This window comes from Pseudophryne corroboree, chromosome 5 (genome assembly GCF_028390025.1).
Source record: "Pseudophryne corroboree isolate aPseCor3 chromosome 5, aPseCor3.hap2, whole genome shotgun sequence".
NCBI classification, from domain to species: Eukaryota; Metazoa; Chordata; class Amphibia; order Anura; family Myobatrachidae; genus Pseudophryne; species Pseudophryne corroboree.
The window spans coordinates 784000058-784288415 of NC_086448.1; the positions used below are offsets into that span (position 1 = coordinate 784000058).

General features: G+C 46.8%; 1 protein-coding gene across 4 annotated transcripts; it reads left to right on the forward strand.

Moving 5' to 3' along the window:
• Positions 1 to 121940: 121940 nt before the first annotated feature.
• On the forward strand, positions 121941 to 237317 carry C5H7orf78 (chromosome 5 C7orf78 homolog). 4 transcript variants are annotated; one of them, XM_063924381.1, is made up of 7 exons: positions 121941 to 122024; positions 197396 to 197897; positions 218292 to 218754; positions 222696 to 222780; positions 227578 to 227720; positions 236443 to 236520; positions 237162 to 237317. In XM_063924381.1, the coding sequence occupies exons 2-6, from the start codon at positions 197881 to 197883 to the stop codon at positions 236518 to 236520; spliced, it is 786 nt and encodes a 261-aa protein (XP_063780451.1). In that variant the 5' UTR covers positions 121941 to 122024; positions 197396 to 197880; the 3' UTR covers positions 237162 to 237317. The 4 variants fall into 4 exon arrangements, with proteins under 4 accessions (XP_063780451.1, XP_063780453.1, XP_063780452.1 ...); XM_063924383.1 differs by having other exon boundaries at positions 121945 to 122020; XM_063924382.1 differs by having other exon boundaries at positions 121981 to 122057.
• The last annotated feature ends 51041 nt before the right edge of the window (positions 237318 to 288358 follow it).

Sequence of the window (288358 nt, forward strand, 5' to 3'; positions counted from 1 at the left end):
GGGGGCCCCGGGACGACTGCCCCTGTCGCCCCGGCTATAATGTCCAAAGCCGTCTTCTTAGGTTTGTAGCGAACAGACTGACTTTTCTCACTGCATATATGATATTGGGGCGAGTTCCAGCACTTGCATACATCAGATGTCCGATAGCATTCTGATAAAGGACAATTTTCATATCTTCTGCCTCTTTCTCATCTTTGGGTGACATACTCAGCATTGTACTTTTGTCAAATGGAGTGGTTATAGGTTTGGCATTCCAAATTCCATACTTTCCAAATATATTTTTAATATATGTCTGCTGGTATGATATCCTTATCTAGGTTTTGCTTGATCCACAAATAATGTGCTGGCCCTAGGTCTGTAATTTTATACTTCGGACCAAGTAGCTCCTTTACTTTTCTGATGTCTTCTTTCTGACCTGCCAATATTAGTAGGTCCTTAACATATGCAACAACAATGAAGAGTTCCTTGTGTATGTACAAGTGTATAGTTGAGATGATGGTCTGTTTTGAATGTTTGAAATCTATTTCTTGTAGTACAGCATCTTATTAATATACCAACATTGGCCCTCATTCCGAGTTGTTCGCTCGCTAGCTGCCTTTAGCAGCTTTGCACACGCTAAGCCGCCACCTACTGGGAGTGAATCTTAGCTTAGCAGAATTGCGAACAAAAGATTCGCAAAATTGCGAATAGAAATTTCTTAGCTGTTTCTGAGTAGCTCGACACTTACTCTGCCACTGCGATCAGTTCAGTCAGTTTCGTTCCTGGTTTGACGTCACAAACACACCCAGCGTTCGCCCAGACACTCCCCCGTTTCTCCAGCCACTCCTGCGTTTTTCCCAGAAACGGCAGCGTTTTTCCGCACACACCCATAAAACGGCCAGTTTCCGCCCAGAAACACCCACTTCCTGTCAATCACACTCCGATAACCAGAATGAAAAAAAATCCTCGTAATGCCGTGAGTAAAATACCTAACTGTTGAGTAAAATAACTAAGCGCATGCGCTCTGCGAACATTGCACATGCGCAGTAAGCGACTAATCGCAATATAGAGAAAATCGGCAACGAGCGAACAACTCGGAATGAGGGCCATTGACCACTGCTTCAGGTTATCTAGTGCCTTTCTTAGAAAACAAACTTTATCTTGAACATCTTCTTACTATAGCGTTCTGGTGGTTCCATTTAAATTTTCTCCATTCAGGAATGCTGAATAAAAATCCTGCTGGTACAGTATCACATCATGCAATGCTGATATAGCCGTGACCAGTTGTAAGGTGCTGTATTTTGCCACCTGAGAATAGGTCCCACCAGTGTTGGACTGGGGCATAACGGGCCTACAGAAGGGGGAATGCAGTGGTAGGGGTCCATATTCAAGGGAGTGGCTAGGCTCCAGTGGGGGTGTGGCCAGCAACCACTGAGGTTTGGCTAACCATTAGAAAGTTGATGCTCTGGACCCCTTTATAAATATGTATACACTATATAGTAAACACAGCTAGTGCATGCATGAAAATGTACCACATTAATAACAGCAATACACTGTAGAAAATACACTATAGTCCTGTTCAGCATAATGTAACATATGTATAATATATACAGTAATTCAAGTGAACTAGGAAAAAGTCTGGAACCTTATCCCTAGAGGAGAAGGTGGACCCACAGACCGTGGGGCCCACCGGGGGTTTCCCCTGTTCTCCTGTATGCCAGTCTGATGTTTGGGTGTAACCTTTTGCAATGATTTAGGCCTTGCACCGGACAGTGCTTCCATCCACTTTAATTTTCCTGCAGAACACCATTTTACTTTTAACTGTCTGCGATTACATGGTCTCTGAACTATAGTCCACGTATTGTTTTCATCAATTGATTTCATTTGTTTATCGCTAACTTCCATTCAGACCAGTCGGCACTTGACTGTGCTCAGGGTCGGACTGGCCCACAGGGGTACAGGGGAAACCACCGGTGGGCCCCACTGCCTGGGGGCCCTCCTTCTCCTCTAGTGATCAGGTTCCAGACTGTGTTCTTGAATTATACATTATACATATGTTACCTTATACTGCACAGAACTATGACGTATTGTCTACAGTGCATTGCCAATATTTATCTGGTACATTATCATGCACGCACTAGCAGTATTTATATATTTGTCAAGGGGCCCAGCCCATGCACTCACTAATGGTTAGGCAAACCAATGTAGCGGCTGGCCACACCCCCTCTGGAGACTACACCCCTAAACATGGGCCCCTACCACTGCATTCCCCGGTGGGCCCTTCATCCCCCAGTCCGACACTGACTGTGCTTCTTGAATATCTAGAGGCTCACGAAATACAATGTTTGCAAATTGCTCATCGTAGCTCTTAGGTGGTTTGCCAATATTTGAGCTTACAAAAGATTCTGAGAAGACCTTTTCTGTGGCTGAACTTCCATACTGATAGTCTCTGACTCAGTTTTATCCTCAGCTGCTGGTATGTCCAGTGACACATACTTGTTCTACACATCAACTTCCAGCTTTTATACAACTTACACAGTCTCTCATGTGCCTATATAACTCCATGTGCCTATATAATTCCGCAGTATCAACAACAGCACACACATAGTTTCCACCATAAACATGGTATCATAGCCATATTTCCGGTGACTTCTCTATGGTGCATACTCAAATCTATAGGAAATTGTCTACCATGCTGGGAACTCAGAGGGCATTGGGTGGGATGGACCAGTTGGGGCCAGAGGAAGATAGAGGTGACCCAGAATATTTACTAGTATATAATAATGTAGTATTAATAATTTTCCAATTGAACTCAAAGAGTTTATAATGGGCATGTGAGAGTACAATAGAAATATGCAGTAGAAATGTAACATTCGTGTATTCATGCAGAATACAATACAAGGGCTCTTTAACGAGCAGCATTCATCCTGAAGGACATCATACATTGCACCCTACATTTGCTAATGAGCGCATTGCACGCTATGCACAAATGCACACTTTAAGTTGTGTCAGTATATCTGATGTAAGCTACCCATAAACATGGTGCATATGCTGTAAAAGTAGAGCAGGAAACATCTTTTTGAATACCATGCATAGATGTATTCTTTATTTTTGCACTTGGTGTAAACTGTTGAAAGTGGAGTGTGCTACTGCACAGACTCCATGTTGCTGCTCCTCCTATAGGGAAGCTTCATTCTCTGTACCAAGATGGCCACCGAAGCTCCTATTGAGCATGTGCAGAGCCATCTTGAGACTGTGTGAGAGTGCCATAGTGGGAGACAATAGTCTTCCACTTAGCTCCAGTGAGATCTGCGATTACATGCTATTGTAGATGCTGTTTCAGCATTTTGCACCGCTATCCGGTACCTACATACACTCACTGTCTGGCTTGCTCCATCTACCAGTGTGTATAACAGTGAGTACGGCTGTACCTGCTTTATCTTCAATAAAATCACTCCACTGGTTAAGTAACTGTTCTGTTTATAGTTGAAAGGCATCCGTTGGTGTGTACTGAAATTCTGCTATATCCTCAAGCCTGTACACACATTGCCAACATAAACCTACGACATATGCTGACAATGCTGAACCGTACGCATCCGCACAACTTGCGTGCAACTCAGCATCCAGCCCGTACTGACTAATATTACTGTGGAGATATTTTTAGCCATTTACTCAACTTTATTCATTCCAATTTTGTGCACTCTAAACAGTGTCATGAAATTCATTTCTCAAGAAAGAAAAAAAAGAGCTACTAAAAATGGATATTTGGGAGTTTATGAGAAAAAAGCATGAGGCATAAAAACTGTGATTTTCAAAACTGTTACAAAGTGTTATTCTACTCCAGAGGGTTAAACCACAAAAAATAATTTGTCTCCTAACAATCAGCATATAAGAGCCCTGGGGTAGATGACTGGATAGAGGCACCAATGTGTATAGGAGGGGACTTCCCTCACAGAGTCTTGCTGCCGGCTACAGTAGATTGCACAATGAATACAAACAGACAAATAGACATAATAAATTATATCCAGGGTTTCTATCATTTCACCCACATCATCTGAAATATACTCGGGCAACACAATTCTACCAGCTTTTCCCTCAGTTTCCAATTAAGGAAAACCATATAGGAACCATAAAAATAAATAAACAGTATCAACATTGCATGTAACAGTTTATTCACAACCATCGTTAACCGTATGAAGATCAGTACCCATAACAGTTTTCCTGTACTGACGGGAGAGATGTGTGCTGTGCGATCTTAACACAGGGGGTCATTCAGAGTTGATCGCTCGCTAGCTATTTTTTGCAGCGCTGCAGTCAGATAGTCACCGCCTATAGGGGAGTGTATTTTCGCTTTGCAAGTATGTGAACGCCTGTGCAGCCGAGCTCTGCAAAAACATTTTGTGCAGTTTCTGAGTCGGTCTGAACTTACTAAGCTGCTGCGATCTCTTCAGCCTGTCCAGTCCCGGAATTGACGTCAGTCACCCGCCCTGCAAACACTTGGACATGCCTGCGTTTTCCCAAACACTCCCAGAAAACGGTCAGTTGACACCCACAAACACCTTCTTCCTGTCAATCTCCTTGCGATCGGCTGTGCGAATGGATTCTTCATTAAATCCATCGCTCAGCAATGATCCGTTTTGTACCTGTACAACGAGCCTCCAGAAAATGGCGAACAGGTCGGAATGACCCCCACAGACCGCTCAGCACACATCTCTCCCCCACTCAGCCTCACTTCACACAGCGCTGAAGTGAGCGACCCGTTAGATAGAGCGTGTATGCAGGCTCAATCTAGCACCGGGGCATGGATTTTGGTTGATTTTAAGCAATTTAAAATCGACTGAAATTGATATCAATCGATGTTGGGTTTAAAAGGCTGAAACACACATATGATGATGATTTTTTGTTTTATATGAATTATTAAATATTAATTAATGTGTGTTTTGGACCGAGAAGTACAATATCGATTTTGATCGATTTTAAATCTATCAAAATCAACCTATAGTAAATTTCCCCCAGGTCTGAGAATTCTGAGATGCAGATTTCCTTTGTTCTATTCAGTCCTACTAGGTTATTTTTCACACATTAGTTGCTGGAGAACATTGGATCAAAGAGGGTAATTCAGAGTTGATTGCAGCAGCAAATTTGTTAGCAGTTGGCCAAAACAAATCATAGGCCTAATTCAGACCTGATTGCTCGCTAGCTATTTTTTGCAGCGTTGCGATCAGATAGTCGCCGCCTATAGGGGAGTGTATTTTTGCTTTGCAAGTATGCAGCCAAGCGGTACAAAAAAGTTTTGTGCACTTTCTGAGTTGCCCAGAACTTACTCAGCCGCTGCGACCACATCAGCCTGTCCAGGCCCGGAATTGACTTCAGACACCCACCCTGCAAAAGCTTGGTCTCGCCTGCGTTTTTCCAACCACTCCCAGAAAACGGTCAGTTGCCACCCACAAACGCCCTCTTCCTATCAATCTCCTTGCGATGGGCTGTGCGAATGGATTCTTAGTTAAATCCATCGCACAGCAACGATCCACTTCGTACCCGTACGACGCGTCTGCGCATTGCAGTGCATACGCATGTGCAGTTATGACCTGATCGCAGCGCAGCGAAAAAACCTAGTGTGCGATCAGGTCTGAATTAGCCCCTATGTGCACTGCAGGTGGGGCAGATATAACATGTGCAGAGAGAGTGGTTATTTTGTTTCTGTGCAGGGTTAATACTGGCTGCTTTATTTTTACACTGCAATTTAGATTTCAGTTTGAAAACACCCCACCCAAATCTAACTCTTTTATATCTGCCCCACCTGCAGTGCACATGGTTTTACCCAACTGCTAACAAATTTGCTGCTGCAATCAACTCTAAATTGGGCACAAAAAGAGAAGATTATATATTTTTTCTTTTCCTGTAGCACTGTTGCTCCATGGTTTATTGTGGAATTACAAGTCTCCTATTCTCTACACACTGGGACTTGTAGTTTCCCAGCTGCAGGGCAGCCAGAGGTCACCCATGTCTGCTGTATACACAACTGTTTGGGCAAAGAAACGTATTCCAGTGAGTTTGTAAATTGTAGGTTTCTGCTTTATCCTTATCAGATGTCTCTTGTTTCCCACTGACAGCTCCAGCACAGTATCAGTCTGCGGTAAACAACTGGGTGGTCCTATAGTCATTGTCATACAGCAGCCCTGAAGTGAGAGCCAGTCCCAGGGAACTACACAGTGGATAGAAGGACACAGTGGCGGAACTAGCGCGCAGCAGAGCAGTCTTAACAGCAGTGTAGGCCCCTGGGCACAGCAATGCACTGGGGCCCCTACCCACTCATCAGCGGTAGGGGTAGGAGGTGCTAGTTCCGCGTGGGGTAGGGGGGTTCGATCTTTCGCTCAGCATGTAGGACCTGGAGAAATAATTTCTGCTAAGTACTCCTTTACTGCACAAATGGGGCGGGAAGGAGAACACTAAACTGTTGAAGGGGACATTGTGATGAATGAAGGGGCCCTGGTACATGACTTCCAGGGTGGTAGGGGGTGTTTAATACACAGGGGAGGGGTGGATAGTGGAGTGGGCTTAATATTCATCATTTTCCGGGTGTCAGGGCAGCTTGCTTTACGGCAGATATCGCCAGTTCCTGGAAACAGATTTCTTAGCTTTAACAGGATAAAAAAACTAGAGAGTCCCACCTTTCAGGAGATACTGGGGACTTGGGGATCAGAGTTCAGTAGCCAGAGCCGTTTCTAGCCAATTTGGCTCCCAGTGCGAGATTTAAAAATGCGCCCCCCCCCCCCCCCCCGATTCACATAAAAAAAAAATGCGCCCCCCCATAGATATAAAGAGTAAAAGCATGTGCGCGCCGAAGGCGCGTGCGCTCCCGGCAAGGGGGCGTGGCCTTGTTAAAATGGGTGTGGTTTTGTTAAGATGGGCGTGGCCTCATCTGATCTCATCATCACGGCCACCACAGGATAAAAAAAAAAAAAGTCCTCATTTTACACATTACAGCAGGCACGCGACCCCATTTTACACAGCACGGCAGGCAAGTGTCCCCATTTTACACAGCACGGCAGGCAAGTGTCCCCATTTTACACAGCACGGTAGGCAAGTGTCCCCATTTTACACATTGCGGCAGGAAAGTGTCCCCATTTTACACATTGCGGCAGGCACGTGCCCCCATTTTACACATTGCGCCAGGTAAGTGTCCCCATTTTACACATTGCGGCAGGCACGTGCCTCCATTTTACGGGTGGTCTTCTGTTTGCCGGCGGTCAGGCTCCCGGCGCTCAGTATACCGGCGCCGGGAGCCCGACAGCCGGCATACCGACACTTATTTTCCCTCGTGGGGATCCACGACCCCCATAGAGGGAGAATAAAATAGTGTGGCGCGCGTAGCGCGCCACCGTGCCCGTAGCGTGGCGAGCGCAGCGAGCCCGCAAGGGGCTCATTTGCGCTCGCCAAGCTGTCGGTAAGCCGGCGGTCGGGCTCCCGGCGCCGGGATGCTGGTTGCCGGGAGCCCGACCGCCGGCCAGCCGTAGTGAACCCCCATTTTACACAGTACGGCAGGCAAGTGTCCCCATTTTACACATTGTGGCAGGTACGTGCCCCCATTTTACACAGTACGGCAGGCAAGAGTCCCCATTTTACACAGTACGCAGGCAGGTGTCCCCATTTTACACAGTACGCAGGCAGGTGTCCCCATTTTACACAGTACGCAGACAGGTGCCCCCATTTTACACATTGCGCCAGGTAAGTGTCCCCATTTTACACATTGCGGCAGGCACGTGCCTCCATTTTACACAGTACGGCAGGCACGTGCCTCCATTTTACACAGTACGGCAGGCAAGAGTCCCCATTTTACACAGTATGGCAGGCATGCGTCCCCATTTTACACAGTACGCAGGCAGGTGTCCCCATTTTACACAGTATGGCAGGCACGCGTCCCCATTTTACACAGTACGCAGGCAGGTGTCCCCATTTTACACAGTACGCAGACAGGTGTCCCCATTTTACACAGTACGCAGACAGGTGTCCCCATTTTACACAGTACGCAGACAGGTGTCCCCATTTTACACAGTACGCAGACAGGTGTCCCCATTTTACACAGTACGCAGGCAGGTGTCCCCATTTTACACAGTACGCAGGCAGGTGTCCCCATTTTACACAGTACGCAGGCAGGTGTCCCCATTTTACATAGTACGCAGGCAGGTGTCCCCATTTTACACAGTACGCAGGCAGGTGTCCCCATTTTACACAGTACGCAGGCAGGTGTCCCCATTTAACACATTATGGCAGGCAAGTGTCCCCTTTGTATACATGATGGCAGGAGGCAGAGGGAGGGAGAGAGAGAGAGGGAGAGGCTGACTTACAGTTGAAGCGGTTCTTCCCGCTCTTCGCCGCCTCTCCCTCCTCTTCGCGGCGCCGCCGGCTTGGCTCCCCCTCCTCCGTCCTCCCGAATACCCTGCTTGGGGGGCGTAGTTTCGTGGAATGACGCGATTGCGTCGTGACGTCACGACGCACCGCATCATTCCACGAAACTCCGCCCCCCGAGCTGGGTACTCGGGAGGACGGAGGAGGTGGGAATGGATTTTAAAGTGCTCAAGAAGTGCCGCGGCGGGCGCCCTGTGCGGTTGCACGGCTCGCCCGCCGCAAGAAAGGCACTGGCCAGAGCAATCCACCAACAAAAATATAAAACTGCATATTAGGTGTGTGGAGCTGGAGCAGGGAGCAGCTGCTTGAAGGCTGATATCTCTGGTTCTGGGCATAGTAGAGACAAGCTGCCAGTGTCCAGTGAAAGAGGAGAGTCCCAGCTTTTGGAGTATACTCAGAAAAACTCTAAGTCAGACAGAACCCGAGATATCTGGCTGGGAAGAACAATTAACAGGCTTGGATGGGGACCACTGCTTTGAAGTCGGATATCTCCGGATCCCCAGGGCCGATTTTCAAAAATCTGGTACCCCTGGAAAGAGCAGACCCTCAGCTATCAGCATAGGGCCCTTATACTACTGGGGCCCTTGGGCAACTGCCCATTGAGCCCATACGAAAAGTCGGCCCTGGCAAGCGGTGGGCCCAGGTGCGACAAAATGCTTTCCTCATTCCATCCAAGTCCACCCCCTCACCCCTGGAGAGGATCTGGTGAGGTGGACCTGCTCAGGGCCAGAGAAATGGATACCTAGCAACAGTGCCGTAACTAGACATTTTAACACTGTGTGCAAGAAATGGCATCGGAGCCCCACTCCTACATGCAAAACGGGCAGTGCGCGCCGCAGGCGCGTGCAAAAATACATAGGGGCGTGGCTTCGTGGGGAAGGGGTGTGGCCACAAAATAATACCAATTAATAAAACGGTGCACAGTAGTCTCCATTATTTAAATTACGCTGCACAGTAGCACCACTACACCAGGTAGAGACCCTTTTACACCTTACAGCAGACAGATTCCCCTTTTTACACATTACGGCAGACAGCGTCCCCTTTTTACACATTATGGCAGACAGCGTCCCCTTTTTACACATGAAGGCAGACAGCGCCCCCCTTTTTACACATAACGGCAGACAGCGTGCCCTTTTTACACATAACGGCAAACAGCGTGCCCTTTTTACACATTACAGCAGACAGCGTCCCCCTTTTTACACATAACGGCAGACAGCATGCCCTTTTTACACATAGCGGCAGACAGCGTGCACTTTTTACACATAATGGCTGACAGCATCCCCTTTTTACACATAACGGCAGACAGCGTGCCCTTGTTACACATAGCGGCAGACAGCGTGCACTTTTTACACATAACGGCAGACAGCGTCCCCTTTTTACACATAATGGCAGACAGCGTGCCCTTTTTACACATAACGGCAGACCGTCCCCTTTTTACACATAACGGCAGACAGCGTCCTCTTTTTACACATAACGGCAGACAGCGTCCCCTTTTTACACATAATGGCAGATAGCGTGCCCCTTTTACACATAACGGCAGACAGCGTCCCCTTTTTACACATAACAGCAGACAGCGTGCCCTTGTTACACATTACGGCAGACAGCGTGCCCTTTTTACACATTACGGCAGACAGCGTGCCCTTGTTACACATTACGGCAGACAGCGTCCCCTTTTTACACATTACAGCAGGCAGATCCCCCCTTTTTACACATTACGGCAGACAGTCCCCCTTTTTGCACATGAAGAAAGAAAGAAAGAATTATACTTACTCTCTCCGCTGGCTCAGGCTCCTCGGTGCAGCTTCTGGCAGAGATCACGATTCCCGGGCAGGAGAGAAGGAAGAGGAGGGAGGTGGAGGAGGGAGCCGCAGCAGCACTGTGTTATTGGTGGAGGCGCTGCTACTGCTGTCCCAGTCCTTCACCATAGGCTGTTCTCCGCCGCTGTGAATGCTGGGATGCTCTTCACAGCGTCGGAAGACAGCCTATGGTACAGCAGAGGGACAGCAGCAGCAGCGCCTCAACCAATAAAACAGCGCTGCTGCGGCTCCCTCCTCCACCTCTCTCCTCCTCCTTCCCCCCGTGTCCGCTGCGCTCCTCTCCGGGCGGCTGTGTGCTGCGGGCAGCGGTTGCCCGCAGCACACAGCGGCATGTAATGAGTCAGTTTGACTTATTACATGCTTTGGGCCCCTGGACAGTGGCGGGCCCCAGTGCAACGCACTGGTTGCACTGGCGGTAGTAAGGACAGTAACACATACAAAAACCTATGCAATAAATATATTAATTTGCAGATCTTTATTAAAATAGACTTTGGCTATAGCAAAGACTCTACAGTGTTAGTGGCTGTGTCAGTTGGACTTTCTGCTCTTTGAAAGCTCCTTTTAAACACCATGTATAGGACCTTTAACTCAGATCAATTCATTTACTAACATTGCTGTTAGAAGCAAAATGCTCTTAATGCACTAATACATAAAATAGCAGCCAATCAGACACTTACAGTTATTGCATAACCTGCATGTGAGAGTGCTCACTGCTTGAGCCGGAGGACGCAGGGCATGGGAGAGGAGAGGCCGATGGCAGTCTGTGACAGGAAAAAGTAATTCCTGTCAAAGCTGTCACTCCTGTGGGCGTATTTTCAATAAGGGGCCTGGAGCTGTAGCTCCATCCACCCCATTGTTAATCCAGTCCTGCCTGCAAACATTACATATATAACATACAGCGGGCGGAGCTTGGCCTGTCGTTCCAGCAAAGCACGGGTATTCTGCTAGTATATATATATACACAAACAAATATAAAACCACAGCACTTGCCACCCCAGAAGCAGGGTGCAATGTCTGCACTCACCAATCATAGGGTGGGGTGCATGTGGCCCTGGCCACCTACTTAAATATATACAAACAGAAAATTCAGCACTCACCATAGCAAGCTCACTTATCCTCACAACATCAATAAATAAATAAATGATGGGGGTTTAGTTAGTGAGGAAGATAGATGTATTTAGCTTAAGCAGTGTCATCCATTTTGTTAAGTAGCAGCCATGATGTAGTGAAGTAGAAGTATGCTTTGCTGAGTTAATCATAATAATGCTGACATTTCATAGTTCGCACATGGGCCCTCATTCCAAGTTGTTCGCTCGTTATTTTCCTTCGCATCGGTGCGATTTTCCGCTAACTGCGCATGCGCAATGTTCGCACTGCGGCTGCGTCAAGTAAATTTGCCAAGAAGTTTGGTATTTTACCCACGGCATTACGATAATGAACCGCAAATATAGTAAATGTCCAGAAACTACTAATAGACATAACTATACGCAGGAGCGATTAATCTTTACCTAACCAGCACCGGATTGTTTCTAATAAAATGTTCTTTAGTTAGGTACCAAACACAACTGCTCAAACCCTGTCTGACCCTTCGTATCATACAAAGAGGAATTCCTCTGTCCAGCGACCAGTTACACTAAACAGACTTACAGTTATTATTAAGGGGAACATTACCTATAAAACATGCTATTTGGTTTTACTATGTAACGATTGAGTCGCCAACTAGACGCACACAAACTCTACCGTAAATGCACATACCACACGCTCGAGCGCATGGCCGAGGAAGTGCCATCACGCAGCTGCGAGTATCCGCACGCACGGGAGAGAATGCGCACGTGCAGCGGGCAAGCGCATGGGGTGAATATATGGCAACGTGTAGCGTGATATTTTCGACTTTGACAGTCCACCCTTTGGCAGTCATCAATAACTGCCACTTCCTAAAACAGTTCAAAAAAGAAAAATATATGTCATCGTGTAAATACCATTTTATGATTGGGTAAAGGGAGGAGAGGAGAAGGTGGGAAAAGTATGACCTAGTGAAATAGTAGAAGCATGTGTGTATGAATCCATGTCTGAGGGGTCATGTATCATCATGCCGTACGTGTTTTAAATCAAGCTTCGAGGTATTGCGAAGTATACATTTGAATCCTTCTTATCCCGTATTAAGGGTCTGTGGATGGGCTGTCAAACTTTACCGAGCTCTTTTCGGCTTTTGGTTGCAACAAATGGGGTGCACATTTTAGTTGATGATACATGAATGGGGGGAACATGTGAATGCTGATATATATGTGTCTATATTCCCTATCGACTATGTGTGTCATTACCTGAAGGTTGTAGAGATGAAGATAAGAAACAATCGTTATAAATGCAGTCGTAAACTATGTGAGTTTAAATAAACAGTCGCAGATTGAGGTCTTGTCTGATGTCTTGTCTTGATGTACATGTTGTCTGATGTCTCTCGGTGCTTTTGCTATAAATAGCGAGCAAAAGTTGTTCCATTGTCCATAAAATTACAGTCTCTAAAGTATTGGGCTATCGTAAAAGTTAAAGTCACTAGGGATATTGGGGGTCTGTGGCATAGTCCATCAATGGTCTGTATAAAAGAGGTTGTCAAATTCTTCTTCCAAGCGGATGTCTTTGTACCTTGGAGGAAAACAAAGGAGAAACGGGTGAAAGAAACGGACCGTGGAATCACATTTTCATCACAACATTGGCCCTCATTCCGAGTTGGTCGCTAAGTTTTTCGTTCGCACCACATATTCGCAAAGTTGCGTTAGTGTAGTAAATTTGCGAACATCCGCCCCCAACGTATTTTTGCACATTCGTACGCAGTATTACACAAAGTGGGCGTACGCCAAATGACATCGCAGCAATGCGAAACCATCGCAGCATTGCGAAACTATCGCATTAACACATACTTCATCGTAAAATTACTAAGTTTTAGTATATTTACCCATCCATGTTAAAAGTGCACACTTTTGTGGACAAACGCACCACAATGCTTTTTTTCCCCCTATTCAGTGGAATTACACCTTTATGTTAAAAGTCCACAAGCCCTCCTCAATTACGAACCCAATTAGTGTAATTAATGTCAATGGTCCTGACCAATTAAGTCTCCAAGGAATACCAGAAGAACACTTTGTAGCTCTAATTGGCCAGAAACATAGGCCCTCATTCCGAGTTGTTCGCTCGCAAGGCAAATGTAGCAGAGTTACACACGCTAAGCCGCCGCCTACTGGGAGTGAATCTTAGCTTCTTAAAATTGCGACCGACATACGCGCAATATTGCGATTACAAACGAGTTCGCAGTTTCTGAGTAGCTTCAGACTTACTCTGCCTGTGCGATCAGTTCAGTGCTTTTCGTTCCTGGCTGACGTCATAAACACACCCAGCGTTCGCCCAGGCACTCCCACCGTTTCTCCGGCCACTCCTGCGTTTTTTCCGGAAACGGTAGCGTTTCCAGCCACACGCCCCTAAAACGCCGTGCATCCGCCCAGTAACACCCATTTCCTGTCAATCACAATGCGAACGTCGGAGCGATGAAAATGCCGTGAGTAAACTTACTTTCTTCATAGTAAAGTTACTTGGCGCAGTCGCAGTGCGAACATTGCGCATGCGCACTAAGAGAATTCTCACTGCGATGCGATGAAAAACTCCGAGCGAACAACTCGGAATGAGGGCCATTGTTGTTTAAATTTGTCAAATATAGATATTGTAATTTTTTATTGCTCTAATGCAAATGTTTGAAGTATTGTGTATATGTGTAGTGTGTGAATAAATGTCTTTTCATGTATTTAGAAACCATAACCTCCTAACGAGTTTTGTGTTTGTAGAATTTTGTGTTTTATCTTTTTTTTTTTAATCTTAAGTAAGATGTGTGAACTGTTTAAGGTCACCAATTTCTGCAAGGCAATGTGCTGTTCCTTTATAGCATAAATAAACACAACACCCACTTAACTTCAACAATTTTATTTTTTTATGTTTTTTTTAGTATTTTTTTTTTAAAGAACATTTCATCAAAATTTAAAAAATAAAATCACAGTATTTTTTCAATAGCCTCGATGTCTGCTATCACTTCCCTTAAATGGGCTTTCAGCCGCCCTAAAAGTTCTGGCAAAGTGCTTGGATCTCCAACTGCAGCATCTGAAAAGAAGAGTCAAAGAAAACATTAATAACTTACTCACATTACCTATTATACAAGCAGGGCACAAAGCACACTTTAATGCAGGCCTGTCCAAACTGATGCCCTCCAGCTGTTGTGAAACTACATAGACCAGCATGCCTTGACACAGTTTTGGGGACAGAGAATGCAAAACGGTGTCAGGGCATGCTGGAATGTGTAGTTTCTCAGCAGCTGTATGTCCGCAGTTTGGACAGGCCTGCTTTAATTCCTAAGTTACGTCATCATGGCTGTTTTAAAGATAAATCAGTAGCAGAACAACACACAAGCCTGCTCAGCAATGTTTTTTTGTTTATTACAAGAAAGTGGACCACACCATGGGGTACATTTATTACTACTGGAGTTCAATTTTAGATGGGACGTTGCCCATAGCAACCAATAAAATTAGACATATTATCTTGTAAAAGTGGACTTACAAATTACAACTATAATCTTATTGGTTGCTATGGGCAACGTCCCATGTTAAAGAGAACTCCACTCAGGTAGAAATGTTAGCATCAAAACTGAGCACATATAAACCATGTTGTCCTGGCAACCCTGTGGAACTAATGAGTGTCGACCTAGAGTGGACACACAAAACATTGCACACATAACACTACATATAATGACACTCTTTAAAAATTAAATGCAACATGTACACCATGAATAATTTTTTTTTTTTTCTTGGTAGCGTATTTCCAACAGTACAACAGGGCATGTTTTGAGATTGTAAGTCGAAGTAGGTAATCATTATTGTAAAAATGTAAAAACACTTACTTTCCTCCACAACATTGTCACTTAGCCCATCTGGGGCTTCTTCTGCCCATTCACTGGGTGGTGATGCCAGCTGGATGGGGGAAGGAGGCTGGATGGGGGAAGGAGGCTGGATGGGGGAAGGAGGCGGGATGGGGGAAGGAGGAGGGATTGGGGAAGTTTTTTCTGAGGGTGGGTCTGATTGTGAGGGCGAGGGGGGCGGAGAGAATGTTTGGCCAATCGAGGTTGAGGGGGGCTGAGAAGGGGATTTTGAAGAAGAAGGAGAAGGGGACTGGTAAGGAGGAGAAGGGGGCACAGAAGGAGAAGGAGAGGTGGGCTGAGAAGGGGAGTGGGAAGCTGAGGGGGAGTGGGAATCTGAGGGGGAGTGGGAAGCTGAGGGGGAGTGGGAAGCTGAGGGGGACTGGGAAGGGGAGGGGGACTGGGAAGGGGAGGAGGACTGAGAAGGGGAGGAGGACTGAGAAGGGGAGGGGGACTGAGAAGGGGAGGGGGGCTGAGAAGGGACATGATGTGGGCTCCCTGCATCACCTTGCCGTTGTGGTCGTCCTAGAATGAGATATGTTATTTATTTTCTGTTGCATGTTAAAAAATCAAAACACCATTTGGCAATTACACTGTGCTGTCCCGTGTAAAAGACACAGGGCTAATTTTTATAATGTTTATGTTGTCCATAGCAAACAATCTGATTCTACAGATGTAGCCACCTTTATCTTGAGTGGCCGCGGCGTTTGTCCCGTTCGACCATACGCAGCGTACTGTGGCGTAGCGAGGCGCGCCTAGCCACAGAGAGGCTATCTAATCGCACGGAGACAGACATTTGACGTTTGGCGTTACCTTTACGTGTAATACCTGCGATCAGCCACCAGATGTCGCTTTTTACAATCACCACTGCGCATGCGTGTGGTCTCCCGTAAAATACAATACTGACATACTGTACATAATAAGGACTACTTTACTAAGGCGTCTCATTACGCTGCATACAGTAAATACTGTACTCATTACGCTGCATTATTTAATACAGTACTGTATATACAGTACGACACCGACGCAAATACAGTAGTACAGCATACAGTATATGATCCATCTACAATACTTTATGAATACTGTATGTGAGCGTCCAAGTCCCGCAGACAAAACACAGTACTGTAAAACCAGTAGTGTACACTGTCGCAAATGGATGTGTGTTACAAGTTCACTATTGCCTCTCAAGATTAGGAATTTTCTACAGTATGTTATCGTCCTAATCCCGTAGCCATTACAGCATAATCAAAACCAACGGATTTATACATTTGTCTGCGGCGAAGTGGTGAAGTGTTTCGCTTCCTATACTCAGAGTCCAGGGTTCGATTCCTTAAGTACGAATGCATGTTACTGTAGTTTTTTTCAGACACTTTATTATTTTTTTTATTCACATACTGTAAACCAGGGCATACAGTAGCTGCATGAGCGGTTCTATGCGATCGAGTCCGGTGTACCATAATGTGCAGGTTCTATGCAGGTTAAGGTTCTATGCTCCGTACACAGTACACATACAATTCTGTAGCTGGGCAGACTGAATAGAAATGGCTACCACCTATGACTCCTTGCCCCACAGAGGCCCTAGGCTACGGAGCAAGTAATAGTCCAGATTGTACAAACTATGGGGCAATGCTGAAGGAGCGTCACAATCCCCTAGCTAAAATACACAGTATGCATATTATGGTACACCGGACTCGATGACATACTGTAGCACACTGGCAAAATGGCCGCCGCCCCTGAACCCTTGTGCAGGTTATGGGGCAATGCTGAAGGAGCGTCACAATCCCCTAGCCAAAATACACAGGGGAGGGATAAGCTACTGTAGGATTGCATACAGTATTACGGTACACCGGACTCAATCGCATAGCACACTGTCAAAACGACCACTACCCATGAACCCCCACCTCCTGAACCCCCACCTCGTGGCAGGCAGCAGTTGGGTATGGAATGAGAAATGGCATAAGCTGTGCAGGCTACGGGGCGATGCTGAAGGAGCGTCACAATCCCCTAGCCAAAATACACAGAGATACTGTAAGCGAGGTCTATGCACATTACAGTACTGTACGTTACACCGGGCTCGGTCGCATAGCAAACTGACAAAACACAAGTTTTACAGTACATACAGTAAAGCAGGCCAAAGCTGCAGGAGAGTTTCTACTGTAAAGGTTCTATGCACCGTACGGTAATGTACACATACCTGTACAATTCTATAGCAGGGCAGACTCAATTGAAATGGCTACCGCCTGTGACTCCTACAGTAGCTCCTAGGAGGCACTCAGCTATGGAGCAAATAACAGCACAGATTTTGCAGGCTACGGGGCAATGCTGAAGGAGCGTCACAATCCCCTAGCTACAATACACAGGGGTGATAGAGATAATCGAGTGGCTGGAGGGGGGTCCCCTTGATTTAAGGGGCCCCCACTCCTCCAGGGTACTCCGGCCAGGTGTGACTAGTGGGGTATTTAATTCCATGGCCGCAGGGACCGGTATAAAAGTCTCCCCCGGCTGTGCATTATCTGTCCAGCTAGTGGAGCCCAGTGCTGATTCAAAAAATATGGGGAACCCCTACGCTTTTTTTGTCCCCCTTATTTTTTGCACCAGGACCAGGCGCAGAGCCCGGTGCTGGTTCTAAAAAGATGGGGGATCCCGTGTCCATTTTTTCCGTATTCCTGCCGGAATTCGACTGCAATTGCATATACAGTACTGTACCCCTTAATGTCACTGCTTACAGTATACAGAGGACTGAGTTTGAGAACCTGTGGTCTAATGTAAATAAAGATGAATGTGGTGGGGTGTAATGTGAATAAGGGGCATTACTGTTAGGAGTAATGTGGTACTATGATATGATGTCATGAGAATAAGAGACACCACTGCATGATATAATGTGAATAAAGTTGCAGTACTGTGTTGTGTCATTTCATCTTCGGGTATTATTGTGTTACCATGCCCCTTCCCAGCAAGAACATACTGTACACTGTTTTGGGCTGGCACTAAATGTGCACATTGTTCTTATTTAGATTATAGGGGGTAGGAGCGCCAAAATGGGTGATGGTGCTGGGAAAGGGGTGCAGGGTTAGAGGCGGAACTACGTAGCATCTGTGCAAGAGGGCATCAGCCAAAATCTAGCCTAGGGCATCATGTTGGTCAGGTTTGGCTCTGATAATACTGTATACTGTACTCTTACTGTACTTTGCATTCAATACAGATACTGTTTGCACACAGGTTTTACATGAATCATTGGCAATGCTGCAGGAGTGTCTCATTAGGCAATCTAAAATATACCACGACTATGGGTGGGGATACAGTAGGGAAGTTCTGTCACCATAAGCTGTCTGCTGTGTATAGCATATTTCCATCTGAGATGCATTTGTGTGTTTGTAATAAGAAAAAAACATTTTACTGTACATTTAGTGGATACAGTATTTCTCCCCCATAATGACGTATCATACTGTACAGGTACCCTCATGTACTGTACCGTACCATACTGTAAAATTGAATATTTATTGGAAAAACATCAATATTAATGTAAAAATAAAGTATTACAACATCCGATTCCATGTACTGCACTGATCAAAATGTACAGTACTCTTATTCAGGACTTATAAAACTGAAAATAACTGTTCATACAGTACACATCAATAACATTACTACTGTATAATATTCTACATTAGTTTATGCAATAATCAGACAAAGGCAATTTTATCATTTTTTTTAATAATGCACCAATTTAAAATTTTAAACAGAAAATACAGAACTACATATTTGTGGCTTGACCATTTCTTTCAACTACAACAGGTAATACTTTATACAGGTGATTTATATAATTATTACAATGTTCAGGTGTGAGTACTTCTAGCCAAAATTTCTTTATCCCATCCACCAGTTGCTGTTTTGTTGTTGGCTTTGCAACACTCCTAACGTACCTCTTCAATTGAGCCCACACTAATTCGATTGGGTTCATGTCTGGTGATCTATATAAAAATAAAAAAAAAGCGTATAGAAAAAATTAATTACATTACAGTAAATAGAGAAAATTAAACATACAATATTGTACTGTTTATTAAACAAAAATTTTTTTTACAGTACTAGAGTGCTATCCAAAATTTTACTTGTACACTGTTGAAAGAATACTCACTCTGGTGGTGTGCGTTCCCAATTCATACCTTTCTCTTCCATAAATTTGGCTGAGGCGGAGTGTTTAGGATCATTGTCTTGGACTATCCTATGGTGAGTTGGGTAATATTTATTCACAAATGGCACCATACATTTCTCTACTATTGTTTCTTGGAAAAATTTCTTATCCATGATTCCTACAGAAATCAAAAAATGTTGTTCATTAATAAGCAACTCCTTTTATTGTGCAGTTACACGTACTCTACAGTACAACATGTATTTTTACAGAACACAGGCACAGAATAAAGTATAGTACTGTACCTTCGAAAAATAATAGGGGACCAGCTCCTAATCGTGATATGCCTCCCCATACATGGACTTTCAATGGATGCTTTGGGCGTGGTTTTAAAGAGATATGGTTACGTTTCCTGAATGACATTCTGGAGAACCGCTCAAGGGCAACAGACGATTCATCTGTGAAAATGACATCATCAAATGTTTCACCACTCTCAATCCATCGCCGTGCCTGTTCCACTCTCTTTTCTTTATTCACATCTCTTATCATTGGAGATATCCTGTGAAGAGCCAAAAATAATGAAATCAGATACAGTTATGAAATTACAGATTTACAGATTACTGTATATACAGTAGACTGTATGTGCAGTATACTGTATTATATACCTACTGTATACATTAAACTGTACATACAGTACATTAAGTTACATACAGAGTAATATATATATACATACTGTACATACACACAAACACACACACACAGTATACAGTATGTAATCATCACAATAAGCCGGCAATGCTTCATTGCTGTCTCTGAGTGCCTATACAGTAGGTATCTCTTTTGGGATAGAATATATACAGTATATACACACACACATACTGTATATAGTATAAAGTACACACTCTGTATAATGATTTATGGCATTATTATATCACGTATCAAGGGATTATTAACAGTGCATTTACTGTATGGTTTATACTGCTTTCAGTATTTTACCTTGTTGCGCCAAAGGTCCATCCCATTTTCCGTCGCATCCTTCTGATGCTGGTGGCCGATATGTCCAGGTCATACTTGGAATGGAGAATTAGTTTTATTTGCAGAGCAGTACGCTCATCATCCTCACGAGTTAGTTCCTCCACAATTTGTTGCACTCTCCTACAGTACAATACAGTATGAAAAATATGAATTCATGAACAGCACAATCACAGTTACAATTGATGAAGTTTTTATTTTATTTCAAAAAAATTGTTTATGGTATAAAGCAAGTCATTTAAACATTACAGTAGTGTACAGTACGTACCATGTGCATTTTGTAGGAAATACAAATCTGGGCGTTGTTCTCTCGAATGCATGATAGCGCACCGTTTCTAAAGTGACTATAATGCCACTTTCCTTGAGCCATGCATGGATCTCTTTGATGGTTTTATTTTCTTTTTTCATGTTGGCGATTATCTTGCTCATCGTTTTGTTGATAGTTACTGGCATGTTGTCCAACTATAATTCCTGTATGGAGAGAAAACATTTGTGAATACTGTAGTCTAAAATTTACACATCTGAAAATGCATAAGAGTTTTATGATAGAAGTTAATACTGTACAGTACATGTTTACTATCCAGTACCTGATGTTCAAATTTAAGTATTGTATACTGTACAGTACTGAAAATACAACTTCAGTGTTATGGACTGCAATTAGTTTCCTGTATGAAACAGATACAGTACAGTAAATAACCCTCCTTGGAAGTGCATGGGCCCTGTGAGACTTACAGTAGTGTACAGCATAAGGGTCGACTGACATGATGTACAAGCATTACATACAGTACATGTCAGTACTGTATGTAAATTCTTCAATTATTGCCTAACAACAATGCTGCTTACTGTATATTAAATACTGTAGGCCTAGAAATGTGCATCTCAATATAGTAGTTAAAAACACAGGGGCCTATGTGGATAAGCAAGTTCTATGCACACTAAAAATGGCCACCGACCGTGAACCCCCAGCACGTGGCAGCGCTCGGATATGTAGTGAGATACAGTATGGCATACATTTCACACTCCAGGGGGCAATGCTGAAGGAGCGTCACAATCCCCTAGCTCAATTACACTGGGATAAGCGAGGTCTACTGTATGCACATTACGGTATACCGAGCTGGATCGCTTAGCAACCTGACAACATGGCCGCCGACCGTGAACTCCCAGCACGTGGCAGCGCTCGGATATGTAGTGAGATACAGTATGGCATACATTTCACACTCCAGGGGGCAATGCTGAAGGAGCGTCACAATCCCCTAGCTCAATTACATTGGGATAAGCGCGGTCTATGCACATTACGGTATACCGAGCTGGATCGCTTAGCAACCTGACAACATGGCCGCCGACCGTGAACTCCCAGCACGTGGCAGCGCTCGGATATGTAGTGAGATACAGTATGGCATACATTTCACAGTTCAGGGGGCAATGCTGAAGGAGCGTCACAATCCCCTAGCTCAATTACCCTTCCCCCATGGGAGCCTGCACAGATCATGCAGTAGACAGGGAGGGAATGCAAATGCTGGTCATGTGCAATACACAAACGCCCACTGTAGTACTGTTTTGCTCACTTACAGTACTGTACTGTAGGTTGCATTTAGCGTAAAGAATCGCTCCTGCAGATGTACTTTGATTTACTGTACAGTATGTGAAACCTGTGTGCATCCTTCCATTGGATGTACTGTATTGGAGAGAAATTTTTTTTTTTTAAAGTGAATGTCACGGGTACACATTAAAAATAAGGTTGGCACTTCCTTCCCATTGGTGTTGGTTTACAGTATGCCGTAGTGTACTCGGACGCTCATGTAATTGCATTTCAAAGGCACAGTATTTTCCATCGTCTCCCCCCTACCCCCATCGCCCTTCCCCCCTGGGGGCCTGCACAGGGAGGAAATTCAGGTCCTGTGCAATACACAAACGCTGAAGATCTACAGTACTGTTTTGCTCAGTTGGTAGCGTCAGAATACACTCATTTCATTCCCGCTGTTTAGGTGCATTTAGCGTAAAGAATCGCTCCTGCAGATGTACTTTGATTTATGTGAAATCTGTGTGCATCCTTCCATTGACTGTCTTACAGTGTAAATAAAATAATACAGTGCATTATTACAGAAAAAAAAAAAAAAAAGAAAGAAAGAAAGCACATCAGGTCTCGAACCCTGGACCCCCAGCGAGGGAGGTGGGAGCCTTCACCCCTAGCCCACGACGCCTCATGAGAGATTTCCAATTTCATGTGTGAAAGTACTGCAAACAGCGGCCGGCCCCCGCCCCATTGCTGTTGGTTTATGCCTTAGAGGACTCGGACGCTCGCATTTGTAAAGCACGGTGTTTTCCTCCGCCTCCGGCTAGTCCTCCATTCCCATTATGCATTAGCGAACTCAGACGCTCATATATTTTAAAAGCACGGTGTTTATACATTGTACTGTACATTCTTCCTTTTACACAATTACTGTAGTTGCGTCTCCATACACATACAGTACTGTACAGTACTCCATACTTTTTCCACCGCCTCCCGTTACGCCTACAGTATTGCCAGAGCTGTAGATCAATCCGCCGCTATACTGTACGATCGAAAGTACTGGATTAGTGGAGCATTAGCGACACAGTGGTGGAGATGTGTAATGCATGATGAGTATCTAGATCGCCTCAACGCGCCTGCCTGTGATGAAACTCAGCTATCGCATTAGCGTGACTAAACGCCCGTCTCGGCGGAGAAACAGTCAAGATAAAGGTGGCTACATCTGTACATTACTTTTGTGTTGCTCATTACATAATCTATTCCATTGACTCATAATGATTGTTATAGGCAACATCATCATATCAATATTCAAGGCACCTTATTATATTGACACCACTGATCAAGTTATGTGGTACAGTTTCCAGCCTGTGTAGTAATTATGAACAGCATGCACTTGTTTTGACTAACTTTGCTACAGTCAGTACTGTTTGGCCTAACCACACACACTCTCATATTTTGTCAACTAGTTCAGTCAGTGTTGCAATTACAGAATACCACTCAGTGTAAATTTGCACAGTTTTGGATAATAATGTAATGTAACTTACTGCGTGCACGCAGTTGGCGGATTTGCTGGCGGATCTCCGCCAAAAGATCCGGAGTCCTCCTGCGCAGATCACTCCATCTGCGTTCCAGCTGTATGATGGTCCGCCTGCTGCGGACGCGAGTCCTGAGTAGGTGGCGGACCTCCGCGTAGGCCTCGCGCTTAACCCGATTGGGGATAAATCGCCCTACGCGGCCTACGCGGCGGTCCATCACCGCAACCAGGACGCGGAGCTCCCGCCTGGTGAAAGGTGCTGCACGCATCATGGCAATGGCGTTTTCCTTATTTGGGCATATATTTATAGTGTGTGTTAGCATGTGATTGGTCTAAAATCTATGTTGTCATTACAATAAACTTTATTGATGTTTGCAATGCTGTGAAGAGCAGAGTGATAATTTCGCACGAGCGGAAATACGCAGGCGCGGAAGATATTTAAAAAAAAAAAAACAACTAAAACACCCACACAAACACAGACACACACACACTTTTGATTACATTTTGATAAATATCTGTGTACTCACCACAGTTTTAGTGATAATTCAGCTGGACATTCACAAAGTGGTCAACATTCAATTTCATTTGTTGGAGTTATTTTACACAAAACAAGGATGTTATGAAAGTAAAAAAATGAGGACACTATTTAGCAACATCACATTATTAGATTTGAAAAAAAAATCATTGTAAGCTTAACCTGTTTTTTATAAACAAACATAATTAGAGATTCACACACACCCGAATAATTACACAATGACCTAACAATATCAAGCCAAAATTCAGCGTTACAAAATGAGCATAAGCATACTGTGTTTTGTATTAATTTTGAAAAGTAAAATTAAAAACACTATACCTGAAATATTCTGCAACAATGCTTGCCCTGACTTGGCTTCCCCTCCGTGTAACACTCCCCCCACCGAAGTGACGGACAACCCCTGGCTCCTCATCAGGCAATTCCTCTGTCTGAGGAAGCTCTACGCTACTCCTTACCGCGATGTTATGTAGTATAGCGCACAGGACCACTAGTTTACTTGCCATCTCCGGCGAATACATGATGTCGCCACCAGTGCGGTGGAGCACACGAAATCGGCCTTTAAGGACCCCAATTGTGCGCTCCACCAGCTGTCTAGTGGCAGTAAGCGCGGAGTTAAATGCCGTCTGTGGTCCTGGCCTGGGATTACGGTAAGGAGTCATGAGCCAGGGGGTGCAAGGATATCCACGGTCTCCTGTTTGATGAGAATTAAAAATTAGAAAGAGTATATTCTGAAAATTAGAAAAAAATAACATGAAATTATGTTGTCCAACTCACCCAATAACCACATGTCTGCTCGTTGACTTGATCTTAATCTGTGCCATATCCCTGATTGTCTAATGACATAAGCATCATGGGAGTTTCCGGGAAACTTGGCATTCAGGGAAAGGATCTGGAGGGATGGCCCACAAACAACCATTACATTCAGAGAATGAAACAGTTTCCTGTTTCTATAAATTTCTTCATTATGTCTTGGTGGCTGAATAGCTACATGTGTGCCATCCACAACCCCAATAACATGTGGGAAGCGACTACCACCTTCCTCAAATTGCCGCTTCACCACATCTAGGGCACCAACATCCAAAGGCATAGCAATAAATTGCTTAACCCGCTTTAGGAAAGCCTGGCAGACACGCCGCAGGACCTTACTGAACTGGCCCTGCGACATGCCAACCAGGTCTCCAACAACATGCTGAAAAGACCCTGTAGCCAAAAAATGTAACACAGCAAGGAATTGTGTCAATGGTGGTATTGCTGTAGGATACCGAATTGAAGACTCCAGATCACTCTCTATTATGGAGAGAGTGTCTAGGATTAGATGTGGTGGCAGCCTGTATCTACGCACAACAACATCATCTGGCATCCCAAAAAGTAGGACACGGGTTCGTAAAATTGGTGGCCTAGCACGCCTCCGTTGCTTTGGTTGATGAGGAGCCGGTTGTGGTTGTGGGGCTGGCGGTTGGGGTGGGAGTGCTGCCGTGGGTTGGGGTGTGAGGGCTTCTGCTGCCACAAACACTGACATCACACACTTTAAAAAAGATTAACAGATATGTTGAAGAAGACAAATGCAAACCCAAAAAACTAAATTACATTTTTTTTAAATTAAAACGGGGTGTCAACTTACTGCAGGAGCATAAGACATATTTTCTGGGTTCAATTCCGGAACAATTTGAAATTGATAAAAAAAAGGAAAAACACAAATTAAAAGTGTGAAACCTACATATTTTAAAATAATAAAATTAAAAATAAATAAATACAGACACATAATAAGAGCATCAAAGACATCACAAACACCTAAGTATAAATTTTGAAAAATAGGTTAGACATCTAAAAAACAAAACAAAACAAAACAAAGTTAGCCCTTTAGTAGCTAGTACAGGCAAGACCAGCACTACTTTGCAGAACAATCCTGGGAAAAATTAGATTATTTATTCTAAAGATGGCTGACAAACATAAGCAAAACACTTTGAACAAACACAAACAGGCACCAACACAGGCCAAGGGGACTTACCTGCTTCAAAGAAAAAAACTTGCAATTAGTGTTAGAGGTCACACTAATCTAATAAATCAAAAAGGGTTTAATTCACCCAAAATAAGACACCTACAAGAGACCAAAAGTGACAGTAAGAACAACATAGAGACCATTAACACAAACAGGCACCAACACAGGCCAAGGGGACTTACCTGCTTCAAAGAAAAAAACTTGCAATTAGTGTTAGAGGTTACACTAATCTAATAAATCAAAAAGGGTTTAATTCACCCAAAATAAGACACCTACAAGAGACCAAAAGTGACAGTAAGAACAACATAGAGACCATTAACACAAACAGGCACCAACACAGGCCAAGGGGACTTACCTGCTTCAAAGAAAAAAACTTGCAATTAGTGTTAGCGGTCACACTAATCTAATAAATCAAAAAGGGTTTAATTCACCCAAAATAAGACACCTACAAGAGACCCAAAATGACAGTAAGAACAACATTTTAACATTAGTCCACAAAACAGCAACACTGAAGCACAGGTTTAGTGTAAAAAATGTACAAGGAAAATATATATTAACAAACTTAAAAATTTAATAATCCAAAATGAAAAAAAAATTTAAAAAAGGAAAATTGAACAAGACGAATGCACGAATACTCACAAACGGACTTTCGCAAAAAGTATGCAATACTGTCTATATGCTAAACGCGAACAAACGGACAAATGTATGCTTGACAATTACTCACTCTGAAAAGTACAATGGCCCTCATTCCGAGTTGTTCGCTCGTTCTTTTTCATCGCATCGCAGTGAAAATCCGCTTAGTACGCATGCGCAAAGTTCGCACTGCGACTGCGCCAAGTAACTTTACTATGAAGAAAGTATTTTTACTCACGGCTTTTTCTTCGCTCCGGCGATCGTAATGTGATTGACAGGAAATGGGTGTTACTGGGCGGAAACACGGCGTTTCAGGGGCGTGTGGCTGAAAACGCTACCGTTTCCGGAAAAAACGCAGGAGTGGCCGGGGAAACGGTGGGAGTGCCTGGGCGAACGCTGGGTGTGTTTGTGACGTCAGCCAGGAACGACAAGCACTGAACTGATCGCACAGGCAGAGTAAGTCTGGAGCTACTCTGAAACTGCTAAGTAGTTAGTAATCGCAATATTGCGAATACATCGGTCGCAATTTTAAGAAGCTAAGATTCACTCCCAGTAGGCGGCGGCTTAGCGTGAGCAACTCTGCTAAATTCGCCTTGCGACCGACCAACTCGGAATGAGGGCCAATAGCACCTTCACGCACGGACCAAAAAACTCCAAACTGCAACCACTACAAACTCCAAACTACCAACACTCACAGCGTGCAAACTCGGCCCTTAAATAAGCAGTGCAATCATTAGCAAGATTACCATACTGTACACCTGTGTGAATGAACGCGCCGCACGTAGGTATAAATAGGCACACACCTGGGCGTACACACGTCATCTCCAACATGGCTTCTCGTGAGGAATTAGCAGCAGAGATGGACCGCATTGCACAGCAGCAGATGGCATTGGCGAAAAAACGCCTAGAGTGCCAGAAACGGATGTTGGAATACGCCTCTGCGGATTCTGAACAGGCAGGACCTAGTACTCTGCAAATGTCAGCTTCTGAGCCCCAACAATTGAGTGGGGATACCCTGCCACACACACATACTGGACAAACTGAGGAGGAATCAGCATTAGCCACACAAACACAACAGACAGAAGCTGCTAGTGAGGAGGAAGATGGTGAGGAGCAACAGGAAGAAACCTCACAGGCTACCTCCAGACGTAAGAAAAGACAGCCAGCATTCACTAAGAGGGAGTTGCGTGTCTTGGTCACGCAGGCCATGTCCAAAGTACATAGAGGCCCCAAAAACATGGGTGCTGCTACAAAAGATCGCATCTGGAGGGACATCACACATTCTGTGAATGAAGTTGGCTCTGTCGTCAGAACATCGCAGGAAGTTAGACGACGGTAAGTGCATATTGCCAGTCCTTTTTCTGTGCTAAGTTGACTTAAAAATGTAGTGACATGTGATGTTATGTATAGCAAACAGAAGCAGAACATGTGTCCTAGATATTTACATACACAAATAATAAGACTCTACTTTGCCCCTCTTTCACAATACATATGTAGGTGGGCCGACTTCAAATCCCGCCTGAAGGCAAAGAGGTCTGCGGAGTGGAATGCCTCAAGGGCTACAGGGGGAGGACCATCTGTCGCTGTGGAGTTTATAGACTTGGAGGAGATGGCGATGGCCTTTGTCAGTTATGAGGAGGGCCAAGGGGTGTCTAATATGGACACGGACCTGCCTGAGATCCTGACGGGACATGACTTGCCAGGAAAGTTTACACATGTATTTGTCTGCAATTTAAACTGTATTTCTAAAATAAAATCTAATTTTTTTTTGTACTCTTTTCCCACACATTCTTCTATTTGCTTGCCACAAAACACAGCACAGGGGGATGATCAGTTTGAGTCACAGGAGGGTTATGTGGCTGAGGCTGAGGTGGAGGGACCTAGTGGGTCTGCCAGTGTGGGGCCACAAATCCCACCTCTGCAGGTTCCTACTGGCCCCCCCACCCAACCCTCTGCTATCCCGGAGATCCTGCTTGAAATCGCTAGGTATGGTGAGAGCCTAAATGCGTTTCAAGACGGGATCCTCCGGGAGGTAAGCCAGATAGCTGTCCGGCTCACTGAGCACCGAACCAGTGTTGAGCAAGGTGTTGCTCAACTCTGCCAAGGTCTGGCAGAGATCAGGCAGGGCCAAGAACAACTTGCCTCCTCATTCCAAAGCCTTGCAAATAACATCTTGCAAGGGCTCCAGGCCATCGCTGTCTCCCTTGCCCACAGTGGCAGAGAGCCACCCACATCGGCTCCCTCCCCTGCCCCTGCCCAGGAAGAACAGCCCACTGGGCAGGCCCAACGAAGGTCGCTCCGCAGACCAAGCCAAGAAGAACAGCCTCAGGCGGGGAGAAAAAAAAGAAAGTGATGTCTCTCCAGATGGGCAGCACCCATGTTTTTCATGTTGCCTCTATGTTATTTTGGAGTTGGCTTGTGTGGCCAGAATGGATAACTCCCTCTTAGTGAAATGTATTATTTATGTTTGGAGGTATTGTAGCCTGTGAGTTTTTTGTTATAAACACCAGAGCCATCTTCCTCTTACTAGTGTGCTATGTATTGTTGTGTTTGTGTGGTGGATCCTAATTCTTTCTCAGTTGTGGCTAAATTTTTGTGTGGCAGGGTGTGTAATATGTATTATTTTTGTTTACAAATTATAATTTATTCAGAAGCTGAATTTTGCAGAGTACTACGTTCTGCTATATCATTTGTGTCAGTGCCATATGCTTGCTGCTTGGTCCATCTCTGCCTGTGAGACTCACGTGTAGCCATGTTGTTTTCATGTTGTGAAATCTTACTACAGTAATAAAAAAATTTAAAAAAAAAATTGTGCAATTTATTCAAGGTAATGCATTAGGCAAATCTAAGTTCCTGAAAAATTAGGTCAGCATATAGACACTTGTGGACCAATCTGCAATTTCTCCCAAAAAATTGCATCATCCAACAAATACAGGTATGCTTTGCACCACACTTTAATGTCCATATTAAGTAAACTGACACAACACTTTTTAGATTTTTCTATTGGTCAACAGGACATCATTTAAAACATTGTCAAATATTATAAACAAATATTAATGTTACATTTCTGACAAAATGAAAGTGTATGCTGCATTATGTGGGTGTCGGTTTCTTTAGCAAAAATGTTGCAGCTTTAAATTTAAATGTTTAATTATTTCACTTGTTTGTATTTGTTATTCTTACAAACATTAAAACAATTTATAAAAATGTTTACACACCAACTTTAACACAAACAACAACCTTATTTGGCAGTGTGTGTGATTTATATGTGAGTAGAATACACATGTAATGTTGGTTCAGACAATTGCTGTTTGCTAACTTTCATCTGCGCAGTAATTAGCAAGTAATTGGCCATCAGATGAATGTGCTCTCCAATTAACAGCTAATTACTGCATACACACTTGGTAACAGTACTTCGCAAATGTAGAGTAACTGCAGACCTACTCGGCTGCTGCGTGAAGGTTGCTACGGTTTCCTATGTTAGATTTAACAGCGACAAGGTATAATTGCGAAAAACACGCCCATTGCGAGTTGCATACTCCCACACTGTACGCCCACTTTCACGCCCATGTCGGAGCATTGCGTAGTCTCGCCTCCGCCACTCCTCGTTTTCGTTTGCCATTTACGTGTTGGTTTAAATGTGGCATTTTTGCACTAATGTCGTACGCATGTACTCGCGCATGCGTATTTACGCTTTTGCGCAAACACTTAGTTTTCGTACATTTGCGATGCGTTGAATCTCTGCGACCAACTCGGAATGAGGGCCATTGTCTCTATCGTTGGGTCATAAATCAAATTAGTTGTTGTTATTACAGTGTCTTCGCTCCTCAGTCTCATCACTCTAGTACTACCTTTACACTTCGTTAAAGCCCGAACGCATCTAAATATCAGTCCAACCAATATGACGACTCCCAGAATACACAAAAGAAATTTCCCTACATCCATAATAATACCTTGGGCCCATTCTCCTAAGCCCGAGAACCAATTTCGTGGGTTCAACCATGACACCCAACCGGTCAGCTCATTACCCACAGCGGCGAGAGTGAGATTATGTCTCCTTCGGAACTCCCACTTTAATTGTAAAATGTCATCCATCTTTTGATCTATGACCTCGGCCGGGTCCTCAGTGCTGTTTGTGATATACGTGCAGCATTTTATTCCATATTGAGTTGCTAGGGTAACACAATACTGTTAGGGTCTCCTGCCCTGTGCTGCCACGTCGTCATGGCAACCGGGAGACAAGTGCTAGCGGAGTAACCTGAGCGCAGCTGATACTCCGGTTCGGGTCTTTTGCTGTGCAGTGGTTACAGGCTCTGTGCACGGCAGGGGATCCGGTGCTGGTTTTTGTGCTCACAGTCTGTGAGGTCTGAGTGGGGCGTGGACAGCACCTGCTTTATAAGGCCTCTTCTCAGGTTAAGCAGATGCTGCTGAATCTTTGTTGGTTAGTCAGTTCCTGAAAGTTAGCCAGTACTGTGTAGCTTTGTATTTGTTGTTGCTTACTGCAAATAGGCCTGGGGATTTGGTACTACACTCTGCCAATCCAGACCTAGCAGTAAGACTGGAGTCAGTCGTTTAACCTGCTGGGGTTCTTTTGCTACTCTGTGAACTTAGCAGGTTTGCGGCTGTATTCTCAGACTGCCTGCCTAAATCCTGTCTCACTGTGCAAGGTGTTCAGGTATTCAGTTTAGTGGCAGTAAGCTGAACCAGTGCACTGCAAGTGAGGACTAGGATTGTGGAGACTCTCCTTGTGTCTATTATTCCATCTCTGACCAAGGAGTTTACTGCCACACCCGTTGGTAACCCTTTAGGGTTTTGCTGTTGCCCTTAGCAACAGCATTTCGGGTTCTCTACGTATTAAAACACAACATCTTGCTTTTTTCATCTGAGCATTCCTAATAGGGAGACACCCAGTTTCTTAGCCTCTGGGCTTCTCTGTTCACTTTGTGTTTATTTTGTTACCCTATCACCTTCTGTGTACGTAATGTCATATTCCCCAGTCTGTCTGTGAGTTCATTTGTTTTGCATCCCTATCCGTTCAGACACCAGTACATTCCTGCAGGCACTGGTGTGCATAACAGTTCAGACACCAGTACATTCCTGCAGGCACTGGTGTGCATAACATATTCAGCAGCCTAATACTCCTGTTGAAATTTTGTGGGAATATGGAGCATACCCCTCAAAATACGTTGCAACAGGTGGTCGATCAGGTGCAGGTCCTGACTCGACAATTTAATGATTTGTCCATTAAAATGCACACTTCCCAGGCCGCTGGCGGAACTCCCGCAGCAGCAGCACCTTCAGGGGTTAAGGAGCCGAAAGTAAATCTCCCGGATCGTTTTTCTGGAGATCGCTCGCAGTTCTTTTGTTTCAAGGAGAGCTGCAAGCTGTACTTCCGGCTTAGGCCTCAGTCTTCAGGGTCGGAGATTCAGCGGGTGGGCATAGTGATTTCCTTGCTACAAGGAGACCCACAGGTCTGGGCATATGGGTTGCAGCCTGACTGTCCGTCGCTTAAAAGTGTTGATGCTTTTTTTACGGCACTGGGCATGTTGTATGATGACCCTGACAAGACGGCCTCAGCCGAGGCTCAGATTTCGATCCTTAAGCAAGGGCGAAGGCCAGTTGAGGTTTACTGTACGGAGTTTCGGAGGTTGGCCCATGATACCCAGTGGAATGACCCAGCCCTGAGACACCAGTACCGAAGAGGTCTTTCTAACCAGATAAAAGACCAACTGGTACAATATCCCTTGCCTGATAGCTTGGATCAGCTCATGCAGTTATCCATCCGGGTGGATAGACGGCTGAGAGAGCGTAGGCTTGAAAGGGAGACCGAGGTTTCCTTCTTTCCCAAGGGAACCTCAGACTCTGAGGAATTTTCCGAGGAGCCTATGCAGATTGGGGCTACCCGCCTCTCCTCGCGTGAGAAGACGCGGAGGAGACAGCAGGGGTTGTGTTTGTACTGTGGGAATAAAGGTCATGTGGTAGTATCATGCCCAGAAAAGCCGGAAAACTTCAGGGCCTGAGGGTGATGGGAAATATCCTGTCAGGCCAGAAGTCAGAATTTCCCAAGAAGACTTTTATCATTCCGGTGACCTTGAAGATCCTCGGTCAAACTGTCAAGACTGAGGCCTTTGTGGACAGTGGGGCCGACGGGGTTTTTATGGACCGCCAATTCGCCCTGAAACACTCTGTTCCCTTAGTACCCTTGGCATCGGAAATTGAGATTTGTGGGTTAAACGGGGAACCATTATCCCAAGGTAAAATTACCTCTTGCACTAGCCAGCTTTCTTTGTTTATTGGAGCCACACACTCTGAAAAATTGTCCTTTTATGTGACTGTCTGTACTTTTGCCCCATTGGTGTTGGGGTTACCCTGGTTAAGGGCCCACAATCCTCAATTTGACTGGGTCTCTGGGGAGATTCTTAGTTGGGGTACTGATTGTTTCAGGAGTTGCTTGAGCCTTCCAGTCAGGCTCTCGCAGCTAAGTTTGCCAGGATTGCCAGGGTGTTATGCAGATTTTGCGGACGTGTTCTCCAAAAAAGTTGCGGAGGTAATACCTCCCCATCGCCCCTATGACTGTACCATTGATTTGTTGCCAAATGCTAAGCTTCCCAAGAGCAGGTTATACTCCCTGTCACGTCCTGAGACTCAGGCTATGGCAGAGTACATTCAGGAGAACTTGGCTAAGGGATTTATCAGACCTTCACAGTCTCCAGTTGGGTCGGGGTTCTTCTTCGTGGGTAAAAAGGACAGTTCGTTGCGACCCTGCATCGACTTCAGGGAATTGAACCGTATCACGATTAAAAACTCATACCCACTGCCTCTCATTTCGGTCTTGTTTGACCAGCTTCGTACTGCCACCATTTTTTCTAAGATTGACCTACGCGGGGCGTACAATCTAATCCGAATAAGAGAGGGGGATGAATGGAAGACTGCCTTTAATACCCACTCAGGGCATTATGAATATTTGGTGATGCCTTTTGGGCTCTGTAATGCCCCGGCAGTATTCCAGGATTTCATGAACGATGTACTCAGGGAATATTTGGATAGATTCTTAGTTGTATACTTAGATGACATCCTAATCTTCTCCCAATCCCTGGAGGAACATCGGAAGCATGTACGCTTAGTCCTCCAGAAACTCAGAGACCACCGGCTTGGGGCGAAGCTGGAGAAGTGCGAATTTGAAGTTCAGCAAATCGCATTTCTAGGATATATTATCTCCCCAGAAGGTTTCCAAATGGAGGGTTCCAAGGTACAGGCAGTCCTGGATTGGGTGCAGCCCACTAGTTTGAAGGCGCTTCAGCGTTTCCTGGGCTTTGCAAATTTTTATAAACGATTTATCGCTGGATTTTCGTCTATAGTGGCGCCCTTGGTGGCACTCACTAAGAAAGGGGCGGATGTTGCTCACTGGTCTTGTGAGGCTAAAGCGGCTTTTGCCCGTCTCAAAAGGGCATTTGTCTCAGCCAAGGTGCTGCGACACCCAGATCCAGAGCGTCCTTTTGTGGTGGAGGTGGATGCCTCTGAGATGGGTATTGGGGCAGTGCTCTCTCAGATGTGCTTACTTTTCCCGTAAATTTTCGCCTGCCGAGATGAATTATGACGTGGGTAACCGGGAATTGTTGGCTATTAAATAAATTAAATAATTAAATAATTAAATAAAATTATTATTATTATTATTATTATTATTATTAAGGATGCACTCGAGGAGTGGAGACACTGGCTTGAGGGGGCTAAGTTTGTGGTCTCAATTCTCACCGACCATAAGAATCTGGCATATTTAGAGTCAGCGAAGCGTCTCAATGCCAGGCAGGCACGATGGGCTTTGTTTTTTGCTCGCTTTAATTTTTTGATAACATATCGCCCTGGGTCAAAAAACATCAAGGCTGATGCGCTCTCGCGGAGTTTTGCTCCAATCCAGGAGACCACCGAGGAGCCGTTGCCCATTGTGTCCCCATCATGTATTAAAGTGGGCATTACCCAGGACCTCTTGTGATTAGTCCTTAGAGCACAGGAGCAGGCTCCTCCAGACCTTCCGGTAGGTCTTTTGTTTGTGCCTCCTAGGTTAAGACAGCGAGTGTTCCTGGAATTCCATGCCAAGAAGTCGGCAGGTCACCCGGGTATTGCCAGAACTCGGGAGTTGCTATCTAGGGCGGTCTGGTGGCCCTCGGTGGCTAAGGATGTGGATCAGTGGGTTCGGGCATGTGACATCTGTGTCCGAAATAAGACTCCTAGAGGGGTTCCTGTTGGCCCATTACATCCACTCTCTATCCCATCTAAGCCATGGACCCACATTTCAATGGATTTTGTGGTGGACTTGTCCAAATCCTCGGGGATGACAGCCATCTGGGTTGTCGTTGACAGGTTTTCGAAGATGGCGCACTTCGTTCCACTGGTTGGGCTGCCATCGGCTAGACGCCTGTCTGAATTATTTATGCTGCATGTTGTGCGTCTCCATGGGTTGCCACTTGATGTGGTCTCTGACCGCGGATCCCAGTTTGTGGCCAAATTCTGGAGGGCATTTTGTTCCGATCTCCAGATTTCTGTCAGCTTGTCGTCAGGCTACCATCCGCAGTCTAATGGGCAGACTGAAAGGGTGAACCAGTCCTTGGAGCAGTTCCTCAGGTGTTATGTCTCCAAGTGTCAGACTGACTGGGTTGCTCATCTGTCCATGGCGGAGTTTGCCTATAACAACGCGGCTCACTCTGCTACAGGGATCTCTCCCTTCCTTTGTGTGTATGGGCATCATCCTAAGGCCAATTCTTTTGACCCCCTGGACTCCACGCCTGGTGGTTCCTCTGTGGTTTCTGTCCTTAGAGGTATTTGGAGGAAAGTGAAGAAAGCCCTTGTGTCTGTGTCATTAGTGACCAAAAGGGTTTTTGATAAGTGGAAAAGACCCTGCAGCTTCAAATTAGGAGACTTCGTCTGGTTGTCTACCAAGATTTTGAAGTTGAGACAGCCATCTCATAAGTTAGGCCCCCGGTTCATCGGCCCTTATAAGATCACCAGGGTAATCAATCCGGTGGCATTTCAGTTAGACCTGCCCCGTTCTTTGGGTATCAATAAAACATTTCATTGTTCCCTTTTAAAACGGGCGATTAGTAATCCTTCTTCCAGTGGAAGACCTTCTCCTCTTCTGATACGTGGCCAGAAGGAGTTTGTTGTTGAAAGGATTCTTGACTCCAAGATGGTTCGGGGTCGGCTGTCATTTTTGGTGCACTGGAAGGGGTATGGCCCGGAGGAGCGGTCGTGGGTGCGCAGTTGTGATCTTCATGCCTCCAGACTGATACGCTCTTTCTTCTCGCAGTTCCCCCGATAAACCCGGTGGTAGGGGTTCTTTGACCCCTCGTCAGAGGGGGGGTACTGTTAGGGTCTCCTGCCCTGTGCTGCCACGTCGTCATGGCAACCGGGAGACAAGTGCTAGCGGAGTAACCTGAGCGCAGCTGATACTCCGGTTCGGGTCTTTTGCTGTGCAGTGGTTACAGGCTCTGTGCACGGCAGGGGATCCGGTGCTGGTTTTTGTGCTCACAGTCTGTGAGGTCTGAGTGGGGCGTGGACAGCACCTGCTTTATAAGGCCTCTTCTCAGGTTAAGCAGATGCTGCTGAATCTTTGTTGGTTAGTCAGTTCCTGAAAGTTAGCCAGTACTGTGTAGCTTTGTATTTGTTGTTGCTTACTGCAAATAGGCCTGGGGATTTGGTACTACACTCTGCCAATCCAGACCTAGCAGTAAGACTGGAGTCAGTCGTTTAACCTGCTGGGGTTCTTTTGCTACTCTGTGAACTTAGCAGGTTTGCGGCTGTATTCTCAGACTGCCTGCCTAAATCCTGTCTCACTGTGCAAGGTGTTCAGGTATTCAGTTTAGTGGCAGTAAGCTGAACCAGTGCACTGCAAGTGAGGACTAGGATTGTGGAGACTCTCCTTGTGTCTATTATTCCATCTCTGAGCTTACTGCCACACCCGTTGGTAACCCTTTAGGGTTTTGCTGTTGCCCTTAGCAACAGCATTTCGGGTTCTCTACGTATTAAAACACAACATCTTGCTTTTTTCATCTGAGCATTCCTAATAATAGGGAGACACCCAGTTTCTTAGCCTCTGGGCTTCTCTGTTCACTTTGTGTTTATTTTGTTACCCTATCACCTTCTGTGTACGTAATGTCATATTCCCCAGTCTGTCTGTGAGTTCATTTGTTTTGCATCCCTATCCGTTCAGACACCAGTACATTCCTGCAGTCACTGGTGTGCATAACAGTTCAGACACCAGTACATTCCTGCAGGCACTGGTGTGCATAACAGTTCAGACACCAGTACATTCCTGCAGGCACTGGTGTGCATAACAAATACCCGCCTGTCACTGCTGTGAGGTAATTGAGAATCATCCTATGCTGAACCAGTTCTGTTTTGTAGGCTTGTAACTCTTTCCCAGTGTACCTGAATGTGTCGTCATACATTTCGGTGATATTGTCTAACAAGTTCGCTAGCGCAGATATATATTTATAATTTATCACTCCTCTGGCGGGACGAGTGATATCTAACGCGAGTAGGAATTGAATCCCAGTAGATTCATGGATCAGATCAGAGGCCGAGTGCTCTGTCCTCTCTATCAGGTGCCGTTTAACGATGTGCTCGTAATGAGTGTGAGTATAAGGAGCTTGGGCACCGCGGTGAATGTCTTTCATTTTGTTATGGGATACAGTCATTACTTCAGGCAGTACTTTTCCAATGTAACACAATCCCTCTGAGTTTGGGGCAAGCCACTTATACGCCTTTCTCCCGCATATGAAATATGCATCATCGGGGAGAACATATGGGACGGAGTATGACATTACCATGTTACAAATTTTCCATGTGAAATCTCCTAACCCTAACTCTCCCATCTGTCTAGTACACGTATCAGGTTGTACGATATGTGCACAGTATCCTGGTGATACTTCTCCAACTCGCATGGTCCTACTTTCTAGAGTATACCTATACCGGAAATATTTTCCACTGTTGGCGATCTGGCGTATAAGTTCTGTGTCTATGGGCATTCTGTCGGCTCTGTATGAAAAGGTCATGGTTTGATTACTCCATGACACTTCCCAATTTCCCGGCTTTCGGGGATTGGAAATGTTAAAGCACACTAAAGACCTATCCACATGATATTGGTGGAGCTTCAAACTAGGAGGACTAGAGATATTAAACCTCTTGTCCACCGGCCTTCCACCACTTAGCTCAAGTACCTCTCCTATAGTTAAAGGGAATGGTACTAGCCCTGATTTGCTATGACCTTGAGGTACTTGAGAGCATACCCAACAGTCTGTCTGATTTAACACTTTACCCACTAAGGAGTGATAGTCACTCAATGGATGCTGGTCCATGTGGACATTAAAACTGGGCTGACATTTCTTGATGCACCCATCCTCAACTATATTGTCACAATGCCTACAGATGCAGTTCTCTTCAGCTAACAATCCTTCACAATTCCTTCTATTGTCAATGCTACCAGATCGTTTTCTGATACTCGCCTTTACTCGGTGATTATGTCGCTCTTGGAAATTTACGCCTCCATCCTGGTCATCAGAACCCATTCCCGATCCTTTCTCGACCTCCATGGTACTCTCACCGAAACAGACTGCTCTTGTCAACATCATGGTCAACAGAAAAATCCAGATCACAGTCTCTTGGGGCAAGTCCATCTTATAGGAGGAAAAGGAGAAAAATAAGAAGGGGGAAGGAGAATAGGAGGGAGATGGGAACTGGAGAAAATAACAAAAATGGAAAAAGAAATCTGGCTCGACAAACGCCTCCGGTCTTATTATTCTCAGCGCTCAGGTGTCGTCTCAATCCTCCCTGAACAGACACTATAGTGATACAACCTCTACCGTCTGTTCTTTATCACGGGACCTCTCTGGGTCAGCAACCTTTTTACAATGAGACGAATGGACCCAAGTCTCTCTCTCGGCAACCTTCAATGCTGTTGTGCTGGTCAATAAGACTTGGTATGGTCCTTCCCATCTGTCAATAAGGCAACCTGAGCGTAGAAAATTCCGTATCATTACATAATCCCCATGTTCAATGTCATGACAATTACTGTCTGGCAAATCAGGAATCACCAACTTTAGATTATCATTTTGATTCCTCAATTGCTTACTCATCTTAACCAAGTACTTTACAGTTACTTCACTGTTACATTTCAAATCATCCTGGGGGTTAATCATAACATGGGGTTGTCGACCAAACAAGATTTTAAAAGGAGACAGATTAAGAGGGGACCTGGGAGTGGTTCTGATGCTGTATAATACGATTGGCAAAGCTTCAGGCCATAACAGTCCTGTTTCAGTCATTACCTTGCTCAATTTATTTTTAATAGTGCTGTTTACTCTTTCCACCTTCGCACTTGCCTGGGGGCGGTACGGAGTGTGCAGCTTACTATTAATTCCCATCAACTTACACATTGTTTGAAAGACTTCACCTGTAAAATGGGTACCCCTATCACTTTCAATGATTCTAGGAATACCATACCTACACACAAATTCCTGCACAATTTTCTTTGCAGTAAATACAGCGGTATTTGTGGCCGCGGGAAATGCTTCAACCCAATTTGAGAACACGTCAATACAAACCAATACATACTTTAAATTTCTACAAGGTGGCAATTGTATGAAATCAATTTGTATTACCTGAAAAGGACCATCTGTAGGAGGGATGTGGGATGGCTCTGTTGGTATTGCCTTTCCGATATTCTTCCTCAAGCAGGTGAGACATGTCATTGCTCTTTTACCCGCATGAGAAGAAAATCCTGGGGCGCACCAATAAGCTCTTACCAACTTACACATTCCTTCTTTACCTAGATGAGTCAGCCCATGTGCCGCTTCCGCTAGACTTGGAAGGTATGCTCTGGGTGCCACTAGCTTACCCTGTCCATCAGTCCAGAGTCCTGAGGACTCCTGGCCATATCCTTTTGACCTCCAAACTGCCTTTTCTTGTGGTGAACACAAATTTTGCATTTCATATAATTTCTGTGTATTTACAGTATCAAATACCATCAGTCGTGTACTATCTGTTTGTATGGGGTTACCGGCTGCTGATTTAGCAGCTTCGTCTGCTCGGCTGTTACCAAGTGATACCGGGTCTTGGCTATATGTGTGAGCTTTACACTTGATAACAGCCACTCTGTCGGGTTCCTGTATCGCTGTTAGAAGTCTTTTGATGTGGGCTGCATGAGCTACTGGTGTGCCGGCTGCCGTCATGAAATTTCTGAGGCGCCATAGGGCCCCGAAATCATGGACTACTCCGAAGGCGTACCTAGAATCTGTGTAGATATTGGCTGACTTGCCTTTAGCCAATTCGCATGCTCTGGTTAGGGCAACCAGTTCAGCAACTTGTGCTGAGTGTGGTGGGCCTAGGGGTTCCGCTTCTATGGTACCTTGGTCATCTACGACTGCGTATCCAGTACACAAGTCTCCCGAGTCCGTCTGTCTGTGACAACTACAGTCAGTGTAGAAAGTAAAATCTACATCTTTCAGTGGGTTGTCACTGATTTCAGGCCTTGCCGTGAAATTTTGGGCCAAATATTCCATACAATCATGTGTGTCGCTGTCCTTACTAAATCCTCCTTCACCATCACTCTCATCCTCCACCCTTTGTGCCTGTCCAGGCACACCTGGGAGATATGTTGCAGGATTTAATGCGCTGCATCTCCTTATGGTGATGTTTACGGGGGCCATCAATGCCAACTCCCATCTTGTAAACCGCGCTGATGAGACGTGTCTGGTTTGGGCAGAATTCAGTAAAGCTGACACTGCATGTGGTGTATGAATTGTTAGGTTGTGTCCTAGCACAACATCTTCGCTTTTACTTACTAGCAATGCTATTGCTGCAACGCTTCGCAAGCATGTGGGGAGGGATCGCGCTACCGTGTCTAGCTGAGCGCTATAGTAGGCTATCGGCCTGCTGGCATCACCATGCTTCTGGGTTAAGACACCTGCTGCGCACCCAGCACTCTCTGTTCCGTACAGTTCAAAGGGTTTTCCATAATCTGGCATACCTAATGCTGGTGCCTGTGTTAGGCACTGTTTAAGTCTTTCAAATGCCATCTCAGACTCGTCTGTGTGCGAAATCCGATCAGGTTTGCTTGATGAGACCATCTCCTGTAAAGGTAGGGCTAGTATGGAAAAACCTGGGATCCAGTTACGGCAATACCCACACATTCCTAAGAACGTTCTAATCTGTTGCTGGGTTTGGGGCAGGGTCATGTCACGAATTGCTTGAATTCTATCAGCGGTAAGGTGTCTCAGTCCTTGTGTTAGGCAGTGTCCCAAATACTTCACCCTGGTCTGGCATAATTGTAACTTATCTTTAGAAACCTTGTGTCCTGTGTCTGAAAGATGAAACAGGAGTTGTTTCGTATCTCTCAGGGACGCTTCTAGTGAATCAGAACACAGCAGTAAATCATCCACGTACTGTATTAATACTGATCCACTCTCAGGTTGGAAAGACTGTAAACAATCATGCAAGGCCTGAGAGAAAATACTTGGGCTGTCAATGAAACCTTGTGGTAAGCGAGTCCAGGTGTACTGAACTCCTCTGTATGTAAATGCGAATAAGTATTGACTGTCAGGGTGCAGAGGTACCGAGAAGAAAGCGGAGCAGAGGTCAATCACAGTGAAAAATTTGGCAGTGGGAGGGATTTGCATAAGGATGACAGCAGGATTTGGCACTACGGGGAATTGACTCTCAACTATTTTGTTGATCCCTCTTAGATCCTGCACTAATCTGTAACCCCTCCCCCCACTCTTTTTAACAGGGAAGATGGGACTATTGGCAGTGCTGGACGTTCTTACCAGAATACCCTGTTGTAGCAAACGCTCTATTACAGGGTAAACTCCTAACTCCACCTCTGGCTTCAGATGGTATTGTGGGATTTTTGGAGCTATCCTACCATCTTTTACTTGTACAACTACTGGGGCTACGTTTGCCATTAATCCAGTGTCTTGTCCATCCTTGGTCCAAAGTGACTCCGATATCTGGGAAATCATTTCCTCTACCTTGGACGGACACCTATTTACAACAACAGTGTGGGACATTAATCTTGTTGGGGAGTCTAGCATATCCTGCACTTCCTGAGCGTGGTTTTCGGGTATGTCCAAGAACACACCATCAGGAGTACAATATATGACACATCCCATTTTGCACAGTAAATCTCTCCCTAGGAGATTAGTCGGAGCCGATGCAGCCAGCAGAAAAGAATGCTTGGTATGCAAAGGCCCTATCGTAATCTCTGCAGGTTTGCTTAAAGGGTAGTGCTGTACTACTCCTGTTACTCCCATGGCTGGAATTGTTTTACCAGTGGTTCTCATGCCCACGGTCGAATTTATCACTGACTTGGCCGCCCCCGTATCTACAAGGAAAATTAGAGATTTACCAGCTACATCAATTGTGACCTCGGGTTCACTTCCAAGGCTCGCAATTAATTTCACTGGCTGCAGATTACAGGTGTGGCCCCACCCCTATTGTATGTGGTGACCTCCTTGTATTGCGCTGGCAGCTATTACCTGTCAAGGGGGTAAATGGGAACTATCAGAGACTTGCCAGTCTCTTTTTGGGGGATACCTTTTTGTTTCCCCTGCGTGTTGTTCATAACTCCGTCTCTGCGGTCCTTGATCCCAATTTCGTGTGTCATGTCGTTGTCTAGGGGGTTGATATGATTTTTGTGCATTTTTCAATCTACAGTCTCGTGCAAAATGTCCCTCTTTATGACAGTAATAACAAGTTACCACATTTGACTTACCCACAGGGGTCGGAGATTTATACTGAGGTGGCCTTGTGGTCAGGGCCTGTATACTTACGGCCATTAACTTATCACTCTGTGACTCCCTGTGTCTGGTGATGTTCCTATCATGATCAATAGCGGCCTCTCTCAAAGTAGCCACCGACAGACCTCGCCAACATGGTTGGGTGGTCTGTACCCTCGTCCTCAATACTTCCTTTAAACCATCCATTAACACAGATACTGCTACTTCTCTATGATTCACATTTGTCTTAATGTCTTCTATTCCTGTATACTTAGCCATTTCCTGTAGTGCCCGATGAAAATAATCAGCAGCTGTTTCTCCCTCTTTTTGTTGGATGGAGAAAATTTAGTTCCATTTGGCAACAGCTGGGAAATACTCTTTTAACTGTAAATTTATTCTCTTTACATTATCTTGGTTGTACACATCCGTAAGGGGTACCTCTTCATCTAATTTACAGTCAGCTATAAATCTCGCTGAGTCGACATAGGAGGGTAAACATGCCCTCAGCAATATCTGCCAGTCTTTGTTATTGGGCTCCACAGTATTTCCTAGCTCTCTAATGTACTTCTGGCTTGCAACTAGATATTTCCTAGGATCAGGGAATCCAGACACCATTGATCTTAATTCCGTTCGGGAAAAGGGGCAGTGCATGGCGATGTGTCTGACAGGAGTGACTCCTGAAGTGTCAGTTTTCCCATTTGGTACTGCAATTACTCTAACGGGATTAAGTTCAATAACATCATTCTGAGTAGATTCTACAACATGTGGTGCAATGGTTTCAGCATATTGTACAGTGCCGTACTTACCAGTTGATACGACCTCACCTGTCCCTCCACTAGGGGCCTTTGATACTGCTCTTACTGGTTGGGACGTGCCCACTGTTGTTTCTGCTATGGTGGCTGCTAGAGAGAGTGCCGATATTGTTGTGGGCTCATCCTCTTGGTCACAATCCTGGGGAAAGTTTAAAACAGGGTACAGCTTGCACGGGTTAGTATTAGCATCAACAATCTTAGTTACATTATTCTTAACATTTATACAGTTACTAAGTGCATGTTTATCATACACCAGTGTGCCATTCTCTGTAACCACTTTCTCTCCTGTTATGTATGGTGGTGGGGGAGCGGTGGCTATCAGTTTTCTGACAGGGTTAGATCCAGCCGCTTGAGCCAATCCTCTTTGTATTTCACCTTCCTGTTGCCATAACTGTAAATAATCATAATGTTTGATCCGTCTCTTTGCAGATTTAATGAGACATATCCTTCTCCTTAGATTTTGTAACACCTCGGGACTAAAACTGCCTACCCGTGGGAACTTTTCCCCGTCATGCACAGTCATTCTTTCCCATTCATCGCACAAAACCTCTGTGTGTGAACCGTATTTCTCACACATGATATACCTTGCCGACCCGATTGGTCGGTTTACTGAATCAACTTGGACCAGGGTTGATCGCCCCCTACCTGAACAACTGGCCCCCATCTTTGCAGGTGTTGCTTTTGCTACCTCTGACCTTCAAATCAGCGTCTTCAGAGAACCCTTACAAAAACCAAGATGTCAGGGGTAGACTGACGGTGAAAGTTTACCGAGTACCTCCACTCACTTCTCGCCCACGTTGGCCAGTACTGCAATCACTGACTCAGAGCTGCTGTACCCAACCTAGGGCCCCTATAAACCTTTACTTACTGGAACATGTGGGTGTGATCCGAAGAGCACTTAACCCTTTCCAGTAACTATTGGTTGTTAGAGAATTCCCGAGTGACCAGCGAACCTCCCTTAAAATAAAAAAAAATTACACAAATCACGTTAGAATGTACAAATAGCGTTTATGACCCCTTTAGCGTACGCAAATGGTACTGGGTCAAGTTACTAACTAATGCACACAATTACATGCGGTACAATCGTTCTGCACATAAGCAACTAATCTTATGTGCGGAGCGACCAGTGGAATCGAAAATTGTGGCTGCGAATTCCTTCAGCTGGAGCTTAATGGCCTATATGGGTTCCGCACCAACCCTTCCTGGTGTTGTGCTTCTTGACTCTTATATAGCGGACTTCCTAGTCTGCTGTACCTGGACCTCCTGGTCCGTGACCTCCTGGTCTGTACTACAGTAGACCTCTTGGTCTGCTATACTCTAATGCTCTTCTTTTAATATTTTTAACAAGGGATGCCTCCCAAGCCACCGTGCTGTCACTTACACGTATGTACCTCACGAGAACTCGATGATTTCCTGTGGTTCCACCCAAAATTAGAAACTTATATATATGTATACACACACTTTCACCTCATATACTCTTTACTTTCGTTTCTGCGCAGAAATCCCTTTCATTCAGTATCGCAGGCTAATCCCGAGGAGTTGCAACTAGAGAAGGATCTATTAGCTTAAAATTTAGGACACTGAGATTTGACTTGCGCTATTATCGCGTTGCCTCCTTATCGCCTAACTAAAACAATACTATCGTGTGATTTGTATCACGTGGGCGTACCCAGACGCTCCGTTGCGTAATATACGCTTCGTGCGTCGGCCCTTGCGTCGCGTACGCTAGTCCCACCCTTTGTTAGAGACACGTGTACGCAAGCCAGGTATATCCACAGAAATACAACTAACACGTTTATATCAAAGTAAATGATCTTTAACTGTAATCATTTACTGAACACCACACAGAACTTCCTTGTATCGACAATAGAGTCTTAAAGAAATGATGATGAGTCATTCATTAGGTCTATTGTTGCCGACTGCCGGTTGTGTGTATTCAGTAGGGCTAATTTGTTTTGAACAGTGACAACAGCAAAGATACTGACCGGACACACAACAGTGAAGCAATTCAGGACCACTTTATGTGGTATTCTTTATGTCAGATATGGTTTAAGACGCTTGGGTATTTGTTGCAAGGATTTTAAACCAACTACCAATATGCTTCAGCGCTTCAACTCAGGAATGTATAACATGGAAGCTTCTATAGACGATGGAGACAGCTCAGATGAATTTGCTTATATCCATTTTACATAAAACCTTTGTAATTCAGTGTGCTATGCACTTTACCTCACAGTATGCCATCTGCAATGCACTTTACTTCACACAGTGTGCCATGCTCTTTACCTCACACAGTGGGGGTCATTCCGAGTTGTTCGCTCGCTAGCAGATTTTAGCAGCATTGCACACGCTAGGCCGCCGACCTCTGGGAGTGTATCTTCGCTTAGCAGAATTGTGAATGAAAGATTAGCAGAATTGCGAATAAATAATTCTTAGCAGTTTCTGAGTAGCTCGAGACTTACTCCTACACTGCGATCAGCTCAGCCCGTTTCGTTCCTGGTTTGAAGTCACAAACACGCCCTGCGTTCGGCCAGCCACTCCCCCGTTTCTCCAGACACTCCTGCGTTTTATCCTGGCACGCCTGCGTTTTTCCGCACACTCCCAGAAAACTGTAAATTTCCGCCCAGAAACACCCACTTCCTGTCAATCACACTCCGATCACTTTAACGATGAAAATTCTTCGTTCAGACGTGAGTAAATCTACTAAGTTTTGTGCTAAATTACTTTGCGCATGCGCACTGCGTACCATGCGCATGCGCATATTTGCCTTAATCGCTCCGTTGCGAAAATCGGCAACGAGCGAACAACTCGGAATGACCCCCAGTGTGCTATCTGCAATGCAGTATACTTCACACCGTGTGCCATGCACTTTACCTCACATAGTATGCCATCTGCAATGTACTTTACTTCACAGTGTGCCATGCACTTTAGCTCAGTGTGCCATCTGCAATGCACTTTACCTCTCAGTAATTCCTTTGTTATTTATTGAATTGAGTTACTATTTAATATTTATATATGCATTTATTATTTTAAATTGTCTTAATAATCTTTTGTTTTTGTTACCTTGATTTGGCCTCTTTATTTATTTAATAGAAGTACAAAGTTGGATGTTGTAAGATTATTTGTTTTATCTTTCCATCGAATAAATATTTCACAGTGAATACAAATGACCACAGATACAGTATATACAGTTGGCAATTTTCACTTGAGATTTTTCTTTAGCGGAAACATGAAAGTATAGTATCTTAAATTCACAACTCTAACTATAATATTTATAAAAATTCCAGTATTCTTTAAAAGCCAGTTTTGTGCTGATAAATATCATTGTAAAGACCTTAAAGGCAGATTATATAAATAATTATATGTATTTTAATAAGACAAACAATAATGTTTGTTTTTATATTAAAAAACAAACAAACTTGAGTTGGGCTTTTTTTGGGGCTTTTTAGGATTGGTTTGGGCTTGTTTTGGGCTTATTTTTCAGTCATCGGTTGCTTGTTTTTCATTTCAGAGTTGGCAACACTGCGCCTGTCATACAGTACAGGAGCACACAGCCAATCAGGAGGGTGCCACAATGTGGCGCTCCCTGATTGGCTGATGGAACCCTCTTAGAATTAAGTCAGAGGGGGTTTCTGGCATTCGGGGAAAGGGGTCCCATGTGAAAACATGGGGCCCCTTTCAGTGCGAGGTCGGGTGTCCGTTTTTTTATTTTGACAAGTACCTGGATTACAAATGGATTACAAGAAGAAGAGCCTTCTACACTGGATTTTGTGAGTATAATTTTTTCCACAGGTACACCATGGATTCTACATGGAGAAGAGGACCGACCCTCGTGTGAACATAAGGTAAGTATGTGTATATGGAGGTGTGTATGTATGCATTAAAGTTATACTTTCAAGGTGTGTGTCTTATGTTTTTATTGGGGTATTTTTTTAGTAGTAGTACTACAGGTACCAGCGGGCCCGGTTTTCCTCCGCATGCTGGTACTTGTGGTTCTCCAAGTACCAGCTTGCGGGGGAGGCTTGCTGGGACTTGTAGTACTGCTACTAAAAACAATATTCATTTTTTTACACAACGGCTATCAGCCTTTCATCCGCAGCCCTTGGATGGGGGGGGGGGGGCAGCCTCGGGCTTCACCCCTGGTCCTTGGGTGGCTGGAGGGGGGGACCCCTTGATTGAAGGGGTCCCCACTCCTCCAGGGTACCCTGGCCAGGGGTGACTAGTTGGTTATGTAATGCCAGGGCCACCGGGAGCTATATAAAAGTGTCCCCCGGCTGTGGCATTATGTATCTGGCTAGTGGAGCCCGGTGCTGGTTTCAGAAATACGGGGGACCCCTACGCTTTTTGTCCCCCGTATTTTTGGAACCAGGACCAGGCGCAGAACCCGGTGCTGGTTGTTTAAATATGGGGGAACCTCTATCATTTTTCCCCCCATATTTTTGCAACCAGGATCGGCTCAAAGAGCCCGAGGCTGGTTTGGCTTAGGAGGGGGGACCCCACACATTTTTTTGTAAAGAAAATAACACTTTCCCATCCCCTTCCCACTGATAAACATGCACGGATCTCATGGATCCGTGCATGCCTATCCAAACACGGGATAAAAAAGCAGGTATGTTTTTTTTAGCACTTTTTCACGAATTGTATTTCAGCACGGCAGTGTTTGGCTATTGTCGGCAGTGTTTGTGATTTGTACTTTTTAGTAAATTACCGATTTCTACCAAATTGCAGGCGTATTTGACTGATGGTGTATTGATTCGTGATTTTTTCCTAGGACTTCCAAAATATTACGAATGCCCTCATCACTGCCGAGATTTTTGCTTAGTAAATTACCGAAATGACACTTTGAAGAAAAAACGGCATCTCGGTCAAAATCAGGACCTTAGTAAATATACCCCAATGTCGTTAAGTGCACATCTCAGCATACTGAAATTAGCGGGTGTAGTATGGCTTACCGACGCCGGGATCCCGGCAGCATACCGACGCCGGGATCCTGGCGGGGAGAGGCAAGTGCAGCAAGCCCCTTGCGGGCTCGCTGCGTTCGCCACGCTGCGGGCTCGGTGGCGACCTACGGTCGCCACGGGTTCTATTCCCACTCTATGGGTGTCGTGGACACCCACGAGTGGAAATAGTCCCTGTTGGTCGGCATGCCGACCATCGGGATAGTGGGTGTCGGGAAGCTGCAGGAGGTCATGTGACCGTCGGTCTCCCGACCGTCGGTCACATGAATACCACCCAAATTAGCCTTCCTAAAGTTAAATGTTTTGGTGGAACCCCTGTAGCTATGTTTCCTGAAACTGATGTCGAATGTGATCATATAGTGATCACTGTTACCCAAAGTCTCCCCAACTTTAGTGTTTGATATAATGTCCACATTATTAATAATTACTAGATCCAGAGTAGTTTTACCCCTAGTTGGGTCCTCGACTAATTGAGACAAGTAGTGATCCTTTAACATATTTAAGAACCTGTTGTCCCTCACTTTAACATATGAATCGTTACTCCAGTTTATATACGGATAATTAAAATCCCCAATCACAAGGTTGTCCCCCAATCCCGCAGCCGTTTCGATTTGCTGCAAGAATTGTTCTTCCTCATGTATGCTAATATCTGGCTGTTTGTAGCATGTGCCTATGACTAGTTTTTTTGCATCAATACCCCCACTTGAGATTTCAACCCATAGTGACTCCACATTATCGCCAGTCTCCTCATAAAAAACCTCCTTTAAGTATGGTTTAAGTGATGGTTTAACATAAAGACATACACCTCCTCCTCTTTTGCTTGCTCTGTCCCTCCTGAAAAGAGATTACCCCTCCAAGTTTGCAACCCAGTCGTGAGAGTTGTCCCTCCATGTTTCCGTAATACCTATAATGTCATACTTAGCCTTTGATGCTAACAATTCCAATTCCCCCATTTTACCTGCTAGACTTCTTGCGTTTGCAAGCATACATTTTAGTGTAGCGGTTCCTTTATTCATTTGTTTTTTTAAAGATATCCTATCATGGTTTACTAGAGCCTCCCTAGAGTTACTGATACAGACTGTCCTTCTTGCTCCCTCTCCAACCCCACCATACTTAGTATTGTCCACCTTACTCTTCTCTTTGATCAACCAATGTTTCCGTCTAAATTCACCGCCCTGACATAAGTATTGTCCCTTATATTCCATACATCGTTTTCTATATGCTGTAATGATGACACATTATAGCTATAAGTTAATGCTTTGGCTATACCTTTCTGAATACCCTTATTAGAACCCATGTAAATACCCTTACCGGCTGCACTTTCCCTCCCCCCTTGGTCTGTTTTTACCCAGTTTTGTTCTATTACTATTGTTCTAATTGTAAAGCTCAACGGAATATGCTGCGCAATATAAGAAACGGTTAATAAATAATAAATATATATATATATATATATATGAATAAAGAAAATGGAGAGGGCAATCATGAGTGTATTAATAGAAACACTGTATTGAAAATATAGGCTCACGTACATAGAAGTTTAAAAACACGTGTTGTGTGGTCACTTAGCCGGTAAGCCGCTTTGCAGCAAATGCTTCAAATCACCCGGCTCTCCTCCTCGCCAGCTTTGGATCCAGTGGATAACATCACAACGTCCACGTTGCCAGGGCATGGCTATACATATACAGTATATAATCTAATTTAATTTCCTCCTACTAAGGGAACTAAAATAGAACAGTAATTAGGGTTAGTATGCATTGAGTTACTGCTTTGCAATGATTACATATATTGGACTTTACAGATGATTACAGGATTATCCAAAATGGGATTCCTACAAATTTTAAGATACTTACGTCTGACACACACCTGCCAATGCAGCTGTTTGATGTGTGCAACAGCCAACAAGAAATATGTCCAGTATGGCCAAACCTGTAGGAACACTTCAAGTGTTATTCAGGCCCATTAAATGTAAGAAGATAAAAGTATGCACAAGCCAATAGCAGCCATATGCATTTAACAACTCTGGGAACAATGGTGAAGTACATGCATTTAATAAACTGCAGAGAATCATATGGTTCTGCAAACAGTTTGACTACTAGTGTATCTATATGGTTGTAGCTATATGGTGTAGCTATTCTCCAATCAAACTGCACATGAGAATGAATTTACTGTCATTGTCGTAACTCAGTCATCGACTACAGTGTACGTAAATTCTGTTGCATATAAAATTACTCAAATGCTATTGAAGAGGAATTTTGCACTTCAGAAAAATGGTCTTTAACTCCACAAAACTCTTAGTGAAATTTCACATCTTTACTCATCTCTAGATTTCATTACAGACTATAACCCAAAGTGTTCAGTTTTACCAAATAAAATCTTGATCAGATTTAAGCAACAATATCTAAACATTTGGTCAACATATGAACAATGAACCCAGGAATATATGTGTTGTTTCACCTGAAGACTAGAACCCTTGTAATCTAGTAATATGGCTTGATTGAGTTTGTAATGTTATGTTTAATTACCAAATCTATAATTTGTTAATAAAGCATTTTAACAACTGGATAGATAGATAGATAGATAGATAGATAGATAGATAGATAGATAGATAGATAGATAGATAGATAGATAGATAGATAGATAGATAGTGTTTCAAAATGACCCAGTCGGGGCAAGTGGATGTGAAAGAATTATCCACAACAAAATAACCTAGTCTGTCTCAAAATTACTAAAATCCCCTACCCCTAAAATATACTGTATACTACTACTACTACTACTACTACTACTACTACTACTACTACTACTAAGATTTAGTTCAAGAGCTGATACTCTTTAGATAGTTCCCGACTGATCCCAAAATAAAATCACAAACTAATTTAATCAGAGGTACAAATACTTTCTACATAAATCTAGCATCACAAAAGTCAAGGCTATCTGGCACATGAGTTCTTTAAGGAAACAAAGACAGAACATTACACAATGATGTAATATGAAAAACATCACAATGCTCTGGACTAAAATAAATTGACATACAGAAATATAAAACAAATTCTATAAAATAAAACAAAACTACAGAAATTATAGTAGCACACTTAGGGGAAAATGTGTTAAACTTTCTAAGGAGTGATGAAGTGGACAAGTGGAGAAGATGGTCATGGCAACCAACCAGCTTCTGGCTAGCATTTATTAAATACATTATATAAAATCATAGGATACTGTATACAGGGCCGGATCTTGCCCTTGTGGCGCCCCGGGCAAAAATGGGGGCGTGGCTTCGTATGGGGGCGTGGTCTGTAGCGCACCTGAAAAAATAAAAAATAAAAATAAAAGTATACTTACAGTCCCCGCTCCTGATCTCCTCCGTCGGCTCCGCTCTTCTCCTGGACTCGGCTGGTTGGTGTCTCTGCCACTGTGCTGTGCGGTGCGCGATGACGTCGTCGCGCACCGCACAGCAAAGGACCTCTCCATGAAGGGAAGCTAGACGCTTCGTCTAGTTTCCCTTCAAGGAGAGGACCTTTGCTGTGCGGTGCGCGATGACGTCATCGTGCACCGCTCAGCACAGTCCTCTCCATGAAGGGAAGCTAGACGCTTAGCGTCTGGTTCCCTTCAAAGCGGGGGACCAGCGGCGGGCACAGCGGGGGGCACTGCAGAGGGCACAGTGGCGGATCTTGCCACGGTGCGGCGCCCTCCGGAAGGCGGCGCCCCGGGCAAAAGTACTGCTTGCCCGTGGCAAGAACCGCCACTGACTGTATATCTTCCCCTTAATTACTCTTTTATGAGATCTTCCATATGGATAAGGCTAGAAGGCATTGAACAAATGATAACCGAGCCCTTAATACTGTCCGTATCTAAAATCACTTCATTACTTTCAAACGTTCTTTCTTGCCAAATCCCCCCTCATCTGTGACATCACAGCAACCAGTTTGTTAATATGTTACGTTCACTTCATTATCCTTTTGTCCAATTACACATCATCAAATATATTATCATTCTCCTCTGTAACATAGTATATGGCATATTCACTCCTAAACATTTGGAGCATTACTACATAATGGGGGTCATTCCGAGTTGTTCGCTCGTTATTGTTTTTTCGCAACGGAGCGATTAGTCGCTAATGCGCATGCGCAATGTCCGCAGTGCGACTGCGCCAAGTAAATTTGCTATGCAGTTAGGAATTTTACTCACGGCTTTACGAGGTTTTTTCTACGTTCTGGTGATCGTAATGTGATTGACAGGAAGTGGGTGTTTCTGGGCGGAAACTGGCCGTTTTATGGGTGTGTGCGAAAAAACGCTACCGTTTCTGGGAAAAACGCGGGAGTGGCTGGAGAAACGGGGGAGTGTCTGGGCGAACGCTGGGTGTGTTTGTGACGTCAAACCAGGAACGACAAGCACTGAACTGATCGCAGTGGCAGAGTAAGTGTCGAGCTACTCAGAAACTGCACAGAGAAGTCTTTTCGCAATATTGCGAATCTTTCGTTCGCAATTTTGATAAGCTAAGATTCACTCCCAGTAGGCGGCGGCTTAGCGTGTGCAAAGCTGCTAAAAGCAGCTTGCGAGCGAACAACTCGGAATGAGGGCCAATATTGCTTTCTTGTGGTGACACACCAACCCCATAATATCATTTTGGGCCAGTACATATCACAGACACAAACCATGAGGTCAACTCTAGTGGCCACAAATGTATACAGAGCTCCTCTCAAACATGGATTATGGAAGGTGCTGCTTTCACCCATAATATTTCCAATAAGGAATATAGACTGAACTTGGAGCATGGTCCCTTTGAGACAAAGGAATTTCAGCCGAATATTAGGTCAAAGAAATATTAAGGATTTTAGACTGAAATAAGGGAAATGGAGGGAAGGTGCACTCACTATGGGTGGGATATTTCCACATTTTGGGGACTGTCTCACCCGTGGGCTGCAGTGTCTGTATGAGTGCTGGGCATGCCTTCAGAGTGCTAAAAACAGCTGTAATTAGGCCACGCCCCTTCCCCACAAGGCAATGCCCCTTGTTTGAGTTCCTCTTTTAAATGGGATCCGGTCTCTAGGTCGACAGTAACTAGGTTGACCACTATTGGTCAACAGTAACTAGGCTGACAGGGTCTCTAGGTCGACATCAGGTCAAAAGGTCGACATGAGTCTTTCACAATTTTTTTTATTTTTGTAACCTTTTTTCATACTTAACGATCCACGCGGACTACGATTGGGAATAGTAACCTGTGCCGAGCGCAGCGGTAGCAGAGCGAGGCTCCGTGCTCGAAGCATGGCGAGTGAAGCAAGCCATGCGAGGGGACGCGGTGCACTAATTGGGGTTCCCGGTCACTGTATGGAGAAAACGACACAAAATACCCATAAAAAAACTCATGTCGACCTTTTGACTTGTCGACCTACACCATGTTGACCTAGAGACCCTGTCAACCTAGTTACTGTCGACCAATAGTGGCCGACCTAGTTATTGTCGACTTTGCATACCACACCCCTTTTAAATCCTGTATGTTGAGAGGTATTCAATAAAATAATCATTTTATGTTCATTAATAAAACTGAAAAAAATATTACTTTTAGTCAGGGGCATTTTAAGAGAGGAGGGGCTCGCGTGCAGCCTCTGTTGTGGGCCCATCCTCTCTGGCAGCAATGTGCAGGTCTCCAGGAACATGTCTTTTTCCCGGGGGCATCTCCAGTGTGCATGCACTAATCACTCGGAAATGGCAGCAGCGGACATTTTCCAAGTGATTTGTGTCCGCAGTGCAGGGCCGCCGCCGTGGGACTCCGGAGGGGTAAGTATAACATATGGGTGCAGGGGGTGCAGTGTGGGACCCAGGGGCCCATGTGCACCACACACACTGCACTCATTATAGAAACGCCTATGCTTTTAGTAATAATTGCATCATTTACAGTACAGTGTTAATGGTAGTATGCATGTAACATAACTACACGTAGACAATGAATGGCCTGTGCATGTAGTGGTGATGTCACATGCAAGTGACTGATGTTTTCAGTCTGTGTATGCGTCCAAACCACCCTGCACACACGTCCTGATCAGTTGTGACTCCAGAGGTGAGGCTGCAGCACAATAGAGGAGCCACACCAACTGTCAGTGTGTCCTGTCCTGTGATGTTTGGCAGCGTTTGGGGTGGCTGTTGGTATTTGAATTTTGGACTGCGCTGCAGCCCAACCTCTGGATCCACCACTCGTCCTGATGGTCACCACTCTGAAGTGCAAATAGCACACAGAGAAATAGACATTAAGTGGACCTCTAAACATGCTTACATACATTCTGGCTGCTCTCTGCGGGAGACAGCGGCCAGGTCGGCTCAGAGGGCGGGCAGGGGAGGCTGTGACGTAGATGAGGGGGTGGGCCGGAGGCGGGGCGGGGGTGGAGCAAGGGCGTGGTCACGATGATGCCTCCTTTAAGCTACGCCCCCACTCTGTAATGCCGCGATCACCGGCATTGCACTGCAGGGGGCGTGGCTATGATGACGCAATTCAGCAAGAATCGCGTCATCAACTGCCCGGACCGCCCACTTTACACACTAAGTGGGCGGACGGGCAGGGGGACCCCGCGAATCGGGAGACTTGCCTGCTCTTCCGGGGGGCCGGGAGGGTCACCCGATTTTCGGGAGCCTCCCAGCCATTCCGGGAGAGTAGGCAAGTATGCCTCTAAATCAAGTCTATTTATTCCCAATTGGAAACAGACCTGATTGCAGCAGCAAAATTGTTCTCTAATGGGCAAAACCATGTGCACTGCAAGGGGGGGGGGGGGTGCAGATATAACGTGCAGAGAGAGTTAGATTCGGGTGGGGTGTGATCAAACTGAAATCTAAATTGCAGTGTAAAAATAAAGCAGCCAGTATTTACCCTGCACAGAAACAATATAACCCACCCAAATCTAACTCTCTCTGCACATGTTACATCTGCCCCACCTGCAATGCACATGGTTTTGAGAACAATTTTGCTGCTGCGATCATGTCTGAATTAGGCCCCAAGTGAAACAATTATGCAAATTGTGATTCAGTAAGCCACCACCTCAAACAGGAAAAAAAAAATGCATATCATATCAAATAATTGTTTCTGGCTGTGAAAGGTATAATCATTCCATCAATGAAGTTAAAAATCATAAAAATATTATACATACAGTGTGACTTTTAATAAATCACACTGTATACATGTAAAGGTAGTGCAGTAGCAGGACAACACTGCACCCTGTTTCGGTCATGCACCCTGACCAAATTACATCATGATGTCATGCTGTGGGGGCGGGGCTTCCAATGTCAGGAAATACAGTACTGAGTGGAGCATCCTCAGTGCTGTACTTTGGACAGGACTGCTACAGTGATACTGGCTGCAGGGTGCCGTTGCAGGACCTTGCTATCCAGATACAGGAACTGTGGGGCTTTCGACATGGTCAGTGCTCAGTGAGCTGCTGGCATGCCCCCAGTCCTTCTGTCTCCGTGACGCTGTGTGAGCATGCGCACAGCGTCTATCCACCCTGCTCTGCAACGAACGCAGGAGCCTCCCAACTGTAACCCCCCCACCCCCACCGCGGGACACTGCTGCCTGCGGGTGGGAGAGTGGGACAGTCCCCCAAAAAAGTGACTGTCCTGCGTAAATCGGGACAGTTGGGAGGTATGTAGTTCAATATTACTGCAAACCAACTCCCAGAAGCTTCCATTATCCTTACCTACTATGTAAATACTATTATAATATTGGTAAAACAAAACATTTGCCTATTTACATAATAGTCAACTTTTTTATTTTTACCTTTATCAATCATATACTCAGGGCCGGCTCCAGGCCTACTAGTGCCCTGAGCAAGAAAATGTCAAAGTGCCTCCCACCCCTATCCCCCATGCGCGCGCACTCCTGGAGAAGTGGACGTGGCTTCGCAACTTCATATTATCACACTATAAATAAATATATTTTTACACCCCCTCCATGCACACAATTAGCTGCCTTATGCATAACAGCCACAGTAGTGTTCCTTACACATAATGTCTCCAGTATAGTGCCAGATACACATAATGACCCCAACAGGGCAGTGCCAGATAGACATGATATGCCCCCCAGCAGTGCCAGATAGACATGATATGCCCCCAGCAGTGCCAGCTACACATGATATGTCCCCCAGCAGTGCCAGATAGACATGATATGCCCCCAGCAGTGCCAACTACACATGATTTGCCCCCAGCAGTGCCGGATACACATGATATGCCCCACAGCAGTGCCAGATACACATGATATGCCCCCCAGCATTGCCACATACACATGATATGCCCCCAAGCAGTGTCAGATACACATGTCCCCACAGTGCCAGATACATATATGCCCCCAGTGCCAGATACATATATGCCCCCACAGTGCCAGATACATATAAGCCTCACAGTGCCAGATATATATATATATATATATATATATATGGCCCCACAGTAGCAGATACATATATGCCCCCAGTGCCAGATACATATATGCCTCCACAGTGCCACATACATATATGCCCCCAGTGCCAGATACATATATGCCCCTAGTGCTAGATACACATGTCTACACACAGTGCCAGATATGCCCCCAGTGCCAGATACACATGTCCCCAGAGTGCCAGATATGCCCCCAGTGCCAGATACACATGTCCCCAGAGTGCCAGATATGCCCCCAGTGCCAGATACGCCCCCAGTGCCAGATACACATGTCCTCAAAGTGCTAGATATGCCCCCAGTGCCAGATACATATATGCCCCCAGTGCCAGATACACATGTCCCCAGAGTGCCAGATATGTCCCCAGTGCCAGATACACATATCCCCAGAGTGCCAGATATGCCCCCAGTGCCAGATACACATGTCCCCAGAGTGCCAGATATGCCCCCAGTGCCAGATACACATGTCCCCAAAGTGCCAGATATGTCCCCAGTGCCAGATACACATGTCCCCAGAGTGCCAGATATGCCCCCAGTGCCAGATACACATGTCCCCACAGTGCCAGATATGCCCCCAGTGCCAGATACACATGTCCCCAGAGTGCCAGATATGCCCCCAGTGCCAGATACACATGTCCCCAGAGTGCCAGATATGTCCCCAGTGCCAGATACACATGTCCCCAGAGTGCCAGATATGCCCCCAGTGCCAGATACACGTTTCCAGAGTGCCAGATATGCCCCTACAGTGCCAGATACATATATGCCCCCAGTGCCAGATACACATGTCCCCAGAGTGCCAGATATGCCCCAGTGCCAGATACACATGTCCCCACAGTGCCAGATATGCTCCCAGTGCCAGGCACACATGTCCCCACAGTGCCAAATACATATATGCACCCACAGTGCCAGATACATATATGCCCCCACAGTGCCAGACACACATATGTGCACCCAGATATGCCCCCAGTGCCAGATACAGAAATGCCCCCAGTGCCAGATACACATGTCCCCCCAGTGCCAGATATGCCCCCAGTGCCAGATACACGTCCCCACAGTGCCAGATACATATATGCCCCCAGTGCCAGATACAGAAATGCCCCCAGTGCCAGATACACATGTCCCCACAGTGCCAGATATGCCCCCAGTGCCAGATACAGAAATGCCCCCAGTGCCAGATACACATGTCCCCCCAGTGCCAGATATGCCCCCAGTGCCAGATACACATGTCCCCACAGTGCCAGATATGCCCCCAGTGCCAGATACACATGTCCCCAGAGTGCCAGATATGCCCCCAGTGCCAGATACACATGTCCCCAGAGTGCCAGATATGCCCGCAGAGTGCCAGATACATATATGCCCCCAGTGCCAGATACACGTCCCCACAGTGCCAGATATGCCCCCAGTGCCAGATACACATGTCCCCAGAGTGCCAGATATGCCCGCAGAGTGCCAGATACATATATGCCCCCAGTGCCAGATACATATATGCCCCCAGTGCCAGATACATATATGCCCCCAGTGCCAGATACATATATGCCCCCAGTGCCAGATACATATATGCCCCCAGTGCCAGACACATTGCACATGTCCCCCCAGTGCCAGATACAAATGTTCCCACACAGTGCCAAATATGCACCCAGTGCCAGATACACATGACCCCACAGTGCCCCCCCCCCCCCCAAAGTGCTGCTCGCCGCACTGCTGTTGATTGTTCTCTTGAGGGCGGAGAGGAGAGCGCAGCCACTTCTGCCCCTCAGTCTCCGGCGACGGTGCCCCAATTAGGCGCCGTTTCCGCAAGCCAATCAAAGCTCGCAGTCCAGCAGCCAATCAGGAGCCTTAGCTGCGGGTCCGCGAGCATTGATTGGCTCACGGGCCAGCCACTTACATGGGCGCTTGTGGGAGGCAGGCCAGCGGGACGGACGCTGCTGCTGCTGCTGCAGTGCAGGAACCTGGCTCAAGAGCAGGATCCAATATGGCTGCGCGAGCTAGCTGCGCCCATTAAGTGTGGCGCCCTGTTCGGACGCTCTGTTGGAATGTGCCTGGAGCCAGCCATGCATATACTGTATTTATAATGTGCCAGCTGTTTTGTGGATTGCCCGCTATGTAATAGTCAAACCCAGAAATAAACTAAAATTACCCTCAACATTTTGTATTTAAATTCCAAATGTTTAAACATATCTATCTATCTATCATTCACTATATACAGTATATAATAACTATATATATATATATATATATATATACACACACACACAGTATAACTTAACACAAAACAGTGAGAAGTACAGTATGTTGCAAAAGTAAACATAAACAAAATGTAGCCAACGCCACTTCCATGATTATAGCAGAATGATAAACCGTAGAACAAGAATCACAGTGGATAAAATTAGGCTGACCATATTATTATTATTTAACCTGGGACACTCATGAATTACACAGGTTCTGTGGCTGCTTAAAACCAGGTGAAATGCAGGCTTGTAGTCAGCCAGCCACAGAACCTGTGTAATTCATGAGTTTCCCAGGTTAAAGGGATAATATGGTCAGCCTAATAGAATAGACCAGGGAGGTCGGTCTGAGTATTATATTATCACAAAAAGAACAAATACCCCTCTGTTGCAGAAAAAGAAAAGCAAAATAGAAAGTACTTGGATTGTGTTTCCCTGGGAGGAGCAGGAGAAGAAGCCACCCTGCTGGTGATCCAGATGAAGAGAGGTTACACTTGGGGATTATCCCTGCAGATGACTGATGTGAGGCCCAGGAAATAATTGCCCTGACCTGTCCAGATGAAAGCCCCCTAATGACACACTTCCTTCCTGCGCTTTCTTGTCTCTGTGACCAGATAACATCTGATAACATTGGAACTTCTGCTCAGGATGATTCAGGAGAATAGTCAGACAGCCACAATGTAACTCCAGTCCCTGCTAATTAGTAGTAAGTGTATTATAATAATGTGAAAGATAATTACTTTAACCCTTCAGAGCTCAAATAATTGAAGTCATCAAATATTGTGATTTTTTTTTGTATTTTCTAGTACAGTCAATTATATTTATCTGAAATAAATAAAAAAAACCATGATAAACTATTAATGTGTTTCCTTACTGTACAACAGGAGTGGGGAACCTCAGGCCCGAGGGCCGCATAAGGCCCGGAAAGCCACTTGATCCGGCCCGGACAGGCTCACCTAACCGAGGGAGATGCCGGGCGCCCGCTGAGATTTTGTTACCAGCAAGCGCCCGGCTCCTTCCCCTCAGCAGCAGCCAGAAGCAGGAGCGGACTCCTGAGCTCCGGCTTCCATCTCAGGCAGTGTACGTGTGCGACTGCAGCGCTATGGGAGATGTCATGACGTGTCTCTCCCATAGTTCCAAGGAGCGGGCGGCCAGACGGAGGGCAGCGGTCCGGAAGCAGGAGTAGGGCTGGTGAGTACTTTTTTTTCTTCTTTTAATGTGTGTGTAAGCGGCGCTACTAGGGGGCATATCTAATGGGGCATAAAAACTGACTGAGGGAATATCTAATGGGGCATAAAAACTGACTGAGGGAATATCTAATGGGGCATAAAAACTGACTGAGGGAATATCTAATGGGGCATAAAAACTGACTGAGGGAATATCTAATGGGACATAACAACTGACTGAGGGAATATCTAATGGGGCATAAAAACTGACTGAGGGAATATCTAATGGGACATAACAACTGACTGAGGGAATATCTAATGGGGCATAAAAACTGACTGAGGGAATATCTAATGGGGCATAACAACTGACTGAGGGAATATCTAATGGGGCATAAAAACTGACTGAGGGAATATCTAATGGGGCATAAAAACTGACTGAGGGAATATCTAATGGGGCATAAAAACTGACTGGGGGCATATCTAATAGGGCATAACAACTGACTGGGGGCATATCTACTGGGGCATAACCATTGACTGGGGGCATAACTACTGACTTGGGGCATAACTACTGGGGGCGGGCTAATTTTTAAATTGATCATTTTTGTATGGCCCCCGAAGGATTTTATAAATATTCAAATGGCCCTTGGTAGAAAAAAGGTTCCCCACCCCTGCTGTACAAGATGACTTCACATTGACCCAGGAATAATGAGTCCAATTAGGCTAATGGCAAATGGGCGCTTTGATAAATCTGCACATGGGCCCTCATTCCGAGTTGTTCGCTCGGAAAAAATCTTCGCATCGCAGCGATTTTCCGCTTAATGCGCATGCGCAATGTCCGCACTGCGACTGCGCCAAGTAAATTTGCTATGCACTTAGTAATTTTACTCACGGCTTTTTCATCGTTCTGGCGATCGTAATGTGATTGACAGGAAATGGGTGTTACTGGGCGGAAACAGGCCGTTTTATGGGCGTGTGGGAAAAAACGCTACCGTTTCCGGAAAAAACGCAGGAGTGGCCGGAGAAACGGGGGAGTGTCTGGGCGAACGCTGGGTGTGTTTGTGACGTCAAACCAGGAACGACAAGCACTGAACTGATCGCAGATGCCGAGTAAGTCTGAAGCTACTCAGAAACTGCTACGAGGTGTGTAATCGCAATATTGCGATTACTTCGGTCGCAATTTTAAGATGCTAAGATTCACTCCCAGTAGGCGGCGGCTTAGCGTGAGCAACTCTGCTAAAATCGCCTTGCGAGCGAACAACTCGGAATGAGGGCCATGGAACGAGCCATTCTCCACATAGCAAGCAGCATAATATGTTCTATGGGGGGTCATTCGGAGTTGTTCGCTCGTTGCCAATTTTCGCTATAGTGCGATTAGTCGCTTACTGCGCATGCGCAAAGGTTCGCAGAGCGCATGGGCTTAGTTATTTTACACAAAAGTTAGGTATTTTACTCACGGCATAACAAAGCTTTTTCATCGCTGTGCTGATCGTAGTGTGATTGACAGGAAGTGGGTGTTTCTGGGCGGAAACTGGCCGTTTTATGGGAGCGTGCGGAAAAACGCAGGCGTTCGAGTTGCAAAACACAGGAGTGGCTGGAGAAACGGGGGAGTGGCTGGGCGAACGCTGGGTGTGTTTGTGACGTCAAACCAGGAACGAAAAGGACTGAGCTGGTTGCAATGGCTGAGTAAGTCTGGAGCTACTCAGAAACTGCGGGTTAATCGTTACGAGAAAATTAGCGAAGCTTTCGTTAGCAATTCTGCTATGCTAAGATACACTCCCAGTAGGCGGCGGCTTAGCGTGTGCAATGCTGCTAAAAGCAGCTAGCGAGCGAACAACTCGGAATCACCCCCTATGAGTGTTATTGCAGGCAAGTATTGAGTTTGTAGGGTAACATTGCCTGAGCTACAAGTCACACCTGAGCCATTAACCTGAAATGGGCAATGCGAGCCGAATGTTCCTACCATGCAAGAGAAAATTCCTTGAAACGTTTCTTGTCACCATCAGAATTTGTTCTTCCCAACAATATTTGTTGGCTAATCACTTTCAGATTAGAGAGTATTCTATGGTTTTTGTTTTGGGAAATTACAAGAGCCTTGATAAGGGCTATGGTCACCCCCAATTCATGGACGTACAGATACTCTCCCTTTACACTCCCACCCGTCCTCTTCGCTCTGCTAATGCAGGCCGACTCTCCTGCCTACTGATTACTTCCTCCCACTCCTACCTCCAAGATTTTTCACGTGCTGCTCCATTTCTCTGGAATTCTTTACCTCTCCCCCTCAGACTCTCCACCTCTCTACAAAACTTCAAACGGCTCTCAAGACCCACTTCTTCCCCAAACCCAGCCAAATCTCATCCTAACCCTTTACGCTCTCTATGTACCCCCATCTGTGTCACCCATGTCTGTCTACCCCTCCCCTTTAGATTGTAAGCTCTCACGAGCAGGGCCCTCTTCCCTCATGTGCTTATCCTTTTTCTTACTTTAATAATCTTCAACTGCACCAAATCCAGCAGTCTTCTGCCACCTGATACTTATTCCAGTGTCATCTGCTGATGTAGCTATGTTTATTTACCCTGTACTTGTCCTATATTGTCGCCAACTGTAAAGGCCCATACACATTAGACGATGTCGCTCTGTGAGCGACATCGTCTAACGTTTCCCCCTCCCGGGCCGGCCGGTCGGCGGCCGCCTGTACGCACTGAGCGATATACCCCGCCAGCCCTGCATGAAGGTCGTGGACGACAGTCCACATCCTTCATGCATGCCCTACCGACAGCGACGATCGTTGCCGACCCGCGGGGCCGCGCATCGGTCGTCGCTGGCGGCATACACACTTAACGATAAAATGAGCGACGTCGCTCAAGGAGGGGGAAAATGAGCGACGTCGCTCATTATATCGTTAAGTGTGTATGGACCTATTGTTGCTGTTTTTGTTTTGTTGATTTGTTTATGTTCTCTGTAATTGGGCGCTGCGGAACCCTTTTGGCCCCATATAAATAATGAATAATAATAATAATAATACTGTAGGGCCTGATTCATAGATGGATGCGAATGCTGCCTGCAGCTGCGATCCTGTACGCAGCAGCTGTGCAAAACAATGCTAATGTCAAAGTTACATAGGACGCCCATTGGAGACATCTAATACCCGCTGTTTTGTATGAAGACGCAACCATCGGATGAACATTGGTCCATAATCGATCTTCTAAGTCATTGCAGCATGAATATAGGCACACACACACATCACACACAGAATATAGGCATGCCACATATCATTTTAATCAGCAGAAGCTGCTTGTGCCACTAGGCATACCAAATGCCCTAGACATTCGCCTAGTTTGCCTATGCCTAGGGCCGGCTCTGGATAAACCATCCTTGTGGAGATCATAACTCCAGGCTATCAGCTAAGATCCTGTAGGTCTCATCCGCATGGTCTAATGTTGGTGAAGACATCACCACAAGGGAACCATGAAACAAGAGTGGCAGGGATGGGACTTGATAGGAAACCAAGGTGGAAACCACTTCTCTCCGAGAAAGACCTTTGCTGCTATTTCAGGCGTGATAACAATATGTGAATAATACATAAGGTTGTTGAAGGAATGTTCTATGGACAGATGATACGAAAGTGGAACATAGGCATACATAAGAAGAAGCTGCTGGTCTCCTTTGGACAGTACACATATTTGCTTATCATTAAATGTGCCGACTTGCACCTCCTTATGATTAGAGAGGTTGCGTAGGGGAAGGAAGGGGCATACCATATACGTAATTGTGATCTGAGGCAGACACAAGGCATGGAGACCCATATAAGCCTATCAGTAGCCATATCGCTTAGGAGAAATACACGTTGATAATGGAGGAGGCCTCTAGCACAACCTACAGTATCTATCTCTGATTGGCTGATTGGGGATTCACCTCCTAAGCTGATACTGTTGGTGCTTTTTCATTGTTTGTGTGTATATTATATAAATGTGGCTGTATTTTGGTATGGATTTTTTGCATCTGCAATTCTAAAGGCCCGTACACACTGGTCGATGTATCGGCCATTCTCTTGAACGGCCGATACATCGCGGGACCGCCGGCCAGTGTGTACGGGCGATACGTCTGTGAACTCCGTCGTTCACAGACGTATCACGTCGGCCGTGCAGCACAGCCGACAGCCAATATATCTAACGATATATTGGCCCGTCGCTGTGTGTGTACGGGGCGGTCGTCCGACCGCCCGTACACATGCTGCGGCAGCCGGCGGTGATTGACAGGTGAACTGGGCGGGCGCGAGCGCCCGCCCAGTTCGTGACGTCAGTCCCCCGACGGATCGGGCTGTGTGTATGCACAGCACACTGCCCGATCCGTACATAGATATATCTGCAGATCAATTGATCTGCAGATATATCTAATAGTGTGTACCCACCTTAAGGGAAGATTGTGGGGCAGATGTACTAAGTCTTGGAGAGTGATAAAGTGGAGAGAGATAAACTACCAACCAATCAGCTCTTGTCGTTTTTCAAGCACCTCCTGTAACATGGCAGTTAGGAGCAGATGTGCTTGTACTTTATCTCTCTCCACATTATCTGCCCTTACTACACCTACCTCTATATCTGTCATGGTCACTGGCGGCTCCAGTGTTGGGCTGCCACTGGTTATGGTAGAGGGTTTTATAGTGAAATAAACCTAAATGCTTTTAGTAAATGCTTTTATCACTATCAAAAACAAATGTTAAATACTTTTCTGGTGCTTGTGCCTTGGATGGGTGTAAGTTTATCTTGATGGCTTAGATCATCTACGGGTAATCAGGAGTGTGGCCAATTGACATCACTGGAGCTTGTATCACTTAAATTTAATTTCCAGGAAATCAGATTTCTTTCCTAAGTGTAATGTCATATGTGATAAAACAATACCAGTTTGATGAAACATCATTTTCTAATGAGATATGAGCCATTTTTATATACGTTCGAAGTCATTTTATATAGTTCACACAGTACTGAAAAAAATACGGCCGGGAGGCTCCCGAAAATCAAGTGGTGCCAACCCCCCCAAAAGGCAGGCAAGGCTCCCGCATACCCGTACAGCCCCCCCACTCCTTCTTCTTGGCTGCCCACAATAGAGTACAAGTAGGCGGGCCGAGGGGACCTGATGATGCGATTCGTAGCATCATAGCCCGCCCCCCGCTACACAGTGTCTTTTTTCTCTGCACTTGAGAATGGGGGGCGAGGCTACGATGATGCGATCATGCAGCCACGCCCCTGGACAGCACACTTGCATGACAGCCATGCCCCCTATGCGCCGACCAGCCTGCCCCCTCCCAGAGGACGGGGAAACCAAGTTGGTAAGTATGGTGTAATGTAATGTGCACATGAGAATTATTCAGTAGCCCATCAGTGGCCATTGTAGGCTGCCTGTGACATAGAGGAGCGACAAACCGGGCATATTGTACAGTGTGGCTGCCCGATTTGCGGTGTCAGCGGTTGCTAGCGACGTCGCCAGGTTAGATTTGCTGCACATCAAACCTATCGATAATGCTGGCAACAACAGCATGTATAATGAAGGAAGGAGCGATATGTCACGCCAACCTTCATTACACCACTCAATGTGTAGCCAGGATCCAATACTTCGTCCCAGTGTGTACCCAGTTTAACGATATATTGACCAAGGGGGTAATTCTGAGTTGATCGCAGCAGGAACTTTGTTAGCAGTTGGGCAAAACCATCTGCACTGTAGGGGGGGCAGATATAACATGTGCAGAGAGAGTTAGATTTGGGTGTGGTGTGTTCAATCTGCAATCTAAATTGCAGTGTAAAAATAAAGCAGCCAGTATTTACCCTGCACAGAAACAAAATAACCCACCCAAATCTAACTCTGTCTGCATGTTATATCTGCCCCCCCTGCAGTGCACATGGTTTTGCCCAACTGCTAACAAAATTCCTGCTGCGATCATCTCAGAATTACCCCCCAAAAGTACGGTAATACATACGCTTCCCCATATGTATTATAGTGGGTTGCAGCAAGTGGACCCTCAGCACAGCAGTCCCAACAGAATTCTATGGAGCTGTGATATATGGACGGCCTTTGACCAAAGATGATTTGAAATCATCGATAGTCTATGACCACTGGTGAATACTTTTACCATCATTGAGGGAGAACCAGATGGTTTCCTGCCATTGATGGTACAGAGCTACCAAAAAAAAATTTCTCCAAGTGTCGGGCTTAACTCCACCCCCTGACACTGATGGCCATCCCTATGGCTACCAGATTAATTCATTAAAAGGTACTTAACTTGCGATTTAAAGAAATAATATAAAAGCTTCTATATTGAATTACTGCTTTAAACATGTTTTGCATAAATATTATTGCAAGACAAGACAAGCACTAAATCATTTACCATGATAATTTGACCAGTAGGGGGCAGGATTTATTTACAGTGCATATTATTACATCAAGCTGAATACCTGCATTGTGATAAATGTAAACATGCAACAAAATACCTGTTATAATTAAAAAAAGGGATGTGATTATTTTTTATTGTATGTTTAAAGAAATGCATAATAAAATAAACCCTCCAAACTAGCTTATTTAGAGAGTGTTATTCAGTTTTGCTAATAATAACATGAGATCTGTAGTCCCTTTGCTGCTCTGTATTCCCACAGACATTCTTGGTCATGGAAACAGCCCTATAAATTGGGAAAATTAGCGCAGAAATTAGTGGTAGTTTATGTAATATGTATGTACTTATAGATCTTTGAAATAAACACTTCAAATAAAACGCTTCACGGTTTTCTTCAAAGGTTTTACAGCATGTACTGGGCTGATTACCATTTGTTAGTCATATGCAAACATCTGCTTTTTAAATACAAAAAAGCAAGTTACACATTCCAAGACCAGCTGGAAGAGCACCCCTACTTTTATAGTACTCTAATAGCTGAGCGTTATAAGATTATCTGATAGTAAATCTGATCTTTGAGAGAACAATGTAATAGAATCACACTGAGAGAACACTATGACCCTTACGATTACGGCAAATCGTAGCTTGGTTCCAACATCAGCAGTTTAAGTTTTGGTTAATTAAAGGTGTAGAATCATGAAATGTGATTATTATAGATGGCATGCAAAAATATGTGCAAATAAACGACAACCAAAACCTATTAAGATAATGATTGTTGTATTTTTATTTCTTTTTGCAAGTTTCAGCTGTTGATTAAGCATTTCCTCTGTGTCCCATAGAGAGAGGCTCTATGTCAGGGTTAGACACTGTTGCGGTATTTCAGCTGCTGTAGAACTACACCTCCCAGCATGCACTTCCATAGTTTTGCTGTTAAGACGTGTTAAAACTGTGGCAGGGAATGCTGGGATGTGTGCAGCCAGTGGGGTGGCCCAGAGCTGTGATATTTTGTGGTAAACAATGCATCAATGATCATTATGGAGTTTTGTTATTATTCTAGTTGGTTTAGATGAAATCAAAGATTTTATTTCCCATCCAAAATGTTACACTTCTATAACCACATCCCTGAAGAAGTGTTATACGAAACGCGTTTGTTGTTTCCTTTTGGTATAGTTAGTATATGTTTTTTCTTCTTTATTATTTATTTATTAACAGCTTCTTATATAGCTTAGCAAATTCTCAATTTATGCCATCGATGTTAAGCACCGATGACACCACCAATGATTAATCATGCAAATGAGCAGACCTGCCATCAAGGGGGGATGGTGGGGACTCCAGTTCCGGGCCCAGACTGAGATGGGGCCCAGGTGGCTGCAGTCAGGATCGGGGGGCCATTCCAGCTGCTTGCCTACGCACCGGCAGGCAGCCTCGGGGGGACAGATCCGCAGTGGTATTCTTACTACAAAGCCAGCCGTGAGCCAATCAGAGCTCCCAGACCGGCAGCCAATCAGGAGCTGCCATTCGACAGCCAATGCAGTGTGCACCCATGTTTTCTCTGACGTCCTAGTGGATGCTGGGACTTCCGTAAGGACCATGGGGAACAGCGGCTCCGCAGGAGACTGGGCACAAAAAGTAAAAGCTTTAGACTAGCTGGTGTGCACTGGCTCCTCCCCCCATGACCCTCCTCCAAGCCTCAGTTAGATTTTTGTGCCCGAACGAGAAGGGTGCATGTTAGGTGGCTCTCCTGAGCTGCTTAGAAGTAAAAGTTTAAATAGGTTTTTTATTTTCAGTGAGTCCTGCTGGCAACAGGCTCACTGCATCGTGGGACTAAGGGGAGAAGAAGCGAACTCACCTGTGTGCAGAGTGGATTGGGCTTCTTGGCTACTGGACATTAGCTCCAGAGGGACGATCACAGGTTCAGCCTGGATGGGTCCCGGAGCCGCGCCGCCGGCCCCCTTACAGAGCCAGAAGAGCGAAGAGGTCCGGAGAAATCGGCGGCAGAAGACGTTCCTGTCTTCAGATAAGGTAGCGCACAGCACTGCAGCTGTGCGCCATTGCTCTCAGCACACTTCACACTCCGGTCACTGAGGGTGCAGGGCGCCGGGGGGGAGCGCCCTGAGACGCAATAAAACATGTTTAAACCTTATATGGCTAAAGAAATACATCACATATAGCTCCTGGGCTATATGGATGCATTTCACCCCTGCCAGTTTTCCTAAAAAAAGCGAGAGAAAAGGCCGCCGTGAAGGGGGCGGAGCCTATCTCCTCAGCACACAAGCGCCATTTTCCCTCACAGTTCCGCTGGAAGGAAGGCTCCCAGACTCTCCCCTGCAGTCCTGCTACAGAATCAGGGTAAAACAAGAGAGGGGGGGCACTATTGGCAGCTAATATAAAACAGCAGCTATAAAGGGAGTAACACTTACATAAGGTTATCCCTGTATATATATAGCGCTCTGGTGTGTGCTGGCAAACTCTCCCTCTGTCTCCCCAAAGGGCTCGTGGGGTCCTGTCCTCTTTCAGAGCATTCCCTGTGTGTGTGCTGGGTGTCGGTACGATTGTGTCGACATGTATGAGGAGGAAAATGATGTGGAAGCAGAGCAATTGCCTGTGTTAGTGATGTCACCCCCTAGGGAGTCGACACCTGACTGGATGGTCGTATTTAAAGAATTACGTGACAGTGTCAGCACTTTGCAAAAAACTGTTGACGACATGAGACTGCCGGCAAATCAATTAGTGCCTGTTCAGGCGTCTCAGACACCGTCGGGGGCGCTAAAACGCCCGTTACCTCAGATGGTTGACACAGACCCAGACACGGATACTGAATCCAGTGTCGACGGTGAGGAGACAAACGTAATGTCCAGTAGGGCCACACGTTACATGATCACGGCAATGAAGGAGGCATTGAATATTTCTGACACTACAAGTACCACAAAAAAGGGTATTATGTGGGGTGTGAAAAAACTACCAGTAGTTTTTCCTGAATCAGATGAATTAAATAAGATACGGCCGCCCTTAAGGAACCAGCTGATAGAAGGCTGGAAAATATCCTAAAAGGTATATACACACATACTGGTGTTATACTGCGACCAACAATCGCCTCAGCCTGGATGTGCAGTGCTGGAGTGGCTTGGTCGGATTCCCTGACTGAAAATATTGATACCCTGGATAGGGACAGTATATTATTAACTATAGAGCATTTAAAGGATGCATTACTATATATGCGAGATGCACAGAGGGATATTTGCACCCTGGCATCTAGAGTGAGTGCGATGTCCATTTCTGCCAGAAGAGCGTTATGGATGCGACAGTGGTCAGGTGATGCGGATTCCAAACGACATATGGAAGTATTGCCGTATAAAGGGGAGGAGTTATTTGGGGTCGGTCTATCGGACCTGGCGGCCACAGCAACGGCTGGAAAATCCACCTTTTTACCCCAGGTCACCTCTCAGCAGAAAAAGACACCGTCTTTTCAAACTCAGTCCTTTCGTTCCCATAAGGGCAAGCGGGCAAAAGGCCACTCATTTCTGCCCCGGGGCAGAGGAAGGGGAAAAAGACTGCACCAGGCAGCCTCCTCCCAGGAGCAGAAGCCCTCCCCCGCTTCTGCCAAGTCTTCAGCATGACGCTGGGGCCTTACAAGCGGACTCAGGCACGGTGGGGGGCCATCTCAAGAATTTCAGCGCGCAGTGGGCTCACTCGCAAGTGGACCCCTGGATCCTGCAGGTAGTATCACAGGGGTACAAATTGGAATTCGAGACGTCTCCCCCTCGCCGGTTCCTGAAGTCTGCTCTACCAACGTCTCCCTCCGACAGGGAGGCGGTAGTGGAAGCTATTCACAAGCTGTATTCCCAGCAGGTGATAATCAAGGTACCCCTCCTACAACAGGGAAGGGGGTATTATTCCACGCTGTTTGTGGTACCGAAGCCGGACGGCTCGGTGAGACCAATTTTAAATCTAAAATCCTTGAACACTTACATAAAAAGGTTCAAATTCAAGATGGAGTCACTCAGAGCAGTGATAGCGAACCTGGAAGAAGGGGACTATATGGTGTCTCTGGACCACGGGTCTTTACCAAGGTAATGGCCGAAATGATGATTCTTCTTCGAAGAAAAGGCGTCTTAATTATCCCTTACTTGGACGATCTCCTGATAAGGGCAAGGTCCAGGGAACAGTTAGAGGTCGGAGTAGCACTATCTCAGGTAGTGCTACGTCAGCACGGGTGGATCCTAAATATCCCAAAATCACAGCTGATTCCAACAACACGTCTACTGTTCCTGGGGATGATTCTGGACACAGTCCAGAAAAAGGTGTTTCTCCCGGAGGAGAAGGCCAGGGAGTTATCCGAGCTAGCCAGGAAACTCCTAAAACCAGGCCAAGTGTCAGTGCATCAATGCACGAGAGTCCTGGGAAAAATGGTGGCTTCTTACGAAGCGATTCCATTCGGAAGATTCCATGCAAGAACTTTTCAGTGGGATCTGCTGGACAAATGGTCCGGATCGCATCTTCAGATGCATCAGCGGATAACCCTATCTCCAAGGACAAGGGTGTCTCTCCTGTGGTGGTTACAGAGTGCTCATCTACTAGAGGGCCGCAGATTCGGCATTCAGGATTGGATGCTGGTGACCACCGATGCCAGCCTGAGAGGCTGGGGAGCAGTCACACAGGGAAGAAATTTCCAGGGCTTGTGGTCAAGCATGGAAACGTCTCTTCACATAAATATCCTGGAACTAAGGGCCATTTACAATGCCCTAAGTCAAGCAAGGCCTCTGCTTCAGGGTCAGTCGGTATTGATCCAATCGGACAACATCACGGCAGTCGCCCACGTCAACAGACAGGGCGGCACAAGAAGCAGGAGGGCAATGGCAGAAGCTGCAAGGATTCTTCGCTGGGCGGAAAATCATGTGGTGGCACTGTCAGCAGTGTTCATTCCGGGAGTGGACAACTGGGAAGCAGACTTCCTCAGCAGACACGACCTCCACCCGGGGGAGTGGGGACTTCACCCAGAAGTCTTTCAAGTGATTGTAAACCGTTGGGAAAAACCAAAGGTGGACATGATGGCGTCCCGTCTCAACAAAAAACTGGACAGATATTGCGCCAGGTCAAGGGACCCTCAGGCAATAGCGGTGGACGCTCTGGTAACACCGTGGGTGTACCAGTCGGTGTATGTGTTCCCTCCTCTGCCTCTCATTCCAAAGGTACTGAGAATCATAAGAAGGAGAGGAGTGAAGACTATACTCGTGGCTCCGGATTGGCCAAGAAGAACTTGGTACCCGGAACTGCAAGAGATGCTCACGGAGGACCCGTGGCCTCTACCTCTAAGAAAGGACCTGCTCCAGCAGGGACCTTGTCTATTCCAAGACTTACCGCGGCTGCGTTTGACGGCATGGCGGTTGAACGCCGGATCCTGATGGAAAAAGGCATTCCAGATGAAGTCATCCCTACCCTGATCAAAGCCAGGAAGGATGTAACTGCGAAACATTATCACCGCATTTGGCGAAAATATGTTTCCTGGTGTGAGGCTAAGAAGGACCCCACAGAGGAATTTCAACTGGGTCGTTTCCTGCATTTCCTGCAAGCAGGACTGTCTATGGGCCTAAAATTAGGATCCATTAAGGTTCAAATTTCGGCCCTGTCGATCTTCTTCCAGAAAGAACTGGCTTCATTGCCTGAAGTTCAGACGTTTGTCAAGGGGGTACTGCATATACAACCTCCTTTTGTGCCACCAGTGGCACCTTGGGATCTCAATGTAGTTTTAGGGTTCCTAAAATCACATTGGTTTGAACCACTCACCACTGTGGAATTAAAATATCTCACATGGAAGGTGGTCATGCTGTTAGCTCTGGCGTCAACCAGGCGTGTCTCAGAAATGGCGGCTTTGTCATATAAAAGCCCTTACCTAATTTTTCATTCAGACAGGGCAGAATTGAGCACTCGTCCTCAATTTCTCCCTAAGGTGGTTTCAGCGTTTCACATGAACCAACCTATTGTGGTGCCTGCGGCTACTAGGGACTTGGAGGACTCCAAGTTGTTGGACGTAGTCAGGGCCCTGAAAATATATGTTTCCAGGACGGCTGGAGTCAGAAAATCTGACTCGCTGTTTATCCTGTATGCACCCAACAAGCTGGGTGCTCCTGCTTCTAAGCAGACGATTGCTCGTTGGATTTGTAGTACAATTCAGCTTGCACATTCTGTGGCAGGACTGCCACAGCCAAAATCTGTTAAAGCCCATTCCACAAGAAAAGTGGGCTCATCTTGGGCGGCTGCCCGAGGGGTCTCGGCTTTACAACTTTGCCGAGCAGCTACTTGGTCAGGGGCAAACACGTTTGCAAAATTTTACAAATTCGATACCCTGGCTGAGGAGGACCTGGAGTTCTCTCATTCGGTGCAGCAGAGTCATCCGCACTCTCCCGCCCGTTTGGGAGCTTTGGTATAATCCCCATGGTCCTTACGGAAGTCCCAGCACCCACTAGGACGTCAGAGAAAATAAGAATTTACTTACCGATAATTCTATTTCTCATAGTCCGTAGTGGATGCTGGGCGCCCATCCCAAGTGCGGATTGTCTGCAATACTTGTATATAGTTATTGTTACAAAAAAATCGGGTTGTTTATTGTTGTGAGCCATCTTTTCAGAGGCTCCTACGTTTATCATACTGTTAACTGGGTTCAGATCACAGGTTGTACAGTGTGATTGGTGTGGCTGGTATGAGTCTTACCCGGGATTCAAAATCCTTCCTTATTATGTACGCTCGTCCGGGCACAGTATCCTAACTGAGGCTTGGAGGAGGGTCATGGGGGGAGGAGCCAGTGCACACCAGCTAGTCTAAAGCTTTTACTTTTTGTGCCCAGTCTCCTGCGGAGCCGCTGTTCCCCATGGTCCTTACGGAAGTCCCAGCATCCACTACGGACTATGAGAAATAGAATTATCGGTAAGTAAATTCTTATTTTTTTACTTACATTTCCAAAAATGGATGGTGGCCATCTTAGTTGTGGATTGAAGCTTCCCTAAAGGAGCCAAAATACACACCTCCGAACTATACTGATTTTGGGGTACAGTCCTGTTTTTTGGACACAGTGCCGCTATCCGACCCCCACCCGTCGCACACACACAGCATCTATTCCGTGGAGAAAGGGACCGGGGGAATGGGCAGCAGCTCCTGAGCTCTAGGTATGTCTCCACCATGACGAAAATGGGGGCGTGACTTGAGGGCATGGCATTCCCCGCAAGCCCACGTCACTTCCTGATAGACCACGCCATAGGCAAACTCGAGGGGGGGGGGTTCCGGCTGCCCAGAAACCCCCCTCCTCTTGACAAGTGGCAAATGATGACAACAATAGCAATGGTATATAATGCAATTACTAGAGCAGCCGCTACATCATGTAGTGTAAGGGACAGAGCGGAGCTCTGCACATGCCCAGTGGTAACAGCTTCTTCTACCAAGTTTGCTGTGTGTGTTGTTCTAAACTATCATTCAGTGCACTGGACCAGAGAGTAGCTACCAGTAAGAAACGACAGGAGTCTTACCATGAGGTGGGAGAATGTGTGCTTAGGAAGTGCAGTACTGGTTCTATGTTTGTGCATTTATTTATTATAGTATGTTTAACCTTTTCCTGCCCATTTATCTTATTTATATTATTGAAATATGTTTGATACCGCCTATACTATAAATCATCTATACTGTATTTCATGATCTGCAGAGTGGGATATTTGCAGATTGCATTTGGAAAACCCCCTGCGTTTGCCACTACACGATTTCGAGGGTCTGGTTCTGCGGCAGTCAAATGTTGGGAGGTATACAATATGGAGTCTGCACTGTAGCACAACATTGACAACTTCTCTACTGCATCTCTCTTGAAGATTTGATACTTCTCTCTTCTACTGTTTTAAGCTAATACAAGAATTATAGCAGCTTCCTTACTGTGGACAAGAGTTCAGAAGTCTGGCGCAACTACCGTGGGTGCAACTGGTGAAGCTGCTATGGGGTCCAATCCACCCAGTCATGTAAGAGACAGGCAAGTCTGACTGCGCAGCCCCTCCTTTCCCCAGCCGATCCTCCTCCTTCTACAGCCCCTCCTTTCCCCAGCCGATCCTCCTCCTTCTACCAAATTGGTTGTGCTCGATTGTGTACTCCTATCCTGGTTTCCAGAACAAAAAGGGGCATAGCATTACAGGATTAAATTGAATTTATACTGGTTTTCTCAATTGTTTGGAAATAATAGTTTACAATACATATTTATTTTAAAGTAAACTCATAAATAGAGAACCCTCACAGGAAAATGTCTAGAAGCTCGGTACTGACACAAAGATTAACGTCTTTTTACGTACTTAATTAGATGAAGCTGCGTCACAATGTTGTATGCCTATTTTTACTTCCCATTAAGACACCATCAAATGTGTGGAACAATTAGCTGCTTTGTAAGCAAATGTAATTTACTGAAATATGTTTGAAATAGTTGAGGAACTATTGAATACACACAAGTATTTCGTATACAATATCAAAGAAGTAAGATACCTTTAGAAGACACACAATCAAGTTTTTCCTGTTGTGAGTCTGGAGCATTTCCACAGTTAAACACTAATTTAATGAATTACAAAACAAATAACAGAATATTTCTGTTATGTCAACTGATTCATTCATTGCCTGGTTTTTCTTTTCTTTATTCTTTAATTCCCTTTAATTATGAGAAGTAATTATTTGTTCTAAAATGTGGAAGCTTGTCTCTTCTTGTAGAGGACATCAATTAAGTACAGTAATTAGGATTCCCAGGCAGAATGTAAAGCTTTCGAGATCTAGGGCCCATTTCTGTAAAGAAAACGTCTATACTTTGATGAAAAGCGCCTGGATTTCTGGCTGCATTTAAGGGTGAAACGCGTAGCAGTCCCATTTAATAAAAAACAGCGATTGCATGGTGTGTACTGTGCATATGTGTAAATCTTGTCATGTTTGTATCTACTGTAATTAGGGTCAAATGTATAATTAGGCACATATATCATATGCCTAAAGGTGCCAACACTTGTAGGGCACTGTAACAATAATTTCCACATCCATTTTATTATGAAGTTTTGCAATATCTGAGCTAGTTTTAACTTTCATTTGGTGCATCCCTAGGCTTTATGTTTGGGAGGTTTACCCAACACTTCATGGCTAAATAGGAATGAGGCACTTGTAGCAGGAACCACTCCTCTTTCTTCTTAATCACTGAGGTAACCATTTGGAACAGCATACGTGTAATAAATTAAGTAACAAAAGCCAGGGTCCACCTCAGGAAGAGCATACAAAGCAATTCTTCCTAACAGATTTTTTTGGTGTCAAATGGAGCAGGGGCCGGTGCATAGTGGGTCCCTCCTCCTCTGCACCATCTTCCCAGTGATATTCGAGAAAATGATACATGTGCACAAGAGAGCAAAGGCTTTTGAGTCTTTGCATTCACTGTACGGTGCCATATTCCCAAAGATGTCACTGGGAAAATGGTGTGGAGGAGAAGAGCCCCGCTTGCCAGCACAAGCTAAATATACTCGGGGGGCAGGATGTGTGATGCGGGCTCCTCCAGGATGCATGGGCTATGTGCACTGCACTACCTGCACCCACGCCTATGCCACGGGGCAATGTTTTTTGCACTCTTCAATTTCGTTCCCAGTCCAGTGTTCTGCCCTTTTCAGCAGGTACAGAAGTGACAATGTTTTTGAAGACTTAATCACCAGCATGATCCCAGACCAGCCCAACAGGAGCCATGTCCTCTAGTTAGTGCTGTCCTGAAGAATAAGCCCTAGTGGTTGGCCTAGTTTCCCCTGTTATATCAGATCCAGTTACGATGGTGGTGGAGCTTCAGCAGGTCATGTTTTAGATAAGGAATTTAGATTGAATTGGGTATCCACATAGTGGAGGAAGGCTGCCTAGTTTCTTCCAAGTCCTGAGGTTGCAGCAGGTAGTCTGCAGATGTCACGCTGCAGAGTTTGTAAATCAAGTTTCTTACCGATGTGGTGTCTATCCCGGCTGGCATCTGCACATCGCTCCCAGCTGACACTTGTGTCCACTCTTGCTGTCTCTGTGCAACGCTTTCATTGGTTTGCTGCTGAACTTGGATGTGGCTTTCCGCAGCACTCTTCTCTCTCAGCGCTCCCTCAGTATGCTGGTACTCTGGCTCCATGCAAGAGTTCCCTCCAAAACTGGAGCAGCCATGTTAGATTCCATCACATGATCATTTCCAGCCACTATGGGTGCCGCCCCTAGTTAGCTGACCACAGCATCCAATGAAGAAACACTGGTACCTATAAAGAAAGCTTCCTGGACACTTTCAAGCTGCCAGTACAACATTGCTTCTCCTGAAGTTACAGCTCTGTGCTGACCTTCCTTATACTCTGTGTCAGTACGGTTTCAGTCTGTCCAAATCCAGTTGCAGTCTGGTTACTATTAGTCTCTGTTCTACTACAGTTCTCCAGTTCCAGCCTGGTTCTACAGAGACTCAGCTCTATTATCACATATCTGGTTCCATTCTGGTTACTCACCAGGTTCCAATCCGGTCACCTATCCAATTCCACCCTGGTTAACTCTTCCGGTTACTCTTCCTGTTTCAGACCGGCCACCAATCCAGTTCTAGCTTGGCTCACATCCAGTTCCAGCCTGATTAGCTATCCAGTCTTCCCGGTCTCCAACACTACTTGGATGGTCAAGCCATATTCAATTTCAGTTTAATAAAGTTATCTACCTTCATTCTCTCTTCATGCCTTCGGGCCAGCCATTGCTAGAATACCCACTATACTCCTCAAGTCCACTAGCCAGCAGTTCCTACTGCCTCCACTAGCTACCTAGCTCCATCAAACCTCCCCGCTTCCTTCACGCTACATCAATACCAGCTCCTCCCTCAGTCGTGACAGTGGTGAACTGCTCTTGGAAGCCTTGCTGATCTTGAAGAAGAGCAAAAGGCATCGACTAGGCAATACCATTCAAATTAAAAATGTCTGTTCTAACTCTAAAGTAACCTACAGCATTTATGTATTTTCTGGATAAAATCGTTCCACAGCCTGTTCAGCACTTATGGCCCAAAATAGTTGACTGCTAGAGGAGGTAGCTTCCCTAAGCCATTAGTGGGTTGGATTAGTAACTCAAGGTGGAAGCATCCTCTTTGGGGGACATGTTGTGGAATGTAGTATTACCCAAAGCCCCTTTAGTAATAAATGTGTGGTGATCACCAAACAATGGGGTCAATCCATTTGCTTGTGAGGGATGCAATGTGCCATTGCCATGGAGTTTCAACACCAGCAATGGCACCCAATCTCGCACCTTCCGCGGGCTGGTCACACGCAGCCGCTCAGATAAAAAAAGGCCGCCTGATAGCGCAGCCTTAGTTACGATGCGTCTGCAATTAGATTGGCAGCCTCACACATGCTGGGCAGCCTTGCTCTGTGCGGCTCCCAGCATGTGCAGAGATGAGCGCAGATCTGGCTGCGTACTGTCGAAGTCCAAAATATTACATAGAGAGAACATACAGACTCTACACATATTGAGTCGCTATGATTGCAAATACGCGCAGCGAGCACAGCAATATATAGTAACATATGCATTTACACAGACATGCCACAAAGACAGATTCAACACATATTTCATACAGCACATAATTTGAACATATCAAGCGCCAGACATCATAAAGTTTCAAATTATATAATGGAGTAACGTCATGTATGTGTATCATTGGAACGAAGCAAGATGGACATGTCGTGTTTGGTATTAAAGCAACCAGATTAATGTGTATATCATTTTGATGCCTGTTATTAAGTTGTAGCACATTGCCATGAGTAGTTATGATTGAATGTAGAAATATAAAGCCACAATTCTGATAAGAACAAAAGGATTCCATTCAAAGCATGTGATGGACAGGAAACTCAGGCCAGCCCTTTTGATGTCTTCAAGGCTTGCATATGTACTGACCAATGACTCATCATGAATGAGAAAGTTCCCTCCCCTAGACCAAGTAACAAGAGATCTGTATACGCCCCCAAGAGATTCAGTGTATTGCTGAAGAGACACACAGAAGCATGCTTTTTCCCCTGGGTCCTGGACGAGATGGGTTTCTGCTGATACTCTGCTCCTTTGAGCATGGAGGGGGAGCGTAGTGAGCATTGAGGGAGATGGTAATTGTATCGCTGGCCTGTAACTGTATGGATTAACTGCTTACTGTGTAAACTGTAACCATGTAACTATATATATATATATATATATATATACTGTACATTGTGATATATTGTATACATATCCTTTTAATAACAAATATATACATCAATGAGCTTTGGAACTCAGATAATGTGTGGGTGTATTGTTTTCTCTTATGGGATGCAGTGATTTGCGATGTATAGCGCACATTCATAGCACATGGTAATAAGATGCGCAAGCGTCCACAGTATATATTAGAGCGGACATTTTAAATATTTGTTAGAAAGCAAATTGACTTTTACAGTACAGTATGCAGCCATCTGCGTTCATTGCTGAATAACCCCCTTAATGTGGTAGCTATTCTAGTATAACATTTTAGGCCTTGTTGTGCTGCTGTATTATCCCTGCACGTAGCAGAGAGATGGTAAAAGTCAGCACATAAAAATAACCATCACATATTTCAAGTGCAGATTTTATTATGAAACCTAAACGTACAATCCAGGTTTTTCCAGTCTTGGAAATGTTTATTAATGGCGAAACAAGAACCACAAAGTATTTAGGCCTATTTGAGGTGTTCACAATTTTCTTTTACACATTTGCTTTTAGTTCACCCTCTTGCAATTTTGAGAGAAAAAAACCTTAAATAGCTATTTGGGACAAGTGATATTTGACTTGTTTATATACCTTGTGTGGGTACTGCATACGAGAGATGTTGTTGTTGAAATGCGACTAGTGCAAACATAGAAAAATTGTCTCAGTTAAAGGGTGGGAAAACCCTCAGCATCTAAGGGGTTAATAACACGTAAAACACCATACTTAACAATACATATATATTGTACAGTTCTACTACACTTGACAACTGTCTAGATTCACCTGATGGCAGCACCGACCCTGACTGACAGGTATTGTTTTTTTGAACGACATACAGCATCAAAATATATTTTTTCAAAGTTAGTTCCAATATACAGCAGAATGGCCGGAGGCCCAGGGAAGGAGGGTGAGAGACAGAGCAATATTTCCAGTACTACAAAGCGTCCTGTGTTATTATGGACAGGCAGGAAATTGTGAGATCGTAATCTAACACTTAGAGATAAAATCACTTAGAACAGCCACTTATACAGGTGGCATCACATATGCCTGATACATATCCAGGAGCAAATTCCTTTATTCATGCTCATTTATCTATTGGTTACCCTTAAAGTGACTGTGCGCCTGTACCAGACAGGTAAGAAAGATCAGTCATCAGTAATCACAAAACAACAGTAACTGGATCCCAAAACACCATAAGACCGATTACTATTATTATAAATATTATTATTATTATTATTTTTATTATTCTTTTTAAGGCCACTGAAGACCAAACATCCGATCATCGGCCATCAATGACCGGCGATCAGTTGGCGGATCATGTTTTGTAGACCCTTCCAACTTTGTACTTGCCAAAGATCTAGAAGAGATCTGAGCTGGCCATACACTGAACAATAATGGCTCAGATCTGCCAATTAAATTACTGTTCTGAAATATTATCAGTGTATGGACATGTTTGATATTATTTCACAGCCTGATTGCAGTCTGGATCAATTGGTTTGGTTACAAAGCCTGTTTGATTCTCCCAACTGTTTACTCTATGCTGTGAAATGAAGATTGGCTACATACCTCTAGCAGTATATGGAGGTTCTCTGATTATTGTGCGGTCCTTGTCCATTCCGTCTGTGCATCATCTGTTCTGATCATGCAGTTTATGGCCAGCCTTAGATGCATTTGATTGATGGTCTATAGAACCTCTGTTCTTAGGTCTGCAGTGATAGACGGGGGTTGGATGTAGGCACCTACAGGGAGATTTAGGTTGGAGGGCTATCTTTTGCATGTTCTGTTCTGGTGACCCTTCCTGAGGGCAGGAATAGTACAAATATTTCTTCAGGGACTGCTGGTTCTCCATAATCACAGTCACTATTTACCAGCACCACGGTCTATTACAGCCTTCAAGTACCAGACGTTCTATTGCAGTTTCCTGGCAGCAAAGTATTGTAGTGAGGTGAGATACTGGATAAGTGGTATTGAGGCAGGGATGGTACAGTATGGGTGGAGGTCCATGATGCAGTTGTATGGAGAGACATTCATCTAGTAGTTGGAGAAGAAGAGTATGCAGGGCAATGACTGCATGAAGAAGACCTCAATCAATTGATCGCACTAGTGGAACTGCAGAGGATCTCTGTCACTGAGCATGACCACTGTGTAGCCCCAGGATTATCAAAAGTCACTATCAGTCAGAAGGAAAGCAGGCGGGACTCAGGAGCAGAGAGGGCCAGCCTATGTCTCAACAAGATGTCATGTGGGGAAAAAAATACATTTCGGTTTATCAGATTACTAAGACTCCAGACAGATGCCCTGATTTCTGGATGGGTGACAACTCTATACATCACTCATGTGTTCCATGTAGTGCTCCCAACACCCCAATTTCTAGCACATCCTACCTATAATAACTCAAATGGTCATTTATGGCTATGCTAGCAGCCAAGTATAAGTGCCCCATTAATCCATACAATCTAGTCCTCAATGAGAACTTACATAGCAATCTGTTGCCTATTAGAACATCATGTATGAGTTACACAACGTAACAATGCTTTTCCTGACAGTCCTCAATTATCAAAACCATGGGGTAGATTCAATTGCGAGCGAGGTTCTGAGGGATAATCTATAGCTGCGCAGGTGTTCGACTGTTACAGTATGGAAATCTCACTTGTTATTTGCTCTCATCTTTGGCTAAGACTTGCAGGATTTCCTGGGCTTGATGTCTTGGTGTCACGCCTAGCAAGGTTTGAGGATCCGGCAGCTGAGACTTGCCCAAGGAAGTAGTTGTCTGTGGATGAATAAGGCGAGGGTGTTGGATATAGTTCCTTCTCATGGGACAAGGGCAATGCAGAAGGCAGGTGGAGCTAAGAGTCAGTGAGCTGTAGTTCTTGAGAATGAGGCTGAGGTAGAGAACTGTGGTTTGTGAACGATGACTTAAAGACGTAGTTGTAGACAAAGAATTGTGGGTTGTGGCTTGAAAGACAAGGCTGTAGATAATGAACTGCAGAACTGTGAATGGTGGTTAAAGACGTGGCTGGAGACAAAGAACTGTGGATTGTGGATGGTGGTTAAAGACCTGGCTGGAGACAAAGAACTGTGGATAATGACTTGAAAGACGAGGCTGTGTATAATGAACTGCGGACTGTGGACTGTGGTTCAGAGACGTGGCTGGAGACAAAGATCTGTGGACTGTGGCACAAAAGATGAGACAGAAGGCCCGGGGCCGTCCGTGCCCAAAAGGTCTTACTGGATCGGGGTTTCCAGGGGCGCTTCCACAGGCAGCAGTAGGTTAGGGACGGCAGGGCTGCAGCAGCGACGGAGAACCAGCTGAGCAGGATTGGAGTAACCAGAATACGGCAAGAATCCTGGGAGCACAGGGCTAAAGCACCTACAACAGGGTTGTAACTTGAAGCACTGGCCTCCTTGTCATAAACCAGCCCCCTTTTATAAGGAGAACTCTCCCTGGATTGGCTGGAAGGGACAGGAAGCCAAAACTATGCCTCAAACTTTAGTTTCCAACATGGCGGCGCCCAGTAATGCAGACCTCCCTGTAAGACCACACAGTACATTGCCCCTGGTCTCCTAGCAACTGCCCTGGCAAGGAGAAACCTGCTGCAGCGGCGTCCCGCCGCCACGAGCGGACCGCCGCTTCCCACAGATCCGGCGCAGCAGCCCTCCGCCACCGCTGCCCACAAGCCACCTTCAAAGCCAGCCCCGCGGCCCCAGCGTACCGGTAAGACCCCGAACGCTGACAGTACCCCCCCTTTGTGGGTGAACTCCGGACACCTATATGGTTTAGCTGGAAACTTGGCATGAAATGTTCGAAGAAGTCTTGGAGCATGGACATCTTCTGCTCCTATCCAAGACCTCTCCTCAGGTACATATCCTTTCCAATCAACAAGGTATTGGAGGCGACCATATCTTCTGCGAGAGTCTTGGATCTTGCGAATCTCAAATTCATCTACTTGTGCTGATTGGATCTTGGGATGTTTAGGCAGAGCAGCCCTGAATCGGTTAAGTACCAGCGGTTTTAAAAGAGAAATATGAAATGCATTAGGGATTCTCAAATGCGGAGGCTACTTCACCTTGTAAACCACAGGATTCAATACTTTCTCAATTGGGTAGGGACCAATAAATCTGGGAGTAAACTTTTTAGTAGGTACCTTCAACCTTAGGTTACGTGTGGAAACCCAAACCCGATCACCCACCTTAAGGCTTGGTACAGCTTTTCGCTTCAGATCCACATAGGTCTTATACCTCTTAGATGTCTTAAGCAAGGCCTCGTTAACTTGTCTCCAGGTTTTGGAAAATTGTCTAAGCGCTGATTCTGCGGCAGGGACCTCGAGCGTAGGTAGAAGTTGGAAGTCTGGAACTTTCGGATGATAACCGTAATTTATGAAAAATGGAGAAGACTTTGTAGCAGAATGATAGAGATTGTTATGGGCAAATACTGCAAATGGAAGAAAGTCCAGCCAGTCATCCTGGGAGGAGGACATGAACAAACGCAGAAATGTCTCCAGGTCCTGGTTCACTCTCTCTGTTTGTCCATCTGTTTGGGGATGATATCCAGAGGAGAAATTCAAATTCACGCCGAGAGCAGAACATAGGTATCTCCAAAACTTGGCCACAAACTGAGGACCTCTATCAGATATGATCTCCTGCGGTAGACCATGGAGTCGGAATATCTCTGCTATGAACAATTTTGCTAACTGGGATGCTGATGGAAGACCAGCCAGGGGAACGAAGTGTGCCATTTTAGAGAACCGGTCAACAATGACCCACACGGTATTTTGTCCGCCGGACGCAGGTAAATCAGTAATAAAGTCCATAGAAATATGCGTCCATGGTCTTTGCGGCACAGGTAATGGATGGAGTAACCCGGCTGGAGGACCTTTGGGACTTTTATGTTGAGCACACTCGGACAAGCAGCAACGAATTCCTGAACGTCAGTCCTGGGATAAGGCCACCAGTAGGAGCGATGAATGAATTTGAACGTTTTATGACCACCCGCATGCCCCATGAAAGAGGAGAAGTGAGCCCATGTAAGAAGCTTCTTGCATAGATTTGGTGCAACGAATATTTTTCCAGGAGGAGGAAGTGGAGATGTATTAGTTGCTGGCAAAGAGGTGGACTCCAAGATAAATTGTTCTTTTGAACGATCAGAGGGTTCTTCAGAACTTAGGGAACGGGAAAATGCATCTAACTTTTTGTTGAAGGAACCTGGTCGATAACTAAGTTTAAAGTTAAAACGGGTAAAGAAGAGTGCCCATCTTGCTTGCCGTGGGTTCAGACACCGAGCTGACTGTAGATATAGGAGGTTCTTGTGATCCGTGGTTACCGAGATTGGATGCTGGGCTCCTTCCAACAAATACCTCCACTCCTCAAAGGCTAACTTAATTGCTTGTAATTCTTGTTCCCCAATAGCATAATTCTGTTTGGCGGGAGAAAATCTTCGTGAGAAAAACGCACAGGGATAGACCTTTTCGTCCTCGAAGAGCTGGGACAATACTGCTCCTACTCCTACAGTGGAGGCTTCAACCTCCACCAGGAACGGACGGCTAAGATTGGGTTGACGAAGGACAGGAGCGGCCACGAAGGCTTCCTTTAAGGACGAAAAGGCTTCCAAAGCCTCCGGAGACCACTTGGCAGGATCTGCTCCTTTCCTAGTTAATGCGGTAATGGGGGCTATGACAGAAGAATAATTCTGAATTAATCTTCGGTAGAAGTTAGCGAATCCCAGGAAACATTGAACCCCCTTAAGAGTAGCTGGAAGCGACCAATCATGGATCGCCTGGACTTTAGCGGGGTCCATCTGTAACTTCTGTCCCGAGAGGATGTAACCGAGGAATGGAATCGTAGGTACCTCGAAGGTGCATTTCTCTAATTTACAGAATAGTTGATTCCTCCGTAAATGAGTTAGAACCTCTTTGACTTGTTCTCGATGGGTCTTCAGATCCCTAGAAAAGATGAGGATGTCATCCAAATACACTACCAAGCTGTCATAGAGGAGGTCTCTGAAAATTTTGTTAATGAACTCTTGAAAGACAGCTGGAGTGTTGCACAGGCCGAAAGGCATTACCAGGTATTTGTAATGCCCGTCGCGGGTATTAAATGCCGTCTTCCATTCATCACCTGGGCGAATACGTATAAGGTTGTAGGCTCCCCGCAAGTCCAATTTGGAAAAAAACATTAGCTCCTTTAACACGGTCGAATAGTTCTGGAATTAGAGGCAACGGATATCTGTTCTTAATTGTTATGTCGTTGAGACCTCTATAGTCAATACAGGGCTGCAGACCCACATCCTTCTTTTTGACAAAGAAAAACCCCGCCCTGGCCGGAGAGGTGGAAGACCTGATGAACCCTTTATACAAATTCTCCCGGATATACTCCGACATGGCCTGTGTCTTAGGGAGTGAGAGAGGGTAGGTTCGACCTCGGGGAGGAGTCTTGCCTGGTACCAGATCAATGGGATAATCTCAAGTGCGGTGCGGAGGTAAGGTGTCTGCCCCATGCTTACTGAAAACATCTTGAAAGGCCTGGTATTCCACAGGAAGGCTGGAAGGGCTGGAAGAACAGAGGGGTCTTACTGAGGGCAAACAGTTCTGGAAGCAGTCTCATCCCCAAGAAAGAACATCCATGGTTTGCCAGTCTATGTGGGGATTGTGTTTTATTAATCATGGAAATCCTAGGATCAGTTCGTGAGAAGCTTTATGAGTTACAAGGAAAGGGATATTTTCCGAATGAAGAACTCCGACCTTCATTTTGAGAGGAACCGTACGAAAGGATAGGATTCCCTCAGGAATATGACTTCCATCCACCGCAGTAATTGAAATGGTACGATCCAAACGGACCGTTTTTATTCCAGATCGTTTAACCAGAGCTGATGTAATGAAGCTTTCGGCGGCTCCGGAGTCGAGTAGTGCAGGGATGAGAAGAGAGGAAGAAGGGAGCTCCAGGTGAGTTAACAAGACAGACTCTTTCTTGGCAAGTAACTCTGAGAATTCTCTTAGCTTGACCTCTCTGGCACAGGCTAGGAGCGGGTGTTTCCCGGACGTTGATTGCAGGATTTAACAAAATGATCAGATGCACCACAATACAGGCATAAGTTCCCTTGTCGCCGTCTCTGACGTTCTTCGTTGGAGAGATGGCAATGATTGATCTGCATGGGTTCTTCGGCAGTAGGTGATGATGGTCTTGGCGGGAGAACGACTTGAGGCTTAGGATGATCTGACCGCGATCTCTCCATACAGCGTTCTCTGTACCTCAGGTCTAACTTATTGCACAAAGAAATTAACTTATCCAATTTATCAGGTACGTCCTGAGTTGCGAGGTTATCTTTGATCTTTTCGGAGAGACCACTCCAGTTCAGCTCTGAGGAGAGTGTACGAAACTGGATTACGTACTGACTGACCGTATGTGTGCCCTGACGCAGGCGCAGGATCTCCAATGAAGCGGCAGAAGTCCTGCCCGGTTCGTCGAAGATTCTTCGAAAGGTGGCCACGAACTCTGAATAGTTAGACAGGATGGGATCCGTCTTCTCCCACAAAGGTGAGGCCCATTCCAACGCTTGCCCAGCAAGCAAAGAAATTATATAGGCTACCTTGGTTCGTGCTGATGAGAAGTTCGCCGACTGCAGTTCGAACTGGATTTCGCACTGGTTGAGAAACCCGCGGCAATGTTTTGGGTCCCCATCAAACTTACTGGGTGATGGCAAATGTAACCGTGGAAGTGGTACTGGTGCAGGAGGAAGCGGGACCGGGGGTGCTAATGTGGGGGCGGCTGTAGATACTTGCGTCATGGCAACACAGAGAGAATCAAGATGTTTGGACATATTTTGCATGATTTGCACAATTTGAGACTGTGTGGCCTACTGCTTACTCAAGCGAGACCAGTTATCAGCAGTTGAATCACCTCCTGAGTCCTGATCACCCGTCGAATCCATGGGGCCAGTGCTTACTGTCACGCCTAGCAAGGTTTGAGGATCCGGCAGCTGAGACTTGCCCAAGGAAGTAGTTGTCTGCGGATGAATAAGGCGAGGGGGTTGGATATAGTTCCTTCTCATGGGACAAGGGCAATACAGAAGGCAGGTGGAGCTAAGAGTCAGTGAGCTGTAGTTCTTGAGAATGAGGCTGAGGTAGAGAACTGTGGTTTGTGAACGATGACTTAAAGACGTAGTTGTAGACAAAGAACTGTGGGTTGTGGCTTGAAAAACAAGGCTGTAAATAATGAACTGCAACTGTGAATGGTGGTTAAAGACGTGGCTGGAGGCAAAGAACTGTGGATTGTGACTTGAAAGACGAAGCTGTAGATAATGAACTGCGGACTGTGGATGGTGGTTAAAGACGTGGCTGGAGACAAAGAACTGTGGATAATGACTTGAAAGACGAGGCTGTGGATAATGAACTGCGGACTGTAGACGGTGGTTCAGAGACGTGGCTGGAGACAAAGATCTGCGGACTGTGGCACGAAAGATGAGGCAGAAGGCCCGGGGCTGTCTGTGCCCAAAAGGTCTTACTGGATCGGGGTTTCCAGGGGTGCTTCCACAGGCAGCAGTAGGTTAGGGACGGCAGGGCTGCAGCAGCAACGGAGAACCGGCTAAGCAGGATTAGGAGTAACCAGAATACGGCAAGAATCCTGGGAGCACAGGGCTAAAGCACCTACAACAGGGTTGTAACTTGAAGCACTGGCCTCCCTGTCATAAACCAGCCCCCTTTTATAAGGAGAACTCTACATGGATTGGCTGGAAGGGACAGGAAGCCAAAACTATGCCTCAGACTTTGGTCTCCAACATGGCGGCGCACAGTAATGCAGACCTCCCTGTAAGACCACACAGTACATTGCCCCTGGTCTCCTAGCAACCGCCCTGGCAAGGAGAGACCCACTGCAGCGGCGTCCCGCCGCCATGAGCGGACCCACTCACCGCCGCTACCACTGCCCACGGACCCGGCGTGGCAGCCCTCCGTTCCCGCTGCCCACAAGCCGCCTGCAAAGCCAGCCCCGCGGCCCCAGCGTACCGGTGAGAACCCGGACGCTGACACTTGGGCCGCAATGCATTCTGAACCTCATAGCTAATGATACCAGTCCCTAAAATTCTAGTACCAATGTAGACACAACATATGTCTGCATATATAAATGATTCTAAAGTTCAAAATTTCCATACAATACAATTAGTACATACATCAAAGTCGACATTCAGAATATAGACACCAGAATGTCGACATGTCAAAAAAGCAACCGTGAACATGTCAACATGTTGACAGTACATGGCAGTGTTAGGGTTATATTTCAGGGTAGGGTTAACTGACAGATATATCTGCCGATCAATTGATCAGCAGATATATCTATGGACGGATTGGGCAGTGTACTGTGCATACACCCGCCCGCCCAGTTCAGCTGTCAATCACCGCCGGCTGCCGCAGCATGTGTATGGGCGGCCGGCTGGTCACCCATACACACACAACGATGCGCCAAAATATCGGTAGATATATTGGCCGTCGGCTGTGCTGCAGGGCCAACGCGATACGTTTGTGAACGACAGAGTTCACAGACATATCGGCCGTACACACTGGCCGACGGACCCGCGATATATCGGCCGTTCAATAGAACAGCCAACATATCGACCAGTGTGTACCCACCTTTAGGCTGCAGTTAGGGATAGGGTAGGGTTAGGGCTCAAACACGCTATGCTGACATGCTGACTGTCAGCATGCACAATGACAACATAATGGCAATGCATGTTGACAGTCTGAATGTTGACATTTCATACCACACCCCACACATATTTTTTGTAATCTTACACATCACAAATAAATAAAGGCCCCCATTTATCAAGCCTTGGAGAGAGATAAATAGCACGGTCAAAAAAGTACCGACCAATCAGCTCCTAACTTCTATGTTACAGGCTGTGTTTGAAAAATGACAGTTAGGAGCTGGTCGGTTAGTACTTTATCACCGTGCTATTTATCACTCTCCAAGGCATGGTAGATCTGGGTCAATATCTCCCCCCCCCCCCTCCCGTCAAAGGCAGGTTCTTTTCTACCATCCCCAATTTCTATGTAAGTGGGTGTTAGGAGCCGTCCCTGTGGCTCTCAGAACCGGTCGTTAGTAACGACACAGATGCCGCATCATGCCGGCCGCAGGGGATCCTGGTCCCGCTGGTTGCCGGGCAATGGCGATGTCAGGCCCGCACTGCATGATGGTCCCAGCTGTTAATAAGCAGCCGGGATGCTCTTGTATTACTAAACAGTGCGACCAAAGTGGTCCTGTAAAAAGGCAGGGGGGGCTTATCTTCCATTCCAGTTATAGCTTCTGTCTGTCAGAAGTCAGCTGACCTGCTGTTTGTGTCTGGTGGTTATCCTGCCAGTTCCGGCCAGCCTTCTGCCCTGTGTCTGGTTCATTCTTGTGCCCTTGTCTGGTCCCAGCCTTTGTTTGGTGCTGGGGTTTCTGTTGTCTTTTCTAAGGACCTGCTGGTTAGTTGGCCTGTCTCCTGATATTTCACTCAGCCCTGCTTTTGATTTAGTCAGCAATGCATCAAGTTTTTCCCTGCTTTCCACTTCAGCCCTGTCAGTGCTCGCCTTGTTCTACGTTGGTTCCTTGTACTTGTCCCAAGCCCACGACTACCTTGTGCAGGGGGGCCCACTAAGCACATACATGCATGTGAAGATGTATGTAACATATATGTGCTGGCACGTGTCCAGGATCAGCAGCGGCGCTGTATACCAAAGCCACCGTGTAGAACCCAGGACTAGACATTAGGCTTCCCTCTCCTAAGCCTGCCCCCAGACTCCTGTGGCACTAGCCAATGAGAGTCTGGTGGCTCTTGATATGTATGTTTATATGTCCTTAGTGGTCCCTCCCTGCATAAGGTAGTCGGCGCTACAGCCGCCACTGGCCGGATCCAAGTACCAAATGAACTTACTTTGCCCGGGAACGGTGGCTGTAAAAAGTGAAGGCCATTCTAGTCTGTGCAGGAGTAGCGTGGCGGCTAGGCGAGTGTAATAGTGGGAGAATTACACAGAGTACTGTAACGTTCTTCATTTTTTGAGGTCTAGTTGAAATGAAAGATAAAAGTTTTGCACTGAATAATATAAGTAACAAGAACTCCTGTCAATTAACTAGCCATGAAAAAATAATGCGTCCAGACAGGTTTCCAATTTATAACATCTTGATGGAATTATCTTAGTCCCAGCAATCCCATCAACAGCCCAACACCTCCATAAAGTCTATGTGCCGTCACCAAATCCCCCATTATTCTGGATGCTGACAGGTCTGTACTGGGGATAGGTTAAGTGTCTATTTAGTGCGGCTGAAGCGTCCCCCAGAGAGGAAATATCCTGATTGGAAACGTCTGCTTGATTTGAATGGTCTTAAGCCAGATCCCCGGAGAATTAAAGGTCAGTCTGACCCATGGAATGATTTTCTTCTGTACCAGAGAGCAAGTCTTCAAATCCAGATATCATGTAATCAGTACTGGGCGACTACACACAAAGGTTCATTTTAAATATTACTTCTTTATAACAACGTGTGACAGCACCAGCGGAAACTGGTGCAATAGTGAGGGTGGTGTTATAAAGAGGTTGATATATAAGGTACAAGTTCGTTGGTGGGGACACTGCGCATATGCAGATTGGGTCCTGCGTCCTCACACGCAGTGCCGTCTAATTCTCAGCCCAATTGACAGACTCAGGGCGTTTGGTGGCATGGCAGTGGTGGCAACCTGGTGCATTCCTCAAAATGCAGGCATGTTGCCCCTCGTTTTGTGGGAGTGCCGAGGTCAGTGTCCTCATCTGGTGAAGCAGATTTACTGTCCTCGGCGGCGGGTCAGAAACAGCCATCCTGAGTAACCTGAAGGTTACTCAGTAGACCGATGGTCACGCAGAGTGATCCGATGGTGCATCTTGAGACGCAGCAGCGGATCACGGCAGCAGACAGAAGGCATCTATTTACATCAGACGCCTCCTGGTACATTTGTATATTAGCTGTACGGTATTGCACAGCCGCTTCCCTGCTGATGTCCAATATTGTACAACTCTGAACCAGGCCCTTAACGAGTTGTTGCATCTTAATGCACTTTGCGCAGAGACTATGGGGATGAATCCGAGTTGCACACAAAGTGGCTGTATTACGCTCCTGCAGTATACATCACCATTACTACTGGCGGAATCAGTATGATATCCCGGTTCTCGAGATGCTGGTGGTCACATGACTGACTCTGGCATACCAACATTGAAGATCCTGACGTCGGAGGGGGTAAGAATTTTTACAAACACCCCCCCCCCCCCAGTGCTTAACCCTAATCCACCCTAGCCCCTATCCCTAACACACACCACCCGGCCCTAACCATAAAAGATTCCCTGTTACTTACCTTCAGGATGGCATCTGTCAGTCTTCCAGCGCCGGTCTCCCGGGTGATAACGGGATTCCTGCATCAGCCACATTACTGCCGGCTTCCCGACTGCCGGTACGCTAATCACATCCCATACTGGCACTTGCACGGGCACCATGCTGGTCCCTGAGGCCATGTGAGAATCATTTCCGATGGAGAGGTCTGAGGATCGGCGTTCCGGTGTGTATTTTTCCCACAATGACTCAGTATAGCGCAGAGTTTTCCATACACTTCCATGACACTCCCACATGTGTAATTTGGTTCCGTGTCATCGCTTTGTCACCGTCCAGATCCCTCCCTGAAACGTCCTATTTCACGGAAAGGCCGATACGCCCATTTTGCGACCAGCTCAAAATAGGACGGGCATATGCTTAAACGCAAAAAGCCGCTTAGGCACATGCGCAGTACGTGAAATCTTGCCATTTGCGTCCGTTGCCAGTGGCAAACGCAGGATTTGCATGGGGGGGTTTCCAGAACTGGGCGGAGCCAATCACGGGGGTGGGGACTGAGGTGACCCAGTATATGCTGGGTCCGTAAAACTAGTGTGTCTGTGTGTGTGTGTGTGTGTGTGTATATATATATATATATATCTACACACATATATATATATATATATACACATACACACACACACAAACATATATACATAGCATATTAAACATGCATACATATATATATATATATACACACACACACACACACACACACACACACACACACACGTACAGTACACATATATATACACGTGTGTGTGTGTTTATATGTATGTATGTATATACATGTGTATATTAGAGATGAGCGCCGGAAATTTTTCGGGTTTTGTGTTTTGGTTTTGGGTTCGGTTCCGCGGCCGTGTTTTGGGTTCGACCGCGTTTTGGCAAAACCTCACCGAATTTTTTTTGTCGGATTCGGGTGTGTTTTGGATTCGGGTGTTTTTTTCAAGAAACCCTAAAAAACAGCTTAAATCATAGAATTTGGGGGTCATTTTGATCCCAAAGTATTATTAACCTCAAAAACCATAATTTACACTCATTTTCAGTCTATTCTGAATACCTCACACCTCACAATATTATTTTTAGTCCTAAAATTTGCACCGAGGTCGCTGTGTGAGTAAGATAAGCGACCCTAGTGGCCGACACAAACACCGGGCCCATCTAGGAGTGGCGCTGCAGTGTCACGCAGGATGGCCCTTCCAAAAAACCCTCCCCAAACAGCACATGACGCAAAGAAAAAAAGAGGCGCAATGAGGTAGCTGACTGTGTGAGAAAGATAAGCGACCCTAGTGGCCGACACAAACACCGGGCCCATCTAGGAGTGGCACTGCAGTGTCACGCAGGATGGCCCTTCCAAAAAACCCTCCCCAAACAGCACATGACGCAAAGAAAAAAAGAGGCGCAATGAGGTAGCTGACTGTGTGAGTAAGATAAGCGACCCTAGTGGCCGACACAAACACCGGGCCCATCTAGGAGTGGCACTGCAGTGTCACGCAGGATGGCCCTTCCAAAAAACCCTCCCCAAACAGCACATGACGCAAAGAAAAAAAGAGGCGCAATGAGGTAGCTGACTGTGTGAGTAAGATAAGCGACCCTAGTGGCCGACACAAACACCGGGCCCATCTAGGAGTGGCACTGCAGTGTCACGCAGGATGGCCCTTCCAAAAAACCCTACCCAAAAAGCACATGACGCAAAGAAAAAAAGAGGCGCAATGAGGTAGCTGACTGTGTGAGTAAGATAAGCGACCCTAGTGGCCGACACAAACACCGGGCCCATCTAGGAGTGGCACTGCAGTGTCACGCAGGATGGCCCTTCCAAAAAACCCTCCCCAAACAGCACATGACGCAAAGAAAAAAAGAGGCGCAATGAGGTAGCTGACTGTGTGAGTAAGATAAGCGACCCTAGTGGCCGACACAAACACCGGGCCCATCTAGGAGTGGCACTGCAGTGTCACGCAGGATGGCCCTTCCAAAAAACCCTCCCCAAACAGCACATGACGCAAAGAAAAAAAGAGGCGCAATGAAGTAGCTGACTGTGTGAGTAAGATAAGCGACCCTAGTGGCCGACACAAACACCGGGCCCATCTAGGAGTGGCACTGCAGTGTCACGCAGGATGGCCCTTCCAAAAAACCCTCCCCAAACAGCACATGACGCAAAGAAAAATAAAAGAAAAAAGAGGTGCAAGATGGAATTGTCCTTGGGCCCTCCCACCCACCCTTATGTTGTATAAACAGGACATGCACACTTTAACCAACCCATCATTTCAGTGACAGGGTCTGCCACACGACTGTGACTGATATGACGGGTTGGTTTGGACCCCCCCCAAAAAAGAAGCAATTAATCTCTCCTTGCACAAACTGGCTCTACAGAGGCAAGATGTCCACCTCATCATCATCCTCCGATATATCACCGTGTACATCCCCCTCCTCACAGATTATCAATTCGTCCCCACTGGAATCCACCATCTCAGCTCCCTGTGTACTTTGTGGAGGCAATTGCTGCTGGTCAATGTCTCCGCGGAGGAATTGATTATAATTAATTTTAATGAACATCATCTTCTCCACATTTTCTGGATGTAACCTCGTACGCCGATTGCTGACAAGGTGAGCGGCGGCACTAAACACTCTTTCGGAGTACACACTTGTGGGAGGGCAACTTAGGTAGAATAAAGCCAGTTTGTGCAAGGGCCTCCAAATTGCCTCTTTTTCCTGCCAGTATAAGTACGGACTGTGTGACGTGCCTACTTGGATGCGGTCACTCATATAATCCTCCACCATTCTTTCAATGTTGAGAGAATCATATGCAGTGACAGTAGACGACATGTCCGTAATCGTTGTCAGGTCCTTCAGTCCGGACCAGATGTCAGCATCAGCAGTCGCTCCAGACTGCCCTGCATCACCGCCAGCGGGTGGGCTCGGAATTCTGAGCCTTTTCCTCGCACCCCCAGTTGCGGGAGAATGTGAAGGAGGAGATGTTGACAGGTCGCGTTCCGCTTGACTTGACAATTTTCTCACCAGCAGGTCTTTCAACCCCAGCAGACTTGTGTCTGCCGGAAAGAGAGATCCAAGGTAGGCTTTAAAGCTAGGATCGAGCACGGTGGCCAAAATGTAGTGCTCTGATTTCAACAGATTGACCACCCCGTGAATCCTTGTTAAGCGAATTAAGGGCTCCATCCACAAGTCCCACATGCCTAGCGGAATCGCTCTGTGTTAGCTCCTCCTTCAATGTCTCCAGCTTCTTCTGCAAAAGCCTGATGAGGGGAATGACCTGACTCAGGCTGGCAGTGTCTGAACTGACTTCACGTGTGGCAAGTTCAAAGGGCATCAGAACCTTGCACAACGTTGAAATCATTCTCCACTGCGCTTGAGACAGGTGCATTCCACCTCCTATATCGTGCTCAATTGTATAGGCTTGAATGGCCTTTTGCTGCTCCTCCAACCTCTGAAGCATATAGAGGGTTGAATTCCACCTCGTTACCACTTCTTGCTTCAGATGATGGCAGGGCAGGTTCAGTAGTTTTTGGTGGTGCTCCAGTCTTCTGTACGTGGTGCCTGTACGCCGAAAGTGTCCCGCAATTCTTCTGGCCACCGACAGCATCTCTTGCACGCCCCTGTCGTTTTTTTAAAAATTCTGCACCACCAAATTCAAGGTATGTGCAAAACATGGGACGTGCTGGAATTTGCCCATATTTAATGCACACACAATATTGCTGGCGTTGTCCGATGCCACAAATCCACAGGAGAGTCCAATTGGGGTAAGCCATTCCGCGATGATCTTCCTCAGTTGCCGTAAGAGGTTTTCAGCTGTGTGCGTATTCTGGAAAGCGGTGATACAAAGCGTAGCCTGCCTAGGAAAGAGTTGGCGTTTGCGAGATGCTGCTACTGGTGCCGCCGCTGCTGTTCTTGCGGCGGGAGTCCATACATCTACCCAGTGGGCTGTCACAGTCATATAGTCCTGACCCTGCCCTGCTCCACTTGTCCACATGTCCGTGGTTAAGTGGACATTGGGTACAACTGCATTTTTTAGGACACTGGTGAGTCTTTTTCTGACGTCCGTGTACATTCTCGGTATCGCCTGCCTAGAGAAGTGGAACCTAGATGGTATTTGGTAACGGGGGCACACTGCCTCAATAAATTGTCTAGTTCCCTGTGAACTAACGGCGGATACCGGACGCACGTCTAACACCAACATAGTTGTCAAGGCCTCAGTTATCCGCTTTGCAGCAGGATGACTGCTGTGATATTTCATCTTCCTCGCAAAGGACTGTTGAACAGTCAATTGCTTACTGGAAGTAGTACAAGTGGGCTTACGACTTCCCCTCTGGGATGACCATCGACTCCCAGCAGCAACAACAGCAGCGCCAGCAGCAGTAGGCGTTACACGCAAGGATGCATCGGAGGAATCCCAGGCAGGAGAGGACTCGTCAGAATTGCCAGTGACATGGCCTGCAGGACTATTGGCATTCCTGGGGAAGGAGGAAATTGACACTGAGGGAGTTGGTGGGGTGGTTTGCGTGAGCTTGGTTACAAGAGGAAGGGATTTACTGGTCAGTGGACTGCTTCCGCTGTCGCCCAAAGTTTTTGAACTTGTCACTGACTTATTATGAATGCGCTGCAGGTGACGTATAAGGGAGGATGTTCCGAGGTGGTTAACGTCCTTACCCCTACTTATTACAGCTTGACAAAGGCAACACACGGCTTGACACCTGTTGTCCGCATTTCTGTTGAAATACTTCCACACCGAAGAGCTGATTTTTTTGGTATTTTCACCAGGCATGTCAGTGGCCATATTCCTCCCACGGACAACAGGTGTCTCCCCGGGTGCCTGACTTAAACAAACCACCTCACCATCAGAATCCTCCTGGTCAATTTCCTCCCCAGCGCCAGCAACACCCATATCCTCCTCATCCTGGTGTACTTCAACACTGACATCTTCAATCTGACTATCAGGAACTGGACTGCGGGTGCTCCTTCCAGCACTTGCAGGGGGCGTGCAAATGGTGGAAGGCGCATGCTCTTCACGTCCAGTGTTGGGAAGGTCAGGCATCGCAACCGACACAATTGGACTCTCCTTGTGGATTTGGGATTTCGAAGAACGCACAGTTCTTTGCGGTGCTTTTGCCAGCTTGAGTCTTTTCAGTTTTCTAGCGAGAGGCTGAGTGCTTCCATCCTCATGTGAAGCTGAACCACTAGCCATGAACATAGGCCAGGGCCTCAGCCGTTCCTTGCCACTCCGTGTGGTAAATGGCATATTGGCAAGTTTACGCTTCTCCTCCGACAATTTTATTTTAGGTTTTGGAGTCCTTTTTTTACTGATATTTGGTGTTTTGGATTTGACATGCTCTGTACTATGACATTGGGCATCGGCCTTGGCAGACGACGTTGCTGGCATTTCATCGTCTCGGCCATGACTAGTGGCAGCAGCTTCAGCACGAGGTGGAAGTGGATCTTGATCTTTCCCTAATTTTGGAACCTCAACATTTTTGTTCTCCATATTTTAATAGGCACAACTAAAAGGCACCTCAGGTAAACAATGGAGATGGATGGATACTAGTATACAATTATGGATGGACTGCCGAGTGCCGACACAGAGGTAGCTACAGCCGTGGACTATTGTACTGTACTGTGTCTGCTGCTAATATAGACTGGATGATAATGAGATGTAGTATGTATGTATAAAGAAGAAAGAAAAAAAAACCACGGGTAGGTGGTATACAATTATGGATGGACTGCCGAGTGCCGACACAGAGGTAGCTACAGCCGTGGACTACCGTACTGTGTCTGCTGCTAATATAGACTGGTTGATAATGAGATGTAGTATGTATAAAGAAGAAAGAAAAAAAAAACCACGGGTAGGTGGTATACAATTATGGACGGACTGCCGAGTGCCGACACAGAGGTAGCTACAGCCGTGGACTACCGTACTGTACTGTGTCTGCTGCTAATATAGACTGGATGATAATGAGATGTAGTATGTATAAAGAAGAAAGAAAAAAAAAACCACGGGTAGGTGGTATACAATTATGGACGGACTGCCGAGTGCCGACACAGAGGTAGCTACAGCCGTGGACTATTGTACTGTACTGTGTCTGCTGCTAATATAGACTGGATGATAATGAGATGTAGTATGTATAAAGAAGAAAGAAAAAAAACCACGGGTAGGTGGTATACAATTATGGATGGACTGCCGAGTGCCGACACAGGTAGCTACAGCCGTGGACTACCGTACTGTACTGTGTCTGCTGCTAATATAGACTGGATGATAATGAGATGTAGTATGTATAAAGAAGAAAGAAAAAAAAAACCACGGGTAGGTGGTATACAATTATGGACGGACTGCCGAGTGCCGACACAGAGGTAGCTACAGCCGTGGACTACCGTACTGTACTGTGTCTGCTGCTAATATAGACTGGATGATAATGAGATGTAGTATGTATAAAGAAGAAAGAAAAAAAAACCACGGGTAGGTGGTATACAATTATGGATGGACTGCCGAGTGCCGACACAGAGGTAGCTACAGCCGTGGACTACCGTACTGTGTCTGCTGCTAATATAGACTGGTTGATAATGAGATGTAGTATGTATAAAGAAGAAAGAAAAAAAAAACCACGGGTAGGTGGTATACAATTATGGACGGACTGCCGAGTGCCGACACAGAGGTAGCTACAGCCGTGGACTACCGTACTGTACTGTGTCTGCTGCTAATATAGACTGGATGATAATGAGATGTAGTATGTATAAAGAAGAAAGAAAAAAAAAACCACGGGTAGGTGGTATACAATTATGGACGGACTGCCGAGTGCCGACACAGAGGTAGCTACAGCCGTGGACTACCGTACTGTGTCTGCTGCTAATATAGACTGGTTGATAATGAGATGATGTATGTATAAAGAAGAAAGAAAAAAAAAACCACGGGTAGGTGGTATACAATTATGGACGGACTGCCGAGTGCCGACACAGAGGTAGCTACAGCCGTGGACTACCGTACTGTACTGTGTCTGCTGCTAATATAGACTGGATGATAATGAGATGTAGTATGTATAAAGAAGAAAGAAAAAAAAAACCACGGGTAGGTGGTATACAATTATGGATGGACTGCCGAGTGCCGACACAGAGGTAGCTACAGCCGTGAACTACCGTACTGTGTCTGCTGCGACTGGATGATAAATAATGATATAAAAAATATATATATATCACTACTGCAGCCGGACAGGTATATATTATATAATGACGGACCTGCTGGACACTGTCTGTCAGCAGAATGAGTTTTTTATTTTATAGAATAAAAAAACACCACACAAGTCACACGACGTGTGTTTAACTTTTACAGGCAGACATTCACAATACAATATAGTATACTATATACTGGTGGTCAGGTCACTGGTCAGTCACACTGGCAGTGGCACTCCTGCAGAAAAAAAGTGTGCACTGTTTAATTTTTTAATATGTACTCCTGGCTCCTGCTATAACCTAACTGCTCCCCAGTCTCCCCCACAATTAAGCTGTGTGAGCACAGTCAGATATTATACATAGATGATGCAGCAGCACACTGGGCTGAGCACAGATATGGTATGTGACTGAGTCACTGTGTATCGTTTTTTCAGGCAGAGAACGGATTATATTAAATAATATAAAACTGCACTGGTGGTCACTGGTCAGTCACTAGTATAACTAACTAATACTATCAGCAAAATTCTGCACTCTCTGTCTGAGTACTCCTCCTAAGCTCCAGTAAATGAAGTGTCACTGTCTCACTCTCACTCTCCTATCTATTTCTTCTCTAAACGGAGAGGACGCCAGCCACGTCCTCTCACTATCAATCTCAATGCACGTGTAAAATGGCGGCGACGCGCGGCTCCTTATATAGAATCCGAGTCTCGCGATAGAATCCGAGCCTCGCGAGAATCCGACAGCGTCATGATGACGTTCGGGCGCGCTCGGGTTAACCGAGCAAGGCGGGAAGATCCGAGTCGCTCGGATCCGTGTAAAAAAAGCTGAAGTTCGGGCGGGTTCGGATTCCGAGGAACCGAACCCGCTCATCTCTAGTGTATATATGTATGCCCATGGATATATATGTACTATAATTAAAATAAAGTAAACTTTTATTGCACTTACAAGTGCCACCAGGAAGACAGCAGACTGCAGAGGACGCTAGACAGCCATTAATAATACTCATCATGCAGCTATAAAAAAAAAAAAAAATTTTTTTTTTTTAAGTGGAGGGGGGTTTCTGGGTGCTCGGAAACCCCCCCTGGGTGAGCCACTGGTTGCTGAAGAGAGATCTGTGCCATTCAGAATCAGCCATAATCTCTGACCAATTATACAGTATATATGTTTTAAAGTATTTTTCATTAGTAAAGGAAACTAGAAACAAATTACATTTCTGACGTGAAGAAAGCTGCTAAAATCATACTTGGCCCAATTACCATTATAATTAAAGAAGATTTTTGGGATTAGTGTGTTAAAATATTCTTCACTAACGCCAAAATCATCAAATGTTGTTTCCAATGTGAAACTTTTTTTTTTTAAATTGCTTTTTTTTAGTAACAACATGGCCAGAAATCCCGAAGGTAGGGGCAAATGCAGGGTTTGTAAGGGGTGGATCCATATATGTGCATTGTTTGGTACCCTTCCACAAAATCAAGAAGGACCCATGGAGGTCATTCCGAGTCGTTCGCTCAGAAAATTTCTTCGCATCGCAGCGTTTTTCCGCTTAGTGCGCATGCGCAATGTCCGCACTGCGACTGCGCCAAGTAAATTTGCTATGAAGTTTGGATTTTTACTCACCGCTTTTTCTTCGCTCAGGCGATCGTAGTGTGATTGACAGGAAATGGGTGTTACTGGGCGGAAACAGGCCGTTTTATGGGCGTGTGGGAAAAAACGCTACCGTTTCCGGAAAAAACGCGGGAGTGGCTGGAGAAACGGAGGAGTGTCTGGGCGAACGCTGGGTGTGTTTGTGACGTCAAACCAGGAACGATAAGCACTGAACTGATCGCAGATGCCGAGTAAGTCTGAAGCTACTCTGAAACTGCTACGAGGTGTGTAATCGCAATATTGCGAATCTTTCGTTCGCAATTTTAAGAAGCTAAGATTCACTCCCAGTAGGCGGCGGCTTAGCGTGTGCAATACTGCAAAAATCGCCTTGCGAGCGAACAACTCGGAATGAGGGCCCATATTTTTATCTGAAATAACTTGAATGTGACAAAAGGAAGTGGCATCCATCATTGATTATTCTATATTTAATAAAAATCAGACATCATTTTCATTTTTTATTCGTTAGAGCAGGGCCGAAACTAGGATTTTTGGCACCCGGGGCAAGCAGTAATTTGGCACCCCCCATGCGCGCGCGCACACACGCACACACACACACACACATTTTGGAACCATGTAAAAAATCACAGTAATAAATAGTTGGCAAAGTGACAGCCAGCACTGCCAGGGTGCATTCAGCACACATTCCCTATGAAAATGGATAGGAACACAAGAAAACTAACAAGCACCTCAGAGTATTGTGGGGGGCTCTGACTGTCCAACTGCTGTAGGAATACAAAACCCAGTATGCCAGTCAAGACCTAGAACCAATTAAGGAGGAGTACCAACTTTCTTGGGAGAGGGGACACAATGTGTGTTATCCTGGTTGCAGAGAGGAGTCCCTAGGACTGGCTGGTGTTATAAACCTGATATAAGCCATACAATCACTGTATCACACACATGGGGGGGGGGGGGAATGACTCCAACTGGCCAACTGCTGCATGACTACAAAGCCCTGTATGCCAGTTGGGACCTTGGACCATACTTTGGGGGGCAGCAGCTGTTTTGGCGTATAGAGACCTCACCTCAGTGCCCAGATTAATTATCGGCTGCTGCTGCTTCCTCTCGCCCTGTCCTTTTCTGGTGGAGCGGCCATGCAGGAGGGGGGAGGCCCTGAGGAAAAGGGCCAGGGGCAGACATAGGAGTGTGTGAACAGCCACCCCGCCCCATTCATAAGTCTTCTATTTGCCTGGGGGGTTGGTTTCCCAGGAGTCCACATTGATGGTACTGGGGAGCGGGGACCTGCATCGAGGGTCTTGGGACCCGGCAGAAGGTAGCCTCTTAGGGCTGAGAGGAAGGAGAGGAGGCAAAGTACCTATCTCTGCACCCTCTCAGATTCTGCACCCGGGGCACATGCCCCCTTAGCCCCCTCCCTAGTTGCGGCCATGGTTAGAGCAGTGGTTCTCAAACTTGGTCCTCAGGACCCCACACGGTTCACGTTTTCCATGTCACCCAGCAGCTGCACTGTGTATCACCAACTGTCACATTTTAAAAATCTACAGGTGACCTGCAAAACATGAACCGTGTGGGGTCCTGAGGACCGAGTTTGAGAACCTGTGCGTTAAGAGTATTTAATAATAAGGGTGGTCTTCAGTATGCCGACTGACGGGATCCCGGCGCACAGTATACCGGCGCCGGGATTCCGACAGCCGGCATACCAACACTTATTCTCCCTCGTGGGGGTCCACAACCTCCCTGGAGGGAGAATAAAATAGTGTGGCGCGCGTAGCGCACCACCGTGCTTGTGGCGTGCGCAGTGAGCCCGCAAGGGGCTCATTTGCGCTCGCCACACTGTCGGTAAGCCGGCGGTCGGGCTCCCGGCGCCGGTATGCTGGTCGCCGGGAGTCCGACCGCCGGCATATCGTAGTGAACCCAATAATAAAACACATAAAGATGACATGGACATAAATGACGGGACCATTAACAATATTTTGTTCCATAACCTTTAGAGACAATACTGCAATAACGTGATTTCTGTGGCTCTCAAATCCTGCACGTGGCAACGGGTAGTTTGGCTCACTCTAATGCTGGCCATACACTTGTGCGATTGCATGCGATGCGATATCGGGCCCGATTTCCTTCGAAGCTCACATTGCGATAAATCGCATCGAAAGTGCTTTTTTTGTGCATTCGATGCGCATACAATCTTGCGATTTATCGCATGCCCCTTGCGACCAGAAATCGGGTGACCAGAAATGGGTGGAGGGGAGTGTCCAAGAAGTTAGCTAAATACCTCACAGATCGCACATCGCGGTGCGATAAACCGAATGTGGTAAAAACAGCATGCGATCGCTCGTGCGATCCGATAAATATTAAGTGCAACACAGATCTTGAGACGGCGTGCACGCGCATTGCGTCACATGATACATAAGATGTGCATACAATCCTGCTATTTATTGCACAGATGCGATCGAAATAGTAGGATTTTACCAGACATCTCACAAGTGTATGGGCACCATTACTTAGAAAACTGCTCGAGCTGCCTCATGTATGGTGGGTTCCTTCTCCAGACTGCATGTTTCAGCTCTTTGAGAAAAGCAGACTCAAAACATAACCAAGCTTCCTCCATGTGTCACAGTAGGTTTGCTGATATGACTTGCCAAAAAGCTCCAGTTTTGACTTATCTGTCTGGCTTTTTTAAGTGTTTTTTTGTGCAAGTAGTGTGCTCCTGGGTCTTCTTCCATGTAGCCACTGTCGCTCAAAAGGCGTCAGATGGAGCGTCCAGACTCTGACGTACCTTGACCTTGGACTTCAGCTTGTATGTCTTTGTATGTTTTCCTTGGCTTTTTTTCTATGATTCTCAATATCCATCCGTTTATTCTGAGGTTAATTTTTCTCTTGCGCCCGTGTCCAGGAAGGTGAGCTACAGTTCCATGGGCTTTCATTTTCTTAATTATATTGCAACTGTAGGCGCAGGGGGGGTAATTCAGATCTCATCACTGGGCTGCGTTTTTTGCTGCCCTGCGATCAGATAGTCGCCGCCTACATGGAGAGGGTGAATTCGCTGTGCAAGTGTGCGTTCGGATGTGTAGCAGAGCTGCACAAACTGATTTTGTGCAGTCTCTGCTCAGCCCAGGACTTACTCTGCCGCTGCGATTGCTTCTTGCTGATCGGGACCGGATTTGACAACAGAAACCCTCCCTTTAAACACTTGGACACGCCTCTGTTGGTCCGGACACTCCTTGAAAACGCTCAGTTGTCACCAGGGGCGGATCCAGAAGAAAATTAAAGGGGGGGCACCATGATAGGGGAACCGTAATAGTTATATTTATTTACATGCACCTAAGGCACGCTTGCTCCCAGATAAGGGGTATGGTATCACAGGGGGCGTGGTCTCAAAGAATACGCAATCAGGTAATGATTGGCTGTAGGAGCGCATCCTGGCTTATTGCCAATGTTTCACCCTGATGAAAAGGCTGATTGGGCCTTGAAATGTTGGTCACCTGAGCCTGGAAGGCACCCCAGCACAGTATAATTATTATAGTTTTTAGTTGGTGGTGGCAGGTACAGCATACCTTGTTTTGGGCACTGCACTGAGACTCAGACTGCAGGACATGAACTGCCCATCTCTGATTAGTAGAAGCAGCCAGCTTGATCTCCAACAAGTAGCATAAGACATCTGCAGGACAGCCCTGTCACAATCACATGGGCCGCCTTCTCAAAGCCGAGGCTGAGTTTGACTGCACCTAAAGGAAGTGGAGGAGGAAGCGCTGGGATACTGTGCGGTGCAGTGAGGGCTAATGAAGCCTTCTGCGCCGTCATAAGTAACAGTCTTACTCGATGCTGGCATTTGAACCCCGCGCCTGGGCTGGACTCTGGCTGGCTGGCAGTGGGGAAGGTAGGTTGCGGTGTGAGCAGGGGGAGTGTGGCCCGAGTGCCCCCCCCCCCCCTGGATCCGCCTATGGTTGTCACCCACAACGGCCTCTTCCTGTCAATGTCCCTGTGCGACTGGATCCTTCGCATCATCCCGTCGAAGGGCGCCGATACCCGTAGCAACGTCCCACCATGCCAGCGCAGTGCGGTTCAGACGCATGCGCAGTTCAGATCTTATCACATGCTGTGCGAAAGCGCACAGCAGCGATCAGGTCTGAATTACACCCTGGAACATGACGCTGCTTATAGATGGTCTTACAGCCTTTATTTTTAATTTTCTTGTCTATAACTTTCTTTCTGATCTCTTCAGACAACTTCTCCCTTGCACTCTCTGGCCCATGTTCAGTGTGATGCACATGATGATACCAAACAGCAGAGTGACTACTTTTCTCTGTTTAATTAGGCTGAATGACTGTTTAGCAGATTGAAGACATATGTGATGGTAGTTCAAGAAAGTGATTAGTTTTAAATATCACCATTATCCAATTATTTATGTGAGGTCATGGGTTTGATTCCCACCATGGCCCTGTGAGGAGTTTGTATATTCTCCCAGTGCTTGCATTGCTTTCCTCGGGGTACTCTGGTTTCTTCCAACAATCCAAAAATGTAGTGATAGGTTAATTGGCTCCTGACAGGCAGGAAGGCAGACTTGATGGCCAAGTGGTTCTTATCTGCCATCAAATTCTTTTCACAATTTCTTTGCTTTATTCTATTACATAGCAAAGGTATGCAGGTATACACATGAGACAATAGCTTTTAATTTCTTTACTATTCAGGAGGAACAAAACATTGTAGATTCCCTACTACTAGGAAAATGTTACTGACACTGTGTGATGCCCATAACAAAGGTACTGCTATAATGTGGGATTTCAGTAATCTGATAAAAAATTGAAATTACCTAAACGTATTTGAATAGCCATTTGGACCAATCTTTTACTCCTGGTTGGAATCTGGTATCTTTATTACACACCCCGCCTCAGACCATCCCACCAACAATTGTTTAATATATTCTGCATGTGTTACCTGACGTAAATTGGGGGTAATTCCAAGTTGATCGCAGCAGGATTTTTGATAGCAATTGGGCAAAACCATGTGCACTGCAGGGGAGGCAGATATAACATGTGCAGAGAGAGTTAGATTTGGGTGGGGTGTGTTCAATCTGCAATCTAATTTGCAGTGTAAAAATAAAGCAGCCAGTATTTATCCTGCACAGAAATAAAATAACCCACCCAAATCTAACTCTTTCTGCACATGTTATATCTGCCTCCCCTGCAGTGCACATGGTTTTGCCCAATTGCTATAAAAAAATCCTGCTGCGATCAACTTGGAATTACCCCCATTGTCCCCCGACTAAAGTTATTACGTTATCATTCTATATTTCTGCCCTTATGGGGAAACCCCAACTTCCACCCGCAACTCACGTCCCCCATATTTAGGGAATGGCATGCTTATGGTCTTTATTATATATTCCAATTTTTACAACCAGAATCCTTTACTCTTCTAACACGCTCCCTACTCCAGAAGAAATTCCCTGCCCTATCAATACCTCTGTTTCCTTTTCTACAGGCTTGTAGTTATGTGAACTCAATAATACCTAAATTGAAAGACAGAGGTATTTCCACTGACCTTGACAGTGCGTTCCGGTGTAATCTGGGATCTCCACTTACGACATCGCAAATTTATGACTGAGCCCGCCTAATAACTGAAACTTGATGAAGGGTCGACAGGCTTGTTGAAGTGGACACGGGATTTCCCTGATATTACCATGAAATCCCTGCTTTCAGCCTACCAGGTCTTGAATAAACAACTCGTTTCTACTTTCTATGTCATACGTAGAGATGAATAAAAAAATCTTACACAGTGCGTATTTCACTCCCAAACTTACATTTTTAATAGGAAAGGCTGATACATCTGCTTGTTTTTTTAAGTGTGGATCCCATGGTGCCGATATTAAGCATTGCCTTTGGTCCTGTCCCCTGGTCCAACCCTTATGGACTGCCCTTCAAGGGTACATCACTCACGACTTTCACCTGCCCTTCACTATCAGTGATGTATGGGCCTTCCGGGGTATAAACTCCGCTGAATCTAGAACTGGATTGTCCAGTGGTAACCTGAAATTGATAAATAAATTGTCCGCAACCGTGAAAAAGACAATATTATCCCAATGGATATCCCCTGATCCAGTATCTATAACTCTCCTGTACCCCAGAATGTTCTACCTCTTCACAGTTGATTGGTCTGACGTTTCCTTACAAAAGGAACGAAAGACGGCTGTTTTCTTTGACATATGGTTGCCTTAAATTAAAACATTACCCCCAGTGACCAAAACACTTCTACATCAGAGCTTCCAACTCACCACGTGGTATAATATGACGGTGCTGGATACTGGTCACCCATTCTGAGTTGAGGCTTGGATCTTCTATATTCCTCTTAAACGTTGTATTGGTTTTATGTACTGTGACATTCTCTCTTATATCATGTGACGCTGGGGGTAATTTCAAGTTGATAGCAGCAGGAATTTTTTTAGCAGTTGGGCAAAACCATGTGCACTGCAGGGGAGGCAGATATAACATGTGCAGAGAGAGTTAGATTTGGGTGTGGTGTGTTCAATCTGCAATCTAATTTGCAGTGTAAAAATAAAGCAGCCAGTATTTACCCTGCACAGAAATAAAATAACCCACCCAAATCTAACTCTTTCTGCACATGTTATATCTGCCTCCCCTGCAGTGCACATGGTTTTGCCCAACTGCTATAAAATTTCCTACTGCGATCAACTTGGAATTACCCCCATTGTGTGAACCCATTTCTGTTTACAATTTTTCTTGTCAATAAAATGTAAAAAAAAAATATAGAAATTGCTTTAACCGTGCTACAAAGTGACAAATAAGTGGCTCTGTTGCTGTTCCTTGTCCCCTTCCTCTGGCTATCAGTGTGCCTGGATTGCTGCAGCACCACCTGAAGCCCCAGACATGACACTGCAGCCTGTATGGCTGTACTTCCTGGTGCAGGTGGCCCAGCTTCCCGTCATTACATCATGATGCCATTCGGGGGGCGTGGCCAGCACAGGATGCAGTGCCACCGTATTACAGCACTTTTCCAATCCACATGTGTAACAAAGGACACTACCTTACTTGCAGAAAGCTATGTTGCAGATTGGGAGAACACTAAAACATAAACTATCCTGAGAAAAAAGTGCATTATGATATTGTGCTAGTATATTATCTAACATTCGTCAAACCCTACAAGGCCCAATCTGCAAACAGAAGAGCTGCTATGCCTACGAGTGAGAATCATTAGGGTTCCACATGTTACGCAACATATGAGTTATCCAATCTTTAATGTATATTACCAAATTGCTGCAATTTATCCATAATGGCAGACTTGAGACTCTTGCATCTGAAGAATAAGGGGCGGATGTCACACATATCTTCTGTAGCTGGTATCTTCAAGATATGGCTGAATCCTCTATTGTAGAGTAGGTGCATGTTGTAGAGTGCTGGTGTATAACAAAGAGAAACCGAATGATTGCTATAAGAAATTAGTTAGTTTAAACCTCTGGGATGGGGGCTGGCATGAAGGAACATCACATGACTTAGCCTGCCTATGGTGTGACAGGGACATTTTGTGTCGGGAAAGAACGGCAGCTCACCAGTCCGAGTGCAATAATTTATTTTTGGTGCGTGCCCTTCATTGACTGGTAGTTGGCTGTACCACCAATAACAGGGACAAGTGTCCTCTCCCAAATGGGTGTATAGTCAAGTTAGAAGGTGAGTGGATACCCTTGGTGGTGTTATCACTGAGTCGTGCACCTTGGGCGGTATCCACCTGCAATGCATGTTGTTGATTGTTATTGTGCATTGTGGCCGTGTTAGGTTCCTGGTGCTCAGAACAAGGGAGATGTTATGAAGCGAGTCCAGAGCACCAGGACGTAATGCTGGGAAAGGGGAATGGAAAGGGAATAGCCCCTGGCGCCCTATCTCCGTTGTCTCACCCGTGCTGTCAGTACACTCTTGCGAGACTATGGTTGCTTGAGCCCATGGCAGCCGCGTTTGAAGGGCGGATTACGTCTGCCCAACTTCGATGCCCCCTCAGGTCTTAATGAGAGACAAAGAGTGAACCGAGACAGGGTGATAACAAGGGGCCCTCTGACTAAACAACAAGGCCAGGGGCTACTAACAAACCTAAAACCAAAGTATGTGCGGCTTGCCGCCAAAGGAAAAGAACAACAAAGGAAATGCTGACCACACGCCGACACAATACTTTTGTGTACCGGCGGTGCCAGCATAAGCAGAACCCTCTGCAAAACACCAGTGACAGAAATAATAAGGGAATACAGCGGCCTAAGCCAACGGACGCGGCCGTGCCGCTACTCACGGAACCGGTACGAATACTGGCAAACGGACAGGAACTCCCAATGCTGCTGACACAGACTCTCAGAACTGGAGGACAGGCAGAATCCCAAACGACAGACCGGTGGACACCAAGAAGCCAGAAACTTGCACAGGCAAAGGTACTGGACCTCAGGACAGGAACGCCTCACGGCAGGACACGGGATCAGACATAGGAATCGACACAGGGACTGACACAGGAATCGACACAGGAAGCTCAGGAACTAGCAGGAACCAAGCTAAGAACTCAAGCAGACTGAAAACCCAGGAGTATCACCAGCATCTGTGAATTGCAAACAGCCAGCATATAACAGAGAGGCCTAATTAATAATCCCATGCAGCTGCCTTGTTGCATGATTCCAAACTGACCAGATGCAATTAGCAGCCAGGTGAGGCTGAACACAAGGGAACAAGCTGCAATTACACAGACTCACCAGCGGCAGCAGACAAGAGTATTCTAAAACAGAGCAACAGGAAAACCTGGCATGCAAGACAACTTTATAAACATAAAATAGGAATGAACCACTACCTGTGGTTCATAACAGTATCCCCTCCTTAAGGGTGAGCTCCGAGCACCCCATGACACCCACGGGGAACATAAACAGAAGTATAACATGAAATACAGAACAAAACTGCAAAACAGGAATGAGCCACAGCCGTGGCTCATAACATTACCCCCCCCTTGAGGAGGGGTCAAAAGATCCCAAAATTCAGACTATCCAGAACAAGGGATACAAAAAAAAACCTGACACACTGGTCTAACAGACAAGAAAACAAAAAACAAGTTGTAGCAACAACTTGTAACAGTGCCCTCCCCTTGATGGTGGCCACTGGACACAAGACAAGGAAAAAAAAAATTCTTTTTTTTTTTTTTATCAAGGCAAGAGTCAAAAGTTATTTCTTTTTCTTCTTCTTCTTTTTACAAAGCTCTTTAGGTCTGACCAAGGTAATTCCCCAAACATTGTCTGAACTGATGGTACCACCCAGCAAGGCTGCGTTCAAATCAGCGACAGGTCTCTTACCCTTGGGAGCTGAACTTTCTGGTAAAGTACTATTATTAGAAGAAGAAGAAGTCAAAAAAGCACATCCTGCAGTCAAAACATCGGGCTGGGACTCTTGTGCAGAGTTTACAGTATTTGGTGGACTCTCAGCAGACAAGACGGGTGACTTAGAGGAACCTGAACCAATTTCTTTGGAACCGTATCTTTTAACAATTGCATCACAGAATGCTAGGGGATCCTGAAGAATGGGATCTTCAGCTTTCATTAGGCTGGTTGCCCGCTCAGAAGGCTCTCCTCTAAAAGAATAAATCAGATAGAGCCCAAGGTTTTCTGAAGTGATGCCCAGAAATGGTCTAGACAACATAATAGTGTAATAGTGTTTGAAAAGCGCCAGAAATTGAGCGAAGTCCCCATCAAAGGTTATGGATGTTGAGATATCAGAGTCAGGATCTGTTTCCTTCTCATCTGACTGACTGGAGTGCTTTGCTAGGACCTGGTCACTATTGACCTTACTCGAGGCTGAGACTCTCTGAACCCCACCCGGGGCTGAGACTTTCTGAACCCCACCCGGGGCAGTGACTTTCTGAACCCCACCCGGGGCAGTGACTTTCTGAACCCCACCCGGGGCAGTGACTTTCTGAACCCCACCCGGGGCAGTGACTTTCTGAACCCCACCCGGGGCAGTGGCCTCCGGGGACCCCGCTGGGGCAGTGGCCTCCGGGGACCCCGCTGGGGCAGTGGCCTCCGGGGACCCCGCTGGGGCAGTGGCCTCCGAGAACCCCGCTGGGGCAGTGGCCTCCGAGAACCCCGCTGGGGCAGTGGCCTCCGAGAACCCCGCTGGGGCCAGCACCTCGGATTCTTTTACTGGGACCGGGCCGTTGGCCTCCCTGACTGGGATCGGGCCATCGGCCTCCCTCTCTGAGTCGATAATTATCGAAAGTTCTCCCGGGACTATGACTTCCGGGACTTTTGCTGAAGCAATAACGTTCAGATCCTCCACTAATGCTATGCTTCTTAAGTTCTTTCCTGGGGAAGCGACTTCTAGACCCTTCTTTGGGGCTGCGTCTCTCGAGACCCCACTTGGGGATATTACTTCAAAGATCCCTTCTGGGGTTTTGCTTCTCGAGTTCCCCTCAAGAACTATGGTTTTAGAGACCCTTTCTAGGGTTGCGCTTTTCAAGTCCCTACCTGGGGTAACAGCTTCTGAGACCCCTTCCGATATGGACACCTGAACTATAATATTTGATGTCCCTCTATAAGCTAGGGCATCGGGTACCGCTCCAGCACTCTGGGCATCGGGTACCGCTCCAGCACTCTGGGCATCGGGTACCGCTCCAGCACTCTGGGCATCGGGTACCGCTCCAGCACTCTGGGCATCGGGTACCGCTCCAGCACTCTGGGCATCGGGCATCACTCCAGGACCATGGGCTACGGGCACCACTCCAGGACCCTGGGCTACGGGCACCACTCCAGGACCCTGGGCTACGGGCACCACTCCAGGACCCTGGGCTACGGGCACCACTCCAGGACCCTGGGCTACGGGCACCACTCCAGGACCCTGGGCTACAGGCACCACTCCAGGACCCTGGGCATCGGGCACCACTCCAGGAACCTGGGCATTGGGCACCACTCCAGGAACCTGGGCATCGGGCACAACTCCAGGAACCTGGGCATCAGGCACCACTCCAGGAACCTGGGCATCAGGCACCACTCCAGGGACTTGCAACTCCGCTTCCACAGGAACCTCAAGAGAGGAGAGAAACATTCTCTTTTGATTCCTGAATCTATAATGGGGCTCCCTTGCCCAAGGACCCCAATTACAGGACAGAGAGCTTTTTTGTGTGGGTTGTGTGACAAGTACCTCTGCCACAGTAGAGACAGGAGTAGGTCTTGTATCATGACTCAACTTGGCCAGAGGGCAAGACTCGTCACCACACTTTGGCTTGCGCAACTCACAGGTCTGCAGATAATGGCCTAAACCCCCACAATATAGGCATAAGTTTAAGTTTCTGCGACGCAGACGCTCCTCTTCTGAGAGCCTGGGCCGCAGAAAACTTTTAAACCTTTTCTCTTCAATTAAACCAGAGGATTCTCTTGTCACCATACTGTGAGCAAGAGTCTCTTTAGAGATAGATGTACTCTCAACGACTTCTGGCAAAATGAGCAAGATTTTAGTCAGAAGGTTTTGCAGTTGCTTTAGGGATTGCTGCAAAACTTCTAGTCGCTCTGGTCTCAAAGCACTGAATACAGAGTTCAGGGCTGCGAGAGATGCCTGCAGGGCTTGCATAGTAGACATAGGAGGATTTAAAACTAGACAAGACAAGACAAGACAAGGCAAGGCAAGGCAAGGCAAGACTAAATTTTGCTAAACAAAACAAGACTTTTTTTTTTTAAACACCGGACTGGATTCTAAACACCGGACTGGATTCTAAACACCAGACTGGATTCTAAACACTGGACTGGATTCAAAACACTGAATTCTAGACTAGACACTGGACTGGGCCAAAAAAGAAAAAAAGTTTTATTTCTTTTTTGTGGTATGGCTGGTGATAATGTTAGGTTCCTGGTGCTCAGAACAAGGGAGATGTTATGAAGCGAGTCCAGAGCACCAGGACGTAATGCTGGGAAAGGGGAATGGAAAGGGAATAGCCCCTGGCGCCCTATCTCCGTTGTCTCACCCGTGCTGTCAGTACACTCTTGCGAGACTATGGTTGCTTGAGCCCATGGCAGCCGCGTTTGAAGGGCGGATTACGTCTGCCCAACTTCGATGCCCCCTCAGGTCTTAATGAGAGACAAAGAGTGAACCGAGACAGGGTGATAACAAGGGGCCCTCTGACTAAACAACAAGGCCAGGGGCTACTAACAAACCTAAAACCAAAGTATGTGCGGCTTGCCGCCAAAGGAGAAGAACAACAAAGGAAATGCTGACCACACGCCGACACAATACTTTTGTGTACCGGCGGTGCCAGCATAAGCAGAACCCTCTGCAAAACACCAGTGACAGAAATAATAAGGGAATACAGCGGCCTAAGCCAACGGACGCGGCCGTGCCGCTACTCACGGAACCGGTACGAATACTGGCAAACGGACAGGAACTCCCAATGCTGCTGACACAGACTCTCAGAGCTGTGCGCTCTACACACAGGAAGAGAGTTTTCTTCTATCGCGGCAACTTCCGCTTTTCAGTCGTCCGGCAACAGGTGAATCCCTTCCTCTATAAGAGGTGAATAAATCCACCAGCGGAACTCTGATCTGCTTACTTGACAACAAACTGGGAGGATAACAGTGTGGATGCCTGGTCGTATGTCCTTAACCCACAAAAGTGGTTATATGCCTATTTCTTTTCTCTGTTTGTAAGTTGTTTTTATTAAAATCACCTTTTATCCAAATTACTTTGCTGTACTTGCACCATGTCCATTTGTTTTTGGATTATTTGAAGGTGAATCCCTTCCTCTACAAGAGGTGAATAAATCCACCAGCGGATTGCTACGCATAGCGTATTTTGTGACCAATCAAGTGGAATATCATTATTGATGTAAGCTGACTCTGTGTGTGATCATTGATATCAGCGCTATTGTTATACCAAAGTGTATTGTATTTAGAACTGGAGGACAGGCAGAATCCCAAACGACAGACCGGTGGACACCAAGAAGCCAGAAACTTGCACAGGCAAAGGTACTGGACCTCAGGACAGGAACGCCTCACGGCAGGACACGGGATCAGACATAGGAATCGACACAGGGACTGACACAGGAATCGACACAGGAAGCTCAGGAACTAGCAGGAACCAAGCTAAGAACTCAAGCAGACTGAAAACCCAGGAGTATCACCAGCATCTGTGAATTGCAAACAGCCAGCATATAACAGAGAGGCCTAATTAATAATCCCATGCAGCTGCCTTGTTGCATGATTCCAAACTGACCAGATGCAATTAGCAGCCAGGTGAGGCTGAACACAAGGGAACAAGCTGCAATTACACAGACTCACCAGCGGCAGCAGACAAGAGTATTCTAAAACAGAGCAACAGGAAATCCTGGCATGCAAGACAACTTTATAAACATAAAATAGGAATGAACCACTACCTGTGGTTCATAACAGTATCCCCTCCTTAAGGGTGAGCTCCGAGCACCCCATGACACCCACGGGGAACATAAACAGAAGTATAACATGAAATACAAAACAAAACTGCAAAACAGGAATGAGCCACAGCCGTGGCTCATAACAGGCCGTCCTTTCTTTGCCACCATACTTTGTATTAAATATAAATTCAAATAAATAAGTAGCTAACATTTTTTTCTGCCAAATTTATCTCTGTGTGTCTTAATTTATTAGGTTTCTGTGATTATCAGTATTATTATTATTATTATTATTATTATTATATTTTTATTGGTTAGTGATTTCCATGTATCATAAAAACAGCTAAAATAACAGAATTTGGGGTTGTTTTTGTTCCTACAGTATTATTAACCTCAATAACATTAATTTCCACTTATTTCAAGTCTATTTTGAACACCTCACAGCTCACAATATTGTTTTTATTCAGTTTAGGCTAAAAGGTTGCACTGAGGTAGCTGGACGGAGCAGCAGCAGCAGCAGCAGCCCTTGCATTTATATGCTGGGAGGACAGGCACAGCACAAAATATTTTTTAAAAGAATGTATTTAAAAAAACAACACATTAGGCAAGGCTCAAGATTTCAGTTCACAAACAGATGATTAAGGCAAAGAAGAATAAAAAGACAATATTTTAGATGCTGTAATCACGATTTTAATTTATTTTGGATCAAATTCTTCTTTTCGTAAAAGATATATTTGATATGTAGAAGGTTCGTTGTACAAGGGTGGAGAAAAAAGATATTTAAGGCAAAGAATAATTTAAAAAAGACAATATTTTAGATGCTGTATTTTTTTAATTACGTTCTCTGTTCCTCAAAGATATATTTAATATGCCAAAGGTTCGCTATACAAGTGTGGAGAGTTTAGTTATATTAATTTAATTTAAATTTTGTTAATTTATAATAATAATTATTAATAATATTAATTTGAATGAATCACAATGTGGTGATAAGAAGAACTATGAAAATAGGACAATAAGTTATAACATAAGAATATGAGCTATGGACACAGCACTCTGAATGGATGGAGCAGACCTGGATGTATACTCGGAGGATACAGCATAACATATAAAAAGAAGATGAATGTGGCAGCTGCAGTCCCTGGATGTATACAGGGATGACACAGCACAAAAGATTAATTTAAATCAAAATATATACAGTATATATGATTTTTGATATCACACACTGCAGTTACAGTGTCGCACAAATTAGTAAAAAATATGTATTATTATTATTTTTTATATCACACACCAGCAATTATAGTGTATAATACTGCAGTTGACTTTACCGGCAGCATCACACAAATGAGTCAGAAATATGTAGAAGTATTTTTTATATCATACACTGGCAGTTACAGTGTCGCACAAATGAGTCAGACATATATATTATTACACACTGTGGTTTAGCTTCACCAACAGCATCGCTGTTACTGCGGTCTGACCGGCAGTGTCACAGTACTTATGAAAATAAAATAAAAATTGTATAGTACACCGGGGTACAGCACAAACAAAAAAAATATATATTTTTTTATTATAAGTTTAGGCTTTTTGTTTTTAGCTTTTATTATTTTAATTTTACACTGGGGCAAAGCCCCTGGATGGATGGACAGATCACCCCTTTCAGATACAGCAGGCAGAGAGAGCACCCCTTTTTCAGATACAGCAGACAGACAGATCACCCTTTCAGATACAGCAGGGAGAGCACCTCTTTTTCAGATACAGCAGATAGAGAGAGCATCCATTTTTCATATACAGCAGACAGAGAGAGCACCCCTTTCAGATACAGCAGACAGAGAGAGCACCCATTTTTACAGATACAGCAGACAGAGAGAGCACCCCTTCTTCAGATACAGCAGACAGAGAGAGAACACCCCCTATTCAGATACAGCAGACAGAGAGAGCACCCCTTCTTCAGATACAGCAGACAGAGAGAACACCCCCTTTTCAGATACAGCAGACACAGAGAGTACCCCTTTTTTTTTTTTTTGAAATTCTTTATTTTTGCGTGGTCAGGTACATAAAGAAGGCATTCTAGGAGTACAAGGGACATATGGCCATCATAGCCAGTGTCCAAAATAGACCACAGTTTTCCAGTGAGTAACAGGGTTAATTGGTATGGGAAAAACAATCAAGTTCAAACATGGGAATCGGGGGGGGGGGGGGGAGAAGAGAAACAGGGGGGGGGGGGGGAAATAACCACATTTGTAACCATACATAATATAAGTCTTGAGAACAGGACGGTCATAATAGGGGGGGGAGGAAACGGAGAAGAGACACGGACAGAGAGGGTAATAGGAGGAAGAGATAATTGAGAAAGATAGGAGATGAGATAAGGAGGAATGTCAAAGGGAGAAGTAAGTGGGTGCCCATGGGTCTACGGGAGGAGCTGGAGCAGGTGGAGGGAGCCGGCTAACCACGTTCAGCGGCGAGCCAGGGAGCCCAGACCTGCTCGAAGACGTGGCCCCGGTCGTGGAGGTAATAGGTTATCTTTTCCATTGAGGCGATGTGCCAGATTTTAGCTTTGAGGGATAGTAGGGAGGGTGGTAAGGGGTTCTTCCAGTTGAGGGCGATCAGTGATTTAGCTGCGGCTAGAATGTGTGAGGTCAGCTTTTGGGAGAATTTATTGAGGAGTGGGGGGGGATAACACAGTAAGGAGACCCAAGGGTCTTTCATTACAGGGGATTCTAGAAGTGAGTTGAGGAGGGAGTGGACCAGATCCTAGAAGTGGACGATAACCGGGCAGGTCCACCATATGTGGAGCATAGTACCTCTCTCCCCACAGTTCCTCCAGCAGGCTGGAGAGGAGGACGGGAAAAATTTGTTAAGACGGTCGGGGGTATAGTACCAGCGGTAATAAACTTTGTAGGCCGTTTCCTTAAAGGCGGTGGCAATAGAGCTTTTAGCAATCCCTAGTCTCATGTCCTCCCAATCCTGAGTTTCAGGTGGGGGCCCGAGGTCCCGTTCCCATGCAAGTTCATGGGGCCGGGATAGGGGCAGGGAAAAATCCAGTAGGAGAGAGTAAAGTTGGGAGATTGTGCCTTTGGAGGAGTGGGAGTTGACACATAGGGATTCAAAGGGAGTAAGGGCACGGAGTAAGGCGGTGGAAGGGAGGGAGGTTAAAAAGTGGCGTATTTGTAAGAATTGAAAGGGGTTGAGTGGCTGTGAGGGGGTTTTCTGCTGGAGGTCCGGGAGGGACAGCCATTGGCCTCGATCGGCAAAGTCGATTGGGAATTTAAGGCCCAGAGTTATCCACGTCCGGGATCTCGTAGCTGAGAGTCCGGAGGGAAACATGGGGTTCTGCCAGATGGGGGTTAAGGGTGAGGGTGTAGTAGTGAGACCCCACTTCAGAGAGAGGGTGTCCCAGGTTTTGAGGTTGAATTTGATGGTGGGAAGAAGTTTAGAGGTTGGGGGTCGAGAGGCAGAGGGGAGTCCCCATAGGGGGGTCAGATCTGGGATGCCAATGAAGGCTGCTTCGATGTCCAGCCAAGAAACCGATCCTGGAGGAGCGTAGGAAGTGACAATGTGGGATAAGTGGGAGGCGAGGTAGTATAATTTGACATCGGGAAGTCCTCTGCCTCCCATGGAGGTTGCTCTTTTCAGGGTGTTGGCAGCAATGCGGGGAGGTCTGTGGTTCCAAATAAAGCGCACAAGGGCTCGTTGGATATTGCGGAGGAAGGGGGCCGGGACCGCCACAGGGAGAGTCTGGAAAAGGTAGAGCCATTTGGGGATTATGGTCATTTTAACTGCTATGATCCTGCCCAGCCATGAGATGAAGAGACTGTTCCAAGAGGTCAGGTCGGCTAGTGTGTTGGTAAGAAGGGGTGGGAAGTTTTCCCGGAAGAGGGAGTCGTAACGCGGGGTTAGGTATATCCCTAGGTATTTTATCTTTGAGGGTTGCCATTTAAATTTAAAATTGGTGCGAAGGGACTCCGCCTGGTGTTGGGGGATATGTAGCATCATGGCCTCAGATTTGGAGTAGTTGATCTTGTAGCCTGAGATGAGGCTATAGGCTTGTAGAACCGAGAATAGGTTTGGGAGTGAAATAAGGGGCTGGGTCAGGGAGAGTAGGATGTCATCTGCGAAGAGGGAGATTTTGGGATCTGTGGGGCCTACCTTTATTCCGTGTATATCTGGATGTGTTCTAATTTGAGAGGCAAGGGGTTCTATAATAAGGGCAAATATTAGGGGGGAGAGGGGGCAGCCCTGACGTGTGCCATTGGAGATGCTAAGTGGGGCGGATGGGGTACCATTGATAAGGACGGTGGCCGAGGGGGTGGAGTATAATGCTAGGATGCTGGTGAGGAAGCCACCGGACAAGCCATAGGCCTCCAAGGTGGGTCTCAAGAAGTCCCAGGAGATCCGGTCAAATGCTTTTTCGGCATCTAAGGAAAGCATGATCGTGGGGCATCTCCTGGAATTAGAGATATGTATAAGGTCAATGGCACGTCTGGTGTTGTCTCTTGCCTGGCGGCCCGGGATAAAGCCTACTTGGTCGTAGTGAACAAGGGAAGGGAGGTATGGGTTAAGACGGTTGGCCAGGATCTTAGCGAAGATTTTCAGGTCTAGGTTCAGGAGGGATATGGGGCGATAGCTTGCGCAATTAAGGGGGTCCTTGCCTTCTTTGGGGATCACCACAATTCTAGCCTCTAGCATCTCAGGGGGAAAAGGGTCGCCTTGGACAATCCCGTTGAAGAGAGAGTGTAGGTGGGGGGAGAGAAGGGCAGAGAATTTCTTGTAGTAGAGAGCGGTGAACCCATCTGGGCCCGGAGATTTGCCGGTTTTTTGCATGAGTATAGTCTGGGTGATTTCTTCCACCGTAATCTCACCGTTGAGAAGGTCCAAGGCGTCCGGGGGTAGTCTGGGTAGTTTAGAAGCAGAGAGAAAGTGGGAGATAAGGTCGGATCGAGGTTGGGGGGAAGAGCCCGGTGGAGGGGGCGGAAGGTTGTATAGGTCGGTGTAGTAGGATTGGAAGGCAGCTCTAATGGCTGTGGGGTCCTGAATAAGTTGGTTGAGAGAGTTTCTGATAGTGACAATGTTGGTTTTGGCTCTTGTGGAGCGGAGACGAGCCGCCAGGATCCTGTCCGCCTTGTCACCCTTCTCATAAAAGGACTGGCGAAGCCACTTAAGGCGCTTGGCCACCCGTGTAGTAAGAAGAAGATCGAGTTCCGCTTTAATGGTGCGAAGTTCGGACAAGACCGCCTGGTCGGGAGACGCCTTGTGTTGGGTCTCAAGTGCATGGAGTTTAATGGAGAGCCTGTTGTATTGGGAAAGGGATTGCTTTTTAGCTTTTGAGGCTAGGCTGATGAGGTGTCCTCGAAGGACAGCCTTGTGCGCCAGCCAGAGGGTGGGTCTAGAAATATCGGGGGAGTCATTTAAGGTGAAATAATCAGAGATTTTGTCTTGGAGATGGGACTTTGTCTCAGGGTTGTGTAGGAGGGAATCGTTGAGGCGCCATGTCATAGGGCGAGGACGGGAAGCCAGACCTGCGAGGTCGCAGGAGATGGGGGCGTGGTCGGACCAGATCAGTGGGTGGATATGGGCATCGCGGAGGTTCAAAGCAAGATCATGACTGAGCAGGACCATATCAATGCGGGAGTAGGAGTTATGCGGGGCAGAGTAGAAGGTGTAGTCGCGGGCAGAGGGGTCTTTTATCCTCCAGGAGTCGTAGAGAAGTTGGGATCGCATGAGTCGGAGGAGGGATCTAGAGCGAAGGGAGTCTGACGGGGAAGGAGTAGGGGGAAAGGTAGAGCGGTCTAGCTGTGGATTGAGAGCGGAGTTGAAGTCACCTGCAAGTATAAGGTCGCCCTGTCGGACTCGAGTGAGGAGATTATCTATCCTTGTAAAAAACCGTTCCTGTCGCTGATTAGGGGCGTAAACGTTAACCAGGGTGCATATATTATTGTTGAGTTTACCCACTAGGACAAGGAATCGGCCGTCTTTGTCAGCATGAGAGTCTAGGAGTTCAAAAGACAGGTGGCGGGCAATTAAGATCGCTACTCCACGTTTTTTGGCTAGGTGATCGCAGGCATGAAAGGAAACGGGAAATGGTTTACATTGCAGGGTAGGGTGAGATTCGTGCACGAAGTGAGTTTCCTGTAGGAAAATCAAATCGCCTCTATGGTGTTTAAGGGAGGCAAATAGCTTGCCTCTCTTTTGAGGGCTGTTCAAGCCCTTCACATTATGGGAGAGTACCCGGAGACCCATGGGCAGGCAGCAGTGAGGTGGTCGGATTTGAAAGGGCGGGAGTGGTTGGGGGTGGAGAAGGGGGAGGGGGAGACAGATCGAAGATATATGAAATGAGAGAGAGTGTGGTCAGAGGAGGGGTGGTAGGGGAAGAGGACCGGAGGGGGTGGGGGGGTGGTTGGTCGTCTGGCGGAGGAGGCCAGGACCGGTAAAGCTGACAAGGGGAAGGAATACTAGGCGTTGGGGAAGCACCTAGGTCAGCGGTAGGGCCCGGGGCCCTGTGGGGGCGCGGCATGGGGCCCCGATCGCGGGTCACGAGCCGCTCGGGGAAAGACAGGAGGCAAGCCTCCCCTGGGGGTACCTGAGGGAGAGAGCTGGAGAGAAGACAGGAAGAGATGATAGCCGGAGCGCCCGCCCCAAGGGGCGGAGAATAGGAGGAGGGGGAGGAGGGGAAAGAGTGGGTCAAGTATCTGCATGGGAACATATCAAGAGAGTAACTTTTGAATATGTGGGCAGTTAGACATTTAAACTACCAAACGATGTAACATTTCAATAGAGGATAACAACAATATTATTGTGAAGCAACCGAGGGGTCAGGAGGTAAGGTCACTAAGAACCTAAGGTAATGTAGCACTTCAGGTGGGGGGGTACGACCAGAAGTGATCGTCCCAATTCAATGTAGGGTGCTGTAGCGTAGAGAGGTGAGAGTTCTCAGGGCACTGGAGGTGGGGCCTGGGAGGCCCCGGAGGACGGCACCGTGAACCACTCAGAACGAGGAGACCGAAGTGAATCTCGCTGTGTCCGTGGTGGGAGGCGTGGAGAGTGGACATCTTGGTCAGGAACGGGGATGCCCAGTTTGGAGAGGAGTGTTTGGGCCTCAGGTTGGTCTCTAGCTGTGAGGAGCTTCCCTTGGTGCCACACTAAGATCCGGAAAGGGAAACCCCAACGGTACTTCACGTTGTGACGGGAGAGCAGGGAAGTGATGGGTTTGAAGTCCCTGCGTTTAGCTAAGGTTAGCGGGGATAAATCCTGAAAAATCTGGAGTGGGGTGTTTTGGAAAGTCACAGATCCCAGCCGTCGGGCCTCCCTCATAACGGCCTCCTTTGCAGTGAAGTAGTGCATTCGGAGAATGACATCTCTGGGCTGAGAAGAGTCCTGGGAGCGCGGCCGCAAGGCCCGGTGGGCTCGGTCCAGGAGGAGATGTTCCTCGGGGGTGTCGGGCGATAGGTGTGCGAAAAGGCGTTTAAGGTAGAGTTCAAGATGAGATGCCTCGACCTCCTCAGGGATACCCCGAATCCTCATATTATTTCTCCTTGCTCTATTGTCTTGGTCCTCGTTCTCCTCCCGGAGGTGGGCAACATCCTGACGGAGTTGATGCAACTCGGTCTCTGCTGTTTGCTGGAACGTTACCACCTCTTCGACTCTTCTTTCGAGTTGGTCAGTTCTGGAGCCGATATCGGCTATATCGGATTTCAGGGAGTGTAGAGCTTGGACTGAGGACTTAATGTCCCGCATCTCCTTAAGGAGGGAGAGGAAGTCCTTACGGGTGAGGGGCGTGAGATCGTCATCTTCGGCCTCCGATTCGGAGGGGGCCTGAGAGGGGCCGAGATTGTCAGGCCTGTTCGTGGCTGGGGTGCCTTTTTTGGTCAGAAATGGTGTGAGGTCGGACCCCTGGGATTTTTTGTTACCCCTGGTCATCTTGGGGGCGTAGGGGGGTAGGTGGAAAGTAGGGTGAGGAATGGGGGTGGCGCTCCCGCTATGAGGCTCAGGGCCAGGGAAGGTGACTCGGGGGCCTTAAGGAGACATTACGGTGTGGTCATCAGCCGAGCCCGGCAGATGGAGTCCGCCCAGGGAGGACCACGAGAGCAGAGGGAGGGCACCCCGGCCCGGACTGGAGAGTGTGAGTCCGAAGTCGCAGGAGAGGGGATCCCGGAGACTATCTCCACCGCTCGGGGACCACAGGGACGCGTCCCGGGCACGGACCAGCCGGCGATCGGGGCAGCCCTGGGGCGGGGACCCGGCGGGGGAGAGGACCGCAGGGTGATGTGAAAGCGGCTCCCAGGTGGGTGCCAGTGGAGGCCTCGGTGGAGTTTAGGTGGATGGAGGCAGAAGGGACCACGGTCCCAGAGACTCACCAAGCGGCCGCCGCTGGAGCGGGTTGCAGAGAGCCGGAGGTTGAGGGTGGTCCAAGCCGGCACCTCCCAAGAGAGCGTATAGGGGCTTCGAGGTGGGTGGCAGGGGTGGAGGAGATCCCTTCAGTCTCAGGAGGGGCACAGAGCCAGTGATTGATTGAGGTCGCAGGAGAGGGGGGATGGAGCTGCGGGTCTGAGTGTTGGGTGCGGGGTATGATAATCGCCGCACGCAGCCGCTAGAGCTATTCCGTCGGCCTTTCTCTGGAGTAGGTGCTGGCTTCAGGAGATAGGAGAACAGGCAGGGTTATAGAGATATAAGTATAGTGGCTGAGTTGACTATACCAGTATTCGCCACAAGAGGGAGCCTTAGTTACAGCCAGCACCAGTCAGGGAGTTTGATGGGTGCTTTGCCAGTCCCAAGATGGCCGCCGCTTATCAGTGAGAGTTAGGTCCACCGGAGGACTCCCAGTCGTCGATCCCCGCCAGCGGGGGAAGAGATCTTGCTAGATCTTGCTTGCAGTGTTGTGTGAGACGGGGGAGGAAGGGCAGGCGCCTGGAGAGGTCGGGAATCGGCCAGGTAAAGTCTAGAGGCCGGGCGGCGCCAACCGCAAGATGGCCGCCGGCTGCCAGCCAGACACTTCTCGGCCCTTACCTCCCGCCGATCGTCCGGTCCCTGGTCTCCTGCGAGGATCAGCGCCCGGTGGGTGAGTCCCCCAGTGCCAGGGAGAGCCTTTCAGGTGGGTGGGAGAGTCTGCAGGGTCGCCGAACCGGGTCCCAGGAAACGCCGGCACAGCTCCAAAATCGAGGCCCCGGCTTCTGGGGTGGAGGTAGGCCGCAATCCGCAGGGGGCAACGCAGGGCCCCCCCGATTCCGCAGCTTCTTCCTCCAGGTGCTGGGTGTAGTGGTGGGGCTTAGGGGACTAGTCCCTTGTCGGTGGGCCTCCAAATCTGGTCAAAAAGTGGGTTTTGATACAGTGCCAGCCGGAGCTCAGCAGAGACCCGACCTTCCTCTATGCTAGCCAGGCCACGCCCCCCAGAGTACCCCTTTTTCAGATACAGCCGACAGAGAGAGAGCACCCCTTTTTCAGATACAGCAGAGAGAGCACCCCTTTTTCAGATACAGCAGGCAGGCATAGCACCCCTTTCAGATACAGCAGACAGAGCACCCGCCCCACGCCACTCCAGACAACACAGTACTGGAGACGGACACGTCTGTCCAGTACACTCTCCACAGGTGGAGTGAAGATGGCGCCGATGCACAAGACTTATACAGAATCCAAAACCCGCAAGAATCCGACAGCGGGAAGATGACGTTCGGCCTCTCTGTGGGATCCGAGTCAGGTGGGAAAACCCGAGCCGGACTCGGAACCCGGTTGGGATCGCAATGTTCGGGTGGGTTTGGTTCCTCAAGAACTGAACCTGCTCATCCCTAATATATGTATATATATATATATATATATATATATATATATATACACACTATATGGACAAAAGTATACGGACGCCTGACAAACTACACCAACAGGAACTGTAATGATATTGTATTCAAATACATATACATTAATATGGAGTCGGTCCCCCTTTTGCAGTTATAACAGCTTCCACTCTTCTTGCGAGGCTTTCCACAAGATTTTGGAGTATTTTTGTGGGAGTTTGGGCCCAGTCATTCTGTAGAGCATTTATGAGGTCAGGCACTGATGTTGGACGAGTAGGCCTGGCTCTCAATCTCTGTTCCAGTTCATCCAAAAGGTGCTAGATGGGGTTGAGGTCAGGGCTCTGTGCGGGACAGTCAAGTTCTATCACACCAAACTCATCAAACCATAGTCAGTGGCGTAACTGCCATAGGTGCAGGGGATGCGGCTGCTTTGGGGCACGGGATGCCTGCAGGGCCCGCCGCTCCCTGCACCCAGTCACGCTGTAGCTCAGTGTATCTATTTAAATATATCTATATATATATATATATATATAGATACATATCTATATATACAGTATAGGCAGCATTCCAAGGATGAAAAATGAGGTGTATAATAGTCATTTCAGGGGCAACAGCCTCTTCTTCAGGACACACAAGTGACCACCTCCACCTGCCCATCCATCTGGTATCTGGCACTCCACTTCCGGTTGCGGATGAGACTTCACACAGCCGCATCCAGAAGTGGAGTGCCACCTTCTTCCCACCGTTGCACTTTGTCCCCCCTGTCACCGGGCCTGGGCACTAATTAGGGCCATACCTGTCCTATTGTGGCCAGTACAGACATTTGCTTGCTACCTGGTTGCTGGACTCTTTCACAGGATCGGCACCCCTCCCCTTCCTGCTCCTCAGCTCCCACTTCCCATGCCCTCAGCGCTGCGGGTCCACTGATTCTGCATGTATCCCACCCCATAGTTTCTCATCCTCATATCTCTGCTACCTGTCCCCATTTTCCATATTCAGTTGACTCATTGCCTGGATCTCTAGACTGCTCTCACACTGCTGCATCAGGAACCATAGGTTAGATGGACACTGGTCTGTGGTTACTTACGGGAGGTTCCTTGATAGAGGTTTTCTAGTCATGAGTAAAAGAGCCAAGACATACTTTGCTTTAGTTACCTAGGTCCTGCTGCATCTACCTCTGGCCTGCATCTGCCCTCAGCTCCCATCGCAGTGGGTCCCTTAGAGATAAAGTGGAGAAGTTCCCCATAGCAACCAATCAGCTAATGTGATTGGCAAAGTGTGAGTGCGTGCTCAATGTGTGAGTTTTAAACTTGCCGCAGAGCTCCGTTTGGGTTTCTCATCCTCCAAATCTCTGGGTTTTGTATCTGGTGATTTGTAAACTAAAATTGCTAAATAATTTCTATGGTTGTGGCGACTTTTAAGTCATCACAAAGTTAAACTACATATATTATATTTGCACAATATTTCTCTATATTAGAACTAGAGATGAGCTGTTTAGTTTTCACAAAAACCAAACACACCCAAACAAACTTAGGGGTTCCGGGCAGATCTGAGTCCCGGCCCGGATCTGATAATAAGGCAAGACACAGAGATCCCAGCGTCGGATCTCCGTGTTTTGCTCCGGAAAGCACTCACTGCTGCTTAGTGGATCCAAACAGCGGTTGCTGCCATGGTAACAGGCCGTTGGTTGGCTGAGAATGGCTGTCTCTCAGTCAACCAGCGGCCTGTTATCATGGTAACAGGCTGCTAATTGGATCCAACACAGAACAAAGTGCTTTACTGGGGTCTCACTCTCTGTGTGTGGAAGAGGAAGCAGGAGGTGGGAGGAGAGACACCAGAGGGAGGAGGAGCTGGGGAAATACCGTCCTATCCTGAGATATATGGGGCACTGCTGGCTGGAGTAAAGTGTATAAGGGGCTCTGCTGTGCAATGTAATGTGAATAATGGACACTACTGTGCGGTGTAATGTGAATAACGGACACTACTGTGCGGTGTAATGTGAATAACGGACACTACTGTGCGGTGTAATGTGAATAACGGACACTACTGTGCGGTGTAATGTGAATAATGGACACTACTGTGCGGTGTAATGTGAATAATGGACACTACTGTGCGGTGTAATGTGAATAATGGACACTACTGTGCGGTGTAATGTGAATAATGGGCACTACTGTGCGGTGTAATGTGAATAACGGACACTACTGTAGATGTGCTACAGTATATTCTTTTAAACTGCTGTGTGTTTGTGCCGCTGCTCTGACGTTTTGTTTAGCCAGCTTGCCTTTGTCCAGTATTGGTGAAAACAATATTATGAGCTGTGAGTTGGTCTGAATTGACTGGAAATGAATGTTATTGAGTTTAAAATACTGTAGGAATAAAAAAGGCCCAAATTCTGTGATTTTAGTATTTTTTTTAACAATTTAAAAATAAATACAGAACCAAAACCACTGAGGCGATTTCGTAAAAAACAAAACCAAAATCCGACGACGAATGAGAACCAAAACCAGCAAAAATGGACCGGCGCACATCTCTAATTAGGGCACTAAACTGGGATATTGGGACTATGACCACAAACTGCTGTTTCATGCTGTAGTTTGTACTCCCTGCAGGGCTCATTTGTGGTGCGTGGATTGCACAGGAAAATGACTGTTATCCACTGTGATCATGAACATTTCCCAAACAGCTGCCGTTAATTCTTTGCATATCCTCCTTAAGGGACCATACACAGGGGTATAGAAACACAACTCCTGTTAGCAGCACAGGCAGAACCTTGTATATTGTCCTTTCATACTGTAAAATGGAGATCTCACTGCAGCATTGTGTACAGTGTGCTGAGCGCTCCAATACAATCTATTATTTTGTACAGAGGGTTAACATTAAAGCTGAGGCAAAACTATGCATATTCATGACATTGGGGCTAATGCAGACCTGATCGTAGCCGTGCAAAATTTTACGATCAGCCACCCTGACATACGGGGAGACGCCCAGCACAGGGCTAGTCTGCCCCGCACGTCTGACCCTCCCCCAGCCGCATAGGTACAAAAGCATCGCACGGCAGCAATGCTTTTGTACCTGAAGAGTAGCTTCCTACCAGCGCAGCTCCTGCACACTAGCAGGGAGCTACCTGTCGCTGTCCGGGTCGCAGCGTCTGCGTGTGATGTCACTCAGCCTCCGCGGCCCGCCCCCCGCACGGTCCAGGCACGCCTGTGTTGCCCCCAAAATGGCAGCCCAACACCGCCGGCCCACCCTCTCCCGCCCAGCAAACGCCTCTGCCTGTCAATCACTGTGCGAAAACGCATAGCAGCGATCAGGTCTGAATTAGCCCCATTAAGTGTACAGGCAGAGGCGGAGCCAGAAAAAAATGACAGGGGGAGCATAGTAATTGGGGAAGCGTGGTTGTAGGATGTGGGAGCGGGGATGTGGCCCCACACGTATGATGTGAATTTAAAGTGTCCACCTAAAGTTGATGTGCCAAATGTTACAGCAAGTGAATATCCCACGTATTTATGTATTTATATATTTATTATTTTGAGCAGCTCAGTGGTTGATTAGTAAGTAGAAGTGCTGGTATGTTCATTTGCAAAAGACAGCCGGGGGTCTCGGGCCGCCTGAGCCCCCATGTGCTTTATGGATTTTGACCACAGACATTTCTATCATGGGTGCAATATGTATGGTGCACTCACACATTGCACCCATGTTGTTTTATACTTACCTTTCCGGAGTCCAGCGACAAGCGCTGCAGCCGCAGAAAAAAACACTTCAAAAATATCTGCCACGCATGTGCAGTAGGAAATTTGTCTCTGGACCATGGCGGGCGCCATATTGCCGGAGACTTGCGCGTGTGCAGTAGACTCCGGCACAATGACAGAGCCAACGGTGCCGTGTAGAGGACGGGACCCACCCCTCCTCTCCTCTCCATTGGTGAGCAAGCTCTGTCCCTGTGATGCCACTCCACAGCATTATCAGGGTATTTTTCATAAAAAAATACCCTGATTTCCGGCTGCGCATGCGCCGCCGCCACCACCACCACTGCTACTGCAGCCTCTGGGTCGACCCCCCTCCCTGTCACGACCGCGGTCCTCCCCTTCCCTTCCCCCACCAGTGATCATAATCACCAACACCCGGGGATCGGTGATCAGAGATTCTGGACGGCTGCCGGTCATTGGGGCTCCCTGCTTGCTGTGATCTCTGGTGCTGTAAAGTGAGCTGCATTGGAGGTTGCAGAGGCAGTAGGGAGCCCCAATGACCCGCATCCCGCACCAGAGCCCTGGGTCACAGTGCACTTGTCTTACCAATGAAACACAGGCCCTAGAGGTGTCTGGGTACATTAGGGGTCATTCCGACCCATTCGCACGCAGCAGTTTGTCGCTGTTGTGCGAACTGGTCCAGAATGCACATGCGCGGCGGCCGCACTGCGCATGCCCGACGTTGCCCGGCGACAGGGGTCGCCAGGTTACGTCGCGTCCTACGAAGAAAGCGGTCGCAGAGCCGACCGCAAGAAGATTGACAGAAAGAAGGTGTACCTGGGCTGATCCGGACCGTTGGAGACCGTTTTCGGGGAGTGGAGAAGAAAACGCAGGCGTGTCCAGCAGAACGGAGGGCGGATGTCTGACGTCAAAGCCGGCCCCAGCATCGCTGAGATCGTCGCACAGGGTAAGTATGTCCAGGCCTAGTCTTCTTTTGCTTTACATTTTTTTAGCATAGCAGGGCTGCACAAGCGATCGCAGCCCTGCTAAGCTAAAATACATTCCCCCATAGGCGTGGGCTAGTTGATCGCAGCAGCAGCAAAAAGTTGCTGGCTGCGATCAACTCGAATGACCACCATTGCCACTTGCTCGATGTCTCCCTCCTTGTCTGCTAGGGCCTAGGATAGGGTATAGGAGCCAGAGGTGTAGAGTGATGGGCTGATGATACATCCCAGGAGGCAGACCAGTGCCAGATTAAGGTCCACATGGGCCTGGAACGGAAAATTATGAAGGGCCTATTGTGTGACCAGCATGGGAGCCAGGGGGCAGCTGGATGGAGCAAGGGGGAGCGCAGAAGGACTAAGCAAAGGAGGGGGGGCAGATGGATCAACGGAGGTTAGAACATCAGAGAGGTGGATGGGGCAGACCAGAGCGAAGGGTGGGATAAGGCCGAGTGGGGGGCGGTGGTGACTAGTATGAACTAGTATGTGTGTGTGTGTGTCTATATACAGTGTGTATATATATATATACACATATATATATATATATATATATATATATACTGTATATATATATATATATATATAAACAGTCAGCGCTATAAAAGTATATACAACGGAAATTAAAATCAAAGTCAATCAGTCCTGAATGAAAGTGCATAGGGAAATCCACATGGACAGCCAAGCTCCTTATCCAGACCCACACCAACTCCCATAATCTGAAATGAAAATGAAGGGCAAGGGCGCCTCCTAGTGCAATATTGTGCTGATGCCACCAATATATATTGATTAAGGTTTATAGGTGAAACCGTACCATATAAATAAAATACACTGCTCAAAAAAATAAAGGGAACACTAAAATAACACATCCTAGATCTGAATGAATGAAATATTCTTATTAAACACTTAGTTGAATGTGCTGACAACAAAATCACACAAAAATGATCAATGGAAATCAAATTTATTAACCCATGGAGGTCTGGATTTAGAGTCACACTAAATTTAAAGTGGAAAAACACACTACAGGCTGATCCAACTTTGATGTAATGTCCTTAAAACAAGTCAAAATGAGGCTCAGTAGTGTGTGTGTCCTCCACGTGCCTGTATGACCTCCTTACAACGCCTGGACATGCTCCTGATGAGGTGGCGGGTGGTCTCCTGAGGGATCTCCTCCCAGACCTGGACTAAAGCATCCGCCAACTCCTGGACAGTCCGTGGTGCAACGTGGCGTTGGTGGATGGAGCGAGACATGATGTCCCAGATGTGCTCAATTGGATTCAGGTCTGGGGAACAGGCGGGCCAGTTCATAGCATCAATGCCTTCGTATTGCAGGAACTGCTGACACACTCCAGCCACATGAGGTCTAGCATTGTCTTGCATTAGGAGGAACCCAGGGCCAACCGCACCAGGATATGGTCTCACAAGGGGTCTGAGGATCTCATCTCGGTACCTAATGGCAGTCAGGCTACCTCTGGCGAGCACATGGAGGGCTGTGCGGCCCCCCAAAGAAATGCCACCCCACACCATTACTGACCCACTGCCAAACCGGTCATGCTGGAGGATGTTGCAGGCAGCAGAACGTTTTCCTTGGCGTCTCCAGACTCTGTCACGTCTGTCACATGTGCTCAGTGAGAACCTGCTTTCATCTGTAAAAAGCACAGGGCGCCAGTGGCGAATTTGCCAATCTTGGTGATCTCTTGCAAATGCCAAACGTCCTGCACGGTGTTGGGCTGTAAGCACAACAACCACCTGTGGACGTCGGGCCCTCATACCACCCTCATGGAGTCTGTTTTTGATCGTTTGAGTAGACACATGCACATTGTGGCTTGCTGGAGGTCATTTTGCAGGGCTCTGGCAGTGCTCCTCCTGTTCCTCCTTGCACAAAGGCGGAGGTAGCGCTCCTCCTGCTGGGTTGTTGCCCTCCTACGGCCTCCTCCATGTCTCCTGATGTACTGGCCTGTCTCCTGTTAGTGCCTCCATGCTCTGGACACTACGCTGACAGACACAGCAAACCTTCTTGCCACAGCTCGCATTGATGTGCCATCCTGGATGAGCTGCACTACCTGAGCCACTTGTGTGGGTTGTAGGGAGGTCATACAGGCACGTGGAGGCCACACACACTACTGAGCCTCATTTTTACTTGTTTTAAGGACATTACATCAAAGTTGGATCAGCATGTAGTGTGTTTTTCCACTTTAATTTTGAGGGTGACTCCAAATCCAGACCTCCATGGGTTAATAAATTTGATTTCCATTGATCATTTTTGTGTGATTTTGTTGTCAGCATATTCAACTATGTAATGAACAAAGTATTTAATAAGAATATTTCATTCATTCAGATCTAGGATGTGTTATTTTAGTGTTCCCTTTATTTTTTTGAGCAGTGTAATTAGGCTTATCTCAAATCTTGTAATGGTCCACATGTAGTCACCAACAATAAAGCTTTTTTTTCTCAGATTTATTGGAACTCCAAAAAGCATAAAAGATAAAAACAAACGTAGGTTTCTTTTTAAAAAAAGAACAAAAGTTGGAACATAAATGCCAGTACATTTAAAAGATAGAAATGTTAGACAGTGAATCACTCTGTGGTCTGTCTCCGTTCCCAGCACTAGAGGAAGTTTCCCTGCTCTAGTGTTTTCCCTCCTAGTGTCAGCTCAGTGCAGGAGGAGGTGCTTAGTGCACAGTCTGAGAGAGTTCTTCCTGGAGAGACGACTGCACTGACGTGCAGCTTCTACTCTCCTGAGTGTGTGATCTTGTCTACCCCGCAGCCGCACCCTGTGTGTATACAGCCGCATCTTGTGTGTACTGAGACGCTGTGTTACCGCTGTACTGCTTCACATGTATACTGTGAGTCCCTGCTGCTGCAGAACATCTTCTATATACTACAAACTGTTATCTTTGTTATCTGAATAAACCAATCATCCTGGTTAAGTGCCGTTGTGTGGACTAACATCTCTATCCGACACCGCAACACTCTGCCAACAAGAAAAACAGCCTATCTAAAACAGGTTGATCAGCAAGTGTACCCTGGTGTCACCTCTAGTCGTCTTTTGATGCAGTAGTTTAATGGAGGTTCTCCTTTCCCCGATTGCCGGAGCATAAATAGCTAGCGGCATCCGAGCGAGGTACCAGCTCGACACCGCCTCCAGGTTCCACAGCCACTGCAGCCATGATTGTGACACACAGGTACACAGGTACTCTCCCGGGGGTGAGCGCTGTTGAGGCCTTGATACAGCCTGCTATAGGACCCTTAACAGCCTCGGGCACCAGTGAAGCAATTAACATAAAATAATTATAATTTCTTTAAAAAAAATGGCCAAAAATGGCAAGCGAGGGGGGAAGGGGAATATTTGCCTTGGTGATGAGAAAGCTATTTAACAGAACCCATTGTCAGGAGGACAGCAGCTGGAATAATCGTTTGTCCCAGTGAAGAGCATGAGAGGAAAATGGTAGTTATACTGTCACTGTACCTCCGGCTCTGATATTGCGGCCATAAAGCCATTCATGCATAATATCATTTTGGAATACAGGGGTGGAGAAGAACAACACGCCTGCCCGGGAGGGATCAGAAGACCCCTCTCCAGCGATGCTATCCCCATTAGGTCTCTAAGCTATTTAGAGTGTGATAAATTGGGCCCTGCCACAGACTTCTCTCAATGGAGCAGAGTATAGGCATCTTTTTAGTAGAGATGAGCGGGTTCTGATTTACTCTGTTCTTTACGCCAGATTTCTTTTTTTCTGGATTTTTTTTATTGGCTAACCAAAACACATGACGTCTGATAGCCAATAAGGAGATTCGGGTAAATCCAAGTAAAACCGATCCCGCTCATCTCTACTATTTAGCAGGCATTAGACCACAATTCCAGAGCGATAAGAGGATTTTGGTACTTTACCGATAAATCCATTTCTCTGAATCCACTCAGGCAGAGGCGTCACCGGGTGTGGTGACACCCGGTGCGCACCCCTGATCTCCTGCCGCGATCGCGGCAAAAAGGGGGGGTGGCCTTACAGTTAGGGGGCGTGGCTTCACGGGGATCCTGGAATTGTTACTCTAGGGGCGTGCCCAGCATCTCCGGAGATGCTGGGCTTCCCCTAGAGACGTTCTCAGTGCGCTGTCGGCTCCTCTGCTATGACAGGAGCCGGGTGCTGTAGCAGAATTTCACACTGCAGCACCTGGCTCCTGTCATTGCGGAGGAGCTGACATTTGGTGTCACTACCTCCAGGTGTCACACCCGGGTGCGGGCCACACACCCCGCACCCACCTTGTGACGCCACTGCACTCGGGGACACTGGAAATTAGACAGCTGGGGTGTGAAGAATGGAGACCGGAGGTAGCACAATGTATGCAAAAAAACAAAAGTGCACAGCTGGCTCCTCCCCCTTCACGCCCCCCATCCCTCCAGTTTGAAAAATTGATGGAGAGAAGAGGGAACATGAGAAAAAAAAAACAATCGGGAAGTAACCAACCATACCATAACGTTAAACATCAACCAAGCAACTAACAAACTGTTAACCAAACATTGTTGAGCCAATATAGTAAGAACACGCAGGCTGGCAGCACCGAGGCGGGCGTCCAGTTTCCCCGAGTGGATTCAGAGAAATGGATTTATCGATAAGTAACAAAATCCTCTTTTCTCTGTCATCCACTAGGGGACACTGGAAATTAGACAGCTGGAGACGTCCCAAATATACTCCCATGGGCGGGAGTGCTGTCCGAAGCCTGCAGAACCAAACGGCCAAAATTTGAATCTCTAGATCAAATTGTAGAAATGAGTGAATGTGTGTGCGGTGGACCACGTAGCTGCTCTACAAAGTTGGGCAGTCGAAGCTCCTCTGGAAGGCGCCCAAAAGACGCCTCTACCGACCTGGTTTATGAGTCCCCACCCTAAACGGGATCCTCTTACCACTGGAGACATACGCTTGTTTGATGCTGAGTCTCATCCATCTGGACAATGTTTGTTTTGTAGCTGGCCAACCCCTTTTGGGTCCATTATACAGCACAAACAAAACGTTTGAGCTTCTAAGGGACCTTGTAGTCTGTACGTAAACCCTTAATGCCCTGACTACATCCAGGGAATAGTCCACCTCTGGCAACTGAAAAGATGGGACCACAATCGACTGGTTTATGTGAAAACCCGAAACCACCTTAGGTAAAAACTCTGCCCTAGTACGGAGCTCCGCCCCTTCCTCGTGAAAAACGAGAAAAGGGCTCTTACAGGATACCCTCCTTGCCGATGCCAAAGCAAGAAGTAAGACCATCTTCCAGGACACATATTTAAGATCTGCCCATTCCAAAGGCTCGAAAAGGTCAGATCTCAAAAAGTCTAACACCAAGTTTAGGTCCCACAGAGCTGTAGGAGGACGAAAAGGTGGTTGTAGTCTCAACACCCCCTGTAAAAATGTCTTTACCTCCTGCAAGGACACCAAAAAGATTGAAAGGGCCGAGGCCTGCACTTTCAAGGACCCCAACCTCAATCCTCCTTCCAAACCAGTTTGTAGAAAACTCAACAATCTGGTAAGGCAGAATTCTCAGGGGTTCCAACCCTTAGGCTGGCACCATTCCATGAATTTCATTTCTTCCAGATTCTATAATAGTCTGCCGCAGTAACCGGCTTTCTTGCCGCTAACATGGTAGGAATAGCAGATCTCTGAATACCCTTTTCCTTTAGTATCCTGGTCTCAAGAACCACGCCGTCAAACGTAGGTGGTTCAGGTCTGGGTGTACAAATGGGCCCTGTGACAACAGATCCTCCCTCTGCGGCAGGCTCCAAGGTTCTTCCTCCAGGAGTCCCTTCAGATCTGAGTATCAACTTCTGCGAGGCGAGTCCGGCACTATCAGAATTACCCACACTCATTCCTGTTTCACCTTTTTTAACACTCTTGGTAATAAGGGAACCGGTGGGAATATATATACCAGTTCGTATGGACAATGAATTGCCAGCGCGTCCACTGCCTCTGCTGCTGAATCTCGCATCCTGGCCACATATCTCGGAAGTTGATGGTTGTTTCGAGAGGCCATTAGATCTACCTGTGGTAACCCCCACCGTCTTACCACTGCGACGAAGACTTCGGGGTGTAGACTCCACTCTCCTCGGTGCATGTCCTGACAGCTGAGGTAATCTGCCTCCCAATTTTCCTCTCCCGGAAAGAAGACCACTGACAGGATTATGTTGTGCTTTTCTGTCCAAGACTGAATCCTTGTAGCCTCCTTTAAGCCCATGCGGCTCTTTGTTCCACCCTGACGGTTTATATATGCCGTTGCTGTCACATTGTCCGATTGCACTTTCACATGCTGAGCTCATACTAGGCTCTCCGCTTGAAGAAGTGCATTGTAGATGACTCGTAGTTCCAGCACATTTATCGGTAAGCGGCTCTCGTACGGTGACCACCTCCCCTGAAATTGATGGTTGTCCAGTACTACACCCCAGCCTCTGAGACTTGCATCCGTTGTCAAAATGATCCAATCCCAGATTCCAAATTGTTTTCCCGCTGATAGGTTCTAGTGGACGGACCACCAAATCAACAAAGTCTTGGCCTGAGATGACAAGCAAATTTTCCGGTGATGAAACAGGTGCATGCCTGCCCCTTCTGCAATCAAATTTATCTGGAATGACATGGAGTGTAGTCTTCCGTATTGAATCGCTACAAAAGATGATATTTTCCCTAGCAGCCGTATACAAAGGTGTAGAGACACCGTCTTATTTCGTAAAACCTGGCGTACCACATTCCTGATGTCTTGAATCTTGTCTTCTGGATGGAATACTCTCAACCGTATCGTGTCCAGGATGAGACCGAAGAATTTAATTCTTTGGGTTGGTTGTAAGTTAGATTTTTTGAAGTTCACAATCCAACCGTGTTGAGTCAGAATTGGTAAGTGATCTGTGCATCCCGGATCAAGGATTCCAGTGACGGGCCTTGATAAGGAGGTCGTCCAAATAAGGTATTATCCTGACCCCTATCGACCTCAATTTCGCTACCATGACCATCATGATCTTTGTGAAGATCCTCGGAGCCGATGACAGGCCGAACGGTAGTGCTCTGAATTGGTAGTGGCTCTTTTCCACAGTAAACCTCAGGTATGCTGATGTGGTGCCCAAATTGGAACATGTAGGTACCATGAATTCATGTTGTTCCAATCCCGCAATGACCGACTGTATAGATTCCATCTTGAACCGGTAAACAGTCAGGAATTGATTTAACACCTTTAAATTTAGAATGGGTCTGACTGAGTCATCTGGTTTGGGTACCACAAAAAGATTTGAATAAAAACCTGTCCTTCTTTGTGGTTACCGGAACCGGTACAATTACCTCTGCTAGAAGTAATTTTTGGATTGCTGTTTCTAATGCCTTTGTCTTTTGAGGGCACTGAGGCAGACCCGTAGTAAAGAATTGACTGTGAGGCCAGACTACAAAATCTATTTTGTATCCCTGGGAGACTATGTTGTTGATCCAAACTTCTGGAGAGGTTTCAGCCCAGGCTTCCTGAAACCTTATCAACCGGGCGCCCACCTTGGGGGACCCAAGATGAGCTGGGAGACTGGCATGCCATGCTTCAAAACCTGTTTACGGGCTGTTGACTGAGAACAGCCTCTACCTCTATTTCCATGAGTTTGTCCTCCAAAACATCTACCTCTGGCACAAAAGGACTGTCCTAAAGGAAGTAAAAGCCGGACCAGAGTAACTCCTTCCTACAGCTGGCGTGGTTCTAGGGGGTGGTCTTCTGTATGCCGGAGGACGGGCTCCCGGCGCTCAGTATACCGGCGCCGGGAGCCCGACAGCCGGCATACCGACACTTATTTTCCCTCGTGGGGGTCCACGACCCCCATAGAGGGAGAATAAAATAAATTGGCGCGCGTAGCGCGCCACCGTGCCCGTAGCGTGGCGAGCGCAGCGAGCCCGCAAGGGGCTCATTTGCGCTCGCCACACTGTCAGTAAGCCGGCGGTCGGCCTCCCGGCGCCGGTATGCTGGTCGCCGGGAGCCCGACCGCCGGCCAGCCGTAGTGAACCCGGTTCTAGGATACGTAGTAGGCAGGAAAGTATATTTTCCAGCCGTGGCCTGTGAAATCCATTTGTCCAATTCTGGACCAAACAAGGTTTCCCCAACAAAAGGAATAGCTTCTAATGCCTTTTTTGAGTCCGAATCCACATACGAGTCTCTGAGCCACAGAATTCATCTGGCCAATACTGCAGAAGCTGAAATACGGGATGCTATCCTGCTAGCATCCTTTGCAGCTTGACAAAGATAAGTTGCCGACTCACGGATATGTTCTGCTAGATGAGATATCTCCTCCTGGTTATTGTCCTCCGTCACTGCTCGAACTATCTGACCAGCCCAAGCTACAATAGCTTTATTAATCCAGGCGCTTAGCATTGTAAGTCTGTGGGATGCACCTGCTGCCACGAAGATGGATTTAAGCACTGTATCCAACTTGCGGTCTGAAGCATCCTTTAGTGTAGTTACATTTGGTATTGGTAAGATTGTCTTTTTGACAATCTAGCTAAAGATGCATCCACAATAGGTGGGACCTCCCATTTAGTCATGACCCCTTTAGGCAAAGGATAATTTACCGTAAACTTCTTGGGCAATTGGAAGCGTCTATCTGGCTGTTTCCATGCTTCTCCCATCTGTTCCTGGAGTGTCTGAGGAATAGGGAATACCGCCATTTGCGGCTTTTGGGACTCAAACAGATCAAAAACTTCAAGTTCCTTAACCTTTTCTTCATTGAAGTTAAGGACCTGCTTTACTGCTTCAATAAGGGATTCCAAACCCTTAACCTCTGAATCCTCCTCCTGAGGAGTAATCTCAAATACATCCTCAGTCGACTCCCTGTCATCCTCATCTACCAAGAGACCCTCTTCCTCTTCTGACTGTTCGTGCAGAACAGGAAGGGGCCTCTTTACCGATTTGAGAACAGACTTTTCTACCTGTGCAGACGGTGTAAGTCTAATTAGGAATTCTTCCAAAGTCTTAGAAAACCCGCAGCCCATTCTAAATGTTGCTTGCGAGATTCCGCCATTTCCTTTGAAATATCTGCCAGGGCATTTTCCCATGTTCCGGATGGACTACTGCCCCCGGCCTGTGTGTCCATACCCACACACACGCACCACCCAGCAGTCCTGTCACCCTATTAGAACAGATGGAGAAAGACTGTAGGAATATGGGGAGCAATGAAAACAGAGGCGATTTACACAGCTGGTTATTACAGTAAAAAAAATGACAATAAATTGTACCAGCCAGAGGGTTACAAACACCACATCACCAACTGTTGTGACAGCTTGTCTCAGGTTTGATGAAATCTCCGATGCTCGCCCGCCTCAGGACCTGTCAGCAGCGTCCCTTAGGAGATAAATGTCCCAGGTTCTTTTTTTTTTTTTAGAATCAGTGAGCTCTACATAGCAGCTCTGAAACTAAGAGCCCGCGCTGCTTGTGACTCCACCCCCTCCCCTTGTAACACAGCCCGCTCTCACAGCCCACGCTAGCTAATCTATAATGGACGCCACTGACATTTTTCAGTCACCTTGCTGCCTGTACAACCCTTGCAGTGAGTGCGCTGCTCACTGTGGAGACCTGCTCCAGTTCCCACCATCTAAACGCCTTGTGAACACCGCTGAGCGTTCATTTGTGACTCACCCCCGTTACACTGCCCGCTCCAGGTCCACTTTCTGAAGGCTGGTGCCACTGAGCCCTCTGCCATGTCCAACCCCGACTTATCTGGAGGATACAGCCCGCACTTGCTGCACCGTCCTGCTTGCGCCTGCATGTTGTAAGATATGCTGTGCCCGGCGGGGTAATTATGCTTTACCTCACAGCGTGTCTCACTACCGTAGGGAAGGGGGGGCCTTTCACTACTCACTGTTCTGATGTTCTTCTTAGTGAGCAGCCGATCCCTTCCACTGGGATATGTGTCTCACTAGTACTCCAATTAGTACCTTAGTGTCACCTGCTCCCTCCTTTAGGGGTCTATTTATTAAAATTATTTTTACTAAAATAATGTGAAAAGGGTGTGAAAACACCCTTTTTCACATTATTTTAGTATCACCTGAATGTAATAAAGGGCATTTGGAGCAGTTTTCATGAAAAACTGTTCCAAACCCTTTCATTCACTTTTTTTTAGTAACCCACATCGCATTCCCCATAATGGGAGATGTGTTGTGGCCAAATTTACTAAAAAAAAATGTGAAAAATTACCGCAGTGTGCCCTGTGATAATCACAGGGCAGCACTGCGATAAGCACCCTTTTGTCCCTGGCAGAGAAAGCTGAGCGGGGACCCGGCAGAGTGATCAGCTATGCGTGTCCGGTGGAGACACAAGCTGATCACAGTGTAAAAATAAAAATAAAACAAAAACCCATACTCCCTGTGGCCGGAGAGCCCCAGCCACGAGGCAAATGGCCGCCCTGGCACTGAAGGGGTTAATCCCTAGTGCCCGGCGCCATTTGCCAAGACAAAGGGGCGCTTGGCGCCAAATTTGAAATGTATTGTGGGCGCTAGGCGCCGTGTTTTATTAATGTTTAAAATTGTATTTTAACCTGTGCCGTGGTCCCGGACCCCTCCGGAGACCACAGCAGGGAGGACAGCCCCCGGCGCGCTCAGCAGAGTGTGCACGCCGGGGGAGAGGAGGCAGCCGCTGACCGCCGGAGTCCGGGAGCTCCGCTCCCGGCAGCGGTCAGTGTAGCCCCGGGCGCACTGGAGTGTGCGCGCCGGGGAGAAGGGTGAGCGCTGCGGCTGGGAGCTCGGCTCCCGCTGCAGTGCTCTATGTGAGAGCCGCCGCTGGGGGCCGGGAGCTCTGCTCCCAGCGCCTCAGCACAGCACGGGTGGCCAGCCGCAGCAGCCGGGACGGACGTCCCGGGCTGCTAGACGGCGAGGGGGGTGCGCTGCAGCCCGGCTCCCCGCCGGACGCTGCAGTGAGGCCACAAGACAGGCGCCGCTCAGGGGGGACCGGGCTAGCCGGCTCCCTAGCGGCGTGGGCACATTAGGCGGCCAAGCAAGATGATGAGCGCTGGGGTCCGGGAGCTACGCTCCCGGCGCCCCAGCACCACAACAAAGCCAGAGTCACGGCGGCCGGGACAAGAGTCCCGGGCCGCCGGGCTTAGGTACAGGGGGGTGCGCCGCTGCGTGCGGCGAGGCCACCAAAGTAGTGCCACCCTGGGGGGACAGGGAGAGCCAGCTCCCTGGAACCCCAGAGGCAGGAAGGCAGGCTGAAGGATGGGGGAAGCCTGCCCCATGCCTCCAGCACTGAGAGGGAGAGCCCTAGCAGCCAGGCTGCAGGGCTAGGGAAGGCACTGCAGTGCCTGAATATGTAGAGTCTGTGCAGGGCACAGGCTCAGTGTATATTTAAAGAGAAATGTACAGTGTGATTTAAAAATGTAATGTATTTAAAGATAAAATGCACTTACTTGATTGTGTGTCCCAGGAGGGGGGAATCCATAGCTGTGCAGGCTGATGGATTCTCCCAGACCTTTTCCCTAAAAACGGAATGCTTTCCCATCCAGCCTCACAGTTCCAATGGGGACAGGGAGAAAGAGAAGCAGCTTAGCTATAGAACAAGCTGAGGGGTTTCTTGGAGCTCCATGGAGATCAGCCGTAGTGAACCAGAGACCTGGACCGGGGAGTCAGGCTGCCCAGCTCTGGAGCCCAAATCCAGGCTGCAGGCAGTGAGAGGGGTCCCGGGCAGGTTTCTGGAAGTCAGTTTAGGAGGGAAAACTTCCCCCCAGCCAGACTGAACGGCACCGTGGGAGTAGCCTGCTCTCCCAGATGGGAGAGACAAAGGAGACCGGCCACTCCCCACTGTCCATTGGGGACAATGTTAGGTGTGCATGAGTCCAGAGCATGCACAGCTCATGGGTAAACATTGATTGGTTGTACACCACAGGGCAGGCTTACCCCCTGTGGTAGAGGGTCTTGGAGAGGGATAAAAGGAGGGCAGTTGGCCCATAGGATTGTGTATTGTAACATCTTCTTCTGCTGAAAAGATCTTGATTGTATGCCGTTGCCCCTAGCAATAGGGAGGAGCCTTTTTAAAGGTTATTTGAGCAATAAACACCTTTGCCTCAAGAAGACTGCTTCATCTTGTGACCAACAGGGTTAGGCCAAACCTAGCCCCGTTCTCCGGCTGTCCAGGGAAGCACCTGACGTCTCCAAGCTCCGCCTTCCGCCAGCTACCGGTAGAGGCCTAGCAAGTGGCTAGTGGGGATTCGTCGACACCACACAGGTGTGGTAAAGCAGTGCGTCGGCACATACAGAGCAGAACCGTGGTTCCAAACGCCACGGCAGGTTAGGAGTTTGGTGGTGGCAGCGAGAACCCGCCCACAGCGCAGTGGGTGGAGTCAGTAACAGGCGGTTACTGACGGTAAGCGGGAATCCCCTATGTGGTCAGGCCTCGTGCGGCTTGACCTTCCATTCTGTGCGCAGTCAACGGGACGCGGAAGCTGCGAGTGCTTTTGTACGGTATCGTCCTGTCACAGAAATTGGTGGCATAGTGGTGGGATATTCCCAGGCGGCTTTTCATCACCCGATTGGAGAAGCCGAGTTACTCAGGAGAGGAGTAACTGCAGCGCAGGAGAACGCACAAGATGGCGGAATTCAGCGGAATGTCCAAGGAGGATCTGGAGATCGTATGCCAGGGGAAGGGTGTGGAAATCCCTTCCAACGCGTCCAGGAGCGTCATGCAGGCGGCGCTCAGGAGCTGGGAGGAGTCTCATCGGGCGGAGGTGGAAAGCACTGACGGCGTCAGCATCGCAGAGGACGGCCCAACAGTGGACCTTCGTAAGGAACCGGTGAGAACCACAAGCCCCGCCCTCTCTCACAGCAGCAATGTTTCCCAGCAATCCCTATCAGGGCCAGGATCCCAACGTCCCAGGGGGGGCGGCCCGGATACCCTAGCAGATCGGCTAGCGGAATTGGGGGAAAGGGCAACGGAGCAAGAGCGCTTGATCATCATCCAGATGTGGCGTGATGAGCGGGCACCACAGGCCGTGGTACCCCGGGAGCCGTTGTCAGCTGTTGTTCACAGATCAGGACGTATTCAGTTTGCCAAGTTTGCAGACAGTGATGGGGACATTGATGGACATTTGCAAGTTTTTGAAAGGACTTGTAAACTACACGATCTACCCAAGTCAGAGTGGGTGAGACACCTTGTGCCCACTTTGCATGGAGAGGCCTTGGAGGCCTATCGAGGAGTGGCGACGGAGGACTGTGGGAACTACGACGAAGTCACGAAGGCCCTCCTCCAGCGATTCTTCATCACTCCAGAGTCTTACAGGAAGAAGTTCAGAGACTTGCCCAAGAATCCTAGCAGCACCCATGAGCAGTTCGCCACCCAGCTGCGGCAGTACGTGGTGAAGTGGGTGAAGGATTCGGAAGCCACTACATGGGACGCACTGATCGACCTGATCTGCAGGGAGCAGTTCTACCGCCGGTGCGCCCAAGAAGTGAAGGAGTGGGTGCTAGATAGGGAGCCACCCAGCTTAAAGATGGCTGCCCAATTAGCAGACAAGTATGTGGCAATTCGGCCACGGGGGCAGAAGCGCCCCGCCAGCAGCCAGCTCCAACAGACTGTACCACCAAGGGGACCACCCTCTTCAGCTCATCAACCCCAAAGACAAGCATCTTCCAACCCGGGTGCTCTTGGCCAGCAACCGCACCGCAGCGTCCCTGCAACTGATCAGAGATCATCGGTGCCACGACTGGAGAAGAAGTGCTACGGCTGTGGGAAAATCGGACATCTGAGGATGAACTGTCCTGCATCCCAAGCACCCCAGACTCGTGCCCCAAATCCGAGTGCTGGAGCCCGGCTTGCTTGTTTGACGAGAGGAGATGAGATTACAGAGACTGTTCCCCCTCCAGTCAGTCCGATGGAGTGTGGCGAGAGACAGGTGCACTCTGCGGAGAGAGTCACCTGCATGGCCAAACAGCCCCTACACAACATGTGGAGGCACCTGCAGCCAGTCCACGTGGGACCCCTGCAGGGAGAAGGCCTAAGAGACTCTGGGGCCTCAATCACTGTGGTGAGCCCCCACCTTATAGATCCTGCTGCAGTATTGCAGGGTCGCACTGCCACGATCACCCTGGCAGAAGGAACAGAAAAAGCGGTCCCCATGGCAAGAGTCTACCTGGACTGGGGAGCTGGACCAGAGTTGCGAGAAGTTGCCGTCATGGATGGTCTCCCAACTGATGTGGTCCTGGGAAATGATCTGGGTGGTGGGATCGTCACTACGTTTGTTGGCGCCATTCCCCGGAGTCAAGTTCCAAAACCACCATTGACATCAGCTACTCCAGCACCGCCCAGCCCAGAGGAAAAGACTACAGCTGCTAGACAACTGCCAGCACAGCCAACCACAGCATCAACCAGCCCAGAGGAAAAGATTACAGCGGCTAGATCAGTACATCGACCCCGCATGCCTTTTGCCTCTGGTATGCCTACGTCCCCTAGCAACGCAGAGGATGTCGGTTCCAGCTCGTGTGATCCTGTGGGGGTGCCCAATGATGCTCCTGACCCAAGTGGTTTGCCAACTCCGGCGGTGAGTATGAGAAACCACACTGACTTTTCCATGACTGACCCCTACCAGACTGACCCTAGTAGTCCCCACCTAGATCCCCCTGTAGAGTGTCCCAATTTAGGAGAGATTGAGGGCCACAGGCAGGAGTTTAGGGAGGCTCAACTCTCTGACCCATCCCCGAAAGGCATGAGGCGCCACTCTGGCAGCGGCCTTGACAGGGTTGGGGCAGGAAGTTTGGCCGGGCGGGAAGGGTTAAGGTACAGGGTAGACAGGAAAGTGGGATGGGATAGACCAGATAGGGAATGTGTCCAACTGGTCCCCTCAGGGAAAGTTCCTGCGCAACCGGTGTCGGTTGCCAGTGAAACCCCTTTGGACAGTAACCCGGAGACAGACCGTACCCTGAAGTGCCTGACACAGAGCTTACCCTGGTCTGGAATGTCGGATGACGCCCAGACCAACTGTAAGGCTGGTGCCATGCGTTGGCAGCCGGGGCACTCCAGCGGTTGTGTTGTCTCTGGGCCTCTGCCCATAGGAGAACCCTTGCAGCAAGTTGCTGTGGACATAGCAGGTCCCCTGCCTGTGCGCAGTAGATCGGGGAAGACACGCAGCCTCCCTGTAGTGGATGCCACACAGGATCCAGAGGCTGGTGGTCTGGCCGCCATCCCTGTGGCACAGGTAGCGGACGAGGAGGAAGGAATAGGCCTAGGTGACAGGGTAGGTTTCCCGAGTCATAGGTCGACGGAGGAGGATTGGAGGGCAGGTCTGACGGTGGGGGCAGACAGTTGCCAGATAGGTATGACGGAGGTGCAGTGCCTGGGGCACCATGTGGGAGGAGACAGGGGTAGGCCCAACCCAGAGGGGGTGGAGGCAACCAGAGGCTGTCCCCGACCCACATCACCCAGACCGGTACTGACCTTAGAACCTGTAAGGCCCTACGGACATGTTGTCATTGACTTTAGTCCTGTAGTGAACCCCTTGACAGAGATGGCTAGGAAGGGCATTCCCAAGTCAGTGGACTTTGCACCCGCTTGCGAGTTGGCATTCCAGTCATTGAAAGAGGCTCGGGTACCCGCTCCAGTGCTGATGGCGCACATTCTTGACCAGGACTGTGTGTTACGAACTATTGCGCCACTGCACGGACTGGGAGCAGTACCGAGCCAGAGAGAGCCATATGGGCAGGAGCACCCTGTGGCCTGTTTGAGCGGAAAACTGCTATGGTGGGAGGTGAGGTATGCCACAGTTGGGACACCGTGGGTGGCACTTGTTTGTAACCGGCCCCCCACCGTGGTGACTTACCACCTACCTGTTAGGTGGCTGCAACCTACCTTGGGGGAATTGGACAGACTTTTGTGGTGGAGCCTTGAACTTGGACTTCAGGTGGACTATTTGAACATTGTGCACCCACGAAGAGAGGCCCATTGCACTATGGATGAACTGTCTAGGCCAGAGCCTACACCCCCCAGGTAGCGTCCCCTTCACCCCAACAGACTGCGGGACCAGGACCCAAATCGTTGGGACATGGGTCCCTGGTTGACCCGCTTGAATGGGGGGGGAGGAGTGTGGCCGGAGAGCCCCAGCCACGAGGCAAATGGCCGCCCTGGCACTGAAGGGGTTAATCCCTAGTGCCCGGCGCCATTTGCCAAGACAAAGGGGCGCTTGGCGCCAAATTTGAAATGTATTGTGGGCGCTAGGCGCCGTGTTTTATTAATGTTTAAAATTGTATTTTAACCTGTGCCGTGGTCCCGGACCCCTCCGGAGACCACAGCAGGGAGGACAGCCCCCGGCGCGCTCAGCAGAGTGTGCACGCCGGGGGAGAGGAGGCAGCCGCTGACCGCCGGAGTCCGGGAGCTCCGCTCCCGGCAGCGGTCAGTGTAGCCCCGGGCGCACTGGAGTGTGCGCGCCGGGGAGAAGGGTGAGCGCTGCGGCTGGGAGCTCGGCTCCCGCTGCAGTGCTCTATGTGAGAGCCGCCGCTGGGGGCCGGGAGCTCTGCTCCCAGCGCCTCAGCACAGCACGGGTGGCCAGCCGCAGCAGCCGGGACGGACGTCCCGGGCTGCTAGACGGCGAGGGGGTGCGCTGCAGCCCGGCTCCCCGCCGGACGCTGCAGTGAGGCCACAAGACAGGCGCCGCTCAGGGGGGACCGGGCTAGCCGGCTCCCTAGCGGCGTGGGCACATTAGGCGGCCAAGCAAGATGATGAGCGCTGGGGTCCGGGAGCTACGCTCCCGGCGCCCCAGCACCACAACAAAGCCAGAGTCACGGCGGCCGGGACAAGAGTCCCGGGCCGCCGGGCTTAGGTACAGGGGGGTGCGCCGCTGCGTGCGGCGAGGCCACCAAAGTAGTGCCACCCTGGGGGGACAGGGAGAGCCAGCTCCCTGGAACCCCAGAGGCAGGAAGGCAGGCTGAAGGATGGGGGAAGCCAGCCCCATGCCTCCAGCACTGAGAGGGAGAGCCCTAGCAGCCAGGCTGCAGGGCTAGGGAAGGCACTGCAGTGCCTGAATATGTAGAGTCTGTGCAGGGCACAGGCTCAGTGTATATTTAAAGAGAAATGTACAGTGTGATTTAAAAATGTAATGTATTTAAAGATAAAATGCACTTACTTGATTGTGTGTCCCAGGAGGGGGGAATCCATAGCTGTGCAGGCTGATGGATTCTCCCAGACCTTTTCCCTAAAAACGGAATGCTTTCCCATCCAGCCTCACAGTTCCAATGGGGACAGGGAGAAAGAGAAGCAGCTTAGCTATAGAACAAGCTGAGGGGTTTCTTGGAGCTCCATGGAGATCAGCCGTAGTGAACCAGAGACCTGGACCGGGGAGTCAGGCTGCCCAGCTCTGGAGCCCAAATCCAGGCTGCAGGCAGTGAGAGGGGTCCCGGGCAGGTTTCTGGAAGTCAGTTTAGGAGGGAAAACTTCCCCCCAGCCAGACTGAACGGCACCGTGGGAGTAGCCTGCTCTCCCAGATGGGAGAGACAAAGGAGACCGGCCACTCCCCACTGTCCATTGGGGACAATGTTAGGTGTGCATGAGTCCAGAGCATGCACAGCTCATGGGTAAACATTGATTGGTTGTACACCACAGGGCGGGCTTACCCCCTGTGGTAGAGGGTCTTGGAGAGGGATAAAAGGAGGGCAGTTGGCCCATAGGATTGTGTATTGTAACATCTTCTTCTGCTGAAAAGATCTTGATTGTATGCCGTTGCCCCTAGCAATAGGGAGGAGCCTTTTTAAAGGTTATTTGAGCAATAAACACCTTTGCCTCAAAAAGACTGCTTCATCTTGTGACCAACAGGGTTAGGCCAAACCTAGCCCCGTTCTCCGGCTGTCCAGGGAAGCACCTGACGTCTCCAAGCTCCGCCTTCCGCCAGCTACCGGTAGAGGCCTAGCAAGTGGCTAGTGGGGATTCGTCGACACCACACAGGTGTGGTAAAGCAGTGCGTCGGCACATACAGAGCAGAACCGTGGTTCCAAACGCCACGGCAGGTTAGGAGTTTGGTGGTGGCAGCGAGAACCCGCCCACAGCGCAGTGGGTGGAGTCAGTAACAGGCGGTTACTGACGGTAAGCGGGAATCCCCTATGTGGTCAGGCCTCGTGCGGCTTGACCTTCCATTCTGTGCGCAGTCAACGGGACGCGGAAGCTGCGAGTGCTTTCGTACGGTATCGTCCTGTCACACTCCCCTGTCCAGGGAGCCGGTGTCCGCTGCTCCGGTGAGCGCTGCTGGGCGCCGGGTCCCCCATGTGCTGCAAAGTGACCCCGGTGCAGTAAAGTGACGCTGCAAAGCAGCAGTGCACTTTACAGCACCAGGGGTCACCGCAGCGCACAGGATCCGGCGCCGGGCAGCCCAGCAGGAACAGCGCGGACCGGCTCCCTGGACAGGTGAGTATATTGATCTTCTTGGGGGGGTCCACGGCGAGTGGAAGTAGTCGCAATGGGGGAGTCGACCAGGAGGCGGCAGTAGCGGCGATGTCGGCAGGGGGCGGCGCATGCGCAGCAGGTCATTGTGGTATTTTTTCAAAAAAATACCCCGATGATGCTGCGGAGTTTCATCGCAGGGACAGAGCTTGACCACAAGCTCTGTCCCTGCACGCGATAATTGATACATCCCTGTGATCTAGTCCATTATCGCAGTGCGAGTTGGGGCAATTTTATCATCTGTCATCCACATCCTGGATGCGGATGGTGATAAATAGGCCCCTTAGTGAGGTGGTATTGGGCCACTGCAAGCCGATATAAAAAAAATATCTTTATGGAGCCAGCACTCTCTGTTGTGCTTCTACCTCCGCAGCACAATTTTCAAACTGGAGGGACGGGGGTCGTGAAAGGGGAGGGGCCAGCTGTGCACTTTTGTTTTTTTGCATACATTGTGATACCTCCGGTCTCCATTCTTCACACCCCAGCTGTCTAATTTCTAGTGTCCCCTAGTGGATGACAGAGAAACACTGTTATCAGCGTTCTGTGTGCAGCTCTTCATGAAGTGCTGATATTTTCTAACCAATACAAGTGTGCGCACTGCTTTTCCCTTGGTCCACTTCCTACCAGTCCCACCAATCAGTCGCCTTCATATACGGAGTACTTGGGTTCCACTGTCTCTGCTGGGGATGTAGCTAAGCTAATTTCCCAGTGCTATGACGTGCTCTGTTTGCCATTTGTCCTGATAAATCTCCCCACACAGTCTGTTGCCCCATTTCATGGAGATGACATTGGTAAATGTGCATTTATTTTATAGTGAAGGAGAATTATTTAAAAAATATTTTAAAATTAAAGGATCTATTGGTTGCTTAATAGTGAACTCCAGACATGCGTGGGGTCCCCCCTCCTAAGCATAACCAGCCTCGGGCTCTTTGAGCCGGTCCTGGTTGTAAAAATACGGGGGGGGAAATGACAGGGGATCCCCCGTATTTTTAGAACAGTGCCCGGAAGAGCTGACAGTACAAGGAAAGGATTTTGGGAATCCAGGGTAAGACTCATACCAGCCACACCAATCACACCGTATAACTTGTGATGACTTTACCCAGTTAACAGTATGAACAACAACAGAGCATCAGATCAACCCTGATGCAACTATACATAACCCTTAATTAAGCAATAACTATATACAAGCATTGCAGAAGAAGTCCGCACTTGGGACGGGCGCCCAGCATCCACTACGGACTACGAGAAATAGATTAACCGGTAAGTAAAATCTTATTTTCTCTAACGCCCTAGTGGATGCTGGGGACTCCGTAAGGACCATGGGGATTATACCAAAGCTCCCAAACGGGCGGGAGAGTGCGGATGACTCTGTAGCACCGAATGAGCAAACACAAGGTCCTCCTCAGCCAGGGTATCAAACTTGTAGAACTTTGCAAAGGTGTTTGAACCTGACCAAGTAGCCGCTCGGCAAAGCTGTAATGCCGAGACCCCTCGGGTAGCCGGCCAAGAAGAGCCCACCTTCCTAGTGGAATGGGCCTTAACTGATTTAGGCAGCGGCAATCCAGCCGCAGAATGAGCCTGCTGAATCGTGTTACAGATCCAGCGAGCAATAGTCTGCTTTAAAGCAGGCGCCCCAAGCTTGTTGGAAGCATACAGGATAAACAAAGATTCTGTTTTCCTGACCCTAGCCGTTCTGGCTACATAAACCTTCAAAGCCCTGACCACATCCAGTAACTCGGAATCCTCCAAGTCATTAGTAGCCACCGGCACCACAATAGGTTGGTTTATATGAATGGATGAAACCACTTTTGGCAGAAATTGTGGGCGGGTCCGCAATTCTGCTCTATCCGCATGGAAAACCAGATAAGGACTTTGATGTGACAAAGCCGCCAATTCTGACACACGCCTAGCCGAAGCCAAGGCTAGTAGCATGACCACCTTCCAGGTGAGATATTTCAATTCCACCGTCTTGAGTGGTTCAAACCAGTGTGATTTCAGGAAACTCAACACCACGTTAAGATCCCAAGGTGCCACTGGAGGCACAAAAGGGGGCTAAATATGCAGCACTCCCTTTACAAACGTCTGAACTTCAGGCAGAGAAGCCAGTTCTTTTTGAAAGAAAATGGATAGGGCCGAAATCTGGACCTTAATGGAACCCAATTTTAGGCCCAAAGTCACTCCCGTTGTAGGAAGTGAAGGAAACGGCCCAGCTGGAATTCCTCCGTAGGGGCATTCCTGGCCTCACACCAGGCAACATATTTTCGCCATATACGGTGATAATGTTGAGCCGTCACGTCCTTCCTAGCCTTTATCAGCGTAGGAATGACCTCATCCGGAATGCCTTTTTCTGCTAGGATCCGGCGTTCAACCGCCATGCCATCAAACGCAGCCGCGGTAAGTCTTGGAACAGACAGGGCCCCTGTTGCAACAAGTCCTGTCTTAGAGGCAGAGGCCACGGGTCCTCTGTGAGCATTTCTTGCAGATCTGGATACCAAGTCCTTCTTGGCGAATCCGGAACAATGAGTATTGTTCTCACTCCTCTTTTTCTTATGATTCTCAGCACCTTGGGTATGAGAGGAAGAGGAGGAAATACATAGACCGACTGGAACACCCACGGCGTCACCACTGCGTCCACAGCTATCGCCTGAGGGTCTCTTGACCTGGCGCAATACTTCTGTAGCTTTTTGTTGAGGCGGGACGCCATCATGTCCACCTGTGGCAGCTCCCACCGACTTGCAACCTGCGCGAAGACTTCTTGATGAAGTCCCCATTCTCCCGGGTGGAGGTCGTGCCTGCTGAGGAAGTCTGGTTCCCTGTTGTCCACTCCCGGAATGAGCACTGCTGACAGTGCGCTTACGTGAATCTCCGGCCAGCGAAGAATTCTGGTGGCTTCTACCATCGCCACCCTGCTCCTTGTGCCGCCTTGGCAGTTTACATGAGCCACTGCGGTGATGTTGTCTGACTGAATCAGAACCGGGTGGTCGCGTAGTAGGGACTCCGCTTGGCGTAGGGCGTTGTATATGGCCCTTAGTTCCAGGATGTTGATGTGGAGGCAAGTCTCCTGACTTGACCACAGACCTTGGAAATTTCTTCCCTGTGTGACTGCCCCCCACCCTCGGAGGCTTGCATCCGTGGTCACCAGGACCCAGTCCTGAATGCCGAATCTGCGGCCCTCGAGGAGGTGAGCACTCTGCAGCCACCACAGGAGAGACACCCTGGCCCTGGGGGATAGGGTGATTAACCGATGCATCTGAAGATGTGATCTGGACCATTTGTCCAGTAGATCCCATTGAAAGGTCCTCGCATGGAACCTGCCAAAGGGAATGGCCTCGTACGATGCCACCATCTTTCCCAGGACTCGCGTGCAGTGATGCACCGACACTTGTTTTGGTTTCAATAGGTTTCTGACCAGTGTCATGAGCTCTTGAGCCTTCTCCATCGGGAGATAAACTCTCTTCTGGTCTGTGTCCAGAATCATGCCCAGGAAGGGCAGACGAGTCTTAGGAATCAACTGCGACTTTGGAATATTTAGAATCCAGCCGTGTTGTCGTAACACTTCCAGAGAGCGTGCTACGCTGATCAGCAACTGCTCTCTGGACCTCGCCTTCATGAGGAGATCGTCCAAGTATGGGATAATTGTGACCCCTTGCTTCCGCAGGAGTACCATCATTTCTGCCATTACCTTGGTAAATATTCTCGGTGCCGTGGAGAGACCAAACGGCAACGTCTGAAATTGGTAATGACAATCCTGTACCACAAATCTGAGGTACGCCTGATGAGGTGGATAAATGGGGACATGAAGGTATGCATCCTTTATGTCCAGAGACACCATAAAATCCCCCCCTTCCAGGCTTGCGATGACCGCTCTGAGCGATTCCATCCTGAACTTGAACCTTTTCAGGTATATGTTCAGGGATTTTAAATTCAATATGGGTCTGACCGAACCGTCCGGTTTCGGTACCACAAACATGGTCGAATAATAACCCTTTCCTTGTTGAAGGAAGGGAACCTTGACCACCACCTGTTGAAGATACAATTTGTGAATTGCAGCTAACACTATTTCCCTCTCTAAGGGGGAAGCTGGCAGGGCCGATTTGAGGTATCGGTGAGGGGGCATCTCTTCGAATTCCAGCTTGTATCCCTGAGACACAATATCTATTGCCCAGGGATCCACCTGGGAGTGAACCCACTTGTGGCTGAAATTCCGGAGACGCGCCCCCACCGGGCCTGGCTCCGCCTGTGGAGCCCCAGCGTCATGCGGTGGATTTAGTGGAAGCCGGGGAGGACTTCTGTTCCTGGGAACTAGCTGTGTTGTGCAGCTTCCTTCCTCTGCCCCTGCCTCTGGCAAGAAAGGACGCACCTCGGACTTTCTTGCCTTTTTGTGATCGAAAGGACTGCATTTGGTAATACGGTGCTTTCTTAGGCTGTGAGGAAACATATGGCAAAAAATTTGACTTTCCAGCCGTAGCTGTGGAGACCAGGTCCGAGAGACCCTCCCCAAACAATTCCTCACCCTTGTAAGGTAAAACCTCCATGTGCCTTTTTGAGTCGGCATCACCTGTCCATTGCCGAGTCCACAGGACCCTTCTGGCAGAAATCGACATTGCATTTATTCTAGAGCCCAGTAGGCTAATGTCTCTTTGAGCATCTCTCATATATAGGACAGCATCTTTTATATGGCCCAGGGTCATTAATATAGTATCCTTGTCTAATGTATCAAGTTCCTCAGATAAGGTATCCGTCCATGCTGCTACAGCACTAAACACCCATGCCGACGCAATTGCCGGCCTTAGTAAGGTACCTGAATGTGTATAAATGGACTTCAGGCCAGGGTACCCTCCTGCTTCCTATCCGCAGCATCTTTTAGGGTGGCCGTATCCTGTGACGGCAGGGCTACCCTCTTGGATAAGCGTGTTAAAGCTTTGTCCACCCTAGGGGAGGATTCCCAGCGTAATTTGTCCATTGGCGGGAAGGGATACGCCATAAGCATCCGTTTGGAAATCTGCAGTTTTCTATCTGGAGATTCCCAAGCCTTTTCACATAACTCATTTAGCTCGTGTGAAGGGGGGAAGGTCACCACCTGCCTTTTTTCCCCATACAAATGAACCCTCTTGTCAGGGACTGGGGTTTCCTCTGTGATGTGCAACACATCCTTAATTGCTATAATCATATAACGGATGGATTTAGCCAATTTAGGCTGTAACTTTGCATCATCGTAATCGACACTGGAGTCAGAATCCATGTCGGTATCTGTGTCAACAATTTGGGATAGTGGGCGCTTCTGAGACCCTGACGGCCTCTGCGACATAGGATCAGGCACGGGCTGAGACCCTGACTGTCCTAAGGTTTCAGCTTTATCCAAACTTTTATGCAAGGAATTAACATTATCATTTAAAACCTTCCACATATCCATCCAATCAGGTGTCGGCGCCGTCGGCGGAGACACCACATTCATTTGCTCCCGCTCTATTTCCACATAGCCTTCCTTGTCAAACATGTCGACACAAGCGTACCGACACACCACACACACAGGGAATGCTCTTTTTGAAGACAGTTCCCCCACAAGGCCCTTTGGAGAGACAGAGAGAGAGTATGCCAGCACACACCCCAGCGCTATATATCCCAGGAATCACACAGTAACTTAGTGTTAACCCAGTAGCTGCTGTATATTATGTTTTTGCGCCTAATTTATGTGCCCCCCCTCTCTTTTTACCCTCTTATACCGTGAATCTGCAGGGGAGAGCCTGGAGAGCTTCCTCTCAGCGGAGCTGTGGAGAAAAAATGGCGCTGGTGAGTGCTGAGGAAGAAGCCCCGCCCCCTCAGCGGCGGGCTTCTGTCCCGCGTTTATGTACAAAATTATGGCGGGGGCTCATACATATATACAGTGCCCAACTGTATATATGTCCAACTTTTGCCAAGAGGTCCTAATTGCTGCCCAGGGCGCCCCCCCCTGCGCCCTGCACCCTACAGTGACCGGAGTATGTGGGTGTAGTGTGGGAGCAATGGCGCACAGCTGCAGTGCTGTGCGCTACCTCAGTGAAGACTGGAGTCTTCTGCCGCCGATTTCGAAGTCTTCTTGCTTCTTTCACCTGGCTTCTGTCTTCCGGCTCTGCGAGGGGGATGGCGGCGCGGCTCCGGGATCGGACGACAAAGGGTGAGATCCTGTGTACGATCCCTCTGGAGCTAATGGGTCCAGTAGCCTAAGAAGCAGGACCTATATGCAGAGAGTAGGGCTGCTTCTCTCCCCTCAGTCCCACGATGCAGGGAGTCTGTTGCCAGCAGAGCTCCCTGAAAATAAAAAACCTAACAAAATACTTTCTTATAGCAAGCTCAGGAGAGCTCACTGAACAGCACCCAGCTCGTCCGGGCACAGATTCAAACTGAGGTCTGGAGGAGGGACATAGAGGGAGGAGCCAGAGCACACCAGAATCCAAATTCTTTCTTAAAGTGCCCATGTCTCCTGCGGAGCCCGTCTATTCCCCATGGTCCTTACGGAGTCCCCAGCATCCACTAGGACGTTAGAGAAATACGGGGGACCCCTACGCTTTTTGTCCCCCATATTTTTTGCACCAGGCCCAGGCGCAGAGCCCGGTGCTGGTTGTTAAAATACGGGGGATCCCCTGTAATTTTTTTCCCCGTATTTTGGCAACCAGGACCGGCTCAAAGAGCCCGAGGCTGGTTATGCTTAGGAGGGGGGACCCCACGCTAATTTTTTTCGGGTTTTTTAGCGTTTCTTTAACATTTTTTAAAATCGCATCAAAATCCGTCAATTCAGCCGTTTTTCGACAGCGGGACTGTTGAATCCGTTTTTTATTGAATATGTCGAATTCCGGCACCCACCTGCCGGAATTCGACGATCGAATTGTGTCGAATTTAAAAACGGGCGAAAAAGTGCCGCAATTCGCCCGGAATTGCATATACCCGTAAGGGTCTGACTCAGAGGTGGACACAAATGCAGTCTCTACTGTAATCCCATATGCAAAAACATGCTAACGCCGCAGCTGCTATCTTGTGCACATTGCGGTATCTCATATCTGTCGCTTATGTATAACAGACGCAACATCGGGAACATCAGTTACACATTGGTCTCAACATCGAACTTCTGCTACTGGAGGGTTGATATGTTACCTTGGTGGAGGGGGTTTAAATGGCAAATATGCTGTTGCGTTAATGAAATAAAAATAGACTTAAAAAAAAAAAAAACATGCTTCAGTACCATGGGTGCAAATACTTTTTCTTTTGCATGCAGGGTAAATAGTGGCTGTTTTTGCATGGAGCCTACAAATGCTGGGCAGCTTTATTTTTCAAGCCAATCTGATTGGTGTCTGAACACATCCCTCCCAAATCCAGATCTCTCTTGGCACATTTTAAATTCCCCTCACCTGCAGGGCATCATGGTTTTGCCCAGTGCAGTGGTGCAAACAAGCAGATGTCTTTGCGGTACTCTGGGCGGCGTGACCACTTGAAGCAGGGGTATGTCAGCATGACACGCCTGATACACCACCCATTTCTCATCACTCTGGGAGCATTCCTCTCCATTCCAGTCCATATACACCTTACCTATATGATGGTTTCTCTGCAGAGAATATCTTCACTCGGTATTCACTATTCGTGTAGGAGATCACCTGGTCCGGAAGACGATGTTTGTGCAGGAATATAACCAATGTCATCATAATACAACAGTGGTTCAACCAGACTTGTGCTCTCTGTGTCACCTCCTGCTCCCTGTATCCGTTCCAGCCTCCTAACCATTGTGTTTCCAGCCTCCTGTCTTTCCAGCCTCCTGTCATCTGTCTTTCCAGCCTCCTGTCCCGTTTCTCTCCAGCCTATTGCACAGTCACTCCAGTCTCCTGTCATCTGTCTTTCCAACCTCCTGTCTCCTGTTTCTCTCCAGCCTCTTGCACAGTCACTCCAGCCTCCTGTCTTTCCAGCCTCCTGTCCCATCACTCCAGCCTCTTGCACTGTCACTCCAGCCTCCATCTCAGTCTCCCCCTCTGTTTTTCTCAGCATCATTGCCCCCTGTCTCTCTCAGCCAGGCCCCACCATCCTCTGTATACCAAACCTGTCTTTTTCTCTCCAGTCTCCCCAATGCCAACCCCAGGGCCGTCTTAACAGCAGTGTAGGCCCCTGGGCACAGCAATGCACTGTGGCCCCTACCCATTCTCCAGCAGTAGGGGTGGGGGGTGCTATCAGCGGCATGTAGGACCTGAAACAGTAATTTCTGCTAATTACTCCTTTACTGCACAGACGGTGGGAGATACGGTGAGAGGGAGAACACTAAACTGCAGAAGGGGGCATTGCACTGAATGAAAGGGCCCCAGTACTTGACTTCCAGGGTGGTAAGGGGTGTTTTACGCAGGGGAGGGGTAGATAGTGGAGTGGGCTTAATATTCATAATTTTCTGGTGAGAGGGCAGCTTGCTTGATTGCAGATATCTCAAATTCCTAGAAATAGATTTCTTAGCTTTCAATGGCATATAAAAGTAGAGAGTCTCGCCTTTCAGGAAGTACTGAGGACTTGGGGATCAGAGATCAGGAGCCAGAGCAATCCACCAACGAAATTATAAAACTGTATACCAGGCATGTGGAGCTGGAGCAGGGACCAGCTGCTGGAAGGCTGATATCCCTGGTTCTGGGCATAGTAGAGACAAGCTGCCAGTGTCCAGTGAAATGGGAGAGTCCCAGCTGTTGGATTATACCCTCAGAACTACTCTAAGTCAGACAGAGCCCGAGATATCTGGGGGGGGAGAGCAATTAACAGGCCCGGATGGGGTCCACTGCTTTGAAGTTGGGTATCTCTGGTTCCCTAGGGCAGATTTTCAAAAATCTGGTACCCCTGGAAAGAGCAGACCCTCAGCTATCAGCATAGGGCCCTTATACTACTGGGGCCCTTGGGCAAGTGCCCATTGAGCCCATACGAAAAGACGGCCCTGGCCAACCCGTGTCTCCAGAGCCCAGCCACGCTCACACTTATCTCCTGCTGTATGATGCAGATGCTGCTTGCTGCTCCAACTCTGCGAGTGGCTCGGCTTCTCTGCAGTGTTCAGTGGCGTAACGACATGCCGCTGCGTCTGCACAAATAAACTTTATTGTGCGTCTAGTTGCACCTTGCCGTTTGTCTCGATTTCAAGTCAGACATGACAGCAGGACAGATTGGCTCCTGCCGGGAGTAAAGTGGTAGGGGTTACGATGTAACGGTTACTAATGTCTTAATAGTATGCTGTATCGCCCTGTACCACCATACTTGCCCCTCTGAACAAGGGGCAAAGTTATTTGCTCTTTTTTGCTTTGTTTTCAGCCCCACAGTGTCCGTGCTCTTTGGGATTGTCTAAATACTATTTCTCCTGTTTCCTCATTTACTGTTACCCAAAGAGTCCACCAACAACCTCTCAATGAGATAATTGCTTATCCAATCATGGTATATTCATATATCCTAATTCTATTTTAAATCATAGATTTATAGAGCCACCTCATCAGCTAGGTGGTTAGTCTTCTGCCCCTCCACCACCACCCCGTCATCTAGTATACCACTCAGCTGATACTGTATACAGTAATATATTAGTGAGAAAATAACCATTTGTACTGTACGTTGGGGTGATAGATCATTCCTGCACTGCCGATATAACAGCTTCTGTACAACATAAAAGCAAATACTGTATAATACATGCAGCGAGGTCAACGTGGGGTGGAGGGTAAATATACTGGGATGGTGGTCATTGGGATGCCAGTGTCAGTTTTCTAACCGCCGGCATCCCAAACGCCGGCATCTCGTATCACACCCATACAAAACAACAGCGCAGAGACATTATATTGCTTTTAGCGTCTTACGTCCATTCTGTATAGACTGTCTCTTTCATTCTCTCCTACACATAAACAGAGAATTACTGTAAGTGAAGTCGTCAGTCAGCCTTGAGCAATAACTAAAAGCCAGGACGAGTAAACTAAATATTTATTTGGAAATGAGAATGTTTTAAAGTACGATGCAAACAGATCTGTAAATACCCTTATATAGAGATTCCATGTGCTGCTATTAAACCTTATATACAGTAAATGTGAATGACTCAGTAATTTTATTGTGCTGTAGCTACAGAAAGAGATTTGATTGTTTATTGAACAATTGCTGTTCTCATCCTTTTATTGCTACAAAGAACCGTAAGAGACCCCCCCCCCCCATTGCTATGTTGTATATTTGAGCGTTTCCTAAATTAAGTCACCTTCTTTTTCCTTTGATCTTGAGTATAGAAAAGGTGGTATCATCCTAGCATTATTTGTTCTTTGCCAGTAATCTGTACACCTTTAAAGAACAATAAAATAAATCTTGAAGAAATTATTTTTTAATACTTAGAAGTATATTGAAAGCAGCATGGCGGTACAGTGGTCGGCCCTGCTACCACATATCAACTGGGTCATGGCCTAAATTACCACAACAGCCTTAAGCCTTATCCTCGAGGTGTTTGTATGTCCTCCCTGAGATTACATGGGTTTTCTTCAGGTGTTTCTTTCTAGGGAATATAGGGGGCAGAGATACTAAACCTTGGCTAGTGATAAAGTGGAGAGAGATAAAGTACCAACCAATCAGCTCCTAACTGTCATTTTTCAAAAACAGCCTGTAACATGGCAGCTAGGAGTTGGAGGCTGTTACTATGTGGTATATTTACTAAGCATTGGAGAAAGATAACGTGGAGAAAGATAAAGGGGTCTATGTAGTAAGCCTTGGAGAGAGATAAAGTTCCAGCCAATCAGCTCCTGTCATGTTATAGGCTGTGTTTGAAAAATGACAGGAGCTGGTTGAACAATAAAACAACAATAGACCAAAGAGCAGCTACAGTAGTTCAGGGCGGTTGTCAGCCTCCAATAAATGCAAGGGAAGCCAAAATAAAATTATAAACAGCGGTAAAAGAAATCAATATGTAACCTTATACTACTGACCCAATAAAATATAAAATTATATGAAAAAAATGTAACAATTTAATATCTGCAAAATAATTGCATAGGTTCAGTGATAAAAGTCAATAAAAAATGCAAATGTTCATGGAATGAGTGGGACACCTCATGGATAAGGACCTTGCGAGAGTCAATGTTTATGGTAATCCACAAGATCATTTGTGATAAAAGTCTCAGAAATAATACCCAGCAATGATATATGACATTACCAGCCTGGAAGAGTGCGCCGGGTGTCCGTCTTTAAGCAAATAAGCCTTTGCAGCAATAATGTGGTGGACGGTGAGGTTTGCTGAAGCTGGAACTGTTCAAAGTGCTGGTCTGGATAAAAGCAGTAGCGGATCTTGCCACGGGCAAGCAGGACTTTTGCCCGGGGCGCCGCCTTCCGGAGGGCGCCGCACCATGGCAAGTCCCGCTGCTGCTGTGCCCCCCGCTGCCCGGTCTGTCCCGGCTGCCCCCCGCTGTGAAGGGAACTAGACGCGTAGCGTCTAGTTTCCCTTCGTGGAGAGGACCTTTGCTGTGCGGTGCGCGATGACGTCATCGCGCACCGCACATCATTTCAGCGGCGCTCATACTGTACAGGGGGCGTAACTGACCACGCCCCCTGTATGAAGCCACGCCCCCATTGCCTGCCCGGGGCGCTGCAAGCGCTCGAGCTGGCCCTGGATAAAAGATGCAAAAAGGGTCCAAATAGTAACCAGAGGGTCCAATAGGGTACTGGTTTGATGCATTTCGATGTGGAGGGTGCCCATTACTTCCTATGAACATTTGCATTTTTATTTTATTTTATCTACTTTTAATACTGATGCTATGCTATTATTTTTTGCAGCTATTAAATTGTTACATTTTTCTACCAAGCCAAATCTAGAAATTTCTATGTAATAACATATTCTGATTGCATTTGTTTCATATAATTTTATATTTTAGTGGGTCAATATTATCACGTTACATATTGATATAGTTGGTCGGGACTTTACCTCTCTCCACTTTATCACTCTCCAAGGCTTAGTACATCTTCCCCATAGAATGTAAAGGGGGGTACTGACGGCTGAGATGTGTGCTGAGCGATCTTAACACGGACCGCTCAGCACACATCTCTCACCCCGCTCAGCACAGCGAGGGAGGGGCGACAACGGGGGGGCGCTCACTTCACACAGCGGTGAAGTGAGCGACCCGCTAGATTGAGCCTGCATGCATACTCAATCTAGCACCAGCGATAGCGATGCGCAGGGCCGTGCTTCGCTATCTCTGGGAGGGATCCGGTCTGAAGATCGACAGTGTCTAGCTCGACAATGTTTAGGTCGACCACTATAAGTCGACAGTCACTAGGTCGACATGGATGGAAGGTCGACAGGGTTTCTAGGTCGACATGTGCTAGGTCGACAGGTCTAAAGGTCGACATGAGTTTTCACTTTTTTTCTTTTTTTGGATTTTTTCATACTTAACGATCCACGTGGACTACGATTGGAACGGTAAAGTGTGCCGAGCGAAGCGGTAGCGGAGCGAAGGCACCATGCCCGAAGCATGGCGAGAGAAGCGAGCGATGCGAGGGGACGCGGTGCACTAATTTGGGATCCCGGTCACTTTACGAAGAAAACGACACAAAAAAAAATCCTCATGTCGACCTTTAGACCTGTTGACCTAGCACATGTTGACCTAGAAACCCTGTCGACCTTCCATCCATGTCGACCTAGTGACTGTCGACCTATAGTGGTCGACCAAAGCATTGTCGACCTAGATACTGTCGATAAAACGAACCACACCCCTCTGGGGGGCATACACACAGCAGATCCATTCTTAAAATCTAAGCAATCTAGTCAGATTGCTTAAGGCCCATACACACTTGCCGATAAAATAAGCGACGTTGCTCATTTTCCCTCTCCCTGAGCGACGTCGCTCATTTTATTGGCAAGTGTGTATGCCATCAGTGACGACCGATGCGCAGCCCCGCGGGTCGGCAACGATCGTCGCTGTCGCCAGTGCATGCATGCAGGATCTGGACTGTCGTCCACGACCTGCATGCAGGGCTGGCGGAGGCGTGACGTCACCGAGCGATATGAGCGGTCATATCGCTCAGTGTGTACAGTCGACCGCCGACCGGCCGGCCCGGGAGGAAAAACACTAGACGACGTCGCTCACAGAGCGACATCGTCTAATGTGTACGGACTTTTCGATTTTAAACACGGATCTCTCCGTGTGTACCCCCCTTAAGCTTCACTGCTGCACAGCTTCTAGTTATCATTTATCTAGCACAGTCTATAAAATGAGTCATAACCTGATTGGTTGCTATGGGGAACTTCTCCACTTTATCTCCCTCAAAGGTTTGATACATCTCTCCCACATGTACATAGTTCCAATATCCAAGCATTTTGGATATCATCATTGCAAGTAAATGCATTCTCTTTAAAATGAAAAAGCTATACGAAGAGATGAGATTATACAGATGGTACAACTCTCCAATGATATAATAATCATTAATTATTCATATTATTTATTATGTGTGACACACAACCGAATGTAATGGAAATGTTAGTAATTATAGGACACAATAATGACCAGGACGCAACACAAGTTTTAAAGCTCTCTAAGTTCATTTATTGGCAGAGGTTTCCACAACACAAAGGACACAAAGACCATATTATATTATATTGTATGTTATATATTGTATGTTATATATACTGTATATATATGTTATCCAGATGTGCTCCATTGTCCCAAACTACTCTCTGCGTGTATTTCTATAAATCCATACAGGTGTAAACAAGCTGCATATGTTACTATTTCCCACAGTTATTTTAAATATTAACAACATTATTATTATTATTATTATTATTATTATTATTATTATCATCCTTTATTTATATGGCGCCACAAGGGTTCCGCAGCGCCCAATTACAGAGTACATAAACGAATAATCAAAAACAGGAAACAGCAACTTACAGTTGACGACAATATAGGACAAGTACAGGGTAAATACACATAGTTACATCAGCAGATGACACTGGAATAAGTATCAGGTGGCAGAAGACTGTTGGATTTGGTGCAGTTGAAGATTATTAAAGTAAGAAAAAGGACAAGTATGTGAGGGAAGAGGGCCCTGCTCGTGAGAGCTTACATTCTAAAGGGGAGGGGTAGACAGACAGTGGTGACACAGATGGGGTACATAGAGAATGTGGAACAGAAGGTTAGGATGAGATTTGGCTGGGTTTGGTGAAGAAGTGGGTTTTGAGAGCCCGTTTGAAGTTTTGTAGAGAGGTGGAGAGTCTGAGGGGGAGAGGTAGGGAATTCCAGAGAAGTGGTGCAGCACGTGAAAAATCTTGGAGATAGGAGTGGGAAGAAGTAATCAGTAGGCAGGAGAGTCGGCGTGCATTAGCAGAGCGAAGAGGATGGGTGGGAGTGTAAAGGGAGATAAGGTCAGAGATGTAGATGGGAGAGGAGTGGGTGAGGGCTTTATAAGTGAGTGTAAGAAGCTTGAAATGGATTCTAAAAGGGAAGGGGAGCCAGTGAAGGTCTAGTAAGAGAGGAGAGGTGGACGTAGTGCGTTTGGTGAGGAAAATGATCCGGGCAGCAGCATTGAGGATAGATTGGAGTGGAGAGAGGTATTTGTCAGGAATGCCAGTCAGGAGGAGATTACAGTAGTCCAGTCTGGAGATGACCACTGAGAGGATAAGAGTCTTATTGGCATCCTGGGTCAGAAATGGTCGGATGCTGGAAATATTTTTTAGATGTAAATGGCAGGTTTGCGAGAGGTGCTGAATGTGTGGTTTGAAGGAGAGGGAGGAGTCAAGGATTACTCCAAGACAGCGCACTTGGGGGCTAGAGGAGATAGTGGTGCCATCAATAGATAATGAGATTGTAGGAGGTGAGGTTATGCGGGAGGGAGGGAAGATGATCAGCTCAGTCTTAGACATGTTAAGTTTAAGAAAGCGCTGAGACATCCAAACAGAGATAGCAGAGAGACAGTTGGAGATACGAGTGAGGAGAGCAGGGGAGAGGTCTGGAGAAGAAAGATAGATGTGAGTGTCATCAGCATAGAGATGATATTGGAAACCAAAAGAACTAATGAGCTTACCCAGTGAGGACGTATAGAGAGAGAATAGAAGAGGACCAAGGACAGAGCCTTGGGGTACACCTACAGTTAGTGGAAGTGAGGGGGAGTTGGAGTCATGAGAGGAGACAGAGAATGAATGGTCAGAGAGGTAGGATGACAGCCAAGAGAGGTCAGTATCACGCAGACCAATGGAGTGAAGGATTTGCAGTAGGAGCGGGTGGTCCACAGTGTCAAAAGCAGCAGAGAGATCAAGAAGAATAAGTAGAGAGTATTGGTCCTTGGATTTGGCAGCATGGAGGTCATTGCAGACATTTGTAAGGGCAGTTTCAGTGGAGTGGAGAGGATGGAAGCCAGACTGGAATGGGTCAAGCAGTGAGTGTGAGGAAAGAAAGGGAGTAAGGCAGTTGTAGACAATACGCTCAAGGAGTTTGGAGGCAAAAGAGAGAAGAGAGATGGGTCGGTAGTTGCAGATTGGTAATTGCGTTGCACGTATGACTTCTGCAAGACGGCGACTGGTTGGGAGCTTCGCTATGCATATCGGATGTCTATAGCCTAGGTAACCTGACGAAAACGCACAGCAGCGATCAGGTCTGAATTACCCCCATACTGTAGGTCAAGATCAACCATCATATTTAAGCTAAAGGGTCTCCTGATAGCAAGCTGTGGTATCTCAAAAACACCCTCAAAGGAGATTGAATTAGTATGTTTAATAATCCCACAGGCGGCTCATTGTAATGTAGTCACTGTTTCCTGTCTCAGCTATGAATAGTTTTTCAAATTGCTACACAATATGCAGCGATACATATATGACAATTTATAAAGAAATCTGGTCTATAGTTCTATTCATTTTCTGTTGTGTTACTGAATTCTAATCAATATCCCCTACAGAGAAATTTTTTAAACTGTTCCACCAGATATTAATCTCATTCTGCAAAAGTGCGCAACTTTTTCACGTTTGTCTAATGGAATTTGGCATTAAGCGTTCCGTGCAGAATTCCTTTAACAGATACACAGAGCAGACTAAACTGATACCAGTTCCCAGATCTACTTATAGATGGTAATTCACGTTTGTTAGCAAAACTAAAAAGTTAGCAATTGTGAAAAACCATGGGGGTCATTCCGAACCGATCGCTGCTGTGGGTTTTCGCACAACAGCTGATCGGGTCTGAATTGCGCATGCACCGGCACAGCAGTGCGCCGGCGCATGCCAGACGGCCAACAGCCGTCGTTGCCTAGCAAACGCCTCTGCCTGATTGACAGGCAGAGGCGTTTGCTGGGTGGGAGGGAGCGGCACGGCGGCGTTTAGCCGCTGTTTTAGGGGCTCGGTCCAGCCAACGCAGGCGTGGCCGGACCTTGCGGGGGCGGGCCGTAGGGGCTGTGTGAAGTCACACGCAGCCGCTGCGACCCTGTCAGCGATGGAGTAACTTCCGGCCAGCTGCAGAAGCTGCGCTGGCCGGGAGTTACTCTTCAAGTGCAAAAGCATCGCCGCTGGGTGATGCTTTTGCACTTGTGCGGGGGAGGCCGACCTGACATACGGGGCAGACTAGCCCTGTGCTGGACGTCCCTCCGCATGTCTGTGTCAGTGATCGTAGCTGTGCTAAATTTAGCACAGCTACGATCAGGTCGGAATGATACCCCATGTGCACTGCAGGTGGGGCAGATGTAACATGTGCAGAGAGAGTTACATTTGGTGGGTTATATTGTTTCTGTGCAGGGTAAATACTCTGGCTGCTTAATTTCTACACTGCAATTTAGATTTCAGTTTAAACACACCCCAACCAAACCTAACTCTCTCTGCACATATTACATCTGCCCCACCTGCAGTGCACATGGTTTTAACCATTTGCTTACTTTTCTGGTTTAAACTGAAAAATTCACTCTGCGCCATTTAAATAATTATTGGCTTTATGAGATAAGTGAAGACACATGCAATTGTAAAATTATTATTTAATATATAAATTGCACAGAACAGTGCATATTCTGACATAAATTGAATAAAAAAAAATCAATATTAAAAGTAGAGATGAGCGAACCGAACCCTCCGACCTCCACGTGGTTTACACGGGTCCGAGGCAGGCTCAGTTGTTCCCGCCTGACTCGGAAAACTCGAACGAGGCAAAACGTCATCATCCCGCTGTCGGATTCTCGCGAGATTCGGATTCCACATAAAGAGACGCACGTCGCTGCCATTTTCACTTGTGCATTGTAACTTGTGGCTACGTTCTCTCAGTGGCAAATCTCAATATCAGTGCTCCATATCAGTGCTTATTGCTGCTCAGTAACACAAGTACAGTGTCTCTCTTGTGCTGCATCTTGCTGCTGTAGGGTGCTCTGGTAGTAGTGTCCTGTGACTGCATCGGTCATCATCATTCCAGTCACAGTGGTATCTGGGGGGTGACAATACCAGAGTGCTTTTGTGCTGCTCAGTAATACTAGTACAGTATCTTGTGCTGTGTCGTGCTGCTCAGTGTCAGTTCTACGTAGTAACATCAGTGCTCAGTATCATCAGTGCTCAGTATCATGAGTGTTCATTATCATCAGTGCTCATTATCATCAGTGCTCAGAATCAGTGCTCAGTATCATCAGTGCTCATTATCACCAGTGCTCAGTATCATCAGTGCTCAGTATCAGTGCTCAGTATCATCAGTGCTCTGTATCAGTGCTTAGTATCATCAGTGCTCACTGCTCAGTATCATCAGTGCTCAGTATCATCAGTGCTCAGTATCATCAGTGCTCAGTATCATCAGTGCTCATTATCATCAGTGCTCAGTATAATCAGTGCACAGTATCATCAGTGCTCTAATTCCAGATATATTACTGGCATATAATTCCACACATTAAAAAATGGAGAACAAAAATTTGGAGGGTAAAATAGGGAAAGATCAAGATCCACTTCCACCTCATGCTGAAGCTGCTGCCACTAGTCATGGCAAAGGCGATGAAATGCCATCAACGTCTTCTGCCAAGACCGATGCCCAATGTCATAGTAGAGAGCATGTAAAATCCAAAAAGCAAAAAGTCAGTAAAATGACCCAAAAATCTAAATTAAAATTGTCTGAAGAGAAGCGTAAACTTGCCAATATGCCATTTACGACATGGAGTGGCAAGGAACGGCTAAGGATCTCTCCTATGTTCCTCATGACTAGTGGTTCAGCTTCACATGAGGATGGAAGCACTCATCCTCCCGCTAGAAAAATGAAAAGAGTTAAGCTGGCAAAAGCACAGCAAAGAACTGTGCGTTCTTCTAAATCACAAATCCCCAAGGAGAGTTCAATTGTGTCAGTTGCGATGCCTGACCTTCCCAACACTGGACGGGAAGAGGTGGCTCCTTACACCATTTGCACGCCCCCAATAATGACAGGGGCGTGCAGGAGATGCTGTCGGTGGTCCAAAAAATTGCAGGCCACTTTCGGCATTCAGCCACCACGTGCCGAAGACTGGAGCGCCAGCAAACACTCATGAACATGCCCTGCCATCAGCTGAAGCAAGAGGTGGTAACGAGGTGGAATTCAACACTCTATATGCTTCAGAGGATGGAGGAGCAGCAAAAGGCCATTCAAGCCTATACATCTGCCTACAATATAGGCAAAGGAGGGGGAATGCACCTGACTCAAGCACAGTGGAGAATGATTTCCATGTTGTGCAAGGTTCTCCAACCCTTTGAACTTGCCACACGTGAAGTCAGTTCAGATACTGCCAGCCTGAGTCAGGTCATTCCCCTCATCATGCTTTTGCAGAAGCAGCTGGAGATAGAGGAGGAGCTAAAACGGAGCGATTCTGCTAGGCATGTGGGACTTGTGGATGGAGACCTTCATTCGCTTAACCAGGATTCACGGGTGGTCAATCTGTTGAAATCAGAGCACTACATTTTGGCCACCGTGCTCGATCCTAGGTTTAAAGCCTACGTTGTATCTCTCTTTCCGGCAGACACAAGTCTGCAGATGTTCAAAGGTGAGACAATTGTCAAGTCAAGCGGAATGTGACCCGCCAACAGCTCCTCCTTCATTTTCTCCCACCACTGGAGCTGCCAGGAAAATGATAACATTTCCAAAACCACCCGCTGGCGGTGATGCAGGGCAGTCAGGAGCAAGTGCTGACATCTGGTCCAGACTGAAGGACCTGCCAACGATTACGGACATGTCGTCTACTGTCACTGCATATGATTCTGTCACCATTGAAAGAATGGTGGAGGATTATATGAGTGACAGCATCACTGTAGGCATGTCAGACAGTCTGTACGTATACTGGCAGGAAAAAGAGGTAATTTGGAGGCCCTTGCACAAACTGGCTTTATTTTACCTAAGTTGCTCCCCCTCCAGTGTGTACTCCATAAGAGTGTTTAGTGCAGCCGGTAACCTTGTCAGCGATCGGCGTAGGAGGTTACTTCCAGAAAATGTGGAGAAGATGATGTTCATCAAAATGAATTATGAATTCCTCCGTAGAGACATTTACCAGCAATTGCCTCCAGAGAGTACACAGGGACCTGTGATGGTGGATTCCAGTGGACGATGAGGATGAGGTGGACATCTTGCCTCTGTAGAGCCAGTTTGTGCAAGGAGAGATTGATTGCTTCTTTTTTGGTGGGGGCCCAAACCAACCAGTCATTTCAGTCACAGTCGTGTGGCAGACCCTGTCGCTGAAATGATGGGTTTGTTAAAGTGTGCATGTTCTGTTTATACAACATAAGGGTGGGTGGGAGGGCCCAAGGACAATTCCATCTTGCACCTCTTTTTTTATTTATCTTTGCATCATGTGCTGTTTGTGAACATCCTAAGCGCAGGGAAAGGTAGGACACCTGTAAACCAGGTTAATAATAACTCACTGTGCTGGCTACTCCACTATATATTCACTGTAAAGAGTGTAAACATTCTCGATTTAACCAAACAATTTTTATTTACAGGTACCGCATATTTCTGTTAACATTATTTATTTATCCTTTATACATAATTATTTATTATTCATAGCGCTTTCCATTTCTTCATTTAAAACCATTCCTAAGAAAGCAGCTTATTTATATAACAAGCGCAGTTAATTTAAATTTTCATTGATGTGCTGTTTGGGGACTATTTTTTTAAGTGCCATCCTGTCGGACACTACAGTGCCACTCCTAGATGGGCCAGGTGTTTGTGCCGCCCACATGGGTCGCTTAGCTTAGTCATCCAACGACCTCGGTGCAAATTTTAGGACTAAAAATAATATTGGGGGTAATTCCAAGTTGATCTCAGCAGGAATTTAGTTAGCAATTGGGCAAAACCATGTGCACTGCAGGGGAGGCAGATATAACATGTGCAGAGAGAGTTAGATTTGGGTGGGTTATTTTATTTCTGTGCAGGGTAAATACTGGCTGCTTTATTTTTACACTGCAAATTAGATTGCAGATTGAACACACCACACCCAAATCTAACTCTCTCTGCACATGTTAAATCTGCCTCTCCTGCAGTGCACATGGTTTTGCCCAATTGCTAACTAAATTCCTGCTGCGATCAACTTGGAATTACCCCCATTGTGAGGTGTTCAGAATAGACTGGAAATGAGTGGAAATGATGGTTACTGAGGTTAATAATACTATAGGATCAAAATTACCCTCAAATTCTATGATTTGAGCTGTTTTTGAGTTTTTTTTTAAAAAAACACCCGAATCCAAAACGCATCCGAATCCGACAAAAATCCGAAAGGGTGGTTTTGCCAAAACGCGTCCAAATCCAAAACACGACCGCGGAACCGAATCCAAAACCAAAACACAAAACACGAAAAATGCCCGCTGCACATCTCTAATTAAAAGGTATACAATAAACCACATCTATACATCCTAGTCCTATGCATACATTTTTCAATTTTTACTGCAATCTCCTGTAGTAACAGGAGATTATCTTTTATACGTACACAGGCATAATATCACACCCTGCAGCTGATTATTAACTAAGATTAGATCACGGTGAATATTTTATCACTTAATGGAATATGTTATTAGCGCCAAGAGACGTATTTGAGTAGTGTACTTTTCTGGTTTGCTAACACACCTGAATAAGGCCCTTAAACAATAAATTTGGTGACACAATACAGGAGAGCTTACACACTAAGGGGGTCATTCCGACCTGATCGCACGCTGCCGTTTTTCGTAGTGCAACGATCAGGTCACTACTGCGAATGCATATGCATCGCAATGCGCAGGCGCGTCGTATGGGTACAAAGCGGATCATTGCTGTGCGATGGTTTTAACGAAGAATTTATTCGCACATCCGATCGTAAGGAGATTGACAGGAAGAAGGCGTTTATGGGTGTCATCTGACCATTTTCTGGGAGTGGTTGGAAAAATGCAGGCGTGTCCAAGCGTTTGCAGGGCGGGAGTCTGATGTCAATTCCGGGACCAAAAAGACTGAAGTGATCGCAAGGGCTGAGTAAGTCCAGACCTACTCAGAAACTGCACAAAATGTTTTTGTATCGCTCAGCTGCACAGGCGTTCGCACACTTGCAAAGCAAAAATACACTCCCCCGTGGGCGGCGACTATGCGTTTGCACGGCTGCAAAAAGTAGCTAGCGAGCGATCAACCCAGAATGACCCCTAAGAGGGATGTAGTTTTGATCCCGGCGGTCGAGATCCCGGCGGTCAGAATACCGACACCACAATCCTGCTTGCCAAGAATGCCGACACCCATAGAGTGGGAATAGAACCTGTGGCAAGCACAGTGAGCCCGTAGCGTGGCGAGCAAAGTGAGCCTGCAAGGGGACTCGAAGTGCTCGCACCGCTGCCGACATGCTGGTGGCCGCGATCCCTGTGTAGGTACTGTATTCTGACATCTGGGATCCCGACTGCCGGGATTCCAGCCCCATCCCCACTAAGAGAAGAGGATCACATCACCATGATAGCTGGATGTTAAAGAAGCTTTAAAGTTCTTATAGCTAGAACACCACCTACAGTATATTGGGTGAGTGCAGTTGTACCCCTTTTATGGGTTCCCTTTATTTCACACAGTATGCACTATATCTTTTTCTAGTATTTTCAGGAATGTTTTGAATAAAACTCTGTACACAGCCCCATAGACATGATGGGATAGCACCCTGAGCTTACAACATGCCAAGACCATCACTCTATTGCAGAGGTTCCCAAACGCGGTCCTCAAGGCACCCCAACGGTCCAGGTTTTAGGTTTATCAATGCTTGGCCACAGGTGACTTAATTAGCACCCCAGTCTATTTGATGTAACCATCTGTGCTGAGCCATGGATATACCTAAAACCTGGACTGTTGGGGTGCCTTCAGGACCGCGTTTGGGAACCTCTGCTCTATTGTATCTTTCAATAATTACTATATCATTCATACCAATACACAATACATACACTTGAGCCGGTGTCTCTTCTGTAGAAGCAGGATTTTGGGAGCTTCACCTCTTAGGCCTGCGATGTATGGGGCATAACTGCCAATGACAGATTCAGATTCATCTTTGGTTCACAGACGTCACTCATTTCTTCTTTATAAAACTTTTTGGACACCTGAAACAATATTAATGAGATGTACTTTATCAATTCACATACAGCCAAGTAATTTACTGAGACACAAGTGAGGCACAAGAAGACCATAACTAGGACAGTTATACAGCATGAATCTATTATATTGCTTTCAGACCAAAGTCCAAGTTCAACCTGCATTATTGAACATGTTTTCAATCTGTGTCCAGCTGCTTGAAACCATGTTCACACTGCAGGCTGGACCCGGGTTATTGCGGATTATCCCTTTGCTAGTGCTTGAAGATTACATCATCACCCTCACACACCTCTTTTTGTGGCCCAAGCCTGATGAACCATATAGAGCATAGTCCCTACTGTCCAATGTACTATATATTTCCAAGCCCCTAGTAACCAAATGTACCCTACAGAGCACAGTGATTGTGTATGTTAGAGATGTGCAGATTTGGTTTTTGGAAAATAGAACACCTCCAACCTTGGCTATTCTAAGTGCTTCTGAGCCTGAGCTGAGGTTTTCCCACCAGGCTGTGAATCTGAAACGAGGCAAAACTTCATCTTCCAGGCGTCGGATCTCACGTGTTTTGGATTTGATAGAAGTTCCTCCTACGTGGTTCGGGTGACATTCACACAAGACTCTGGAGGGTTAAGGTGTGGGCTTCAGCACTGTCTGTGACTGTGTCATTGTCATCAGTGAAGGGCTGTGGGCTGCAGTGTGACTGTCAGTGAAGATTAAGGGCTGTGGGCCACTGTGTCATCATCATCATCATCATCATCATCATCATCAGTGAACTAGGGTTATGGGCTGCAGAACTGTCTGTGAATATGTCATCAGTGACAGGCTGTGGACTGCAGTGCGACTGTTAGTGAAGATTCAGGGCTGTGGGCTGTCATCAGTAAAGGGCTGTGGGCTGCAGCACTGTGACTGTCAGTGTCAGGCAAATCATAATGATAAAAAATTAAATAAAACCGGTGTGTTCAGGTCAGGACAGGTTCATGCCCTGTTAAAAAATAGTGTTAATAATAGTTAATAATAGTGATAAGAGCCGATATGGATCAGTCGATACAAGAGCAGGAGCAGCAACCCAGTACTAGTGCTGCGGCTGATGCCAGTCACGATACTAACTCAGCATCTACTAAAGGTGATCAAGAGGACACAAAGTTAAAGAAAGGGCACCTGAACTCTAAATATTTCACAATGTTAAAAAAAACATCACCTCTAATTTAATAAGGAGAACGTTTACTGCCAAAAACTTTACAAAATTGGCAACATGCCATACATCACATCTAGTGGTAAGAAAAGGCTCAATTCCATCTTGCACTACTTTTCTTTTCATTATGGGCTGGGTTTTTTTTTTTTTGGGGGGTAGGCATTGGTGACGGTCTTTTTTGCAAAGGTAAACATTTTTATTAGTTATTACTCTAATATATTACTAATTTGTAATACATTTTTATCTAGAAAAGAATACAAAATTAATAGCCAAGGATTCCATCATGACAAGGATTGAAATGAAAGAGAAGTCAAGTAAATGAATAGTTGCTGCAGAGCAATTCAGCCTGTTTTAAATTTTCAGAATTAATAAATCATTTTAATCACTTAAATTAATTAATTAAATAATTAATAAATCAATCATCTTAGATTACAATCAATTCTTTACCTGTTTTCCACTACATACATGATCCATCTCCATTTCCCTGTACTGTCCTTGGGCCTCTGATCTAGTTCTTGATTAATGAATACATTCTTAGTTTCTATGGGGTCATATAGTTTATTAAACTGCCATCCTGTCTGACAAAGCTGTATGACAATGTTTCATAGATGTGCTATAGTTTTTTTTTTTATTGAAGCAACATGTTATACAATCCACAGTGTACAAAATTGAGAGGAAAGTATGTACAAAGTTGTCATAAAAACAATACATTTAAGAATTCGAGGGACAAACTAGGCCCGAGAATAAATAAGCGTCCTGGGTTTTTTAAAGAAGGAGCCTAGGGCAAGGAAGGAGAGAAAAGGGGAGGGGAGGGGAGGGGGGGGGGGATAGAGCAGGTAGCATAGCAGCATCCTATAGGTAAGAGGGGGAGGAGAGTTACCTGGGAGGTACAAAAGAGCAGGAGTGCCAGGCAGGCTCCCTCTTTCAGGCTGATCAAGGATACAAGAAGGCACCCAACTCGCAGCTCCTGGAATCAAGAAAAGGAATAAGTACACTTTTATTATTTATATAAGCCCCCTCTCATACGCTGCAGCTATACCCACACTGCAGCACAAAATCTAAAAACCCCTTCCTTACAGTAACCACATAATACACTACACACCCCAGCGCCCGCACACCAGATTGCCCAGGCCCAGGAGTAATGCTCCCCCCCCCCGCCGCCTCATACAGGCGGACCAGGCAGCACACGGTACACTGCGGGCTGCTCCCCCCCGAGGGACCCGGCCGGGATCGGCGAGACCGCCGCCCGCGTCACCTCTCCACACGCGGCTGGCGAGCGGCGGCCCGGAAGCGGGCTCCGGCGAGCCAGCAAGCACCCAGCGGCAGGTAGCACCACCCCTCCTTCCGGCGCCGAGCGATCGCGTCACGCTCGGCGCCGCACAGCCGCAGCAGCATCCTCAAACCCCGCCGCCAGAGCCAGCACTCACACCCCCGGCGACGCTGCACAGTAGCGGCGCGTACCCACACACGCAGGTACGCGCCCAGCAGCGGCAGCAGGCTCCGATAGCGGCTCCGGCGGGACAGACCCCACCGCCGGAGCCCGTGCACACACACCCCACAGAGAGGCAGTTAAGCCACCCGTACCCACCAATGCGGGACGGGGCACCGGGTAGCAGCAGCCGGATGTCCCAGCTCCGGCGGAACAGGCCCCGCCGCCGGAGCTCACACGCACCCCCCCGCGCCACGGCACACAGACCGCACGTACCCACACATGATGGGACGAGCGCAGCAGCAGCAGTATAGCACGGCTCCGGCGGTACAAACCCCACCGCCGGAGCCCGTGAGCACACCCCCCCCCACACACAAACTTTCCACCCACAGCTTACACGAGGCGTTTGCACAGCCAGAGCAAGTAGGATGGGGGCAGCAGCTGGCAGCGCTTCCCCCCCCCCCCTCCCCCTCTGGTGGCAAGCAGGACAGCGCTTCCCCACAGCCCATTATCCGCAGTGGGCAAGCTGCTGGCCCACCGCAGCCCACTCCAACGGGTATCAGCCCCGCCATATCCGCCAGGAGGCGCGGGCGCTAGCCAGTACCAATACCCATATCAATCAGCCAGCCTATTTATTAATTCAATTTATTGGGTTGTTAGTTAATTATTTATTTCCATAAATGTTCCCTTTTCTGTCATGTTACTTGGTAACATGGTACTTTTCACTTGCACTTACTGTACTTACTTACAGATGATCAGACTACTCGTCCCGTTTCTCCTTACGGCTTAGCTTCGGGGGGAGCCCACGCGAAACTTGGCAATCTAATGATTCCTTAGGATGCACGCAGAGGGACCACCCAGATAAGTATCATGTATTTACAGTCTAGGGGTATGGCTTCTGCGCTGTGGCTTAGTGGGTTAAAGCGAATGGCTGATAAGCAGGCCTCAATGGTCAATGAGCATAATGAGTTAAAAGTCCAGCATGCAGCTGCTGCAGGGATAGCAAAACCCACATCTAAGCAGCCCTCCCTTCCCCGTTGCTAATGCTTCCCTCATAAAAGCTTTGCTCTCACAGTAATACACTAGCTTCCCCCCCTATTAATTGCTGATAGCAGGTCCAGCAGACGCTATCTGGCTGGGGGGGTTATCTTATCTCCCCTCCTCCAACAATGGTGGTGGTTCCCTTTCATCTTCTCCCCTGCACATAACCCCTCCCAGCAGTGTGACCAGTGTAAGGTATACGAGGGAGGGGGTGTAAAAATAAAAATACATAAATAAATGAAATAAAAGGGCAGGGGGTGCTGGGTAGAATTACAGGGTTGTGGGAGTTATGGCAGCGCATAGTGTGTAATAGTGTCATAGTAGTCAGTATAACATGGGTCAGTGGTTACATTGCAGAGTCAGTATTAAATTGCAGCGGATAAAGTATGATAGGGTTATAGTATGCGATTGATGCAAGGTCGCAGAAGTGCAACGGCATGTATATATTGCAGGGTAGAATAGGTACTAGTAATGCTGCTTTCACATCGCAAAACCTGCTTTTAAAATGGTAATTGAAACGGTTCTTAAAACGGGTCTGAGCAGTTAAACCCCTTCCACATCTCATGTTGTAACCAGCAAATTACCATTTCATTACCGTTTTGGTACCTTTCACACTGAACCCGTTTCACCCATAAAAAAGCAGTGGTTGTCATTATAAATGGACTTTTCTAGCCCATGCATTATTAATAAGTATTAATTAATTATTAATAATTTTGGGTAGTAGTACGATGGAACCCAGCATTGAAGCATTTTGCTAGGTTTTTATATATGAGGGTATCCTTGACTGTCCCAGTAATGTGGCAGCAGATTTCCTCATCCCATCGGATCCTAAAGCAGCTCCCTCACCTCTTCATCACTCCAATTAGACATTTTTATAAATGGCTTTGCAGTCTAAAAGTTTATAAAGCCACTCTAACATCTGTGTTTTCCAAAGCTATTTTCTGGCTGTGGCTGCAGACATCACACATGGAGACAGCCTATGACCGGCTGGGACTTGCAAATACCGTTTCAGACCCTTTCACACTACACAGTGAAATGGGACTGAAACGGGTAGGACCCTTCTTTTTACCGTTTCAAAATACCTGTAGTTGGAAAACGGTAAATTGAAGGGGACCCTTTCACATCGCAGTTTGACCCGTTTAGGAAGCCAGTTAAAACGGCAAAATACCGGGTACGGGCTGCGGTGTGAAAGGGGAAGTATACGAGATAAAGCAAATCAGCGAGGTCATTGCCGCATGGGTATATTACAGGGTACGGGTCGTACTAGGTATACAGCGTAATGATTGCTGAGGGCATTGCGGCAAGAGCATATTTCAGCATCATAGGTATACTAGCGGGCTAATATAAAGCTTAATACCGGATCGAATGGCCGGGGGGGTATTTTGCAGATTATAGAGGGGAATAGCGATAAATTATACAATATAAGGCAGAACAGTCACCGCATTGCCGTGAACATGTATTATTGCGTGGATAGGAGGTATATAAGAACAGTATAATACAGATCAGTGTGGGACAGTCACGCAGCATAACGTTCATATTAGCAAATTTTTCGGTATTACCCGTGGCCTTAGCTCGATTATTATTGTATTGCAGTTAGTGGGAAGGCGTCACAGGCGATTTGCAATGCCTGGCACAGTCCATACATTAGAAAAATGCCGGGGGACACAGAGCGTAACGATGCAGTAACAAAAACCAAAAATAATAATAATAATAACAACGAATAAATAAAATTAAATAAAAAATAGACAAGCCACGTTTTGCATAGCGCATTCAGCCCAGCGCTACGCAGTACAACTTCCACTGTGCTAAACGCAAGGTTTGAATCCCCTGGCATTGTATTATGTGGTATATAGTTGTAATGACAACCGCTTAGTACAAAGTAGCGGGTTAGATAACCTGAGTGTCATACAAAAGGCAGGCCTGGGAGACAAAGCAAGTAGCGATAGCGATCTCAATAGAAAAACCATCAAAGCTGCTTTGGGGAATGCGCAGTATTATGTTCACTTAGGTATCAGAATAGCAGAAACGCACCATTTATGGGGCAAGGGTTAGCATTACGGCCTCACAGCACTGAGGTCATGGGTTCAATCCCAGTTCTTAATGCATATTACATTTACTAGCTATGTCTTTAAGTGCTGAATAAGTTGTTCCATAACCAAACGGTCAGACAAAAGGCAAGGCAAAGCAAGTAGCGGTAGCGATCACAGTAAAAACCCATCAAAGCTACTTTAGTGAACGGGCAATATGACGGTCACTTATGGTATCATAATAAGGTAGACAGGACAGAAGGAAAAGGAAAGCCAAAGGTCCAGGCGCAAAGCGAAGGTTTAAGGGCTGAATAGTACCTCATGTCTGCATAAAGTAGGGGTCAAGGCTGCATGTGCCTTAGCGGTATACGGGATAACGTAGGACAACTATAGTCTGACGCAAGGCATGAATATCAAGGCAGCGTAAACGCACCAGTATGTGGCAATGGGTAGTATTACGGCCTCACAGTACTTAGGTCATGGGTTCAATCCAGTTAAGAGCATTCTTTGTGGAGTCGGTATGCACTCTCGGGTGTCTTATTTCATATGTCAGTTGCTAGGTATAGATCATAGGGCGCTATATGAAGAGTATACCTAACCGGATTGAACCCGTTAAGATGTAGAATTGTTGTTTTTTAATTTCGGCACCGTTAGGGTGTAGAAATTTTTTATTTTCGGTGGTGGCACCGATAGGATGTAGAAAATTTTATTTTATTTTCGGTGGTGGCACCGATAGGATGTAGAAATTTTTAATTTATTTTCGGTGGTGGCACCGATAGGATGTAGAAATTTTTATTTTATTTTCGGTGGTGGCACCGATAGGATGTAGAAATTTTTATTTTATTTTCGGTGGTGGCACCGATAGGATGTAGAAATTTTTATTTTATTTTCGGTGGTGGCACCGTTTAGGATGTAGAAATTTTTATTTTATTTTCGGTGGTGGCACCGTTTAGGATGTAGAAAATTTTAAAATTTTATTTTCGGTGGTGGCACCGTTAGGATGTAGAAATTTTTTATTTTCGGTGGAGGCACCGTCAGGCCATTCGAAAGTGTAATTATCAACTGACAAGACATGGCAGTAGTGGCACGTAAGGGGTTGCCAGTGGGCGAGATCAAAAAGCTGGGCAGGTGGAAATCAGGAGCGTACAAGGTACACTTACGCGCGGAAAAGCAAGACTAGAAGGCAGCTCTGCGTCTTTCGCGAAACCCAAGGCCTTAAGCTGCCCGCCATAAATGGGGGAATGAAGGACTTTTTCCATTTTTGCCCTCAAACAAAAAGAGGTTTTGTGGTTTTCACCTTCATATGGGTCGCGCGAAAGTTCGCACCATAGGTCCGCATACAACAGGGGGTAACGATTAATTGTAATTCTACTTTTCAGGAGTGCAAAAGGTCTAGGGGGCAGCGATCTAGGAAAAAGCTAGGGGAGCGAGCCGATTACGGCAATTCAAGCCGACATACAATGGTTGAAGGGCCGGTGGCCTAATACACGGATCACATGGTCCGAGATAGTCCCAAGGGCACAGGGGGGGCACGGGGTTACAAAGGGTCAGAAGAAAGGTGAACAGGGCGGTAGCCCGTCTCTTAACGGGAGAAGGCGGTACGATCGCCAGGCACCCGTTGTTGAGGTTCGGAGAGGAGGGACTATTCAGGCAAGGCGGGGTACACCTGACAGAGAAAGGCCTAGCCGTATTCTTGGGCGGCATAGCGGAAAGCGTCAGTGGGAGGCAGGAGGTAGCAGCGGGTGGCGGGCCTGGGTTCTAGGAACCAGGCTATGGCGGCAAGCAGTGCTCCTCGGCAGTCTGTAGTAGCGCAACGTCGGTTGGCGGCACTTCCCCCAGATCCTCGGCGAGTTTGTCGTGGCCTCAAGGGCCGACACGGTCGTCATCTTAAGGGTGGACCGGTGCTATGCCAATGGTGGGAAGTGGTACCGCTCAGCTAACTTGCGCAAGGGCGGGACTTAGGTTCCGCCCCGTTGTTTAATCTAGGAAGAAATTAAAATGGAGGCTGTAGCCGGGGGTATGCACTGCTTTCTCGCCACCCACTTATAGAGTACCAATTCTAATTTGATCAATAAATTTGGCTGTGACCTTTTAAATCGCAATTCAGTTGTCCGAGTGTTTATTGGGGAGAAAAGAAGGTAGGGGGGTGGACGGCGAGGCCTTTAATAAAATCAATGGACGGCTTAAAGAATTCGAGGGACAAACTAGGCCCGAGAATAAATAAGCGTCCTGGGTTTTTTAAAGAAGGAGCCTAGGGCAAGGAAGGAGAGAAAAGGGGAGGGGAGGGGAGGGGGGGGGGATAGAGCAGGTAGCATAGCAGCATCCTATAGGTAAGAGGGGGAGGAGAGTTACCTGGGAGGTACAAAAGAGCAGGAGTGCCAGGCAGGCTCCCTCTTTCAGGCTGATCAAGGATACAAGAAGGCACCCACCCTCCCGCCCAGTTGGTAGGGCAATTTGGCCCTGGTATTTAGGAATTGAACGTTTTTTTTAATTTCGGTGGTGGCACCGATAGGCAATCCAGAGTTTCGCTATCACCAGGGCGAAGGTGAGGTAACTGGAATTTGAATTGAAGTTTACGTCCGGTGGTGGCAACGTCAGGCCAATTCGGTCTTTAATTATGGTCTGGCAAAAGAGGTCCAGCAGGCGCGGCAAGCAGTGCTCCTCGGCAGTCTGTAGTAGCGCAACGTCGGTTGGCGGCACTTTCCCCAGATCCTCGGCGAGTTTGTCGTGGCCTCAAGGGCCGACACGGTCGTCATCTTAAGGGTGGACCGGTGCTATGCCAATGGTGGGAAGTGGTACCGCTCAGCTAACTTGCGCAAGGGTGGGACTTAGGTTCCGCCCCGTTGTTTAATCTAGGAAGAAATTAAAATGGAGGCTGTAGCCGGGGGTATGCACTGCTTTCTCGCCACCCACTTATAGAGTACCAATTCTAATTTGATCAATAAATTTGGCTGTGACCTTTTAAATCGCAATTCAGTTGTCCGAGTGTTTATTGGGGAGAAAAGAAGGTAGGGGGGTGGACGGCGAGGCCTTTAATAAAATCAATGGACGGCTTAAGAATTATAACTTATTGCTGTAGAGTACTTGTGTTATTCATGGGAATTTCAGAACTCAAGCTCCGTTACAAATAGTTTTCAGTACAGTAAGTAGAAATATCGCAGAACATTTGTGCGATGGCCCCAGTGTCGGATTGGGGCATGAAGGGCCCACCAGGAGAATGCAACGGTAGGGGCCCATATTTTGGGGTGTGGCCAGCCGCAACAGAGGCTTGGCTAACTATTAGAGAGTGCATAGTCTGTGCCCTTAATAAATATATATAGTAAATGCTGTGAGTGCATGCATGATGATAATGTGCCACATTAATAACTGCAATGCACTATAGAAAATACACCATAGTAATGTGCAGTATAAGGTAACACTTATAATGTATAATTGAAGTGCACATTCTGAAACTTGATCCCTAGAGGAGGAGGTGGGCCCCCAGGCAGTGGGGCCCACCGGTGGATTTCCCTGTAACCAGGCCCCGTGCTACCCACTCAGTGAAGGGATGCAGTGCAGGGAGGTGCTGGGACGGAGAGGTGCTTCCCCTGCTCTGCATCCCTTCCCTGCTGCACCGTCCTGTCCCCGCTGCTACTGCTGCCAGCTGCTGTGCCTGTCACTATATGACAGGCACTGGCAGCGGCGCCTGCAGCATGAAAATCCTCCTCCCTCCCCTCCCCTCCCCTCACCTGTGTGACAGCACTGTGTATGCTACGGGACAGAAGGTGGCGGAGCTACATGGGGTGGAAGGGGCGGGGCTAAACGGGACAGAAGGGGGCAGAGCTACACGGACCAGGCTGCTGAACAGAGGGAGACTGGCTTAGGTAAGTGGAGGGTGAGAGAGAAATGTATGTGTGTGTGTGTATGGTGGGTGTGTATGTATATATGTGTGAATTGTGTGTGTGTGTGTGTGTGTGTGTGTGCGCGTGTGTGAGGTATGTCTGTGTGCGCGCGCTTTATGGATGCTACTACTGGGGGAGGCATTATGTATAACGACGCTACTACTGGGGGGCCATTATGTGTAAGGACGCTACTACTACTGGAGGGGGGGGGCATTACGTATAAGGACGATACTACTACTTGGGGGCATTATGTATAAGGACGCTTCTATTACTGGGGGGCATTACGTAGAAGGACACAACTACTACAGGGGGGGCATTACGTGAAACGACGCTACTACTGGGGGGCCATTATGTGTAAGGACGCTACTACTACTGGAGGGGGGGCATTACGTATAAGGACGATACTACTACTTGGGGGCATTATGTATAAGGACGCTTCTATTACTGGGGGGGCATTACGTATAACAATGCTACTACTACTGGGGGGAGGGCATTACATATAAGGATGCTACTACTGGGGGGGCATTGTGTATAAGGACGGTACTACTACTGGGGGCGCATTACGTATAAGGACGCTACTACTACTAGAGGGGAATTACGTATTAGGACGCTTCTACTACTGGAGGTGCATTATGTATAAGGATGCTACTACTACTAGGGGGGAATTACGTATAAGGACACTACTACTACTGTGGGTGCATTATGTATAAGGATGCTACTACTACTGGGGGGGCATTATGTATAAGGATGCTACTACTACTGTGGGTGCATTATGTATAAGGATGCTACTACTACTGGGGGAGCATTATGTATAAGAACGCTACTTCTACTGGGGGGGGGCATTATGTATAAGGACGCTACTACTACTGGGGGCGCATTACGTATAAGGACGCTACTACTACTAGGGGGGAATTACGTATAAGGACACTACTACTACTGTGGGTACATTATGTATAAGGATGCTACTACTACTGTGGGTGCATTATGTATAAGGACGCTACTACTACTGTGGGTGCATTATGTATAAGGACGCTACTACTACTGTGGGTGCATTATGTATTAGGACGCTACTACTACTACGGGGGGAATTACGTATAAGGATGCTACTACTACTGGGGGGGCATTATGTATAAGGACGCTACTACTACTGGGGGGGGGCATTATGTATAAGGATGCTACTACTACTGTGGGTGCATTATGTATAAGGACGCTACTACTACTGTGGGTGCATTATGTATAAGGACGCTACTACTACTGTGGGTGCATTATGTATTAGGACGCTACTACTACTAGGGGGGGAATTACGTATAAGGATGCTACTACTACTGGGGGGGCATTATGTATAAGGACGCTACTACTACTGTGGGTGCATTATGTATTAGGACGCTACTACTACTAGGGGGGGAATTATGTATAAGGATGCTACTACTACTGGGGGGGCATTATGTATAAGGATGCTACTACTACTGGGGGGGCATTACGTATAAGGACGCTACTACTACTGGGGGGGCATTATGTATAAGGATGCTACTACTACTGGGGGGGCATTATGTATAAGGACACTACTACTACTGGGGGGGCATTATGTATAAGGACACTACTACTACTGGGGGGGCATTATGTATAAGGACGCTACTACCACTGGGGGGGCATTATGTATAAGGATGCTACTACTACTGGGGGGGCATTATGTATAAGGACACTACTACTACTGGGGGGGCATTATGTATAAGGATGCTACTACTATTGGGGGGCATTATGTATAAGGATGCTACTACCACTGGGGGGGCATTATGTATAAGGATGCTACTACTACTGTGGGTGCATTATGTTTAAGATGAATAAGATTGTACTACATTGTGGCGTAATTTTAAATGGGGGTACTATTATGTGGCCATGCCCCTTACTTGTGAGACCACACCCCTTTTCCCAGCGCGCGCCAAAGGAATATGGGAGGGCGCAAATTTATAGTTTGCAGGAGGGCGCCGAACACCCTAGCACCGGCCCTGCCTGTAACCCTGTGGGCCAGTCCAACCCTGTGTGGCCCTTGTTCCGAGTTGATCGCACGCTGCCACTTTTGGCTGCCCGTGTGATCAACTAGACGCCGCCTATGGGGGAGTGTATTTTTGCTTAGCAAGGCTGCGATCTCTTGTGCAGCCCTGCTATGCTAAAAAGTTTTGTGCAGAACTAAACTAGGGTAAGACTTACTTACCCTGTGCGATCACTTCAGCATTGCAGGTCCCGGAATTGACGTCAGACACCCGCCCTGCAAACGCTTCAACACGCCTGCGTTTTACAAACACTCCCAGAAAACAGTCAGTTGCCACCCATAAACGCCTTCTTCCTGTCAATCTCCTTGCAATTGGCTGTGCGAATGGATTCTTCATTAAATCTGTCGCTCAGCAACGATCCGCTTTGTACCTGTACGACGCGCCTGCGCATTGCGGTGCATATGCATGCGCAGTTTTGCCGAGTTTGGAGCTGATCGCTGCACAGCGAAAAACGGCAGCGAGCGATCAACTCGGAATGACCCTCTATAGTCTTTTAAACTGCCGTGTGTTTGTGCTGCTGCTTTGCTGCTTATTCGTTTAGCCAGCCAGCCTTTGGTCAGTATAGATGAACAACATTGACTGGAAATGACTGAAAATTTATGTTATTGAGGTAAATAATACTTCATTAACAAAACCCAAATTACATGATTATATCTGTTGTTTTTTTATCATAAAAAAAAAAATACAGATTCAAAACCAAAATATATGAAGGTTATTTTGCTAAAACCAGAAAACAAAAACAAAACATAGTGGTCGATGCACATCTCTAGTCTATGTACTTATATCCTTGCTCCTATCGGGTCTATTTTCACAGCTGCTATAAGGCAGAATCCAGACAGCCAATCAGAGGTCTTCTGGGGGTCAGGATACTGACAGAACACTATCAGCCAATAGCAGAGCATTCAGCTTCCTGTTCTACACTAAACTCCGCAATCAGTGGGATAGACATGGTGCTGACATCAGCCAGTAGGGTGGTAGAAACTGTGAGACCAGGGGGGGTCCACACCACACTCGCTGCACCCTTATATTACGCTCAGCTCTCATAGTCCCATATTGGCGCTGCACAAATTACCAGGAAAGTGACCTCTGCACCATTGTCCCATGTGAATGTGCAGTATAGAAAGTCAGTGGCAAACGCAGGATTTGCATGGGGGGGTTTCCAGAACTGGGTGGAGCCAATCACGGGGGTGGGGACTGAGGTGACCCAGCATATGCTGGGTCCGTAAAACTAGTATGTCTGTGTGTATATATATATATATATATATATATATATATTTATATATATATATACATACATATACATAGCATATTAAACATGCATACATATATATAATATATATATATATATATATACATACAGTACGTATATATACACATGTATATATATCATATATGTGTGTGTTTATATGTATGTATGTAAACTTTTATTAAGCACTTACAAGTGCCACCAGGAAGACAGTAGGCTGCAGAGGACACTAGACAGCCATTAATAATACTCATGCAGCAAAAAAAAAAAAAAAAAAAAAAATTTTTTTTTTTTTTAGGTGGAGGGGGGTTTCTGGGTGCTCAGAAACCCCCCCGGGTGCGCCACTGAAAGTCACTGCATTGCAAGAGAGGTGGGGGCCCGCACACAAACTGCACACTGCCCCCCCCCCCCCTCTCTTAAACTGCCCCAAATGGGAGGAAGCTCTTTACACTTCCTTGACACCCTTTACCCCGTCTCTACTCGTCCTTAATCAGGAGAAGAAAGCCTGGAGACAGAAGAGATGGCTTTTTACTTTGACACATATTCTGTTTCTATGATGACAATGAGGACAATTACATGATATATAACGTATATTTGGTAATGATAATATTTTCTTTTGTACAATCAATGTTTATTTGCAAACACAAATATGCAGAAGCAATCCACCCTAGAGCCGCCTATTCCAACAAACGGAAGCGGTGCTCAGCGGAATCTTTATATTCTAGCCAAGCAAACCACATAGAGATAAATTCCTGCTATCTGTATTGGCTAGAAAGGCCTCTAAGGTCTTCCATATCCATGTACATGTTAAGCCTTTGAAACTAAGCGGATATAGAAGGAGGCGGATGTGCCGTAGGTTCCGACCGTTTATGAAGTAATTTTTGCTGCAACTGCAGCGCCTGTTGCGGGACTCTGGAAAGTTAAGTAGAAAACAACATGGGTGCAGTGAGTGTGGGCCCCCCCCTGGACCAGGGACCCGTGTGCACACATTGCACCTATGATAGAAACGCCTATGGGAGAAGGATGCTGGGCCTTCCAGTAAACTGGGATAACCGGTTTCGCTGCATTGATAAGGGCTTGAGTAAAGATTTCTTATACCTAGAGATAGGCCTAAGTATCTAATAGATTGAACAGCCAAGATACAGTGTCAGAGGGCATTCCCTCCCTCACCACAGTCTTGGTAATCTGAATAACTGTATCTCAGAACTTGTGAATCTTGAGCATTCCCACCAAATACGGGGAGACCTCGGCATCTGTCCACAATACCAACAACATTAGGTTCACCTGGGAACATTTTACTGAGCGCATCTGTAAGCAAGTTGAAGAGTATCGTATATTATCGTAGTTGTACCTTTTCTTGCGTGAGGTCTTCCTGCTCTCGTGGATAGGTGAGTATCAAGAAATTTACAATAACGATTATATCGCTTCAAAAGACTACTTTGCTTTATTCTTTTAATAATACGGTTCAAAGATGCTCTGCGAAAACTTTACCATGAACAACCATAGTAATATGGATAATCAGAATAGCAATTGTGTTAGGTTACAACGGAATCAAACAACCATGGAACAAGGGTAGATTTATTGTTCAGCAACGGGTGTCCTCGGTCCTTCCTAAGGGGAAAATAAACTGATACAAAATGGCGACACTCTTGCTTAAATAAATACGATCTGTTGAATATAATTACAGTTTAACCATAGAACAGTAAGCGATATTACCTCAAGCTGACTCTGCAAACAACTACAATTGAATCTATACTCTTTACTATAATATATACCATTGAATTCACCTTGGTATCTATACTGCGCAGTCGGTTACTTCTAAATGGCCATAACGTTGGTGCACATGAAGTCTCGGTGAATCCTTAGCCAAATGTGTACTATACAGGGAGCCTTTTACTCTAACTATACTGCGAGAGATAGTCCTGCCGAAGTTCCGGTAACTCTCTCTACTGAATAAATAAGATAAATCAAACTTAGTATTCCACCATGCAAACTGATGGTAACCCAATCCAGAGTGAGTAAAGCCCTAACTGAGGCTCTTTATAGTCAGTATTTAATTTGCGGTGACTTATCTACACCTGCCTATAGTTTATTATCATTAGTCAGTCTAGACTGTACTGTGCTGTAGGCGGTTATCCCTCTGTAAGTATGACTGGTGGACTGACTTCAGATAATTGTATCCAATTTAGCTTGCTATCATTACATGGAAAGAATCCGATGAACAGAAAGTAGGATGCCAAGCCAGTTAAAACGACAACCTCCGACACCTAGTAATTACTGTGCCTGCGCAGCGGCGGCAGTGGGTCTGTCTTCTGTGAGACTGAAGTATAGGTTGCTGCAGACTAGAAGATATTTTGTTTAACCGGGGCACTACTATTTTATTCAGCCCAGGCAGCTTAGAACGTTGAGTTAGCATAACAAATGCGGCTGCTGTGTGGTGGTGCCTGCTGCCGTGCAGGTGTAGACTCGGTACTCACCAGGCGCCGCTCTCTCTCACCTTCAGGTACCGGAACCTTCAACGGACCTGGAAATCTTCAGTCGGATCCGGACACGGCGATTCCCTCTCGGAGCTGACCGACGACCGAGCTGAGGAGAGAATAATATACCTTAAAGGGGGTATCGACCCTTCTTCCTTTGGAACAGGGGATACCCCAGGGGTGACCGCGACCTTCACCGGTTGGGTGAATGGTCATCACCGGCACAAAGCCTCTGCCACCCAGATTTCACACACTCGCGCTCTCGCACGTAGTGTGATGAAAAGGATTCTCACGTCCGTGAGCAATCCCGATTCCGGCGCTCGGGGACAGACGAGGGACAAATGCACACAGATGTTACTCACCGTCAGTTTCGCACTGCGAACGTCTTCTTCTCTTACAGGTCCCTGTAAGGAGATAAACAAACAAGCAAACAGCCGTGCAGGGCCTAACTCTAACCTAGTGTCACACCCTATACTAACTACAACGGCAGAGCCCTCGAACTAGCTCTGTGGGTGTGGTGCAACAAAACTAAACACACTTAACGAGCTCACACATCACCCCGCACGGTAACATACATCACGATACACAATGCAAGCGACGGTACGGTCCCTTTATCTACCCGACTCAGAACACCCAGTAGTGGGGGCCGCACAGCTCACCCACCTACCGTACTCTCTCCTTAGGGGCTCAGGCCGAGCGGGCCTGCCTACGTAACACCTCAGGGTGGCCTGGGCCTAGCGCCCAGGGCCACCTGTACTCACCTCGGGGAAACACTGATTCACTGGGCCTAGCGCCCCCTAACTGCACACAGGCCGGAGGCCTGACTTCGCCCACGGGCCTAGCGCCCGCCTAACTTGCTGCCCGTTGGGTGACCTGGGCCTTGTGCCCAAGGTCACCTTATCGTATCCCTAATCGGCCAAAATTACACTAGGGCCTAACGCCCTCTAATGCCCACAGGCCTATTGCCTGATTTGCCCCCGGGCCTAGTGCCCGCCTAACTGGTGCCACAGGGGTAGGGTGGCTTGGGCCTAATGACCAAACCGCCTAATCAAATATTGGCCCCCAAACTCCTAGCTGCGCCACAGGCCTAGTGCCTGAATTGTGCCCTCGGACCTAATGCCCGTCCCTGGTGGTCGAGGGAGGAAGAGGGGAGGGGGTGAAGGTTGCCTCACCGAGGCCTCACCTGATCCGCGGGGTCTCCGGCACTCTCTTCTGCCGCTGACCCGTCCTGGCCAGCGGCGCCGCCGTCTCTCCTCCGCGTCCAGCCGCCGCTGGACATCTTCCTCCTGCAGGCCGACGTCTTCCGGCCTCTTCAGCGGCCACCGGAGCTCTTCTCCCCACGGCCGCCGTCTTCTTCGTCCACACCGTCTTGGCTCCCCGTCCGGCTCTTCTTCTCCCTTCGCGCCCCGGCGCGCGGTCTTTTCTTCAGGCTCCCGCCCGGCATCTGACGTCAGACGCTGGGGGCGGGGCCTATGACGCGGCGAGCGCCGATTGGCTCGCCGCGTCCCTCTCTGATTGGCTGCCGCTCCGGGAGCCGCGATTGGCTCCCGGAGGGCGCCAACATTCGAATTCCTCTGGTCCGATGCAGGGAAAAGGGTAATCCCTGCACCGGACACCCGCCGCCACGCACCCAGCGATGGGGACAGACAAGCTGCCCCAGCGCTGTCCCCAGCTAGGGACAGCACCACAGATGTGCCCACAGGGCACATCTCTACATGAACACTGGATTACGGGGAGATGTGCTAAATCCACTTATTGGGAAGGACTCGTAATGTCACTGCTCCTGAGTTAGTAAGTTCTCTGCTATGCTGACACTCTTTCACCTGTTGTTAAATTGTAGCTGTCCATTAGTGAGTCAGGCTACGGTACCTGTCCCTGAATGATCAGTCAAGTACTTAATGACTGCCTTTATTCTTAGCGGTCATACTGTCCCTAGGCTTATCAGTGGCTGGAAGTACACGCAAGAAAGGATAGGTTGACCTTTACTATACCCTCGCTGTATAGATGTCAGTGTGGGAAGCACTGTCACAGGGTTTTACAGACCTTTTTTTAACAGCTGTGGGATGCATCCAGGATGGGTAGTAATAAGTAAGGAATCCTTTTCTTGCTCTCAGCTGTCAGCAGGGGCTAGTGAAAGGAAGACTGGCTATTTTACCTCAGCTCCGCCTTGAGCCGCCTCTGACCCAGCCCACCGACAGCCCCTTCTCTCAGTATCAGTGCCGCACTTGCTCCTCTCTTGGCTGTCACTCTCGGCCAGGCCGCTCCTCCGGACACTCCTTCGGTGGGTATAGCAGTATTGCACCGCCCTCCGGGTCACCGCTTGGGGAGGAGAGTCAGGCGTCGTACTGGTCACACATCAACTGCCCAGAGCACTTTCCCTCTCTGGTATCTACAGCCGCTGGGATCGTGGGTTCAGGGTTGCAGTATTCGGCAACGGCAGATCGGGATCGCTGGGGTGCCGGACCGCACTCCTCTCTTTCCGTCTCCCTGTGACGCAGCACCGCAGATGCTTCTCTTCCTAACGGTTGGTCCGCGCTTCCTCTCCCCTCCACGAGCCCGCTGTCCCCTGGAGCCCAGCGCGCGGCAGTCCCAGAACTTTCTGTTCACGCGCCGGCTCCAGTGAGGGTGATAACCTCTGCTTTGCCCACTGTCACTAATGTTTAGCACAGCCACAGCATAACAATGGCTATAGTCGGCAAGTCAGTAATGTGTGGGGCACAACCCACAGGGTAACCCCAGAGGCTGCACAATTACACATACCTAAATATACATATAGGGGCAACTATAAGGCCCTATTGGTGGTGTCACACATCTGTACCACCGGAATACATACAAAATACAGTGGTTGGGATGCCTGCGGTCACATGACCGACAGCCGCATCCCGACACTGAAGAACAGGACTGCAGACGGGTAAGTATTTTTACCCTCCCCTGTCCTCTACCCTGACCCTTGGGGGGGGGGGCGGTTATGGCTAACCGCCTCCCTAGCGCCTAACCGCCCTAGTGCCTAACCCTCCCCCTTGGGCCCTAACCATAAACCCTAACCCTGATGCTTACCTTCGGGATGTCAGTTATCGATAATCCAGCGCCGGTCTCTTGAGTGGTGTCGGAATTCCGGCACCGGTCACATGACCGCCATCATCCCGACTGCCAGGATGTTGTGTCCCCCCGCATAAGAAATTTAAAATGCATCTCAACTACAGAGATGTCTTGTGAGGAGACTTGAGTGTATAAAAAGATGTGTTTCCACCTCCCATCTGAAATACTATGTCCCAGTTCCTTATGCCAAGTGGAGGTGAAAATAAGAAGAGAGATGAATTGTACTTTGGCCAGCAGTCTATGGGCCTAATTCAGAGTTGATCTCAGCAGCAAATTTGTTAGCAGTTGGGCAAAACCATGTGCACTGCAGGGGGGGGGGGGCAAATGTAACATGTGCAGAGTGAGTTAGATTTGGGTGGGGTGTGTTCAAACTGAAATGTAAATTGCAGTGTAAAAATAAAGCAGCCAGTATTTACCCTGCACAGAAACAATATAATACCTCTTTCACACCGCACAAATAACCCGGTATCGTGAAAGGGGCATAGCTGAAATCGCGGGTCGCCTGACCCGGCAATTCAACCTGGGAATAAAGCAGTGTTATACCCAGATTGAATACCGGGTCAGTGGCTGCGTAAACGGGCTCCCGGGTCAATGCGTCCCGGGACCCGTTTACTACAGCAGGGAGAGGCGGCGCGGAGATGATCTCATCTCCTAGTGCCGCCTCCGCCCCCTGCTGCTATGGCAAGCCGCCCGGCATATTGCCGGGTCGGGGAAGCCTGCAGCAGCGGCCAATGCCGGATCCCACCCGGGAAGGACCCCTTTCCAATTCCCGGGTGGGATCCGGCATTAGCAATGTGAAAGGGGTATTACCCACCCAAATCGAACTCTCTCTGCACATGTTATATCTGCCCCCCCTGCAGTGCACATGGTTTTGCCCAACTGCTAACAAATTTGCTGCTGAGATCAACTCTGAATTACCCCCTATATTTCTCAGAAAGGGTACGCCTTGGTGCCAACCATGGCAATGATGATAATGATGGTATGATGATGGTGATTATAATAATCTAATGATAATATGATAATGATGACAAGGATAATAAATGCAAATTACAGCATGATGATGATAATGATGATGTATATGAAAACTCTGAGAGGTTATTATATATTATATAGAGCTTGGTTTGCGGTAGAGCAGTGATAGATAATGTGATACATATCAGGGGCCACATGGACTATCCCTAACCTTCCCAGGGGCCACACATTACGCTTATTCTTAGTAATGTGTTAGAGCAATACAGGTGAAGGCTCAGAGGGCCACATGTGTCTTTAGGGCCACCTGTTGCTCACACTGCTGTAGACAGTAGTAGGAAAGTGTTAATTATATGTATGAGATAATTCAAAAAATGTACAGAACGTATGTTTCTTTGGTGTGTAAAGGTGTAACAGCTCTGTGCCTGTAATATATATATAACACGTCATCCTACATTACTCCAACCCTCATAGGCTCCCCTGAGCTTCCCTGCTGCGTACCCCACCTTGGATGAGACACAGCAGGTCAACACATTCCCAAAAGGAAGGGGAGTTCAACAAAACAGCTCAGATGTGAATTATTTATCTTCTTAAATATCTGTTACTGGAGACAGATGTGTCTTCAAAGAATTCACCTAATGCTACTTTGGCACTGATACCATTTCAAGGTCGGATCAGAGGCCATTAAAAAAGTGTGCTTTATGTGTAATAGCTGCTGTGTTCTGTGCTGTAATGACTGGAGGTGTCCTGTATAGAACCCAATCACATTCTGACTGTTGTCAGAGTAAGTACCTGACTACCTGTTCTATACAGATAGACGTTAAACCGCTTTCATAAATGTCACCCCTGGTGTGTACAGTATGAATTACCTGGCTAACACCAGTTCATGTCGTAATCATTATTATCATTATAACTAGCAAAGGGATATAACTGATGCCAGGTCACCTCTTCCTGCACGTGTTCTCTCCCATCCCCCCTGTTCACTGCTCTGTCCCACCCCACCCCTGCTGTGTCTCACCCCATACCCTTCTCTGTCTGCTGCTCTGTCCCGTTCTGCCCAACCACCCCCTTCTGTTCACTGCTCTGTCCCACCTCACCCCTGCTGTGTCTAGCCCCATCCCCTTCTCTGTCCACTGCTCTGCTCTTCCCACCTCATCGCACCCCCTCCATCCTGCAGCTGCATAATTTCCCGTTTCCAGCCGGTCCTCCTCTCTGGCCAGGGTAGGGTCAGTCCTGTGGGTCTAGCTTTGGAGGGAAGCGCGTGACCTGGGTCCCTCTGCCCATGCATATAGGAGACGGGACAGGCCTTAGGAAGTTATTGGGTGTGGTATGCAAGATCGACCACACTTAGGTTGACAGTGTCTAGGTGGACCACTATTGGTCGACAGTAAGTAAGTCGACATGGTTTCTAGGTCAACAGGGACTCTAGGTCGATATGTACTAGGTTGACATGACAGAAGGTCGACATGAGTTTTTGCACTTTTTTTGGTGTCGTTTTCTCCGTACAGTGACCGGGAACCCCAATTAGTGCACCACTCCACTATCACTGCGCTCTGCACAGGTTACTGTTCCCAATTGTAGTCCACGTGGATAGTACAGTATGAAAAAGTTAAAAAAATAAAATAAAAATGTGAAAAACCCATGTCGACCTTTTGTCATGTCGACCTAGAGTCCCTGTCGACCTAGAAGCCATGTCAACATACTTAGTGTCTACCAATAGTGGTCGACCTAGACACTGTCGAGCTATGTGTGGTTAACCTAGAGACAGGATACCGAAGTTATTATATAGATCATTATAAAAAAACAGACAGCCCTGGGTAACCTTGTTCCGGTCAGCAAACTGATGTAGTTTTTACATTTTGATTTTTTTAAGGATTTTTTATGTAATTTTCCAATTTTTATTAACATTTATAAACAGTACACTACAGTACTTGTGTTGTAAGCCAATGATTTGTATTTAGATGTGACTAGCTGGAGTACCCGGCGTTGTCCGGGATTTTAAGAATGTTTGTTTACAAAAATAAATGTAAATATTAAACACACAGTATTAATAACATTGTAGAGAGCTGAATACCTGTGCTTCGCTACGAGATGTGGATGGTAAATTAGAATGATAGTTATTTGATAATTTACGTTGGTTGGAGATCTAGTATATAGGCATATCTTGCTTCCCTGACGCACTTTGTGTAGTAACCGGACCCCTTTTTGGTCCCCAAGGTACCCTGCTCCTCCCACTATACAACTCTCAGTCTGTGGCTTCCTGCTGCCTCCATTTCCCTCCTCACATCATGTCACTGCCCCTGTCACATGCAGCCCTGTCCTCACTAACTCATCACTCATCCTGATATACACTGTGCTGCTGGGGGCCTGCTCCTCCCACTATATAGCTCTCAGTCTGTGGCTTCCTGCTGCCTCCATTCCCCTCCTCACATCATCAGTGCCCCTATGAAATTATCGTGTTTTTTTTACAGTCTCTTATATAGCGCAGCACATTAAGTATATCCTGATATACTCTGTGCTGCTGGGGGACCGTGCTACTTCCACTATATAACTCTCAGTGTGTGGGTTCCTGCTGCCTCCATTCCCCTCCTCACATCATGTCACTGCCCCTGTCACATGCAGCCCTGTCCTCACTGACACATCACTCATCTCCTGATATACTCTGTGCTGCTGGGGACCCTGCTCCTCCCACTATATAACTCTCAGTCTGTGGCCTCCTGCAGCCTCCATTCCCCTCCTCATATCATATCACTGCCCCTGTCACATGCAGCCCTGTTATCACTGACATATCATGTATGTCCTGATATACTCTGTGCTGCTGGCCCACCCCTAGGAGTGCTAGTGGTGTGTTACTCCAACAGTATTTGTTCCCAGAGTGTAAGGCAGATGTGTACCAAGTTTGGCGTAAATTGCTCCAGGCCTTCCACAATGGTTCCGGTATGAATGGTCGACCATGTTAAGGTCGACAGTCATTAGGTCGACCATTATTGGTCGACATTGACATGGTTGACATGGACTAATGGTCGACACATGAAAATGGTCGACACATGAAAATGTCGACATGGATTTTTTTACCGTTTTTGTTGTCATTTTTTTCCGTAACATGACCAGGAACCCCAATTACTGTACCGTATCCCCTTGCTTGGCGAGTGAACTGCGGACAGGTTACTATTCCCAATCATAGTCCACGTGGATGGTAAAGTATGAAAAATGTAAAAATCTTAACTTTTTTAAAAGAAAGCCATGTCGACCTTTTCATATGTCGACATATCATGTGTCGACCATTTTTAGGCATCGACCAAGATCCTGTTATAGGGGGGAAGCTTCCTGAAAAACCGTCATTTATATATAGACGTGCTCCCTGCCTTAAGGACAAACTTGTTAGGAGTGCCATAGATGAGGAAAAAAGGTCCAGTATTAGGACTATAGGCTTTCATAGGTGTGGCCTATGCACTATGTGCAGGACTGTTAAGGGTCCAAGTAAAATTAAGGACTTTAATGTTAAGAATAAGACCTATCAGATAAAGGAATTTTTGATTTGCAATACAAAAAAATAAGAATTTACGCACCGGTAATTCTATTTCTCGTAGTCCGTAGTGGATGCTGGGAACTCCGTAAGGACCATGGGGAATAGACGGGCTCCGCAGGAGACTGGGCACTCTAAAGAAAAGATTAGGTACTATCTGGTGTGCACTGGCTCCTCCCTCTATGCCCCTCCTCCAGACCTCAGTTAAGGAAACTGTGCCCGGAAGAGCTGACACAACAAGGAAAGGATTTGGAATCCAGGGTAAGACTCATACCAGCCACACCAATCACACCGTACAACTCGTGATAACCATACCCAGTTAACAGTATGAACAACAACTGAGCCTCAGTAACAGATGGCTCATAACAATAACCCTTTAGTTAAGCAATAACTATATACATGTATTGCACAGAGTCCGCACTTGGGACGGGCGCCCAGCATCCACTACGGACTATGAGAAATAGAATTACCGGTGAGTAAATTCTTATTTTCTCTAACGTCCTAGTGGATGCTGGGAACTCCGTAAGGACCATGGGGATTATACCAAAGCTCCCAAACGGGCGGGAGAGTGCGGATGACTCTGCAGCACCGAATGAGCAAAGGCAAGGTCCTCCTCAGCCAGGGTATCAAACTTGTAGAACTTAGCAAATGTGTTTGAACCCGACCAAGTAGCAGCTCGGCAAAGCTGTAAAGCCGAGACCCCTCGGGCAGCCGCCCAAGAAGAGCCCACCTTCCTTGTGGAATGGGCTTTTACTGATTTAGGATGCGGCAATCCTGCCGCAGAATGAGCTTGCTGAATCGTGTTACAGATCCAGCGCGCAATAGTTTGCTTTGAAGCAGGAGCACCCAGCTTGTTGGGTGCATGCAGGATAAACAGCGAGTCCGTTTTCCTGACTCCAGCCGTCCTGGCTACATAGATTTTCAAAGCCCTGACTACATCTAGTAACTTGGAGTCCTCCAAGTCCCGAGTAGCCGCAGGCACCACAATAGGTTGGTTCAAATGAAACGCTGATACCACCTTAGGGAGAAATTGGGGACGAGTCCTCAATTCTGCCCTGTCCATATGGAAGATCAGATAAGGGATTTTACACGACAAAGCCGTCAATTCTGACACACGCCTAGCCGAAGCTAAGGCCAATAGCATGACCACTTTCCACGTGAGATATTTTAGCTCCACGGTCTTAAGTGGCTCAAACCAGTGGGATTTCAGGAAATCCAACACAACGTTAAGATCCCAAGGTGCCACTGGAGGCACAAAAGGGGGCTGAATATGCAGCACTCCCTTAAACAAACGTCTGAACTTCAGGCAGTGAAGCCAGTTCTTTTTGAAAGAAAATAGATAGGGCCGAAATCTGGACCTTTATGGATCCTAATTTTAAGCCCATAGTCACTCCTGACTGTAGGAAGTGCAGGAATCGACCCAGCTGGAATTCCTCTGTAGGGGCCTTTCTGGCCTCACACCAAGCAACATATTTTCGCAATATACGGTGATAATGTTGTGCTGTCACATCTTTCCTAACCTTTATCAGCGTAGGAATCACTTCATCTGGAATGCCCTTTTCCGTTAGGATCCGGCGTTCAACCGCCATGCCGTCAAACGCAGCCGCGGTAAGTCTTGGAACAGACAGGGCCCCTGTTGCAACAGGTCCTGTCTGAGAGGCAGAGGCCATGGGTCCTCTGAGATCATTTCTTGTAGTTCTGGGTACCAAGTTCTTCTTGGCCAATCCGGAACGATGAGTACAGTTCTTACTCCTCTCTTTCTTACTATCCTCAGTACCTTGGGTATGAGAGGAAGAGGAGGGAACACATAAACCGACTGGTACACCCACGGTGTCACTAGTGCGTCCACAGCTATCGCCTGAGGGTCCCTTGACCTGGCGCAATATTTTTTTTAGCTTTTTGTTGAGGCGGGACACCATTATGTCCACCTGTGGCCGTTCCCAACGGTTTACAATCTGCTTGAAGACTTCTGGATGAAGTCCCCACTCTCCCGGGTGGAGGTCGTGCCTGCTGAGGAAGTCTGCTTCCCGGAATGAAAACTGCTGACAGTGCTAGCACGTGATTTTCCGCCCATCGGAGAATCCTTGTGGCTTCTGCCATCGCCATCCTGCTTCTTGTGCCGCCCTGTTCGTTTACATGGGCGACCGCCGTGATGTTGTCTGATTGAATCAGCACTGGTTGGTTTTGAAGCAGGGGCTCTGCTTGACTCAGGGCGTTGTAAATGGCCCTTAGTTCCAGTATATTTGTGTGTAGTGAAGTCTCCTGACTTGACCACTGTCCTTGGAAGTTCCTTCCTTGAGTGACTGCCCCCCATCCTCGGAGGCTTGCGTCCGTGGTCACCAGGACCCAGTCCTGTATGCCGAATCTGCGGCCCTCGAGAAGATGAGCACTCTGCAGCCACCACAGCAGAGACACCCTGGCCCTTGGGGACAGGGTGATCAACCGATGCATCTGAAGATGCGATCCGGACCATTTGTCTAACAGATCCCACTGAAAGATCCTTGCATGGAACCTGCCGAAGGGAATTGCTTCGTAAGAAGCCACCATCTTTCCCAGGACTCGCGTGCAGTGATGCACCGACACCTGTTTTGGTTTCAGGAGGTCCCTGACCAGAGATGACAATTCCTGGGCCTTCTCCACCGGGAGAAACACCTTCTTCTGTTCTGTGTCCAGAATCATTCCCAGGAAGAGCAGACGCGTCGCAGGAATCAGCTGCGACTTTGGGATATTCAGAATCCAGCCGTGCTGTTGCAACACTTCCCGAGAAAGTGCTACGCTGACTAACAACTGCTCTCTGGACCTCGCCTTTATAAGGAGATCGTCCAAGTACGGGATAATTATAACTCCCTTCTTCCGAAGGAGTATCATCATTTCGGCCATTACCTTGGTAAATACTCTCGGTGCCGTGGACAGACCAAACGGCAACGTCTGGAATTGGTAATGACAATCCTGTACCACAAACCTGAGGTACTCCTGGTGAGGTGGATAAACGGGGACATGCAAGTAAGCATCCTTGATGTCCAGCGACACCATAAAATCCCCCTCTTCCAGGCTTGCAATAACCGCCCTGAGCGATTCCATTTTGAACTTGAACTTCCTTATATAAGTGTTCAAGGATTTTAAATTCAGAATGGGCCTCACCGAACCGTCTGGTTTCGGTACCACAAACATTGTGTAATAGTAACCCCGTCCCTGTTGAAGGAGGGGAACCTTGATTATCACCTGCTGGAGGTACAGCTTGTGAATTGCCGCCAATACTACCTCCCTTTCCCTGGGAGCAGCTGGTAAGGCTGATTTGAGGTAACGGCGAGGGGGAGTCGCCTCGAACTCCAGCCTGTATCCCTGAGATACAATTTGTACAGCCCAGAGATCCACTTGTGAGCGAACCCACTGGTTGCTGAAGTTTCGGAGACGCGCCCCCCCACCGCACCTGGCTCCGCCTGTGGAGCCCCAGCGTCATGCGGTGGACTTAGATGAAGCGTTTGAGGATTTTTGTTCCTGGGAACTGGCTGCCTGGTGCAGCTTCTTTCCTCTACCCCTGCCTCTGGGCAGAAAGGATGCACCTCTGATCCGCTTGCCTTTCTGAGGCCGAAAGGACTGTACATGATAATACGGTGCTTTCTTAGGCTGTGAGGGAACCTGAGGTAAAAAAGTTGACTTCCCGGCTGTTGCCATGGATACGAGGTCCGAGAGACCGTCCCCAAACAATTCCTCACCCTTATAAGGCAACACCTCCATGTGTCTTTTAGAATCAGCATCACCTGTCCACTGCCGAGTCCATAATACTCTCCTGGCAGAAATGGACATCGCATTTATTCTAGATGCCAGCAGGCAAATGTCCCTCTGTGCATCCCGCATATATAAGACGACGTCTTTTATATGTTCTATGGTTGTCGAGGGAATCAATGTTGTCTGACAGGGAATCAGACCATGCAGCTGCAGCACTACACATCCATGCTGAAGCAATAGCAGGTCTCAGTATAGTACCTGAGTGTGTATACACAGACTTCAGGATAGCTTCCTGCTTTCTATCCGCAGGCTCCTTTAAGGCGGCCGTATCCTGAGACGGCAGTGCCACCTTTTTTGATAAGCGTGTGAGCGCCTTGTCCACCCTAGGGGATGTTTCCCAACGTAACCTGTCCGTTGCCGGGAAAGGGTACGCCATCAGTAACCTCTTAGAAATCACTAGTTTCTTATCGGGGGAACTCCACGCTTCCTCACACAATTCATTTAATTCATCAGATGGGGGAAAAGTCACTGGCTGCTTTTTCTCCCCAAACATAATACCCTTCTTGGTAGTAACCGGGTTAATATCAGAAATGTGCAATACATTTTTCATTGCAGTAATCATGCATCGGATGGCTTTTGTAGACTGTGCATTTGTCTCATCCTCATCTACACTGGAGTCAGACTCCGTGTCGACATCTGTGTCTACCATCTGAGCTGGCGGGCGTTTATGAGCCCCTGATGGCCTCTGAGACGCCTGGGCAGGCGCGGGCTGAGATCCCGGCTGTCCCAAGGCTGCTGCGTCATCGAACCTTTTATGTAAGGAGTTGACACTGTCGGTTAAAACCTTCCACATATCCATCCAATCCGGTGTCGGCCCCGTCGGGGGCGACACCACACTTATCTGCCCATGCTCCGCCTCCACGTAACCCTCCTCATCAAACATGTCGACACAGCCGTACCGACACACCGCACACACACAGGGAATGCTCTGACTGAAGACAGGACCCCACAAAATCCTTTGGGGAGACAGAGAGAGAGTATGCCAGCACACACCACAGCGCTATATAACACAGGGATTTACACTAAAAAGAGTGATTTTTCCCAATAGCTGCTTATTATCACAATTGCGCCTAAATTTATGTGCCCCCCCTCTCTTTTTACCCTTGTTGTAATGGATACTGCAGGGGAGAGCCTGGGGAGCGTCCTTCCAGCGGAGCTGTGAAGAGAAAATGGCGCTGGTGTGCTGAGGAAGAAGGCCCGCCCCCTCAGCGGCGGGCTTCTCCCGCATTTTGTATAATATTAATGGCGTTTTTTTTTGCACATATACAGTTTTATAAACTGTATTATGTGCATTTTGTGCCAAAAGGTAATCTAATTGCTGCCCAGGGCGCCCCCCAGCGCCCTGCACCCAACAGTGACCGGAGTGTGTGGTGTGCTGTGGGAGCAATGGCGCACAGCTGCAGTGCTGTGCGCTACCTTAATGAAGACAGGAGTCTTCAGCCGCCGATTTCGTCGCTTCTTCTGTCTTCTGGCTCTGCAAGGGGGACGGCGGCGCGGCTCCGGGAACGGACGATCGAGGTCGGGCCCTGTGTTAGATCCCTCTGGAGCTAATGGTGTCCAGTAGCCTTAGAAGCACAAGCTAGCTGCAAGCAGGTAGGTTTGCTTCTCTCCCCTCAGTCCCTCGTAGCAGTGAGTCTGTTGCCAGCAGATCTCACTGAAAATAAAAAACCTAACAAATACTTTCTTTCTAGCAAGCTCAGGAGAGCCCACTAGGAGCACCCAGCTCTGGCCGGGCACAGATTCTAACTTAGGTCTGGAGGAGGGGCATAGAGGGATGAGCCAGTGCATACCAGATAGTACCTAATCTTTTCTTTAGAGTGCCCAGTCTCCTGCGGAGCCCGTCTATTCCCCATGGTCCTTACGGAGTTCCCAGCATCCACTAGGACGTCAGAGAAATGTTATTTATGCGTTAGAGTGCAAGTGTGGTTTGGTTTATATTGGCAAAACTAGTAGGAACCTGAAGGTCCGCCTAGCGGAACACACTTATAATATAAGAAAAGCCTTAGAAACCTTACGGTATCAGCTCATTTAAAAAAAGTACATGACTCCAATCCAGGAGCCACAAAAGCCTTTTGGGGTATTCAAGCTATTCTCCCATTGTGGAGAAATAGAGATGATGACATTAAATTAGCTAAGGCAGAAATGAAATGGATCCATACATTAAAAACTTTAACCCCAAATGGATTGAATGGAGAATTCGAATTAAAATGGTTTCTTTAGAGATTTATGCTGCTAGGTTTCCCCCCCCCCCTGTTTATATATCCTCTCGTTTTATAATTATTGTTATTTATGGATTACATATTTATGCTGCTATTATATTTAATCTCCATGTTTTAACCTCTGTTTTTGATTATTTTTTTAGGTATTTTTTTATTTTTCAAATTGTGGACTATTAATGAACTTTGAACTTTGGTAAATCTTTCCTGGAATAACGGAGATCAACTCCTTGATTGGCCGCATTAAGCCCCGCCGATTGATGAGGGTGGAACGCATGAATTTCCCTGTTTTTACCGGTGGAACGCACTACTTCCGGTTCCGGTGACGGACTTCCGGTCGCGGACGATTGCCACGGTTTGAGCAGGAAAAGCTCCATCATTTCAAGCCAATTAAGGATAATGACTGTGGGTATAAAAACCACTAATCTAGAGACTGCCACTATGCTTCTGAAGAAGGACTTCTAAGGTCGAAACGCGTTAAGCTAGTGGCCTTTGTTTGCAAAGGGTGGCCGCTTATCTGGACAATCGTTCTCTTCTGGTGTACTGTGGAATCCGGAGCTTCCAGTGCCTCCTGGGAGGGTAACTTGTGACCAGATGTCAGCCACCCCCATATCCACTTTCATGTGGTTATATGCTTGTTCTACCATTGTGAGTGCTTAGTGTAATAAACCTGTGGTCTGTTTGTCATACAGGTCTATTCGATGATCTGTCTCCTTTTTTCGATATAAGAAATTACACCTTGAAAGGAAACCCAGAGAAAACTGCTTAAGACCTACTAAGCCTTTGCTATAGGACTAAGGATAAATCCTTTGGTTTACAGATCTTTCATGTAAGGATTATATGGTGTTGCGCCCACCGCTTTCCATTTTTCTTTTGTATATGTGTCCATGTCGACCATGTCAATGTCGACCAATAGTGGTCGACCTAATGACTGTCGACCATAACATTGTCGACCATCCAAACGGATACCTTCCACAGTTTTGCTGTCTGCTAACATACTCTGTAACAAATACAATAATAAACACCCACTGACACACAGCAGAACCACAAGGGTCCTATCTCTGTCTGCGGGTGTGTACTATTTCAGGCGCTGATAATTCTATTGATTTATAACAATGGTCCACAAAAATTAACCACCTGTATGCAGCTCCCACTTGGCACCTGAACAAATACCAATAAATGAATTACAATAAATCTATAAAAAGAGAGCGCATGCAATTTAAATAGTTTAATTCTATATTTTCATAAAAGACAAAGACGTCTAATCAATATATACATAATAATACTTTTAAAATTCCCAAGAGAACAATATCCTCAATTGCGATATAACAATATCCTTAATCTTTTGCACATAAAAAGTCCATTTTACTATATCAACTTGTAATTATCGTTTGGTGAAAATTTATCCCAAAGTCACTTTTTATGGAAACTTAAATACTGTAGCTATAATAGCTGTCTGTCCCGCATCATCCAGAACCACTCACTTGAATAGATGATTATAGCTACAGTATTTAAGTTTCCATAAAAAGTGACTTTGGGATAAATTTTCACCAAACGATAATTACAAGTTGATATAGTAAAATGGACTTTTTATGTGCAAAAGATTAAGGATATTGTTATATCGCAATTGAGGATATTGTTCTCTTGGGAATTTTAAAAGTATTATTATGTATATATTGATTAGACGTCTTTGTCTTTTATGAAAATATAGAATTAAACTATTTAAATTGCATGCGCTCTCTTTTTATAGATTTATTGTAACATACTCTGTGCTGCTGTCCCACCCCTAGCAGTGTTTGTTTCCAGAGTGTAAAGGGCCCTACACATTGACCGATCCGCCACCGAGCTGCCCGACGGTGGATACGGCCGACGGGCAACCCGGTGGCGAGGGGGGGGGGCAGTGACGGGGGGAGTGAAGTTTCTTCACTCCCCCCGTCACCCGGCTACATAGAAGTGCAGGCAAATATGGACGAGATCGTCCATATTGGCCTGCATGCACAGCCGACGGGGCACCAGCGATGATCGAGTGCGGGGCCGCGCATCGTTCACCGCTGTTGCCTCCACACTGCACGATATGAACGGTATCTCATTAATTAATGAACGAGATCGTTCATATCATGCAGTCAGATCGCCCAGTGTGTAGGGCCTATAAGTCATATGTGTAGCAAGTTTTTTGTAAATTGCTGCAGGCATTCCAGAGTTATGCAGTCTGCTGAAATACTCAGTGTTGCTGCCTGATCGCTAGGGGTGCTAGGGGTGTCTGACCCCCACAGTGTTGGTTCCCAGGTTGTAAGGCATATGTGTACCAATTTTTGAGTACATTGCTGCAGCAATTCCGGAGTTATGCTGACTCCTGATATACTCTGTGCTGCTGTCTGCCACCCTAGGGGTGCTAGGGATTTCAATTTTTTTAGTTGCCTCCGCCATGTTTTAATACGCTCGTATGTGAAATTTCACGATCTTCGCTTGTAAATTGTGGATTTGTATAGAAAGACAGAAGGACAAATTTTCGCATTTATATAGTAGATTACTTCTTGTAACTTCACCAACCACTGCTTATTTTCCCAGTCTAAATAATTGCAGAGGGGGGCGTTGGATTAGAGAATGAGCATGTGAGTGCACAGTCACTGGTGTAGAATGCATTCACTCACCATGGCTAGCTAGAGTATTTTAACGTCAATGCAATTTAAATAGCGCTAATTTGTCTTCCCACTTTTGGCTTTCATGCGCCATCTGCTGACAAATCCCTGTAATAGCAGATGTATCCCTAAAACCTTAAACATTTGTTACATCGGAATTGGGTGAGAGCTTGGATCTACTGTAGCTTAAAAAAATTATACAAGAGGCCACTGAAAGTTATTTATGATGTGACGTAGCATCATCCATACCAGAATCTCGCAGCCCTTTGGAAGGTTATTTCCAGTTGAGAGGAAATTGTATAGCTTGCAGATGCTTCTGTCCCATGGGTGTAGTTTGGTGCATTCTGTACGTAAAAACGTTTTATATCGATGTTTTACATCGTTATTATATTGCTGACTGATGCAAATAAGATGTTTTTTCACCTTGTTGTTATATTAGACTTTTTGTACCTCAATGTTTTACATCAGCGGTTCCCAACCTTTTTTCTCTCCTGTACCCCTTGATTAGGCTTTTCATTTATGAGTACCCCCTTGTCTCATAAATCCCCACCTTTCTAAGAACTAGTTGTTAATATCAAAAGTAACCAAAGGAATATAGAAAAAGACTTTCCAGTAAATATACATTAATAACCAATAACCATAGCCTGCCAAGCCATCATTTATCATATGTATCTGTAATCATAGAGATCATGTAATTCAGATAACATCTAAGACGTCCTCAAACAGAAACTTCCTAGTGGCTAAAGCATACCTCCCAACATGACCCTCTCCAGGAGGGACACAATGCTCTGCTTCTGGATATTTTCTCAATATATGATTATCTGCACCTGTGTTGAACAGGTAAATGGATGAGAAAGGTGTTTCAGCACAGGTGCTGGTAATCATAAATTAAGAGAAAAGTCCAGGAGCAGAGCATTCTGTCCCTCCTGGAAAGGGTCATGTTGGGAGGTATGGCTAAAGCTTCATAGCAATCAATTATAGCACACCTGCGCTATATCAAATCCTACACAGGACAGTAAATAACATTTATCTAGCCACCATTGGAAGTAATGATTGTTATCAAAAGGATCCTTTCTGGATCTGAAAACCCCCAATGTTGTTGCATATATAGATGGCACTGCAAATCTCAAAAGCAAAAATAATCTAGCCCAGAGGTTCTCAAACGCGGTCCTCAAGGCACCCCAACGGTCCAGGTTTTAGGTATATCCATGGCTCAGCACAGGTGGTTAAATCAAATTGACTGAAGTACTAATTAAGTCACCTGTGGCCAAGCATGGATAAACTTAAAACCTGGACTGTTGGGTGCCTTGAGGACCACGTTTGAGAAGCTCTTATCTAGCTGCAGTGGGTAACACTGACCTACTGTATAATATCTGTGCGCACTTACATAGAATTCTGGACAAGGCACCCAGCAATTTGTTTTCCATCCAGGAGTGGACAGATTTTAGTGGGGACGGCGGGGGCTTCTTCCTCCAGCCGTGGCTCTGTGACCCGCTGGCGTCCTCTAATCGCCACAGCACATGCGCCGGGGGGACACTGAAGAGAGCTTCTTCCGCCATTACTGGCATTGTTTTAAAGTACCCCCTACCAGTCTGCCGCGTACCCACAGGGGTACACATACCACGGGTTGGGAACCGCTGTTTTACAAATTTGTCCAATGAATCAGATTGTGCTGTTTAGTGATATTGTGCCGGTATAAGTTAATTAACATATTCCCAATCAAGATACTTTATTATTATTATTATTTTTTTTTTTAGATGTAGCACCACCGATGTGTGCAGTGCTGTACAGGAAATATGTTCTTCATATCAGTCCATGCTCCAGTGGAGCTTACAATTTATAATCCCCATCACATGGACACACATGCACACTAGGGTTAGTTGTATCAGAAACCAATTAACCTACCAGTGTGTCTTTGAAGTGCGTGAAGAAACTGGAACATTAGGATGGAAGCCCAAACGGAGAGAACATACAAACTCCACACAGATGGGCCATGCCTTCCTGTGATGCATTAATGCTAACCACTACACCATCATTTTGCCTATGATACTCTGATATCTGCTACTCGGGCTGTGAAGAAGAAACACTAACACCCTCCGAATTTGGCTGCATTGAAGGATCACTTGGTCATGGAATGGGCACATTGCTATATGAATGTGATCCAGAGTCATATTGATAGCATGCTTCAGAAAATAATGAAAGCAGGTGGCATGTAACGCCATAATAACGTCTAATGTGAGCGTCATGAGGGGCTATGCCCCCTTAACCCTTGCACGCCCTCGTGGAATGCAATATTTGTATTATATGGAGTTTTACCTCCAATCATAATTGTGTGAGTGGTTAAGTATTGCACGGACAAAGGGCGTGCAATGGTTAAGGGGTCATAGCCCCTTGCAACGGCGTGAACAGTGCACGCAGGGCCTGATGAATCACCTAGTAAGTACTGTGGTTGGGGGAGTCGTGGGTGCAGGGGAGACGCAGATGGGGGAGGGGGTCCGGGGGTGCTGCAGGTGGGGGAGGGGCAGTTGCGGAGGTGCCGCTGGTGGAGGAGGGGCTGGTGCCACGGGTGGGGAAGGGGCGGGTGCATGGGTACCGTGGGTGGGGGTCTGGAGCCACAGCGGGTGGGGGAGGAGCAGTTGCTGGGGTGCCGTGGGTGGGGGAGGGGCTGGAGCAGTGGTGCCACAGGTGAAGGAGGGGTGGGTGCATGGGTGCTGCCGGTGAGGGTCCGGATCCACCGCGGGCGCGTGGGTGCCGCGGGTGGCTCCGGGAGGGGAGGGGTGGGGGTGATGCGGGTGGGGGTCTGGAGCCAATGCAGGTGGTGGAGGGGGGGTGGGGGTGCCGCGTATGGGGCCCGGAGGTACTGCAAGTGGGGGAGGGGTGGGTAATGCTTCTCATGCTTCTCCTCCTGGAAGCAGCTAAGCTGCTGTCCCCCCTTTGGCAGTGGCTCTCCCGGAGACTCACACAGCAGCCAAGCAGCCAGTCACTATTGTTAGCGCAGGTGTCCCAACGCGCCGCATTACAGGAAAGAAGATGCACTCAATAAACTACAGCTCCCAGCAGCCCTTAGCGCCGGAATGCTTTGGCGATAAGGACTGCTGGGAGCTGTAGGTTATTTAGTAACAATAGTGACTGGCTGGCAGAACTGACCGACTCGCTAAATCAATGTAACAGGTGAGAGTGCTGTGCAGGCGGACTGGCAGCAGGACATAGGACGCTGCAGTGAAAGGATTTTTTTCCCTATCTACAGTGCAGAGACTTGCTGCAGATGCAGTGGCATACCCTCCAGCTGCACCTTTTTGGCAGGTACAGTATCTTTTTTTTTATGGTCTGTATCGATTTTTGCATCTTCCATTGAAAGTATAGGGAAAGGGGCGTGGCCACACCACTGTAGCCGTGACCATGCCACTGTACCTGTGGCATACCTCCCTACTGTCCCAATTTTCCCGTTTTTTTGGGACTGTCCCGCTGTCCCACCCGCAGGCCGCAGTGTCCCGCGGCGGGGGGGGCAGTCGGGAGACTCTTGTCATCGCTGCCCTGCTTAGCAGAGCAGCGGTGAATAGACGCTGTGCGCATTCGCACAGCGTCTATTCATTGGAGTCAGAGGGAGAAGGGGCATGCCAGCGGCTCACAGAGCGCTGGGCATGCCCCCTCAGTGACGAAAACGGGGGCATGGCTCGCGTTTGCGGGTCCTCCCGCGAAGCCATGCTCCCTTTTAATTAAGCCACGCCCCTTTGCTGAGCTGCGCGCATGTCCCTCTTTAAGTATTTCCAAAGTTGGGAGGTATGCTGTGGCCATGCCCCCTTTTCGAATTTGTAACGATTTTTACGTGTAAATTGTTGGAGGGTATGTTGCTGCAGATGCAGTGGGCCTATTTTAGGGTGTGGACCTGGAGCTGCAGCTCCATCAGCCCCATTGTTAATCCTGCTCTGGGAACACACAGCAGCCAAAGGGCAGAGCCTCCCATTGGATGTAACCTGTGTGGGAGGGCGTTTCTCATCCAATCAGCTGTGGACTGGGTGTGATAGACCTGCTGCTAACCCAATGAGAGCTCCTAGCCACGCCCAGCGTTATACACACAAGCACAAAGTCACAGATCTGGGCTATTATATAGGAGATATATACAAGATATATTATTATTATTATTATTATTATTATTATTATTATTATCCTTTATTTATATGGCGCCACAAGGGTTCCGCAGCGCCCAATTACAGAGTACATAAATAATCAAACAGGAAAACAGCACCTTACAGTTGATGACAGTATAGGACAAGTACAGGGTAAATAAACATAGTTACATCAGCAGATGACACTGGAATAAGTATCAGGTGGCAGAAGACTGATGGATTTGGTGCAGTAGAAGATTATTAAAGTAAGAAAGGATAAGCACATGAGGGAAGAGGGCCCTGCTCGTAAAAGCTTACATTCTAAAGGGGAGGGGTAGACAGACAGGGGTGACACAGACGGGGTACATAGAGAGCTTAGAACAGAGGGTTAGGATGAGATTTGGCTGGGTTTGGTGAAGAAGTGGGTCTTGAGAGCCCGTTTGAAGTTTTGTAGAGAGGTGGAGAGTCTGAGGGGGAGAGGTAGGGAATTCCAGAGAAGTGGTGCAGCACGTGAAAAATCTTGGAGATAGGAGTGGAAGTAATCCGTAGGCAGGAGAGTCGGCGTGCATTAGCAGAGCGAAGAGGACGGGTGGGAGTGTAAAGGGAGATAAGGTCAGAGATGTAGATGGGAGAGGAGTGGGTGAGAGCTTTGTAAGCGAGTGTGAGAAGCTTGAAATGGATTCTGAAAGGGAAGGGGAGCCAGTAAAGGTCTAGTAAGAGAGGAGAGGTGGACGTAGTGCGTTTGGTGAGGAAGATGAGCCGGGTAGCAGCATTGAGGATAGATTGGAGTGGAGAGAGGTTTCTGTCAGGAATACCAATCAGAAGCAGATTACAGTAGTCCAGTCTGGAGATGACCAGTGAGTGGATAAGAGTCTTAGTAGCATCCTGGGTCAGAAAGGGTCTGATCCTGGAAATATTTTTTAGATGAAAATGGCAGGTTTGTGAGAGGTGCTGAATGTGTGGTTTGAAGGAGAGGGAGGAGTCAAGCATTACTCCAAGACATCGCACTTGGGGGCTAGAGGAGATAGTAGTGCCATCAATAGATAATGAGATTGTAGGAGGTGAGGTTATGCGGGAGGGAGTGAAGATGATCAGCTCGGTCTTAGACATGTTAAGTTTAAGAAAGCGCTGGGACATCCAGGAAGAGATAGCAGAGAGACAGTTGGAGATACGAGTGGGGAGAGTAGGGGAGAGGTCTGGAGAGGAAAGATAGATTTGAGTGTCATCAGCATAGAGATGATATTGAAAACCAAAAGAACTAATGAGCTTACCTAGTGAGGACGTATAGAGAGAGAAGAGTAGAGGACCAAGGACAGAACGTTGGGGTACCCCTACAGTTAGTGGAAGTGAGGGGGAGGTGGAGTCATGAGAGGAGACAGAGAAAGAACGGTCAGAAAGGTAGGAGGACAGCCAAGAGAGGGCAGTGTCACGCAGACCAATGGAGTGAAGAATTTGCAGTAGGAGAGGATGGTCCACAGTGTCAAAAGCAGCAGAGAGATCAAGTAGAATAAGTATAGAGTAGTGTCCCTTAGATTTAGCAGCATGGAGGTCATTGCATACTTTTGTAAGGGCAGTTTCAGTGGAGTGGAGAGTACATGCTGTGTATATTACACACACATAGAACCAACACCCCCCCCCCCCTTACACCACCACCACCATTGCCCCTGAAATCCAGTATTTGCAACTGGCTTGAAAATGTCTGTAATCTGTTATCTGACAGCAGGGGCGGATCCAGAAGAAAATGATAGGGGGGGCACCATGGAAGGGGCAAGTACATTTGCGTGCGGCTTCGGTGCATGTGAGGTGGCGCTTCTTATACAATGCCCACAGTTGTTGCGCTCATTATGCAATGTCCACTGTACTGGTAGTGCCCCTTATATAGACCCCATAGTAGTGGTTCCCCTTATGCAATGCCCGTATTGCCCCCAGTAGTAATGTTGCCTGTAGTAATGCCCCAGTCATTTAGCGCCCTAGTAGTTATGCCTCCAGTGGTAATGCCCCTGCAGTTATGACCCCAGTAGTTTACCCCCTCCCCCTTTAGTTTAGCCTCCCAGTGGTAATGCCCCCAGTAGTTTGCCTGCTTGTAGTTTAGCCACCACTAGTAATGCCCCCAGTAGTTTGGCCCCTGTAGTTATCCCCCAGTAGTTTGGCCCCTGTAGTTATGCCCCCATTAGTTTGGCCCCCCTGTAGTTTAGCCCCCAAGTAGTAATGCCCCTGTAGTTAAGCCGACAGTAGTAATGCCCCTGTAGATAAGCCAACAGTAGTAATGCCCCTGTAGTTAAGCCGACAGTAGTAATGCCCTCCTGTAGTATGCCGTCAGTAGTTAGCCCCTTTGTAGTTGGCCCCCAGTAATAATGTCCCCCAGTAGTTTGCCCCCAGTAGATGCCCCCCAGTAATAATGTCCCCCAGTAGTTTGCCCCCAGTAGATGCCCCCCAGTAATATTGTCCTCCAGTAGTTTGCCCCCAGTAGTAATGCCCCCTAGGAGTTTGCCCCCAAAACATTACCCCCAGTAGTAATGCCCCCAGTAAAAATGTCCCCCAGTAGTTTGCCCCCAGTAGTAATGCCAGTTGTAACACTGTAAGGGTACATGGTGCCGTTTCCTGGGGTAAATGGCAGCACACAGCAGCTGAGGAACCACACAAGTCCAGTTTCTGGTACGACTGGCCCCAGCCAGTTTTATTATACAGAAAATAAAACAAACACCAAAAGAAAATACCTTGCCTGTCCGGCACTAACTAAACACAAGATGTTCCTAACTATCACTAAACAAAAACACAGAGTTCTCCAGTAAACACTGTATAGCTCACTTGTATCATGAAGCGAGTTTCTCTCAGTCTTCCCAGGCAGTCTGCACACATTAATCAGGCTAGAAGCCCTATAAGACTCTTGCACAGCTGAAAGCCCTGATTAGCCCTCTGTGAGGCCAAAGATCCGAACTGGGCCCAATGTCTGGAACTCGCCCTATCTCTCTCTCAGGGCCCTTATCCAGCTTTTCCAGCAAACTGAAAAGGTTCTAACAAAACAAAAGCATTTTCCTAGAAGTTTTCATTTTCTAAAACATGTAAGACAAGAACCTGGGACAAACATACCTGCCCTCAAACACTATCCCAGTGTTCTTGTCACATATCCCCCTCCCCTGTTTCGACCTAGGGGCCGGAACACTTGTAGCCCCCAAACAGAAGATGCGGGACAATGCATCTGCGTTGGCCAATTGTGTACCCGGTCTATGTTCGACAGTAAACTTAAAATCCTGCAACGCTAGAAACCATCTAGTTACACGAGCATTCTTGCCTCTATTTACATACATCCATTTTAAAGGGGCATGATCTGTCACTAGTCTGAATTGTCTACCCAAGAGGTAATATCTCAAGGTATCTAGTGCCCACTTAATGGCCAAAGCCTCCTTTTCCCCAATGGCATACCTTTTTTCATGCTCATTGAGTTTCCTACTCAAATAAATGATAGGGTGTTCGTCCCCATCTCTGGTTTGGGACAACACAGCCCCTATCCCTACCTCTGAGGCATCTGTCTGTACCACAAATTCTTTCCCAAAATCTGGTGTTATCAATACCGGTTGTGAACACAAAGCCACTTTTAACGCTTGGAACGCTTTTTCTGCATCAGGGTTCCATTTCACCATATTTGACTGCTTCCCTTTGGTAAGGTCTGACAACGGCACCGCTGTGGCCGCAAAATTGGGAATAAACCGTCAATAGTACCCAGTTATTCCCAAAAAAGCCTTTACCTGTTTTTTATTCACTGGACGAGGCCAGTTTTGAATAGCATCAATTTTATTCAATTGGGGCCTAATCAGACCTCTGCCTATGGTGAAGCCCAAGTATTTGACCTCCTCCATTGCGAGGCAGTACTTCTTTGGGTTAGCAGTTAACCCTGCCTCTCTGATTGAGTCCAGTACTGCTTGTACTTTAACCAAATGGGACCCCCAGTCTGTACTGTGAATTACCACATCATCCAAATAGGCAGCTGCATATTTTCTATGGGGCCTCAAAATTTTATCCATCGCCCTTTGAAAGGTTGCTGGAGCCCCATGCAACCCAAAGGGTAACATCTTATACTGGTACAGCCCCTCCGGAACCGAAAAGGCTGTTTTTTCTTTTGCGCTATCAGATAAAGGTATTTGCCAGTACCCTTTGGTCAGGTCCAACGTGGTGAGAAACCTGGCTGTTCCCAGCCTTTCTATAAGCTCATCCACACGGGGCATGGGGTATGCGTCAAACTTGGACACCTCATTTAACTTACGAAAGTCATTACAGAAGCGTATGCTACCGTCGGGCTTCGGGATGAGAACTATGGGACTGGACCACTCACTGTTAGATTCCTCTATGACTCCAAGTTCTAACATGGTTTTAACTTCTTTAGAAACAGCTTCTCGCTGAGCTTCAGGAATCCTATATGGCTTTAAATGAACCCTGATCCCTGGTTCTGTGACAATGTCATGTTTTATTATGGTCGTTCGGCCCGGCAGCTGTGAAAATATCTCCCTATTTTGGATGAGAAATTCTTTAACCTGATTGTTCTGATCAGCTGATAATGTCTCTGACACCTTTACTGCGGGAAGCAACCGAGGTGAAGACATCGAAGGGCAAGGCTCCGCTGACAGAGACAACCTATCTTTCCAGGGTTTGATTAAGTTAACATGGTAGATTTGTTCGGGTTTTCTCTTTCCCGGCTGGTATACTTTGTAATTAACCTCATTCACTTTTTCCCTAATCTCAAATGGACCCTGCCATTTAGCTAGGAATTTGTTTTCCACAGTGGGCACCAAAACAAGAACTCTATCTCCAGGAGCAAATTCCCGTATCTTGGCACTCCGGTTATAGACCCTCTGTTGAGCACTTTGGGCCTGTTCCATGTGCTCTCTGACAATAGGTACCACGGCTGCAATCCTATCCTGCATTTGTGTTACATGTTCAATAACGCTTCTATAAGGAGTGGGCTGTCCTTCCCACGTCTATTTGGCAATGTCCAACAGCCCTCTGGGGTGTCTACCATACAACAAATCAAATGGAGAAAACCCTGTAGAGGACTGAGGAACTTCTCTGACGGCCATTAACAAGTAGGGCAACAAACAATCCCAGTTTTTCCCATCTCTCTCAACAACCTTTTTTAACATACTTTTTAATGTTTTATTAAACCTTTCCACCAACCCGTCAGTTTGGGGATGGTAGATGGACGTCCTGAGGTGACTGACTTTAAATAATTTGCACAATTCTTTCATGATCCTTGACATAAATGGAGTACCTTGGTCAGTCAAAATTTCTTTTGGTATTCCCACTCTACTAAAAACCTGCACCAGCTCCCTAGCTATCGCCTTGGTTGTGATAGTGCGTAAAGGGACAGCCTCAGGATATCGAGTGGCATAGTCCATAAATACCAGGATATACTGATGGCCCCCGAGCAGACTTTAACAAGGGCCCCACGAGATCCATGGCTATTCTGTCAAACGGGAACTCTATAATAGGCATGGGAACTAGTGGGCTCCTGAAATGGGGTCTAGGGGCATGATACTAGCATTCAGGACAGGAAGAACAATATTCAGACACTTCTTTATAAACCCCTGGCCAAAAGAACCTTTGTAAAACTCTTTCAGTGTTTTTTTCTGCCCCTAAATGTCCTGTGGTAACGTGACTATGAGCTAAATCTAGTACCGTTCTCCGATAAGGCTGGGGAACTATCAGCTGTTCCACCACATCCTCACCCCTTTTGACAATGTGGTACAAGAGCTCATTACAGATGGCCATGTGGGGATACGTAACCCTGTCACCTGGTACCACAGGTTCCCCTTTAACAACCTTAACATTCTCTCTAGCCTTTATTAAGGTAGGATCCTTTAACTGTTCAGACGCAAACAGATCCTTCTTTACCTCCAGGTCAGGCACGCTTTCAGTTCTAACTACTATGTCTCTGTTCCCAGCAAGAGGGTCCTCACTGGACTCCCCATCTGTCACTTCCCCAGCCAAACTAGCAAAAGGCAAAGGGTCAGAAAGTTCCGAAGACACACGTACATCCATAAAATCACTGGTATTATCAACTGGCTCTTTACTTCTCACATCTGTTGATAACCGTGATTCCCCCAGTTTCCAAAAATGAGGAAAATCCCTCCCTATTATGGTCTCATGCACCAAGGTGGGGACCAGTCCTACTTTAACAATTGCTGACCCACAACAAGTTTCTATATTCACTTCAGCAGTGACATAATGTTGGGTATCCCCATGTATGCAAGTTACCCCAATAGGTATTTGCTGGACCTTTAAGGGGTTCACTAACCCAGCTTTCACGAGGGTAACTAAACTTCCTGAATCTAGCAAGGCCTCTACCCGGTTACCCTCTAAGAACACATCACACGTTTGTTTTTCCAGCTCAGGTGAAGGTACCACAGTACAGGCTATCCTAGCAAAGAAAGACATTCTGCGACATTCAAAGACAGCATCACATTGCATGGGTTCTTGCGTGACTGGGCAATTGGCAATAACATGACCTGACATACCACACCTAAAACATTTAACCACACGATTATCAACCCGTTTGGGCAGCATAGACCGTTCTAGCCCCATTGGCCTGTCTCCAGGGCCAGTGTTTACAGTCTCTCCAGCCTTGCGCTCTCTTAACCGCCCAGCAACGTTTTCCCACGGAACAGTCTTACCAGTCTTTACTGAAGGGCGCTGTCGAGGATCTATGGGTTTCTGGGTGGTCATCAGTAGTTCCTCTGCTGCCAAATACCTCTCTACCATGTCCACTAATTGGTCAGCAGTACCCGGGTTTCCATGGCTCACCCACTTGCGCAGGACCATGGGCAAAGATCTCAAGTAGCGGTCCATGACGACTCTTTCAACCATCTGGGGACCAGTTAATGTCTCTGGCTGTAACCATTTTTTTGTTAGCTGAATAAGGTCGTGCATCTGGGAGCGAGGAGGCTTCTCCATGGCGTACACCCAACGGTGCACCCGTTGTGCTCGTACTGACAGCGTGACTCCCAGGTGGGTCAGGATCTCAGTCTTTAGTTTATCATAGTCCCGAGCCTCAGCAGGGCTTAAATCAAAATACGCTTTTTGGGGCTCACCTGACAGAAAAGGTGCCAGCAGACTGGCCCACTGTGCTTTCGCCAGTTCTCACGCTCAGCAGTCCTTTCAAACGTGGTCAGGTAAGCCTCCACATCATCAGCCTCTGTCATTTTCTGGAGGAAGTGACTGGCCCGTATAGAACTAGAGCTGGTCGGAGCACTGACGGCCATATCTCCAATCCGGGCTGCAAGGCTCTGCATCACTTCTGTTATGGCCTCTCGCTGTAGTCTCCAATTTTCCTCCATTGCCACCTGCTGCTGTCTGTTGGCCTCCTGCTGAGCCGCTGTAGCTTGCAGCAAGGCTTTGAGCAGTTCCTCCATGTCGACAGACTTTTCAGGCGGCTTTGTAGCTGCTTTCACCCAGGACATATATCAAATCCTCAGGGCGAGTCTCAGTAACTTCACACTGGGCTGTATCTGCATAAACCACCATTTTCTGCAGGCCTCACAAAGCTGCTGCTTTCACTTATGCGCAGAATGGCATGCTCGCATTCTCCACCAAGTTGTAACACTGTAAGGGTACAAGGTGCCGTTTCCTGGGGTAAATGGTAGCACGCAGCAGCTGAGGAACCACACAAGTCCAGTTTCTGGTACGACTGGCCCCAGCCAGTTTTATTATACAGAAAATAAAACAAACACCAAAAGAAAATACCTTGCCTGTCCGGCACTAACTAAACACAAGATGTTCCTAACTATCACTAAACAAAAACACAGAGTTCTCCAGTAAACACTGTATAGCTCACTTGTATCAGGAAGCGTGTTTCTCTCACAGAGATCCTGCAGTCTTCCCAGGCAGTCTGCATATATTAATCAGGCTAGAAGCCCTATAAGACTCTTGCACAGCTGAAAGCCCTGATTATTATTATTTATTATTTATTACCAGTTATTTATATAGCGCACACATATTCCGCAGCGCTTTACAGAGAATATTTGCACATTCACATCAATCCCTGCCCCAGTGGAGCTTACAATCTATATTCCCTATCACATGTACACACCGACACATTCACGCTATGGTTAAATTTTGTTGGGAGCCAAATAACCTACCAGTATATTTTTGGATTGTGGGAGGAAACCGGAGCAACCGGAGGAAACCCACGCAAGTACGGGGAGAATATACAAACTCCACACAGTTAGAGCCATGGTGGGAATCGTACCCATGACCTCAGTGCTGTGAGGCAGTAATGCTAACCATTACACCATCCGTACTGCCCTCTGTGAGGCCAAAGATCCGAACTGGGCCCAATGTCTGGAACTCGCCCTATCTCTCTCTCAGGGCCCTTATCCAGCTTTTCCAGCAAACTGAAAAGGTTCTAACAAAACAAAAGCATTTTCCTAGAAGTTTTTATTTTCTAAAACATGTAAGACAAGAACCTGGGACACACATACCTGCCCTCAAACACTATCCCAGTGTTCTTGTCACAAACCCCAGTAGTAATGCCCCTTGTTGATGCCCCCAGTATTAATGTCCCCCCGTAGTTTGCCCCCAGTAGATGCCCCCGCTGCACTAAGGACGAAAAAACCATCATACTTACCGAGCCCCGTTCCCGCTTCCAGACCGCTGCAGTCCTCCTCTTGGCGTCCGCTCCTCAGTCATTACTATGAGAGAGACGTCATGACTGATGTCTCTCCCATAGCGCACGCCGCACAGTGACAGCACCGGAAGCCGGATCTCAGTACTGAGCTTCTGCCTCCGGCTGCCGCTGTGCAGGGAGACGGGCGCCCGCTGGTAACACAATCTCAGCGGGCGCCCCTCATCTCCCTGTGCGGCGCCGGGAGGGGACGGGGGACGGAGGCCACAAATGACAGGGGGGGCACGGGCCCGAGTGCCCCCCCCCCCCCTGGATCCGCCACTGTTTGACAGTATACTGTATATCCAGCATGACTGAGGCATTCTACAGATCCACAGGTATTCTGGAAAAACCGACCTGTTCCTTGAGTACCGGTTTGCCCACTCCTCCTTTATATTATAAATATAATTTCCCATAAACTGTACATTCATTTACAGTATAAACTCAGTCTTTGTAAGTCCTCTCTTGCTCCAGCCTGCTTACACTAATAAGGAACCATATTGTGCACCGTACAGGCTAGAACAATGGAGCTTATACAGCTTTGTTGCTAAGTTTCAGTGAATGCACATTTTACAGTCAACATACGAATGACCATTAGCAGATTGTATTCTGTTAATAGCAGAAAAGGGCAAATGCTTTGTCTCATAGCAACTCTTGGAGCACCTGAGTTCTAAGAGAAGATCTCAGACACTGTCATGTTTACCGGACGACAGCCGGCCTGGAAGCTGCCGACGTGTCACAGAGCGGAATAAATCACTTATTCTCCAGCGGTAAGTTATATGGGGATATCATTAGATAGTAATCTAATTCAGGCACCTTTAGCAGTTTGGGTTGTGCTGCTCCTGTTTCGGGAGATGGACTCTTCAGGAGCTATTGTACCTACCATGTTGCGTACCCCCCCAGGACTGAACCAAATGATGGAACCGTATGATGGAGATATATGCCCTGTTCATTCTGGACTATGGCACTTTCAGTACAACTGCAGAAGAAGCTGTTTCTCGATGTGCCTCATTACAGTGTGCAACTTTTATTAAATCAAATGTTATTTTAAACAATGTTGCACTAGATGTTCCATTCTCTTTTTAATAGTGTTTATAAGATTCACTGATGCTGTCCTGGAACACTGATCTATAACAGGCGGATTGTATTCTTATTGCTAGTGACTAATGGGCCCTACACACTGGTCGATACCAGTGAAAGATATGAATGATCTCGTTCATTAATGAACGAGATACTGTTCATATCGTTCAGTGTGTAGGCACCAGCGATGAACGATGCGCGGCCCTGCGCTCATTCATCGCTGGTGCTCCGTTGCTAATGCATGCAAGCCAATATCGACAATCTCGTCCATATTTGCCTGCGCTGCTATGGAGCTGGGTGAAGTTTCTTCACTCCCCCCGTCACCCCCCCCCCCCCTGCCGCCGGGTCGCCCGTCCGCCATAACAGCCGTCAGGCAGCTCCGGGAAGGGGGGGGTTCGCTAGGTGTGTAGGGCCCTTAAGAGTATTCCATGTGGCCACGATTTCTAATTAGGAGATACTAGTGGTGAAGGCTGTTATGGGACTCGCTCCATCTTTCATATTCATATTTGTACATTTGGGGTTTGGTATGTAATACCGCCGCCCGGGATGCCGAATGTTACTATCCCGGCATCGGCATCCCAAGTGGCGGAATGCCGGCAGGGTGGCGAGCGCAACGAATCCTCTTGCGGGCTCGGTGGCGAGATCCCGTCGATAAGTATGCTAACCGCATACTGTTTGCACAGCACTGTAGGGATTGTCTTTACCAGTCCCCCTGTCTATTACCTCCTCCTCCTCCATCCATCACATCTACTGCATCCAAGTTGGTCTTATTGCAGCCTACAGTATTTATTACACATGTCTGTGGAATCAGAAGCTGGGCCTGGCTGTACTCAGAAAGCGTTGGTTGGCAATGGCTGTCTTTTTTGTGGGAGTCTGTTTTATGGGGTTTTTTTGTGTTTTTTTTTAATTTGAACTACTGAATAAATATGAAGAAAGAGAAGAAAGTGTATATATATATATATATATATATATGTGTGTGTGTGTGTGTTTTTCTATTTAGTGTTGTCTAATCCAAAGTTTCATTTAAAATAGTGTGTTTTCAAACTCTTTGGGGGGAGATGTATGAAAGCAAAGGCACAAGCTGAGGAGAAAATGGCCCAGTCAGTGGGTAAAGGAGGCAAAACTTTTTTTAGGTATATAAGCGAAAAGAGAAAAACAAAAGGCGGAATTATAAAACTAAAGACGGACACTGGGAGTCTTGTTGAAGGAGACAATTTAATAGCAGATCATCTTAATGATTATTTTTGCTCAGTATTTACTACTGAAAGAGAGGGGAAGGGGCCACAGTTAAGTTGCAGGGATATTCAGGAAAATTAAACAAGTACATTTACAGAGGAGAAGGTCCTAACAGAACTCTCAAAGCTGGAAGTGGACAAATCTATGGGGCCAGATGGGATACATCCAAGGATACTAAAAGAACTTAAAGAGGTGCTGGTAGCACCATTGACAGAATTATTCAACCAGTCATTAGCTACAGGAGTAATTCCAGGGGACTGGAAAAGAGCAAACGTAGTCCCACTGCACAAAAGTGGAAGCAAGGAAGAGGCAAACAACTACAGACCAGTGAGTCTTACATCAGTAGTAGGGAAATTGATGGAAACACTCTTAAAAGAAAGAGTTGTAGATTATCTCAAATCCGGCAATTTACTGGATCCCAAACAGCATGGATTCACTGGGGGGAGATCATGTCAAACAAATCTTATTGACTTTTTTGATTGTGTGACTAAAGTGATGGATAAAGGTGGAGCCATGGATATAGCTTATCTAGACTTTAGTAAGGCTTTTGACACAGTTCCACATCGCAGACTGCTAAATAAACTTGAAAGTTTGGGATTGGATATTAGGATTATTGAATGGATAAGATCTTGGTTGAAGGATAGAAAACAGAGAGTTGTGGTAAATGGAGTGCATTCACAGGAGGGAAATGTTACCAGTGGAGTACCCCAGGGATCTGTACTTGGACCAGTGCTTTTTAATATATTTATTGGTGACATTGCAAATGGCATTAAAGGGAAAGTATGCCTTTTTGCAGATGACACAAAGGTATGCAACAGGGTAGACACACCAGGTGGGGTAAAACAAATGATTGAGGATCTAGGTAGACTAGAGGAATGGTCAAGAGTCTGGCAATTACAGTTTAATGCCAAAAAATGCAAAATCATGCACTTGGGTCTCAAAAATCCTAAAGCTAAATACAGTATTAATGGCACTATACTGGAAACTACTGAGGAGGAAAGGGATCTAGGAGTTACTATTTCAGATGACTTAAAGGCAGGTAAGCAATGTAACAAGGCAATGAGGAAGGCTAGTCAGATGCTTGGCTGCATTGGGAGAGGAATCAGCAGCAGAAAGAAAGAAGTAATAATGCCACTGTATAGGTCATTGGTACGGCCTCATCTAGAATACTGTATTCAGTTCTGGAGGCCATATCTTCAAAAGGATATTAATACATTAGAAACTGTACAAAGGAGGGCATCTAAAATGGTGCATGGCCTACATCACAAAACATACCCAGAAAGACTAAGAAATCTCAATATGTATAGTTTGGAGCAGAGAAGGGAAAGGGGGGACATGATAGAAACTTTCAAATATATCAAGGGTTTTAACAAAGTCCAGGAGGGAAACATTCTCCAAATGAAGAGAAGCAAAAGGACACGAGGACATGCACTGAGACTGGAGGGGGGGAGGTGCAGGGGAAATTTGCGGAAAAATTATTTCACAGAAAGGGTAGTGGACAAGTGGAATAGCCTCCCATCAGAGGTGGTAGAGGCTAAGACAGTAGAGCAATTTAAACATGCATGGGATAGACATAAGGATATCCTTACAAAGAAATAAGGATCAAATAAGGTTAGAGATAAAAAATAATAAAAAAAAAAAAAAGGGGCAGACTAGATGGGCCAAGTGGTTCTTATCTGCCGACAAATTCTATGTTTCTATGTTTGGAGAGAGATAAAGTAACAACCAATTAGTTCCTAACTGTAATTCTTACAGTCTGCAAAATGACAGTTAGGAGCTGATTGGTTAGTATTTTATCTCTTCAAGCTTTGACACATCTTCCCCTTGGTATGAATATTTTCTACACAGAGGGGTAAATTTACTAAGATGGGAGTTCTATTTAAGATGAATGTTGTCCATAGCAACCAATCAGATTCTACTTCACATTTATCTAGCACCTTCTAGAAGATAATAACTGGAATCTGATTGATTGGTTGCTATGGGCACATCCATCTCAAATAGAACTCCCATCTTAGTAAATTTACCCCCTTAAGGGCAGACTTTCGCTACCAAGGAAGGGTTCCTAGGCATTTGACCAGGAGGGGATCCAGCGAAGCCTCTCCAACTTTTCTGGTTCCCCCCTGTTGCTGGTTATGAGCAACGCTATCTCAGATGGCAATGCCTGGTGGCTGAAAGCGAATCTTTCCGCTGCTTGATAAATTAAGCAGACTGCAGTATGGGTACGGGTCAACTCAACTTAGGTCGAAAGTCATTAGGTCAACCATGGAAGGTCGACATGCATTAGGTCGACAGGGACAATAGGTCGACATGGTTATTAGGTCAACATGTACTAGGTCGACAGGTCAAAAGGTCAACATGTTTTTTTTAAATGTTTTTGGCGTTGTTTTCTCCGTAAAGTGACGAGGAACCCAAATTAGTGCACCGTGTCCCCTTGCATGGTTTGCTTCGCTTGCCATGCTTTGGGCACGGATACCGTTCCAATCGTAGTCCACGTGGATCGTCAAGTACGGAAAAATCCAAAAAAAAGAAAAAAATTGAAAAACTCATGTTGACCTTTTGACCTGTCGACCTAGTGCATGTTGACCTAATGACCATGTTGACCTATTGACCATGTCGACCTAATGCATGTCGACCTTCTGTGGTCGACCTAATGACTGTTGACCTAAGCTGTGTTGACCTAACGACCACATCTCCTGCAGTAGCATGAAATTTACTACAGAAATAGAGGGACTGCAGGAGAAATCAGTGATTTGAGGGTCTACTTACTAAGCCTTGGATGGAGAGAAAGTGGATGGATATAAAATACCAGCCAATCAGCTCCTAACTGCCATGGCTGGGTTGAAAAATGAGAGTTAGGAGCTGGTTGGCTGGTACTTTATCTCAGTCCTCTTTATCTCTGCCCAAGGCATAGTAAATAGACCCTTTGGTATCCTTGTTGTTAAATAGGAGGAAGTGAGAATAACATACCTCCCAACATGACCCTCTCCAGGAGGGACACAATGCTCTGCTTCTGGACTTTTCTGTTAATGTATGATTGCCGACACCTGTGTTGAACAGGTTAATGGATAAGAAAGGTGTTTCAGCACAGGTGATGGCAATCATACATTAAGAAGGAAGTCCAGGAGCAGAGCATTGTGTCCCTTCTGGAGAGGGTCATGTTGGGAGGTATGGAATAACCCTTTTCTCTTGCAAAAAGCTGGAGAAAGGTGTTATTGCAGCTTCATAAATAGACCCCTTTATTTTCAAAATAATAAAGTGAGAACTTGTATAAGTTACTGGATTGTGGTGGCAGAATAGTGTTTTTAATATTACTTCTTTTCCCGATTAGCTGTGTCTGTGCTAGAATGGGCACCAATATGAAACAACTGGATGAAAATGAACATTGCTATTTATTTGAGAGAAAAGTGAAATTTAATGCAAATGAAAAGTTGTCCGTGGAACGAAGTGAAAATTTTGTAAATCAAAAGCCGATCCCAGAACGTAATATCTGGAGGAAGAAGCCCCCAGACTTCAGCGTCAGACTGTACAAGTCACTGAATTTACCACGGAAGTCGGAGGAATTTGATGTCAAAGAGAAGAAAAACACAAGTCAGATTTCACAGCAAAGGAACCAGCTGGCGGTGATACCAGACCATCATTTCCTCCCCAAACTGATGACTTCCCAGCAACCACACAGGTTTCTAACAAGATTTAAAGATATCGGACCTTTTGAGGCCAGTGTAATGTACGTTAAACATGGGATCTACCCGAAGGATAAATACAACAACCCAAAGCCACATGATTTTAGACAGGTAAGTAAATGGTGTGATGTTGCATATTTTATATGCATGTGCTTTATTATCATAATTTATTTAGTGTTTTTTTATCATTGCGCTGTTCTTAGTATGTGGCATACTTACCAATATTTCTAATCTCCTTTCCGGTAGATGCCAGGAGAGGAGGAACAGGTGGGTGGTGATGGGAGGTGGAACCAAACTAATGATGTCATTAGGCCCAGTCCGCTCAATGGGGAAAATCAGCTATTGGGCAAAACTTGTATAGGGGCGGAGCTAAATGACGCTATTAGCATATAATCGCGTCAGTAGGCTCGGTCCCCTCCTTGGGGTCCACTTTTTCGCCACATTTATCTCCCCATTCTTCCCACTTCACTAGGAAGCGGACAGAATGTGGGAGGGGTGACTACTCTTCCGGGGTTGCGGGGGACTACCCAAGAAACCGGGTGTCTCCATGCAGAATCCAGGAGAGTAGGTAAGTATGGTATGTGGCATACATGCCAATAGGAGTCAGTGGTGTACTCAGTTGCATGTGCAGTTGCGATTTTGCTCACAGGGTACTAGCAAAAATATGCTAATTGCTTAGTCGCCATCTGGTGCATATGGACGCCCACTGCCGGCATCTAACATCCATCGTTCACATACATAAGCAGAAACATGAGGAACAACCCTATGCTGTGTCAGACTGAGTGCTAGGGACTCTTCAGCTGCAAACAAATTCAGAGTGGCTGACTAGGGAGTGCTCATAATACGGCCCCAACATGCCTGCGTTTCTCTAGCCACCCCCCCTTCTCTCCTGTTTCCTCCCCTAAATGCTGACTACGTGTCACTCACTTTGCAAATAAATTCTCTGTGTGTGCGCTGTCGCTATTCAGATGGCTTTAGCGAATGCGCAGTGGCAACCAGTGGCGGCTTCAGAGGAGGCTGCAGGTCAGTTCAAATTTCAAATAGGGAAGCCACACCAACTGCCACCAACTGTCATCCCAAACTGTCTCACTGGCAGTTGGTGTGGCTCCCCTGTTTGAAATTTGAACTGACCTGCAGCCAGAGCTGTCCCTAACCAATATGATGCCCTAGGCAAAATTTTGTCTGGTGCCCCCTTGCAGTGCTGCTAGTTCTGCCTCTGACACTGCACCCCTTTCTCTGCACCATCACCCCTCACCCGTAGCATTTTGGTGGTCCTACCCCCTATATTTTAAATAGGAACAGTGCACACAGCCCAAAAAGGGATGTGTTCTTGCTGGGAAGGGGCATGGCCACACAATAGTACCCCCAATTCAAATTAGTCCACACATTAGTGCAACTTTATTCACATTTTATCATGCGATAGTGTACCTTATTCATGTTACATCACACAGTAGTACCACTTTACCTTATATACAGTACTCCTCACAGTAATGCCCCTTAGTCACATTACATCACACTGAATTGCTCCTTATTAACATTACACCACACTATATTGCTCTTTATTCACATTGGCCCTCATTCCGAGTTGATCGTTCGCAAGGCGATTTTAGCAGAGTTGCTCACGCTAAGCCGCCGCCTACTGGGAGTGTATCTTAGCATCTTAAAATTGCGAACGATGTATTCGCAATATTGCGATTACAAACTACTTAGCAGTTTCAGAGTAGCTCCACACTTACTCGGCATCTGCGATCAGTTCAGTGCTTGTCGTTCCTGGTTTGACGTCACAAACACACCCAGCGTTCGCCCAGACACTCCTCCGTTTCCCCGGCCACTCCTGCGTTTTTTCCGGAAACGGTAGCGTTTTTCCCCGCACGCCCATAAAATGGCCTGTTTCCGCCCAGTAACACCCATTTCCTGTCAATCACACTACGATCGCCGGAGCGATGAAAAAGCAGTGAGTAAAAATACTATCTCCATTGTAAAATTACTTGGCACAGTCGCAGTGCGAATATTGCGCATGCGTACTAAGCGGAATTTCACTGCGATGCGATGAAAAATACCGAGCGAACGACTCGGAATGAGGGCCATTATACCACACAGTAGTCCCATTTCTATACGTTACGCCACACAGTAGAGCACCTTGTACACATAATGCCACACATTAGTAATGCATTTATACACATAATACCACACAGTAATGCCCCTTACACATATGATACACATTATTAATGCCCTTATACACATAATCACACACATAATGTCCCTTTCACATATGCCCCACATTATAAGTGTCCTTATACACGTGACACACATGCCCCAAATTATTAATGCATTTATACACATAACACAAAAAATGCCCCTTACACATATGCCAAACACTGCTGCACAACCAACCCACCCGCACACAGCATTCACACAGCTGCTAACACTGTGACCTCTACTTGGATACAGATGTGTCCCCATACATCTTGCCTCAATACGCCATGCAGCAGGAGATGCCTGGCATGAGTCAGCTGGCAGCTCTGCTAACGTCGGGCGCCTTTTTTGTCGAAAATGCATCTTGCATTACTATGTGGCTAGGATGCACAAGCAGTTTCTGCTGATTAAAATGATATGTGGCATGCCTATATTTTGTGTGTGTGACTATGACTGTGTCTGCATACGAAATGCTACGTTACAGTGATTTCCAGGAATACAGTGTAACATAGCATTTCGTATGCAGATACAGCCACAGTCACACACAAGAATATAGGCATGCTGCATATAATTTTAATCAGCAGAAGCTGCTTGTGCCCCTAGGCATACCAAATGCCCTAGGCACTTGTCTACTTTGTCTATGCCTATGGCCGGCTCTGCCTGCAGCCCCATCTCTGGAGCTGCCCCTGGTGGCAACCAATCCAGTAACATTGTGACTGATTGACTATAGGAGAGAGAGTAAATAGAGTTATTAAGGTTGTCAGTGGAAGGTGGTGAAGTTACCTCTAATGTCAGAGATACATTGTGTTAATAATAAATTGGAAGTTAATATGTATTTTTTCTAATTACAATATCTTTCCCTGAATGAACGTCTGGGCTGAGGGCTAAGCTGTCTTTTTTCTCAGACTCAGAAAGAGATTCACACAAGGGTAATTGCTACAGCGGGGAAAATGTTACACATCTGTACATTGGCCCTCATTCCGAGTTGATCGCACCAAGCAACTTTTTGTTGCTGGTGCGATCAACTAATCTCCGCCTATGGGGGAGTGTGTTTTAGCATAGATCGCTTGTGCAGCCCTGCTATGCTAAAAAAGTTTCCTGCAAAACAAGACCAGGGTCAGACTTACTTGTGATGGATCCAGCGATGAAGGTCCTGGTCCTGACATCAGACATCCGCCCACCAAACGCCTCGACACGCCTGCGTTGGACTCACCACGCCTGGAAAATGGGGAGTATCTGCCCCGGAACGCCTCCCGCTGTCCATCTTCTTGTGATCACCGCTGCGATCACTTTTGTCGCTGGCGTCGTCGTTGCCTGGCGACGATCGCTGGCAGGCAACGACGCGCGTGCACAATGCGTCCGCCATGCATGAGCATTTCCGACCCGTTCGCACCGCAGCGAAGAACCGCTGCGTACGAACGGGCTGGAATGACCCCCATTGTTACTCCTTGTCACTTAATCCTAGTTATCAAACTTAGGGGTCTAGTCAGACCTAGGTGCAGCCGTGCATCTGGAGGCAGCGGCCACGTCCACCGATGTCAAACGCAGCTGCTCCGAGAAAGAGAATGGTGCCAGACTGCCTGCAGCGCAGCCTGACCTTTGCTGGCGGCCCCCAACATGAGAGTAGATGTATGCAGATCTTGCTGCAGGAACCAAGATCTGCGTTGATCTTTGAATAACCCATTTAAATATTTGTCTATTACTGTAAGCTGAAATATTGCGTATGAAATTGCTTCTCACAGCTGTACCTGTATGAAGTAGATGGGGTTTTTGAATGAAGAAGCCAACTGCAAATGTATATGGATGTATATACACATGAAAGATATATTAAATACAAATGCTATTTCCCTCTGCAGTATGAGACCGGCATACCAGAGTTTGTTACCAGTTACTCCCGGGACCCATTCAATCTTAAATTCAAATCGCAGCGATTGGGCTCGTGTAAGTATCGCAACAAATATATAATAAACAGTGAAAACGTTATTGTGTTGCGGACATGCCCCTACAGTGTCATATCGCCCAACTGGAGGAGTTGAAGCCATACCCTGCTTTATATGGATTTTAAATGCTGGATGGTATGTATTCTTTTATATATTTTTTTTTACATTCCAATATTTAAATTCAGGTTAATTATATCCACATAAAGAATCCTCAAGTCTTTGCAAATGATGTCCTGATCTGTCCAGCCACGTTCTCTCTCAGCACTATTCTGCTTTATTACAAGTTGGTTCCGGCCAAATTGGGACTGCTGGGAGGTACGAACATTGGGGGTCATTCCGACCCGTTCGCACGCAGCGGTTTATCGCTGCGGTGCGAACGGGTCCGGAATGCGTATGCGCGGTGACCGCAATGTGCGTGCGCGACATTGCCCGGCGACCCCTGTCGCGTCCTACGATGGAAGCAGTCACAGAGTCGACCGCAAAGAAGATTGACAAGAAGAAGGCGTACCTGTGCGGATCCGGACCGTTGGAGACCGTTTTCGGGGAGTGGTAAGAAAAACGCAGGCGTGTCCAGAAGAACGGAGGGCGGATGTCTGATGTCAAAGCCGACTCCAGCATCGCAGAGATCGTCGCACAGGGTAAGTAAGTATAGGGCTGGTCTTCTTCTGCTTTAAATTTTTGTAGCTTAGCAGGGCTGCACAAGCGATCGCAGCCCTGCTAAGCTAAAATACACTCCCCCATAGGCGTGGACTATTGATCGCAGCAGCAGCTAAAAGTTGCTGGCTGCGATCAACTCGGAATGACCCCCATTACCATTAGAAGGTTTAGTTGATAGTTGCATTCTAGCCACCAGACAACTGGTTCTCTAATATACACTGCAGTGCCCACAAGTGAATACTGACTACCAGGTTCTAGGCTCCGCATTGACAATTAGCGATAAAGCAGTGGGCTACGGGCCTTTGGGGATCATTCCGAGTTTATCTCTCGCAGAGGATTTTCGCAGCGCAGCGATCAGGTAAAAAACTGGCAAAACTGCGCATGCGTAGGCACCCCAATGCGTAGGCACGTCGTACGAGTACAAAAAGGTTCGTTGTTGAGCGATGGATTTAACGAAGAATCCATTCGCACAGCCGATTGAAAGGAGATTGACATTAAGAGGGCATTTATGGGTGGAAACTGACCGTTTTCTGGGAGTGTTTGGAAAAATGCAGGCGTGTCCAAGCGTTTGCAGGGCGGGTATCTGACGCCAATTCCGGGACCTTCATCGCTGGATTCATCGCACAGGGTAAGTAACTGCAGGGCTAGTCTTGTTTTACACAAAACATTTTTAGCATAGCAGGGTGCACAAGTGATCGCAGTCTTGCTATGCTAAAATATATTCCCCAGTAGGCGGCGTCTAGTTGATCGCACGAGCAGCAAAAAGTTGCTACGTGCAATCAACTCGGAATTACCCCCTTATTCAGGTTTTTTTAACACACCAAAAGCACACTAATGGGCAAAACCATGTTGCACTGCAGTTGGGGCAGATGTAACATGTGCAGAGAGAGTTAGATTTGGGTGAGGTGTGTTCAAACTGAAATCTCAATTGCATTATAAAAATAAAGCAGCCAGTATTTACCCTGCACAGACACAATCTAACCCACCCAAATCTAACTCTCTCTGCACATGTTACATCTGCCCCACCTGCAGTACAACATAGTTTTGCCCATTAGTGTGCTCTGTGCAGACAGTGAAACATGTGGCACTCAGGAGAGATAGGAATACTAAATGGGTGCAGGTGTGCAATGTAGGCCCTCGACCCATTGTAGATATATCACTGACCAGAAGAAGGGGGCAAACCAGTATCATTGCTAGGGCTCTTTGGGGTTTTAATCGAAGCTCTGGGTAGAAAGGGCCCTGCTCCTCTAGACTCTGTTTATGGCTGTACATGGCATCTGCTGCATACGCTGGAAGTATGGGATTTACACCAGCAAATGGAAATAGCACTACGAGCATTTTACCATTCTATAGCATTTATACTGCTGCAATATTACTTTTGTTATCTCAGTCTTTTTTATAATATGTTTCTTTTTTAATACATTATGGGGCAAATGTGCTAAGCCTTGGAGAGTGATAAAGTGGAGAGAGATAAAGTACCAGCCAATCAGTTCCTGTCAGTTTTCAAACACAGCCTGTAACATGGCAGTTAGGAGGTGATTGGTTGGTCCTTTATCTCTCTCCACTTTGGCACTCTTCAAGGCTTAGTACATCTGCCCCTTTATATGATTTCTTTTTTCAGTTTGTTGTGCTTACCACATTAGGGAATCGGAAGTCTGGGCTTTTAAATCCACTGCATATGCGCGGCTCTTGAATATGCACAAAAGCAGTAATTTAACCCTTATGCTCTGGGTTCAGCTGCCCCAATGTTATTGTTTTGCTAACTTGTGGAGATACCTGGTCAGCATTGTTGACAATAATGTTGAGCAGTTAATATTAATTGCTCCTCCAGAGATGCTTTAATGTCTAACCAAGATAGCCACCAGAGTTAATACTGTTCATGCACTGTGCCATCTTCTTCAGGGCCTGTTCTAGACCTTTCCTTTGGCGCCCCCCACACACTCAAAACAGGGGCGCACCTACGGCGCAGCAAAATATAGAGGTGTGGCTTCATGGGGAAGGGGAGTGGCAACACAATTCACATTAAACCGCACAGTAGTATCCATCAGTCACATTACACCACACAGTAGTACTCCTTATACACATTATATCATGTTACAGCCCCTTATAGTACACATTACACCACAGTAGAGCAGAGCCTCTTATACACATTATGCCAGGTAGAGCCCCTTAGAAATGTTACACCAGGCAGAGCTCCTTTTATACCCTTTACGCAAGACAGAGTCCCTTCTACACGTTACACCAGGCAGTGCCCCTTATACATGTTATACCAGGCAGAGCCCATTATACATGTTACATCAAGCAGAGCCCCTTATACACTTTATGCCAGGCAGAGCCCCTTATACACATTACACCAGGCAGAGCCACTTATACACATTACGCCAGACAGAGCCCCTTATATGTATCGCACCATGCAGAGCCTTTTATACGCATTACGCCAGGCAGAGCCCCTTTTACACATTACATCAGGCAGAGTTTCTTATACACGCTATGCCAGGGAGAACCCCTTATACATGTTAAACCAGACAGAGCCCCTTATACACGTTATACCAGGCAGTGCCCCTTATACATGTTATACCAGGCAGAGCCCATTATACAGTACATGTTACATCAAGCAGAGCCCCTTATACACGTTACACCAGGCAGAGCCCTTTATACACGTTACACCAGGCAGAGCACCTTATAAATGTTACACCAGGCAGAGCCCCTTATATGCATTGCACCAGGCAGAGCCTTTTATATGCATTTTGCCAGGCAGAGACCCTTATACACATTACATCAGGCAGAGCTCCTTATATACATTATGCCATACAGAACCCCTTATACACATTAAACCAGACAGAGCCCATTATACACGTTACACCAGGTAGTGCCCCTTATGCGTGTTACACCAGACAGAGCCCATTATACTGTACATGTTATATCAAGCAGAGCCCCTTATACACGTTACGCCAAGCAGATCCCCTTATACACATTACGCCACGTGAGGATGGTCAATTGGATGTGTGCTGCTGTGCCTTCCTGGTGCCCAAGAGATCTGCTCTGCGTACCCAAAGGCTACCCACAAGTGCCTGTGGATGCACACTTACCTGGCACCTATCTATCATACTGCTGCAATCCATACTGGTAGGTTAACTGGATTCCAACAAAATGTAACCCTAGTGTGTATGTGTATGTAGTTGTACATAGGCTGACTAGATGGGGCAAGTGGTTCTTATCTGCTGTCAAATTCTATGTTACTCTGCCATACCACCGCATGTACACACAGATTTCCAACAATAATAAATAGGCCCTACAGTATCACATTTCAATCTTCAGGATAAGGAACTACAAAGTTATTGGAAATTAAAATGCATGAACTAAATAACATAAAGTAGCTGAAATGTCTTTGTTACCATCACTTCTCCATGCAATCCATTTGTTGATATTTGCCATCTTTATAAATCTGCTTTTAAGTATGCAGCATCTCTGGATTGGCTTGCAGACTCCCGGTAAACAGAACTGTACTGTACAATTTGGTGGATTCATAAATAGAGACAAATAAAGTGATTTTACTGCAAGCAAAATTAACTTGTTACACTTCATGGGCAAAAGCAGGATATTGACAAAGACAAAAAGTTCAGTTTTTGCCCACAGAATATAAAAAAGCAATACTATTGAGTCCATAAAACACCTGGGTGTCACTTAATATCATTGCTGCTTTAAATTATGCTACCAAACATAAATAATAGCAAGCACTGAACAGCCGTCATTTATTAAATAAACCTCTTAGAGGGGGAGATGTACTAAGCCTTGAAAAGTAATACATTTCACTGTGATACCAGCCAGTCAGCTCCTAACTGCCATATTACAGGCTGGGTTTGAAAAATGACAGTTAGGAGCTGATTGGTTGGTACTTTATCCACGTGCAATATACCACTATTCAAGGCTTAGTACATCGGGCCCTCCAGAATAATTAGAAGTTTTCATTGATCAAACAAACAAACACATAAATAAATGACTAGACATATTGTATTTTTAACTACTGAACCATGATGTTCTGTCTTTTGATTGGTTTGCTAAGAAATAATTTATTATTTAACCTGTATGTCATATTTTGTTTGGTATAATGTGTTGATGAGTTCCCTTTTCTTTGTTTTAGTGTATGAGCACCCACCATTAGAAGCTATGCAAACCAGAGCTAAGACAAAGCGCTTTGTCTTACATAAGCCTGCCGATCTGATGTGGGATTCCAAACTTATTCTACCAAAGATCTCCTGGCCACCCAAATCTGCCTCATATACTGTAAGTAGTGTACTAGTGCTGTGGATGTGTTATGGGGCAGACAAGGTAATAATACAGTTTATTATTAATATGAATATAATTTATTAATTAATTTATTAAATTAATTAATTTATATAATATTACTATAAGTAATATTAATGTGTAGGGGGCACTACAACTGAGGGCATAATGTGTAAGGGGCACTACAGCTGTGGGCATAATGTGTAAGGGGCACTACAATTGAGGGCATAATGTGTAAGGGGCACTACAGCTGTCGGCATAATGTGTAAGGGCCACTGCAACTGTGGGCATAAAGTGTGAGGGGCACTACTACAGTGGTTATAATGTGTAAGTGGCACCACTACGGAGGGCACAATGTATAAGGAGCACTACTACTGTGGTCATAATGTGTAGGTGGCACTACTATGGTGGGCATAATGTATCATTAGCACTACAACTGGGCTTTTCCTATTATGCCATGCCCCCCTAATTTTTTCAGGCACATGCCTTTGGCACAGGCAGAAGTACCACGGAGGTTCGAAAGTATATATTTGCTTACCAAAAAATTTGATTGACACAAGTTATACAACAGCGACCAACTATAACGATACAGTAGGTGAAGAGTATAGACACAATAAAGACGCTCAGGTCTTTTAAAAACGTTATTCATTCTAGAGATGAGCGCCGGAAATTTTTCGGGTTTTGTGTTTTGGTTTTGGGTTCGGTTCCGCGGCCGTGTTTTGGGTTCGACCGCGTTTTGGCAAAACCTCACCGAATTTTTTTTGTCGGATTCGGGTGTGTTTTGGATTCGGGTGTTTTTTTAAAAAAACCCTAAAAAACAGCTTAAATCATAGAATTTGGGGGTCATTTTGATCCCAAAGTATTATTAACCTCAAAAACCATAATTTCCACTCATTTTCAGTCTATTCTGAATACCTCACACCTCACAATATTATTTTTAGTCCTAAAATTTGCACCGAGGTCGCTGTGTGAGTAAGATAAGCGACCCTAGTGGCCGACACAAACACTGGGCCCATCTAGGAGTGGCACTGCAGTGTCACGCAGGATGTCCCTTCCAAAAAACCCTCCCCAAACAGCACATGACGCAAAGAAAAAAAGAGGCGCAATGAGGTATCTGTGTGAGTAAGATAAGCGACCCTAGTGGCCGACACAAACACCGGGCCCATCTAGGAGTGGCACTGCAGTGTCACGCAGGATGTCCCTTCCAAAAAACCCTCCCCAAACAGCACATGACGCAAAGAAAAAAAGAGGCGCAATGAGGTAGCTGTGTGAGTAAGATAAGCGACCCTAGTGGCCGACACAAACACCGGGCCCATCTAGGAGTGGCACTGCAGTGTCACGCAGGATGTCCCTTCCAAAAAACCCTCCCCAAACAGCACATGACGCAAAGAAAAAAAGAGGCGCAATGAGGTAGCTGACTGTGTGAGTAAGATAAGCGACCCTAGTGGCCGACACAAACACCGGGCCCATCTAGGAGTGGCACTGCAGTGTCACGCAGGATGTCCCTTCCAAAAAACCCTCCCCAAACAGCACATGACGCAAAGAAAAAAAGAGGCGCAATGAGGTAGCTGACTGTGTGAGTAAGATAAGCGACCCTAGTGGCCGACACAAACACCGGGCCCATCTAGGAGTGGCACTGCAGTGTCACGCAGGATGTCCCTTCCAAAAAACCCTCCCCAAACAGCACATGACGCAAAGAAAAAAAGAGGCGCAATGAGGTAGCTGACTGTGTGAGTAAGATAAGCGACCCTAGTGGCCGACACAAACACCGGGCCCATCTAGGAGTGGCACTGCAGTGTCACGCAGGATGTCCCTTCCAAAAAACCCTCCCCAAACAGCACATGACGCAAAGAAAAAAAGAGGCGCAATGAGGTAGCTGACTGTGTGAGTAAGATAAGCAACCCTAGTGGCCGACACAAACACCGGGCCCATCTAGGAGTGGCACTGCAGTGTCACGCAGGATGTCCCTTCCAAAAAACCCTCCCCAAACAGCACATGACGCAAAGAAAAAAAGAGGCGCAATGAGGTAGCTGACTGTGTGAGTAAGATAAGCGACCCTAGTGGCCGACACAAACACCGGGCCCATCTAGGAGTGGCACTGCAGTGTCACGCAGGATGTCCCTTCCAAAAAACCCTCCCCAAACAGCACATGACGCAAAGAAAAATAAAAGAAAAAAGAGGTGCACCCACCCTTATGTTGTATAAACAAAACAGGACATGCACACTTTAACCAACCCATCATTTCAGTGACAGGGTCTGCCACACGACTGTGACTGATATGACGGGTTGGTTTGGACCCCCCCCCAAAAAGAAGCAATTAATCTCTCCTTGCACAAACTGGCTCTACAGAGGCAAGATGTCCACCTCATCATCATCCTCCGATATATCACCGTGTACATCCCCCTCCTCACAGATCATCAATTCGTCCCCACTGGAATCCACCATCTCAGCTCCCTGTGTACTTTGTGGAGGCAATTGCTGCTGGTCAATGTCTCCGCGGAGGAATTGATTATAATTCATTTTAATGAACATCATCTTCTCCACATTTTCTGGATGTAACCTCGTACGCCGATTGCTGACAAGGTGAGCGGCGGCACTAAACACTCTTTCGGAGTACACACTTGTGGGAGGGCAACTTAGGTAGAATAAAGCCAGTTTGTGCAAGGGCCTCCAAATTGCCTCTTTTTCCTGCCAGTATAAGTACGGACTGTGTGACGTGCCTACTTGGATGCGGTCACTCATATAATCCTCCACCATTCTTTCAATGTTGAGAGAATCATATGCAGTGACAGTAGACGACATGTCCGTAATCGTTGTCAGGTCCTTCAGTCCGGACCAGATGTCAGCATCAGCAGTCGCTCCAGACTGCCCTGCATCACCGCCAGCGGGTGGGCTCGGAATTCTGAGCCTTTTCCTCGCACCCCCAGTTGCGGGATAATGTGAAGGAGGAGATGTTGACAGGTCGCGTTCCGCTTGACTTGACAATTTTCTCACCAGCAGGTCTTTCAACCCCAGCAGACTTGTGTCTGCCGGAAAGAGAGATCCAAGGTAGGTTTTAAATCTAGGATCGAGCACGGTGGCCAAAATGTAGTGCTCTGATTTCAACAGATTGACCACCCGTGAATCCTTGTTAAGCGAATTAAGGGCTCCATCCACAAGTCCCACATGCCTAGCGGAATCGCTCCGTGTTAGCTCCTCCTTCAATGTCTCCAGCTTCTTCTGCAAAAGCCTGATGAGGGGAATGACCTGACTCAGGCTGGCAGTGTCTGAACTGACTTCACGTGTGGCAAGTTCAAAGGGCATCAGAACCTTGCACAACGTTGAAATCATTCTCCACTGCACTTGAGACAGGTGCATTCCACCTCCTATATCGTGCTCAATTGTATAGGCATGAATGGCCTTTTGCTGCTCCTCCAACCTCTGAAGCATATAGAGGGTTGAATTCCACCTCGTTACCACTTCTTGCTTCAGATGATGGCAGGGCAGGTTCAGTAGTTTTTGGTGGTGCTCCAGTCTTCTGTACGTGGTGCCTGTACGCCGAAAGTGTCCCGCAATTCTTCTGGCCACCGACAGCATCTCTTGCACGCCCCTGTCGTTTTTTAAAAAATTCTGCACCACCAAATTCAAGGTATGTGCAAAACATGGGACGTGCTGGAATTTGCCCATATTTAATGCACACACAATATTGCTGGCGTTGTCCGATGCCACAAATCCACAGGAGAGTCCAATTGGGGTAAGCCATTCCGCGATGATCTTCCTCAGTTGCCGTAAGAGGTTTTCAGCTGTGTGCGTATTCTGGAAAGCGGTGATACAAAGCGTAGCCTGCCTAGGAAAGAGTTGGCGTTTGCGAGATGCTGCTACTGGTGCCGCCGCTGCTGTTCTTGCGGCGGGAGTCCATACATCTACCCAGTGGGCTGTCACAGTCATATAGTCCTGACCCTGCCCTGCTCCACTTGTCCACATGTCCGTGGTTAAGTGGACATTGGGTACAACTGCATTTTTTAGGACAGTGGTGAGTCTTTTTCTGACGTCCGTGTACATTCTCGGTATCGCCTGCCTAGAGAAGTGGAACCTAGATGGTATTTGGTAACGGGGGCACACTGCCTCAATAAATTGTCTAGTTCCCTGTGAACTAACGGCGGATACCGGACGCACGTCTAACACCAACATAGTTGTCAAGGCCTCAGTTATCCGCTTTGCAGCAGGATGACTGCTGTGATATTTCATCTTCCTCGCAAAGGACTGTTGGACAGTCAATTGCTTACTGGAAGTAGTACAAGTGGGCTTACGACTTCCCCTCTGGGATGACCATCGACTCCCAGCAGCAACAACAGCAGCGCCAGCAGCAGTAGGCGTTACACGCAAGGATGCATCGGAGGAATCCCAGGCAGGAGAGGACTCGTCAGAATTGCCAGTGACATGGCCTGCAGGACTATTGGCATTCCTGGGGAAGGAGGAAATTGACACTGAGGGAGTTGGTGGGGTGGTTTGCGTGAGCTTGGTAACAAGAGGAAGGGATTTACTGGTCAGTGGACTGCTTCCGCTGTCGGCCAAAGTTTTTGAACTTGTCACTGACTTATTATGAATGCGCTGCAGGTGACGTATAAGGGAGGATGTTCCGAGGTGGTTAACGTCCTTACCCCTACTTATTACAGCTTGACAAAGGGAACACACGGCTTGACAAATGTTGTCCGCATTTCTGGTGAAATACTTCCACACCGAAGAGCTGATTTTTTTGGTATTTTCACCAGGCATGTCAACGGCCATATTCCTCCCACGGACAACAGGTGTCTCCCCGGGTGCCTGACTTAAACAAACCACCTCACCATCAGAATCCTCCTTGTCAATTTCCTCCCCAGCGCCAGCAACACCCATATCCTCATCCTGGTGTACTTCAACACTGACATCTTCAATTTGACTATCAGGAACTGGACTGCGGGTGCTCCTTCCAGCACTTGCAGGGGGCGTGCAAATGGTGGAAGGCGCATGCTCTTCACGTCCAGTGTTGGGAAGGTCAGGCATCGCAACCGACACAATTGGACTCTCCTTGTGGATTTGGGATTTCGAAGAACGCACAGTTCTTTGCGGTGCTTTTGCCAGCTTGAGTCTTTTCAGTTTTCTAGCGAGAGGCTGAGTGCTTCCATCCTCATGTGAAGCTGAACCACTAGCCATGAACATAGGCCAGGGCCTCAGCCGTTCCTTGCCACTCCGTGTGGTAAATGGCATATTGGCAAGTTTACGCTTCTCCTCCGACAATTTTATTTTAGGTTTTGGAGTCCTTTTTTTACTGATATTTGGTGTTTTGGATTTGACATGCTCTGTACTATGACATTGGGCATCGGCCTTGGCAGACGACGTTGCTGGCATTTCATCGTCTCGGCCATGACTAGTGGCAGCAGCTTCAGCACGAGGTGGAAGTGGATCTTGATCTTTCCCTAATTTTGGAACCTCAACATTTTTGTTCTCCATATTTTAATAGGCACAACTAAAAGGCACCTCAGGTAAACAATGGAGATGGATGGATACTAGTATACAATTATGGATGGACTGCCGAGTGCCGACACAGAGGTAGCTACAGCCGTGGACTACCGTACTGTACTGTGTCTGCTGCTAATATAGACTGGTTGATAATGAGATGTAGTATGTGTAAAGAAGAAAGAAAAAAAAAACACGGGTAGGTGGTATACAATTATGGATGGACTGCCGAGTGCCGACACAGAGGTAGCTACAGCCGTGGACTACCGTACTGTACTGTGTCTGCTGCTAATATAGACTGGTTGATAATGAGATGTAGTATGTATAAAGAAGAAAGAAAAAAAAACCACGGGTAGGTGGTATACAATTATGGATGGACTGCCGAGTGCCGACACAGAGGTAGCTACAGCCGTGGACTACCGTACTGTACTGTGTCTGCTGCTAATATAGACTGGATGATAATGAGATGTAGTATGTATAAAGAAGAAAAAAAAAACCACGGGTAGGTGGTATACAATTATGGATGGACTGCCGAGTGCCGACACAGAGGTAGCTACAGCCGTGGACTACCGTACTGTACTGTGTCTGCTGCTAATATAGACTGGATGATAATGAGATGTAGTATGTATAAAGAAGAAAGAAAAAAAACCACGGGTAGGTGGTATACAATTATGGACGGACTGCCGAGTGCCGACACAGAGGTAGCTACAGCCGTGGACTACCGTACTGTACTGTGTCTGCTGCTAATATAGACTGGTTGATAATGAGATGTAGTATGTATAAAGAAGAAAGAAAAAAAAACTACGGGTAGGTGGTATACAATTATGGATGGACTGCCGAGTGCCGACACAGAGGTAGCTACAGCCGTGGACTACCGTACTGTACTGTGTCTGCTGCTAATATAGACTGGATGATAATGAGATGTAGTATGTATAAAGAAGAAAGAAAAAAAAACCACGGGTAGGTGGTATACAATTATGGATGGACTGCCGAGTGCCGACACAGAGGTAGCTACAGCCATGGACTACCGTACTGTACTGTGTCTGCTGCTAATATAGACTGGATGATAATGAGATGTAGTATGTATAAAGAAGAAAGAAAAAAAAACCACGGGTAGGTGGTATACAATTATGGACGGACTGCCGAGTGCCGACACAGAGGTAGCTACAGCCGTGGACTACCGTACTGTACTGTGTCTGCTGCTAATATAGACTGGTTGATAATGAGATGTAGTATGTATAAAGAAGAAAGAAAAAAAAACCACGGGTAGGTGGTATACAATTATGGATGGACTGCCGAGTGCCGACACAGAGGTAGCTACAGCCGTGGACTACCGTACTGTACTGTGTCTGCTGCTAATATAGGCTGGATGATAATGAGATGTAGTATGTATAAAGAAGAAAAAAAAAACCACGGGTAGGTGGTATACAATTATGGATGGACTGCCGAGTGCCGACACAGAGGTAGCTACAGCCGTGGACTACCGTACTGTACTGTGTCTGCTGCTAATATAGACTGGATGATAATGAGATGTAGTATGTATAAAGAAGAAAGAAAAAAAAAACCACGGGTAGGTGGTATACAATTATGGATGGACTGCCGAGTGCCGACACAGAGGTAGCTACAGCCGTGAACTACCGTACTGTGTCTGCTGCGACTGGATGATAAATAATGATATAAAAAATATATATATATATATCACTACTGCAGCCGGACAGGTATATATTATATAATGACGGACCTGCTGGACACTGTCTGTCAGCAGAATGAGTTTTTTATAGAATAAAAAAACACCACACAAGTCACACGACGAGTGTTTAACTTTTTCAGGCAATCACAATATAGTATACTATACTGGTGGTCAGTGTGGTCAGGTCACTGGTCAGTCACACTGGCAGTGGCACTCCTGCCTGCAGCAAAAGTGTGCACTGTTTAATTTTAATAATATGTATGTACTCCTGGCTCCTGCTATAACCTATAACTGCTCCCCAGTCTCCCCCACAATTAAGCTGTGTGAGCACAGTCAGATATTATACATAGATGATGCAGCACACTGGGCTGAGCACAGATATGGTATGTGACTGAGTCACTGTGTATCGTTTTTTTCAGGCAGAGAACGGATTATATTAAATAAAACTGCACTGGTGGTCACTGGTCAGTGGTCAGTCACTAGTAAACTCTGCACTCTCTAGTACTCCTAAGCTCCAGTAAATCAAGTGTCTCTGTCTCAATCTCACTCTCTCTCTTCTAATCTAAATGGAGAGGACGCCAGCCACGTCCTCTCCCTATCAATCTCAATGCACGTGTGAAAATGGCGGCGACGCGCGGCTCCTTATATAGAATCTGAGTCTCGCGATAGAATCCGAGCCTCGCGAGAATCCGACAGCGTCATGATGACGTTCGGGCGCGCTCGGGTTAACCGAGCAAGGCGGGAAGATCCGAGTCGCTCGGATCCGTGTAAAAAAAGCTGAAGTTCGGGCGGGTTCGGATTCCGAGGAACCGAACCCGCTCATCTCTAATTCATTCTCTTTTCTTTGTTATTCACATTGTCATTGACTCTTTGTCTCACTTCTATATATGTTTTTTTAAATATTTTGCATATAGTTTATTCTCAAGATATGTGGAAATACTATTCAATTTTAATGGAAACAATAAAAGTTACATTTTAAACTAGTAGTGCACCCACAGCAGTTCCTTTTCTTTTCTTTCTGTTTTTCCCTCAATAAATTTGGCCCCTGGCTGGCCCTGGCCACAAGCCAGGTGAAGGATACAATACAGATTCAGATTTCACAAGGAAGACCTTCCACTTAACTCTCCCCCAATTGTCAGATAGCATAGGTGTTGTGTTCCGGCCCCTGGAAGTCCCTCCAATAGTCACTCATCCTGCATCTAATGGTCAACATGGACACCTAAGTGATTTCTTGTACCGTACTCTAGACACCAGACCTAGACCATTCACCTACTGTAGTTGTGGGAAGGGACCGTTTATCAGATGTGGTATATTTTGTCGGCAAAGTTGTAATGTCGATATACCATATATAACATCAGTAGTCCTTATTATCTCAATATACTGTATTCTGTAATCTCATGACTAAATAATATCAATCACCTATTGACTAATGTTAATATATAATCTAATTACTACATAATATTTAGCAATGTATAGTCTGATGACTAAATAATATTCACCAATACATAGAGAAGCGTCATTACTACTGATATTGTCCCAATTATATGTTGTCTCCAGAGACATAGGCGACGGCGGGGAGTGTACAGCGCATTCATGGATCGCGTTGAAGAAAAATTTACAGCCAGTAACCAATAAGTGAGTAATGAATTTGTAGGGTCCTGATGTGCATACAACACCCTCCACGCTTTCGTTTTACACTTCTTTTCAGTTGTAATCCCTGGTATCCGGACTCCAGGTCGACAACAAAAAGGTCGACACACCTTAGGTCGCCGCCAATTGGTCGACACACCTTAGGTCGACGTGTACAAAAGGTCGACATGGACAAAAGGTCGACAGGAACAAGGTCGACATGGAAAAGGTCGACATGAGTTTTTCACGATTTTTTTCTTTTTTGGAACCTTTTCATACTTATCGATCCACGTGGACTACGATTGGAACGGTAATCTGTGCCGAGTGAAGCGGTAGCGGAGCGAAGGCACCATGCCCGAAGCATGGCGAGCGAAGCGAGCCATGCGAGGGGATGCGGTGCACTAATTGGGGTTCCCGGTCACTCTACAAAGAAAACGACACCAAAAAAACATAAAAAACTCATGTCGACCTTTTTCCATGTCGACCTTGTTCCTGTCGACCTTTTGTCCATGTCGACCTAAGGTGTGTCGACCTTTTTGTTGTCGACCTGGAGTCCCAGACCCGTAATCCCTACATTTCATTTTGTGTAATGTGAAAATCATGTTTTGTTTTGTTTTAAATATATACATTTTTCCTTTTTCCCCCAGAAACTATTTCACTACATGTATGGTGGAAGAAGAATGGCTTATGTCCCGCTAATAAATAGTCTTACAATTGTGTAACTGGAAAAACACATCATTGAATTTGAATAAACAAATACATATTCTCCATACAGAATAAGTTTACTGACTTTACTAAATGATACGTGATCTTAGTTACTAATAAAACTTTGCTTTTGTAGAATACATTATGAGGTTGTATTATTATTTTTTAATTGCTACACATAAAAAAAATAAGAATTTACTTACCGATAATTCTATTTCTCATAGTCCGTAGTGGATGCTGGGGACTCCGTAAGGACCATGGGGAATAGCGGCTCCGCAGGAGACTGGGCACATCTAAAGAAAGCTTTAGGACTATCTGGTGTGCACTGGCTCCTCCCCCTATGACCCTCCTCCAAGCCTCAGTTAGGATACTGCGCCCGGACGAGCGTACACAATAAGGAAGGACTTTGAATCCCGGGTAAGACTCATACCAGCCACACCAATCACACCGTATAACCTGTGATCTGAACCCAGTTAACAGCATGATAACAGAGGAGCCTCTGAAAGATGGCTCACAACAATAATAACCCGATTTTTGTAACAATAACTATGTACAAGTATTGCAGACAATCCGCACTTGGGATGGGCGCCCAGCATCCACTACGGACTATGAGAAATAGAATTATCGGTAAGTAAATTCTTATTTTCTCTAACGTCCTAAGTGGATGATGGGGACTCCGTAAGGACCATGGGGATTATACCAAAGCTCCCCAACGGGCGGGAGAGTGCGGATTACTCTGCAGCACCAAATGAGAGAACTCCAGGTCCTCCTCAGCCAGGATATCAATTTTGTAGAATTTTACAAACGTATTTGCTCCTGACCAAGTAGCTGCTCGGCAAAGTTGTAAAGCCGAGACCCCTCGGGCAGCCGCCCAAGATGAGCCCACCTTCCTTGTGGAGTGGGCATTTACAGATTTTTGGCTGTGGCAGGCCTGCCACAGAATGTGCAAGCTGAATTGTACTACAAATCCAACGAGCAATAGTCTGCTTAGAAGCAGGAGCACCCAGCTTGTTGGGTGCATACAGGATAAACAGCGAGTCAGATTTCCTGACTCCAGCCGTCCTGGAAACATATATTTTCAGGGCACTGACAACGTCTAGCAACTTGGAGGCCTCCAAGTCCCTAGTAGCCGCAGGCACCACAAATAGGTTGGTTCAGGTGAAACGCTGAAACCACCTTGGGGAGAAACTGAGGACGAGTCCTCAATTCCGCCCTGTCCGAATGGAAAATCAGATAAGGGCTTTTTCAGGATAAAGCCGCCAATTCTGACACGCGCCTGGCCCAGGCCAGGGCCAACGGCATGACCACTTTTCATGTGAGATATTTTAACTCCACAGATTTAAGTGGTTCAAACCAATGTGACTTTTGGAACCCAAAACTACATTGAGATCCCAAAGTGCCACTGGAGGCACAAAAGGAGGCTATATATGCAGTACCCCTTTTACAAACGTCTGAACCTCAGGGACTGAAGCTAGTTCTTTTTGGAAGAAAATTTACAGGGCCGAAATTTGAACCTTAATGGACCCCAATTTCAGGCCCATAGACACTCCTGTTTGCAGGAAATGTAGGAATAGACCCAGTCGAATTTCCTCCGTCGGGCCTTACTGGCCTCGCACCACGCAACATATTTTCGCCAATTGCGGTGATAATGTTTTTGCGGTTACATCCTTCCTGGCTTTGATCAGGGTAGGGATGACTTCATCCGGAATGCCTTTTTTCCTTCAGGATCCGGCGTTCAACCGCCATGCCGTCAAACGCAGCCGCGGTAAGTTTTGGAACAGACAGGGTCCTTGCTGGAGCAGGTCCCTTCTTAGAGGTAGAGGCCACGGATCCTCCGTGAGCATCTCTTGAAGTTCCGGTTACCAAGTCCTTCTTGGCCAATCCGGAACCACGAATATAGTGCTTACTGCTCTCCATCTTATCAATCTCAGTACCTTGGGTATGAGAGGCAGAGGAGGGAACACATACCCTGACTGGTACACCCACGGTGTTACCAGAGCGTCTACAGCTTATTGCCTGAGGGTCCCTGGACCTGGCGCAATACCTGTCGAGTTTTTAATCATGTGGAAGACTTCTGGGTGAAGTCCCCACTCTCCCGGGTGGAGGTCGTGCTGAGGAAGTCTGCTTCCCAGTTGTCCACTCCCGGAATGAATACTGCTGACAGTGCTATCACATGATTTTCCGCCCAGCGAAGAATCCTTGCAGCTTCTGCCATTGCCCTCCTGCTTCTTGTGCCACCCTGTCTGTTTACGTGGGTGACTGCCGTGATGTTGTCCGACTGGATCAACACCGGCTGACCTTGAAGCAGAGGTCTTGCTAAGCTTAGAGCATTGTAAATGTCCCTTAGCTTCAGGATATTTATGTGAAGTGATGTCTCCAGGCTTGACCATAAGCCCTGGATATTCCTTCCCTGTGTGACTGCTCCCCAGCCTCGCAGGCTGGCATCCGTGGTCACCAGGACCCAGTCCTGAATGCCTAATCTGCGGCCCTCTAGAAGATGAGCACTCTGCAACCACCACAGGAGGGACACCCTTGTCCTTGGTGACAGGGTTATCCGCTGATGCATCTGAAGATGCGACCCGGACCATTTGTCCAGCAGGTCCCACTGGAAAGTTCTTGCGTGGAATCTGCCGAATGGGATTGCTTCGTAGGAAGCCACCATTTTACCCAGAACCCTTGTGCATTGATGCACTGAGACTTGGCTCGGTTTTAGGAGGTTCCTGACTAGCTTGGATAACTGCCTGGCTTTCTCCTCCGGGAGAAACACCTTTTTCTGGACTGTGTCCAGGATCATCCCTAGGAACAGAAGACATGTCGTCGGAACCAGGTGCGATTTTGGAATATTGAGAATCCAATCGTGCTGCCGCAACACTACCTGAGATAGTGCTACACCGACCTCCAACTGTTCCCTGGATCTTACCCTTATCAGGGAATTGTCCAAGTAAGGGATAACTAAAATTCACTTCCTTCGAAGGAATATCATCATTTCGGCCATTACCTTGGTAAAGACCCGGGGTGCCGTGGACCATCCATACGGCAGCGTCTGAACTGATAGTGACAGTTCTGTACCATAAACCTGAGGTACCCTTGGTGAGAAGGGTAAATTTTGACAAGAAGGTAAGCATCCTTGATGTCCCGAGACATCATGTAGTCCCCTTCTTCCAGGTTCGCAATCACTGCTCTGAGTGACTCAATCTTGAATTTGAACCTCTGTATGTAAGTGTTCAAAGATTTTAGATTTAGAATCGGTCTCACCGAGCCGTCCGGCTTCGGTACCACAACAGTGTGGAATAATACCCCGTTCCCTGTTGCAGGAGGGGTATCTTGATTATCACCTGCTGGGAATACAGCTTGTGAATGGCTTCCAAAACTGTCTCCCTGTCAGAAGGAGACATCGGTAAAGCCGACTTTAGGAAACGGCGAGGGGGAGACGTCTCGAATTCTAATTTGTACCCCTGAGATATCACCTGAAGGATCCAGGGGTCTACTTGCGAGTGAGCCCACTGCGCGCTGAAATTCATTGAGACGGGCCCCCCACCGTGCCTGATTCTGCTTGTAAAGCCCCAGCGTATACTGAGGGCTTGGCAGAGGCGGGAGAGGGTTTCTGTTCCTGGGAACTGGCTGATTTCTGCAGCCTTTTTCCTCTCCCTCTGTCACGGGGCAGAAATGAGGAACCTTTTGCCCGCTTGTCCACGAAAAGACTGCGCCTGATAATACGGCGTCTTCTCATGTTGAGAGGCGACCTGGGGTACAAACGTGGAATTCCCAGCTGTTGCCGTGGCCACCAGGTCTAAAAGACCGACCCCAAATAACTCCTCCCCTTAATAAAGCAATACTTCCAAATGCCGTTTGGAATACGCATCACCTGACCACTGACGTGTCCATAACCCTCTACTGGTAGAAATGGACAACGCGCTTAGACTTGATGCCAGTCGGCAAATATTCCGCTGTGCATCACGCATATATAGAAATGCATCTTTTAAATGCTCTATAGGCAAAAATATACTGTCCCTATCTAGGATATCAATATTTTCAGTCAGGGAATCCGACCACGCCAACCCAGCACTGCACATCCAGGCTGAGGCGATTGCTGGTCGCAGTATAACACCAGTATGTGTGTAAATACCTTTTAGGATACCCTCCTGCTTTCTATCAGCAGGATCCTTAAGGGCGGCCATCTCAGGCGAAGGTAGAGCCCTTACAAGCGTGTGAGCGCTTTATCCACCCTAGGGGGTGTTTCCCAACGCACCCTAACCTCTGGCGGGAAAGGATATAATGCCAATAACATTTTAGAAATTATCAGTTGTTTTCGGGGGAAACCCACGCATCATCACACACCTCATTTAATTTCTCAGATTCAGGAAAACTACAGGTAGTTTTTCCTCACCGAACATAATACCCCTTTTTGGTGGTACTCGTATTATCAGAAATGTGTAAAACATTTTTCATTGCCTCAATCATGTAACGTGTGGCCCTACTGGAAGTCACATTCGTCTCTTCACCGTCGACACTGGAGTCAGTATCCGTGTCGGCGTCTATATCTGCCATCTGAGGTAACGGGCGCTTTAGAGCCCCTGACGGCCTATGAGACGTCTGGACAGGCACAAGCTGAGTAGCCGGCTGTCTCATGTCAACCACTGTCTTTTATACAGAGCTGACACTGTCACGTAATTCCTTCCAACAGTTCATCCACTCAGGTGTCGACCCCCTAGGGGGTGACATCACTATTACAGGCAATCTGCTCCGTCTCCACATCATTTTTCTCCTCATACATGTCGACACAAAAGTACCGACATACAGCACACACACAGGAATGCTCTGATAGAGGACAGGACCCCACTAGCCCTTTGGGGAGACAGAGGGAGAGTTTGCCAGCACACACCAGAGCGCTATATATATACAGGGATAACCTTATATAAGTGTTTTTCCCCTTATAGCTGCTGTATAGTTAATACTGCGCCTAATTAGTGCCCCCTCTCTTTTTTAACCCTTTCTGTAGTGTAGTGACTGCAGGGGAGAGCCAGGGAGCTTCCCTCCAACGGAGCTGTGAGGGAAAATGGCGCCAGTGTGCTGAGGAGATAGGCCCCGCCCCCTTATCGGCGGCCTTATCTCCCGTTTTTCTATGTATTCTGGCAGGAGTTAAATGCATCCATATAGCCCAGGAGCTATATGTGATGCATTTTTTTGCCATCCAAGGTGTTTTTATTGCGTCTCAGGGCGCCCCCCCCCCAGCGCCCTGCACCCTCAGTGACCGAAGTGTGAAGTGTGCTGAGAGCAATGGCGCACAGCTGCAGTGCTGTGCGCTACCTTGTTGAAGACAGGACGTCTTCTGCCGCCGATTTTCCGGACCTCTTCTGCCTTCTGGCTCTGTAAGGGGGCCGGCGGCGCGGCTCTGGGACCCATCCAAGCTGGGCCTGTGATCGTCCCTCTGGAGCTAATGTCCAGTAGCCTAAGAAGCCCAATCCACTCTGCACGCAGGTGAGTTCGCTTCTTCTCCCCTTAGTCCCTCGATGCAGTGAGCCTGTTGCCAGCAGGTCTCACTGAAAATAAAAAACCTAAACTAAAACTTTCACTAAGAAACTCAGGAGAGCCCCTAGTGTGCACCCTTCTCGTTCGGGCACAGAGATCTAACTGAGGCTTGGAGGAGGGTCATAGGGGGAGGAGCCAGTGCACACCAGATAGTCCTAAAGCTTTCTTTAGATGTGCCCAGTCTCCTGCGGAGCCGCTATTCCCCATGGTCCTTACGGAGTCCCCAGCATCCACTTAGGACGTTAGAGAAAGGAAGATATTATTATGATTGGAAGGAATATAACCAGGGGCGTTTTAACAGAAGAGGGGGCCAGTGTGCACCTTCTGGTGGGTCCACTCCTCTGTACGGCGCAGTAGTCTCCGGCTCTGCACCGGACTCTACTGTGCATGCGCGGGTCTCCGAAAACATGGCACCCACCATGTTCCGGAGACCATTTCGACTACTGTGCATGCACAGTGGCCATTTTGGAAAGCTCTCAGCATGGAGTGGAGCATACAAATCACCAGCCGGTGACTGTACAGTATGTGGGTAGCAGTGCAAAATACAAGCGTTGTACACATTGTGGATTACAGTACTTGCAGGGTCTCACCCAGCTTCATGGAACATGCCCGTATCCCACTGTGGCACTCTATCACAGTGAGAAAATAGCGCCATGCCTTCTTGGTTAGAGATTGAAGCCGACCTACTGGAGCCAATATGAAAACTGCACAGTAGCGCTCTCCTGACTTAAACATAATTTATCTTGAGAGGCTAAATTTGCTGAACTGTTTATGACTTTAATAATTATATAAATATGTAATGAGGAGTAACTTCTAACAGTCTTGCTCAGACCACACACAGATTCCCCCAGACCACTTGTATCACAATATAGGTATGATACACTGCGGTCTGACCGGCAGTGTCATAGAAAAATAATAATATAGTACACTGGGGTATAGCAACAAAAAACAAACAAACATATATATATATATATATATATATATATATATATATATATATACACTGCTCAAAAAAATAAAGGGAACACTTAAACAACACAATGTAACTCCAAGTCAATCACACTTCTGTGAAATCAAACTGTCCACTTAGGAAGCAACACTGATTGACAATCAATTTCACATGCTGTTGTGAAAATGGAATAGACAACAGGTGGAAATTATAGGCAATTAGCAAGACACCCCCAATAAAGGAGTTGTTCTGCAGGTGGTGACCACAGACCATTTCTCAGCTCCTATGCTTTCTGGCTGATGTTTTGGTCACTTTTGAAAGCTGGCGGTGCTTTCACTCTAGTGGTAGCATGAGACGGAGTCTACAACCCACACAGGGTAGTGCAGGATGGCACATCAATGCGAGCTGTGGCAAGAAGGTTTGCTGTGTCTGTCAGCGTAGTGTCCAGAGCATGGAGGCGCTACCAGGAGACAGGCCAGTACATCAGGAGACGTGGAGGAGGCCGTAGGAGGGCAACAACCCAGCAGCAGGACTGCTACCTCCGTCTTTGTGCAAGGAGGAACAGGAGGAGCACTGCCAGAGCCCTGCAAAATGACCTCCATCAAGCCACAAAGTGCATGTGTCTACTCAAACTATCAGAAACAGACTCCATGAGGGTGGTATGAGGGCCCGACGTCCACAGGTGGGGGTTGTGCTTACAGCCCAACACCGTGCAGGACATTTGGCATTTGCCAGAGAACACCAAGATTGGCAAATTCGCCACTGGCGCCCTGTGCTCTTCACAGATGAAATTAGGTTCTCACTGAGCACATGTGACAGAGGCTGGAGACGCCAAGGAGAACGTTCTGCTGCCTGCAACATCCTCCAGCATGACCGGTTTGGCAGTGGGTCAGTAATGGTGTGGGGTGGCATTTCTTTGGGGGGCCGCACAGCCCTCCATGTGCTCGCCAGAGGTAGCCTGACTGCCATTAGGTACCGAGATGAGATCCTCAGACCCCTTGTGAGACCATATGCTGGTGCGGTTGGCCCTGGGTTCCTCCTAATGCAAGACAACGCTAGACAACGCTAGACCTCATGTGGCTGGAGTGTGTCCTACAAGACGAAGACATTGATGCTATGGACTGGCCCGCCCGTTCCCCAGACCTGAATCCAATTGAGCACATCTGGGACATCATGTCTCGCTCCATCCACCAACGCCACGTTGCACCACAGACTGTCCAGGAGTTGGCGGATGCTTTAGTCCAGGTCTGGGAGGAGATCCCTCAGGAGACCAACCGCCACCTCATTAGGAGCATGCCCAGGCATTGTAGGGAGGTCATACAGACACGTGGAGGCCATACACTACTGAGTCTCATTTTGACTTTTTTTAAGGACATTACATCAAAGTTGGATCAGCCTGTAGTGTGTTTTTCCACTTTAATTTTGAGTGTGACTCCAAATCCAGACCTCCATGGGTTAATAAATAAGATTTTAAACCTACCGGTAAATCTTTTTCTCCTAGTCCGTAGAGGATGCTGGGGACTCCGTAAGGACCATGGGGTATAGACGGGCTCCGCAGGAGACATGGGCACTATAAAGAACTTTAGAATGGGTGTGCACTGGCTCCTCCCTCTATGCCCTTTCCTCTAGACCTCAGTTAGAGAAACTGTGCCCAGAGGAGACGGACAGTACGAGGAAAGGATTTTGTTAATCTAAGGGCAAGATTCATACCAGCCCACACCATCCACACCGTATAACATGGAATATACTAACGTGTTAACAGTATAAAACAAAACAGCATCAGCCCGAGACTGATCAAAACTGTAACATAACCCTTACGTAAGCAATAACTATATACAAGTCTTGCAGAAATATGTCCGCACTGGGGATCAGTACTAAATGCCGCCGGCCGGAATCCCGACGGTCGAAATACCGACGCCGGAATCCCGACAGGGGTGGCGAGCGGAACGCAGCCCCTTGCGGGCTCGCTTCGTTCGCCACGCTGCGGGCACACTATTATATTCTCCCTCTATGGGTGTCGTGGACACCCACGGAGGGAGAATATGCCGGGATTGTGGCGGTCGGGATTCTGGCGTCGGTATTTCGACCGCCGGGATTCCGGCCGGCGGCATCTTGACCGCATCCCCCGCACTGGGACGGGCGCCCAGCATCCTCTACGGACTAGGAGAAAAAGATTTACCGGTAGGTTTAAAATCTTATTTTCTCTTACGTGCTAGAGGATGCTGGGGACTCCGTAAGGTCCATGGGGATTATACCAAAGCTCCAGACCGGGCGGGAGAGCGCGGATGACTCTGCAGCACCGATTGAGCAAACATGAGGTCCTCATCAGCCAGGGTATCAAACTTGTAGAATTTTGCAAAAGTGTTTGAACCCGACCAAGTCGCCGCTCGGCAAAGCTGTAATGCCGAGACGTCTCGTGCAGCCACCCAAGAAGATCCCACCTTCCTAGTGGAATGGGCCTTTACCGAATTTGGTAACGGCAATCCAGCCATAGAATGAGCCTGCTGAATCGTGTTACATATCCAGCGAGCAATAGTCTGCTTAGAAGCAGGAGCGCCAACCTTGTTGGCTGCATAAAGGACAAACAGTGCCTCTGTTTTCCTAACCCGAGCCGTCCTGGCTACATAAATTTTTAAGGCCCTGACTACATCCAGGGACTTGGAATCCTCCAAGTCACTCGTAGCCACCGGCACCACAATAGGTTGGTTCATATGAAACGATGAAACCACCTTCGGCAAAAATTGAGGACGAGTCCTCAACTCCGCTCTATCCACATGGAAAATTAGATAGGGGCTTTTGTGAGACAAAGCCACCAATTCAGACACCCGCCTTTCAGACGCCAATGCCAACAACATGACCACCTTCCAAGTGATACATTTTAATTCCACTGTTTGAAGGGGCTCAAACCAGTGAGATTTTAGGAACTGTAGCACCACGTCAAGGTCCCATGGTGCCACTGGAGGCACAAAAGGAGGCTGTATGTGCAGCACTCCCTTTACAAAAGTCTGGACTTCTGGGAGAGAAGCCAATTCCTTCTGAAAGAAAATTGATAGGGCCGAAATCTGTACTTTAATGGAGCCCAATTTAAGGCCCATATCCACTCCTGTCTGCAGAAAGTGGAGAAAACAGCCCAGATGGAAATCTTCCGTAGGAGCATTCTTAGCCTCACACCAAGATACATATTTTCTCCAGATACAGTGATAATGTTTCGCTGTCACCTCCTTCCTAGCCTTTATCAGAGTAGGGATGACTTCTTCCGGAATGCCTTTCCCAGCTAGGATTCGGTGTTCAACCGCCATGCCGTCAAACGTAACCGCGGTAAGTCTTGGAACACGCAGGGTCCCTGTTGCAACAGGTCCTCTCTGAGAGGAAGAGGCCACGGATCTTCTGTGAGCATTTCCCGAAAATCTGAATACCAGGCCCTTCGAGGCCAGTCTGGAACAATGAGTATTGTCTGCACTCTTTTTCGTCTTATGATTCTCAATATCTTCGAGATGAGTGGAAGAGGAGGGAACACATAGACCGAGTGAAACACCCACGGTGTCACCAGGGCGTCCACTGCTACTGCCTGAGGGTCCCTTGACCTGGCACAATACCTCTGAAGCTTCTTGTTGAGGCGTGACGCCATCATGTCTATTTGAGGAAGTCCCCAACGACTTGTTATCTCTGCAAAAACTTCTTGATGAAGTCCCCACTCTCCTGGATGGAGATCATGTCTGCTGAGGAAGTCTGCTTCCCAGTTGTCCACTCCCGGAATGAAGACTGCTGCCAAAGCGCTTATGTGATTTTCCACCCAGCGCAGAATCCTGGTGGCTTCCGCCCTTGCCACTCTGCTCCTTGTCCCGCCTTGGCGGTTTACATGAGCTACGGCTGTGACGTTGTCTGATTGAATCAGAACCGGTAGGTCGCGAAGAAGATCCTCCGCTTGACGTAGGCCGTTGTATATGGCCCTCAATTCCAGTACATTGATGTGTAGACAAGCCTCCTGGCTTGACCATATCCCCTGAAAGTTTCTTCCTTGTGTGACTGCTCCCCATCCTCGGAGGCTCGCGTCCGTGGTCACCAGAACCCAGTCTTGAATGCCGAACCTGTGACCCTCTAGAAGGTGAGCACTCTGCAGCCACCACAGGAGAGACACCCTGGCCTTGAGGGACAGGCTTATTTTCTGATGAATTTGAAGATGGGACACGGACCACTTGTCCAGAAGGTCCCACTGAAACATCCTCGCATGAAACCTGCCGAAGGGGATGGCCTCGTAGGTCGCCACCATTTTCCCCAGAACTCGAGTGCATTGATGGACTGACACTCTTTTCGGTTTCAACAGGCCTCTGACCATGTTCTGGAGTTCCTGGTCTTTTTCCATTGGGAGAAAAACCCTCTTTTGTTCCGTGTCCAGGATCATGCCCAAGAAAGATAGCCAAGTCGTTGGAACCAACTGCGACTTTGGAAGATTTAGAATCCAGCCATGCTGCTGCAGCACTCTCAGGGAGAGTGACACGCTTTTCAGCAACTGATCTCTCGATCTCGCTTTTATCAGGAGATCGTCCAAGTACGGGATAATTGTGACTCCCTGCCGGCGCAGGAGCACCATCATTTCCGCCATTACCTTGGTGAAAATCCTCGGGCCGTGGAAAGCACTAACGGCAACGTCTGAAACTAGTAATGACAGTCCTGTACAGCGAATCTCAGGTGCGCCTGATGAGGGGGATATATCGGGACATGAGGGTATGCATCCTTTATGCCTAGAGACACCATAAAATCCCCCCCTTCCAAGTTGGAGATATCCGCCCTGAGCGATTCCATCTTGAATTTGAACTTTTTTAAGTACAGGTTTAGGGATTTTAAATTTAGAATGGGTCTGACCGAACCATCCGGTTTCGGGACCACAAATAGGGTTGAATAGTACCCCGTCCCCTGTTGAACTAGAGGAACCTTGACAACCACTTGTTGATGACACAGTTTTTGAATTGCAGCTAAAACTATCCCCCTTTCTGGGGAAGAAGCTGGTAAAGCCGATTTGAAAAACCGGCGAGGAGGCACGTCTTCGAATTCCAGCTTGTAGCCTTGGGATACAATTTCCATTGCCCAAGGATCCACGTCTGACTGAACCCAGACGTGGCTGAAGAGTCGAAGACGTGCCCCCACCGGGGCGGACTCCCTCAGAGGAGCCCCAGCGTCATGCTGTGGATTTAGTAGAAGCCGGGGAGGACTTCTGCTCCTGGGAACTAGCCGTAGCAGGCAGTTTTTTCCCTCTACCCTTACCTCTGGCGAGGAAGGAAGAGCCCCGACCTCTTCTGGACTTATGCGACCGAAAGGACTGCATCTGATATTGCGGCGTTTTCTTTTGCTGTGGGGAAACATAAGGTAAGAAGGTAGATTTACCCGCGGTAGCTGTGGAAACCAGGTCTGCGAGACCTTCCCCAAATAAATCATCACCTTTGTAAGGTAAAACTTCCATATGTTTCTTTGAGTCGGCATCACCCGACCATTGGCGGGTCCACAGGGCTCGCCTAGCAGAAATCGCCATGGCGTTGGCTCTCGAACCTAGCAGACCAACGTCTCTCTGAGCGTCTCTCATATACAAGACTGCGTCTTTTATGTGACCTAAGGTCAATAAAATGGTATCCCTATCTAGGGTATCAATGTCAGCTGACAAGGTATCAGTCCAAGCTGCTACAGCGCTACAAACCCAAGCTGATGCTATTGCCGGTCTGAGCAAGGCCCCCGTATGTGTATAAATTGATTTTAAGGTAGTTTCCTGTCTGCGATCAGCAGGATCCTTGAGGGCTGCTGTGTCTGGAGACGGTAGCGCCACCTTTTTGGACAAGCGCGTTAACACCTTGTCCACCCTGGGTGAGGATTCCCACCGTAACCTGTCCTGCGCAGGGAAAGGATACGCCATAAGAATTCTTTTGGGAATCTGCAGCTTCTTGTCTGGAGTTTCCCAAGCCTTTTCAAATAACTCGTTCAGCTCATGAGATGGGGGAAAAGTTACCTCAGGTTTCTTTTCCTTAAACATGCAGACCCTCGTGTCAGGGACAGAGGGGTCATCCGTGATATGCAAAACATCTTTTACTGCAATAATCATACAATGAATACTCTTGGCCACCCTTGGGTGTAACCTCGCATCATCGTAGTCGACACTGGAATCAGAATCCGTGTCGGTATCAGTGTCTGTTATTTGGGATAGGGAACGTTTTTGAGACCCTGAAGGGCCCTGTGACACCGTCAAAGCCATTGATTGACTCCCTGTATTATCCCTGGACTCTGCTTTGTCTAATCTCTTGTGTAATAAAGCCACATTTGCATTTAAAACATTCAGCATATCCATCCAATCATGTGTCGGCGTTGCCGACGGAGACACCACAATCATCTGCTCCACCTCCTCCCTAGATGAGCCTTCCTCTTCAGACATGTCGACACACGCGTACCGACACCCCCACACACTCAGGGATATATCTATATGGAGACAGTTCCCCAATAAGGCCCCTTGGAGAGACAGAGAGAGAGTATGCCAGCACACACCCAGCGCCAACTGACACTGAAAACCAACTTCCCAGATAAACAGCGCTTTTATATAAATATATCTCTATACTCTCACTGCCAATTAAAAGTGCCCCCCCCCCTCTTTTTTGCCCTCTGTCACCGTGTTCAGCAGGGGAGAGTCCTGGTTAGTGCTGGAGGATCAAGCTCCGCCCCCTCAGCGGCGGGCTTCGGTCCCGCTCAAAATTACAATACTGGCGGGGGATTATAATATATACTGCCTCCGCAGCCTATATACTTGGTAGCCAGTCCCTAGAGGTTTATATTGCTGCCCAGGGTGTCCCCCTCCCCCTGCGACCTACACCCATCAGTGCCCGCTGTGTGTGTTGTGTGTGGGAGCAATGGCGCGCAGCGTTACCGCTGCGCGTAACCTCAGAGAAGATCTGAAGTCTTCTGCCGCCTGTGAAGTCTTCTTTCTTCTTATACTCACCCGGCTTCAATCTTCCGGCTATGTGAGGAGGACGGCGGCGCTGCTCCAGGGCGAACGGCGAGGGTGAGACCTTCGTTCCGACCTTCTGGAGCTAATGGTGTCCAGTAGCCTAAGAAGCAGAGCCCATCATTTAAGTAGGTCTGCTTCTCTCCCCACAGTCCTACGATGCAGGGAGCCTGTTGCCAGCAGTGCTCCCTGAAAATAAAAAACCTAACAAAATTCTTTTTTCAGAGAAACTCAGGAGAGCTCCCTTGTAGTGCACCCAGTCTCCTCTGGGCACAGGATCTAACTGAGGTCTGGAGGAGGGGCACAGAGGGAGGAGCCAGTGCACACCCATTCTAAAGTTCTTTATAGTGCCCATGTCTCCAGCGGAGCCCATCTATACCCCCATGGTCCTTATGGAGTCCCAAGCATCCTCTAGGACGTAAGAGAAAATTTGATTTCCATTGATAATTCTTGTGTGATTTTGTTGTCAGCACATTCAACTATGTAAAGAACAAAGTATTTAATAAAAATATTTTATTCATTCAGGTCTAGGATGTGTTATTTTAGTGTTCCCTTTATTTTTTTGAGCAGTGTGTGTGTATATTTATATACATATATATATATATATATATATTTATTTATTTATTTTTATTTTATTTTTTTAATTAAATATATTTTTGTCTTTTATTTATTTTTTACACTGGGGTCGCACCGCTAGTTGACAGAGCACCCCTGGATGAACACAGCAGTCCCTTGTCCGACACAGCACCCCCTTTATGTACAACAAAGCACACCTGGGGATGGACTGCCTACAGTGTCACAATATGTGTATGATACACTGCGGTCTGACAGGCAGTATCACAGAAAAATAATAGAATAGTATACTGACACAAAAATAAATATATATTTTATTCAATTATATTTTTTGCTTGTATTTTTTTTACACTGGGGTCGCACACCTAGATTAACAGAGCACACCTGGATGGAAAACACAGCACCCCTGGATGGGCATAGCATGTACAGAGCATCCCTGGAGGACAAAGCAACCCCAGCCTCTTGATAGACATACGCAGCACCCCTGGATAGACAACACAGCACCCCTGGATGGACACAGCATGGGCAGAGCACCCCTGGACAAAACAGCCCCTTGATAGACACACTGCAGCATCCCTGAATGGACAACACAGCACCCCTGGATGGACACAGCATGGGCAGAGCACCCCTGGACAAAGCAGCCCCAGCCCCTTGATAGACATACTGCAGCACCCCTGGATGGACAACACAGCACCCCTGGATGGACACAGCTTGGACAGAGCACCCCTGGACAAAGCAGCCCCTTGATATACACATATACGCAGCACCCCTGGATGGACAATACAGCACCCCTGGATGGACACAGCATGGGCAGAGCACCCCTGGACCAAGCAGCCCCAGCCCCTTGATAGACATACTGCAGCAACCCTGGATGGACACAGCATGGACAGAGCACCCCTGGAGGACAAAGTAGCCCCAGCCCCTTGATAGACACACTGCAGCACCCCTGGATGGACAATACAGCACCCTTGGATGAACACAGCATAGACAAAGCACCCCTGGATAAAGCAGTACCAGCCCCATGATAGACACTGCAGCACCCCTGGATGGACAAAACAGCACCCCTGGATGGACACAACACGGACACATTCTCTCACTACAAGCTCTTGTGTTGATTCTTTACGGGACTTGACAAGCTTTATTTGGAGTCTATAATCTGTAGCCTTTACTATCATGGCAATAGTCAAGCATTATGCACTTTGTAGATTTTGAATCCGCCTTGCATCTTCTTTCTTTTCATATATGCAAATAGGCTGTACTTCCAAATGTACAGACATGTTTTACTCTTGGTTTTCTTTTTGACCACTCTTCAATAGGTATCTTAAACTGTTGCCGAAGAACATTTTTTAAAGTGACTGTTGAGAACACGCCCAAAACTGTTTGACTAACCTTACGTAACCATACCTCTTGCTTACTCCACTAGTGTATGGTTTTCTCGCTCACTTACATTGCTCTGCTCAGGAGTATAGGCAATAGTCAGTTGATGCTGTCAAAGTCAAAAATATTACATAAAGAGAACATACAAACTACACACATTTAAGTCGCTATACTTACAAATACGCGCAGCAAGCACAGCCATATATGGTAACACATGCATTTACATGGACATGCCACAGAGATGGATTCTACACTTATTTCATGCAGTACATAATTATAATAATATCAAGCGCCAGACGTCATGATGATTTAAAATTACCTAATGAATTAATGTCATGAATGTGTATTATTTGAACGGAACCAGATACACCTGTCATGTTTACTATTAAAACAAGTAAATTGGTGTGTAGATTAATTTGATACTTGTTATTAAGTTGTAGGACATTGCAGCGGATAATTATGATTGAATGTATAAAAGCTAAAATCACTTTTATTTTAGCTTTAGAAGTTTCAAACAGAAAACTCAGGCCAGCCCCTTTGGACGTCCCCAAGGGCTGAGCATGTTCAGCACATACAAAGGAATTGGTGACTCATCATGAGGCCCCTCCCCCAGAACCTAGATGAGACATAAGCTGACCACACAGGAGGTCAGAGGTACTTGCTTTTTGGTCTTAGAGGGAGATGGAGGTCTTGCATGATTTTACAGAGGAAAGAGAGAGAGAGAGTCATATGGAGGGAATGGTAATTGTATCGCTGGCATGTAAGTGAAATTGTATGTAATTGTATGTAACTATGTATTAACTGCTTACTGTATGAGTTGTAACTATAGGTATACTGTACTTTGTAATATATATTGAATCCATACCATTTTAACAACAAATATATACATCAATGAGCTTTGGAACTCAGATAATGTGTGGGTGTATTGTTTTCTCTTATGGGATGCAGTGTTGTGAGATGTACAGCGCACATTTATGGGATATGGTAATAAGATGTGCAGGCATTTACAATATATATTAGAGCGGGCATTTTAAATATTTGTGAGAAATCAATTTGGCATTCATAGATGAGGGCTCTTACGGGATATCAGGGTCTTAATGATGCACTGTACATTACAAATGTGGCTGTAATTGACCGGCTCCAATGGACGCATTGAGAAGTTGATGAAAATAACATTCACGTTAATGTATTTTTGTGTTATCAGTAAGCCAATGATATGAAATTCAAGGGACAATGCATTTCTCATAATATTTAAGATGCTAAAATGTATTTTTATTGTTGCAAAACAAGGTTCAAATAAGTCATATTGTGTTTGATTCAGATTGGATTGTTTATCTGTTTAAGTAGGTTTAAAAGTATATTTAAAAGTTGCTGCATAGCTTTGATATAGTTTTTATTTTTAACTCAGGCCTACAATAACTTCAGGTGTTTGAATGATGTGTGATTTCTTTGTGACAAAGGAAGCTGCATGGTCTGTCCTCCATTTTGGACTAACCACATGGCCTGTCCACCATTTTGTGTAACCCTCATGGATGTGGAAGGGGGAGGAGAAGCGGCCATTTTGGGAAGGTCATTTTTCTAGATGGCTGATTTTTTTAGTCTGCTCAGAATAATCAGCTTTCCTTGGTCACATGAAACACGATTTATGAGTTACCAATGCATTTATTTAACCCATGCCATAGTCAATTACAAATAGTTTCAATGGGGCCTAGTGAAAGTTAATAGTGAGATGAATACTTGATGTAAGAATTACACACAGATATAAACAAAGCTTCTTTTTTTTCTTTTACCTCTAGGATTCAGTTAAATCTGCTTGCTAGTTTAGGATAGCCATTGAAATGTTAATTAACCTGTCCCACTACCCTCTTGAACAGGCATATAAACCTTTGTTGATATGCAAATTAGAAGCACTGAATGGGTAAATGAGTCTCAGGAGACCAGTGAATGGTACATATATATAATTATTATAATTATGTGTATATTTACATCAGTGTATGTTCTGCAAGATAGCTATCCAATCTGAATCATATCATTTAAATTATTGATTATTGCTAGAGTCATTATAGATCTGTACGAAACCGGAGATATTTGTTGCTATATAGTTAAAAATAAAATAAGTATTTAAGGAAGTAAGAGTAAAATCACAAAACGCATTTCTGGCCCAGTAGTAAGAGGGTTTATACAGAAAGAATGTGTGTTGTGTTAAGTGAGCAATTATAGTTGGTATTGCTCACATTTATAGAAGTTGTGGAATTTGTTTAATTGCGGACGTACGGTTTCGTACACGTGTCTCGGACAAAGTACAGGACTGCGCACGCAGCGTAAGAGACGCACGGTAGCGTGTTTACGCAAATTGTGTAAGAAATACGGTTGCTAAGTACAAATTACACAATAGTTCGTTTAGTTTAAAGGAGGGACAGTAGCCACGCTACAAAAGGGTATGGATTCTAAAGAAATTTAGTATAAAACAAAATTTAGTATAAATAATTTTTTTTTAAATTGCCTCTGGGGGTAAAGCTGCCAACTTGAATGAATCCTAATTTTCTGTACAGAAAAATAACGTGTATTTGAGTGAGCGAATGCAGGAGTGAGTGGATACTGAACCCAAGAGCTGAAGTGGTCTAGGTGGTCTAAGCTAGGTGGTTTAGGTGGACACACTGGGTTAGTAGAGGCCCGGTGGCGTAGGGTTCGCAACCCTGAGTTATTAACTAGCTGGTCTTAGTGGACTGAGTGGTATCCCATACAACTCTTGGTGGTCTAGGTGGTCTACAGCAATCGTAGGGCATATAGATAACTAGTATCTATAGGCTGTGCTATTGCATCACGTCCGTTTGTTCTGCACAGCGCAACGTGATATTATTGTGTCATATGCGCTGTGGAAGAGCATACGCAGACGTGATTGTATAGACAAAGGGGTTTTTCTTTGATAACTTCGGGAAATCTCCCTGGTGGGCTTCACTGGAAAGGGTGAAAGATAGTTATCTAATTTCTCTGTTTTTCACCCTACAAACAATTCCAGTTGAAAGATACCGAAAAGGAAATTTTCACTGCCTCTCTCAGGAAAATATTCCAAACAGAACTTCCACCGAAAGAAATTACGGTGTAAGGTCTGATAGGAGCCCTAAGTTGGGTACATTGCGATCCGCTATCAACAGTGTATCGTTGTACTGGCCAGCGTGGGCGAGAGCGAGTGGAAGGCACTCAGGTATACTTCCACCGTCTACTTATATTGAGTATTTTGGTGTTTGTGGGAATTTTTTTAAAGATATTAGAAGAGACCCACAAATATGGGAGCCAGTTGCTCAAGTAAGAGACGTTTAGACAGGGTTCAGGCAGAATTGTGGCCAAAAGGCTCAGCAAGGTTTATCATGTGTGAAAAATATGGTTCACACACAGAAGTTTTATGCAATGAATGGATATGTATGACTAACAATGATAGGGAACCATTCCCTAGGGTGGGCAGCTTTGAACCAGAGGTACTGCAGAATGTAAGCAGTAAAATATGTCTGATAAAATCCCGAAAACAAAGGGTCAGATATACAAATTGTTTAAACCTGTGACAGCAAGGGGGGTTGGTGAGTTTGATCCTAAGGTATTGCAGGTGGTATGTTTAACCAAAGTCATATAAGACAAGGATGGAAATATAAGAACTGTTTGAACTTGTAGCAACAATAAATAAGTAGGAAGAAAAAAAAAAAAGAAAGAGAATGCAAGTACACCGCCTTATGTAGATGTGGAAGCAGTTACGGCCAGCATACAAACTATAGAAAGAAAATAATAAAAATATGAAAAATATGACTGTAACCTATATATGTACTAATGAATGTTGAAGTTTTATTTAGGAGAAGAAGGTGACCTGATTGTTTTCAGCCATTTCTCATGTACCCAGAGGAGTATCCAACCGGTAAAAGAAGAGCAGTAGCCTGTGTGGGAAGTGGCTGAGACCAGTGGAACAGGTAAGTATGGTATCATTCGTGTACACATATAGTAAAATCCAAAAAAATCAAACAAAAAAATCAAAAAAGTAACGTCAGAAATGGAGAAAAACCTGTCCGCATATTAGTATTTGCCAGCAGGAAAGCGGACAGAGACAAGGTAACCCCAGGGTATTTCTTTCAGTTACCATATAAGAATTATTTGTTCCTAGTAATGCCCCTAGTAAAGATGAGCTCAGAAATGTTTGATGGACCATGTACAGACCCTTAATACGGGATGAGAAGGATTGAATGAATACTTCGCATGACCTAAAGCTTGTTAAACTTCTTTTTTTTTTTTGTCTCTTGCAGAAATAGAAAATTCTCCATCTGGATAAGACCACTGGTAAACACTAATTCGGCAAATGGGAGATGGCTGTCTCTGTGCAAATGGACTGGCTCAATAAGGCATTGAGTGTCAGGGTGCAGACTTCTTTGCAAAATTGGAAAGGTCACAGTAGCTAATCTTAGATAGTGTGCTATTGAACATCACAAGAATAGTGCTAGGCGCAGAGAACAACAGGTGGAGAGGTTGAGGACGGTAAGTATACTGGCACATACAGGAAAGACCCATCAGTCTAAACCCCAGATCCCTAATGGTCAATAATATGTTACACTTGTAGGAAGGCAGGGCATTTTGCCAGAGATTGTAGGAGTAGTAGGACACATAGTCAATATTGATCCCCTAGACAGAAAACACAAGCCACATTATTAAACACATAGACGGGACCAAGGGACATATAGTAAAGAATCACAAGCCATATAGAAAACACAGATTCGGCTAATGGGAAGAACAAAATAAATGCAACTTACTAATGTCACATTTCACTGTTCTAGATGCATGTCCATTACAGGTACAGGAAATTATCTCACAGATACCGGGTTCCCTATGAACTTAGGATGGACAGGACACTGGATTGATGGCTGGGATAGTCCCAGTAGAGATGAGACACACAGAAATGTTTTTTTAAGGGGAGTAGACCAAGTAGAGAATCACTTCCCCGTAGTGCCCAATCCAGTTGTCAAATTTTTATAAAATCTTCTTCACCTCTACAAAACTCATCTGTTACCAACCTCTATTCTGTTTCTCTACAGTTTCCTCTTCATCTTTTGCATTCACACAGGGTGGTACAATACATGGACCCAAGTACAGTTCAAACTCCACATGCCTAGGTCCTTCAGAGTTCTGCCCAAACCCAGTATATCTCAACAGCACGATGACACCAGTATTACTGCATTGTGCCTTGTCATGCACAAAGGGTGGAGAATGGGAATACTGGTGAAGGGAAATTTTGTAAAGACACTGATATGCATGTTGGTGAATGGCAAACCTGACATTTTCTTTTTCATTTTCTTCTTCTTTCTCTCCTCTAGAGAGGTTTCTTTTTTCTTTTTTCTTTTTTTTTAGTTATGCTCATGGTACTCTACATTGCAAACACACGATAGTTAAATTAAGATACAAAAATTTGTGTTCCCTGCAGGAAGAGGCAGTCTGGAGGACAAAGGGGTATGGCCAGGAGTCCTCAGGACTGTGGGCAGGTGGACACGGTAAGCCAGTAGCCCCCAGAGCATACCTTCCAAGTCTAGCTGAGGTGGCACACGGTCTGACTCACCTAGGCAAAGAGGGTAGGTGCAGGCTGATGAGAGCCTACTGGTGTGCGCCAGGATTCTATTTTCATGCAGGTAAGAGAGCAATGACCTGTCTTACTTGCTTGAGGAAGAATATTGGTAAAGCAATACCAGCAGAGCCATCCCATATCCCTCCTGCAGACGGATCTTTTCAGGAAATAAAAATCGATTTCGTACAGTTAACACCCTTTAGGAATTATTGTTATGTATTGGTGTGCACTGATGTTTTCTCAAACTGGGTAGAGGCATTTCCTGCCGCCACGGATGCTGCTGTGTTTACCGCAAAGAAAAATTGCGCAGAAATTTGTGTGTAGATAATGGTACCCCTAGAAGTAGAAGCAAAGCTTAAAATTGTACTATTGTAATCACAGATACTGCCACTAGTATTATGTAGCTTCGGAACCACTCCCAGATCTTCACTCGACGAATCACCCTCTTCGAAATTTGTTTTTGCTTTGGTATTTGTGTCTTTTTGGTTGTTTTTGAAAGACAACCTCATGTCATGATTGATCCGCACAATGATCAGAAATACACCAATGAGGTGACAGTACAGTACCTTGCTGAGATGAGCCAGCATTTGAGAACTTGACAAAAGAACTTGAAACTGTTGATTGCTGGTATGCCAAATGCTAACTGTCTTGATTATGAACCAAGAGACTGTGTGATTGCCCTTACGCTCAGGTTGCCTAATAGACAGGTGGGAAGGACCATACCAAGTTTCGTTGACAGCACTAAAGGTCGCCGAAAGAGAGACGTGGGTCCACTCGTCCCACTGCAAGAAGGTCGCTGACCCGGAGAGAACTCGTGACAAAGTAGTTTATTGCTCACATTCATCGAGTTTGTGAACTGTGTGTTCGTAGTGAACTGTGTGTTCCAAGTGAACTGTGTGTTCAAAGAGCAAGGTGGAGAGCAAAGTGAACTGTGTGTTCCAAGTGAACTGTGTATTCAAAGAGCAAGGCAAAGAGATCGCAAAAGTATCACCAGAGACTCTGTTCCGTGAAGACTGAGAGGAGGCACTGTTGGACACTACCTGAGCGTACTAAAGGACTGCAGAAAGACCAGTCATTGTAATTGATTTGTTATGAACAAGAGTTGTTTTGTTCTATTTCTCTTTTCTCTCTTTCCCGTTGACAAACATTTTCTTTCAGGATATTCTATTTTTGCAAGGTTTTTTTATGAGGAGTCGAGTGTGGGACTGGAACTGGTTCTGTAGGAAGGAGTGATTTCCTTATAGGATCCCAGGATTAGCCGATCAGTTTGTTAAATCAGAGAAAAATCAAAGGTCTAGTAATTATGGAGTACAGAGGTAATCAGGAAAAAAAAAATCAGACAATGGCTATTCACACATTGCAGATAAAGAGCTCACTAACATATGTGGAAGAAAGGTTTATGAGTGACTCTCCCAGAACTCTGAAGGTTTATGTTATTTATGTTATTTGTCCAATGATTAAACAGAATTAGCATACGTTCCAGAAATGGAAACAATGTTCAGAAAATGATAGGAATATGTAGATCATGAAAATTTTATATGTCACTGTCACGATTTATTTGTGTCTTTTTCACCTACCCAGCAGAACCTTAATCGAATCCAAACATCAGTGTACAAAGACGTAGGTACATGTATGTGTGAAATTTTCGTCGCAAATCATTATAGGCCAAAGAACTGTCCCAGCATACTCTATAGGTTGAATGTTGTCCCACACCCAACCAGTGGTCCCGTGACCGCCGAGTGCATATAGAGGATGTCTCGTCCTCCTCCCTGTCTTCCCCAAATATAGTCAAGTGTCTGATTTGTGAAATGCATACATACTTGTGTCTAGGTCACCGATTATGGTATGAAATATTTTTTTCTTAAGTTAATAATTGATGGCAGTTATTGTTTACTCACAAAAGGGGTGTCCCAGGGAAAGGGGCTTGGGACAAAGAAGTTGACCTCTTTGTGGGGGCACTCATTTAATAAATTATGTATTTGATAATTAAAATTTAACTTTTATTAATTCATTAAAAATGTGTTAATTGCTTATCATTACCCTTAAGAAAAATTATATAATGAACATATGGTGAAATTGTTCCGCTTTAGCAATACTTCCTAGGGTGAAAATATCAAAGAAGTCAAATTGTACCCGATATAGTAAATTAAAGGGTAAGGCGCTACCCCGTATAGGGCAAGGACCCACAAACAAACAGTTTCTCACTACTCTGGAAATCTATCTTAGTTAACGATCATATATGGTGGTATTCCATAGATTCCTGTAAAGAAGATATTGACCAAGAGGGAGAAAAAGGTAACACATCCCATGAAAGTTTCAACTTGCAGTCCTCCTGGGTATAACAGTACCTATAGCAATTATAATATACATATGCATTTGTTCATTATAACCGTAAATCTTCTTATCACTGCATACATCAATTCCTGTCGAGAGGGAGAGTCAGGAGAGTAATAATGGTATTTAAAATATCAATCACTAGATTTATACCCTCCGAAACAACCTGCAATACCTTAAGAAAAGTGGGTGCCCTATAACCTCATAACGTTTGTCCTAATTTAGATAATGAGAGTCACATCATTGTCAATAATCATATTAAGAGAAATGTAGCAAATGGTATCTTATCCTTCTTAAGAATTATCCTTATCACTGTCAGACAAAGCAGTGTATAACAGGTAATGTCATTCCCCTAGGGAAATCCTGTTATTGGTAACATTCAGAGTAACACGCTGCCAACAATGTAACAATCATAGTTTAGTTTCAAAGAAACATATGGCCAACAATGTAACTGTTGTAATGTAGTCTGAATCAGTTTTGTACAAAGGTGTGCCCTAAGAGAAAAGATATACCACAGTTTATAGATAGCATATATATCTCAGTGATAATTAGGCCCTCAGTAAATTAACATAGAATATAGGCCCCGTTCCGTTGCCCCTGGTAACATCTGCTGCCTTCCCATGTGCGCAATATGGCACAGTGAATGAGAGGTGAGAGTATTAACCTGGACGGTGACGGGTGGAAGAAAGGAAAGAGTGTTTCTGCTTTCGTGCGTTCTCGTGCTCTGTGGCCCTGGTGACAATTATGTCATTGCAGGCTGCAGGCACAGTCGCGGCACGATGAGAGGACACTGAAAATACCTTGTTACATTTCTTAATAATTCCAGCATATGACGGCTCCCGTTGCAGGACTAATGGTAACTGTCGGGCTGCGTCTCCCTAGAGACCGGGTCTCCGGCTCCGACTTCACGTGTTCATGTGGCAGGGGCCCGGAGATTGTGTCTAATGAAAAAGCGAAGAAAAAATATACAGCGCTGCTTGACACAATAGAGTCTATAAATGGATATTTTAATATATATAATAAAAAATATTTTTTTGTGAATAAAAATGCAAATACTTTAATACAATAAAAACTAATATGTCTCATAAATGACTACAGGTGGACTTGAGAATCTGTTCATGCCGACATTCAAATGATTTAAGCACACACCAATACAAGCACAGTCATAGTGATGGACCAAATTTGAACAACTTCATCCAATTGGATGTATTTACCAAGTCTGTGTTCCGTTTAGAATGGATCCCGTTAGGTGTAAGTCCGTGTGGCAACGGTGATGTAGTTGGGGTCCTGGTTCACAGTTCACTTGGAACTCCGTGTTCCGTTAAGTGGATCCTCTATAGATGTTGTAGGCAATAGCAATGCCAGTAGGGGTCCTGGTTCACGGAGATAGAGATGTAAGCAGAGGTCCTGACTGCAAGTGGTGGCGTGATGGAAGTGCTGGTCAGCATGTGTCCACACAGGTCTTTGCCTGTGTGGACACATGCTGACCAGCACTTCCATCACGCCACCACTTGCAGTCAGGACCTCTGCTTACATCTCTATCTCCGTGAACCAGGACCCCTACTGGCATTGCTATTGCCTACAACATCTATAGAGGATCCACTTAACGGAACACGGAGTTCCAAGTGAACTGTGAACCAGGACCCCAACTACATCACCGTTGCCACACGGACTTACACCTAACGGGATCCATTCTAAACGGAACACAGACTTGGTAAATACATCCAATTGGATGAAGTTGTTCAAATTTGGTCCATCACTATGACTGTGCTTGTATTGGTGTGTGCTTAAATCATTTGAATGTCGGCATGAACAGATTCTCAAGTCCACCTGTAGTCATTTATGAGACATATTAGTTTTTATTGTATTAAAGTATTTGCATTTTTATTCACAAAAAATATTTTTTATTATATATATTAAAATATCCATTTATAGACTCTATTGTGTCAAGCAGCGCTGTATATTTTTTCTTCTCTTCTTGTAATTCAAAGGGTCTGACTACCCCTTATCTATACAGCTGCTAGGGAAAACACACTCATCACAGCGCCCACTTATATACTTGTTATATATACTTTCCCCAGTCTAATGAAAAAGCGTCTGTGCTAGGGCTGCATCGAGCGGCGTCTCCCCGTATACCCGGTCCCCGGCTCCTGCTCCACGTGTAGTATAACGGATAGCCGGCAATTGCGTCTAGTGACGTGAAATCTGGGCTTGAACGTACGTTTCACCCTCTAAGGGGCTTGTTCACCATATGCCTGTTTGCTATTGGGATCTGTCAGCTTTTGAACTTAAGCAGACCAATCCTATATAATTTAAACTGAGTGACATATTCAGAGACCAATACGGAAGAGTGGCTAGTCCAGATACAGCTAATAGGTACAATTAGCGCTGATGATTGCCAGAAGACAGCAATTGGACATTAGGTTGTTTAGAGTAATCGTACTTATGTGTAAAGTAATTTATATCAATATAACACTGCATGAGTAAGAACCAATATAGGGAAGTGGCTAGTCAAATAATCAGAATACAATTATTCAGTACAACTAGCGCTGATAGTACCGGACACTTAATTATTCTGATTAATAATGTAACACTACATGAATAGAGACCATCATACAAGGGTGGCTAATCAAGTTACAATTGTTCAGTGCGTCCAGTGCTGAGAGTCATCGAAAAACAGCAATTGGACACTTGATTTTTTAGAGTAGTCATATTTAGATATAAAATGCTGATGTTGTCATAGTACTGTATGAATTTGAAAATTAATTAATAAAATATCAATATTGTTAATAAATCAATTGCAGAGAACGAGGATCATATATGTATAAAGAAATTGTTATTATTGATTCTTATTTTTCATATTGTGAAAATATAAACATACCAGATAGTAAGAAAAATATACAAAATATACAGAAAATATATATTGAGGAAGCACAATGTCGCTCGTAGCGAGTTGTTATGTGAAATATACCATAAATGAGTATATATTGCGGGGAAACTATCAAAGGTGATTTATATAAAAATATATATAAAAATTAAGCGAATATGATATGAGAGGGACTAATTGTAAAAATATAATCATTGTTAATATAAGTAATTTTAGTAGTATAGAGAAGGTGATAAAAACGATTTGATTATTCGTTATCCTTGTTCTGGACTGAGATATGATTAACAAAGGAAATGAAATCCCTAGAAGTTGCTAACCTGCGTTATGTAGAAATTGAATTAAGGTTAGACTTTGAAAGAAATGGGAGGAGAGAGAGCTACATTGTAGGAAATGTTGGAATAAGTTCAGGGAGTTAAGAAGGAGGTGTAATTAATATTTTCATTTAATCCTTTGGGGGATATAGTGCCGAGTTTGAAGATCCATTGGCTTTCTCTTCTGAGGAGTTCCTTCTGTATATCACCACCCCTTATCCCTAGATGGATCTGTTCCAATCCAAAGACTCGTAAACATTCCGGGGAGTCCTGGTGTACCAAGGAGAAGTGTCTAGCCACAGTTGTAAGTGGCTTAAATGCTTTCCGGTCCCGGTCGGAATTCCTAATCGTGCCTATGTGTTCCAGGATGCGTTGTTTAAGCATCCTGGAGGTCATACCCACATAGTAAATCTTACAGGTGCACGTAATGCAGTAAATAACATTTTTAGTCCTACAATTAAAGAAATCTGTAATAGGATGCTCCACTCCATATTTATCCTCTATCATAGTTTGTTGTTGAATGTGTTTGCAAATTTTGCAGGTGCCACATGGGAAACTCCCTCGTGCAGATGGTTTCCTCGGGGGTTTATCCTCATAGTGGCTTCTCACCAGTTTATCTTTCAAGCTTGGTGAGTGCCTCCAACTCATAGAGACTTTGTTTTTTAGGGCTTTTCCCGAGTGCATATAGAGGATGTCTCGTCCTCCTCCCTGTCTTCCCCAAATATAGTCAAGTGTCTGATTTGTGAAATGCATACATACTTGTGTCTAGGTCACCGATTATGGTATGAAATATTTTTTTCTTAAGTTAATAATTGATGGCAGTTATTGTTTACTGCCAAAGGGTGGACTGTCAAAGTAAAAAATATTACATAAAGAGAACATACAAACTACACACATTTAAGTGGCTATACTTGCAAATACGCGCAGCGAGCACAGCCATATATGGTAACACACGCATTTACACGGACATGCCACAGAGATGAATTCTACACTTATTTCATGCAGTACATAATTATAATAATATCAAGCGCCAGATATCATGATGATTTAAAATTACCTAATGAATTAATGTCATGAATGTGTATTATTTGAACGGAACCAGATACACCTGTCATGTTTACTATTAAAACAAGCAGATTGGTGTGTAGATTAATTTGATACTTGTTATTAAGTTGTAGGACATTGCAGCGGATAATTATGATTGAATATAAAAAACCTAAAATCACTTTTATTTTAGCTTTAGAAGTTTCAAACAGGAAACTCAGGCCAGCCCCTTTGGACGTCCCCAAGGGCTGAGCATGTACAGCACATACAAAGGAATTGGTGACTCATCATGAGGCCCCTCCCCCAGAAACTAGATGAGACATAAGCTGATCACACAGGAGGTCAGAGGTACTTGCTTTTTGGTCTTAGCGGGAGATGGAGGTCTTGCATGATTTTACAGAGGAAAGAGAGAGAGAGAGAGTCATATGGAGGGAATGGTAATTGTATCGCTGGCATGTAACTGAAATTGTATGTAATTGTATGTAACTATGTATTAACTGCTTACTGTATGAGTTGTAACTATAGGTATACTGTACTTTGTAATATATATTGAATCCATACCCTTTTAACAACAAATATATACATCAATGAGCTTTGGAACTCAGATATCGTGTGGGTGTATTGTTTTCTCTTATGGGATGCAGTGTTGTGAGATGTACAGCGCACATTTATGGGATATGGTAATAAGATGTGCAGGCATTTACAATATATATTAGAGCGGGCATTTTAAATATTTGTGAGAAATCAATTTGGCATTCATAATGCTCTACTCCACAGGTTCTCAAACTCGGTCCTCAGGACCCCACACATTGCATGTTTTGCAGGTATCCTCTCAGAATTACAAGTGAAATAATTAGCTCCAACTGTGGACCTTTTAAAATGTGTCAGTGAGTAATTAATACACCTGTGCACTTGCTGGGTTACCTGCAAAACATGCACTGTGTGGGGTCCTAAGGACTGAGTTTGAGAACCACTGCTCTACTCCATATTTTCTCAAGAATTCCACCTTCCGTTTATATATTCTTCACCAGAAGAATATCTGAGTCTGTGACTGGTATGATTTTCTTTTATAGTCTACAATTTTCTTTACTACTTCAAACATCTGTCCTATCAAGCTTTGTGTGTCATTCTTGTGAATTTATTAATGAATGTAATGAAGTGTTTGTATTCACTCAGAGGCAGAACTCTGGGAGGCAACGGAGTCATCTGCCGCCGGGCTCCTGCTCTGAAGGGGGGCACCTCTCCTCCTATTCTGTGACACCATTGAGTTAAGTTAATTGATAGCAGTCACTATCTGTTCAGGGGCCAACTTCCTCACTGGTCCCTGCACCTTACAAATCACACCCTCTTTATTATACACATTTTACAAGTGTCACACCCAGGATTAGAAACCACAACCCATTACACTGGAAGCAGACACCTCACTGATGAAGCTTTTTGCTCCTGTATAGGAAATATGAGAATTTTAACTATATGAAGTTACTTCTCTGACAACTACACATAGCTTCATATAGGGGCTGATTCCGAGTTGTTCGCTCGCTAGCTGCTTTTAGCAGTATTGCACACGCTAAGCCGCCGCCTACTGGGAGTGTATCTTAGTATAGCAGAATTGCAAACGAAAGCTTCGCTAATTTTCTCGTAACGATTACCCCGAAGTTTCTGAGTAGCTCCAGACTTACTCAGCCATTGCAACCAGCTCAGTCCTTTTCGTTCCTGGTTTGACGTCACAAACACACCCAGCGTTCACCCAGCCACTCCCGCGTTTTGGAACTCGAACGCCTGCGTTTTTCCGCACACTCCCATAAAAAGCCCAGTTTCCACCCAGAAACACCCACTTCCTGTCAATCACACTACGATCACCACAGCAATGAAAAAGCTTCGTTATGCCATGAGTAAAATACCTAACTTTTATGTAAATTAACTAAGCGCATGCGCTCTGCGAACATTGCACATGCGCAGTTAGCGGATAATCGCAGTATAGCGAAAATCGTCAACGAGCGAACAACTCGGAATGACCCCCATAGTTAGAATTCTCATGCTTCCTCTACAGGAGCAAATAACTGCATCAGTAAAGTGTCTGCTGTCAGTGTAACAGGTCATGGGTTCTAATCCTGGGTATGACTGCTAAGAAATGTGTAATTTAAAATAAAAGACAATTAAATGTATAAATACAGTATATAATTTTTTTTCAGAACACCCCGCACGCGCGCGCACACACACACACACACACACACACACATATATTTATCTTGATATAGTAAATAGGGGGGGCACCAATATTTATCTTGCCTCCGGGCAACTGGGACGAACTTACGCCACTGTATGCACTTATTGATTTTCATTGGACACCACCAGGGATGGACTGAGGCCTATTTCTGGCCCTGGCATACGTGCGCGCACGTGAAAGTGTGCACGCGCGACCAGCAAGGGGTGCGTGGACACTGCAAATGGGGGCATGCTGCGAGTCAGGGGGCGTGGACTCGCGGTACGCCCTCATATTGCTAAGCAATGGGGCACGCGGAAACTGCAAGTGGGGGCATAACCTCATCCTGACGAAAATCAACAAGATTGAAACGTTGATGCAATCCTGTGCAGTGTATTTCTTTATAAACTCCGAAGTGCCGCACTTCATATATATTGATTTTTTTTTTTTTTCCCACAAACACAATTGAAGCACACAATATAATTATGATATAGTTGAAAAAGTCTCCAATATAACAGAATGTTTTGCCGGAATGTAAGGAAGGTTGTTGAGGATATTGGCATCTATAGTCCTGAGCCATTCACCCAATACATCCCTCCCCCCCTCTAGCAGATGTTTCACGGGCAACACCAGGAAGTACTTTATTGTGAAGAGTGGAGGTAGTGTTAATGGGCATCTAGACCAATGATGGGGGTGGTTGGGCAGTATCAGATATTCCTACCACCAATGCATCCTTACGTTGTAGATAAAACAAGGGCATGCACAGTTTAATAGACCAAGCACTTAAGCCATGACAGGCCATATCACTTTTGTGACATAAGAGCCCAAAAATTACAAGGCCCCCTCAAAGCCAGTTCTGAAGTCAGATAAATGCCCCCTCCACAGCGCATGCCAGCAGTAGTTTTTACTGTTTCGTGAAGGGGCGCGGCCGCACTTTCCATAATTTTACATAAATAGTCTCGCAGTCCTGGTACCATAGCACGCGCAGTGCAAAAACACAACATACGATTATATGTCTAACTCTGCATGTATACCTAAATTAGTAAAAGATGCCAGAGTACAGTAATTAATAGTCACCGCCGTCACTCTGTCAAATATCAGCCTAAGAGGCTCTCCAGAAATGGGTTAAACATTTCTCAATCTGTATGTACATCCGGTGGTGATTTTCCCATTAGGCACGGGAGGCACGTGCCTAGGGGTGACACTTGCTGGGGGGCAGCACAGTATGCTCTCCTACATAAGAGCCCTGCTAGGCCACCAGTCAGATAAGGCCAGATGATTTGTTTTTGTTTTTTTGTCATTACGACTTATGTTTTTATATTGCAACTTTTGGAGGGATGGCAATGGGGATTATATTGTGGTGCAGGAGGTGGTGGGAGGTAAGGTAAGGACTGTCTTGGCGGTCTGGAGACATCGAGGCTAGCCCCGACATGAAGGGTGCAAAGGGGGCAGTGACGTAATGAGGGGCGACCAATAATGTTGTGCCTAGGGGCAGTCTGACCCCTAAATTCGTCCATGCGTACGTCCTCCCTATCCTGTATAATATCAGTCTGTTTCCAGAATGAGTACACTTCTAGGTAATGTTACTAACAGCTCTGTTACATAATCAGACTTTTATTTTAGGGTTACTGGTCCAATAACTGCCACCGGCAATAAGACATGTACAAAGAGATGTCTGGGGTTACGGAAAAGAGGAAGCAAATGTGTTGTACATCGATGATGTTTGCAAACGTTTCTCATCTCCAGTGACAAAGCCTGGCTGACATCTGTGATAGGCCAAGAAATAGTGATTCAATCATAACCTGGTTTTGCTGAAAACAACAGGGAACCTTGAAAACAAAATGATAATTTTGCCAGTGTGAGATACTAAAATTTCATTATCCAACATTAGAAAACAGCGTCTCGCATTTATCTAATGAGTTTAATTTTTATTTTATTTTTTAAATCAACCTATATTCTAAAAAAAACATGATCTGCAGGGATATTTTGAGATGAAACCTTGGATCAATTGGTTCATATTAAATAGAGTTGTAATACCTGACCCCCTGCTGTCTCTTACAACATAACATTAGTTTAAAATGTTACACATATGGCTGAAACCACCAGCACTTTGTGTATAAAAAAAGCATGTAGCCAAACATGTTTAATGTGTGTGTGCATGTGTGTGTATACAGGGCCGAAACTAGGAGTTTTGTCACCCGGGGCGAGGCATTAACTTGCCCCCCCCCCCTCCCGAGTCAGTGTTTATATATATATATATATATATATATATATATACACATATACACATATACACACAAATGGTGGTCAGCACTCCGGTTAAACAACAACTTGCCTGGGTGCCCTCCCCGGAGCATGCACCATACGATATGCAGAGAACAGCACTCACTGGAATCTCAATAATTATCACAACAACGTGCTGATTGATTATTATTGAGAGTCCTGTGAGTGCCGCCCACCGTTCTCTGCATATATTACTATACTATATATACTACAGGCTGATCCAACTTTGATGTAATGTCCTTAAAACAAGTCAAAATGAGGCTCAGTAGTGTGTGTGGCCTCCACGTGCCTGTATGACCTCGCTACAATGCCTGGGCATGCTCCTGATGAGGTGGCGGATGGTCTCCTGAGGTATCTCCTCCCAGACCTGGACTAAAGCATCCGCCAACTCCTGGACAGTCTGTGGTGCAACGTGGCATTGGTGGATAGAGCGAGACATGATGTCCCAGATGTGCTCAATTGGATTCAGGTCTGGGGAACGGGCGGGCCAGTCCATAGCATCAATGCCTTCGTCTTGCAGAAAATGCTGACACACTCCAGCCACATGAGGTCTAGCATTGTCTTACATTAGGAGGAACCCAGGGCCAACCACACCAGCATATGGTCTCACAAGGGGTCTGAGGATCTCATCTCGGTACCTAATGGCAGTCAGGCTACCTCTGGCGAGCACATGGAGGGCTGTGTGGCCCTCCAAAGAAATGCCACCCCACACCATTACTGACCCACTGCCAAACCGGTCATGCTGGAGGATGTTGCAGGCAGCAGAACGTTCTCCTTGGCGTCTCCAGACTCCAGACTGTCATGTCTGTCACATGTGCTCAGTGAGAACCTACTTTCATCTGTGAAGAGCACAGGGCGCCAGTGGCGAATTTGCCAATCTTGGTGTTCTCTGGCAAATGCCAAACGTCCTGCACGGTGTTGGGCTGTAAGCACAACCCCCACCTGTGGGCGTCGGGCCCTCATACCACCCTCATGGAGTCTGTTTCTGATCGTTTGAGTAGACACATGCACATTTGTGGCTTGCTGGAGGTCATTTTGCAGGGCTCTGGCAGTGCTCCTCCTGTTCCTCCTTGCACAAAGACAGAGGTAGCGGTCCTGCTGCTGGGTTGTTGCCCTCCTACGGCTTCCTCCACATCTCCTGATGTACTGGCCTGTCTCCTGGTAGCGCCTCCATGCTCTGGACACTACGCTGACAGACACAGCAAACCTTCTTGCCACAGCTCGCATTGATGTGCCATCCTGGATGAGCTGCACTACCTGAGCCACTTATGTGGGTTGTAGCTAGGGAGGTCATACAGGCAAGTGGAGGCCACACACACTACTGAGCCTCATTTTGACTTGTTTTAAGGACATTACATCAAAGTTGGATCAGCCTGTAGTGTGTTTTTCCACTTTAATTTTGAGTGTGACTCCAAATCCAGACCTCCATGGGTTAATAAATTTGATTTCCATTGACAATTTGTGTGTGATTTTGTTGTCAGCACATTCAACTATGTAAAGAACAAAGTTTTTAATAAGAATATTTCATTCATTCAGATCTAGGATGTGTTATTTTAGTGTTCCCTTTATTTTTTTGAGCAGTGTATATATATATATATATATATATATATATATATAATATATATATATATAAAAAATATAATATAAACTCCAAAAGGGCAAAGGGGATAGCTAGGTATTATCAGACTTTTTATTTTTATATGGGCTGCAATGAAGAAAAAATAAAATAACAACCCATACATTGATACATAAAATTACACACCTAAACACATACAGGCACACATACGTTCACTTACATACATACATACATACAATCACACACCTGTTTAAATACATATGGGTTGGGGCTGTTTCACCGACGGTCAGCATCCCGACACCGGGATCCCAGCTGTAAGATGGCGGCGGTGGGTGGGGATGAGCGCAACAAAGGTTCTATTTCCACAGGTTCTAAAATGTAAACGCGGAAAAGTGGGCGTGGTCTCTGGAAAAGTGGGCGTGGCCTCGTAACTTCATATCAAACTATAAATATATTTTCACACAATTAGCAGCCTTACACATAGCCACAGTAGTGTTCCTTACACACAATGTCTCCAGTATAGTGCCAGATACACATAATGTGCAGTGCCAGATAGACATGACATGCCCCCCAGCAGTGCCAGCTACACATGACATGCCCCGCAGCAGTGCCAGCTAGACATGACATGCCCCGCATCAGTGCCAGCTACACATGACATGCCCCGCAGCAGTGCCAGCTACACATGACATGCCCCGCAGCAGTGCCAGCTACACATGATAGTGTTCACTTTTTAGGGCATGATGCTGATCACAGGGAGGGCACATTTTTAAGTTAGGAGGGCAAAATGATGTACATACTGCTTGTTGTTCCCATACCTATATGCCAAAGCATGGACAGTGCGCGCCGAAGGCGCGCAGCAAAAATTAAGGGGAGTTACTTCGTGGGGAAGGTATGTGGCCACATAATAGTGGCAATTTGCATTACACCACACAGTAGTGCAGCTAATACACACTGCACCAGGTAGAACCTCCTATACACTTTGCGCCAGGCACAGCACTGAGACACATTGCACCAGGGAGAGCACTGAGACACATTGCCTAGCCACAGACGCCTAGCGGGAACACTACATGACATGCCCCCCAGCAGTGCCAGCTACACGTGACATGCCCCCCAGCAGTGCCAGCTACATGTGACATGCCTCCCAGCAGTGCCAGCTACACGTGACATGCCCCCAGCAGTGCCAGCTACACGTGACATGCCCCCCCAGCAGTGCCAGCTACATAAATGGCCACACAGTGCCAGATATGCACCCACAGTTCAGACACAAAAATGCCCCCAAAGTGCCAGATACATAAATGCCCCCACAGTGCAGATATGCCCCCACAGTGCCAGATACATAAATGCCCCCACAGTGCCAGATACATAAGTGCCCACACAGTGCCAGATATGCCCCCACAGGGCCAGATACATAAATGCCCCCAGTGCCAGATACATAAATGCCCCCAGTGCCAGATACATAAATGCCCCCAGTGCCAGATACATAAATGCCCCCAGTGCCAGATGCATAAGTGCCCACACAGTGCCAGATACATTATTGTCCCCCACAGTGTCAGATACATTAATGCCCCCCACAGTGTCAGATACATTAATGCCCCCCACAGTGCCAGATACATTAATGCCCCCCACAGTGCCAGATACATTAATGCCCCCACAGTGCCAGATACATTAATGCCCCCAGTGCCAGATATGCCCCCACAGTGCCAGATACATTAATGCCCCCAGTGCCAGATATGCCCCCACAGTGCCAGATACATTAATGCCCCCAGTGCCAGATACATTAATGCCCCCAGTGCCAGATATGCCCCCACAGTGCCAGATACATTAATGCCCCCAGTGCCAGATATGCCCCCACAGTGCCAGATACATTAATGCCCCCAGTGCCAGATATGCCCCCACAGTGCCAGATACATTAATGCCCCCAGTGCCAGATATGCCCCCACAGTGCCAGATACATTAATGCCCCCAGTGCCAGATATGCCCCCACAGTGATAGATACATTAATGCCCCCAGTGCCAGATATTCCCCCACAGTGCCAGATACATTAATGCCCCCAGTGCCAGATATGCCCTCACAGTGCCAGATACATTAAATCCCCCACAGTGCAGATATGCCCCCACAGTGCCAGATACATAAATGCCCCCACAGTGCCAGATACATAAACGCCCCCAGTGCCAGATAAATAAATGCCCCCAGTGCCAGATATGCTCCTACAGTGCCAGATAAATAAATGCCCCCACAGCGCCTGATAAATAAATGCCCCCACAGTGCCTGATAAATGAATGCCCCCACAGTGCAGATATGACCCCACAGTGCCTGATAAATAAATGCCCGCACAGTGCCTGATAAATGAATGCCCCCACAGTGCAGATATGACCCCACAGTGCCTGATTAATAAGTGCCCGCACAGTGCCTGATAAATGAATGCCCCCACAGTGCAGATACGACCCCACAGTGCAGCCCCCACATAATGCCATCCATAATGCCCCCAATACCTGCTACGCTGGGAGGGAGAGGAGTGCTGCTGTCTGAGGGAGCAGGGCCGCGGGCGGTGTGGCGGCGGTGCGGGTGGTGTGCGCTATGTGCGCTGCGCTGGCGTCTGACGTCAGATGCCGGCACCGCACAGCGCACAAGGACACAATAGGCCGGGCAGCGCAGCACAGTGCCGGCTCCAGGAACGAAAATGGCGGCGCCAGCGCGCGGCGCCCATTAAGGGTGGCGCCCCGCGCGGCCGCTCAATTCGAACGTGCCTGGAGCCGGCCCTGCACATGAGCCCACATACAGATATGTAGTCACACACAAGCACACATTCATACACACATATATAGTAGTCACACACACATATAGTGACCCTTCCCTGAGTCATACTCACTATTTAGGCTGTGCTGCTGCTCTCTTCCTCTCCTCTTTCCCATGCTGCTGGCTGGCTGTCAGAAGATAACATAGACACAACCTGGCTGGCATGGCACTGTGTAAAGTGCCGTTTAGCCCCGCCCTCTTTTCGGACCCCAGGATACTTCTTACCAGTGCAGCAACGCACTGTCTGCAATGATTAAATGCACTGGCGGGGTGGGAGGGAGGGGGGTAACTTATCCCCTGTGCTCAGTCTTTAATCCTGCTCTGCCGGGCACATCATCACACGCTGCAAAGATTAAACTGAAAGTAAACTACAGCTCCCGGCAGCATGGGCTGCTGGGAAATGTAGTTTATTTTCAGTTTCATCTTAGCGATGCGGTGCTCGGCTTCTTCATAGGCGGCGCAGCACTGTCTTCTAAGCGAACGCTGCCGTATAGGAAGGTGGCGTTAGGGGGGATTAAAGTGCCAGTCTCGGCGCCCTCTCCAAGACGGCGCCCAGGTCACATGCCCCCCTAGCCCCCCCTTAGTTACGGCCATGGTGTATACCAGGGTCAGACTGGCCCACAGGGGAACAGGGAAAACCACCAGTGGGCCCCACTGCCTGTGGGCCCACCTCCTCCTCTAGGGATTAGGTTCCAGGCTGTATCCTAGTGCACTTTAATTATACATACAGTATGTTACCTTATACTGCACAGGACAATGGGCCCAGCCCATGCACTCTCTTACGGTTAGGTGGGCCTCTATGGTAGTTGGCCACACCTCCACTATTGCCTTGGCCCCTACCACTGCATTTCCCCGGTGGGCCCTTCTTGCCCCAATCCGTCACTGGTGTATACTGTAAATGTACAGTATCTATATTAGAATGTGCGCTGGCCCAAATCTCAGGTTTTGGGTTCTTGTCTTGGACCCAGGGCCGGTTCTTGCCCTTGTGGCGCCCCGGGCAAAAATAGGGGCGTGGCTTCATATGGGGGCGTGGTCAGTTACGCCCCCATTTGTGCCCCTGTAGCGCAGCTGGAAGAAAAATAGAAATAAAATAAAAGTATACTTACAATCCCCGCTCCTGATTCCAGACCTCCTCCTCCTCCGCCGGCGCCGCTCTTCTCCAGTCCTCAGATCTATGGGAGAGACGTCATTACGTCTCTCCCATAGCACAGCATAGACACTAGAGGTCAATTATGACCCCTAGTGTCTGTGCCACTATGATGTGCGGTGCGCGATGATGTCATCGCGCACCGCACAGCAAAGGTCCTCTCCATGAAGAGAAACTAGACGCATAGCGTCTTGTTCCCTTCAAAGCGAGGGACCAGCGGCGGGCACAGCGGGGGGCACAGTGGCGGATCTTGCCATGGTGCGGCGCCCTCCGGAAGGCGGCGCCCCGGGCAAAAGTACTGCTTGCCCGTGGCAAGATCCGCCATTGTTTGGACCTGTATCTCCTTCATCTTTTGGATCTGTATTTGTTGTGCCTCTAACTCTCTTGCGAGTTTTGGATCTGTATTGGTTTTGGATATGTATTTATTTTTTTTAAATCATAAAAACACCTGAAATCACAGAATTTGGGGTAGTTTTTGTTCCTACAGTATTATTAACCTCAATAGCATTAATTTCCACTAATTTCGAGTCACTTTTGACCACCTCACAGCTCACAATATTGTTTTCAACCAGTTTAGGTCAAAAGGTTGCAATGAGATAGCTTTATGACTAAGCGATAGCAGTGGATGGCAAAACATGTGGCACTTAAACTTCCAACATGGCACATCTAGGAAACAGAATGGCACTGCAGTGGCAGGCAGGGTGGCAGTTTAATAAACTATACAAACAGTGGCGTAAGTTCGTCCCAGTTGCCCAGAGGCAAGATAAATATTGGTTCCCCCCTATTTCCTATATCAAGATAAGTGTGTGGTGTTCTGAAAAAAATATATACTGTATTTATACATTTAATTGTCTTTTATTTTAAATCACACATTTCTTAGCAGTCATACCCAGGATTAGAACCCATGACCTGTCACACTAACAGCAGACACTTTACTGATGGAGTTATTTGCTCCTGTAGAGGAAGCATGAGAATTATAACTATGGGGGTCATTCTGAGTTGTTCGTTTGTTGACGATTTTCGCTATACTGCGATTATCCGCTAACTGCGCATGCGCAATGTTCGCAGAGCGCCTGCGCTTAGTTAATTTACACAAAAGTTAGGTATTTTACTCACGGCATAACAAAGCTTTTTCATCGCTGTGGTGATCGTAGTCTGATTGACAGGAAGTGGGGGTGGAAACTGGACGTTTTATGGGAGTGTGCGGAAAAAAAACGCATGCTTTCGAGTTCCAAAACGCGGGAGTGGCTGGAGAAACGGGGGAGTGGCTGGGCGAACGCTGGGTGTGTTTGTGACGTCAAACCAGGAACGAAAAGGACTGAGCTGGTCGCAATGGCTGAGTAAGTCTGGAGCTACTCAGAAACTGTGGGGTAATCGTTACGAGAAAATTAGCGAAGCATTCGTTCGCAATTCTGCTATGCTAAGATACACTCCCAGTAGGCGGCGGCTTAGCGTGTGCAATGCTGCTAAAAGCAGCTAGCGAGCGAACAACTCGGAATCACCCCCTATATGAAGTTATGTGTAATTGTCAGAGAAGTAACTTCATATAGTTAAAATTCTCATATTTCCTATACAGGAGCAAATAGCTTCATCAGTGAGGTGTCTGCTTCCAGTGTAATAGGTTGTGGTTTCTAATCCTGGGTGTGACACTTGTAAAATGTGTATAATAAAGAGGGTGTGATGTGTAAGGTGCAGGGACCAGTGAGGAAGTTGGCCCCTGAACAGATAGTGGCTGCTATCAATTAACTTAATTCAATGGTGTCACAGAATAGGAGGAGAGGTGCCCCCCTTCAGAGCAGGAGCCCGGCGGCAGATGACTCCATTGCCTCCCAGAGTTCTGCCTCTGTATGTTTGTCGTCACAGTCAGCAATGCACCAAACAGCACATAATGCAAAGAAAGGAAGTGCAAGATGGATTTGTCCTTGGGCCTTCCCACCCTCTCTAGTGTTGTATACATTCAGGGACGGATTAGGAGATAAAAGTGGCCCTGGAAAAAATTCTAGAAGTTGCCTCGTGGGCGGCACCAAATCAACTGTAGGCGGGACCAATACAAAAATTGGCAGGATTACTGCTTCAAAATGTAATGTAGGTGGAGTTACACCAACAAAAGGCAGATCATGTCATAGTAGCTAAACCTAACACATTGAAAAGTGTATATGGTATTGTGTTGTTGTAGAAGTAGTAAAGAAATTAAACCTGGGGTGACATTTAATCCTGCGCACACTCACTAAATAAATTTTACAGCAATTACAGATACTTCATGCTTTACTCTATTACAGTGGTTCTCAAACTCGGTCCTCAGGACCCCAAACAGCTCACGTTATGCAGATAATCAGGCATGTGAACCACTACAGATGGAGCCTCGCTCATCTAGCCTTCTCTGCTGCGCCTAGGTGCACCAAGGTTTATTAGCATAAGCCTTTCATCTATTGACCTCAGCTGCAATACAATACATAGAGAACAATACAGCAGGGGATTAAGTCTGACAGCCCGGTGTCAATTAATCCTGTTAAAGGCATAGATGAGGAGGGCTCCATCTAGTGATGTGCACCGGACATTTTTCGGGTTTTGTGTTTTGGTTTTGGATTCGGTTCCGCGGCCGTGTTTTGGATTCGGAAGCGTTTTGGCAAAACCTCACCGAAATTTTTTTGTCGGATTCGGGTGTGTTTTGGATTCGGGTGTTTTTTTTAAAAAAACCCTAAAAAACAGCTTAAATCATAGAATTTGGGGGTCATTTTGATCCCATAGTATTATTAACCTCAATAACCATAATTTCCACTCATTTCCAGTCTATTCTGAACACCTCACACCTCACAATATTATTTTTAGTCCTAAAATTTGCACCGAGGTCGCTGGATGGCTAAGCTAAGCGACCCAAGTGGCCGACACAAACACCTGGCCCATCTAGGAGTGGCACTGCAGTGTCAGACAGGATGGCACTTCAAAAAATAGTCCCCAAACAGCACATGATGCAAAGTAAAAAAGAGGCGCACCAAGGTCGCTGTATGACTAAGCTAAGCGACCCAAGTGGCCGACACAAACACCTGGCCCATCTAGGAGTGGCACTGCAGTGTCAGACAGGATGGCACTTCAAAAAATAGTCCCCAAACAGCACATGATGCAAAGTAAAAAAGAGGCGCACCAAGGTCGCTGTATGACTAAGCTAAGCGACACAAGTGGCCGACACAAACACCTGGCCCACCTAGGAGTGGCACTGCAGTGTCAGACAGGATGGCACTTCAACAAATAGTCCCCAAACAGCACATGATGCAAAGAAAAAAAGAGGTGCACCAAGGTCGCTGTATGACTAAGCTAAGCGACACAAGTGGCCGACACAAACACCTGGCTCATCTAGGAGTGGCACTGCAGTGTCAGGCAGGATGGCACTTCAAAAAAATTGTCCCCAAACAGCACATGATGCAAAGAAAAATACACCCTTATGTTGTATAAACAGGACATGCACACTTTAACGAACCCATCATTTCAGCGACAGGGTCTGCCACACGACTGTGACTGAAATGACTGGTTGGTTTGGGCCCACACCAAAAAAGAAGCAATCAATCTCTCCTTGCACAAACTGGCTCTACAGAGGCAAGATGTCCACCTCATCATCATCCTCCGATTCCTCACCCCTTTCACTGTGTACATCCCCCTCCTCACAGATTATTAATTCGTCCCCACTGGAATCCACCATCTCAGATCCCTGTGTACTTTCTGGAGGCAATTGCTGCTGGTGAATGTCTCCACGGAGGAATTGATTATAATTCATTTTGATGAACATCATCTTCTCCACATTTTCTGGAAGTAACCTCGTACGCCGATTGCTGACAAGGTGAGCGGCTGCACTAAACACTCTTTCGGAGTACACACTGGAGGGAGGGCAACTTAGGTAGAATTTAGCCAGTTTGTGCAAGGGCCTCCAAATTGCCTCTTTTTCCTGCCAGTATACGTACGGACTGTCTGACGTGCCTACTTGGATGCGGTCACTCATATGATCCTCCACCATTCTTTCAATGGTGAGAGAATCATATGCAGTGACAGTAGACGACATGTCAGTAATCGTTGCCAGGTCCTTCAGTCCGGACCAGATGTCAGCACTCGCTCCAGACTGCCCTGCATCACCGCCAGCGGGTGGGCTCGGAATTCTTAGCCTTTTCCTCGCACCCCCAGTTGCGGGAGAATGTGAAGGAGGAGATGTTGACGGGTCACGTTCCGCTTGACTTGACAATTTTCTCACCAGCAGGTCTTTGAACCTCTGCAGACTTGTGTCTGCCGGAAAGAGAGATACAACGTAGGTTTTAAATCTAGGATCGAGCACGGTGGCCAAAATGTAGTGCTCTGATTTCAACAGATTGACCACCCGTGAATCCTGGTTAAGCGAATTAAGGGCTCCATCCACAAGTCCCACATGCCTAGCGGAATCGCTCTGTTTTAGCTCCTCCTTCAATGTCTCCAGCTTCTTCTGCAAAAGCCTGATGAGGGGAATGACCTGACTCAGGCTGGCAGTGTCTGAACTGACTTCATGTGTGGCAAGTTCAAAGGGTTGCCGAACCTTGCACAACGTTGAAATCATTCTCCACTGCGCTTGAGTCAGGTGCATTCCCCCTCCTTTGCCTATATCGTGGGCAGATGTATAGGCTTGAATGGCCTTTTGCTGCTCCTCCATCCTCTGAAGTATATAGAGGGTTGAATTCCACCTCGTTACCACCTCTTGCTTCAGATGATGGCAGGGCAGGTTCAGGAATGTTTGGTGGTGCTCCAGTCTTCGGCACGCGGTGGCTGAATGCCGAAAGTGGCCCGCAATTCTTCGGGCCACCGACAGCATCTCTTGCACGCCCCTGTCGTTTTTTAAATAATTCTGCACCACCAAATTCAATGTATGTGCAAAACATGGGACGTGCTGGAATTTGCCCAGATGTAATGCACGTACAATATTGGTGGCGTTGTCCGATGTCACAAATCCCCAGGAGAGTCCAATTGGGGTAAGCCATTCTGCGATGATGTTCCTCAGTTTCCGTAAGAGGTTGTCAGCTGTGTGCCTCTTCTGGAAAGCGGTGATACAAAGCGTATCCTGCCTAGGAACGAGTTGGCGTTTGCGAGATGCTGCTACTGGTGCCGCCGCTGCTGTTCTTGCTGCGGGAGGCAATACATCTACCCAGTGGGCTGTCACAGTCATATAGTCCTGAGTCTGCCCTGCTCCACTTGTCCACATGTCCGTGGTTAAGTGGACATTGGGTACAACTGCATTTTTTAGGACACCGGTGACTCTTTTTCTGAGGTCTGTGTACATTTTCGGTATCGCCTGCCTAGAGAAATGGAACCTAGATGGTATTTGGTACCGGGGACACAGTACCTCAATCAAGTCTCTAGTTGCCTCTGAATTAACGGTGGATACCGGAACCACGTTTCTCACCGCCCAGGCTGCCAAGGCCTGAGTTATCCGCTTTGCAGCAGGATGACTGCTGTGATATTTCATCTTCCTCGCAAAGGACTGTTGGACAGTCAATTGCTTACTGGAAGTAGTACAAGTGGTCTTCCGACTTCCCCTCTGGAATGATGATCGACTCCCAGCAGCAACAACAGCAGCGCCAGCAGCAGTAGGAGTTACACTCAAGGATGCATCGGAGGAATCCCAGGCAGGAGAGGACTCGTCAGACTTGCCAGTGACATGGCCTGCAGGACTATTGGCTTTCCTGTGTAAGGAGGAAATTGACACTGAGGGAGTTGGTGGTGTGGTTTGCAGGAGCTTGGTTACAAGAGGAAGGGATTTAGTGGTCAGTGGACTCCTTCCGCTGTCACCAAAGTTTTTGAACTTGTCACTGACTTCTGATGAATGCGGTCCAGGTGACGTATAAGGGAGGATGTTCCTAGGTGGTTAACGTCCTTACCCTTACTTATTACAGCTTGACAAAGGCAACTCACGGCTTGACACCTGTTGTCCGCATTTGTGTTGAAATAATTCCACACCGAAGAGCTGATTTTTTTTGTATTTTGACCAGGCATGTCAATGGCCATATTCCTCCCACGGACAACAGGTGTCTCCCCGGGTGCCTGACTTAAACAAACCACCTCACCATCAGAATCCTCCTTGTCAATTTCCTCCCCAGCGCCAGCAACACCCATATCCTCATCCTGGTGTACTTCAACACTGACATCTTCAATTTGACTATCAGGAACTGGACTGCGGGTGCTCCTTCCAGCACTTGCAGGGGGTGTGTAAATGGTGGAAGGCGCAAGCTCTTCCCGTCCAGTGTTGGGAAGGTCAGGCATCGCAACCGACACAATTGGACTCTCCTTGGGGATTTGTGATTTAGAAGAACGCACAGTTCTTTGCTGTGCTTTTGCCAGCTTAAGTCTTTTCATTTTTCTAGCGAGAGGATGAGTGCTTCCATCCTCATGTGAATCTGAACCACTAGCCATGAACATAGGCCAGGGCCTCAGCCGTTCCTTGCCAGTCCGTGTCATAAATGGCATATTGGCAAGTTTACGCTTCTCCTCAGACGCTTTTAATTTTGATTTTTGGGTCATTTTACTGAACTTTTGTTTTTTGGATTTTACATGCTCTCTACTATGACATTGGGCATCGGCCTTGGCAGACGACGTTGATGGCATTTCATTGTCTCGGCCATGACTAGTGGCAGCAGCTTCAGCACGAGGTGGAAGTGGATCTTGATCTTTCCCTATTGTACCCTCCACATTTTTGTTCTCCATTTTTTAATGTGTGGAATTATATGCCAGTATCAATAGCAATGGCCTACTACTATATATACTGCGCACAACTGAAATGCACCACAGGTATAGAATGTAGATGGATAGTATACTTGACGACACAGAGGTAGGTACAGCAGTGGCCTTCCGTACCGTACTGCTATATATACTGGTGGTCACTGTCAGCACACTGCAAAACTAAAATGCACCACAGGTATAGAATGTAGATGGACAGTATACTTGACGACACAGAGGTAGGTACAGCAGTGGCCTTCCGTACCGTACTGCTATATATACTGGTGGTCACTGTGTCAGCAAACTGCACAACTGATATGCATATAGAATGTAGATGGATAGTATACTTAACGACACAGAGGTAGGTACAGCAGTGGCCTTCCGTACCATACTGCTATATATACTGGTGGTCACTGTCAGCAAACTGCAAAACTAAAATGCACCACAGGTATAGAATGTAGATGGATAGTATACTTGACGACACAGAGGTAGGTACAGCAGTGGCCTTCCGTACCGTACTGCTATATATACTGGTGGTCACTGTGTCAGCAAACTGCACAACTGAAATGCACCACAGGTATAGAATCTAGATGGATAGTATACTTGACGACACAGAGGTAGGTACAGCGGGTGGTCTTCAGTATGCCGGCGGACGGGCTCCCGGCGACCAGCATACCGGCGCCGGGAGCCCAACAGCCGGCATACCGACACTTATTCTCCCTCGTGGGGGTCCACGACCCCCCTGGAGGGAGAAAAAAATAGTGTGCCGCCACCGTGCCCGTAACTTGGCGAGCGCAGCGAGCCCGCAAGGGGCTCATTTGCGCTCGCCACACTGTCGGTAAGCTGCCGGCCGGCCTCCCGGCGCCGGTATGCTGGTCACCGGGAGGCCGGCCGCCGGCAGATCGTAGTGAACCCGGTACAGCAGTGTCCTTCCGTACCGTACTGCTATATATACTGGTGGTCACTGTCAGCAAACTGCAAAACTAAAATGCACCACAGGTATAGAATGTAGATGGATAGTATACTTGATGACACAGAGGTAGGTACAGCAGTGGCCTTCCGTACCGTACTGCTATATATACTGGTGGTCACTGTGTCAGCAAACTGCACAACTGAAATGCACCACAGGTATAGAATGTAGATGGATAGTATACTTGACGACACAGAGGTAGGTACAGCAGTGGCCTTCTGTACCGTACTGCTATATATACTGGTGGTCACTGTCAGCAAACTGCAAAACTAAAATGCACCACAGGTATAGAATGTAGATGGATAGTATACTTGATGACACAGAGGTAGGTACAGCAGTGGCCTTCCGTACCATACTGCTATATATACTGGTGGTCACTGTGTCAGCAAACTGCACAACTGAAATGCACCACAGGTATAGAATATAGATGGATAGTATACTTGACGACACAGAGGTAGGTACAGCAGTGGCCTTCCGTACCGTACTGCTATATATACTGGTGGTCACTGTCAGCAAACAGCAAAATTAAATTGCACCACAGGTATAGAATGTAGATGGATAGTATACTTGACGATACAGAGGTAGGTACAGCAGTGGCCTTCCGTACCGTACTGCTATATATACTGGTGGTCACTGTATCAGCAAACTGCAAAACTAAAATGCACCACAGGTATAGAATGTAGATGGATAGTATACTTGACGACACAGAGGTAGGTACAGCAGTGGCCTTCCGTACCGTACTGCTATATATACTGGTGGTCACTGTCAGCAAACTGCAAAACTAAATTGCACCACAGGTATAGAATGTAGATGGATAGTATACTTGACGACACAGCGGTAGGTACAGCAGTTGCCTTCCGTACTGTACTGCTATATATACTGGTGGTCACTGTGTCAGCAAACTGCACAACTGAAATACACCACAGGTATAGAATCTAGATGGATAGTATACTTGACGACACAGAGGTAGGTACAGCAGTGGCCTACTGTACCGTAATGCTATATATACTGGTGGTCACTGTGTCAGCAAACTGCACAACTGAAATACATTACAAGTATAGAATGTAGATGGATAGTATACTTGACGATACAGAGGTAGGTACAGCAGTGGCCTTCCGTACTGTACTGCTATATATACTGGTGGTCACTGTGTCAGCAAACTGCAAAACTAAAATGCACCACAGGTATAGAATGTAGATGGATAGTATACTTGACGACACAGAGGTAGGTACAGCAGTGGCCTTCCGTACCGTACTGCTATATATACTGGTGGTCACTGTGTCAGCAAACTGCACAACTGAAATGCACCACAGGTATAGAATCTAGATGGATAGTATACTTGACGACACAGAGGTAGGTACAGCAGTGGCCTTCTGTACCGTACTGCTATATATACTGGTGGTCACTGTCAGCAAACTGCAAAACTAAAATGCACCACAGGTATAGAATGTAGATGGATAGTATACTTGATGACACAGAGGTAGGTACAGCAGTGGCCTTCCGTACCATACTGCTATATATACTGGTGGTCACTGTGTCAGCAAACTGCACAACTGAAATGCACCACAGGTATAGAATATAGATGGATAGTATACTTGACGACACAGAGGTAGGTACAGCAGTGGCCTTCCGTACCGTACTGCTATATATACTGGTGGTCACTGTCAGCAAACAGCAAAATTAAATTGCACCACAGGTATAGAATGTAGATGGATAGTATACTTGACGATACAGAGGTAGGTACAGCAGTGGCCTTCCGTACCGTACTGCTATATATACTGGTGGTCACTGTATCAGCAAACTGCAAAACTAAAATGCACCACAGGTATAGAATGTAGATGGATAGTATACTTGACGACACAGAGGTAGGTACAGCAGTGGCCTTCCGTACCGTACTGCTATATATACTGGTGGTCACTGTCAGCAAACTGCAAAACTAAATTGCACCACAGGTATAGAATGTAGATGGATAGTATACTTGACGACACAGCGGTAGGTACAGCAGTTGCCTTCCGTACTGTACTGCTATATATACTGGTGGTCACTGTGTCAGCAAACTGCACAACTGAAATACACCACAGGTATAGAATCTAGATGGATAGTATACTTGACGACACAGAGGTAGGTACAGCAGTGGCCTACTGTACCGTAATGCTATATATACTGGTGGTCACTGTGTCAGCAAACTGCACAACTGAAATACATTACAAGTATAGAATGTAGATGGATAGTATACTTGACGATACAGAGGTAGGTACAGCAGTGGCCTTCCGTACCGTACTGCTATATATACTGGTGGTCACTGTGTCAGCAAACTGCAAAACTAAAATGCACCACAGGTATAGAATGTAGATGGATAGTATACTTGACGACACAGAGGTAGGTACAGCAGTGGCCTTCCGTACCGTACTGCTATATATACTGGTGGTCACTGTGTCAGCAAACTGCACAACTGAAATGCACCACAGGTATAGAATGTAGATGGATAGTATACTTGACGACACAGAGGTAGGTACAGCAGTGGCCTTCCGTACCGTACTGCTATATATACTGGTGGTCACTGTGTCAGCAAACTGCAAAACTAAAATGCACCACAGGTATAGAATGTAGATGGATAGTATACTTGACGACACAGAGGTAGGTACAGCAGTGGCCTTCCGTTCCGTACTGCTATATATACTGGTGGTCACTGTGTCAGCAAACTGCACAACTGAAATACACCACAGGTATAGAATCTAGATGGATAGTATACTTGCCGACACAGAGGTAGGTACAGCAGTGGCCTACTGTACCGTAATGCTATATATTATATACTGGTGGTCAGCAAACTGTGCAAAACTGAAATGCACCACAGGTATGGATGGACAGTATACTTGACGACACAGAGGTAGGTACAGCAGTGGCCTACTGTACCGTAATGCTATATATTATATACTGGTGGTCAGCAAACTGTGCAAAACTTAAATGCACCACAGGTATGGATGGATAGTATACTTGACGACACAGAGGTAGGTACAGCAGTGGCCTTCTGTACCGTACTCCTATATATTATATACTGGTGGTCAGCAAAATGATGCACTGTACTACTATATACTACACAATGCAGCACAGATATGGAGTGTTTTTCAGGCAGACAACGTATACTGGTGGTCACTGGTCAGCAAAACTCTGCACTGTACTCCTCCTATATAATATTATACTGGTGGTCCCCAGTCCCCACAATAAAGCAGTGTGAGCACAGATATATGCAGCACACTGAGCACAGATATGGAGTGTTTTTCAGGCAGACAACGTATACTGGTGGTCACTGTCAGCAAAACTCTGCACTGTACTCCTCCTATATAATACAGCTGCTCCCCAGTCCCCACCAGGGCTTAAAGTGGTCCAGGAGAAGTGGGGGAACTCACCTCTCCTGCTTAGCGCGCCGAAGGCGCGCGCGCTCCCGACAAGGGTGTGTGGCCTCATTAAAATGGGTGTGGTCTCATTAAAATGGGCGTGGAGTCATCTGATCTCATCACGGCCACCACAGGAAAAAAAAAAGTCCCATTTTACACATTACGGCAGGCAAGAGTCCCCATTTTAAACAGTACGGCAGGCAAGAGTCTCCATTTTACACAATACGGCAGGCAAGTGTCCCCATTTTACACAGTACGGCAGGCACGTGTCCCCATTTTACACAGTACGGAAAGCACGTGTCCCCATTTTACACAGTACGGCAGGCACGTGTCCCCATTTTACACATTACGGCAGGCACGTGTCCCCATTTTACACATTACGGCAGGCACGTGTCCCCATTTTACACATTACTGCAGGCAAGTGTCCTCATTTTACACATTACTGCAGGCAAGTGTCCTCATTTTACACATTACGGCAGGCAAGTGTCCTCATTTTACACATTACGGCAGGCAAGTGTCCTCATTTTACACAGTACGGCAGGCAAGTGTCCTCATTTTACACAGTGTGGCAGGCACGTGTCCTCATTTTACACATTACGGCAGGCAAGTGTCCTCATTTTACACATTATGGCAGGCAAGAGTCCCCATTTTACACAGTACGGCAGGCAAGTGTCCCCAATTTACACAGTGTGGCAGGCAAGTGTCCCCAATTTACACAGTGTGGCAAGCAAGTGTCCCCAATTTACACAGTGTGGCAGGCAAGTGTCCCCATTTTACACAGTCCGACAGGCAAGTGTCCTCATTTTACACATGATGGCAGGCACGTGTCCTCATTTTACACATTATGGCAGGCAAGAGTCCCCATTTTACACAGTACGGCAGGCAAGTGTCCCCAATTTACACAGTGTGGCAGGCAAGTGTCCCCATTTTACACAGTACGGCAGGCACGTGTCCTCATTTTACACAGTACGGCAGGCACGTGTCCCCATTTTACACAGTACGGCAGGAAAGTGTCCTCATTTTACACATTACGCAGGCAAGTGTCACCATTTTAAGCAGTATGGCAGCCACATGTCCCCATTTTACACAGTACGGCAGGCACGTGTCCCCATTTTACACAGTACGACAGGCACGTGTCCCCATTTTACACAGTCCGACAGGCACGTGTCCCCATTTTACACAGTACGACAGGCACGTGTCCCCATTTTACACATTATGGCAGGCAAGTGTCCCCAATTTACACAGTGTGGCAGGTAAGTGTCCCCATTTTACACAGTGTGGCAGGTAAGTGTCCCCATTTTACACAGTACGACAGGCACGTGTCCCCATTTTACACAGTACGACAGGCACGTGTCCCCATTTTACACAGTACGACAGGCACGTGTCCCCATTTTACACAGTACGACAGGCACGTGTCCCCATTTTACACAGTGTGGCAGGCAAGTGTCAAGTGGGGGGGAAGAGAGAGGGAGGGGGGGGAAGGAAGGGACAACTTACATATGAAGAGGATCTTCACGCTCTTCGGGTCGGGCCACCTCTTCTTCCTCGCGCCGGCCGCCTTCTCCTTCCAGCTCCCCCTCCTCCTACTGAGTACTCCTGCTTGGGGGGCGGAGTTTCGCGTCATTCCGCGAAACTCCGCCCCCCGAGCAGGAGTACTCGGGAGGAGGAGGAGGGGGGGGGAAACAGGGACCAGCAAAGTGCCAAGAAACGGCACTGCCTGGGAGACTATTGAACAGTACTGTCTCACGGACCGGCTGCCATTGAAGAGAAGCAAGGCACTTTGAATCTGGCACCATTCACGGCTCCCGGACCACCAGCTAATGAGAAGCTGCCACTTGGCAGCTTCTCATTGGCTGGCGGTCCGGGAGCCGTGATAGGCTCACGCCAGATTTTAATAAAGCCGCCTGACTCCGCCCCCTGTATTACTCCGCCCCCCCTGCATTACTGGCCACCTACGTGCCTGACTCCGCCTCCCCCTGCATTACTGGCTGCCGAAGGGACCGATTCCATACGTCCCCCACCGTATTACTGGCTGCTGAAGTTGCCCGACTCCGCCCCTTCTCTCTCTGCTTATTATGAGACTATCCTAACTGCTTACGGCTGCTATCAGCGCCCGCAGCAGCAGAGTAAGCAGAGAGAGAAGGGGGCGGAGTCGGGCACTTCGGCAGCCAGTAAGACGGTGATGTGGGGGCGGGCGCCACCGCGCCAGCCAGGTCAGTGAAACGCGTCCGTGTCTGCAATGCTCAGTGCTCACTCAGTGAGGGGGGCGCGGCAGGCAGAACGGTGACTATATAGACAGTACACAGTGACAGTACTAGTGCTGCTGTAGTGCTGTGCTGTAGATAGGCTAACAACTTGAAAAAAGTGGGCGGGACGGCGGCGGAACTGCGTTCCGCCTCCAATTACAAGTGCCGGAACGCAGTTCCGCCCCGTTCCGGCCCACTTTAACCCCTGGTCCCCACAATTAAGC

Bases quoted from the DNA above. Each gene is read 5' to 3' on its own strand.
- C5H7orf78 (XM_063924381.1), top strand. The intron at 222,781-227,577 runs GTAAGTATCGCA...TCTTTGTTTTAG, and splicing joins ATCGCAGCGATTGGGCTCGT to TGTATGAGCACCCACCATTA. The intron at 227,721-236,442 runs GTAAGTAGTGTA...TGTTGTCTCCAG, and splicing joins CCAAATCTGCCTCATATACT to AGACATAGGCGACGGCGGGG.